General features: G+C 31.9%; 27 protein-coding genes, 1 long non-coding RNA gene and 2 other non-coding genes across 38 annotated transcripts; 16 read left to right on the top strand and 14 right to left on the bottom strand.

Moving 5' to 3' along the window:
* The first annotated feature begins 11,438 nt into the window (after nt 1-11,438).
* LOC126666207 (jasmonate-induced oxygenase 2-like) lies at nt 11,439-15,087 on the top strand. The gene is made up of 3 exons (XM_050359243.2): nt 11,439-12,055; nt 13,541-13,877; nt 14,201-15,087. The coding sequence occupies exons 1-3, from the start codon at nt 11,556-11,558 to the stop codon at nt 14,450-14,452; spliced, it is 1,089 nt and encodes a 362-aa protein (XP_050215200.1). The 5' UTR covers nt 11,439-11,555; the 3' UTR covers nt 14,453-15,087.
* Nucleotides 15,088-33,978: 18,891 nt separating this feature from the next.
* LOC126661016 (calcium-dependent protein kinase 13) lies at nt 33,979-39,926 on the bottom strand. The gene is made up of 7 exons (XM_050354770.2): nt 39,073-39,926; nt 38,347-38,490; nt 38,051-38,203; nt 36,015-36,130; nt 35,549-35,716; nt 34,503-34,733; nt 33,979-34,423 (listed from the first exon to the last, which is right to left on the bottom strand). Exons 1-7 carry the CDS (start codon nt 39,692-39,694, stop codon nt 34,280-34,282), a joined length of 1,578 nt encoding a protein of 525 aa, XP_050210727.1. The 5' UTR covers nt 39,695-39,926; the 3' UTR covers nt 33,979-34,279.
* Nucleotides 39,927-61,593: 21,667 nt separating this feature from the next.
* Nucleotides 61,594-67,652, top strand: LOC126682072 (uncharacterized). Its single transcript, XR_007641404.2, has 3 exons — nt 61,594-61,866; nt 66,607-66,681; nt 67,417-67,652. It is a non-coding gene; the product is annotated as an uncharacterized LOC126682072 (long non-coding RNA).
* Nucleotides 67,653-85,231: 17,579 nt separating this feature from the next.
* Nucleotides 85,232-86,575, top strand: LOC126664718 (trihelix transcription factor GT-3b). Its single transcript, XM_050357236.2, has 2 exons — nt 85,232-85,659; nt 85,882-86,575. The coding sequence occupies exons 1-2, from the start codon at nt 85,366-85,368 to the stop codon at nt 86,419-86,421; spliced, it is 834 nt and encodes a 277-aa protein (XP_050213193.1). The 5' UTR covers nt 85,232-85,365; the 3' UTR covers nt 86,422-86,575.
* Nucleotides 86,576-111,021: 24,446 nt separating this feature from the next.
* LOC126669834 (uncharacterized) lies at nt 111,022-113,194 on the top strand. The gene is made up of 6 exons (XM_050363404.1): nt 111,022-111,197; nt 111,422-111,647; nt 111,723-111,855; nt 111,940-112,239; nt 112,326-112,430; nt 112,707-113,194. Exons 1-6 carry the CDS (start codon nt 111,110-111,112, stop codon nt 113,118-113,120), a joined length of 1,266 nt encoding a protein of 421 aa, XP_050219361.1. The 5' UTR covers nt 111,022-111,109; the 3' UTR covers nt 113,121-113,194.
* Nucleotides 113,195-115,642: 2,448 nt separating this feature from the next.
* On the top strand, nt 115,643-119,084 carry LOC126665751 (uncharacterized). The gene is made up of 10 exons (XM_050358643.2): nt 115,643-116,162; nt 116,235-116,312; nt 116,385-116,426; nt 116,502-116,604; nt 116,972-117,036; nt 117,123-117,167; nt 117,251-117,358; nt 117,465-117,552; nt 118,412-118,458; nt 118,708-119,084. The coding sequence occupies exons 1-10, from the start codon at nt 115,689-115,691 to the stop codon at nt 118,792-118,794; spliced, it is 1,137 nt and encodes a 378-aa protein (XP_050214600.1). The 5' UTR covers nt 115,643-115,688; the 3' UTR covers nt 118,795-119,084.
* A 32,858-nt stretch (nt 119,085-151,942) lies between these two features.
* Nucleotides 151,943-152,365, bottom strand: LOC126654638 (S-protein homolog 74-like). Its single transcript, XM_050348602.1, has one exon. It carries the CDS (start codon nt 152,363-152,365, stop codon nt 151,943-151,945), a length of 423 nt encoding a protein of 140 aa, XP_050204559.1.
* Nucleotides 152,366-157,531: 5,166 nt separating this feature from the next.
* LOC126678928 (uncharacterized) lies at nt 157,532-159,605 on the bottom strand. Its single transcript, XM_050373846.2, has 2 exons — nt 158,506-159,605; nt 157,532-157,921 (listed from the first exon to the last, which is right to left on the bottom strand). Exons 1-2 carry the CDS (start codon nt 159,482-159,484, stop codon nt 157,608-157,610), a joined length of 1,293 nt encoding a protein of 430 aa, XP_050229803.1. The 5' UTR covers nt 159,485-159,605; the 3' UTR covers nt 157,532-157,607.
* Nucleotides 159,606-164,796: 5,191 nt separating this feature from the next.
* Nucleotides 164,797-167,543, bottom strand: LOC126664767 (omega-3 fatty acid desaturase, chloroplastic-like). Its single transcript, XM_050357311.2, has 8 exons — nt 166,951-167,543; nt 166,777-166,866; nt 166,610-166,676; nt 166,228-166,320; nt 165,954-166,139; nt 165,755-165,835; nt 165,449-165,586; nt 164,797-165,329 (listed from the first exon to the last, which is right to left on the bottom strand). The coding sequence occupies exons 1-8, from the start codon at nt 167,409-167,411 to the stop codon at nt 165,147-165,149; spliced, it is 1,299 nt and encodes a 432-aa protein (XP_050213268.1). The 5' UTR covers nt 167,412-167,543; the 3' UTR covers nt 164,797-165,146.
* Nucleotides 167,544-172,146: 4,603 nt separating this feature from the next.
* LOC126678865 (selT-like protein) lies at nt 172,147-174,133 on the top strand. The gene is made up of 4 exons (XM_050374117.1): nt 172,147-172,430; nt 172,523-172,608; nt 173,313-173,631; nt 173,796-174,133. Exons 1-4 carry the CDS (start codon nt 172,221-172,223, stop codon nt 173,907-173,909), a joined length of 729 nt encoding a protein of 242 aa, XP_050230074.1. The 5' UTR covers nt 172,147-172,220; the 3' UTR covers nt 173,910-174,133.
* Nucleotides 174,134-174,928: 795 nt separating this feature from the next.
* On the bottom strand, nt 174,929-185,684 carry LOC126656614 (uncharacterized). Its single transcript, XM_050351221.2, has 24 exons — nt 185,520-185,684; nt 185,257-185,387; nt 185,089-185,173; nt 184,955-185,008; nt 184,390-184,481; nt 184,158-184,261; nt 181,992-182,067; nt 180,517-180,979; nt 178,759-179,100; nt 178,458-178,664; nt 178,292-178,390; nt 178,118-178,190; nt 177,736-177,863; nt 177,312-177,606; nt 176,980-177,218; nt 176,778-176,902; nt 176,549-176,663; nt 176,402-176,457; nt 176,223-176,316; nt 175,955-176,138; nt 175,802-175,873; nt 175,614-175,714; nt 175,462-175,524; nt 174,929-175,340 (listed from the first exon to the last, which is right to left on the bottom strand). Exons 1-24 carry the CDS (start codon nt 185,577-185,579, stop codon nt 175,233-175,235), a joined length of 3,366 nt encoding a protein of 1,121 aa, XP_050207178.1. The 5' UTR covers nt 185,580-185,684; the 3' UTR covers nt 174,929-175,232.
* A 102-nt stretch (nt 185,685-185,786) lies between these two features.
* Nucleotides 185,787-185,859, top strand: TRNAA-AGC (transfer RNA alanine (anticodon AGC)). The gene has a single exon. It is a non-coding gene; the product is annotated as a tRNA-Ala (tRNA).
* A 1,020-nt stretch (nt 185,860-186,879) lies between these two features.
* On the top strand, nt 186,880-192,247 carry LOC126664582 (acyl-coenzyme A oxidase 4, peroxisomal). The gene is made up of 13 exons (XM_050357044.2): nt 186,880-187,089; nt 187,233-187,340; nt 187,438-187,544; nt 187,873-187,950; nt 188,032-188,155; nt 188,297-188,370; nt 188,463-188,522; nt 188,649-188,758; nt 189,696-189,855; nt 190,202-190,278; nt 190,364-190,535; nt 190,631-190,723; nt 191,841-192,247. Exons 1-13 carry the CDS (start codon nt 187,059-187,061, stop codon nt 191,970-191,972), a joined length of 1,326 nt encoding a protein of 441 aa, XP_050213001.1. The 5' UTR covers nt 186,880-187,058; the 3' UTR covers nt 191,973-192,247.
* A 168-nt stretch (nt 192,248-192,415) lies between these two features.
* Nucleotides 192,416-193,840, bottom strand: LOC126665274 (protein ZW2-like). Its single transcript, XM_056105868.1, has one exon. The coding sequence runs from the start codon at nt 193,388-193,390 to the stop codon at nt 192,650-192,652; it is 741 nt and encodes a 246-aa protein (XP_055961843.1). The 5' UTR covers nt 193,391-193,840; the 3' UTR covers nt 192,416-192,649.
* Nucleotides 193,841-205,761: 11,921 nt separating this feature from the next.
* On the bottom strand, nt 205,762-208,263 carry LOC126668309 (PHD finger-like domain-containing protein 5A). Of its 2 annotated transcripts, none has more exons than XM_050361522.2 (3): nt 208,153-208,263; nt 207,154-207,546; nt 205,762-206,715 (listed from the first exon to the last, which is right to left on the bottom strand). In XM_050361522.2, the coding sequence occupies exon 2, from the start codon at nt 207,512-207,514 to the stop codon at nt 207,182-207,184; it is 333 nt and encodes a 110-aa protein (XP_050217479.1). In that variant the 5' UTR covers nt 207,515-207,546; nt 208,153-208,263; the 3' UTR covers nt 205,762-206,715; nt 207,154-207,181. The 2 variants fall into 2 exon arrangements, with proteins under 2 accessions (XP_050217479.1, XP_050217473.1); XM_050361516.2 differs by having other exon boundaries at nt 206,014-206,971.
* A 441-nt stretch (nt 208,264-208,704) lies between these two features.
* LOC126664559 (uncharacterized) lies at nt 208,705-219,047 on the top strand. The gene is made up of 13 exons (XM_050357005.2): nt 208,705-209,069; nt 209,211-209,327; nt 209,777-209,841; nt 209,929-210,034; nt 211,637-211,708; nt 212,844-212,903; nt 213,022-213,151; nt 213,235-213,419; nt 213,562-213,746; nt 215,005-215,132; nt 215,933-216,204; nt 216,524-216,767; nt 218,238-219,047. The coding sequence occupies exons 1-13, from the start codon at nt 208,803-208,805 to the stop codon at nt 218,933-218,935; spliced, it is 2,529 nt and encodes an 842-aa protein (XP_050212962.1). The 5' UTR covers nt 208,705-208,802; the 3' UTR covers nt 218,936-219,047.
* A 1,652-nt stretch (nt 219,048-220,699) lies between these two features.
* Nucleotides 220,700-228,008, bottom strand: LOC126664564 (phosphoinositide phosphatase SAC8). Of its 4 annotated transcripts, none has more exons than XM_050357010.2 (20): nt 227,668-228,008; nt 227,379-227,453; nt 226,899-227,038; nt 226,718-226,809; nt 226,550-226,607; nt 225,918-225,974; nt 225,320-225,353; nt 225,104-225,184; nt 224,911-225,017; nt 224,376-224,462; nt 224,209-224,286; nt 223,899-223,963; nt 222,752-222,850; nt 222,540-222,639; nt 222,283-222,391; nt 222,120-222,192; nt 221,727-221,820; nt 221,528-221,614; nt 221,341-221,422; nt 220,700-220,957 (listed from the first exon to the last, which is right to left on the bottom strand). In XM_050357010.2, the coding sequence occupies exons 1-20, from the start codon at nt 227,855-227,857 to the stop codon at nt 220,830-220,832; spliced, it is 1,836 nt and encodes a 611-aa protein (XP_050212967.1). In that variant the 5' UTR covers nt 227,858-228,008; the 3' UTR covers nt 220,700-220,829. The 4 variants fall into 4 exon arrangements, with proteins under 4 accessions (XP_050212967.1, XP_050212969.1, XP_050212970.1 ...); XM_050357012.2 differs by having other exon boundaries at nt 226,911-227,038; XM_050357013.2 differs by having other exon boundaries at nt 221,341-221,407; nt 227,668-228,007.
* Nucleotides 228,009-228,029: 21 nt separating this feature from the next.
* On the top strand, nt 228,030-229,125 carry LOC126680234 (uncharacterized). Its single transcript, XM_050375318.2, has 2 exons — nt 228,030-228,703; nt 228,781-229,125. The coding sequence occupies exons 1-2, from the start codon at nt 228,590-228,592 to the stop codon at nt 228,976-228,978; spliced, it is 312 nt and encodes a 103-aa protein (XP_050231275.1). The 5' UTR covers nt 228,030-228,589; the 3' UTR covers nt 228,979-229,125.
* A 437-nt stretch (nt 229,126-229,562) lies between these two features.
* LOC126653702 (uncharacterized) lies at nt 229,563-231,475 on the bottom strand. Its single transcript, XM_050347664.2, has 3 exons — nt 230,516-231,475; nt 230,246-230,440; nt 229,563-230,129 (listed from the first exon to the last, which is right to left on the bottom strand). Exons 1-3 carry the CDS (start codon nt 231,302-231,304, stop codon nt 229,563-229,565), a joined length of 1,551 nt encoding a protein of 516 aa, XP_050203621.2. The 5' UTR covers nt 231,305-231,475.
* A 3,428-nt stretch (nt 231,476-234,903) lies between these two features.
* Nucleotides 234,904-236,595, bottom strand: LOC126666177 (bifunctional monothiol glutaredoxin-S16, chloroplastic). The gene is made up of 2 exons (XM_050359173.2): nt 236,168-236,595; nt 234,904-235,509 (listed from the first exon to the last, which is right to left on the bottom strand). Exons 1-2 carry the CDS (start codon nt 236,558-236,560, stop codon nt 235,006-235,008), a joined length of 897 nt encoding a protein of 298 aa, XP_050215130.1. The 5' UTR covers nt 236,561-236,595; the 3' UTR covers nt 234,904-235,005.
* Nucleotides 236,596-241,046: 4,451 nt separating this feature from the next.
* LOC126688318 (mitotic-spindle organizing protein 1A-like) lies at nt 241,047-243,928 on the bottom strand. The gene is made up of 2 exons (XM_050382974.2): nt 243,625-243,928; nt 241,047-241,440 (listed from the first exon to the last, which is right to left on the bottom strand). Exon 1 carries the CDS (start codon nt 243,865-243,867, stop codon nt 243,631-243,633), a length of 237 nt encoding a protein of 78 aa, XP_050238931.1. The 5' UTR covers nt 243,868-243,928; the 3' UTR covers nt 241,047-241,440; nt 243,625-243,630.
* Nucleotides 241,278-243,280, top strand: LOC126688293 (protein trichome birefringence-like 3). 2 transcript variants are annotated; one of them, XM_050382951.2, is made up of 6 exons: nt 241,278-241,455; nt 241,552-241,774; nt 241,915-242,086; nt 242,260-242,459; nt 242,598-242,756; nt 242,853-243,280. In XM_050382951.2, the coding sequence occupies exons 1-6, from the start codon at nt 241,278-241,280 to the stop codon at nt 243,184-243,186; spliced, it is 1,266 nt and encodes a 421-aa protein (XP_050238908.1). In that variant the 3' UTR covers nt 243,187-243,280. The 2 variants fall into 2 exon arrangements, with proteins under 2 accessions (XP_050238908.1, XP_050238900.1); XM_050382943.2 differs by having other exon boundaries at nt 241,537-241,774.
* Nucleotides 243,929-243,982: 54 nt separating the features above from the next.
* Nucleotides 243,983-246,095, top strand: LOC126688323 (uncharacterized). The gene is made up of 5 exons (XM_050382984.1): nt 243,983-244,089; nt 244,330-244,418; nt 245,305-245,366; nt 245,470-245,528; nt 245,617-246,095. Exons 2-5 carry the CDS (start codon nt 244,342-244,344, stop codon nt 245,632-245,634), a joined length of 216 nt encoding a protein of 71 aa, XP_050238941.1. The 5' UTR covers nt 243,983-244,089; nt 244,330-244,341; the 3' UTR covers nt 245,635-246,095.
* Nucleotides 246,096-246,401: 306 nt separating this feature from the next.
* On the top strand, nt 246,402-249,791 carry LOC126688308 (protein SCO1 homolog 1, mitochondrial). The gene is made up of 7 exons (XM_050382963.2): nt 246,402-246,674; nt 246,773-246,955; nt 247,158-247,248; nt 247,919-248,131; nt 248,722-248,811; nt 248,908-249,040; nt 249,477-249,791. The coding sequence occupies exons 1-7, from the start codon at nt 246,525-246,527 to the stop codon at nt 249,589-249,591; spliced, it is 975 nt and encodes a 324-aa protein (XP_050238920.1). The 5' UTR covers nt 246,402-246,524; the 3' UTR covers nt 249,592-249,791.
* A 1,558-nt stretch (nt 249,792-251,349) lies between these two features.
* LOC126685749 (AMP deaminase) lies at nt 251,350-260,246 on the bottom strand. Its single transcript, XM_050379700.2, has 20 exons — nt 259,649-260,246; nt 258,666-258,832; nt 258,265-258,448; nt 257,943-258,121; nt 257,801-257,852; nt 257,577-257,704; nt 257,300-257,479; nt 257,068-257,135; nt 256,829-256,971; nt 256,592-256,653; nt 255,683-255,796; nt 255,078-255,218; nt 253,770-253,922; nt 253,440-253,493; nt 253,259-253,369; nt 252,974-253,147; nt 252,816-252,896; nt 252,100-252,198; nt 251,894-252,013; nt 251,350-251,821 (listed from the first exon to the last, which is right to left on the bottom strand). Exons 1-19 carry the CDS (start codon nt 260,049-260,051, stop codon nt 251,945-251,947), a joined length of 2,562 nt encoding a protein of 853 aa, XP_050235657.1. The 5' UTR covers nt 260,052-260,246; the 3' UTR covers nt 251,350-251,821; nt 251,894-251,944.
* A 6,339-nt stretch (nt 260,247-266,585) lies between these two features.
* Nucleotides 266,586-268,553, top strand: LOC126688157 (uncharacterized). The gene is made up of 7 exons (XM_050382801.2): nt 266,586-266,775; nt 266,901-267,145; nt 267,234-267,443; nt 267,527-267,619; nt 267,705-267,845; nt 267,925-268,261; nt 268,372-268,553. Exons 1-6 carry the CDS (start codon nt 266,586-266,588, stop codon nt 268,255-268,257), a joined length of 1,212 nt encoding a protein of 403 aa, XP_050238758.1. The 3' UTR covers nt 268,258-268,261; nt 268,372-268,553.
* Nucleotides 268,554-272,120: 3,567 nt separating this feature from the next.
* Nucleotides 272,121-276,218, top strand: LOC126665947 (pentatricopeptide repeat-containing protein At2g03880, mitochondrial). 4 transcript variants are annotated; one of them, XM_050358888.1, is made up of 5 exons: nt 272,121-274,350; nt 274,467-274,641; nt 274,725-274,776; nt 274,873-274,924; nt 275,827-276,218. In XM_050358888.1, the coding sequence occupies exon 1, from the start codon at nt 272,201-272,203 to the stop codon at nt 274,112-274,114; it is 1,914 nt and encodes a 637-aa protein (XP_050214845.1). In that variant the 5' UTR covers nt 272,121-272,200; the 3' UTR covers nt 274,115-274,350; nt 274,467-274,641; nt 274,725-274,776; nt 274,873-274,924; nt 275,827-276,218. The 4 variants fall into 4 exon arrangements, with proteins under 4 accessions (XP_050214845.1, XP_050214849.1, XP_050214846.1 ...); XM_050358892.1 differs by lacking the exon at nt 274,873-274,924; XM_050358889.1 differs by having other exon boundaries at nt 274,873-276,218.
* A 1,727-nt stretch (nt 276,219-277,945) lies between these two features.
* Nucleotides 277,946-278,017, top strand: TRNAM-CAU (transfer RNA methionine (anticodon CAU)). Its single transcript has one exon. It is a non-coding gene; the product is annotated as a tRNA-Met (tRNA).
* A 2,254-nt stretch (nt 278,018-280,271) lies between these two features.
* LOC126677122 (vacuolar iron transporter homolog 1-like) lies at nt 280,272-281,273 on the bottom strand. Its single transcript, XM_050371597.2, has one exon. The coding sequence runs from the start codon at nt 281,179-281,181 to the stop codon at nt 280,501-280,503; it is 681 nt and encodes a 226-aa protein (XP_050227554.1). The 5' UTR covers nt 281,182-281,273; the 3' UTR covers nt 280,272-280,500.
* A 5,877-nt stretch (nt 281,274-287,150) lies between these two features.
* LOC126677132 (vacuolar iron transporter homolog 1-like) lies at nt 287,151-288,047 on the bottom strand. Its single transcript, XM_050371606.2, has one exon. It carries the CDS (start codon nt 287,983-287,985, stop codon nt 287,308-287,310), a length of 678 nt encoding a protein of 225 aa, XP_050227563.1. The 5' UTR covers nt 287,986-288,047; the 3' UTR covers nt 287,151-287,307.
* Between the last annotated feature and the right edge of the window lie 311 nt (nt 288,048-288,358).

Below are 288,358 nucleotides of genomic sequence, written 5' to 3'. Positions count from 1 at the left end.
CAGACTCAAACTACACCATATGTTGGTGTTCATTGATGTCCCTATACAATGGTATTTAAATCGACTCTGGTAAATTATCTATATCTATAGTATAAAAGTGAACCCAAGGGTCCATTTGACTTAAAAACCTTATAGTTATAACACTATTTCATGTTTGCCGTCCTAGAATAGTTGTCCCAAATGTCTATATTTGTAAACTACTCTCCCATCCATTACTAATGCCATTAGTTTTTGATTTAATTTCGAAAAAACCAACTCAATTGAGGTGTGTGCTTACGCTAAAAATACTACTATCACAAAAAGGACTCTTTTTCCTATATATTTTCAAGCAAAACCTTCATAAATACTCATTACGTTAAGGCTATTCAAGTAATACATCTTTTGTGTCTTACAAGCATTCAAATTTATAATAAAAATTAGATAAAAAGCTCACTTTGACCCTTGAAATCAGATCAAAAGAATAAATAAGACTTTACGGTTGAAGTTGGCTCAATTATCATCCTGAAGTTGTCCAAAATGATTCACATCGCACCAAATACTGCCCCCGTTAGTTTTTTTCCGTCTAATGATGATGTGGCACATAGGAAAAAAATTTTAAAAACATCCTTAATGTTTAAAATACTTATCAATTCTATATTATGAATTTCTTTGACCATTTGACCATCTTCTTTATTTAAATATAAATAATTAAATAATATTTAAAATTAAAATATTTATTAAACAATGAAAACTCAATTAAACACTTCGAAATTCGATTAAATAAATCAAAATTTAATATAAATCTAATTAAATCAGCTAAAATAATTAAAATATTCTCCCCCCGCCAAATCTATTCAGAAACGACTCGATATTTTTCTAGCACAACCTCCTAAAAATTCCGACAGTCTTTTGGTCTGTTTTTGGTATTTTTTTATTATTAAAATTATATATTTATTCAAAGTATTTTAAATTAAAATTTAGTCAATTCTGAAGCGAAGCGAGAGTTTTTTACTAGTAACATATATAACTGTCTGAATTTAATTAGTAAATCACTTTAATAATTATATCATAATTAAATATGTTAAAGCACTCAAATAGTCCTCAATTGTATTTTAAAATGTTATGATGTCAGATATATATGTTGATAAGAAATATGTGTTCAAAAAAATATTGAACTTTTCTAGCTTAGTCCACCCAATTATCTATATTGATTAATTGTTAATATATAGGGATATGAATTGAGTAATCAGTTCAAACGGTTATTTAACGAGATAAATTAAAATGATATTTTAACAGTGTGAGTATATTTAATTATTTTCAGATTATAAATAATCGTTTAACAATTATAAAAAAAATTATTTTATTACTTTAATATTATATATTTAAAATTTATATATTTTAATAATTTACTGTTCGGTCCAATTCTAATATAAAATTTATTTTATTTCTAAATGAATTCTACTTGAAATTTTAAAAATAAAATTTTGAATTTCGTATTACGAATTTTAAATATGGAATTATTTCAAATGAAACAAAATGAATTTTATATTTGTGTATATTCATATTTAAATTCAGAAATTTTATTTTATCAAAAATATTATTTGAAAATTAAAAAAACAATCGGCCGGTTCGATTAATTTTGGTGTTTAAAATTGAAAAATCAAACTTAACAGAAATTGAAACAATCATAAAAGATAAAAATAGAATCAAAATCAAACCCATCGTTAAAAATTCAAAATCTAACCAATCCAAAGAATTTTTTTTTTGAAGTTGTGGTCGATTCGGTTAAAAACGATAAAAAAAAACAAAATCAGCCAGTTTAGTTTATTTTGTTTTTCAAAATTTAAAACCGGAAATACAAAAAAAATTGAAAGCCAAAATCGAATGAATAATGATCATAAAAAAGTTCAAAACCAAACTGAAAATTGACTTTTTTGAAATTCCGGCCGATTCGGTAAAAAAGGAAAAAAAAGAAAAAAAAAAGTTGGTTCGGTTTATTTTGGTTTTCAAAAACTGAAAAAAAAAAGGTCGAAAACCAAAACCAAACCTTCAATAAAAAACCGAACCGGAAACTATTTTTTGAATTTTCAGTCGGTTCAATTAAAAAAACAAGTAAAATCATGTATTCAGTTATTTAGGTGGTTCAAGTTATTTCGGTTTTTAAAATTCAAAATAAAAAATGAATCAAAAAAGTAAAAAAAAAACTGATCACTATTTTAACTGGATTGGCCGAAAGTTATCAATTTAGTCAGTTATGTCAATCGGCTCTAAATTTTGATTAGCCCTCATTTAGATAATTCAAATTTGAAATAAAACTAATAACCAGAAGCCAAATTTTTAATTTTTCAAAATCGGCCTGATCGAATTCAAATTGAGCACCTAATCAACTGAAAGTCATCGGTTTAGTTGGTCTAATATTTTTCTCACAGTTAATTTTATGTTTGAATCTTGCTTTTTAAAATTTATATATTTACTTTAAAATTTTATAATTTTTTCTCTCTAAATTTTGTAATTTTCTTTAAATAAATTTTCTTTTTTAAAATTATAAATTTATGATATGAGGCGAATTTATATAACATATCTTTAAAATTAAAAGAAAAAAATTAAATTAAAAATATTTCATTTTCCGAAAACATTTGCAGAATCTATGATTCTTTTATATAAAACCTGCCATACATATTTTTTTTAATCTATTATTGTTGAAGTGGGTGCTAACATAGGTGAAATTTTTGAACATATGGCCATGGCGTGATCATTAACTATAATAAAAAAATAAAAAAAATATTTGAAAATAATTTCAGAACATATTATAAATAAGGATATTATTTCTACTTTTTAGAGAAATATGGGTATTATTTACTTATCTATATAATTGGCGGTTCAACTATTTTGATCCGCATTTATAAAACATGTTCAATATTTGTGATGATATAAGAAATTAATTAATTGGTGAGATCTGACATGTTGAAATCATATTCCCACTGGACTTTCAATCAGATACAGATTTTAATAAACTGAACTTGACATGAGAAGAAAAATGTACAACTTTTTACATATATTTTTGAAAATTAGGTTTAGTGACTCAGTAAAAATTACTCCAAGTTAGAGTTAAATAAGGTTAATCACTTTGAAAACGACACAGGATAATTTTAAACTGAACTTGACCTTCAATCAGATACAGTAAATTTTTTGAAAACGACAAAGCAAGAAAACAGAAAAGGTTAATTACTTATTGACATTTTTCTTGTCGTTCTCATCTGTTGATCAGCAATAAACCATTTTGTTTCATTAGTCTAGTATTTAGCTTTCTTTTTCGATAAACACATATTTCAAATCTGTTTTGTTTTCCCTTTTGGAATTTGTTTTACATAAATGTTTTTTATTTCTTAATAGATATCATTGTCTTTTTCATGAATATGGTAGAGCTAGAATTTGAATCGTTTTTGCTGAAAATTGTGTTTTAGATGTTTTCTTCAATTGAAATCGTTCCAAGATTCAATATTTAACAGAGTATGTGAATCACTACTGCATCATGCCTATGCCTTGCTCCAACTCTGCTTCTCCGCTCCAAGTTAGCCAATTACAGCTCATCAATCCTCCAGCTCATTTACAGCTGTACAGAAACGGTTATTTACTTGTTATAAATAAATAGAGGTTAGGTTTAGTTTCAATGCTTTAATTTTGTAATCTTCAAGATTCATTCAATATAGTTTCGGTTCTTCTATTTATTTTTTGATAATATTTGATTTGCGAATTAAAATAACCATTGAATGCAGCTGACAAATAGCCAAGTTAAATAATTAAAAAGTTATGTAAATGCGAACAAAAGATATAAATACATATTTTTAATATTTGATTGATATTTTTATTTTATATTTTTTTTGATAATTGGGGAGGGGAGAGCTCTTGTGGGAGGGTTACGACCTAGCAGTTTGCTGCCAAACGCATATACCATTTGAGCTATAGCTCATTGGTTATTTTGTATTTTTTTTTATCGTCAAAGAGAAAATATATTGAAATCTCAAGAATCGAAGCAAAATCTTCGATAATACATTGTCTGACAGAATTAGGAACATCCTCCATAATCACTGTATCCTCAGCAATAAAGCCCATTTAGCTAAAAAATGAGCCGCTTTGTTATTCTCACGAGGAGTATAAACAAAAATAATACTGATAAATCTCGGAATAAAGCTAAGAATATCTTCAATAACTAACCCTTGGTGGGTCGGATCAGCTCTGCCCTTCTGAATCATCTGTATCACAGCCAAAGAATCACTTTCAACCACCACACTTGTCACGACCCAATTTCCATCCTCGAAACTCGAGCCGCGACCGGCGCTAGGGAATGGGAGTGGTAGCTCCGAAACCCGTAGCAAGCCTAAAACCACTACAAACTTTTTGCGATATAAACAAGCAAGCGTTTTCAGAAAAGCTTTTTAACGATAAGATATTAAACATCTATGTACATTTTCTGAAAACCATCAATAGAAACTAGGGTCTTACAATGCGATGCCACATCAAGCATTGCCCTGTTTCGCACATCAAAAACAAACGGTTTAAAGCGCAGTAAAACCATTCAAGTTTACAAACATCAGAGTATAAAGATACATTAGACTGTTTGGCAAAACTATATGCATATCTAGGACTGGTCTACTGCAGCACTACTGATACATAATTCTAAGCAGACTTCTGAAGCAAGAATAGAAGCCTGTCACGTCAAAAGACTATTTACCTGAAAAATGGTTATAACAACGGGGTCAGTCGAAACTGAGTGAGTTCATAAGTTTACAATCGAGTATTCTATAAAACAAAACAATGCAATAAATCATTCATTCATATGCATCCAAATATAACTTCCGATTGAAACCCTAATCCTTGATTCATCGAATTATCAAAACCGAATTCTTTCTTTCGAACAAAACGATATATCTTAATCTTGCTGGTAGGTTGCGGGATAGTTCAACCAGATCAACCAATACCATTTGGTACAGTCCCGGGATAGTTCAACCAAGGTGACTGTCCATCTTAAAGTCCAACGATCGATCGATATGAATTTCGTATTCAAACAAACAAAACATTTTCAAATACAACCGAAGGAGTATACAACTTGAACTTAACTAGTGATCACGTAGTTCCTATTGCCGCCCAATAGGAAAGCATGTTTCATCGGATCTATACTGGTTTCAAGATAATGATGCATGTATTTCATACAAAGCATTTTCGATAACAATTCATGTTATGCAATTCATATAAATCATTTTACGTTTAAAAGCAATGCATTTTCAATACATCAAAAGTAAACACATATAAACTCACTGCTCGTCTTTTTTCCCAAAAACTTTATTACACGACCTCCGTCAAGCTCCTTGTCCGGTAGCCGGTTGCCTTGTCGGACCTAAGAAACAGACAATCATGACTCGAGTGAGACTCTAACCCGATAGACATTCTAGACTCGAGATATAAACACACACGTAACTCGTTTACTAATCGATAGTTAACCGATAAACTAATCAATTCCGGTAATTCTACGCGTAGGCGAGCAAATACCCAAAATATATCGATCGGCCAAACACTGTGCGAGCGCACGTCTTACTGTGCGTTCGCACAGTGGACTGTGCGTTCGCACACATGACTGTGCGTTCGCACAGTCCTTCAAGACTGTGCGTTCGCACAGCACTGTGCGATCGCACAGTATGCTGTGCGTTCGCACAGTTGGACTGTGCGGCGCACAGTTGCGGGTTTTCACCCCGGCTCAACCTTTCGACGAGCTTTCCGATATCCGACGTGCTTTCTATATAAAAACGATCCTAACTCATCCAAAACGCTTAATCTAACATCGATCTATCCAAAAAAACAATCCTATAATCGATAAAACAATAAAATCGTTTCGTGGCCTAAAACTTTGAATCGATATAACTCAAAATATATCCGTCCAAGCGATAAAACGTCAAGCTTACCGTGATACGCCACTGGAATACGATCAATTCGAGTTAAGAAACGTCAGAAACGGACGAGAAACGGCGATCGGACGACGGAACGTAATTGAAACGGCGAGCGAGAGAAAGAAATGAAATGATAATGGTGATCTGATACCTTCATAGAGAAGGAGTTGGAAGATATATATAATCCGGCTAAAGTACACTTTGATCCTTGAAACTTTTTAAATGTTTCAATTTAATCCAAAACTTATTCAATTAATCTTTCTATTAAATCATATACGTATTATTCATATCCAATAAATAATACTATCTCAAAATATAATATTTCCGTTAAAATCCTCAAATTCCTATTTTCGAGGCTTAATCGGCTAATTTGCACTTTAGCCCCTAAACTTTTCAAAATTTACGATTTAGCCCCAAAATGCCTCCACGTCCAAATTTTCAATATTAAATTCCTTAAATCCCACTAATCCGCTTTATAAACATTATTCTAAATTCCCGATAAAATTAAATTAAATTCTTCTTAACTTAACTTATCGGAAATTACGACACGTGGCACGATTTATTTATCTTAAAATAATTGGGGTATTACAACACTAGAGAAGCAACACTTAACAGCTACACATAGGCCATTACAAATAGCTAGACTTTCTCCCATGTCCACAGATTGAACCATTAACATTCGTCTTCCCGCAGAGGCCAACACTTCACCGTTACTATCTCTGAAAATAATTCCCATCCCTGCTAAACCATCATCCGACGACGTTGCGAGGTCAGTATTCATTTTCACCACTCCTTCAGGTGGAGCTTTCCACCCATTACGATCAGGGGGCGATTCCCGAAGGACCACCGGAGTTAAATCTGGCTGCACAACACTGATCTGGCATCTATTCAGCAGCATATCCACTGAATCCATCTTCCTTTCGTAGACCAGCATATTCCGAGAAAACCAGCGCTGCCACATTACGTTGACAGAAAAAGAAAAATTATCTTTACTCAGGATTCTCATCAGATTCTCAACCCAAACTAAAAAGTTCGACGCTGGGAAACTTTCAACTGGCAACCCCAGATGAGAAGACAACCATACTCCTATAGCCCAGTTACACTCCTTTAAGACATGCAGTATTGACTCAGAAGACATTCCACATCGAGGGCAGACCATATCCATAATAATACCTCTCTTATCCAGCACCTCTAAACAAGGTAGAACACCTTTAAAAACGCGCCAAAGGAAATGTTTCACCTTAGGCATAAGCTGTAACTTCCACACCTTTTTCCATATTTCAGAATCTGAATTTGTTGAAACTCCACTCTCCCTTTCATTAAACTTCAGACGTTGATGAGCATGGTATCCGGATCTCACAGAATAGAGGCCATTCTTGGTGTACAACCAAATCACTTTATCAACCGGCATTCTATAGCTGAGGACCATCTTGAGAATATTTTCAGATTCAAAAGATAGAAAAGAGGCTTCAATTACATCCCGTTTCCATTTCTGCGAAGCTTGGTCAATGAGGCAATCGACTGCCGCATCAATGGGCAGGTTCTTAACTACCAGCGGTTTAGTCATAGGATCCCCACATATCCATCTATTCGTCCATATCTTCACTGATTCCCCATTCCCAACTCTCCAACCCCTACCAGCGTCGATCAATTCAAAAGAAGCACGCAAGCTGCGCCAGAAATAACTCGGCGAAAAACCATCTCCTGCATACAAGATGTCACTCCGAGCATGATACTTAGCTTTAATGATTCTAGCACACAGCGAATCCGGGGAAGTAAACAACCTCCAAGTTTGCTTTGCAAGCAAAGCGACATTGAAAGAGTGGAAATTACGAAAACCCAAACTACCTTCAGCCTTCGGCACACAAAGTCTATCCCAGCTGAGCCAATGCATCTTATTTCTATCTTCATTATTGCCCCACCAAAACCGGCTAACTAAGCTTTGAATTTCTTCGCAAAAAGTCTTCAGGAGGAGGAAACAACTCATAATGTAATTGGGAATTGCCTGGGCTACCGATTTGATCAACACTTCTTTGCCGGCACGGGATAAAATCTTTTCCTTCCAACCCTTGAGCTTCTTCCATATCCTTTCTTTGAGAGATCCGAAGATAAGCTTTTTAGATTTACCAATAACCGTAGGTAAACCTAAATATTTTGGGAGGTGCCCTACTTCTTTAATCTGCAGCAGATTTTTAATCCTAATCCTTCTCTCCTTTGGGACCTTCGAACTAAAGGAAATTTCTGATTTAGATAAGTTAACCTGCTGTCCCGATTCCTCCTCAAAAGCTCACAGAATATCACGAATAACTTGGCACTTTTCTATTGTCGCTCTTGAGAAAAGAATACAGTCGTCGGCAAAAAGCAAATGGGAAACACTAGGGCTGCCGCGACACACTTTTGCTCCATGAATGGCGTTTTGCTGAACCGCTTGCCTAATCATTGCCGACAGTCTTTCTACGCACAAAATGAACAAATAAGGCAATATAGGGTCGCCTTGTCTGATCCCTCTAGATGGTTGAATAAAACCCTTCACCTGACCATTGATGAGGAAGGAAAAGGACACAGACAAGACACAACTCATCACTAACTTTGTAAAATGCTCTGGGAACCCCATCTTATTCATAACCTGTTGAATATATGACCATTCAACCCTATCGTACGCTTTACTCATATCTAACTTCAGCGCCGTGACTCCTTTTTTGCTTTTGATTCTATGCTTCATAGAGTGAAAAACCTCAAAGGCAATGATAGCGTTATCCGTAATCAACCTCCCCGGGACAAACGCACTCTGAGATTCATGTATAAGATCAGGGAAAACCTTTTTCATTCGATTCGCAAGCACCTTTGAAATCAGCTTATACACCACATTGCACAGGCTAATAGGGCGGAGATCTTTTATAGTTTCAGGAACTTTAATTTTCGGAATCAATGTAATAAAAGTATGATTGAGATTCGACGGCATAATCCCATATTCCAAAAACTTAAGCAAAAGATCAGTTACATCTCTTCCAACAACATGGCAGAATTTGTATTTATTGAACATGCTTTTTTATATAGTTGTTGATCAAATTGTACACTTATTATTTATGGATGAAATATTCATCATTATCAAAATAAAATAAAATTAATTGACTCAATAAAAAAATCTGATTTTACTTAATAAATTTTGGACTTAACTCGGTTTGAGCAAAGTTTTAATTCTTTAATTTTTGTACTATACATGCCTTTAAATTAAGCTGAATTTAATTACAGTTAAAATTGAGAGATTTTATATAATTAAAGTTCATCAATTGTCTGACATGACAAAAGATTACAAGACTTTAAAAAACTAAAATTTATTATCCTTTAATTTTATTTTTTTCAAAATCTCATTTCCTTGATAAAAAAATTAAATACTTATTTTCTATAAATATTAAAATTATAGAATTCATTAATTACATATATAATATAAATAATTAATTACTCAAATCCACAAAAGTTTTCATTTTTTAATTGAAAATTCATAAAACTTATTAAGCTCATAAATTTAGAAACTGTTCGTTCAAATGTTGCTAATTTTATTTTTGAAACACCATATAATCTTTATGAGCATGTTTTGATTTTTTTAAAAGCTAAAAATGAAACTTAAATTCTAGTTTAGTTTATAATTTTGTTTGGATCACTAAAAAGGAGAGATTCTTTTAATACTTATTAAACAATTGATCTCATGATTTTAATTGAATGTTGCCCGGCAAAAATTTATCGGTAATTAATCATAAATTTAATATATGGTCAAAAATGAAAATTAGATACAATTTCCATGAAACTTAAATAATAATTTATCCGCACAACTTATAAACAATATATAATTGGTATATAAATTAATTTTATGGGCAATCAATCTTAAATTTAGTAGTTATGTTCAATTAGTTTTAATTTTGCTAATTAGCTTAAAAGTTGAGGTGGAAAATTGCTATTAAAGGACAATTAGCTCTTTATAGGTTGAAAGGATAAAATATAAAAATGAGGTTAATTAATCATAATTATTAATTTTAAGAATAGTATATTTGTAAAATTAATTTATGTATTAATAGTCTGTAAAGAGATAAATTGCTGATTAAGTCGTTTTTATGAGAAATAAAATCTAAATAAAATAGAAATAATCTAAAAGTAGTAAAGTGTTTAACTCAATCCACAAGATACAAAACTCAAAATGACTAATGATTCCAACCTAAAAGTAAAACAATTAGTAGGATATAATGCATCCGACGTGTCACTTTAGATGACTACTGAACTGACACAATACTGGAGTGGGAACGGTACTACACCACTAGTGAGTCGGGTTAAAATTTCTGCACCATTAAATAAGTGACACGTAAGCATAGGATATTTCAGTTGCCACTGATCAGACTAATAAATAAAATCCCTCAAAATACACGTGGATAATACCCACATTTGAACTGTCAGTCAAAGACAAATCCTTTTCAGTCCCGACAGAAAAAATACCACTACATCTGTGCTTTTATCGACTTGTTTAGCTAAACTTTATTAATGATTGTTAAAAAAACAAAAAAAAAAACTATGCAATACAACCTTTTTTTTTCTCAATGATAATAATTTTTTGCTAATTCCGTTGATAACTAACATAAAATATATCTATTTCTGATAAAAAAAATCTAAATATCACACTATTTTAACGTGTACTTTATTTTATTTTTATTTTTATTTTTATTATAAGTTTCAAAATTAAGCATTTGCTAACTTTTGTATTAATATAGTGCAAATTATTATATTTCAATTTATTTAAAATTGTAATTGGCTATTCTAATTTTGATATGCAATTTTATGCTTTAAATTTTTTTAAAATATTTATTAATTTATTTTTTAATTTAGAAAACATATAAACATAATTATATTATTTATTATTAAAATTAATTATTTAATTATAAATAAATATATGATTATATCTTGTAAATATTGAATGAATTGTAGGTGCAATGTGTAAAGTGCTTTAAAAATTTATTGGAAAGAAATATACGACTAAAGCTTTTTTGTGTTAAAAGTTATAAACCGTCGTAAAAGAAATATATGTTTATATCTACGTGTACGATCATTATCCTATTTGTTGGCATATAAAATCGCAACGTCAGTTACAAACTAAGTATAAACATATATAATGATACTTAAAAAAGTAATAAACCAAATTGACATATTTTAGAATTATATATAGTTAATAAACGAGCTATAATCAATTATTAATACACTTATTGTCAAGATTTTAACATATATATACACCACATGGCACATTATAAAACAAAAAATATATTATTTTTTATGATAAAGTCTATACACATGCATTTTTCTTTTTCATATCATACACATTGATAAATATGAGAACTTTCTATGCTATTATTATTTAATGTTCAAGTAAGAACAAAAGAATAATTTAGTGTAGATACAATGAGAAATTCAAGTTCCTTACGGAGCCGAAATTTGCTTTACTTTATTTCCTATATAAACCCTACCTCTCAACTCACCATAACATAACAACCATATATACTATTTTTCTCTCCTTTCATTTTCACATAATTTACACGTTCTTTACACTGCTACACTAAAATTCAACTCTCTACACTGCCCACCACCGCCATTATTATGAACTGCTTACAAAGCTGGCCTGAGCCTATAGTTCGCGTCCAATCTTTGTCCGACAGTGGAATCACCCGAATCCCGGAACGTTACGTCAAGCAACCGTCACTCCGACCGTTGATCAGCAACAGTGCTGAGACTGATCAGATTAACATTCCTGTCATTGATTTCCAGAATGTTTTCTCCGACGACGAAGCTCTTCGTCGAGAGACTTTGCGGAGCATCTCGTGTGCGTGCCGTGACTGGGGATTCTTTCAGATTGTTAACCACGGAGTGAGCTCTGAGCTTTTGGAGGGTGTTCGGGAGATATGGCGGGAGTTCTTTAATTTGCCGTTGGAAATGAAGCAGAAGTATGCGAACTCGCCGGCGACTTATGAAGGCTATGGCAGCCGGTTGGGAGTGGAGAAGGGCGCCAGTCTTGATTGGAGTGACTACTTTTTTCTTCATTTTATGCCATTTTCGCTCAGGGATCATAACAAATGGCCTGCTATCCCAACTTCTTGCAGGTATAATTATATTCATTCTCTTATTCAAGGTTTTAAAATTTTCATAAAATAAATATATTAATTAGATCATTCAGTATTTGGTCTATATTTTTGTTTCAGAAAATGTAATTTTCTAGCAAGTACAATAAATTATTTTATAATTTAGTAATTCTTAATAAATTATGATATAATATAAATATTTTTAAAAAATAAAGTCGATTTTTTTGGAATTTTATTTTAAAAGTAAATTGTGTATTAGTTTTTTTTTATAAAAAATAAAGGGTTATTTTTTATTTTATGTTTACCAATTAAATTATTGACTAAATAAGGGATCAACCTGGTAAAATAATTGATAAAAAAAGTATATGTCAGTGTCCGGCTCTTGTTAGAAAAACATAATAAAACTAATATCTATTTTCAATTTTCAATTTTGACAACGATATGTGTCAAGTGGAACAGTATAGTTATATAAATATCAAATTACTTTATTTTATTATCAACAAAGATACGTTTTGCCCCTTCAACTTGGAATAAAAGACCAAATAAGGCTAATTTTGTGACTTTGAATAAAAACATTTTTAAATTAGGCGTTGTAAACAAAAACACTCTCAAAATAGATTTTGACTCATTTAATCTTTTTTCTCCAAATGAACTAATTGTTTGTTGCCACCTCAATTCCAATTTCTTCAATCATTTTTTTCATTTCAGTAAACAGGATAATATGGGTGAAATTAACTAACTAACTAACTAACGGGTATTTTTGCCCAAAGCTATGAATTTATTAATTCTTAATTAATATTTTGTGTCAAATTGAAGGGGCAAAATGACCTTTATTGATTTCGTTATACTAAAGTTTGATGGGATTATGCATGGTTGTTTGTGATCTATTCCCCTGAAATTAATACATATTTTCCTTAAAATGGTAATTTGGCATCTTTACAAATAATATGATTCAACTGATATAGCAAATAAAATTTGAACTATATATATTAGTTTGAATATTCTGAAATTCCAAAATTATCTAAAAGTCCATCCATATCTTTGGCTGACAGGCCAAAAACGATTACATATGATTTTGAATCTCTACAAGAATTTATGAGTAAACTATATCTACACGTACATGTTGCACGGCTAGTGGAAAAGATGATTGGCAATATTAAATTGACTTTTTTTTTATAAGTTGAACTCTAAATTAATTGATAGATGTGGCCCGTGTTAAAGTTTCAAATTGGAGACTTTTCTAAGTTTTTTTAAAATAAAAATATTAATTAGGTCATTTTTTTATTGGGAAATTTTCTTTTGAAATCTTTTTATACTCATTAATTTATAAGTTGAGCTTATGTATTTAGGAGTATATAAAACCGAAACAAACTAAATAACCGAACTAAACCATCAAATTAATCACTTATATTATATTATATTATATTTTTCTTTATTATATCATCATTTTTATGAATTGATGATGGGATTCAAAATCTCACAAGTTTAGTGAAATTGAATTTGTAGGGAATTGGTAGCTGAATATGGAAGTGAAGTGGTGAAACTTGGTGGAAAATTGATGAGGGTATTTTCGACAAATCTAGGCCTAGAAGAGGACCATTTACAAAATGCTTTTGGTGGTGATGAAAATGTTGGTACATGCTTGAGGGTTAACTTTTACCCTAAATGCCCTCAACCTGATCTTACTCTTGGCCTCTCTCCCCATTCTGACCCTGGTGGTATGACCATTCTCCTCCCCGATGAAAATGTCGCCGGATTACAAGTCCGTCGAGCCGGCGACAATTGGGTTACCGTTAAACCTGTCCCTAATGCCTTCATAGTCAACATTGGAGATCAAATTCAGGTAATTAATCAACTGTACTTCAACTACATTTCCCCTTATAAAATAAAATTAAAAATTCATAACTATGATACATACATACATATACGTGTATATATATTGTAAATAAAAATTATAACAGTTTGAAACATAAACTGTCTCAAGTAAGTCTCTAATCTCTAGATTAAATTTAAGAAAACGGCTTTGATACGTTTTGGTAATAATTTTTCTATTAGGTTCTAACTCAAATTCTTACGATATTATGCTGACGATTTCATTACGCTATAATAATATATATTTTTCTATTTTTTATTAGGCTCTAACTCGATTTCTCATCGTGCCTACAGGTTCTAAGCAACGCAATTTACAAAAGTGTAGAGCACAGAGTAATTGTGAATTCAAATAAAGATAGAGTATCACTTGCATTTTTCTACAACCCTAAAAGTGATCTGCTGATTCAGCCATGTAATCAACTTGTGACTAAAGAAAGGCCAGCTCTCTATGCACCAAATACTTATGATCAGTATAGACTTTATATTAGGACTAAGGGTCCTTGTGGAAAGCAACAAGTTGATTCTCTAAAATGTCTTAACCAATGATCTTATATAAGTAATTAAAATTAGAGTAAATTATTATAAGGTCCTCTATATTTATTATAATTCACATTATAAAATCCCTCTACTGTGAAAATCAAACGATATGGTCTCTTATTTTTGTCTCCATCAACAGTTTAGCCCCTCCCTCCATATTTGGTGTTAGTCAACCGAGGTAAAAGACTTTGGGAAAATTAATTTTCAAACATGAGGGACGAAATTGTTGGCAGAAATAAAAGTAAAAAAAAATCATTGAGAAAAACGAAAGTAGAGAATCATATAGTTTCGTTGACTCGGTTGGCTAACACCAAAATAGACGGAAGGACTAAATTGTAGAAACAAAAATAAAAGATCATATCGTTTGATTTTCAATTAGGAGGAATTAAAGTGTGAATTATGACAAATATGGAGATTTTATAGTAATTTGTTTTTAAAGTTAGTATTTTTAGTTAAATAAGGAAGCTAATTAAGTCTTACATTGGGAAGAATTGTGTATATATCATTAATATGCATAATTTAGTAGAAAGATTTTCTTTCCTAATCGTATTTAGAGTAGGAACGTTGTCATTCGACCTGACAGTATTCTGTAATTTTCTTCTTAAGCAATGTGTGATCTATTTAATGAAAGTCTTACTTTTTAATTTCTATATATGTAGCATTATTAGTTTTATCTTATGTATTTATATAATGCTTTTTAATTCTTATTTTTAAAAAATTAGATGTAAATTAAATTATAAATTTTAGCGTGATATACAAATAAAAAAATGAAATTTAAAATTTGGAATTATTAATTTTTTAAATTTGAATAAATCAGAATTTAGACTATTTTCTTATTGAAAAACATTGATGTGGACACCAGATTATGCAATATTATCATTTTTTTTTAACAAAAAACACATTGATGTTCTGATTTGTACAAAAATAAAATTGGTGTCTATAATTATAGAACACATAAAAATTTATGATCTTTTTTACAATTAACCCTTTTTAAATTATAGATTTAGAATACTATATTTCTATACACGAGAATAAATGTGCTTGAATACCATATTACTTTGTTTAGTTTTTCTCCCTATTTAGTGTGTTTAAACGACGATTGTGATATTAAAGAGAAAAATGTGGTCCAATCTAAAAGGTTAAAAATTTAAGGTCACTTTCCAAATAGTTTAAATGCAAGAAACACACCAACTTAGAAGAATTCTACTATCGAGCCCCATTAAGGCCTTTAGCTTCACACCAAGTATACAGTAAATGCCATTCTTCATTGATGAGAAACCTGTCAAATTTATCCTCATTTACCCCACCAAGTGAACTCATTCTCCAAACCCCCAACTTCATATAGCTCATGCTCTTCCACAACTTCTCTAAAGTTCTTCATTAAGTAGGCACCTTTTACTCCACCACCCATCTTCTCCTCTTCTTGAATGATTTCGTTAAAATCACCCCCATACAACCAAGGGCCATTCCACGTTCTACTAAGGGGCCGTTTGGTTCGCCAAAAAAAAGGAGGGAATGAGAATAATTCCTATTATTTATGTTTGTTTTGTCAAAGAGTAGCAGGGAATGAGAATATGATTACCCCTTCAATGGAAATCACCCATTCTCCCCCTACCCCATGGAAATGGACTTTTGAAAATGAGAATCAAAATTTAACAAATATTTTAATAATAAATAGTAAATATATGATTATTAAAAAATTCTTTTTAAAGATTTATTTTAAAAAATATACTTGAAATAATAAAAAAATTAATTTTTTCTATTTTTTTAAATAATTTTTTAATTTCTTAAAAAAATTAAAAAAAATTAAAAAAAAATTACAATTTTTTTTATATAAAAAAATATTTAAAAAAACAAAAAAAAAATTTAAATAAATAATAAATAATTTTTTATTAAATTTTACCCATTCGCATTCCCACACTAATTTTGAACCAAACAAAAAATGAAAACAATCATTTCTATTGTCATTCCTTCTCATTCCCATTCCGATTCCGATTCCGATTCCCAACCTTGAACCAAATGGCCATAAGCCTCTTAAGGAGAGTCCAAGAGTTAACCCTTTGTTGCGCTTGATATGATCTTGTCACGACCCAATTTCATGGATCGCGACCGGCGCTAGAATATAGGTATGGTCGTACCAAAACCCGTAACAAATCTCGCGGATAACCTTATATCAATATAAATCTGCAAGAAAATAAATGTTCGAGGGCAAACGAGATTTCAGCCTAAGTCTAACAACTTATATAACAGTTCTAATATAATTACTTGATAGTAATTCGAAATTACGAAACATGCCTCATATATAAATAATCTAATATAGCATGCCAAGGTACAATGATATAAAAGTCGTACCACTACGACAAACCAAAGTATAATGATATAAAGACAACTAGTTCTACTGCGGTCTAAGAGTTTAAACAACAGAGTAGTTTTATTAACATAAGAACCTCCGAGGAAATCAAAGAATCGGAGTCGATCATCTTTCAAATCATAAACCTGGAAAATTGGGAAAAACAACGGGGTCAGATATACTGAAATGAGTTCATAATGCTATTTACATTTATTAAGTTTAAAACCTTTAAAACGAATCCTTTTATACTAATATATTTTTGATTATGGAAAACAGTATTAAAATGAAATTTCAAAGTATATAACCCAAAGTATTATCCAAAGTAGATGGGAACAAATCTTCATCGATTCCCAAAATAGGCCAGACATTGGTCAGCCAATCCCAAATTACTTACCGGTGCATACAATCTCGATACAAGCCTATCGAGTATCTCGTTCAAATCCAGATCCATAATCCTTAAAACAGTTCATAAACATTTGATATACTAAAATAACTTGCGGTACTTAATAAAGTGGTAAATAACACTATAAACTCACTGCTTGCTTATCCACGTGAATTTTGGCAAACAGCTAACCCTGCGTAAACTCTGAAGCACGAGCAGTCGACGGGTCTAAAATATTATATAAGTTAAAATCTGAACAACCCCTAAATCTAAGAATACTAGACTCCACATAGAACTAGCATTTCAAAACACAATCAAAGATTCAATCAAGGTAACTCAAGTATTCCATCCAAATCAAATAATAAAGTTAGGCAAATTAAGTTTAGCTGAGTTCTTTTCTTTGAAAATGAAACCAAAGTCTTAAATACTTAAATAGTCCTTTCAAAATAATTACAGTTCCCAAAATAGTGTGTGAGCCTGACTGCAGTATAGCTCAACACAACATGTCGGGAGACCACGTCTAACCCGACCCATCCATAAACCGAAGTTAAAAACCAAAATCTTAAATCAAACCTTAAATGAAACCAAAGTTATTTTAAATAAGAACTCATACCCTAACTTAATAATGCCACGAAACAATATAGAAAACTACAATCCAATTAAGCTTTCCAACACTTGACAAGTAACCCCCAAAGTACACTTAATATTTCACCTTAAATAGAATCAATAAAATTCAAACATCTTTCAAGTATCAACTCAGAACTAAAATAGCTCAACCAAAACCTTACCTAACATATAACACCTTATATGCCTTATGCTGTTTAATTCAAGTTAAATCACAGTCTAAATAAAACTAATATCCTTTCAACAAGTTTTAAACCATTTAATAAACAATTTCCAGCCCTTATTAACATGATCACAACCACCCTAGATAGGTACTTACAAAGACAAGACATTGATCAAATACATTAATCAATAAACACCAAAGTAACCTTTTAAAATATTTTAAACCACACTTAGTAATTAATTTCCAGCAAAGTTAACTTTTTAAAACAGCGAATTAGTCCAACAAAACCATATTTAACATACGTTTAATCCTTAGATAATTACCTCGATTTATCCAATGTACCAATTGTTAACAAACACCCTTTTAATTCTTAAAAGAGGATTTCTAGATTTTTAGTTTGAAATCAAAACAAAATTTTAAATCAAAAACATTAGCCAAACGATACCTTAATCCATTTACAAGATTCCTCCAATACACCCAAAGTACATTTGATATATGAACAACCTAAGGTCAACTTTTATAAAATTTCCAGATTTTAGAGAATGTTCAAAACATCGTTTTTATTCCAAAGTTATTAATAAATTGATAAACCTTTCAATTGTAGCATCCATTCTTACCCAAGGTGCAAGTGATAAGAACTACCAAATAACAACGCCAAACAACATTTACAGAATTAACAAGAAGTAAAAACAAAAAATATAAACCAATCACTGAAAGTATATATATACATACAAAAATCTATCAATCAAATCGAGGAATTAGAGCCACTAACCTCTTTGAATAGATCAAGGACAAAAATCAAGAGAAAACCCAGAAAACATAGATCCAAAATCAGCCTATAATCAATCCATACAATAACTAATGAATTTACAATTGATAGGAATGATAAACAACGGATTAAACCATAAGGAGAGGATTAGAAATACTTACAATTGATTAAAATAGGCTTAGGAATGATAGAGAATGACTAAGAGAAGTGCTACTGTCGTTTTAGGGTTTTAAAATAAGTGTAAAATCAGTTTAGGTCGAATTAGGTGAGTTTAAATAAAAATCAGCGAAATGAACATTGCACGCGTCGCGACCGCTACACCTCCATTGCGCCCGTGATACATGAATCGCGCCCGCGATTCAGGCATGTCGCGCCCGCGAAATGCTACTGCCTCCGATGAAAAAATTGAGATTTTGAAATTGTAATAGAAATCGTTCCAAACTCCGAAACTACTCCTAATACATCTTAAAACACTTATTAAAAGGTTTAGAACCTTCGAATCACGATTCCAAGTGGTCGAACCACTCAAACGAACCCAAGGTACCGTTTAGGCTTAACGGAACAAGTCAGAAAAATACGGGGTGTTACAGATCTCCACAAAAGCATGTTAACCGCCATCTCTTTTGCTGATCATCAACCGCGAAGCAATCAATATGGTAGCGAGACGAGCTCATGACCTCCATTGTACCTGTGTCATCACACAACAAGGCTAACCCTCCACTTTTACCCTTACAATTCACACAAAATATCCATCCTAGCTTCAACATCCTTCTAACACTTTCAATTTTAATGTTTGTCATCCTCGCTTAGAAAAACTATTTAGGGCTTCCATCTTGTTACATGCTCACTCAAACTCTTGAACATCCGGGTTGAGCCTAACCCTTGGACGTTCCAGCTCAGACAACTCATTGGTGATTCTTTTACTTCAGGGATTTTTACTCCTAATTGTCTCTCTTCTTGTATAACCATTAAGAATACTTTATTAATCTCAGGTAGAGTAGGAAACATCATAATTTGTTATCTCACTGTGTTGTAACTCTCATTCCGCCCTCTAGTGAATATGAGTACATCATGCTGTTGAAAATCTCTTGCAAGTTTGATTGCATCACAGTTACAAGCTGTTTCACAAATGCAATTAGGAATAGTTCTTAAATTGGATAATTCATCCCATAGTACCTTAAGGTTTGTGAAGTAGTCAGTGACAGTTAAGTCCCCCTGTTTGAAAGAAAAAAATTCTTCTTATAGTTCTGCAATTCTACAAGCATCACTCTGAGAAAACCTTTCTCTTAAATTTTTCCATACATTTATGGCTCCATCGATCCACATTACACTTTTCCTTATGTTAGGTGACAAAGTCTGCAAAATACAAGACTGCACCATCACATTACATATGTCCCAAGCTGGATAAATCTCCTCATGCTTCACAGAAATCTTCATTGATCCATCAATAAATTTTTCTTTATTCTTTGACCTCAGTGTCATATTCAATGATCTAGCTCAAGAATGATAGTTTGAACCGATTAATGGAGTTGTAACAAGAATTAAAGAGGGGTTTTCATTAGGATGAAGATAGAATGGACTTGAAACCATTTCTTCTGGTCTTAAAGAAGAATCAGTACTCATGTTTAAAGTTGTTTGGTAAGCAAGAAAATGAGAAAGAAAGTTACAATTTCTGAATCAAAAGAAAATGATCAGAAATTTAAACAAATAACAGATTTTGAATCGCAAAATCAAAATGAACAAGATGCTAATTTGTTTAATAAAACCATGAAAGAAGAGAGAGATATAGACTGTTGGAAGTTGAGAAAATGAAAAAAAAAAGAACAGTTGCTGTTGAGAAAAAATATTAGAGATATGCTTTGATACCATGTTAAAATCATGAGTTTTGGGAGATAAATCTCTTCTGTTATTTATTAACTTGTAGAAATGAGTTTATATACAAGAGAGCTGGTATGTCATCAATCCACAACAACATTGCTGATATGGCAATAACAGTTACAAAAGAGTGTGAAAATAAGACTAAGAGTTATACTAATTTATATATAAGACTATGCTAAACTTGATAAATAAGGCCTAATCACTCAAAAGCCCTCCATCTTTAAACTTTTTTCAATTGCACCCTGACGATGGAAAACTCTCTTAAAACCCTCCCACCTTTAAATTTCATTCCAATTGCACCCTGACGTAGGAAAATCCTCTCAAAATCTCCCCTTTTTAGATTTTTTTTCAATTGTATCCTAAATTGAAATTTTTTATAGTTTTGATTTTAAAAAGTTATTGGATATAATTTTAGGAAGAATGATTTTTTACATTATTAATAATATTAGTATTTAATTAGAATATAGATTAAAATGAAAAATTATTTTAAATTTTTTTCATGTGAGAAGAGGTTAATTTAATATTTTGAGGTACAATTAAAAAAGAATCTAATGATGGAGGGGTTCTGAGAGAAATTTTCTGCGTCATGGTGCAACTAAAAAAGGTTTAAATATGGAGGCTTTTAAGTGATTAAGCCGATAAATAAATATAACTCTAATAGGCTGTGCAAACTGCAAAGAGCCGAGATAGATTAGATAATCTGAGGTAAAATAAGCTTAACATAAAATAAAATTTTAATTTCACCACTGTACTCAAGTCGGCAATGATATTTTGGGCATTAATTTAAGAGATTATGTTGACTTGATTAATTTATTTTTTAGTAATTAAAAAGGATGGGATTTAAGGAGATTTTGGTAAGTAGTTAAATGAATAGATTAGGCAGATGTTGAAAAGACATTTACAACTCCCAGTAGTACGAATTAATTAATGGAGTACACCAAAGAAGATAACATACCACGCACGTTTATTATTTGTTTTCTTAGCATCTACAACCCTTTACTATTTGCAATTTCTACTATTCATTGTTCAATTTATTTTAACAATTTTATTTTTAATTTCGTATGCCTATTTAATAGGTTGAGCAACTCATTTATAACATGAAAAAACAATGGATTAAACATACTGAAGCAGTCTAATCCGTGAAGAATATATATTCATATAACATATCTTGTAAATATTCATAAAACAAACATATAATGTAAGAAATATTGTAATTTTTAACCACAACACCTAATTGTTAAATCTCACAACCATTCACTAAGAGATTTATGGTTGTTAGGAGTTCTGTTATATAATATTAAGAAGCTTATAATGTTATTTATCTGGTAGCATATTATTAAAATTTTATTTTATATGTTTAATAATAAATGAGTTAACCAATGAGTTATAGTTCAAACGTATAAGCGCTGGAAAGCAATCTGCTAGGTCGTGGGATTGATTCCTTCCACAAGCGCTCCCCCACTCTCTAATTATCAACAAAAAAAATTGAAGAATGTTTTTTGTGTATATACAATATATTATATTATATTTTTTGTGGACGGATTGTACTACTCAATATGTGTTAATTCATTAAATAAATGTATCGTATTCGGTTTTAAATTTTTGACACGATTAGTTACACGTGTCAAAATTGGATTGACTAATTATATCTCAATTTATATAGATAACAACACATTTATGATAGAAAGATACTAATGGTTGGCCTATCATTTATAAATGAGTTACTTACATATAAAAATATGATTTTTACACGAAATCTCAAAAATGACATGATTTTTAAAAAGTGTTAATTTTAGGCACCACCTTCCAATTTTTTTTCAAATTCAATATTGGCACATTTTTTTGCTGACGTGGCATGATACGTGGTACACTCATCGTGTGTCCAAATCAGCGAATTTTTCACTGAATCATTTGCCAATGTGAAATATGAAAAAAATGAAAGGTGCAGCCTAGAATTAACACTTTTTAAAGAACATGTTATTTTTAAAATTTCGTATAAAAATTGTGATTTTATATATAATTAATTTTATACTGTTATAAAATTAAAAATAAATTTATACCAATATTATCGATAGCATTTTCTTAATTTGTGTAAACAGATTTTTATTTTTTATTAATTACGAGAAGGGATCTTGCAGGTGAAAAAAATAAGCGTTAATTACTTAAAAAAAACCCCACCTTGAACTTTTTTTTCGTTTATACCCTAACCTTGTGAAAAAGTCATTTGTACCCAATTTTGGGTTTTTAGGTTTTATCTCTACCTAAAAATACTAAAATTGCCTCTTTTACTTGAAAAAAAGTTTAAGATAATCCTTCAATTTATATTTATATACTAATTAGACGTATGATATAACCTTATATTTAATTGTTTTTGATTTTTCATCATTTAATTCATTAAATTGTCAATTATATTTTTATATTGGGTATAGATGAAATCTAAAAATTCAAAATTGAGTACAAATAATTTTTTTACAAGTTCAGGATATAAACGAAAAAAAAGTTTGAAATTGGATTTTTTTTAAATAATTAGGCCAAAAAATAAACCCACAATTTAAAGCAGAATGTTGTCGGCCGCTAATGCTATTAAGTTGTAATTCACCTAAATTGTGTGGAAGTTGAAAAAACAAACTCTCTTAAAAGCGAGAGTAATGGCATTTTTAGTGGTATTTTTGCTGACGTGGCGGGACACATGGCACTCTCATCGGGTGTCCAAGTCAGCAAAATTTTATCAAAAAACGTGTCCATGTTGTTTTTGAAAAGAAATGAAAGGTGATGCCTTGAATTGACACGTTTTAAAGGTCGTGTTATTTTTGAAAATTCGTGTAAAGGTGGTGATTTTATATGTAATTAACCCTAATTAATTTACTTTTTAAACTAATGATAGGCCAATATAAAAAAATTAACATTTTATATTGTGATTTATAAAAAATATGAACTATTGAAAAAAAGAAGAAGAGAGTGGACTATTGTTTTTAAACGGATCAAATAATAGTTTATACCAATGTTCCATAGAAGAGATTTGAAGTCAATTTCAAATCTTAAATTACTATTAAGTTCAAATTTTAAATCTTAAATCATTACAATTCTCAAAAAAAACACAAACCAAACAACTCTATATTTACTTTATTTTTCTATTTTTGGTAGGCTAGCCTACTTACTAAATTAATAGAAATGTTAATTAAACGTGCTAAACTATTCTGGATGGATCATTATAAATAAATGTTTTTTTTCATTAATTATAAACGAATGTTTTTTTTTTTGATGATTTGGGAAGGGAGAGCGCTTGTGGGAGGAATCGAACCCACGACCTAGCAGTTTGCTGCTTAGCACTTATACCATTTGAGTTATAGCTCATTGGTAATTATAAACGAATGTTAGTTAACTTTGGCATGGTCAATTCTATGTAATTTCAGGGCCAAACCCATTCTTAAATCTTTGTATTATTATTTTTTATTTTAGTTAGTGCCTGCCAAATTTTTTACATTTAAATAATTTTTGTACTATTAATTTTATATTTGCATGGTATTTCTGTTAGAGCGTGTGCCCAAATGCATTTAACGACATTAATTTTACGTACAAAATTCATTCTTAAGTCCTCATACTATTATTTTTATTTTAATTAGAGTCTGTCAAATTTTTAACATTTAAGTAATTCTTGTACTATTAATTTAATTGAGAATAATTTTACAAAATAAGTTTAAATAATTTTATTAACTTTTATATAATTTTACAAACTCCTACTTTAAATTAAAATTCACATTGGGAATCACAAATCCTAACTTCAATTGAAAACTCAGACAATAATTTTAGAAACTCGTACTTCACTTTACAAATCCCTACTTCGATTAAAAATTCCTACTTCAATTTACAAACCTGTACTTCGATTATAAAACCTAGCTGCAATAATATAATTGCACAAATGTATTATAAAAATTAAATAAATGTGTCAAAAATATTTAAATTGTTTAGTTTAGTAGGTCAATTATGGGTGATACACATTTAAATTATTTGATCCATATTTAACTTAATTACTTTAAATAAGACAAATATTATTCATACAATTTTATTTAAAAAAAAATAATTTTGAATTATATAAACATGTATATTTAGATATGGTTAATTCGAAGTAGGGATTTATAAACTTATTTGAACTTATTTTGTAAAATTATTCGCAATTAAATTAATAGTACAAGACATACTTAAATACAAAATATGTAATAGGGACTAACTAAAATAAAAAAAAATAGTACGAAGATTTGAGAAAGAGTTTTGTACGTAAAATTAACATCATTAAATGTGTTTGTGCACATGCTCTAACAGAAAGACCATTAAAATATATATAAAGATTGATAGAGGCTAATTAAAATAAAAAAATAATATAGAAAGACTTAAAAATGGGTTTGGCCTAGCTTCAGAGCCAAACAAGACCATAGGGTACCATTACTAGGCTTATTTTCATACAGAAACAAACAAGACAGATTTCACTTCTCTTCCCCAATTTTTGTTTTTCTGTATCTTGTGTCCAAAAGTTATAAGGGAAGTACATCTAACATTAATATTATTATATATAAATACTTTTAATTAGGTTTTCTTTTTCTTATCATTTGGAGAGGAGGATTTTGTTGTGGAAGAATTTGATCTCACGACCTTCATAAAATATTGCTTGTTGTCGCGCCGCGATCAGCGGTAGAGAATAGAAGCAGCAGCTCTAAAATTCATAGCAAGTTTTAACAAATACTAAATTTTATTTTCATTCACGTCGTTTCTCAGTATTTTTGGAAATTATCATTATCATTTCGTAACATCCCATAGTTTCTATATCATGTCTCATATTACATAGATTTTCAATCAAACATGCGTTTCATTTCAGACATAAATATCAAAGTTAACAAAACGCAACATTCACACATGTACTTATTTACATGATATTACACTAGTTTACTGTATCATTGTTTAGATTATAAAACTTTCTTTACATACTTTTAACAAAAGAAAACTTTCAAAAAAAAAGAACAAAGAAAGTCCACTACATGCATCACTTCAATATCTTGAAAAATATTAGGAAACAACAAATTAGTGTAAAAATGAGTAAGTTCGTAACATTTACTGAAGATTAATTATAATCGAAAGTGTAGGATATAAACATCGTATGCATATGCAATCAAATACGGAATCGAATGAAACCCTGATCCTCATATCACATGTTGGGTTTTATATCACATTTCGGACTTCAAATACCATTCTTTTTTCTTCCAATAGGTGCGGTCCTAATATGATATTGTTCACTGAGATATCGTTGTCCAATTCTTAATCCACAAATTGTGAGTCTCGAGAGATCATAAGTCTATCGATTTTAAATCACCATGAGTCCCGAGAAATCGTCTCTCTATTAAGTTTAACTCATAAGATACATGTCTTAAAAAAAATCTTAATTGAGTTTAACTTACTGAAAGTCCTGGAGAATACTCTACCAAGTTAATCATGTATCTAGTATTTTTCATTCATGTTTTTCAGTGTCATTCTCAGTCATAGACCTCATACTTAGGTTTGATAATGATCGGTGCGCACGATGTCCTATCATCGCCCAATAGGTAGTTCCATCGGGTCCATTGGAAGCGCGTAGCGGGGGCGAGGGCCCAAATCATATGTTTCAATTTAAAATCAAAATACATAATGTATCATATAGTTTTAATAGCAAGCGTCTAGGAATCAAGAAAAATACCTATGTCAATTCTCCAACAATTCTAGTAGTCCCAAAATTACAGCGACCTCAAACTTGTCCACATAAGTATGCTCCCGATTGAATCCCTGCCATGAAGTGATATGTTCAAGTTCCTCTTGTCAAAAAACCCAAGACTTAGCTCTCACTACAATCACCTCCTTGCTCGAATGCTTGAAAATTTCTCCAAGTTTTTAGTGACTGATGAACTTGTTGTTGAACGCATTCAAGCAACCTTAAGCTTTCTCAAAACTCCCACTTGAACTCCTTCAAGTAAATACTCTCAATAATTAATAACTTCTTTTAACAATTCTTGCTTATAACTCTAGTTAAAATACTTAGCTTCTTTCAAGCATAAACTTATGTTGAGAGAATTTGTGTATGAATTGTACTAATGAAAGCAAATTCAACTTCTTTATATAAGCAAAAGCTCTTGCTCCCCTTAAGGCATGTGTTAGGTTAAGTGTCACATACTTAGCTAAATTATTCCACCATAAGACACATATCTTATATATGTATAGCCATATAAAGGTCATGTGTACTTAGACTAACATATGGTCGAAGTTCATTTTCATCGTGCATTTTGTGTTAATCCTACATGAATTATTCCACTAACTTTTAATTAGTGATAAGTGTGATCAATTCTACGAATTAATCACTCTTAAGCCACTAACCACTAGACTAAAATACAATTAGATACCTACTAATTTAAAACTCTTACAAATTAGTCCCAAATTGAACTCTATTTTTAGCTTAGATCAAATTTCAAGATATGCTAGTATCTATAATCGGTTGCAGACCCTATTGTGTGTGACTAACAAGATTCACATATAGATGGAAACGAGAGACATAAGAAATGCTTTTCTTATCCTTAATAATTAAAATCTCATTTACTTATTAACCCTCGTAAATTGTGAGTGACGTCTAGCAACATATCGCGACTTTCAAATAAAAATAATTATTTTGATGAATTCTAATGAACCTATGTTCATGATTAGAGAACACTCAAATTCCCTTCATTACAAGATTTTGATCTTCACGTTAGTCAAACACTAAATGTCTAGATCATATGACCTCGTCTCTCAATTACAGTTCTTGATAAATATGACTTATAATAGAAACGGCTTTCTAGTATCAGAACTCCTTCTAAACAAGCCATATTCTTCTGGCTAGGAATTCATCCATCAAGAATAATTCGAGATAATATAGAATCTTATCCCCAATCATCCGGAGTAATGAATTCTCTCCATATATAACTAACTAGAGCTAACACATCTCTCGACCATATCTCATAAAAGATCTAGGGATAAGGAGTAGGGGTGTGCAGAAAGCGAACCGAACTTAAAAACCAAACCGAACAGAAAATGATCGGTTCGGTTTTAATATTATAAATTTTTTATACATTTCAGTTTGGTTCGGTTTTGGTTTCAAAAATCCAAGAAACCGAAAAATCTATATTTATAAGTTTATTAGTTCTTTTTATTAAATTACTATTTTTTTTTAAATAATATTATTTTCTTTCATATTTAAATGTTGTCGTGTATAAGACATCACAATTTGACTTAAATTTGATTTTTAAATTTAATACCTTTAATTTTTATATTTTATTTTGATTTTTTATGAGTAAAACTTTAAAAAAGAAGTATTATTTTTCTATTTCGGTAAAATAAAAAAATGAAATGTAAAACAAAAAAAGAACTAAATCGGACCAAATTTTTTGTCAAAGTTTGGTGCGGTTTAAAATTCTTAAAAAATCGATCGGTTTTAATATTCACTTTCAAACTGAACCGACAAACTGAATGCACACCCCTAATAAAGAGCATCAAACGCTAATAACCTATATACCATATATTGTCACCGTAAGTTTAAGGACATGTACAATCATGAACTAAATGAGATTATATTGACTTATATGAAATTACCACGTATAAGTCATTTAGCGTCACTTGTTCGACCTACTCAACCTTTGAGTACTATCCACATGTTTATTTCAATCTTTCATCGAGTATTATGAGACTCACTACCTCCGGTCATTAGTAATTCTTACTAATCGGAAGAATAAACAGAGATGACGATATGCGATAATACGATGCCCGTATTTGTAGGACCCAATATAATTGCGAATAGTTATCGAGATCATTTTTATAATAGAATATGTCTATCATATGTCTTACACTTAAGAATATATTATATCATAATGTGATTAACAATTACTTCATAGCAGGAAGATCAAATTCTCTAACCTTTGTCTTTTTCGAAAGGGTTAATGTCAAAAAAAATCACGAACTTTACACGTTTTCTCATTTTAATCACGTAGTTTAAATTTTCTCATTCTTATACACAAACTACCACTTTTTCTCAAATTCATACACGGTGCTGAGGTGGCACTCATTTATTGGTGTAAAGTGACATCCACCTCAGCAAATTACACCAATGGAACCGTGACACCTCAACACCGTGTATGAATTTGAGAAAAAGTGGTAGTTCATGAGTGAAAATGAGAAAATTGAAACTGCGTGATTAAAATGAGAAAAAGTGTAAAGTTTGTGAATTTTTATGGGCTTAATTACTTAAAAAATCCTCACCTTTAGTTTTGTTTTCGTTTATACCCTGACCTAGGAAAATTGTCACAAATACTCACGACCTTGTCTTTATGTTTCACCTCTACCCCAATTTTAAAAAAAAGATGATTTATTAAAAACAATTAAATATAAGGGTTATTTTATACCTTTTATAATAATAAAAAATTACAAACAAATACTTTATCTTTAAAAACGTTCAAATAAGTCCTAAAATTAATTAATTTTTTTAATTTAAATAAAATAAAATATTTTTTTTAATTACAACCTACAATTATACTCCAATTTAAAAAAACCGCTAATATTATTCCCTATTATTTATTAATAAAAAATTTGATTTTTGAAACGGACGCCGAGAAAGGAGGAACGGCTGCTCCTCCATGGAAGGAGGACGACTGGTTCCTCCTTCCACGGAAGGAGGACGGTGGTGGTGTGTGGAATTTTTTTTTTATTAAAAATGAAGGACTATTTTAAATTTTTTTTCAAATGAAAAGAGGTAAATTTAATACCTCGAGGGTAGAGGTGAAACATAAAGACAAGGTCATGAGTATATGTGACAATTTTCCTAGATCAGGGTATAAACGAAAAAGAAATTAAAGGTGAGGGTTTTTTTAAGTAATTAAGCCATTTTTATGACATTAACCCTTTTCGAAAATAGTCGTGGCATTAATATGTCTAGATGAACAATTAGCTACATTTATATAGACACCTCTTTTTGGACATGTAGAAAAGTGATAAGGGACTGAAGCGTCTGATGATGATTACAATGCCTTAAAATTGTATGGGCCAATTTGTAGGTTCGAGTTGGTTGGTTCGAAAAGTCATGATAGGAGAGGCAGGCTAAGTTAGATAGAATAATATACTGGTGCTAGTTTTGAGACTAAATTGACCAAAACCAAACCTTAGTGGCCCTGAAAGCCCGTTTTGATACTTTCAGGGACCAAAACAGCTTGTTTCCCGCCTTTTTCAGGGCATATACTGATTAATGCGAATTTAGTTGATAAATAACTTCAGATAGAGTTTCAACTTAATCCTCATACCTAACCCTAACACCTAATCCTAACCCTAATTCAAATGCTATAAATAGTACTGCTATAAACCCTAATGGGGGTGGCAATGAAATTAAACACAAAAGAACACACAAACCCTAATTTGGCATAATATAACTTAACCACCCAGCCCCCGCACACTCAAAATCTAGCCATTTAGACAGACCAAATCGACCTTTTATGCTTCAATCGATCAAAAACATGTTGTTGCACTTTGATATAGAGCTGGATTCTACGTTTGGATCCCCAAAATTGACCCCAGGACTCGGACCGGTAGTTCTGAGGACCCAATTTCAGTTCCATCATATATATACTATCGTTTATAAGCATATTGTTAAATTTATCAATAGGATGCATGATTCGTGATTTCCCATGTTTTTTTTTCATAAACTGATAAAATTACTGATTGCCATGATTTGCCATGATTCTTGCTATAGATTTATGTTTAGGGTGTTTTTAATGGCTTTACACCGCTATTTTGATTTCCAGCAAGTTAATTACGTGTTTTTATTGTTTTGGCATGTTTTTCAAATAAAATCCAAAACCCGGTTTGGTCCTGAGTTTGGTGGCGCCGGGTTCTTTGTCCTTACCTCCACCCAGATCTTGTAACCCGCTTTCAGAATATGTTTTCATGTTTACGGGCTCATTCGGGCTCATAATCACCCTCTGTTCGGACCCACGGGCTTGTATTTAGTTGTAGTTTATATTTTTGTAATTACCCAGACCAGACTCAGTTAGTACCTTTCGGCCACATCAGCAACAATGGCGCTTGCCATGTCATCATAGGCTTCGAAGCCTATCAGACGTCCTAACAACTTTGAGAGCAGTTTGCTGCTTCATTCGAACCCGGAATCTATTCCAGTTTGGACCAGTGAACTCAAATTAACCAGAGGAGCGACTTATGTGTTTTGACCAGATCCTGAATCTAGCTGTATTGACAGACAAACGACATACAATCGCCAAACACTCTAAAAAGAGGTTTAAATATTGGGCATATAAATATTGTTTACTGCTTATTGAGCATATAAATATTGTTTACTGTTTTGAATGTATGTCCAAATTCATCATTAACATGTTTCATTAGATAATCATGTTAACTTAGTTCAAAACTAATCAAATCAAATCACATAGAACTCTTAAGGCCAGTGGCGGAACCAGGACTCCAACTTAGGAGGGTCGAAATTTTTACGTTCGGCTATTTAAAAAATCAAACGGCTGTAAATATGGTGTAAATCTGTTAATTTGTTGTTCTAGGGGCGGTTTTAACCGCCCCTAACACATGTAGGGGCGGTTTCTAGGGGCGGTTATAACCGCCCCTACTGAAAAAAACCTAAAAATTCTAATTTTTTTTTAATTTTTGTTCGGCGAGGAGGGTCGGCCGGCCCTCTTCGACCCTCCCTAGTTCCGCCCCTGCTTAAGGCTGCCATGAAACTATAATTAATGGTTGTATAGGTATTTAAGATGGTATATCCGGTTAGGTTTTATGCATGCAACTGGAATAAAATTCACATTTATTTGTTATGTGCTAGACATTCCAGGATTGGACGCTTCCTTATGAGTACTTGCTACTCGTTCACCATGCCAATCCAGATCGAGTAATATGCGAGTCTTAAATGTAATGCATGTTTTTCGCACTTACTTTCCAGTCTTTTATTTTTCCGTTATTTACTTTCCAACCATTTACCTTCCAATATGTTATATTTTGAACTTCCTGCTTTGATAAGATACTTTTATATTGGAATATGTCTTTTAAATCGATAAAATTAATAAGTCAAATTAAGAATTAGGTTGTGTTCACGAACTCGATCTTTTGGACCAATGCATGATAATCTCATCCATAGGCATGTGAGATTATCTAGTCGGTAGAAAAGATATTTCTTAGCTAAGTTAGGTGGCGACTCTATTTTTCAAAATTAAGTCAGAACAAGGTCAGCCATAAGCATGGGCGAGTTCGGCCTCCGCACCACTCACAAATTAGTTCAAATGGACATATATATCTTCACCATTATGATTAGTTCTACAAATATATATGATGAAATGGCCTTAAGGCACATACTACTAATATTCGTATCAATGTTTCCAAGCTGTTCGTGTGCAACGCGATTGCATAATACATTTGATAATATAAAACAATATACTTTTTTATATTCAAAAGTAAATAAACTCTTAATTATTTCGCTATGCCAAAAATCCTCATCATTGATGTCCCACTCTCTAAACTCTTGAACTTGTCAAATCCAGTCATTAAATATATATTAATATTTTGAAATAACGGCCTAACTCTAAAACTGATTTTAGACTCAAACCACATCATCACATGTCATATACCACGCAATCAATATTTATACTCTTTTTATGTATACTCGTTTCATTGATTGATTATTGATTCTATTTTTATTTTTAAAAACTCTTTATCTCAAAAGCATTTTATAAATCATTATATATATTATTTTTAAAACTCTTTTCACCTCGTCGGCCGAATTTTCTAATTTAAGGCCCTACATTTAAAATTTACTCTTTTTCTTTATATATAGAACTTCAATGAAAGTATTAGAAGAAAATATCGAAAGGATTGATGGAAACCATTATTCCTTCATTAAAATCAATCATATACAGTTCATCGTCTAATAATAATACTCCTTCAGAATTAACCACTTTCTCATTATTACACACTATACATTTCAAAAGTAAAAACAATTAATATGATAATTTCTACACTTCTTATTTTAGTTGTCCTACTATACACTTATTTACTATAGTCATTAATTCTTATTTGAACAAAGGATCATTTCACCTTCTAAACTTGGCACGGAATATCAAAAAAAATCCAAGTTCGCAAAAATAGATCAAACAAGCCCACAATTTGACAAATTATATTGAAAACATACCCAAGAGAATAGGGATATCACCCCCCCCCCCCAAACTAGCAAAACCGGATCAATTAACCTCTCCATTTTCATCAAAAACCGCCGCTGACTCCAACACCATCGCCAGAAATTTTTTTCCTATCGAAAACCGCCGCAAACGCCAAAAAATTATGCCGCCTTCATACCCGCCGACATCCAAAACGACTCCTCTTTGCTCCTTCTCTCTCTGAGAAAGAGCATATTTGCTCTACTCCTCTTTGAGAAGGAGCGACTGCCCTCTCCTGCGACTGCTCCTTCTCGGATGTCGACGGAGGTGGAAAAACTTTTCCGATGGTGTGCGAGGGCAATTACCGGTGGATTTGAGATGGAGGGAAAAATAATAAAGTCCCTATATTTTCTAAAAAAATATTGTTTAATATATAAATTTTTAAAATTGTAGAATTTTTTTTATTTTTTTTTAAATATTCAAATATTAATTTAAAGACTATTTTGAACCTTTTACCATTATATTTATATAGAGTGTTTCAAACGTTGTATGTGAGTGGACGAGGATGGAGGAAAGGTGAAACTGATTCGATTTTGCCAAGTTATGGGTTTGTTTGATCCAGTTTCACGAACTTTGACCTTTTTTAATACTTCGTACCAAGTTCAGGAGGTGAAATGATCCTTTGTTCATTCTTATTTCCGGACATAATTCAATAGATAGCAATAAAAATCAGTTTTTAGTGGATTTTAAATAAGGATATTATAATAAAATTAATTTTAAAAATTGTTATTTACTAAAAATGAGTAAGAGTTTTTTAAACAGAACAGAAAAAGATAACTTTATCGGGACGTTGAAGTATATTTTTTAATGATACTTGATAATTAAGTTTATGATGCTTAATTTGAAATCGAACAAGATATTTAAAGTATAATTAATGTTGCTGAACTACTCTGAAGATACAACGTAATTAAGTTATGAACTATAACGTAATTAAGTTATGAACTATACATAGCAAGAGAAAGGGAGAGACTAAAACGGAAAATGAAAAAACATATTTTTAATGATTTCAGACATGAAAATGAAACACCAAAATGTAGAACTCGAGAAGTATTTATGCACATGTTACGGAAACAGAAGCGTGCGTGTCTAAATTTGTAGCACAAAAAACAGATAGAATCGCAATACCTTTTGTTGACGTAGAATATGCTACAGCCCTAAGAGTTCAAAACTCACATTGTCAACTGTAAACAATTAGCAAAGGTTGAAGTGATAATGGATCGAAGCATACATTACATAATCAATATTTGCAGAGACAGACAAGACGCAATCAATCTCCGTTAGCTCCCAAGCAAATTTAAAAAAAAAAAACGAGCAAATAATCACAGAAGAAAGCAAGTCTAAGATGGAGAGTGATGACCTAATACTTTGCTTTTCATGGACGAATAAAACAAACCTTCGTATCTGTCGCTCTCACCCCAAGTTGAGAGAACCGTCCTTCATTAGTTTCATGCTTAGACTGTTAAATCTGCCTCTCGAGTAATGACGAGAAGCCTTCCGCCAATCTGTTCCGGTTTTCATCATAGCAACAAATTCTTCGTAGCTGATTTTCCCATCCTGCATTCGTAGAATGATGATGTCAGATTTTAAGCCACGGAATCAAAAATATAATGGTAAACAAACATTGGCTCTTCACCTTGTCAGTATCGACTTCTTGGAAGATGTCATTGGCTACATCTGTACAATCATCTGCTCCATCTTCCATCAAAGCATTCCGAAGTTCATCTGGTTCGATATAACCATTGCTGTCCTTGTCAAAGTAGGAAAATGCCTTGTGGAGATGCTCATCGTTGGCCATCCTTTGTAGATGCAAGGAAACAGCAAGAAATTCCTCATAGTCTAGTGTACCTTTCCCATTTGTATCTACCTGTAGGAACACAATTTGACCAATTAAAACAGTAATAAACTAATACATTAATCTTTTCCCTTAATGCCTTTCAAGAATTGCCCACATTTTACACATCACTTGTCATCGGATACGGTTTAAGCAGGAATGTGCAGACTTTTTTCAGTGCATTTTTTAACTTAATTATGCAAATAACCTGCAATCCCCAATAATATTTTTGGCAAACAAAAGCTCATGTAACAGCATTACTGTATTTTTCTTCCCAATTTTTTTATTTTCTCCCAAAAACAAACCAACTTTGATTTCCCTCCCCTAGAAAACAATAAAGAAGAGGGTTACTCCCCCCCCTCAAATAAATTCTGAGCTAGAATTTTATACTGTATATTTAAGTTAAGACCATTTAAAATATTAAAAGCAAAGTTTCTCAAAAAAAAAAAAAATATTAAAAGCAAAGAGTACAAAGCACATAAATCTTTGCACTACGTTCACTCACTTTACCTCTCCCTTCTTACTAGATATGAGCCCAATATCTACAAATCCAAACCATTTGGTTTTGCACAACAGACCCAAAAAATTAAACACGGCCATGACATAAGAAAACAATAAATCATGTCATGGACATATCGCCATGTCATCTCAAAGGAATTTTTGAGATGCGCAGCCTAAAGGAAGACTGATAGATCAATTAACCAGTAAAAGACTTAACAGGCTTAACTCATATGCACTAGCCAACATCCAAGCTAATCAAGTTACTATTTACTGTAGACAAACATAACAAACGGGAAAAAGAATTAGAATTTATTTAATGTTGATGACAGTGAAAGCAGTACACTCACAGCTTCAATAAGCCTTTGAAATTCAGAGTCTGCAAGCTGGGAGTTAAGATTTTGGAGTCCAGATTTCAATTCTTCAATTGAAACAACTCCATCATTATCAGTGTCCATCTTCTTGAAAGTCTCTTTGATGTCTCCAACTTCTTCAATTGATAAGAATTCAGCAATAACCTGCATGAAAATGAACTTAATTGGTTTAGACTGTAAAAGACATCAGAGCTTAAAAAGGGCTCATTGAATCGCAAAAAATGTTTCCCAGCTATTTCTGGGTGGGGGTAGGGGTGGTGCGGTGGGTGGGTGTGGGACAAACCCTAAGGTCCCTAACCCTTGCATTATTTTGCAAAGGGGCTGTGTCCATGCATCAAACCTATGACCTATGGGTAGCCAAAGGAACACTTCAGAAGTTTCACTATGGCCTACGGTTAGCCAAAGGAAAACTAATAGTAATATAAATATTTTAGTCACTGACCCGAAGTGCTTTTCTTTTGAATCTGTTCATCATTGAAAACTGCTTTAGCCTTGACTTAACAACATCACCAAGAGGAACATTTGGAGCCTTTTTAGCATTTTGGAGCCATGGGTGCTCTGTACAGGAAGACACATGCAACAGATGAATTGAAATCAGAATTGTTTGAAAAGTTGTAATGCAATGATTACCGAAATTAAGATACATTAACAACTTAAAGAAGCTTAGGTATACTAGCAAACTGGATATTGCTGTATTTGACATTCACGTAATTAAAAGTTAATAGCCCGTAGGAATTCAGGAATATATCATTGAGAATTCCAATCAACACTGAAACAGCAGCATAATTCACCATCTCTCAAACATCCAGGATCCTCATTAAACTAGCAACACAGTGCTCTGAAATAGTAAGCTAAACAAACTCTTGCATTTGTCACTCTATGTTATAAATCACGCTCAATTACGAGAGATTAAAATGTTAATATATCTGTAAGGAAACCCATATTGTTTCATATCCATCATTTTTTTTCTACATGTTCTAAAATATCTCAAAAATATTATTTTTTAGATTGGATTCAGGTATGTATACAAACACACAGGGTACACCACTTAGCATACATATATGTGGAGAGGCAGCTTAGTGATATGCTAAAGTCTTAAACTTAGACAGGCTAGTCTTACTTTACAAGTAGCAATTTTCTTGTATTTAGTCACTTGAATTTGCATAATCAAGCTTAAGTATGAGACTTTTGTAGTATTTGCTAATCCCATACTCCAAATAATAGTAAGGTTCTAAAAGTAAGATGCATTATTAGTTCATATCTAAACAACTCTTTTCAAACAAATCATTCTGTAGATTGTTATGGTCTAAACTCAACTACTCACCTGGAGTGTTGTAAATTACAAGTGGTCATATATGCACAAGGCAAGCCACTCAGCCTAGCATGTCATTCTGATAACCAGCTTTTCTGTTAGGCACGACGCCAATTTGGTTCTATAAATGTACTACATTTATTAAGGTTGGTTTATTTTTCCATGTAGTGATCTCGTCTTATTTTTCCCACTTCTAAAGTTGGTTCATAACTCTAAGAGACCTGGGAAAATTTATAGAAGTACTCCTAGGGTTTGATAATGCAAACTATAATAATTCACTATTAAAATCAAACATTACATTCCATGATTTTTCATAAATTTGACACATTAAGAAAAAGTAATGCATTTATTTTATTAAAATTTCGTCATTTATTGAGTTGTATTTTGCCTATTAAAAGACTGAATGTTTCATTTCGACAAAAGAGACATGCATATTAGACCACATGTCATTGTCTACATATATTTTCCTTTTCATATTCAGTAGGGTGGGTGAAATTCTCTATTTGGATTGTATGACTGAGTTGCAATTTGTGCAAATGAGATAAAGAATTTGTTTCAAAAGCCACTGAGGAATGGAAACGTTGGCACAAAGCTTGCTAATTAATTAAAATGGGAGAGATAAAGACAAGAACACACCCTCTATATTCTTTGACTCCTTTAATCTCAAGCTCGCCATGTAACACATTAATAGAACCAAATATTTTCATCGCGTCTATTGTGGCCATGTAATATTTATATTTTCTTAAGTTTTTCATGATTATCCCTTTTAATGCATTTGTTTACGACTTCTTCTCTATGCTCCTCAGCTTACCACTCTATCCTTTTTCCTATTTCTTCAAGTAACTAGCACAATATTTCACCAATTTAACAAGAATTTGGCATGTGCCAAGCTTGGAGACTTGGCAAACTTGAAGTATAAAAGCAGGTACCACAAATAAGAGAGCAAGCACGCATTGTTCTACTCCAAGCTGACCGGTACAAGATTAATTTTCTTCGAGTAATAATTTGATTTTTTCTAAAAGATGTATTTCATTTTCCCCCAAAAAAAACACCTTCCGGGCAGATAATTTCCTTGAAAGAAAATGAAGCAGCACAAGAAGAGAAGGCGTGCTAAACATCTAACATAAGGAAGGTACTATAAAGAAACATCAGAGAGATGTAAATACCTATTACTTGCTTTGCTGTTAGTCGAAGTTTTGGGTCAGGCTCCAACATTTGCTTGACAAGACTCTTAGCACCCTCGGAAATATTCGGCCAAGGATCCCTTTTAAAATCTATAATACCACGAAGAATGGCCTGAGCAACCCCTTGCTCGGATTCTGTATAAGAAGTAGAGTTAGCTAGAGTAGAAACAACCTTAACTTTCATAAGAAAACAATTTGTCTATCCAAGGAACTTCTGTCCTCCTTCAGCCATAGATACACACATGCATGGAGAGAGAATAAAAAGAATACATCATTACCAGCCCAAAATGGAGGAACTCCACATAATAAAATATAGAGAATGACTCCTGCACTCCATATGTCAATTTCTGGCCCATAATTCCGCTTGAGCACCTCTGGGGCCATGTAGTATGGACTTCCAACAATTTCAGAGAACCTCTCGCCTGGAAGATTAAAAAGTTTCAGCAATAAAATTTGGCAACCAAACATAGCAATGACTACGATCAACTGAAAATAATCTATAATTATTGACCTTTTACATATAAATAAACTGAAAATAATCTATAATCATTTACCTTTTACAATCAACTGAAAATAATCTACAATCAACAGAAACCAATGTATCATTGACCTTTTACATATAAATTCTCAATAATTCATTTCACCGAATCGCTATAGCATCAAAAATCAGTAAAATTTAACATTCAGGCTTTGCATGGGCAACAATTTAGCACCATCAATTAGACATTTACTATTCCCATTCAGATATAGGAGCTTTCTGAGTTTGCATACAAGATTCCAACTTTTCACATCCACCAGAACTCGAAATTTTCTCGGCATTCTAACTTCAATAATTTCAAATTCAACAACTTCAGATTCCATTGGGCAAAACTAAACAATCAGTCACAGCACAACCATTAATTACCCTGAAACTTTTTTCTACAATCTCAATCACAGCACAACATCACACTTAACAATTGAAATCAGTTAATCTACAAGAGTAAAAACCTAGAGTTGTTCCTCACCTGGCTTGAAAAAAATAGACAATCCAAAATCAATAGCTTTCAAAGGCGAATTCTCCTTCTTATTAGCAAACAAAAAATTCTCCGGCTTCAAATCGCGATGAATCACGCCATGCTTATGACAAAGCTGCACAACTTCCACAATAGTTCTTGTCACCGCCGCAGCCGCCCGTTCCGTATAATGACCTCGCGCCACAATCCGATCAAACAGCTCGCCGCCTTCACACAACTCCATCACCAAATGAACCGCATTATCATCCTCACACGCCTCCTTCAAGCTCACAATACTCGAATTTTTAGGCAAATGTTTCATAATAGCAACTTCCCGTCGCACATCGTCGATATCAACGGCGGTTCTAAGTTTTCTCTTGGAAATACTTTTACAAGCTAGTAATTCTCTGTTATCACGGTCTATACATAAATAAGTTACTCCAAACTCGCCGCGACCTAGCTCGCGATCGACTAGGTATTTCTCTTCTATATTCTCCTTTGCAACGTCGTTTAAGACTGTGATCGGTAGTTTTTTTGTTACTGTGTTGTCTTTTTTGCTGTGGTCGTGGCTTGAGTAGTTTGATTTCACGTCTTCTCTTGCTACGGCGGCCGGAGATCTGCAACAGTTTCCCATATTTTTCTAGCTGAGGTGTTGATTTGGCGACGGATCTTGAAGTTAGGGTTTCACATTCTACTCCTACTAATAGAGTAGGAAGGAGAGAGAAGTGGCGGAGTTGGTGGTGGTTGTGGTGGTGGTGTGGTGTGGTGTGAGTACTGAGTACGGTGGCTTTTTGTGAGGAATTTTTTTTCTTTTTTAGTCTTTTGAGATATTTTTTACTGTTTTAAATTTTTTATAAGTGAACTGAAAATGAGTTTACTATTTTTTTAATTTAAAGAATCGTCGTCTTTGGTAGTGTGACTTTTGTCGGCTAATATGCAGGTCGGAACGGGGTGGTGGGTGGGAAAACAGAGAGACGTTGGGTTGGGTTGGGTTGGGTTCGATTGGGTTCGATTCGATTCGATTCGGTTATTGGTCTGTTGTGTTGGCCATTGGGAGCAAACGAGACAGAATGATGGGTTATCATTTTTTGTGTACAAAAAGAATTGAATTTGGCTTTACGATAAAGGACCCTTCAATTTTCAGTTAATTTGTACTCTCTTTCAGTTTCACAATGGAGGTATTGTTTTTATTAATTTATTTTTTACGTCTATAATATTTTTTGTTTTAAAATATTTTATATAGATTAAAGAATTAAAATATATTTTATTTAATATTTTTTTTATTAAATTGTTCATGTTAAATACAATTATTTCTATATTATTGATTAGTCTTTTTAGTTTCGACTAATTATTTATTATTTTTTAAAAAAAATATCAATAAATATTTTTTTAATATTTTATAGTGTTAAATATTATGGACCAACAATTTTTCTGAAGAGACAAATATTTTAAATCAAAAGTATAAATATTTTTTGTTCTTTCTCTTTTTAAAACTAATGAGTTACAATTTCAAATACAATTTACGAGATCACCGTTAGTAAAAGTAAAAGTCACAAATAGTTTATTCTTAATCAAATAAAAGATCAATTACCCTCTGTACTTGGTACGAAATATCAAAAAAGTCGTTTTCGAGCAAACCGGATCAGTTCAACCCACAATTTAGCAAAACTGGACCAATTCAACCCGCACAAAAACGAGATCAATTTCACTCTTTTGACCCAAAAAAGAGAGTAGGATTGCCTAATTAAAAATATTAATCCTAATTAACTCTAAATAATCTTAATTAACACTAATTAAAATCTTAAATTAAACACTAATTAACACTAGTTTTAATTATTTTTGAACAGAAATTAGGGATTCTTTTTCTTCCCTCTCACCGCCGCCGCCACCACCGTCTGCTGCCACCCACCACCCGAAAATCAAAATCGACAACCACTACCACCACCAACCACTCCACCACAGCCACCGTGAACTACCATTAGGGAAAAATCTGCTCCGAGGAGCATATCTACTCCTCCAAAATGAGAAACAGGAGCTCCTTCAGCTCCTCGTTGGAGGAGCTGCAGATCTGCTCATGGGGAGTTGTAGATATGCTCCTCGTTTTGAAGGATCGTCTGCGGGTAATCAGAGCGGAGGGAGCTAACCTGAGAAAAGGAAAAAAAAATCTCTTAATTTTTATTTTAAAAAAATAATCTATTTTTAAAGTTTTAAAATATAAGGTGAAAATTAAAATATAAAAATCATTAAGCATTAATTCAATGAATGAGAAAAATATTAAGCACAATTTTTAAACTTTTTACTTTTAAAACCGGATTGTGTGTTTCACTCTTTAGAGAAAGTGCGGTTTGATACGAAAACGAGAAGTTGGAAGATTCATATAACTTCATAGTCTCAAAAATGATTTTTTTTTTTTTATATTTCATACCAAGTACAACAGTTGAATTGATCTTTATTTATTCTTAATTCATATACAAATGAAATATATTTTTTTAAATGGATGGAGAAAATATATCTGTTAGAAATTGCGTTTCATTTCCAATTTTTTTATTTTTATGTTTTAATAAAGTTGTTAATTTTTTCGTTATTATATAATTTAAAAACATAATTGATATTTTTTTTTGAAAATAAAAAATTATATTAATTAAAAGATGATTATCAGCCAGTATATAGAATATGATAATCGGAGGAATATACCCCAACCAATTAAATAAATTAAAATAGTCATATGCTATTACATGAGATGTTTTATGATAATTAAAACAACATTTATGCATCTCAATTAAGTTAAAGTAGTAATGTGCTATCAAATTGATAATATTATAAAGTAAAAAGTTGTTATTGAAGACATCCATTACAACCTTTAAAATAAAGAAAATTAGATTAGTTTCGCTTTCCATGATAATACTAACTTTAATCGCGCAACTGCTACAGTTAGCAGCTATAACTTCATCGTTAAAGTCCTGAATCACATCTTATGTGATATATCTCCTCTTGAAAATTAAAGACATCATCGATATTGACGTAAAACATACGTATATTTGGTAAAATCCGTCGTAAGATGGTGCCTCTAATTGTTTCAGAAATTCAAGTCGTTTGCACCGCAAAAAACAATTTCATCTCCAAAGATGAAAAAGTACTCTTAATTTCTACTAGATCGGATCCAATCTCAATTAAAATATTAGGGTAGAAAATAATTTTTAAATCTAGACCAACACTGTTCAAGAAAGAAATTTTATCTAAAAATAAAGATAAAACCTATGAAAAAACTGGAAAAAAAACCTGAATTTGAGAGATTGGGGATGTAATTTTTGCCAAAAACCACCTCACATGAACAAGAAAGAAAAAAATTTACTATTTGAGAGGTTTCTCAAATAGTTAATATTTAAAAAGCCTTTACCAATGGGAGTTGGTCCAAGTGGTAAGCGGCTTGTTATCGCTTAAGCAAGGTCTCGGGTTCGAGTCCTTGTGAATGCAGAAAATTCCCACTGGAAGACTCACCCACCATGCCAGGTGCGCGACACGGGTCGGATCCGGATTAGTCAAGGCGAAGCCTTGGAAACCGGATGGGCTTAAAAAAAAAAAGCCTTTAACTATATGTCACTTATTTAACTTTTTTTAACTTTTTCTTTCTAGAGTCAAGTCGTATCACTCTCTCAAACTTTTCATGAAAAGTCATCTTATTTCTTGTTGAACCATGCCATGCATTACTACAAGCCTACATTTTTTCACTCAAAATGAGAGAATTCAATGGTGAAACTAGAAAGGTAACCTCAATTATAAATTTTGAAATTATGTTCAATTCAAAATTTTAAAACATTACATCGATGCGTTCTTTTCTCTATAATTTCCTCATATACTTTTTTTTAACATAAGTTTTTATAACTTAATATTTTATAAATATGGATTATTAAAGATTCTTTTAATATGTTAATCCTTTGAATTCAAATGTTAAAACAAGATCTATCTTCTTTATAAAAGGCTTAATTATTGAATAATACCTCATCTTTACAACATTTTTATTTACTGCCCAAAATATTAAAATCGTAAATTTTAGTTCATTTCTCAATTTTTAATTTTCGTTGTTGCTATTTTTTTAAGTTGAAGTAGAAAAAGATTTAAATATGTCATTCATATTTGGAATTTTTAAAAATGTCAAACTAGAATAATTTAAAGCAATATGAAGGGCATGGATTTTTTTTTTCACTCTAATTGAACAAATGGTTACAATTAAAGTGAAATTTTAAAAATCGTTTAAAATTGACAGTTTTAAAAGTTTGAGCTACAAATAGAAAGACTTAAAAATGAGTGTACTAAGCCATTATAGAATTACAAACACATGAATATGCTATCAAGCATGTGAAGGCTTGGCCTAATAGCCAAGTCCTTCGTTGCATGAGGTCGGGGTTTAAACCCCGATTCTCCGTAGACCGTAATTTGTCTGGTTTAAATTTAAAAATATATACTATTTTCCGTTAATTCCCGCTAACTCCTAATTTATATAAGAATATGTTATAAAGTGAGTGAAATGGTGTGGAAATTCAATGTTTAGGTAAGGAGAGTAATGTTTAGAGAAAATCTTAGAATGGAAGGAAATGGTAGGTGCAAACTTAAAAGAAAAGAAAAAAGAATAGAATGAAAAGCAAGAATTAAGAAGAGAATATGCCATTTGTTGTCTCTTTAATTTGCAAACATTTGAAATTTAAGCAGAATTTGGGTCCTTTTGTCTGTTTTCTTTATGCTTGTTAGTTCAATTCAGAGGCTCAGTGGGTCTCTTTCTGTCTTTTTCATTTTCTGTTATGTTATTTTCTTTCATTAATATATAGATAATTTGATTCGTTAGAAATGTAAAATTGATAAATTTAAATTGATCTTTTGCAGATCTGTATTTAAAACTTGTTAATCTGTTTATAACACGAAATTAATGGACGCTGTCATAAATTACCTCTGAAACCTATCTATTCCATTTCTAAATTATAGTACTTGTAATAATAAGAGCATCTCCATTCCATGTTGTATTTTTTATGCTATTTTTAGCACAAAATAAGATAAAATGCTACATATAGCACATATTATTGAAATTTGCTCCATTGCAAAATGCTAAACTAAATACTAAATTTATAGTTTTATAAGTGATTATCATTATTGATGGCATATCTGTAAATAATTTAGATATAATAAAATTTAGCATATGCTAAACTTTCTAACAAATTTGGCACAAAGTTTAGCATATGTTAAATTTAGCACATGAAATAGAAGTGCAATGGAGATGTGTTTTTTATACTAAATGCTAAATTATAGCATTGTGAGGTATTTTAGCACTAGAGTGGAGATGCTCTAATAAGGAAATAAAAACTTAATCTCATAAAATACAAAAACAATTATTAAACAAATTAAATATATATGTATAATATATAAATAAAATTAATAACATGTGTGTTGATTGCTGGTTTTTAGGTTACAAAATTGTTCTTTTAATGATAGTGTTTGTTAGGGTAATTTGTAGGACCAAATTCCATGAATTAATGAACAGAAAAAAAAAAAAGTATAATAGTTACTTATTTTTTTTTTTTTTAATTCATTGGATCTCATTAAATTAATAGTTACCCGAGTTTCTTATAAATAGTTACTTAGTTAGGTAGGTGCTAAGATAATAACCATACAAAGGAAATGTTTTAGGCAAAATATATATTTAGGTTATTATACTATCATATCTTCTTCTTTTTTGAATAGATCCCTGTATTTATTCATTTTTTACTACATGCGCCGTTAATATATTTGAAATAAAAAAATTATTTATTTTTTATATTATTATTTTTTAAATTGAGTCCCTGTATTTTATTATTATTGAAAATAAGTACATCAATTGAATTTTTTTGGTTTGATTTGATACCGTGAATTATCTTTTTTTCTTTTTTTTGACAAAGTGATCTAAAGATTATAAAATGAAAAATATAAAATTTCAGTATATATAAATTATAATGGAAGGGTCTCCTTTATAAAAATATGATAATGTAGAAACTTAAATATATGTTTTGCTAATGTTTTACTTTTAGCTTTAATGATGAGTGACTGGTTTAGGACAATAACTATTGAAAAGTCCAAAGAGAAGAATCTATGGCATGTCTTCATATATCTGTATATTGTTGCGAGAAAGAATCTCTGACCATGATCTTTGTCCTAATAAGTAATAACATCAAGTAATCCGACACTAATAATTGAATTTGTTAGTTTTTTTTTTTGATAAATAATTGAATTTGTTAATTAATGATAGAGTCTGTTTTCTAATTCGGTGTGTGATCTGTAAAACAGGGTAAAAACTAACTGGAAGGTAGTTGTCCGATTAACTCTCCGATGTTAAAGTCAGTTTAGATTTTGAGTAGCGTTTTTAGTATATGAATGCAATTGTGTTCTTAGGCATAGCTCGAACTCTTTATATAGTAGTTGAGAGAATACCTAATAGACTTTCAAATAGGAAAGTGACTCCTATTTGGTAGATGTTGAACTTGAATAGGAAAAGAATTCCTTATTCAAAAAGAAGTCTTATTCAGGAATCACTTGCTGAAGAAGCTAATCTTCCTAATTTGAAATCTGTGTCCAAATAGGAAAGATATTCCGTATATTCGGTCTTTAGGCGATTCCCTTAGGCAATGCGCTTTCTCTGAGTCCTCGGGGATACCAGATTATTTGAGGATTCGGCTGATTCTTCTTTTGATCTTCAAGCTCGGTGAATTTTATGGATTCGGACACTGATATTGGCGGGTTCTTATACTTTAGCCGAGAACTGATGTTCTCTCGGAAAAAACATCTTATGCGACTCGATTCCACTGTAGTTATGATAGAATTCGATTTCCATCATTAGCCTCCCCGCAAGTGAGTTAAAATCTTGGTATTTATGCTTTAGTAAATTTTAATTTTATTTGGGGCGAGTCGATTCATTTTTTAGCGAGTCATTTCGCTTGCTTGTTAGGGTTTCCATATGCTTTTTTTTACATGTGTCAGTCATCCGTTATTTAGTATTTTCAATTTTAAAACAAGTGTCTTGTTTTGTATAACTTATTCATATTTACCAGTTATTTTTTTTCCAAAGATAGATAGAGATAGAAAGAACAAAGGGAAACTACAAGGACTATTGATTTAGAGCTGATATAAAATTCGCCTTTGCTTGTTGTGCGAGTTGATGCACTTCTTTGTTATTTTCTCGCTTGATGTATTTGAAACCTGTGTTTCGAAGGAGAGATTTTAGCCACCAAATATCTTAACATATACCCCAGCATAATGACAGCTGGCAACTGCCACTGTTTATTGACTGGGATACTTGGATGGCGTCTCCTTCAAACGAAACATCAAACCAACCCATACGGATACTCCACTTTAAAACTTCACGCAAAGCGAGGAACTCTAGAATTTCCGGATCCCAAATAAATCTAAAAATTGCTGAGAAATTCCCTAATCTGAACCCGTCCTTTGAGAAAGCGATACCCGCTACTGCCCCAAATTTTTTGTCCTTATTAGTTCCTGCATCATATTGAATTGTGATTGAGCAATTATTCCCGGAAGAGTTGACGGTAGAGCTGGATGTGGATCTTGAAGGAGAATTAATATTTGATCGACCAAGATTGAATTTGGCTGTTTGGGCTTGTTGATATTCTGTTTCATAAGCAATAGCCATTTCGATAGCCATCGATTCAGTCCACGCCTTTTCTTTAAAGATTGCTGAATTCCGGGCTTTTCAGATTGACCACAAGATATAGCATAATGATTTAATACTGCTATCTGACCTATCATATGCCTTGCTGACATCAAGTTTCAACGCCATATAATTGTTTAGGCCTGATTTGTAACCTTTGAGAAAATGGAGCAGTTCATGCGCTATTAAAATGTTGTCTGCGATTGATTGTCCTTTAACAAATGCATTTTGAGACTGGCTTAAGATGGTGGGTAAAATTTTTTGGAGGCATGATGTTATGATTTTTGAAATGATTTTATAGTAAACAGAGCACAAACTAATCGGCCTAAAATCAGAGACTAGAAGAGGATGTTGAACTTTCGGAATTAGGGAGATAATTGTGTGATTCATGCTTTTGAGCATTTTACCTCCGCTAAAAAATTCCTTAATTGAGGTAGTAATATTTGCGCCTATAATGCTCCAGTAGTTTTGGAAAAAGAACCCAGTGAACACATCCCCTCCGGGAGCTTTGATTGGGTTTATTGAAAACACTGCTGATTTTATTTCTGAGTTTGAGATAGGGGAAACTAAAGCATCGTTCATAGCTGTCGTGACACGAGGTGGAAAATTCCTAAACAATTCTGGTTGATCCAGATTATTTTGTGCTGTGAAAATGGTTCGGAAGTACTTACTAAATTATGTTTTAACCATCTCCGGTTCTTCGATCCATTACTGATTTGGAGACATTATTCCATGAATTATATTCCTACGATATCTTTCTTTTTTCGCTCCGTGAAAAAATTTAGTATTTTTGTCACCCTCTTGTAGCCAAAGTTGCCGAGATTTTTGAGCCCAATAACATTCTTCCTCTAAAGTCACCTTCGCCAAATCAGTCTCTAAACTACGAATGGTGTCCAAATCCAAGTTGTCTGCATTTTGATTTTTTATATCATTTATTTTTTGGAGAATTGCATCCATTTTTGTCTTTGAATTTTTATTGTTTTTAGATCACCATTCAAAAAGTTTGTGTCTGATAGTTTTGAGTTTTGTGTGAATTTGAAACATCGTACTTCCTTCAATTTGAAATTCCCAAATGGTACCGATTAAATGTGTTACATCCGGCTCTACTGTCAAAATAAAATTTTCTCGATGAAGTACCTCGAATTCTGTTTGTATCTATCAGAATGGGGCAATGATCAGATCCTATATCTGAATGATGGGAAACTTGGTAATTCGGAAATAATTCTATCCACGTTGCAGATGCGAAACTCCAGTCTATTCTTTCCCGGATCATGTATGGCGGATTTCTGCGATTACACCAAGTAAACTCCGGCCACGAGAAGCCCATATCCGTTAAATTCATATCTGAGACAAAATTAACAAAGTTTTCATGGTGCTCATAAAATAATGGATTTCCTCCTTCTTTTTCCGTATAATGTAAAATGTCATTAAAGTCTCCAATACATAGGAATGGATCTTGTAGATTATTTTTAAGTTGGATGATTTCTTAAAACTGAGTATTTCTAATTAATTTCTGGGAATGTAAATGGCAAAAAATTATATCAAAGTTGGTCTTTTTTTGGTCTATGATACTGCAAATAATGAGGTATTGGCTTGTGCCTTGAATTTGAACAGTAATGTGATTTTTCCATGCTAAACAAATACCACCAGAAATACCAAAAGGATCAACAAAACAGAAATACTGAAAACCACATTTTTCTATTAATTTCTTTAATTTTTTTTGCTCTTATTTTTAGTTTCCATTAGGAACATAATATCAGGAGCTAAAGCTCTACAAAAAGTTTTAAGATGGGAAATTGTCAAGTTGTTCCCTAGTCCTTGACAATTCCAGCTGAAGATTCTCATTTGGGCTCCGGAGGCCCTTCTATTGGAGCATATTGATCAACAAAATCAGTGTTGTACAACTTTCGCTTCCCCCTTTTAGTTTTCTTCTGATCTGTTGGGATTTCTCTGGCTCCTTCGAATTTCTTCTTTGCAGGTCTCCCCCTTTTTTTCTTTGGCTTGGTAACAGTTGCCTGGACTTCTGAATTTGGAACCATTGGAGCAGTAAATTGTTCAGCCAACTTTGGTGGTGAGAGAATGGGGATGGGACCACCTCTATAAATGTCATTCAACAACTCTATGATTTCAGCAAGATCAGCACTCGAAATACCTCCTGCAGTACTGCCCCTATATCCATTGGCGTAGAGATAATCCACCAAAATATCTGATTGCAAATCCTGTCCCAAAGACGCCGTTGGAGGTAGTTGTCTATATTCAGTTTGAACTCTAGGACTAAGGGTAGTAACCATATTCTGGGGAAGTCTCCACTCCCTCACTGGGCTCAACTCAGTCAATGCTGGAAGAGAGAATGGAGATATAGTTTCAAAAGAATCTTGTAACCCAGTTTGAGTCAGAGTAGAAAAAATAGGCTCAGCAGTATCATACATTGCAGAAATATTAGATTGCACAATATCAGACACCCCCCATTGTTCTAAACTAGTCAGCACAGCAACATTCGCTTCAGTACTACTAACTATTCTAGACAAATAATTAGTACCAACTGAAACAACCAAAGGGACCTCCTCAGCAGGCATGGAGGCAACAAAAGTTTGAGAAGAATTACCCATAGGAGGAACTGGAATAGGACTTGATGAATGCATTTCAGGACCTTGTGATTGCCCTCTTTGCTGAGTTGCTTGATAATATCTGGTTCTGGCTCTGACAAGGGCTAAGTTGCTAGAATGCATCATAGCTGCAGTTCTCAGTTGAGGTCCGTACATCAAGCTGCCCATAAAAACTTTGCCCTCCGTCTCCTCATCAATTCGTTTGAGACAGAATTTGACTGTATGTCCCATGCACCCATAGAAATAGCAGATATCCGGAAGTTTTTCATATGTAAAATAAATCCATTCTGTGCCTCCATCTTCAGTAACGTTGTGGAATCCAGTCTTGAAAGGCTCAGTGTTGTTAACCCGAACCCGGATGCGTAGGAAATGTTGTCTCCATAAGGGTGCAAATTCGTTCAGATCCACTTCAACAAAGCCGCTGAATAAGCCGCCAATCATCTTGCCATTTTCCGTTGTAATGAGATTTGGAGGAAGCCCATTGACATGCACCCAGAAAAGAGACTCATCAAAATTAATTTTTGATAACGGAATATCATTTGGCCATTCTTGAATGTTGAGATGATTATTCTGAATATTCCAAGGACGCTCTTCTAACACCCGTTCATAATCAAGTTGGTTGTCAAACCTGATTGTAAAAACATTATCCGGAAATCTTGCAATAGCAAAATCCCCTCTCAGCCTCCATGTTTGCTCAATGGTGTTCCTGATTACCAGAATGTTGAACCTCCTTTGGGATATGATTTTTGCTGCTACTGTCCATTGTTGAATGTAAGTTTCTACATTCTTCTTCTTTAGGGACAAAATGGGTTCAGTAATTTTCATGTGCCTTGCTTGTCTAGTAAGAGCAGCGACAGAGCTTTCTGCTTGGTTACGTGGGTCTCCATTGATTGTTGTAGTATCCTGTGAGGAGAGTGAATGACTTGGACCTCCAATATGTATACCGCTTGCCCATGCTTTCTCCTTCCGTGGCTTCAAGTGATTGGTGGTGGGTATCCTCATTTTCTGGGTGTAGTTTTTTTTTCCTTTATCCGTTGGATTGTGAGGAGCTGGCCTAGTTTGCTCCGAGGAGGGCTCTCTAATGGTTAGAGGTCGTTGTTGGATGGCTGGAGGTTGATTAGCATATTGATAAGGGACTAGCTCCTATGGGTGAAGATCCTCCAAAATTGCATATATGTTTCTGGTTGTGGACTGAATAGCTTTCCCTTTGGCATCATAGTTGTATTTTGGGTCAGCCATTAGGAGCAAGAGGATGGGAAGGTGAAGTAGCAGTAGTGTAAAATAAGAATAATTTGAGAGGAGGTGAATGGAAGGATGTTGTATTGGTGTCCATTTTATATACCATGCTGAATAGAAGTCAAAATACATGACAATTAATTTTGCAAATCAAAAGTAGAAGACAAGGAGTCTGTTCAGAGAAGAAATGATGACTGAAGATTTAAATCTCTTATAAAATCCGGCGAGACTATTAATCTAAAATTGGAAAAAGATAAATTTGTATTCAGGCTTATTGGTGTATCTCTGCCCACCAAAGGATTTAGATTATTACTTGAAGATAAATTAGGATTTCACAATTATTGAAGCAATGGAAAAAGGTTGCTTGGATTTGAGATTTCGAGATAAAATTGGGGAAAATCAAGAACCCTAGAGTAGAAAACGAAACGATTTCAGATGAATAAACTCACCCGTAGAGACAATTAAATTAAACTCGATCCTCCGATTGTAATTATTTCAAATCGATGATGGATTGTATGATCGGGTGACAATTAATATCGATCAGATCAACTCAAAAAAAATTGAGATACATGCAGAGAGCTTCTCTCTCTAGAACTTTCTCTCTCTTAATGCACTAAAAAAAGAAGAAGGTTCATTGTTGTGTATTGTTTTATCAGTTATCTATAAATAAACTTTTTTTCTTTTCTTTTTCTTTTCATGTTTATGAGCATTTTTTTCAATCTTTAGCTTTCATCTTAGTCTTTCTTTTATTCATGCTTGATTTTCAGGTAACCTTGCTTGAGTTTCTTTGTTACATTTTACTTTCATGTATTTCTTTTGCTATGCTTTACTTTCCTTTGGTTTCCTGGTGTTGTTTTTCTTTTTCTGGATAATGTTCTTCGTTTTTCTTCTTTGTTTACTTCGTTTTGATCTTCTTTGCCTCTTTAAATTCCTTTGATATTTATTTGTATTTTCCTCCTTAAGATGGCAGTTAGGAGGACGAAAACTGAATTTGCTTATATGGCCCTTAGTGAGTCGTGTCTCGATTAGGAAGAGATTTTAGATATCTCTTCTAGATATGGTTTTCCTTCCGAGTATAAAGTTAGGTTGTCCGATTACCGAATGCGGGCTTTCGGATATCCCGGTTTGTCTTGGAAGGCAGTTACATTCGAAGAACAACTTGCTGCTGGTCTTTGATTTTTTTTAGATTCTTTTTTAGTTGAGTTTTGTAGGATAGATATTACTATAGAGGAGCTTTATCTAGGGACTATACAGAATATTGTTGCCTTCGTGGAGGCGTGCAGACTTCGGGATCAATCTCCTTCTATGAATGTTTTTCATCATTTTGTTTCACTGAAAAAGTATGATGGTTGTTTTATTTTTACTCTTGGTAGGAAAAGTTGTTCTACCATTTATTTTCCTTGCCTAGATAATGGCTGGAGGAAACAATTCTTTGTGGTTATCCACGATTTTGCTTTTTCCCAATTCCCGAAAGGTTTTTCGGTTCATTTGATTAGTAATTATCCGTCGTCTTTAAGCTTGTCCGAGTCCATTTTTTTAGTATGTTGATTTATATAATTTTTGATAAAATTAAATTTTATATTTTTTCATTAATACAATATTTATTTTTAGGATTAATGTCATAAAAATTCACCAACTTTATATGTTTTTTCATTTTAATCACGCAGTTTAAATTTTTCTCATTTTCATATACGAATTACTATTTTTTTCTCAAATTCATGCACAGTGCTGAGGTGTCACAGCTCCATTGGTGTAATTCGTTGAGGTGGAGGTCCTTTTACTCCAAATGAATGAGTGCCACCTCAGCACCGTGCACGAATTTGGAAAAAAGTGGTACTTCGTGCATGAAAATGAGAAAATTTAAACTGCGTGATTACAATGAGAAAACGTGTAAAATTCATGATTTTTTTTTATATTAATCCTTATTATTATAAAACAAAAAACAAAAATACACTTATGTTTGTTAAGTATTATTTACCAATTTACATATGTTTTTCTTTCTGCTTAAACTAGTTTTATGTTTTAGAATTTATATTTGTATAAACATACAACCTTCTATATACGTCTCATAAACAATTGAGAAAATAACAAAAACGCCATAATAATGACTCACTATTTCACATAATACAATATTAATTGACTTATTTATTTTAGTACAATTTTCTTTTCATAAAATACCATCTCTCATTATTACTCTTCAATAGTACCACTTTTCTCTCAAACCAACACATGTACACTGCATGTGTTCCTACAATAAAAAAAATTATAACAAAAGACCAAAAAGGTCCCCACTATGTCAGATGCACCTGCTGTTCTTAGTAAAAGTGCACTTGCTCTAATAAATGACCCGCGCATCACGCGCGGGTCATTATAAACAAATTTCAGGTGCACCTGTGACTCTTTCATTTTTTAATATAAGTTATACACTTATATATTTATATATTTATTTAAATTGTATCGAAAATTTATCTATTATATTTAGATTTTAAAAATATTAATTTTAATTTTAATTTTAAAAATACAAATATATTACTCTCTTTTTTATATTTCCGATATATATTTGATTCTTCTCTCTGAACTTATTTTCTTATTATTTTATACATTTATTACATATATATTTTTATACTTATTTGATACATTTTTGAGATGTGTCGAAATATTTTTATATATATATTACATATATTTTATACATATTTGATACATCTCCGATACATGATAGGTATATTTTTTAAATTTATTTAATAGATACATCTCTGAATCATTCAATTTTAATTCGAATATATTTTTAATATATCTCTGTTACACAATTTATACATGATAGATACATATTTGATACATTAATTGAATTAACTGACTAATTCGATTGGTTCGTTTTTATATTTAGAAAAGCTTATATGTAATAATACTAATTAAAATGCACTAATTAGTTCATTTTAATTAGTATTATTATATTTATTGTTTTCTATATATTTGATCGGTTCGTTTTCATGATTTGACCAGAAGCCCAAGGTGGAAGAAAGGAAAAAAACGAGTAAAAGTGCAAAATATTCGATAAAATTTGATACATCTCGGATACATGTGTGATACATCTTCGATACATAATTTATACGTGACATTTATCAAAAGAACAAAATTAAACATGATAGATACATTTTCTAAATGTACTTAATAGATACATCGCTGATACATAATTTATATACGATAAATATATTTTTAAATATATTTAAATAGATACATGATAGATACACTTTATTAAATTCATACATTGTATATTTTCTTGAAAATATACTTAATAGATACATTGTTGATACATATTTTATACCTAATAGATATATTTTTAAAATATATGAATAGATGCATTGTCAATATAAATTTTTAATTATTTTATTTTGTATTTTTATATTTTTAAAATTTAATTATTATTTTTTAAATATATTTATATTTTTAAAATTTTATTATTATTATTTTCAATATATTTAAATTTTTAATTTTAAAATTAATATTATATTTATATTTAATAAATAAATGTTAAATATAATTTAATATATATTTTTAATATTCAAATAAATATTTGTTAAAATAAGAAAAGAATTTGTTTAAGAAGTGACTCATGCATCAGTTACAGGGCTGACCCATGTGTCAGCGCTGTATGACGCACGTCAGGTCAGACCTGACGCGCGTCAGTTTTTTCACTATATTTTTTTTAATAAAAATTTACATGTGGCAATAGTGGATAGGTGCTATTTATTATTGTAGAGAAAGAAGAGAGTATCTCTGTTGATACACGTGTCCTAATGGAATGGTACTAATGAAAACTTTTAGTGTTTTATGGTAAAGATGATAAATAAGTGATATAGGTGGTAATGTGTGTAAATGCATGTCAATTTTGTGGTATTTTTGTAATTTACTCTAAACAATTTAGTAATTTACTTCAAAACCATTTACTACCTAATTTATTTAATACAAAATAATAAAAGATAATAAAATAAATTTTGATTTTGATTAATTTTTAATTTTCACTAGTATTATTTATGTTTCATTGTAACACATTCTTGACTTATTTGGTGTAGTATAAGACACGATAAACTCATATATGGTATTAAACATGACAATAAATCATATATTTCTAGAAGTTAACATGTAGTATAACGTAATTAGTTAATTTTATTTCAATGAAAAATTTCGTTTTTTAAGAGAAATAGTTAAATAAAGCATTCGTATTTCCAGATGATGATGTTTTTTTGTTTTGAGGAATTCAGATGATGATGTTAAGTGCTAATTTTGTTTAGTTGAGCCAATTATTCAAAGATGTTTTAATTAGAAAATTTCAAACGTGAAACATCAAACAACCACTTCTTTTTTAATAGGAGAACTAACTGGACCAAGAATTTTCATGACTAGTATATTATAGTTCCTAGTTTTTAGCCATATGCAGGGACGGACCTAGAAAGAGGTTAGTAGTATAGTTTTTCGGCTTTAAAATTTATAGCACTGACCATTTTAAATTTTTAAATTTTTCATTCTTATAAATATTTAGTACAATCTTGCCACCTTATAATAAATTTTTGGGTCCGTCACTGGCCATATGCATATACATTAGATTAGAATTATTTATTGTTTTTTGACATGGACATTCTGAAGTAAATTTCTTCAGCTAAAATGAGTTAAAGGGTGGTCTTTTCCGGCTGATCTAGTTAGCTTTTACCACCAATGGCTAGATTTGGCAAAACCAATTACAAGAAATCTCTGGAAACCATATGATATTTTTCAAGCATGAGATATATTTGCACTATTTAAAAATATTGAGGACTTAAATAAAAAAAATACTTATGTGCTCTTTTTAAATAGGCTAATAGGCTGAAACTATCCATCTTTATTTTTTTTCAATAGCATCCCAATTTTATAAAATAGTCAATTTTACACTATTTTATATTTTTGACTTTTAATAGCACCCTAAATTAAAAATATTAGATAATTTTATAACTATAAGGATACAAATATTCAAAACAATTAAATGTAAATGTCATATCATATTTTTTTCTACTTGAATAAATTCAAACAAGTCATTTAACTTAAAAAAATTCAAATAAGTCTAAATAAAAGAGTTCAATTTGATGATTTAGGGCACTATTGAAAGTTAAAAAAATACAAAATACGGTAAAATTGACCGTTTTATAAAGTCAAGGTGCTATTGAAAATCAAAAATACGAATTAGAGTAAAATTGACCGTTTTACAAAATCAGAGTGCTATTGAAAAAAAATAAGAGTCGATACTTTTTCAGCTTATTTGCCTTGAATAATTTGAAGATTTTTGTTGTACTTTTTGTCTTTTTTTTAATATTGTGTTTTTATTATTTGTCTTAAAAAAATTGTCATTTCTTTATAAAATGTTTGTTTGTCTCTTTTTATAAAAAATTTGTCATACGTGGTGGTTGCATCAAAATGACTCTTTCGTACCAAGTTTTATTAAATTGAATATCTTTTTTTTTTCATTAAATTAAATATAACACAGTTTTATTGGTAAAAAAAATTAAAAATTTAAATTCGATAACTTGGCATGAAAAAGTCATTTTGATCTAACATGTGTGTTGCTTAATTCACAGATTTACTTATAAAAATAAAAATAAATTATAAAAAACGGATTTCGATATTAGAACTGCATTCCTGGCATCTGATTCAACCACTATGTGACAAACTCTTTATAAAAAAGGACAAACAAACATTTCATAAAGATATGACAAATTTTTTTAAGATACATAATAAATCACAATATTCAGCAAAAAAGCAAAAGGTACAAAAAAAAACTCTTCAAATTATTCAAAAAAAGCATATAAGTTTTTTTTTGCAATTTAAGCCCTCTATATTTTTAAATAGTGCAAATAAACCTCATGCATGGACAAAATTTCACATAAATAACTAAAAATGTTATGAGCTAAATGTTAAAAAAAACATAAACAAAAAGAACTCAAAATATCTATACAAAAATATTAAAAGACTTTTTTTTGCACCATTTAAAAATATTAAAAGCTTAAGTGGCAAAAAAAATTAAAAAAACTTATATTTTTTGTTGAATAATTTGAAAGTTTTTTGTACCTTTAAAAACTACTATATCCCCTCAACAATTCTATCTTTTATCTTTGAAAGGTCTTAAATTTATATTAGATTCTTGACTTGGGATAAATTATATTTAATATGTAATTTGTAAAAAAATATTTTACTAATCAAAATGAAAACTGTTGAATGTTTATTAAATTTAATAAAATTTAAACAATTTAAACAAATGGATAAAGCTATCATCGATGAAAAAAATATATTATTGGCGGCAGCTGAAGAAATGAGGACGTTAAATATTTTTTATCCAAGAGAAAAAATGGAAAACAAGAGAGCTAGGTTTTGATGTTGTTAATAATATAAAATATAGATAATAATTTTATGACTATTTGAAGTATAAATTGATACTTAACTTTTCTATAAGAATCCTATTAGTTTTTTTGTAAAAAGAAAGAATCCTATTAGTTAGAATATTAATATAAATAATATGTCAATTTTATTAATAAATAATAATAAAAATTATTATATTTTAGTTGTGTTATATTATAGTTCTTCTTTTCCTTAAAAATAGAAAACATTACTATTTTTAATGTCTTATAAAGATGGAATTAATTGCTATTTTAATGTTAATTTAAAGACATATAGTTTAAATAATATAAGCGTTATCAATCCTGTTAGGTCGTGTATTCTGTTCTTTCCATGAGCGCTCTCCCTACCCCAATTATTTAAAAAAAAAAATTAATTTAAGACAAAACTATCAAAAATATTTAGGCCAATTGTAAAAAAAAAACCTTTAACTTATTCAAAAAGCACATAAGCCTTGTACGCCACTTGAGCCTTAATATTTTTAAATAGTATAACAAAATCCTTTTAAGTTTTTTGAAAAGAGCATTTAAGCCTTTTAATTCATTTTTGGACATTTATCCCGAGTTCTTAATTTTTTTTTGTGATTTTATTAAGTGTGGGAGTTTATATACAATTTAAAATATTGAAGGCTTAAAAGGCCAAGAAAAAAATTAAAAAATCTTATTTGTTCCTTTTAAATAACTTGAAGGATGCTTTTGCACCTTCTGCCAAATATCTATAGATTTAACGTGAGCATTAAAAATAATAATTTTTAATTTATTTACATTTTTTGTTCATAATAAAAATTAGATATATTACTAATTTCTTAACTCTTGTGATGTTGAAACTTTTTCTATCTTTAAGGGCTAAAGGTAACAAAAAATAACCATTATAAGTAAATTTTAGGCAATATATATTTAGATCCCTGTATGTTTTTGACATTATATCCTTACACTTTTATTTATGAAAATAGAGTCCATAACGGTTACTTTTTGTTGACGTTGAGTCCTTCTGTCATAAAAATTAGAGAAAATTACAAAAATATTAGCTTTATGCTGGGTTTTTTCTCAATTAGCCATTTCTGTTTTTTATTACATTTCCTAACCACTGCCTATTTATTCTTGGTGACTCAACATTTGAAATTATTACTTTTCCTAGCCAACCTTAATCACTGTACACGTGTACAACTTGTTTAATTCAAGCATATAAAAGATTGCATGTTCTAAACCCCTGCTACTTCTCTTCTCCGATTTTGATGCCTTATTCTTCCATTTAATTATGAAATTTCTTCGTCGTTACTCTCGTCTTCTTCTCAAATCAATCGCACGACCGAATAATTACTCCTATTTTCTTCTCAAATCTAACTTTGTTCTCTGAAAACTGTTCTTTTAACCTACCATTTATTCTATAAATAGCTCGCAATGCTAGATTTCGCAAAATTAATGAAATTAATTAGCAGCGATTGAGACCCATTTGATATAATCAATCAAAATTGATAATTTTGCTATGGTTTTTTGGTTTTCCCTTGTTTCAGATGTGTCACTTGCATCATTGGCTTCAGTTCAGATGATGATGCCCCTCTGTTTGCTATCTTTGTTGTAGCCATAACCGGTATAGAGATGGTTGTGGTCGGAATTGCTGCAATTTCTTGTAGAGAATTGGGTAAAGACGGAATTTGACATGGATCTGTTTCTTGTCAACTGGCTATAAAGATTAGGAACTCTATGAACTTTTCCAAAAGAAAATGTTTCACGAGCAATGGACCAATTTATTCATTCTTGGTATTGTAACTTTGAATGTACCATTCATTGAGTTTTCGTCTATTGTTTGTTGTTGTTTGATGTATGAATATATGCCACTTCAGGCAATTCATCATTAGTATAGATTTAAATCTCTCTTATTATATCTTCTCTACTTGTAAATGCTTTTCCTTTTTTTATTTTTCTTCTTTGGTTGTGGTGTATCTCAAAATTTGTGATTCAGTTTCATTTTTGTTACATTAATAATACATCATATATACACCACTGAAACATTGTAGATAAATCGATACAAATCGCTGATACACAACTGATACATTATAGATACATATTTTTATCTTTTTTGATTATTTTAAAGAAATACATATTTTCAATACATCATAAATTATAAATTTAAAATCATTTTCTCTTATTAACAACATATTGCTTGATATGTCTTAAACTTTTAGTTATCTCTAACTACAATTTAACTTGATTCAATTTTTATGTATATGTTATTATGTATGCATATTAGATACATTAACGATATATCTAAAATGTTTTTTTTAGATATGTGTAAGATTAACTTCAACTAATGACAAATTTAATGAAGACATTATATAGTTATTTGTTCAGTTTATTATGTATATACATATTGGATACATCATATATACACCACTGATACATTTTAGATAAACCGCCGATGCATCATATGTTATTATGTTAAATACTAAAAACACGCGAAAGTTGGTGATTTTTTGTGCATTTAAGCCTTTTTACAATCATATGCTCTTATTAACAACATATTATTTGATTTGTCTCTAACTAAAACTTAAGTTGGTTCAGTTTTTATGTACATGTTATTATGTATACATATTAGATACAGAAACGATACATTATACATACAACATTCGTACATCGTGGATACATCATATATACAAAATTTATTATATCTTCTAAAATCAGTCTCCAATTCATAATAATTATTTTCAACGAATAAATTTTGGAGAAAATGATACATTGTAGATACATCGCCGATGCATTATTTTCTACAAACAAAAGTAATTCAAATATCCCTATTTAAAGAACCCATTATGACAAAACCACATCCTTAACTAATTCAAGTTTTTGGGTTCTTAGAGACCTGAAACAAATTCATCCAATAATAAATAATTTAGTAAAATTGCTTAATTAGTGAAATTGGTTGATCATTAACCAAATAAAACTATAAGAACTGAAATTGAGTTACATATATGTTTTGATACATTAAAGATACATAAAGGATACATTGTAGATAAATTTCCGATACATTATAGATACACAACTGATACATCGTAGATCCATATTTTTATTTTTTTGCATTATTTTAACGAAATAAATTTTATAGATACACCATAGATTATAAAATTTAAAATCATATGCTCTTATTAATAACATATTGCTTGATCTGCCATAAATTTTTAGCTATCTCTAACAAAAATTTAAGTAGGTTCAGTTTTTAAGTATATGTTATTATGTATATATATTAGATACATCAACGATACATTATATATACAACATTGATATATCAATACTTTATAGATATATCATTTATTATAACTTCTAGACAGTCTACAACTCGTTATAATTAATTTCAACGAATAAATTTTGAAGAGACTGATACATTGTAGATACGTCGTCGATACATTATTTTCAATGAACAAAATTAATTCGAATATCCATATTTAAAGAACTCATTATGACAAAATTACATCCTTAACTAATCCAAGTTTCTGGGTTCTTGAAGACTTGAAACAAATTCATCCAATAATAAAAATTTAGTACAATTGCCTAATTAGTGAAATTGATTGATTAATTAACCAAATAAAATCATAAAAACTGAAATTGAGTTGCAAATATATTTTGATACATTAATAATACATAAAAGATACATAAATGATACATGTTTAAATAATTCTAACATGCTGACACGCGTTGATGCGTGACTGACACGCTTTTCTGACACGCGTGTCAGACGCGTTACTGTCATGTTGTCACGCGTTTTTACAGCTGTTAACACGTTGTTTTTTACTTTTTTTTTGACTTTAAGTGTGACATGTGTTTATTATTTAGTGGTTGGCTAGTAAATGTAAACTTTTAGCTTATTTGGTTATGAATGTAAAGATTTTGGATTTGGGCTATTTGAGTAATATTTGGTCTATTTTGGAATATTTTTGTTTTTTTCTCTAAAAATTAACTTCACTATTAGCACGACTATAATAATTTTTTTAGAAAAAGTTATTTTTTACATCAACAGTTTTGTCCATTTTATTAAATATATTCCTAGAAAATAATTTACACATTCCGGCCTGTTAATTTCGTGAATTGGAACAAATATATTTAATTCCCAATATATACCTGTTTTCGGACATATATTCCTCATTTTAAACCAAATTCCCATTCGTAAAATGATATAATGTAGCAATTTTGTAAAATAATTATTAATGAAATTAAAAATTTATAAAAATAAATTTAGAAAATAGGTTTAAAATGAGGATTTAATATATTTGTGTAATAACCCGAATTTTTTTTAAGGATTAGCTCGTGCTGCAAATCCTAAATTAAGAAATTTATGACAAGTGAGTCGGAAATGAGATTCAAGTCAAGAAGTATGGTGAAAATAAATGAATGGAATTGGTCGAGAAATAATAATTTAATTGGAAAATTATTATTTCGCTAGAAGCGGTTATTAGCGGGACTAATTAATAATTAAGGATAATTTAAAATAAAAAAATAATAATAAGAATTTAGTCCCAAGCTAATAATTTATATGATATCGTCCATAAAATATTATTCGGAAGTGAGTGTGAAAATTTTATTGAATTTCGAAGTCGTATTAAAGTTTGATGCGACGTAAGTTACGGAATTGGATTAAATCATAAAGAAATTTAGAGGAACTAAATTGGATCTTTTGCCATTTGAAGTCCAATAGATAAGGCCATATGATATCATCCTCTTCACTTTCTTAAGACTTCAAGAAGCTACCAAATTCTCACCAAAAAGCTTCTCTTTGCCGAACCCATAACCCCACCACCATCTCCATCAAATTCTCACCAAAGCTTGGAGTTTTTGGAAGCAAAAGACTCTAAAATCAAAGGAGATCAAGGTATGATAGTTTAATTGAGAAATTAATGGTTATATATTATGATTTAAGTTTAGTAAATTTTAAGGTTTTTGGTTAAGATTATGATTTTGATGTGGTGTGTTGTGGGTGAGATTGAGGGTTGTTTTAGTTGTGATTTTTGGCAAGTAAATGGATGACTTATTGGTTAACCTTTGGAGCATGTCGGAATAGGTTTCCGGTGGCCAGAGTTTTCTCCGGTGAGCAGCAATTGCTGCTCATCAATAGCAGCGAATTCTGCTCTCAAGAGCAGAATTCTGCCTTCGGCAGAATTCTGCCGAGAGAGCAGAGCTCGGCTCTGCTCTTATGAGCAGAGCTGAGCTGCTCTTTTGAGGGCTGCAAACGCAGCCCTCGGCCGTTGTAAGGAGCGTATTATTGATGCTAAGTCAGCCCCTATTCGCGTGGTAATTGGTTCGTGTTAATAAGCGTTGTTTAATAGTTTTATAACGATTGTTTATAACAGTGTTACCATAATTCGTTTTTAGCTTGGAGTACCACGAATTGGAACGTGCGTTCCAATTCGCGGTACTTTGGAGTTCCATAAACGCTTTGGTACGCGTACTGGAACTCCATGTGAAGAGTTCCATGATTGTTTAAAAAGTTGCAGAAGTAAGGTGAAGAAGAAGGTGTTAAAGCGGCTGTGTTGCTGAATTCAAGTATTAATCTCTAGGGTTTTCTTATCTTGGGCTTATGGGCTTATTAATAATCAGTTTTTACAGCCACCCACCTTATAACAAATATAAAAACACTAACGTTAATAATAGGGCTTTTTACACAAACAACCTATATTGGCTAATTGTTTACTTTTATACATGTCATATTTTTCACTTACTAAACTACCATACACGAAGCTGATTATAACTTTTATACGGATCTTATATATTCAACCCTAATAGCACAATCATCATAATTTCATTTATTTTCTCTCTCCTCATCATTCAATTCTCTCTTCCTCTCAACTCATATTTCTCTCTCTTCCTCTCAGCTCATCTTCTTCTCTCTTCCTCTCCGTCGTCTTCCGCTTAGCCGTCCTCTATTTCTCCGCTCCTCCGTCATCGTTCTCATCATCGTCTCCGTTGTCATCTTCGCCAACGCCATCATCTTCTCTGCTCGTCGTATCATCTATTTGATTTCAGATCTACAATTTATTCATTCTTCTTCTTTTTTATTTTCAGATCTACAATTGTTTTACTGTTTTTTCACCATTAAACATGTATATAGATTATATTTCAAGAATATAATGTTAATTTCATGTTATGTAATATAAAATTATGGTTATATGGAATAATTTTTTGTTATTTATGCATTTTATTTTTGTGTTTGGTTGTATTTTTGTGTTTATTTATTCTGCAGCTCGATTTTTTGATGATGGTTGATTGTTGAATTATTATAATGTTACAGTGTTGTTGATTTGTTGTTGATTTTGTGTTGATAATCAGTTGGTATTTTCTTGATTTTAACATTGGAAAAATTTGTTTTTTTAAAAAAATTGGCAAATTAGATAACTTTGTCAGCGAAATAAACTAAATAAAATAAAATTTAACCGAGACTAGATAATTATATGTTTGCATTATTATGTTGACATATTGTTGATTTCTTGTTGATATTTTATCGTTTGTCACAATTTTTCAAAAAATTATGTTCTATTTTATTCCTTATGTTGATTCGTTATTGATTTATTGTTGACATTATGTTGATATGTATTTCAACTTTTTTTGATTTTCAATTTTATGTTGACATGTTGTTGATATACTGTTGATAACATGTTGATTTTTCAACCATAGAAAGAAAAATAAAGTTAGTCTTAAATTGATGTATTAATGAACTATTGATATGTTTTTGATAATATGTTGATTGTTTCTGACTTAAATCAATCAATGTTCTCATTTTACAAACATCTTGACTAAATTAGCATTAATTGTTGATTCGTTGTTGATTTATTGTTGACATTATGTTGATAAGTATTTTAACTTTTTTTTATTTTCAATTTTATGTTGACATGTTGTTGATATACTGTTGATAACATGTTGATTTTTCAATCATTAAAAGAAAAGTAAAGTTAGGCTTAAATTGCTGTATTGATGAGCTGTTGACATGTTTTTGATAATATGTTGATTGTTTTTGACTTAAATTAATCGATGTTCTCATTTTACAAACATCTTGACTAAATTAGCATTAATTGTTGATATCATGTTGACATTATGTTGATAACAATGACAATAATTCAAATGAAAAAATAAAATTATTTTTACATATAAAAATAAAAATATATTAAATATACACCAACACAACAGTTCACAAATTAAAGAAATCTATTTCAAAATATTTTTTTTCTCAATTCTCTTTGCAGCTGCACAGTTTCTTCAAAATCACTTGTATAATTGTTTTTCGTTCCACCTCTCATACCTAACTAAATTTCGACAAAGACGGTTATGATACAGTTTCATTTCATCCAACGAAAATTTATTTCACAGACAATATTATCTTATTTGTCAATGTTAAAATAAAAAGAATCAGTAGATATCAACATAATATCAACATAAAGTCAACATAAAATCAACAACACTGTAACATTACAATAATTCAGCAATCAATCATCATCAACAAATCGTTCTGCAGAATAAAAAAAAACGCAGAAATACAACAAAACACTAAAAAATGCAGAAATAACAGAATTTTATTATATAAAATCACAAAATTATTCTATATAACATGAAATAAGTATTAGATTCTTTAAAAATACTCTTTATACATGTTTAATGGTGAATCAACAGTAAAAGATAAACAAATTACAGATCTGAAAATAAAAAAAAGAACAAAAACTTTCAGATCTAAAATTAAAAAGATAAAAGAAAGATGGCGCGGCGAGATAAAGGCGGAACGATGAAGGCGAAACGGCGGAGGCGCAACAGCGGAGGCGGAACGGCGGAAGCGAAGGAGTAGAAATCGTGAATTTTTTTTTCACAACTCAAAAGAATTTACAATTATATAAATAAGAACGGTTGAGATAATGATGAAGTAGAGATGAAAGCAAGAGGAGTCGTGCAGTAATGGAGATAACGTACAGCAAAATCGTGGAGAAGAGAAGCGATAATGGCGGAGAAGAATGAAGAAACCGCCAATTGAGAAGGAAAATAAGAAAACGGTAAAAAAGAAAGAAATCCAAAAAAAAAGGTTAGGTTTCATAAAATTGATATAGATTGGGCCGTATAAAAGTAAAGTCTAGCCCAAATTCTGTATTTTATATAAAAAGCCCTTAATAATAGATAGCTGTCAACTTGAATTCAATTTTCAGAATTCAAAGAGTTTCTCTACAACCAAAACACATCTAATTAATGCTAAAAAAATTGAAAGACACTTATCAATAACTTAAATTACTATATAAAACATAGCATGAATAACACGATAATAACTTACCTTCTCTGCTTCCTAAAATTTATTTAACTAGTATCAAAATCTATGTACATTCTTTGAATTTTACGTAAATATATGTGAAGCGTTCCGAACAAGAGTGGTTCAACGTACCGCACAAAAAAAAAAGCGTACCAGCTAATCCTACCCCCAACGTACCATAAAAAAATAAACTAACGTATTTCGTTCCCGTTCCCGTTCCACGACCCGAAGCGCACCGCGTTCCGGGTAACACTGGTTTATAACGAGATAAGTTAACGTGAAAGTGTTTTAAGGGAGTAGTTTAAGGTATGAAAATATATAGATGATACATTTTTAAGGTTAATATGAAGTGATTGATTGGTAATAGAGTTGATGCATAAGTCTAATGTTAAGTATGAAAATAAATTGTAAGTTAACGGAAGGATTTAAACATAGCGAGGAGCAAACTTTGAGAGCAAATTGCGGGCTAACGAAATGTCGGAATGAGTCGATTTTTGTGTCGTTTTGTTCGTCACGGAACAAAGAACGAAAACATGAGAGAGCTTCTGCCATAACAGTGGCCAGACAGCTGCAAATTTGGTTGTAAACAGCAGCCCATAGGGCTGTTCTGCTGTCAATAAAACAGCCCGAGGTAGCAACTTCAAGGCTAGTTTCCGACAGCTTCGGGTTTGATTTTGAGTCCGAGGTCTAAATAAAAATTGTAGAGGACGTTATGAACTATAGGAATGTAAAATTTGTTTTGGAATATGACCAGTTTACGTGCTCTGTTTTTAAGCCCGAAACAGCAGCTGTAGTAAACTGTTTTCAGGACAAAACTGTCAAATTTAAGGAACCAACTTCAGGACCCATTTCCGACACCTTAGGACGATAATTTCAGTTTAAAATCTAAACGAAAGTTGTAGATGGGGTTAGGTACTATAAGGATGTCAAATTTGTTTGGAAGTCGGGCCATTTTAAATAAACGTTTTAATAGTCCAAAGTCGGCTAATTAGCTAGTTTTGGGAAAACTAGTTTTAATTAACGAAATGTAAAGTCGTTAATTAATTGAGTTTTAAATTGACGTTTTGAGCTAATATCAATTATAAATTAAGGAAAAGTGACTTGTTAAATTAATTATCGATTTAGCTCGATAATTAATTTAATTTAGCTAAATTGGACAGCTAATAAATAACATTTGGACTAATGTTATTTATTAAATGGAATTATAATTTTAAAACTTAATCAATTTATTCTGAGGCAAAATAAATTGATTTAGTCACAAAGTATTCTATAGTTAGAACACCTTTGGATTAGGAACCATTTTAACTACGATTCATTATCGTATTTTCGTAGACTCGGCGAGGCGACTACCAACGGAACACGGTACTTAAAGAACGCGATATGACCGTAGCTTTTGGATAGAAAACTGTGAGTTTTGCAATTTACTTTCGTATATTATTACTATAGGTTGTTAATTGTGTGGTAATCCATTAATTGCATTGCATATACATTATTACTTCATACTTGGGCAATTCATGTGAATGCTTTGTTCATAATATCGCTTGGATGCATTATTTGACATATTGTTGTTATTTGTAAGTTGTGATGTTTGCTTTAATGATCCGAGGAAACGAGCTACCTATTGGGCGTCAATAGGCTGTGTGATCACCAGTGTCCGGGTCAGTCATAGAATTAGTATAGATAGATGCTTGTATTTAAAAATGTTTGATATGATCTCGTTAAATGATGATTATGTATGGGAGTAAGGAGGATTATGTTTTTGGTAGATACGTGAGTAACTCGGTTGAACTATCTCGGGACCCGTATCTAGTGAGTAACTCGGTTGAATTATCTCAGGACTCACACTTTGGGATTAAGCAGTGACATGATGTAACTCGGTTGAACTATCTCGGGACTATGTCACGTGGTAACGAGTAACTCGGTTGAACTATCTCGGGACCGTACCACTTGGATTAAAATGATTTGATATAATATTAATGGATACAATATGAGTAGGATACGAATAGGAAATAGTATTAATTTAAGATTAGGGTTTCATCGGATCAAATATTGTTGTTTGTTTTAATATATGTTTATGCAATTTATATTTATAATATCTTAAGTAAATGCGAACTCACTCAGCGTTGTCTGACCCCCCGATAGTGTTATGTTTCAGGTGTATAGTATCGGATGTAACGGACTTCTATCCTTGTTCCAGAAGTCCGCGAGTACAGAAAGAAGGAATAAATCAATAGTGCTGCAGTAGTCGAGTCCTAGAGTGTAATTATGTTTTATCAAACAGTTTTAAATATCTTGTTTATACTCTGATATGTATAAAGGTTTTAGACTGCGCTTTTAACCGTTTATATATATATATATACATATATATATATATATATATATATATATATATATATATATATATATATATATATATATATATGTGAGAAACAGGGCATTGCTTGATATGGGATATCGCTTTGTAAGACCCTGATTTCTAAAGATCGTATTGTATCGTTTAAAGAAGTTTTATAAAAACATTTTGTGAATGTTTCGCGAAAAAAATTTATAGTGATTTTTTTTAGGCTTGCTAAGGGTTTCGGAGCTACCACTCCCATTCCCTAGCGCCGGTCGCGGCCCTCAATTTTGGGTCGTGACAATTTGTAAATTCGCAAAATTACAGACCAGAATGTTCAAATTATATTTTAGAAATATATTTAACAAAGTGGACAAAATTGTGGATAAAAAATCTTTTTGCCTAATTCTATTCATTTTTACACTTTAAATTTGTTAAAATTTACTTCTTATACTTTTTTTTTTGATATTAAGCTTTATAAATAATTTTAAAATTTTCATTAGTTTGTTAATCTTTTAAAAAATATATGTTATTTTATTATAATGTGCTTTCTACAACTACTTTATTTTTTAGAAAGTAAATTTAAATTTGTCTATCTACTATTCGATGAATTATTATTAGTTTTTTTAATTCTTAATCACCAAAAAAGCCCCCCACCTTTTAAATCTTTTTCAATTGCACCCTGACGTTGCAATTTTGTCAGTTGCACCATAATTCACACCTTTGGGTTTCAATTCCACCCTCAAAATCAAATTGGAATTTTTTTCACTCGGAAAAAATTCATACAAACCCTTATAAAGTATTCGTTTGAACTCTTTTCCACACAAAAAGTTAAAATGGATGACTTATTTTAACTTTTTCCAAATGGAGAAGAGATCAATTTAATATTTGAGGGTAGAATTGAAAATCAAAGGTGCGAATTAGAGTGCAGCTGACAAAATTGCAACGTCAGGGTGCATTTAAAAAGGGGCTAAAAGGTGGGTTTTTTTGTGATTAAACTTTTTTTAATGGTGAACAAACTATACAAAAGATAAAGTAATTGTAAAAAAAGTAGAAAAAATGATTGATAATATATGATGGTTTGATAAAATGAATTATAATTTAAAATTAAATTAGCAATGAATTATGATAAATTTGAACATATATTAACTAAATTATATTCTAAAATAATATTTAAACATATATCCGATTCAATTATTTAAAAATTAAAAAAAATTATTTAGTTTTAAAATTATAGTTAAAAATTTTACGCTCACCAACCAATTTATAATTTTTTTAAATATAAATGAGATAACAAAAATGACATATATCTCAAATAACAAGAAAATACATAGGTTTAATGCCAAAAACAGTAGAGTAGAAGGTTATATATTATGCTTCTAGCGTTAGGCCAAAGTTATATCCTCATGATTTTGAAAGATGCAAATATATCATTAACGTTTTCAAATGGACTGTTTTTAGGCCATCAACGTTTTCTGTTTATATTTTTTCTAAGACTTATCCCCTTAAAAACCCCTCATCTTTTACCCCCAATTCGTTTGCACCTTCACGTTGCAAAACCACCAAATATATCCAAATTACGACCTTTCACTTTTAATTGCACCCTCAAGCATTAAATTGATCTCTTTTTACTTGAAAAAATAGGTTTATTTTTGTTTTAAATAAAATATAAGTCCTATTTTAAAATATATGTTAAAATTTAAAGTATTGATTTAAATATTTTTCAAATGAAAAGAGGTCAATTTAATGCTTAAGGGTGCAATTAAAAGTGAAAGGTCATAATTTGGGTATATTTGGTGGTTTTACAACGTGAGGGTGCAAACGAATTGGGGGTAAAAGGTGTGAGGATTTTAAAGGGATAAGCCTTTTCCTAATTATAAGGTCATAGGTGATTTTTAGTCCAAATTTTAAGGACAATATATAACTCCTTTTCCGCAATAATATAAATGCAGAGTTCAAAATATTTCTTAATTATTTTAGTTGAAATTAATATTCTAATTTTCTTCACTTATTTTGAACATTCATATATGCTACAAATTATTCATTCACTCTCTCTTCACATTAGAGCTTTTTTTTCAATCCCCAAATGAGTAATCAAATTGCAATAATAGAAAAGAATACAAATCAACAAAACAGAGAAATAACAATAACTAACTAACTAATTATTTATAATTAAATGATGGATTGAAATTTCCTCAAATTCATTTTAAATTTGAAAGGGTCATATTCACGATCTATGTAAACGATTACCCCATTAATTTTATTCATACATGATTTTATCAAAAACAGCTAATAAGAGATATTTTTTTGATTGTAAATCTTTTCATTTCTATTTTACCACACCAAATGTGATAGATAGCTGCCCGAAACATCAGCTTCCTGAACCTAACTCTGCAGGATTTACCCTTTGTCCTACCGGTAAAATAGCTCACTTTCCTTCTTCATCTGAAGCTAAAGCTAGTTCTACTGAAGACAAGAGCAACCAGAACTTTGTTTTAGATTTTCCAAGAAAAAGAGCAGTCAAACTATCAAAGAATAAATTACTAACATTTTCAGGAGCAGCGGCGGAACCACCCTTTGGCTAGGGTGGGCTCCATCCCTGGCCGAAACCGACTTTTTTAAAAAAATCAAGTAAATTTTTTTAAAATATAGAGAAATATATATAAAATTTAAGGTTAGATAAAGGTTAAGTCCGGACTGTCGAAAAATTAAAGGTGAATTATAAACTAAGCCTGGGCTGAGAGCATTATTACGTAGACTACACAAGCTGGATGAAATCACTTTCCAATTAAAGAGCTTTTCTCTATTTTGAAGTTTGTTGAACACAGGACTTGACCATCAACCCAAAAGGAGAACATGTCCCCATCTTCTAATTTGTATTCAACCAAAGGAGCAGGCAAAGCAACTGCCTCAAACTCCAAAAACTGTCATAGGGTTTAGTCATACGCAAGCTTAATCTCTTAAGCTTATTAATAGAAATCTAACAAGCTCAAATGGAGGGTTTAAGAGAGACTAAACACCATACATGCTTATAATAAAGAAATTAAAGGCAGACTAAAATATTTAATTGGGAGAGCTCCTTCTTGAAAACCGCTAATCTCAATGATTACCTTTCTAATCTTACAATTAGTACCATTAAAGAAAATGACACTCTTCTGCTAATTAGAGGTAAGATCAGTACAGATTAAAAAAGAAGATTCGGCATTTTTGATAATGCTAATACACTTAATATCATTATTATTAAATTTTAAAAGATCATCTGTAAAGAAGAGATGAGCGACTTCAGATCCTTGTGTTCCCCGAAGTCGATATTTTTAACGTATTTGTATAGTCATTTTTCTTATTTTAGAGGTCTGCATTAGGCCCTTTATATTTCCGTTCATTTTTGATACTCTGATGATGGTCCGTATTTAATCTTGTATAGTTTTGATAAACTCCTTGTAAATATATATTTTCTATAATTGTGTGTGAATATGTTGTTTGAGGGCCCTAATTTAATGGTAGCGTTATGTATATGTTAACAAGAAAAAAAAGCTAATGCGGAAAATGTTGGTGATAGAAAAGAGAATGATTATGCTAGTATAAAAGTAAACGAGATCGACAAAGCATATTTTTTAAAAGAATTACATAAGAATTTATATAAAAATGAAAGTAACTATTTATACTTGCTACGAGTTTGGGAGTTATCATTCTCACTTCCTATTGATAAAGCATAATTATAGGAGCTGACTATTACCTTACAATTCTAGAAAGATTATGTTACCGTTGTATGATAAACTTCCTATTCTGTTTAGGAAACAAATCATTGTATTTTAAGTAGTTTACTTCTTTATAATTTGTATATATATTAGCTTGTTTTATATGAATAAAATACACAGTGAGTTTTACACAATATCAAATTCTTCATGGTATCAGAGCTTTACTATCTCTGAATAGCCGATCCTCTATTGCTTCCTCTTCTACTTCTTCTTTTCTCTATTCTATTTCCTTTTCTCCCTCTTTTTTTTCTCTATTCTGTTTCAATTTTCAGCAATGACTGATTCATCATCTTCTGATAAATTAATGTCAGCTCAGAATACAGGAACTGGTGGAAGTCCTGTTGTTTTAACACCAACCTCTAATTTCGGAAACAACATAAACTCTCTTGGTGGAAACCTAATATCTTTGAATGCTTCTTCTCAAATACCATTCAAGCTAGCAAAAGGTGGAGTGAATTACTCCTCTTGGAAATCCCAGATGACCAACTTACTCTTTGGGTATGGTCTCCTAGGTTATGTGGATGACTCGCACGTCTGTCCTCCAAATACGGAACCTGATCATCAGTTATGGCTTCGCCAAGATAGATTAGTTCTCTTGGGAATACAAGCCACTGTTCACAGTACTATTTCCCCCACCATCAATAATTGCTCATCATCAACTGAGGCATGGAGAAAATTAGAGTCCAGCTTTGCCAACAAATCCAACACACGTATGCTCTCCCTTCTCACTACTTTGATGAACACAAAAAAAGAAGGTACATCAGTTGCTGATTACATGACAAAAATCAAAGGCATAGTGGATGATCTAGCATTGATTAGTCATCCATTAAGTGACGCTGAAATCATAGCTCATGCCTTGAACGGACTTGGCAATGAATTCAAAGAATTAAAGGCTGCTATACGAGTTCGAGACACTCCCATAACTTTTGATGATCTTTATGATAAACTACTAGATGAAGAACTGACTCAAAACCCAGCAAATCCAAATTCCGCTGAAAGTGAAATCACTGCTCAAGTTGCTCACAAAGGTTCAAATTACTATGGAAAGGGAAAAAGGTACAACAAAGGGAGCTACCACAACACAAATAATAGATTTGAAAATCCTGCATTCACTACCTACTCTGGACACCAACAGCAGCCTCGTCCTACTTACAATCAAGGACAAAACTCGAGATTCTCAGGTACAACTTCTCATACCGGTTATAATTCTTACTCTAATTGGAGGCCAAACTCTTTTTTAGGATCATCAAGCATTGTTTGTCAATTGTGTGATAAACATGGGCATGGAGCAAAAACATGTCGCACAAGAGGCAAACCTTCATGGCCACAAGCTCATTTTGCTGGTACTGATAATAAAACATCCAACAACAATTGGGTACTCGACTCTAGAGCTACGCATCACATCACATCTGATCTACAAAATCTGTCCATGCACTCTGACTATACCGGCAGTGAGGATGTAATTGTCGGCAATGGTAATGGAATTTCGATCTCTCATACAGGTTCTTCTAATGTTAATTCACCATCTACTTCATTTACACTAGATAATGTTTTATGTGCACCTTCAATTAAAAAGAACCTTATTTCTGTTTCACAATTTTGCAAACAAAATAATACTTCTATAGAATTCTTTCCTAATGATTTTCTTGTGAAGGATTTGAGCACGGGGGCATACTTGGCCCGCGGCCGGAATAGGAACAATTTGTATGTCTGGCCATCTCACCCTCAACATGATGTCAACAATTCTCAACCTCATGCTTCTCTTGCTCTTTCTTCTCAACTATGGCACAAGCGTCTTGGACACCCTTCACAGCTGATTCAACAAAAGCTACTCGCTAGTCGTAATATTTCAGTTATAAGTAATAATGAACACTGTGATTCTTGTTTATGTGCTAAGAGTCATAAACTCTCATTTAATTCTTCATCAATCATTTGTGATAAACCATTTCAGGTTCTTTATTCAGATGTTTGGGGCCCGGCTCCGGTTAAATCTTTTGATGGTTTTCGCTATTATATTATTTTTGTTGATTATTTTACTAAATATACATGGTTTTATCCTTTAAAATTGAAGTCAGATGTCCCAACGATATTTGAACAATTCAAAAATTTAATCGAAAATTTTTTTGATACTAAAATTAAAACTGTGTATAGTGATGGCGGTGGTGAGTACCAGTCTCTTTCTCACTCTCTCTCTCGATTTGGTATCGAACATCTCACTTCTCCACCATATACACCCGAGCATGTTGGCTCTGCCGAACGCAAGCATCGACATATTGTTGAAACTAGTCTCGCCTTACTGCATACTGCTTCTATTCCTATTAAATTCTGGTCCTACGCATTTCAAACAGCCACATACTTGATCAATCGCCTACCCACACCCACTCTCAATCACGATACACCTTATCACAAACTCTTTAACCACCATCCGAACTATACATCTCTCCGTGTGTTTGGAAGTTTGTGCTACCCATGGCTACGACCATATACTGCTCACAAGTTAGAACCTCGCTCTAGACCATGTGCTTTTATGGGGTATTCAATTAAACATCATGCTTTTCAATGTTATGATTTTCAATCTCAAAAAAATTTCATCTCGCGTCATGTAGTTTTTTTTGAAAATTTCTTCCCTTTTAAAAAACTTTCATCTGATGAATTACGAGTTACTGGTCACATATATAACAACTTGCTTTCTATGTTCACTAATGAAAATCTTACAGGGTCTTACAAGGTTAATACTCATATACCTTCTCGCCCCACTCCATCTGATGAAGATGTTCCATTACAACAAGTCGCCACAATGCCATCTTATATTCCAATGAAGGTCAGCCACAATCAACACCACCCACCCGCCACTATCACATCATCTAATCAAGTCTCTAGAGCTGCTCCTATTTCGTCTCCCTCTCAAGATGTTGCTCTGCCTTCTAACTCGCAAGTAAATCCCCTCTCTTCTCCATCCTCCTCATCCTCTATCTCTCAACCATCTCCTCCCTCTCGTATGGTAACAAGAGCACAAAATCAGATTTTTAAACCAAAAAAGCTTTTCACTCTTCACACCACTACCTCTTCAATATCTCTCCCTGAACCCACCTCTTTTACTCAAGCTAACAAAAATCCAAAATGGCGAACAGCTATGGCCGAAGAATTCCACGCTCTATGTAACAACAACACTTGGTCCCTTGTTCCCTATGATACCACACAAAATATTGTCGGATGTAAATGGGTTTATAAAATTAAGAAGAATACTGATGGTTCTATTGCTCGTTACAAAGCTCGCCTTGTCGCGAAAGGATTCCATCAACGGCCCGGCATTGATTTCCATGAAACTTTCAGCCCTGTAGTGAAACCTGCTACTATTCGACTGATCCTAAGTATAGCAGTGTCGCATGGCTGGATTTTGAAACAATTGGATGTTAATAATGCGTTTTTGCAGGGTACCCTTACTGACACTGTTTTTATGCAGCAACCTCAAGGTTTCGTTCACCCACAACTCCCTACTCATGTCTGTAAATTGCAGAAAGCTATTTATGGTCTCCGTCAAGCTCCACGAGCATGGTACAATGAGCTACGCTCTTTTCTGTTAACTCAAGGTTTTGTCAACTCTAAATGTGATGCCTCTCTCTTCATTTCTTGTCATGATGGTCATATTATTTACCTACTTGTATACGTTGACGATATTGTTGTAACTGGTAGTCATGCCACATCCATTGATAATTTTATTCAGTCTCTTGCTCAAAAGTTTTCCTTGAAGGTTCTTGGTGATCTTGGATACTTTTTAGGCGTGGAAGCCACTCGCACCAGCTCTGGTTTATTTCTTTCTCAAAAGAAATATGTACAAGATCTCTTAGTCAAGACTAATATGCACGAGGCCCGTATTGTTCATACTCCCATGTCATCTAGTGAAATATTAAGTCTTGATGATGGTTCTCCTTCTCATGATGCAACAGAGTACCGTCAAGTTCTTGGGTCACTGCAGTATTTGTCCCTCACACGCCCAGATATCTCCTTCGTGGTTAATAAATTATCCCAATATATGCATCGACCATCAACATATCATTGGAATGCTGTAAAACGAGTGTTGCGGTATCTTCGAGGCACCTCTGATCATGGACTATTTTTGCGTCGTCAATCCTCTTTCTCTCTAGTTGCTTTTGCAGATGCTGATTGGGCAGGTGATATTGATAACAGGACATCTACTTCAGCTTATGTGGTGTTTTTCGGTGCCCATCCTATTAGTTGGAGTTCAAAAAAACAATCTACAGTGGCTCGTTCCTCTACCGAAGCTGAATATAGGGCCATTGCTTCTGCCACAGCTGAAGTTAATTGGTTAACTCACCTTCTTGTTGAACTTGGTCTTTCTTTACCAAGCTGTCCAACTGTGTACTGTGACAATTTGGGTGCAACATACTTATGCTCTAATCCTGTCTTTCACTCTCGCATGAAGCATGTTGCCATCGACTTCCATTTTGTGCGTGATCAAGTTGCTAAGAAATTGCTCCGTGTTTCTCATGTTCATACATCTGACCAACTTGCTGATTCGCTTACAAAACCACTTGGTCGAAAGCTATTTGAATCTCACAGGTCCAAGCTTGGTATCCTCTCCGGATCCTTGCGCTTGCGGGGGCATGATAAAGCATAATTATAGGAGCTGACTATTACCTTACAATTCTAGAAAGATTATGTTACCGTTGTATGATAAACTTCCTATTCTGTTTAGGAAACAAATCATTGTATTTTAAGTAGTTTACTTCTTTATAATTTGTATATATATTAGCTTGTTTTATATGAATAAAATACACAGTGAGTTTTACACAATATCAAATTCTTCACCTATCGCCAGTTTCGGTTTGAGAAATCGGATCATGACATCACAGTCCTTCCTCAAAGTGGAACGACAATGATGAGAGCCATCGCAACCATTGAATCTATTAGTTGAAAGCAAAAAACTATAATATGATAAATGGATATTGGTTAATAAAAATAAATTGTAAAAAAATAAAAAAAATTGAAAAGAAGATCATAATTAAAAAAGTGAAAAATTACAATAATGGAGAAAATGGAGGAAAGATCATAATAACAAAAAATATGAAGGAATAAGAAAATTACAAACTACCGTAAATATGAAAAAATAATTTCATAAAAAAAACTAGATCAACACTGTTCAATCCTTATCGTACTTTTGGAACGATCGGAGCCGCGTCGTAAAACTGAATTTTTTTTTACTATTTTACGGTGCCTAGCATAATTTCTTCAAGAGTGTTTATCTCACGCAGTGTTTTAAAAACCGAACCGGTGAGGCCACCGGTTTCCGGTTTAACCGGTTCAATGATCGGTTCAACCGGTTTAATAAATTTAAAAAAATTGAAAAAAATTCTGTTTGGCCGGTTTTTTACCGGTCCAATCCGGTTCAACATACGGTTTTTTACCGGTCCAATCCGGTTCAACATACGGTTTTTTACCGGTTCATACCGGTACAATCCGGTCCAACCAAAAGATCCGTTTTTTTGCCATTTCCGACCGGAACACTGGCCGGTTCGCGGTTCAACCGGTCCGACCGGCCGGTCCGGTTTTTAAAACACTGATCTCACGCATTGATTATGCCATGTTATATTTACAATAAGTTAATGAGCAGAGACAAAGCCATGATAGGGCCAGGATGTGTCTAGGCCCTACCCCAACTTTGATTTAAAAAGAACTACTTTTAAAATAGGTAAATAAACAAGAACCTTGGCCATCTGATATGTTATGACTAATCAGGTAGGTTATAATATCCATAGAAAAAAAAAGATAATTAAGTGTCTCAATTAAGCAACTCAAAGAAAATGAAACGCCTCAACTTACCAAAGGGCTTTCAGTAAAAACTCGGATTTTAAGAACTAAAATTTGTGCCCTATCTCAAATTACGGTCTAGATTCGTCACTGTTAATAAGCATTTGTGATAAATTTTTTTAAAAATTTCCTATAATTAACTTGTCCACATGACTAACATATTATTGATTTATTGTACGGATAACATGACAGGACAGATGCATGCAATAATTTTTCTTTCCTTGGAGATTAATCGTTTTCGAAATTTTCATATTATTTTTGACTTATTTAGACAATAAACGGGATTTGCCCATCTTATTCCCAATAATACAGCCGTACTTTTCAAACTTGAATATTACGGATTTGTTTTTTTTGTTTTTGAATTTTAACTTTTTTCTTATTAAAAATATACTTTTCAAAGCTTCCTTTTTTTATTACCATTTATTCCTAACCTAATTTCCTTTTTTGTTTCAAACCTCTTCTCTATATCTATTTCTGTATGTATTTCTATGTAGGTTAAATCACAATTTTGAATCGCTGAAAAAAGAGTAGGCGGCGGCAGGGTTCTACTTTTCTAATTGAGACGGCGGCGTTAATCTTCAATGGAGGCGGATGATCGCTGAAATTGATGGAGGAGGATGACGATGGAAGAAGAGGATTAATGGAGGCGGCTTCTGTTTTTCCAATTAAAGCGGCAATGCATATCCACCACCACCGCCACATCCGATGGTGCTTTAATTTCATTTTCTTCGCTCTTGAAAAAAATGGCAGCAACATCATTGTCGGCAGAAGAAGCAAAAGATCGAAGGATCAATCTCAATCCGCAATTATTAATGGTTTTCCTTTTATTTGACTAGTGGCTAAGGTAGGGTTTTGAGCCGAAGAAAATTCTACAATTTGTAGTTATTAATGGGTTGCAGGAGGTTTCTATAGAAGAAGAAGCATGCTTCTAAACTAGTAGATGAATTTGACAAAGAATGCAAGCTGGATTTGAATTCAAAGTTTGATTCCATTTCTGGTGACTCTACAACTGATTTTACTGTTGTTTTTGCTCATCTTGTTGTTGTCTCGAGGTCATCCCGCTGCTGTAATATTTTGAAGAAATGCTTATGAGCTGTATTGTTTTGGGTGTTGGATAACCAATGGTTAATATTAGGTAAACATTAGGTAACTTGCAATAAAATTTATTTTGAATATATCATTAATAAAATCGTTAGTAAACAGTTGCTGAATTTATTTTTGTTGCTAGTTAACCAATGGTGTACTAATGGTACACCAATGACCTTGTTTTTAGTACATTGTTGGTTAACAAATGGTTAATCATTAGTACATTGTTGGTTAACAAATGGTTAATCAATAATTCTAGATTTAAAAAAAGATGATTTAGGTTTTATTTTACAGTTTCTCTTGCTGTGATGAAGGCGGAGGGGTTTGTAATAAAATTTTCAACTAGTTTAATGGAAATGGAAATTTAAATTTATAATAGTTTTGTTTGTTGGTTACTAACGGTGTTAGTATACTATTGGGTAACTAAAATTATATTTCTGAAAATAAAAAAAATACTTTTAAAAATATTAAAAGTCATTTTTATAAAAAAAATACAAATTGTATTTTTCCAAAATAAATTTTGAAATAATATTTTTAAAAATATTTTTTTTTGATATTTATTTAAAAAGCCCATTATTTTTCTCTTAACAAAAACACAGCGGGGGGTCAATTTATTTGGGCCAGAAGCAGAGTGGGTCATAGAAAGTGTGAACAAAACAAAAAAAAAGGGCCCTTCCGTTGTTAAAATCATCTAATCTTAACCATGCATGATGGACACGTGTACAAAGATGGATGGCGCCTCACGTGGGACATGGCAGAACAACGCGTACTACAATATGAAAAACAGCCACATAATAGGGTGTACAGTTTAGATTATTTGCATTATAAATTTTATTGAACTTATTTTTTAGGCCTAATTACTTAAAAAATCTCCATTTTATAATATTTTTTCGTTTATACCCTGATATAGGAAAAAGTTCATTTGTACCCTTTTTTTGATTTTTTATTTTTATTTTTACCCTAAAAAGCTAATTTGACCTCTTTTCATTTGGAAAATATTCAAAATTATCCTTTATATTTAGCTTATATTCTAATTAAACATTAATATTATTAATCATTTATAATATTTTTATCCTTTAATTAATTTAATTATCAAAAAAATTAAATTTTAGGGTAGAGATGAAAACGAAAAATAAAAAAAAGGGTACAAATGAACTTTTTCCTACGTGAGGGTATAAACGAAAAAATGTTATAAGATGAATTTTTTTTAAGTAATTAGGCCTATTTTTTATAACAAATCAAAATTTAAAAATATTTCGAATGATCAATGTTACTAAAAATGCTATTCTATTCAAAATCTATAATTTATACAAAATGTAAGTAGTAATTTACCCCTCAACATATAAGTAATGGACAATTAATATATAAATTAACTTTATAAATAAACTAGTCACGAATTTGCCAATTATGAACAATTAATCTATTTGGACAAATTAATTTACAAGTTGAAATAAATTGCCAATTTAAAAAACAATTAGCTTATATATTGAGGAGACAAATTGTTAAAATGAGATTAATTTCCTATAATCAATAAATTCGTGACTAATTTATTCTGTAAAATTAATTTATATGTTAATTGATCATTGCTTACAAATTGAAGGAGCAGATTGCCACTTAAGTCATTTATATAATCCATAAATTAACACCCCTTTAGCATGGAGCTTGTTTAAATTAAAAATCCTTTTCAAAAAGGGATTTTCTTAAGCTTTGTTTTGGCAAACACATTACATGGTCCCTGAATTTTTATATTTTATTATTATCCTAAAAGAAAATATAAAGTCCCATAAACATCCAAAGCTCATTACTTATGCTTTAGAATTGGTTTTCTCAACTTTATTTGTTTTAATTAAATTTCTGAATTATCATTTTTATTATATTTAACTGAAGAAAAGTAAAACAAAATACATTAAATTAAGAGTTATTGTTATAATATGTCTCCATTTTTTACATTTTTCTTATTCAAACACAATTTAGAAAACATAGTACTGTATATTCCGACCATTCATTTTATGGTATATATACAGCGTAGTGTGTTATACGATATTGTTTTGGTCATTCACACGGCTAAAAACGACAATATTTTTATGGAAATTAAAGCATAAAACGCAAACTGATTTGTAAGGTGAGACGTTTTTTAGATTTTGCTTAAATCGAAAACAAAACGTAAAAAATGGTGATAAATAGTAAGGATAACCCTTAAACTAATCGTATCATATAACACTCCTTTTCTAACTATATATTTTATATTTTTTGAAAATAAAAAAAATAAAATTCAGTTATCTCTTTAAATATAGTTTTTATTGTTAGATGTCTTATATTTCATACAATTTTTAAAAAATTAACAAATTAAAATATGATAAAATTGCAATAAATAAATAAATTGATTCAAAATTTTTTAATATAAAAAATTACAAATCAGTAAAAGAAGACCACAATTTTTTAGCCTATTATGAAACACTATCTTCTTTTTCTTATTTTATAGTTTTAGAGTAGATAAATGCACGAAATTTATATTGTTTTAGTTCAAATTCTATAGTTAGATTTTTTAGTTAATCGATTAATTAAATAATTATTTTGAGGAAATTTATTAAATAATTAAGTTTAATATTTTAGTATATAAAATAATTAAAAAATTCAAAATTTGATATTTAAGTTGGTGGTGTTATTTTTTTATCAATGAGTTAAAAAATATAAAAACAATAACTAAGAGAGTCATTTGAATAAATAATTATTTAGAATTATTTGTATTTATTAAATTATGAAAAATGAAATAATATATTAATATATTTTCATATTTTTATTTTTGTACTTTAGGCTATTTTAAAATGAAAACAAATTGAGTAATTAAATTGCACCTTATTTATATTAGTTAAGCCATTCAACTAATTTTACTAATGAAATTTGATATATTTTGCTAGAAATCTATACCACATATGACCCTTTCTGATGTAAAAAATTTCATAGGACTTTCTATGTCAAAAGTTGAAACCACATGATAGTTAAATTGATATTTCAATGTCATACTCTAACAGAATTATATGTTTATAGTGCATGAGATAAATTTTCATCTTCAAAAAACTCATGAATTATAAAATTAAATGTTTAAGGATATAACTGAAAAAATGAAGGATCCAATTATAAAAAGTATATAAAAGTTCAGGTACCATGTTTATGAGATCTTATCCTTCCTTTTATTTGGTAATTCACATTGCAATCAAATGATTAATTATATAGTTTGCTATTTGATTCATGGTTGATTGATTTACTTTAGTTAATGCACATATTTGGTATTTTTCATCTTTGATTTTGGATTCATCTTCAAGAATTTTGATAGTCCGCCCTTTTATTCTGGGAGCGACGGAGGGATAATACCATTCGAATCTTTTTTTTGGTTTAATTTCTTAAAAAACCCCCACCTTGCATTTTTTTTCGTTTATACCCTGACCTTGTAAAAACACCATTTGTACCCAATTTTTAGTTTTTATATTTCATCTCTACCCAAAAGTATTAAATTGTACTCTTTTCATTTGAAAATGAGTTTAAAACAATCCTTCATTTTTAACTTATATACTAATTAGATATTAATATTATTAATAGTACAAAAATACCATCTTCTTCAAAAAAATAATAATTTTTTTTTAATTTTTTTAAAAAATATTTCCTATTTTTTTTAATTTTTTTAAATTTTTTAAAAAATATTTCCGACAAAAAAATTTAAAATAATAATAATTTTTTTAATTTTATAATTTTTTTATTATTTTACAAAATTAAAAAAATTAATTAATTATTTGGATGTATTTGATTATTTTTTAAGTTTAAGGATTTATTTGTATTTTTAAAAATAGAAAAAAGTATATTTTAAACTCTTTTTCAAATGAAAAGAGTACATTTTAATGCTTTTGGGTAGGGATGAAACATAAAAACCCAAAATTGGGTAAAAATGGTGTTTTTACAAGGTCAGGGTATAAACGAAAAAAAAGTGCAAGGTGGGATTTTTTTAAGGAATTAAGCCTTTTTTTTCATGCTTTTCCCGAAGGTTGATTTCCTTTCTTAAATTATTTTTTTCTCTTTTCTATAACAACAAAACAAATCTTTTCAATGTCTAAAAAAAAAAATTCAAACGGCTTTTACTACTATGACCTTCCCAACCACGATTTTTTATTTTTTTCGAAAAATTTCTCCTTAAAATAAGAAACTGTATTGATATTAGGTATCAAACAATAATATACTAAAAAAATATTCAATAAAAATATAAATATAGAAAGATAAATAAATAGCAGATTCCATCATTTCTATGGTTACTTCCTAAACGGTGAGTTTTTCTCTATATTCCAGAGCCCCTTTTTATATATATATATGTATCCAACAAACAAGAGCTAGGGTTACCTTCAAATGGAGATCATGAATGATCAATTTTAACACACATAAATGTTTAATGTTTTATACTTATATAATATAATTATGGAATTATAAGCTAATCTAATTAACCCAAGCTTCAAATGTCAGCTTTATAAAAAAAATAGAATAGTTCAATTTATTAAAAACAAATCCACAATAGATTTTGAAAATCCATGCAACAAATAAAGTATAGAATAATTCTTTAATAGTTAAAGGTCTTTTTTGAGAACTATTGATAGGATTCAAATTAAATTAAATTTAGTTACTAAATTACTGATATTACTCAACTATTCATTATATTTTATTTATTTTATTTTAATTACAGATGTTATAATAAAATTGATGGTTTTATATTTAAATCGTCTCATGAGATAATTAGGTTTATCATCAACTTTTTTAATCATATACTATCATTTAGTTCAACAACATTAGCTTAATCCATCACATTTTCACACCCACTAAAAAAGTATTATAATCTATCTGTTTATTTTTATAATTTATTTTATCAATTTCATCACCTAACTAAAATGTTAATAGTTCATCTAACAATAAATAAAAATATTTTTATTTTATAAACATTAAAATAAGTATACAAAAATCATAATTTACCCCACATAAAATCTTGAAGCTGTTCCATTGTCCAAGTTTTGAAATTTGTCCCCTTTACACGGTTCAAAGCCACAAAGACCATAAAGTTGACAAAAGTTTCATTAGATTAAGATCAAAGATTACATTATAAAAAGTTGAGAGTGACAACATAAAAAAATATTTGATTAAGAAAAGAAAACCGACTATATAAATAGTTTGGGATAAGGTACACAAATAATCCTAATATTTATTCAAAATCTCACTTGACTACTCTATCTTTTTTTAGATCTCAATTGCCACCGAAGTTGAAACATGACTGTAGTGTCTTAAAAGTTAAAATTTAAATCTCTCTGTTAGACGGGGTTAAATTTTTACCGTTAAATTGAGAGTCATTTTTACACCTCAGTGGCCACACTAGAATAATTTATATATGTGACTTTCAGTTGATTTATAAAAAAATAATATTTTAAACATCTATTATAAATTTCATGTAAATATTTTACCAATTTTTTTTTTTAAATTTTCAATCTTTATTGTTTTTATTCCATTTATTATCTACAGAATTAGAGGTGAGCAAATACTAAACAAAACCTAACCAAAATTGAAAATGAATTGGTTAATAGTTGATATAGTTTGATTGAATTTAAAATTTATAAAAATTTCAATTTTTGAATTTAATTGAATCTAATCCAAAAACGAACTTCCATACACACGCCGTTATATATATATATATGACGTGTGGAAGTTCGTTTTTTTTGGATTAGGTTCAGTGAAATCAAATCAAAATCAAAATCCTAAACACAATTAAACCATATTAGTCACTAACCAATCCACTTTCAATTTCGGTATATGTTTTGGTTAGGTATTTTCTCCCCCCTTAATATTGTGGATACTAAATGAAGTAAAAACAATAAAGGTCGAGAATTTAAAAAAAAAATTATTTGATTGATAGAATATTTAAATGAAAAATTTACAATAAAAATTTAAAAAATTAATTTTTAGATATATGTCAGCAAAAACATATATAAATGACCCTAATATTGTTACAAAAGTGCAAAAGGTGCAAAAATGACCTTATTTTAATGGTGAAATTAACTCCAGGGTCTAAATTTTAATTTTCAAAATATAAGGATCATTTTTATACTTCGTTGCCAATATGAGGATTGAGATCCAAAAAATCTAAAGGAATGAAATGAGATGTTGGATAAACATTAGGGTTACTTTTGCACCTTATCCCTAAATAGTTAGCTTGTTGTACAAGTTTTACTAAAACTGATTGCAGCGAATAAAGCCCCCACCTCATCAGGTATATATGTCCCGTATACCTGACGACACGTGAACGTAATGTGAACAACTAAAATTATTACAAAAAAGAATGATCAATCAAAAGAAAGATAAATTAGTTTCCGCGTAGACAGATAATTCAACAAAACAAAACGGTATAGATTTTTTTAAAACTTATTAATTTAATTATTTTAAAACTATAACTCATTTAATATGTTACTTCTTTTTAAATAAAGATCATCCAATTAATAGAATTTATATAGTTCAAATTTCATCTATTTTACAACTTTTCAAAGAGATCAAGTTATGTTTATTTTTACATACAAACATGTACATATTAACTCATGTTTAATATTTTAATTATTTACATGAAGAATTAAATATTATTATTTACTATTTTAATTCTATTATTTAAAGTGTCAAAACAATTAAAAAAATCAAATAAATAATTTTTTAGATCTTGCATAAATAAATTAAAAGAAAAAGCAATTAAATAATCTCTACATCTGAACGAATATTATAAAAAAATCCACCATTTTGACAACTAAAACAAGCTATATTATTAAATTATTAAAATGAAGAATCGTTATATTTATTAAAAAAATAAACAATTAAAATATTATAAAATGTGGCTTTACCATTTCTTAAATTCTTTTCTTTCTTCTTGACGATTCACACTTTCCTTTTCTGTTCACACCACCTTACTATAAATCTTTTTCTTCCCATCTTTTTTTTTCTTTTTCCATTTCTCGATCTTTAATCATCTTTTCACTTCAATCCATCTTAATCTTTAATAAAATCTGCGTTCTTTTAATGGAAGGAGGCCACCACCACCACCACCATCATCATCAGCAGCATCAGCAGCAGCATCAACAGCATCAAATCAGTACTACTGTTAGTGTTGATTCTGATAGATTTCCGCAATGGAGTATTCAAGAAACCAAAGAGTTTTTAATGATCCGAGCAGAGTTAGATCGCACGTTCATGGAGACTAAGAGAAATAAGCTTCTTTGGGAGGTTATTTCTAATAAAATGAAGGAAAAAGGGTTTCATCGGAGCTCTGAACAGTGCAAGTGCAAATGGAAAAACCTAGTTACTCGCTACAAGGTATTATTTTCTGTTATTAATATTAACTTTAAACTATGGATTAAGACGAAATCCGGATTGTATTTTGTTTTCTTGATTGGTTTCGTGTTTGTATTATGAAGAAATCGTAGCCTTGAGTGTGCGTAAACTGTTTAAGTAGTAGAGTTATAAATATATCGTCATTCATACAAAAAAATACGAAGAAGAATGAAACCCTAAATTAGATTTGATATTTTATTTCAGGGATGCGAAACAATGGAGCCTGAATCGTTACGCCAGCAGTTTCCATTTTACAACGAGTTACAAGCGATTTTCGCAGCGAGGATGCAGAGAATGCTGTGGGCGGAGGCGGAAGGAGCAGCAGGGGGAGGTTCGAAGACGAAAGCTGGGGTGCAGCTTTCGTCGGAGGAGGAGGACGAGAACGAGGAGAGCGAAGGGGAAAAGAGCAGCGTTAGAAAGCGGAAAAAGGGTAAGATGAATGCGAATAGTAGCGGAAATAGTAATAGTAATAACTTGAAGGAGATATTGGAGGAGTTTATGAAGCAGCAGATACAGATGGAAATGCAATGGAGAGAGGCGTTCGAGATGAGGGAAAACGAGAGGAAGATGAGGGAAATGGAGTGGAGACAGAAAATGGAAGCTTTAGAGAATGAGAGGATAATGATGGATAGAAGATGGAGAGAACGCGAAGAACAAAGAAGAATTAGAGAAGAAGCTAGGGCTGAGAAACGAGATTTACTTATTACAGCTCTTCTTAATAAGCTCACTAGACAAGACATGTAATCAAGGTTTGTCCTAAAACTCTCATTTTGGAGATGTTAATGATGTTCTTTAATTAAATTTATAGTTAGGAAAGCTTCAAATAGTCTACTAATTAGAATCTTTAGTTTGTATCATCTTAATCATGAAGTTAATTAATTAATTCATAAGCACTTAATCATGAACAAAGATTGTTTGTGGAGAGTTAAAGAACATAGTATATATACATCGGATAATGCTTGTGAGAAGCATATGATGTAAATCCTATGCAACGCAATAAGCTCATCGTGGTGCATATATATATGGTTAGGTTGTTAATGGTCCATATTTATATATAGTTGTGTTAATGGGTTTCAACTTCATCAAGTGTGTATGCAACTTTCGTTCTAGGTGAGCACAAGTGTGCATTATTCTTGGTGGTGCAAATTTTCTTTATGAAAATGGATTGTAACTTCTCTTCATTTCCCTTTTAATTAGTCTTTTGAATGTGATTATATTTTGGGTATTAAACTTGTGAGGGTACTGAACTATATGAAAGTTTCAAAATGGATACTGAACTTTCTTTTGTTACAAAATGGGCACCGAACTATGAGAAAAGTTACAAAATGGGTACTCTTCGCCACATGTTCTCCACTGATTGGATGAAGGAAAAAACCACGTCAGCAAAAGGTGGCCGATAGTACCCATTCTAATGTTATATAACAATTCACTTCAAAGTTTAAAGGTAAAAAGTTATACAGCGTAGAAGTAAGTCGATAAGGCGCTCTTAATTTAAGTGAGGTTGCATATTCAAACCGTATTCATTTGTGTAACTGTTTAAAATCTGAAATCATGAGGCCTACACAGTTCGAGCTGAGATTAATTTAATGAAAAAGTTTAAAAATGATGTCTCATAGTTGGGATTTATTTAGAAAATCCCATAGATTCTGCTCAAGAAATTTCTTTAAGGTAAAATAAATTTGCCGACCCACAATTTCAATTAATTTATCTAATATAATACTATGGTCTTTATTTTGATCTTTATCAAATATACACATGATTTGTTAAGTTGATGTGATGCGATATTGTATATGTCAAGTAGGTTATATATTAATTATAAACGCTGTCGTATAATACTGCTTCACATCAGCTCTAAATAAGCGATACAGACTAAAAAGACATTGAATCAAACAGATAAAATTTTAAAATTAATATATATTTAACAAATAAACTAAAGTTTTTTTTTAATAATTTGGGAAAGAGAGTTCTTGTGGAAGGAATCGCACGCATGACCTATCAGTTTGCTGCTTAGCGCTTGAGCAGATAAATTCATTTTACCAATTTAAATGATGGAAACCAATGAGTTTTAGCTCAAATAGTATAAGCGCTAAGCAGAAAAACTGCTAGGTCGTGAGTTCAATTCCTCCCACAAGCGCTCTCCCCTCCCCAAATTATCAAAAAAACAATTTAAATGATGAAACATGAAGATCCAATCAACGTATTATCTTTATCATATTTTCTTATGCGGATGGGAGTTGAGTTTAATTTATAAAGTATAAACTCAATGAGGATTATCAGGGATCGACCTCTGTATACTGAAACTCAAATACTATCTCAATTATTCAATTAAATAATTAATCCATCTAAAAGTTTAAGTTTTTAGATAAATCTCCAATAATAGTATTGCTTTTAGCACTTAATAACATATCCTTATTATTTACACTTAAGACTAAATAAGTATCTGTGTGGGTTGGTGTATTAATACTGAATAATTTGTTTGATGGTTTACACTGCTGCATATAATATGGTATAAATTAGGCAGAGGATATATATACATATGAGAATGGAGAGGGATGGCAGAGATATATAGACAAATGTTTCTTGGGGTGTAAGTTTCAATTTTGAAAATTTGACTGTGAAAGTCAAAAAAGTATGCAAACGACTTGTTTTTGGTTTCTAGAATAGAGTAACGTCAGAGAAATATTTAATCAGAATTGTAAAGGAAATGTATGCTATAAGTGTTCACTTTTCTCATGTGCATGCCCAAAAATTATTATGGAATTAGGTTGTGGATAATTTCAGTTTTATCAATTATTTTCTTCTTTCATCATTCGAATTGAGGAATGGTTGTTGGAGAAGCTTAACCACAAATTTTAATGGCTTAATGGCGTAAAAATCATAAATTTTAGCGTGTTTTGTAAATTTAACATAAACTTTCAATTTTGGCAAATTAATATACAAATTTTTGATTTTTTACAATTTTAGCACCGATCAATTTTCCTTCAAAAAAATAGAGAAAAATGCTGATGTGGACGCCGGAATAGTGGTTATTCCGGTGTACGCATCATCATTTTTTTTACGAAAAATTGATCGGTGTTAAAATTGCCAAAAATCAAAAGTTTGTGTATTAATTTGCCAAAATTGAAAGTTTATGTTAAATTTGCAAAACACGCTAAAGTTTGTAATTTTTTACGCAATTAAGTCAATTTTAATTGATAATTGTTTAACGCTTATATTTTAATTTTATTAATTTTAAACTTTAAATATATATACATATATATTTTAGGCTAAATGACTAAAAAGACTTAAAGAAAATTTCATAAAATTCCAAATTTTTTAATTTTCTTTATAATGAAACGCAGATTCCGATTCAATAATATCCAATTATGCAATCTTACTGATGTGCCGCCTACGTGGCACTGATGTGTCATTATTCACACATCAGCACCACATAAGTAATAAGAGGAAAGGTGGTGTGTGTGATGTGAGAAATATAAGTTAATTATTAGCCTTTTGAGTTATTTCTTGTAGAGAGAGAAACATTTTGTGGGTTTTTTTTAAGGGCATATTTACTATAGATGTTCTCTCTTTCGTGATTTTTCACCAATTTTGTACTCCTTTTGATGATTAGTGGATGGCTTGATTCTTTTGTACGCTTCAATGCAGAACCACGTAAATCTCTTGTGTTATTTATTTATTTTGCTATATTATTGTTTGTTGATCAAATCCATTGTTAAATACCTACAGAATGATTTCGATTCCGCTGCGCATACCAATCCGGAGTCATGAACTGGTCACGACAATTGATACCAAAAATTCAATAATCGGTATCAATGTTACAACAGTTCCATTTATCTATTATATGGAGTATAAATATGAAATAAATAATATAAATAAATGATTGATATTAAGCTGTAGTGCTGCAGGATAACCATCCATGCATCCACATTTATGTTGAAGGATCCAATAAGGTTTTGCTATATTATGATTAACGTTAACTTTAGTTCTGAGTTCGAAATATTCCAGTAATATTAATGTTTGAATAATTATACAACGCAACGATTTCAGCACGTCATTCGTGCAATAAAGCAATGAGGCGTTAGTCATGTGCAAATGTTTAATAATAAAAAAATAAATAATAAATAAAAATTACCTAACGTAAATGATTATTGATTTGTTGTAAAAATAACGTGGCATATCCGTTGTGTGGGATAAACACTCTGTTTGTTTATATGTGTAAACCAGCTCATCGTCATAATACATTACCGCGTAAGCCAACTTATTTGAACACTCACATTTCCCCAGTTCACAACTCTACTCAAACAGACAGCTATATATCAATATATGTATATGAGAATTTGTTTTTGCATTCATAAATTAATTGTACTATGGTGTCTATCTATAAAAGACATTCATATATAATTTAGTTTATGTAAATTAAATTTCAGGAGAGTTTATATAAATTTAAAACTTATACTAATGCTTCATTAATAATTATATTTACATTCATAAAAAAAATTACAATAAAAATATAAAATAAATAAATCGTAATTTATACTTTTTTTTTCCGAAATGTTTGCCAGTCTTTTTAATTACATGGACAGAAAAATTAAATTTTATTATTTTTAGGCCAAACGCATATTTGGATCCTTGCACTTGTCGTCTTTTTTAAATTGGGTCCCTGCACTCAAAAACATCCATAGTAAATCCTTGCACTATCCAAAATATCTAATTCAAGTCCCTATCGGTAAGCGAGTAAACGGAACGTAGATGACGTTAAAAACTAACAGATGCAAAATGTGTAATTGAGTCCCTGCACTGTCATTATTTTTTAAATTGAGTCCCTACACTAAAAAAAATATCCAAATTGCGTCCCCGCACTATAATTGTTTTGGAAATTGAGCCCCTACACTAAAAAATATTTAAATTGAGTCCTTCTGTCATCAAATAATATTAATAATTTCTTATTTAATTTTATTTGTAATATTTAGCATTTTTAATATTAAAATTGTCTCCGACTATTAACAATTTTTTTAAAATATAATTTAAAATCTTAATTATTTTAAATTTTTTAATTAATTAAATTAAATTAAATATTTTCAAATATATAATTAATTTTTAATTTTATAAAAAATATTAAATATATTTAAAAACATTCCTCAAAACCTAATTTTTATTAGTTTCGAGAAGACAACCCTATTTTTATTAGATATAAAAAAAAGAACTCAAATCTATTATTTACATATAAAATACTTTTATGGCTAAAAAAAAACAATAATCCTAACTTTCCTAAAATTAACCCATCCCTACACTCTGCCCCCGTTGCCCCCGTTGTGCGGCCACTGTTATTCATCGGAGCCGTCACCTTTTTGCGACATAATATGGTAAAGGAGGAAAGCGACGCTAACGATGATGTTGGAGCCGGTAAACAACGCTGGAGATGATGGTAGAGCCGACAGACAAAGCTGGGGGCGATGGATTTGCTCGTGACGGTGGGTTTGCTTGAGACGGCAATGAAAGTGTAGGGTTTTTTAATGAGAGTAAAATGAAAGTGTTTTTTTATATGTTTTTATTTATTTAATGTGTATATTAAAAATTATATTATATTTTAATTTAATTTAATTAATAAGATTCTTATTTGATAAATTTTGAATAATAAAATTTTTAATTAAAATTTATAGTGTAAGAACCCAATTAGCAAATAATTATATTGTAAGGATCCAATTGGCAAAATTGTATAGCATAAATATCACCAGTCTCAAAGAAAAGCGTTTGTGACTCACTCTCTAACAGAATAAGACGGAGGGACTTATTATGGTCATTTTTGATAGTGCAGAAATTTATTATGGATGTTTTTGAGTGCAGGGACCCAAATTAAAAAAGACGACAAATGCAGAGACCCAAATATGCGTTTGGCCTTATTTTTATGTGTTCATGGCCGCATGAATTGTTGCTTCTCACGTACCATTTAGTAGGGGTGTAAACGAACCGAGCCGTTCGCGAGCAGCTCGGTGTTCGGCTCGATAAGAGCTCGGTTCATGTTCGTTCGTATTTTAAATGAACCGAGCTCGAGCTTGATTTTATGTTCGTTAATATAAACGAGCCGAACATGAACATAGTGGTGTTCGGCTCGTTTGCGTTCACGAACAGCTCGAATAAGAGTTCGTGAACAAGCTCGTGAACGAGCTCGATTAAGAGTTCGTGAACAAGTTCATGAACGAGCTCGTATATAGTTCACGAACAAGCTCGTTTAGAATCTCGATTAGGTGTTCGCGAACTAATTCATATTTATATTAATTTATATAATTATGTTTCTAATTTAGTTATCTCATATTCGTGAACGAGCTCGATTATATTGTTTTTAATTTATTCAGCTCATATTCGTGTTTGTTCGTTTAACAGCTCGTGTTCGTTTGTTTATCCGCTAAACGAGTGGGCTCGCGAACGAGCTCGTTTAGTACTTATCGAGCTCGCTCGCGAGCTCGTTCGTGAACGAGCTCGTTTAGTACTTATCGAACTTGTTCGTGAGCTCGTTCGCGAACTTGTTCGTTTAGCGGCTAAACGAACGAACACGAGCTGAACATGAACCGAACATGAACACTATAAAATCTAAATGAACCGAACATGAACACTCCGTTCAAAGCTCGACTGAACATGAACCGAACATGAACACCTTGTTTGTTAAACGAGCCGAACATGAACACTGCAAATCTCGGCTCGGCTCGGTTCATTTACACCCCTACCACTTAGTGATTATCAGGTGGTCTGTCTCATTTGTGACATATTTATTTTGTGAAATATTTTCTCAAAAATTAATCACTAAATTTGTGGTGGGTTTTGACTAAAAAAATCGGTTGAATTTTTTTTGTAAATATTAGGTAACTTTAACATTTTGAAGAGAGTATCATTTCTATATCTATATTTTAACCAAAATAATGAATATATTTTTAAGCATAATTCATAATAATCAGATTTGTCAATTATTTTTTAATTTATACTAACAAATATATCCAATCACCAATTTCAATTTATTTTCGGGCATATATAAATAACTCTTTCTAAACTTAAATAAAAAGTTAATCGATATAATACTCATTCATTAAATCATCAATATAAAAATAAATTTTAATGATAATTTAATTAAGGATTGAATGTAATTATTATAAATTATAAAATTGGCGGATCAAAATATTATAAAATATATTTATTACATCAGTCAAAAATATTAATATATAAAATAATTTTTTCTGTTTATAACTTTTTCATGTGCCTTTATTATTCTAGCAATAACATGTTTAACCCTTAAATTTTCCATACTTTTAACAATTTATGCTAGAATCAATTTACGATATATATAATATTATTTACATGGGTGAAAAGATGTTTCAAATGGGCTAATTTAAAGTTTAGGATCCAAGAGTTTTTATAATTTTTTTATTTATTTAACTCATATATGTTTTAAATATTTATCTAAATAAGAGGTTGAGCTTTATTAAATTAATTTTTATTCGAGTTTGTTCTCTATAAACAGTTAAATTTTCTATTATATTTAATCCTTATATATGAGTGGTAAATTTAGAAATAATTATTTTATTATTTGTATTTAAATATCTTAATCTTCATAATAATTTAAATTAATTTAATTGAAAATAGATTATAATGACTGTCTTCTGGTGCTCTTTTGATCAAAATTCGGTTCAAATTACTAAATTCAACATAAATATATTTCTGTGACTACTAGAAACGGATTATTTTATAACATGACTATACTAAATTAATTTCTTGCGTAACATGACTATCAAAAATAATAATTATTATTCTGTCCCTTTCTATATAATAAAATGAGACAAAGGTTTTGTTGTTATTTGTAAGAACAAAGCATACGATATTAGTTTTGTTCCTTTCAATTCTTGAACATGACCTGTTCAATTATATCATTCAAATTTGTTCACACCAATATTGTCAATGGGTTGGGGTCGATTTATATACAAAAGTCAAGAATTTGTTTGTCTACATCAAATTTGCTTTTATAGAATCTATAATACTGTGTCAGGTAAGCGACTAGATTTTGCTTATATACACAATATTAAAATAAGTGTAACTGTACGGAAATTAGGTGTTGTCAAATGAATATCTCATCAAATATATTATATACGAACCGGTTAAAGCAAATGGTACCATAATTTTAACAATTGATATTAATATTACAACAATTATATATATATATATATAATTTATTCATAAAAAAATATATATATATATATAATTTTTTAAGTAAAATAAAATATTTAATAAAATAAAAGATAAACTTATCAAGGATAAATATAATATCTAATTAGTGTGTTATAAATTGTAATTATTAGTATAGATCTTGTAATTATTAGTGTAGATATTTACTTTGCCACTACTCCAAGTCTTATACTTGGCCACTACTCCAAGTCTTATACTTGGCCTCTACTCCAAGTCTTATACTTGGTCATTACTCCAATACTTGTATATAAATAGCTCTACACTTGATGAAATGGACAATTCATTCAATTCAATCACACAAACTTTGTTATGGTATCAGAGCCTACTTCTTAAAATTAGTAGCTTTGATTTTAGTTTTTCGTTATAGATTTTTGGGTTGATTATTTTTAATCAACATCTTTGTTTTGAGATTTTCGGTTTCTCCTGAATTTGTTTCTTTTAGGTTGATTAATCTTTGAATCAACATTTTTGATTTAAGTTTCTCATTTTTTTTGAGAATGTCTACCGAAAATAATTTTGGAAGAACATCTGGTGAGCATTTGGCTATCAGATTTACAGGAAAGAACTATGCCGCATGGGAATTTCAATTCAGAATGTTTGTAAAAGGAAAAGAACTTTGGAGTCATATTGATGGGTCGTCTTTTGCTCCTAAAGATTCGAATGAACTGAATCAATGGGAGGCAAAAGATGCTCGGATCATCTCTTGGATTTTAGCATCGGTTGAAAGTCATATGGTGAACAATTTACGCTCCTATGAAACAGCTCAAGATATGTGGAATTATCTGAAGCGCGTATATCATCAAGATAATACGGCACGCCGCTTTCAACTTGAATTTGAGATTAGTAACTACAATCAAGGCAATCTATCTATCGAGCAATATTATTCTGGATTTCTTAATTTGTGGAGCGAATATTCTGGTATTATCTATTCTAAAGCACCAAAGGAGGCATTAATCGGTCTTCAAGAAGTTCATGAAGATAGTAGGAGAGATCAATTTTTGATGAAATTACGACCAGAATTTGAGGTTGCCCGGGCTAGCTTATTGAATAGGAATCCAGTTCCTTCATTGGATGCATGCTTTGGTGAGTTATTGCGAGAAGAGCAAAGAATGGCTACGCAAGCTATTATAGGTGGTTCCAAAGAAACATATGATGTTGTGAATGTTGCTTATGCTGCTCAAGGAAGGAACCGAGGAAAAACGCCAACGCAATGTTACAATTGCAAGGAGTTTGGGCATATTGCCCGCAATTGTACTAAGAAGTTTTGCAATTATTGTAAGCAGAATGGACATATCATCAAGGAATGCCCTACACGCCCACAAAATCGGCAAGCTCAAGCCTTTCACGCAACCACTTCAGATCCTTCACCTACTACCACTAGCAATAATCACTCAACACTTACTCCAGAAATGGTACAACAAATGATTATCACTGCTTTTTCTGCTCTTGGGCTCAAAAGTGAAGGTAAGCCTGTTCCTTCTTCTTGGTTTGTCGATTCTGGAGCCTCTAATCATATGACTGGTTCAGCTGATTTTTTGTACAATCTACGAAAATATACTGGCTCTCAAAATATTCAGATTGCTAATGGAAGTAATCTTCCGATTACATCCGTTGGTGATATTGGACCTTCTTTTCGTCATGTATTTGTTTCTCCTGGATTGTCTACTAATCTCATCTCGGTTGGCCAAATTGTGGATAATAACTGTGACGTACACTTCTCTCGTAATGGTTGTCTTGTGCATGATCAGATATCGGGGAAGGTGATCGCGAGGGGGCCTAAAGTTGGCAGATTGTTTCCGCTACAATTTACTGTTCCTAAAGAGTTCTCTTTAGCTTCTTTCGTTGTTGAAAATAAGGCTGAAAGTTGGCATAAACGGCTGGGCCATCCAAACAATGCAATTTTGTCAAACTTAATGAAGCGTGGTTTTCTTGGTAAAGATAAGTGTGCTCACCAAGTGCCTTTTGATTGTTCTACTTGCAAATTGGGTAAAAGTAAGATTTTACCATTTCCTACCCATGGAAGTCGTGCAAATAAATGTTTTGAGATAATACATTCTGATGTTTGGGGCATTACTCCTGTTATTTCACATGCGCAGTACAAATATTTTGTGACGTTTATCGATGATTATAGCCGTTTCACATGGATTTATTTTCTACATACCAAAGATGAGGTGTTCGCTATTTTTCAAACATTTTTGGCTTATGTTGAGACTCAATTTTCCGCTAGTATTAAGGTTCTGCGGTCTGATAATGGAGGTGAATACATGTCACGAGATTTTCAAGCCTTTTTACAGCAAAAAGGTATCATCTCTCAACGATCATGTCCTTATACTCCTCAGCAGAACGGGATGGCTGAACGCAAGAATCGTCATTTGTTGGATACAGTTCGAACTTTACTTTTGGAGTCTTCAGTTCCGCCTAAATTTTGGGTGGAAGCTTTATCCGTTGCAGTATATTTGATTAATCGACTACCTTCTCAACAACTGGAACTTGATTCTCCTTACTATCGCCTGTTTGGTGTACATCCCGATTATCACAGACTGCACACATTTGGATGTGTTTGTTTTGTTCACTTGCCGTCACACGAACGCCACAAACTTAATGCTCAATCAGTAAAGTGTGTCTTTATGGGTTATAGTCTTACCCAAAAAGGATATCTATGTTTTGACGTTGATGCTAATCGTATGCGTACTTCCAGAAATGTGATTTTCTTTGAGCACCAGTACTATTATCAGCAACATGTACCTTTTTCTGATGATGTTCACCTTCCAAGCTTTGATGACACTCCTTCAGTAATTGAGTGTTTTAAGCCAGGTCTTGTCTACCATCAACGACAGCCCCCCTCATCACAAATCCTTCCTGATCCTGTTCCAGTGTCTACTCCAACGGCAACTCGAAGATCTTTACGTACCATTCGTCCTCCTGATAGGTATGGTTACTCAGCTGTTTTAGCAGATACTATAGTTCCTACTTGTTATTCTCAAGCAACAAAACAAGCATGTTGGATAAAGGCCATGCAAGAAGAACTTCAAGCTCTTCAAGAAAATCATACTTGGGATATTGTTTCTTGTCCTATTGATGTTAAGCCCATCGGTTGTAAATGGGTATATTCTATTAAGCTAAGATCTGATGGCTCACTTGACCGATACAAAGCGAGATTGGTGGCACTCGGTAATCGACAAGAGTATGGGGTGGATTATGATGAAACATTTGCTCCTGTAGCAAAAATGACAACGGTACGACTTGTTCTAGCTATTGCTGCCTCTAAGGGTTGGTCCTTAAAACAAATGGATGTTAAAAATGCTTTTCTGCATGGTGATCTTAAAGAAGAGATTTATATGACTCCTCCGCAAGGGTTATTTTCTACACCATCTTCTGATGTTTGTAAGCTCAAACGCTCATTGTATGGTTTGAAACAAGCACCTCGTGCTTGGTTTGAAAAATTTCGCAACACACTTCTGAAGTTCTCCTTTGCTCAGAGCCAGTATGATTCCTCATTGTTTCTTTGCAACACGGCCAAAGGAATCGTTTTACTTTTGGTATACGTCGATGATATTGTTATTACAGGGGACGATCTTGACTTGATTTTCAAACTGCAAGAGCATCTTCAAAAATCTTTTCATATGAAGGATTTAGGTCGTCTACAGTATTTTTTGGGTCTACAAGTGCATTCTACATCAACTGGTACTTTCTTACATCAACATAAATACACTCAAGAATTAATTTCTTTGGCCGGTCTTCAAGATGGTCGTTCTGTTGATACTCCTATGGAAGTAAACGTTAAATACTGTCGTCAGGAAGGTGATTTTATTTCCGATCCTTCTATGTATAGACAACTGGTGGGGAGCCTGAATTATCTGACTATCACTCGGCCTGATATTTCATATGCTGTACAGCAAGTAAGTCAGTTTATGCAAGCACCAACGCATCTACACTTATCTGCTGTACGTCGTATTATTCGATATTTGCAAGGTACTATTGGCCGAGGTCTTTTCTTCCCTGTGAATTCTCCCATTCGTTTATGTGCATATAGTGATGCTGATTGGGCTGGCTGTTCTGACACTCGACGTTCAATTACTGGTTGGTGCATGTTTCTTGGTAACTCTCTTATTTCTTGGAAAAGTAAGAAACAAGATCGTGTGTCTAAGTCATCCACTGAGTCTGAATATCGGGCTATGTCCTCTGCCTGTTCTGAAATAGTTTGGATTCGAGGACTGTTGGGTGAACTTGGATTTCCGCAAATTGATCATACTCCTCTACATGCCGATAACACTAGTGCAATACAAATTGCTGCTAATCCAGTATTTCATGAGCGTACCAAGCATATTGAAGTGGATTGTCACTCTATTCGAGACGCTTATGATAATCATGTTATTTCTCTACCACATATTACCACTGATCTTCAAACTGCAGACATTTTTACTAAGGCTCTCTCACGTCATCGACATCAGTTTCTTGTTGGCAAATTGATGCTTTCTGACCATCCACCATCAATTTGAGGGGGGATATCAAGGATAAATATAATATCTAATTAGTGTGTTATAAATTGTAATTATTAGTATAGATCTTGTAATTATTAGTGTAGATATTTACTTTGCCACTACTCCAAGTCTTATACTTGGCCACTACTCCAAGTCTTATACTTGGCCACTACTCCAAGTCTTATACTTGACCTCTACTCCAAGTCTTATACTTGGTCATTACTCCAATACTTGTATATAAATAGCTCTACACTTGATGAAATGGACAATTCATTCAATTCAATCACACAAACTTTGTTAAAACTAAAAATAATAAATTATAATCAAATAATAAAATATGGTTAATAATAGTTTGATGACTTAATAAAAAATTATCTAATTTGATGAGAGAAGGTGTAAAATAAAGATAAAAAGTCATCAAATTAACATGGGTCAATTATATATAAAATCAGCACCTTTACACGAAATCTCAAAAATAATACGACTTTTAAAATGTGTAAATTCAGGGCATCATTTTTCATTTCTTTTCAAAAACAATATGGGTATATTTTTAGATAAAATTTTGCTGACTTGAACATCCGATTGTAGTGCCACGTGTCATACCACATCAACAAAAACGCCACTAAAAATGTGTTCATGTTATTTTTGAAAAAAATAAAAAGTGGTGTTCTGAATTGGCACATTTTAAAAGTCGTGTTATTTTTTACAACTTCGTATAAAAATAGTGATTACATATATAATTAACCCTATTAATATTAATGCATTTCCTCAGAAATAAAAAATGCGGTCATAAGCATTTGTTCAGCTGAAATTGAGCAACCGTATGCAAGACTCCTTTTGATTGAGAAATTTTTAGGTAAACCTAGTTCACCACGTAAGATTATGAACCATCCATTTATCGTGTGACACGTGGCCACAATAAATGTACTAACCAATAAATAAATATCATATTAATTCACATTAAAATACAAACAATTAATGTGATATTTATTGATTGGTTAGTACATTTATTGTTGTCACGTGTCACACGATAAATGGATGGTTCATAATCCTACATGGCGAATTAGGTTCATGCAATGAAGGTGACTAAAAAAGAGAAAAAATTATTGCACGCAACCGTTGCGCCTTGTTATTTGTACAACAAACCAATGACACGTTAGCTATGTAGAAAAAGTAATAATAAAAAAATTAATTGAAAATTAAAAGATTTCCTATCATAAATGCTCATTGGCTTGTTGTAAATATGACATGACACAATCAATATATGAGATAAACACTCAAAAAAGAGACCTTTTCTCCCTTAAAATCTCATGATATATAAAGCCCATATCAGTGTTATATACAATAAACCCGTATCAACAGAAAACTAAACTATAGTATTTTTAAAAAAAAAGGCTTAAATGCATTAAATATTAATTTACGCGTGTCTTCAGCTTAATTTTGGCGAAAAAGTATATAAATTTTCAAAATATAGCAATTACAGACAACCTCATCGTTTTGGATGTAAAACGGCAACATTTTGGATGTAAAATGACACTATTTTTTAAAGAAAACACACACGTGATCTGAATTGCAAAAAAATTGGAAAGTTCATATTCCGCAGTCTAATATTGTTTCTCTGGATCTTTGTATGAAGCGTTTTCTGTGGTGTGGTAATCCGGAGGGTAAGGGTATTTGTAAGCTTTCTTTTGATAAAATTTGTCTTCCTTATGATAAAGGAGGTTTTAATTTAATTTCTTTTTGAATTAAAATTCAAAGCCTTCTTTGCATATGGTTTTGGAAATAAATCTTTTTGGTACTTGGTGGTGATCAATAGTTGTGATATCCGCTCTTGGCATGATTTTGAGAATTATAATATTAATTCTCTTTCTCGCATATGGAAAGGATTTTAGAAGATTTGTGTTTCTAATTATGCAACTTGGTCGATTTTTAATGCGGGAGTTTCAATTAAAATTGGTGATGGTTCGGTTACTGCATTTTGGCGGGATTCTTGGTCGGGCTCTTCTTCTTTTGCTGAAAGATTTCCGGCCTTATTTTCCCTGTCGAGAACGAAGTCTATTTCAGCTAAGGAGCAGCTCGGCAACACTATTCAGCCGCTGTCTTCAGCCAGCTTTTGCTGGAATCGCCGCCTGCAGGTTGGAGAGCTGCAACAGCTGGATTGCTTGCTTCTAGAGGCTTTGGCTTCTCCTTTGTGTGACAACAGCTCGGATAGCTTCAGCTGGAGAGGGAAGTTTATTTTCAGAACCAGAGATATCTCTATTTCCATGCAACAGCCAATTAATTTTAATGTGAGCAGCATCTTCTTCCCTTTAATTTGAAAGATAAAGGTACCCCCTCGTATTCAATTCTTTTCGTGGCTTTTTGTTCATGATAATTTTTTTCAAATGTGGTAGCAAGAGGCACTTTGAACCCGGATTTTATTGGTTGCTTAGTGTGTCAAATGGAGGAATCTAGCATGCATATTATTTGCCATCGTAGTTTTGCTTGAAAATTTTGGTGCTATATTTTAGCAAAATGTGATATTATTTGGGTCTCGCCTTCGTCGGTAGATATTTTTTTATCGTTTGGACATCTTTCTCTCGTTCGTCATTCAAGGATATTTGGCGGCTTATTTGGTTTTTCGGTGTTTGGGAATTATGGAAAGTTCGAAATAATAAGGAGTTTGCATGAGTCTTTAGCTTACTTGTGTATTACCAAGGCGGTTTTTTTTTAACTTCTTTTCACTCTCAATTTTCATATAACAGAAACGATGTGTTTAGATACTTGGATTCGTTTGTTGTTTCTTTTTGATTGATTCTTTTTGGAATCTTTTGTCTTCCGCTGCTTGTGATTGAGCTTAATAAACCATCGATTATCCAAAAAAAATATATTTCAAAATTATATATAATACCGAAAACATGCAAAAGTTGGTAATTCTTTATGCATTTAAGTCTTAAAGAAAACAAGTAATTGTATCTTTAATTTTCTGAACTAATTGATGTGTTGCTTTATTAAATTGTCTAGGAACACGTTGAAGTTGATTTTTTAAAGTTTGAATTAAAAAAAATGCCTGATATTCTGACAGATATCCCAAGTCGAACTTATTAAAATAGTAGTAGAATTTATCGACTGAATTACCTGGAAAACATTATCTCCAAAAATTAATCTTTTTCAACCTTTAAAAATAGTCCAATTTAAAACTTCTCTTAAAGTTAGAAATTCTAAAATTTCTTGATCCCGGCGATGAAAAGCATCAAATCGGTCAATGACTTAGACTTGCACTATTTGTAGCCACCACAACAATTACACCAAAAGAGAATGGGCTTAATTCATGTAGAGGTCTCTGTACTTTACACTTTTTTCCGTACGTCCTTATACTTCATTTTTGTATTATCTTGTCCTTCTACTTACATATTTTCGATTTTCAGGTTTTTTTTAGTTTTTTCCAGTCTCTGTACTTACAATTTTTTTTCTCCAGTCCTTGTACTTACAATCTTTTTCCTCCAGTCACACAAAAGGACTGGAAAAAACTCAAAAAGAATCTGAAAATAAAAAATAGGTAAGTAGAGGGAACAGATAATACAAAAATGAAGTATAAGGACCTACGGAAAAAAAGTGTAAAATACAGGAGCCTCTACATGAGTTTGGCCAAGAATGTTTTTGCTAAAATAACTTATGTCAAAATTTATTTGAAGGTACAAAATTAACATGCGAAGAGACTGATGATGAACTACAGTTCGTAAATATTTCACGAACGCTAAAACACAAAGCATGCTTGAATTTTTCAGTGAGAATGCACCTTCTTCTCTCCCATGAAGTTAGAAAACTAAAGTCCGATTGACTATGCCTTCGTGGGGTCGTTTGTCCTACTTGATTATTATATTTTGCTAAAGTTAAGAACCTAATGATATTTTGATTTTATAGATTATATAAATTTTATTTGCTTTTTTGTATATATTTTATCAATCAATCTTTATCAGTAATATGTAGCAAAAATAATTAATATTTATTTATCATATGAAAATATATATTTATGTCTAATATAATATTTTTTTAAATATAATATAATATTCAGCTTTTAATTTTTAAAAATCAATAAATAATAAAATTTATTAATTCTGTGCAATTACTATTAATATGTGATTAGTAATAAAAAGACGCGATAGGCGTAGATATTTTTTTAGGACAAATACTTTACAGGTAATTAAATTTTCTCAATTTAAAAAAAAACATTGAACTTCAAATAGTTTCTTTAAAGTAACCAAACTTTAATTTTTATTTTATAAAGAATTTTTGATGTTCTTTGCTTATGTGGCCATATTAAGTTAAAAATATATGTCACTTTGCCAAACACTAATGAATTGTATTTTTTATTTAATTGACGTGATATATATTTTCTAAATAATCTAATCCGGGTGGCCACAGTAGCAAAATAAAATCAGAAATACACTTTTGAAATAAAAAATTAAAATATGTTGATTTTAAGAAAATAAATTAAAATTCTGTATCTTTTTGAAATAATTTAAAGGTTCAATGACCCAAATATATTTGACCCGATATGTTTTTTTTAAGCAAATCTGACTCTAATAATGGAAGTGTATCCATTAGAATCTTAAATATCTTTTAACTTAAACACTTGTAAGTAATTTCTTAAGGTAATAAATACAAAAGTGCAAAATATTAAATATATAACACATAATATAAATGTTTTAACTCATCATATAAATTATGCATTAGCCAGTGAGATTAAAACAATGAACTTCAACATCAAAATCAACTTGTTTTTTTGGGCATCAATAATAATATTGATCTTCTTCATTACACCAACCAATTGCTCATCGTCAGATCCAAACCGATATCGTGTTCATGTCATAAATAAATTTTTTCGATCCGACAAGGTATTATTATTGCATTGCAAATCTAAAAACGACGATTTAGGGGTTCATAATCTCATAAAAGGTCAAGAATTTTCTTGGAGTTTTAGGATGAATTTCTTTAGCACCACTCTTTTTTGGTGCTATATGGCCCCAGACAGCAATTCTCATGCTTCTCTAGATGTGTTCTGGAATAGTCAATTTCTATTTGATAGATGTGATAATGAGCAAAATTGCATTTGGATTGCTAAAGATGATGGAGTTTATTTGAGAAACGTTGCGAGGAATATCGACGAGTATATGCATAATTGGCAACGAGGAAGATGATTTTATATGATCAATTAGAATTATACACCATGTGTAGACCTAATTTTGTTTGTTACAAATAAATAATGGCCATGAATTTACTAATTCTTTTGTTTTTCATAGCGTATCATAATGCTTGAAAGCAAAATTAACTTGTTTTTATATGTATAACTTTGACATAAATTTCAGGCAAAAAGTATGAAAAAATCTTCGACTTTTTCTCAAAAGTACATATCAACTTCTATACTTTTTTGGGCACAATTAAGCTCTCGTGCTTTTAAAATTAAATAAATAAATCCTCTTTACTTTAAAATTGAACAAATATAGCATTTTAACTTAGTTTTTGGACATTTAACCCTTTAAATTTTCAATAAATATTTTAACCATTAAAATTATTTGTGAATTTTTCTTCTATATGATTATGAGGGAAATGTCAGTCATTAACGAGTGTTCTTAATTGTGTTGGACGAAAGGGATTATTTGTTCTATTTAAAAATAAAGATAGTTTAATTGTACTCAATAAGATTAAAAGGACTGATATATATTTTTACAAAAACTACGATGGTTTTTTGTACTTTTTGCTTAAAATTTAATATAATAATCTTACCATTATAATTGTCAAATAACTAACTCAGTTGATGAACATATTATTATGTGAGTTGCATTATTTGTAAAATTGAGAAATGATATAAACGTTTAAAGAGTATCATTTAATTTCTTTAATCATTAATATTTATAAATGCTAAAGAAGTGTGTTAAATTTAACAACGAGTCAGATTGGGACAAACTATTGTTAATTGGGTTAATTCCTAAAAAAATCACGAACTTTACACGAAATTTCATTTTAATCATGACCTTTAAAAGTTGTCATTTAAAGGCACGAACTTTCATATTGTTTCAAATTCATTATTTCAGTGTATTTTTATTGACTAAATTCTTCACTAAATCATTAATGAAAGACCCAAGTTATTAATTAACATCAAATCTTATTATCTTTCGGTTAGAGTATCTAGTATTAGGAATTTTTAGTCAGATAAAATACACCGAATTTTACTTTGTTGATAGATTTGAAATAAAATGAAAGTTTGTGCCTTTAAATGACAACTTTTAAAGGTCATGATTAAAATGAAACTTCGTGTAAAATTCGTGATTTTTTTAAGAATTAACCCTTGTTAATCGGGAATCTAATTTCCTAGACTTGGCCCGTATTTTTTTTATGAAAGGAAGTTTTTATAAAAAGTCACAAGAAATAGCAAAAAATACTTAACTACACCGTGACAAATAAGTTACACGCTAAAGGCTACGCCAAAGCGAGAGAAGCACACAATCATCCGAATAAAATACAGTTAAGAATTCTAAAAAAAGTTCAAATCTGAATACGGAAAAGAACTATTACAATAATTAAAGTAAAAAACTGCCTTGAGGAAGCCACTACAAATAATTTCTTCCACCGACATAATCTTATTTTAGAAAACCCTTATGTTTTTACAATTTCAAATCTCCCAAATCAGAATAATTCACAATAATTCCCAAAGTTTCGCATAATACCCTCTTGAAATTAGATGTAACCAAAGACGATAAAAATGCTCCACAGAGTTTGACATTACCCAAGCGCGAAAGTACAATGCATGAAAAGATGCCCATGTGTCTCAATGCAATCAGAAAACAACAACACGCATTCTCAACTCTTAAAATTTCACGAACAACTAAAAATTCTTCCATGAAAAGCAGTCCACATAAACAATTCAATTTTTGGAGGCGCTAACGATTTTCAAAGCTTATGAAACTTACCTATAGGAACCTCCAGACCAGCTCGGACCTGTCCATAATTAATTGGACCAACTGCCGAACCCAGAAACTATTGCTGTCGTCCATTGGAAATAGCTTCCAAATTTGCTACCAAACACTACTAGAAAACATCAGTTTCGCGACGGAAATTTGCGACGGACATAGTTTCCGTCGCAAATATCATGTGTTAGCGACGGATGTAGCGACGGATGCTACATCCGTTGCTAAGAACGGGGAAAAATCTGGCGGGAGTGAGCCCGCCAATTTAGCGACGGATGTTCCGTCGCTAATCCGTCTCTAAATTGGCGGGCTTTTGGAGGGAAAGCCAGGCGCCATTTAGTTTTCCCAAATTTAGCGACGGAAATTTAATTCCGTCGCTAAATTGTATTGAAACCAAAACGCTGCGTTTAAGCAACGTAATTAGCGACGGATAATTAAAGTTTGTCGCTAATTACGTTGCCTAAACGCATCGTTTCATTTATCTTGACAGTTAGCGACGGACATATTAATCCGTCGCTAAATGTCGAGATAAATTGATCTGCCCTATTTCATCAGTTATTTTTTTTCCTCCTTTAAACACTGCCGCCGTTCCCCTCCCAGTTGCCGCCTCCCTCTTCCTGTTACCGACGCCGTTTGCCGCCGTTCCTTTACCGACGACCGCCGCCTCCCTCTTCCCCTCGAACTTGCCACCTCCGTCTTCCCCTTGCCGCTGTCTCTTCTTCTTCCTTGCTCGCCGGTGACTGCTCCTCCCTTTCTCCGCCGGCCGCTGCTCCTCCCTGGCAACCACCGACTGCTGCCGCCGCTTCTTCTTCACCTTCACCTTTGATTTCCGGTAAGCATTAGTTTCATTAGTTTAAATTAAATTAGGTTAATTAGATTATTAGTTTAAATTGATTTAGGTTATTTAGATTATTAGTTTAATTGATTTGTTAATTGTTAGGTTAATTAGATTATTAGTTTAAATTAAATTAGGTTATTTAAATTAAAATCAGTTTAATTGATTTGTTAATTGTTAGGTTAATTAGATTATTAGTTTAAATTAAATTAGTTTATTTTTTATGTTAACTTGATTAAAATTTGTTTAAATTAGATTAGATTAGATTCAATTTTAGGTTAATTATATTAAAATTAGTTTAATTAAAGTAGTTTAATTATTGGTTTTTATTATATAGGTTTGTTTAAATGTTTGTTTAATAGTAAGGTTACATTAGATTAATTTTTTATGGGTACTTAATTTATTTTTGGGTTAATTAATTAGGTAATTATAAGTAGGTTAATTAATAACTTAATTTAGGTTAAATGTTAGTAATTAATTGTTAAAACGATATATGAATGATTAATATAATTTTTAGGTTTTTTTAGTTTGTTTTCATAATTAGATTACTTTAAAGTTGATTATTTGTTTAAATTGTTATATTGATAATGGGGTTATTAGTTTAACTTAATTATATAAATAAATTGAATTTTAGTAGAATATTGGTTTAGTATGGTGGTTTGTGAATTGTAATTTGCTTGCAGGACTCCCTGAAAAATGGGTGATGCTCATTTTTAGGGGAAGTGCTGCCCAATTTTTCGGAAAATTTAAGCAACTTATTAATTATATATCTGTTAGTTTCTTGCAGCGGAGATATCCGTCAGTAGATTGCATCGATCCGACATTTCACATCGATTTTTATTATCTGTTGCAGTTCTACTCTTCAACAAGTAAGTACCGATATTATTTTTAAATTTTATTTTCATTTATAATTACTTAATTTAATTATAAGTTGTTTTAACCTAAATTGACCGCGATTTTATTCCCACCGAATAAAATCGCAAACCTAGCCTTAGAGTTCCCGTCCCGTGTGTTCAAGAGATTGAACGTCACGGGATTGTACAGTTTGTACAGTTTGCAAAACTGGTCCTCCCGTAACTCGGTCACGAAAACCATATATGTCTAGTAGCGGTAGAAAAATATTTGGTTGTTTTCCAGCGTTTGTTCTCCGGGTGGATGTATAGTATATGTTTTGTAACGCTTATTCCTCGCGGAATATATAATTAGCGTTACAGCGCATATACTAAATATCGCACTGAAGGAGAACGACGCCGGAAGGCTGCCGAATATTTTTCTCCGTTGCTAGGCATATATCGTGGCCGAGTTAAGGGGAGCCAGTTTTGCGAATGGGATAGGTCCACACCTTTAAAGCAGTCAATTACATTGACTTTGCTATTCTCGAGCGAAAACCCTCCTAATTATCCGTGCTACAGAAATGGATACAGACCGAAGTTGGATGTATAGGCGGCTCCAGGGCGGGTTGCTGTACCCTGGTTTTGAGGAGCGCGTCCAAGAGTTTGTAAATTTCGCTTTACGCCATCCAGCGTGTATGAGCGGGCCCGATATTAAATGCCCTTGCCCTAGGGTGGGATGTAAAAATACGAGTTACCGAGATGTCGAAACAGTGAAGCTCCACATTTTGCAGAAAGGGTTTGTTAAAGATTATCAAGTTTGGGTTTTTCATGGGGAGGGAAATGTTTTAAATCCCCGTCCTGTTACACAACTGCCGGAGTGTGACGTTGACATGGAATATGAGGGGGGTGACGAGTTCAGCTCAGTTCAGAGAATGGTTATTGATGCTGCGGGTCCAGAAGTAGTGTTCACGGAGGAGGAGCCGAATAATGAAGCTAAACATTTTTATGATATGATGCGTGCGGCCGAAGAACCTGTATGCCCCGGTAATAGCAAACATTCTCCCTTGTCTGCAGCTGCTAAAATGTTGGACATCAAATGTCGACATAGTGGGTCAGTAGCTTTAGTAGATGATGTGACCGAATTTATACAAGAGCTGCTCCCAGAGGACAACAAGATGCCAAAGAACTTTGCTGAAATAAAGAAGATAGTCAGAGGTCTTGGGTTGCCGGTTGAAGTTATCGATTGCTATTTCCGCAATTGCATGATTTATTGGGGGTCAGACGCGGAGTTAACGCGATGCAAAATTTGCGATCACGAACGGTGGAAACCGCCCCCTAAAGGAAATTCTGTGAAAAGACGAGTTAACGTCCCTTATAGGAAAATGTTTTATTTTCCTATAACTCCGAGACTGCAGAGGTTGTACGCTTCTAAAGCCACCGCCAAGCATATGACGTGGCACGCAGAACACGAAATGGTTGATGGAAAGATGTGTCACCCGTCAGACTCCCCGGCGTGGAAACATTTCAGTGAATTGCATACAGAGTTTGCGGCAGAAGTTCGAAATATCAGACTGGGCCTGTGTACTGATGGGTTTCAGCCATTTGGGGCCTTCGGGCAGAATTATTCATCATGGCCTGTAATTTTGACACCATACAATCTCCCCCCAGGGATGTGTATGAAAGATGAGTTCATGTTTTTAACTGTTATTGTCCCTGGGCCTCGAAATCCTAAACACCAAATGGATATTTTCCTACAACCGTTGATAGCTGAGCTGAACCAACTGTGGGAATTCGGAGTGCAGACATTCGACGTTCAAAGGCGACAGAATTTCCAAATGAAAGCGGCACTTATGTGGACAATTAATGATTTTCCTGCTTATTCGATGTTGTCTGGCTGGAGCACATCTGGGAGGCTGGCTTGCCCACACTGCATGGAAAATACGGAAGCTTTTACGCTTAAAGGGAGTAGAAAACAGTCGTGGTTTGACTGTCACAGAAAGTTCTTACCTCGTGGTCACCCGTACCGTCGTAATACAACTCATTTCCGAAAAGGAAAAACCGTAACCAATAGTTTCGGACAGCCGAAAACCGGAGAAGAATTGTTGGCAGAGGTGGACAGTCTGGGATTTATGAAGGCATATGAAATTGGGGCTGAGAAAAATAATGCTGCGAAGTCGGAAAATTATGGTTGGAATAAAAAAAGTATATTCTGGGATTTGCCGTATTGGAAAACGAATCTAATTCGTCACAATCTCGATGTCATGCATATTGAGAAAAACGTATTCGACAACATTTTCAATACTGTACTAAATATTCCCGGGAAAACAAAAGACCATGCAAAATCGAGAGAAGAGTTGAATGACATATGTGCTCGGCCTGAGTTAGCAAAAGATCCGGTTACTGGGAGATTTCCTAAGGCAATGTATGCTTTGGACAGGGACGGAAAAAAGGCTTTGCTCGAGTGGATAAAGTTAATAAAATTTCCAGATGGCTATGCGTCCAACTTGTCCAGATGTGTCGATACAATCGGTATGAAAATGCATGGAATGAAAAGTCACGACTGCCACATTTTTATGCAAAGACTTATGCCAATCGCTCTCCGTGAGCTATTACCGAAGGAAGTGTGGGAGCCTATAACAGAGTTGAGTATCTTCTTTCGTGAGTTAACCTCCACGTCTCTAACAGAGAAAGATCTAGATCGTATGAGGCTGGAAATCCCAAAGATATTGTGTAAGCTGGAACGTATTTTTCCTCCCAGCTTTTTTGACTCCATGGAACATCTACCCGTACATCTACCGTACGAAGCTATGATGGCAGGGCCGGTTCAGTATCGCTGGATGTACCCATTTGAAAGGTAATATTTCAACATGTTTTTCAATTCTGTGTATCAGTATATTAACATGTAATGTTTACTTACTGTGGCGTATGTGGAATCAGATATTTGAGAAAACTGAAAAAAAAAGTGAGCAATAAAGGGAGGGTGGAAGGAAGCATTAGTAGCGGATACTTAAATGAAGAAACCGCAAAGTTTGCAGCTTATTATTTTTCAGAAGGTGACCCAATGATACCTGAGCGGCTGCAAAGAAATGAAGTTTGTGACATTGAAGTCGACGATGATGTTGAGAGACTATCGATTTTCAAGCCTCAAGGGCAATCAGTGGGTGCTTGCCGCAAGAGATATCTTGAAGATGCTGAGATTGTTGCTGCCCGGACATATGTTCTGTTGAATTGTTCAGAAATTGAAAATTACAGAGAGTAAGCTTTAATACAGCTGTCAATGTAATTAACAATGATTATTTAGCTTCTAATTATTGTTTTCTTCGTAACTAAAGGGTTTTCGAAGGCGAGTTGCGTAGAGGAAACCCTGAAATCAGCACCTCGCAAATTGAAGCAAAGTTCGAGAGTGACTTTGCCTGCTGGTTTCAACAATATGTAAGTATTTAACAGAATATATTTCGAATCTTTTAGTTAAAAGTTCCGATTTATAATACACTTTTACGCTTCAGGTGCAAGATCCAACTGTCTGTACCAATCCCTTCATTCTTAGTCTCGCTAAAGGACCTCTTAGATCAGTCAGAACATTTAAGGGGTACCGTGTAAACGGGTTCAAGTTTCAGACTCAAGCTTATGGGGAGGAACAACTTACAATGAATAGTGGAGTCTGCGTAAGGGGAACTCAATATGTCGATAGCGAAAATGACTTTTATGGATTTCTGACAGACATAATTGAGTTAGAGTATCCAGCGCTTCCAATGAAAACGACTGTCTTATTTAAATGCGAATGGTTCGACCCAGCGCAAAATTCAGGCACAATTAGTAACAAAAAATACAACATGGTGGATATTAATAACAGAAGGAGATACAACAAGTATGAACCGTTCATCTTAGCTGAACAGGCCGACCAAGTTCATTACCTGCCATATCCGAGTAAAAGAAGGGATAAAATAAATTGGTGGGCAGTTTGCAGGATAAAGGCGCGATCAGAGCTTGACATGCCCGAGGGGATTATCCCGGCCTTTCAAGATGACATAGAAGAAAATCCTCTCATTGTTGCAACAGAAGACAATCCGACATATTTGGCTGATCAAACTGGAGAAGCTGAGGAAGATGCGTTGTTCATGCCTCCTGAACAAGAAACAGAAGATGAGTTCATCGCATCCTCATCAGACGAAGATGAAAGCGAAGAACTTTAGTAGTTTAGTATATTTTATGCACTAGATTTTTGAAACCTTAATTAATTGTTAAAGATGATGTATTAACGCTTCTCGAATTTATGTTTTTTTTACTTATATTATTCATGTGTACACTTGTTGAATTTGAATTAATATTTCATAGTTTTATGTTTCACGAAGGAATGTATAATTTTATTAATAAATGTGTTGGTTGTTTGTCGAACATTTAAAATTGATGTATGTGCAGGTATGAGGGGTCGCGGTCGAGGATCAGGCACAGGCCGAGGATCAGCCTCAGGCCGAGGACGCGGACGGGGATCAGACCTTGTTCCTGGCGATGACAACGTTGCTGAGGAGCAGCAGCAGTTAGAGGCTGGAGCACCTGTTCAGCCTCGGCAGCAGCGTGAGCCTGGCGAGCCCCCGGCTGTTCTGGACGACCGGGGTAGGGCGAGGGTTCACCCGGACCCTAGCAGGTATGTTTACAATTTAGTTTTCCACGTTTAAATTGTAATATGTATATATACTAAACTATGCCTAAAAAATCACAGGACGATGTTGATCGACTCTGGGCCTGTTTCACGGGCTATGCGGGAGATTTTTAGGAAGTGCTGGTTCGATAATGGAACAGCATGGCGCTTTCTAACAGCCGAGCAGAGGGAGTTCTACTTCCAGGAGTTTCAGGTAATTTAATTTAAAGCTTCGTAACGTTTAAATTATGTTTTTTTTTAAAAACTAACTAATGCAACATGTTTGTACTGTTTGCAGAAAGAGTTCTGGTGGGATAGTGCGGCGTACAGCGAGGAGGTCATTAGACAGGTCTTCATGGTCCATGCAGCCAACCGCTACAAAGACAACATCCACAGAATGAGGAGGACGCAACAGAAGCATATTTCTGTGACCCAGGACATCTGGGATGCTTGGAACGCGTTCTGGAACTCAGAGAAAGAGAAAAAAAGGTCAGAAACCGCCCGAGCAAATCGGATGAGCGAGCCAGCGGGCGCCGGTTCTGGACCTGTCCGCCATACTGGTGGATCTCGCTCTGCTCTGAAGCATATGGATGTCATGGTTTGTTTTAAAATTCAGTAATTAAAATACTTAAATAACGTATTTATTTTATTTTGATACTAATTGAATTGTATTTTTTATTTTAGGAAAGGGAGCTTGGCCGGAAACCGAGTGCGACGGAGTTGTACACTCGCCTTCACTCCACGAAGGCTGACAAGAAGCCGGTCGACAAACGGGCTCAGGATATGACTGTAAGTTTTTATTAAACTTGTAATTCTCTAAGTTGAATTTAATAATTCGGAAATGATCTATTAGATTGAAAATGCTTGTTGGTTAGCTGTTAAACATGTTTATTATTGGATTATATACTGGAATTTGCTTGCAGGACTTCCCTGAAAAATGGGTGATGCTCATATTACAGAGGAAATGCTGTCGAAATTTCGTTAGAAATTAGGTTTACTTTGTAATATGTTATGCATTTTTGGTTGCTTGAAAACTAAACTGATATCTTTTTTATTGTTTTGTAGGACGCCATCACTGAGAGGCTTGCTGCTGCGACACAGCCTCAGACCGGAGAGGGTAGCTCCTCGACCCCAGCTGCAGTGGACGAGACCCAGGTGTTTCTAGACATCGAGGGCGTCAACAAGAAGAAACGCGTGTACGGGTTGGGTTCTGCGAGCAGCAGGTACGCCGGGCCAAGCAGCAGCAGGGTGCAGCGAGGCAGCTCTTCTAGGACGTCGCAGCAGGCAGACGAGGAGGTCGAGCGCCGTGTGCAGGCCGGCATTCAGGAGGGTCTGCGACTGGCTCGGGAACAGCAGGCTGCGAACATGGCCCAGATGATACGCGAGGAGATTGCCAGGATGATTCCTAACCTTCCGGCAGAGTATCGGCCACAGCGCCCACCTACCCCACCAGACGATGACGACACTCCAGCTTTGTAGTGTCGTGTTAGCTTATTTTATTACACACATATATACGGTTTTTATTTTTATTTTTTGACCTTTACATTTATACTCTGATATTTATATATATATATATATATTTATTTATTTATCAGTTTCAATTGATTGTAATTTATAAATGAATTGTTATTACTGTATTTAAAACGACAGGGAAAAACGGCAAAAAATAGCGTAAAACGGCAAAAAAATGCCAAAAAAAAATAAAATTTGCGACGGATTGTGGCATTTGCGACGGACTTGTCCGTCGCCAATTCATCAGCTTTTGGAGACAAAAGCTGATGAATTGGCGACGGATTTTGTCCGTCGCTGATTTGCGACGGATATATCCGTCGCAGACCCTCAGCCTTCGTCTCCAAGGCTGAGGCATTTGCGACGGACTTTTCCGTCGCAAATGCACAAGTTCCGTCGCCAATTTGTCTCCAAACGAAATGAATTGGAGACACAATTGCGACGGACGTTGTGGCTTTTGCGACGGACGTTTCCGTCGCAAAATTAGCCACGGACACGTTTTTGGTCGCAAATTTTGTTTGCGACCAAAAATGTTGCGATGGATACAATCCGTCGCAACAACTGTTTTGCGACGGAAATGAGGGCTTTAGCGACGGAATTTTCCGTCGCTAAAGCCCTGTTTTCTTGTAGTGAAAGCCTATTAGAACCCGAGCTGATTAAACTGTTGTAAAACAGATAAGGACCGCCGAACATCTCCTCATGGCAGCTGAAATAAAACGATTGAACAAGGCCAAAGAAAAAATCTTAGAAGCAAATTCCACAACAAAGAATAATTTTGCCTTCCACAAAAATCAACTCATAAAATTTTACAAAAAAAAAATGTTAAACACTTCCCTTTCACCGCCCCTCAACATACGCCTCCACCTACACCTATCATTAACAATACACTTAAGAGTGGTAATTTTTTGATCCGAAAGATTATATTATTTGTATAGAATCTAAAATTAATGGATTTATAGGGATAAATTTGGAATAATAAAATATTCTAACAATCCATTATGTATAAAAAATGATGGATTTCAATTTTCCCACCTCCTAGGTGGGAAATCAAATGAAGGTTTTTGGAAGGTGGTGAATTGTGACAATCCATGGATTCTATCACTTTTTATTTTACCAAACATCGGATTTTTTTATCATCCGAATACCCTCAGTTAAATGATGCTTGAGTATATTTGTAATGGATAGCGTAAGAATCCAATTTATATATATATATATATATATATATATATATATATATATATATATATATATATATATATATATATATATATATATATATATATATATATATATTGAATTCTATCATTAGAAATGTAATAGCACATAAATCTAAATATGTGTTATATGCCGATTTTATTTATATTCAAATATTTAGTCCAAGTGACTAAGACGCTTTAGCACATTTCTGAGGTCTCGGCTTAAAGTCTCAGTAGAGCCGGTGGTTTATTGCCAATTTAAAAAAGAATAATGTTATTTAATGCAATAATTTTAATCCATCTTAATATACCAACTGACGTGTCAACGAGTGAATTAAAAGGAAAATTGAAGCATACATCTTTGAATAGAAATTGAACAAAAAAAACACGCCATGTAAGACGATACAACAAAGTGGATCAAAATAGGTTGGTTAAATAGCACCTTAAAAAAATGAAAGTTTAACTAGAGGAAAAAAAAGTTTTACTATTTGCCTCCCTTAATTACTTGACACCGCCCCCCAAAAATACCTTTTTGCCCTTCTTTTAAAAAAAAAAACTCATAATCACATTGGAATACGTCGATTAAAATGACAGATAACGATTACAATTCGTCGGATAACGAGTATCGATATTTCGCAACATTTTTTTCCGGATTTTCCAACGCAAAATCTGTTTTTCAATTTTTTTTATTAACTAACATCTGGGCCGACGTCCCTAGTTGGCGTCGGCCCAAATGACACCAAAACGAGTATCGATATTTTGCAACATTTTTTTCCGGATTTTCCAACGTAAAATCTGTTTTTCAATTTTTTTTATTAACTAACATCTGGGCCGACGCCCACTGGGGACGTCGGCCCAGATGGAAGGACGTCTCTCTGGGACGTCTCCCCAGAGGAGAGACGCCCCATTAGGACGTCTCTCTTATGGATTTTCCTATCCCATTTTCGGGGTGACGTCCCCGGTTCGCATCAGTCCGGAAGACGGATGACGATTAGGGACGTCCATCCTCCGGGATGACGTCAACCGGAGACGTCCTCCTAAAAAAAGTTTTGAAAAAATTTAAAAACATTAATACGACAAAAAAATTTAAAATCGAATGTTTACCGGCAATTTTCGACCTCTATTTCTCCCAAAATTTAATATTTACACCGTAAAATACGGTTTTCATTTGATAGGTTTGAATGAATTGAGAAGATTTTTTTTATAAAGAAAATATGTATGGGGGCGGTGAGTAGTAAAAAGGTGTGGGGTTTAGTAATTCAGAAAAAAGAGTAATAATAAACCGAGTGACTCATTTCCGGTAAAACCCCAAATTTGATGAGTAAACAAGCAACCAAAAACAATGAAGAAGCTTCTTCTCTCCCAAATTAGCCGCTACTCTCCACACTCCCTGAACCCTAAACCCCTGTCTTCACTATTCCACAGGCATTCCTTCTCTTCAAATGTCCCAATCGAGCCCGTTGCTTACCCACTAAAACCCAAGGACGATCAAAATCTCCAAGAATCAGTACCAAATCCCAAAGAAGACGAACCAAATCAAAACCCACAACAATGGAGTCGCGAGGATATCAGATATGTGAAAGACGCGGCTGCAACAATTTCGCTGCAATCCTACCCGACCCGAGTTGCGCCACTGCCCGAGGACAAGAAAGAAGAAGAAATTCAACGAGTTGAACCTGAAAATGGTAGAATGGTATTCAGGAAAGTTGTGGAAGAAGAGGAGAAGGTAAAAGTTGGGTTCCCGCGATTGATAAAGGCGGTTAAGAATGAAAAGAGGGCGGTTTTTGATTTGATGGATGCTATTCGGGAAGTGAAGGTGAGTGAGTGTTTTGTATTTTGGATTTGTTTTAGTAATAATAATAATTAACATTTGAGTTGCGGTTTGCAGGCGAATGCGAGAAACACGTTTGATGAGACTGTTGAAGCTCATGTGCGACTGGGTGTTGATAAGAGTCGTTCAGACCTTGTATGTGGCTCTGGTTCGTTTTTATTTTATATGTTTGCTTTATAGTTACTCATGAATTGTTGTTGTGTGCAGATTGTTCGTGGTACCATGACTCTGCCTCATGGTGATAAAAAGGTACTTGATAGTTCATGATGATTAAAATTGGTGGGCTTGATTGATTTGATTCGCATAGTCTTTGCCGTATTTCAGGTTCTCAGAATTGCTGTCTTTGCTGAAGGAGCTGATGCGGATGACGCGAGAGCTGCTGGTGCTGATGTTGTTGGGGGTGCTGATCTTATTGATCAAATTGCAAGTATGACTCTTGTTACTTAATTTAAAACTACAACTACTAAATGTGTATGTAATTTTGGAACCTTTATGTGTGCCTACCGTAAATTTAAATAACCTTTATGGAATCTTTGTCGGGTTAATTTGATTTTAGAAAGCCTGGACTTTGGACTGATGATTTTGTTGCGTGTATCAAAATGACTGGCCTTAAATGTTTGTTTTGCTTTAGTAACTGACACCATCTTCCTGTATTAGCAAAATTTATTAGTCGACCAAACTAGGTAAGAAAGGATTTTTAGTCGATCATCTTCTTTTTAGTAATAGCGTGAAGATTTTAGTTACTCAGCTTGAGAGGTAAAATTGACACAATGCAATGCAATTTATCCGTGCAGGTGATGGCAAGATTGACTTTGACAAGTGTTTCACAACTACTAAAATGTTTCCCCGTGTAGTCAAGGTCTCTGAATTTAGATAGGGCACTTAGTGTTTTAAATTTTTGTTTGAAAATGATATTTTCTCTGAAATGATTTTTCTACTGTTCAGTTAGCAAGGATTCTTAATCGTCATGGACTGATGCCAGATGCCAAAGTAAGTATATTGTGTTTTAGGCTATTATTTTTTAATCATTTAGAATATTTGTGCTTGTATTCACATGTACATATCTTCCATAGCAAGGAACTGTTGTCAAGGATATTTCTAGGGCTGTAAAAGAAGCAAAGATGAATCAAATTAAGTTTAAGATGGACAAAGCATCAATTGTGCATGTGGGAGTTGGGAAGGTAATGGTATCTTAGTCCCAATGTAATCCGTTTCAACAAGGTTTCTGCTGAAGCTTTATTTTGTCTGCTTTCAATTATTTTAATGTGGTTGAAATACAATGCACAGGTGAGTTTCACGGAGGAATATTTGCGCGAGAATCTTGGTGCATTTATGAATGCAATTTTACAATCAAAGCCTGCTGGCCTAAAGAAGAGTGAGTATCATTTATCATGACTTTCTTGCCATGCTGTTGTTTTTTGGAAAGTTAAACCTAGATCAGCTCCATGCCTTTGTACATTGCTATACCCTAGTCATCAATATTTGGTGATCTGTGAAATGAACTAGAAATTTCTCCCTCACAGTGATCTCTCTGTGCCTAAGTGACTTTTTACAGAGTGCTATAACGGACAAATCTAACTACGGTCTCATCCATTGCTTGGCATCCTCCAAATCACATGAGAAAATGGTTTTACTTCGACGATTTCAGTCTATAGGTGCATATTCACATAATTTTGAAAGAAGGGGGTATATAAATTTACAGTAGGCACACTCAAATCAGATCAACCCAACCTGTATTGCCTGGGAATGCAGTTTGCGATTAACTGCTTGGTTCTACAATGGCTTTGGAATAGGACTAAATTCCAACTTAGCGAGAAAGAGAAGTACTACAAATAATGCAGTAATATACATGTTCGGAGTGTATAGAAAATCATTTCAAGCGCTTCATTTGACTTGTGCCATGCCTTACGATAAGCCGAAAGTAGGATCCTAAAATATAATTATATGAGACGTATAAAATGAAATCTTTGCAAACTGAGTTTAGCATCTATTTCACAATAAAGGATGTTCACCTCCACAGGCATCAGCTTGCGAGACCAGATAATCTCTCTGCATGGAAAGTGATGTATATATTGATCAGTTTGAATTAAGCACATCTAATGATATTAGATAATATTGGTGCTCTTCAGCGTTGAGATTCCTGTTTGAGACCACTTCTGCAAATTAAAAATGCTTACTGCCTGCTTATGATCAAAACATTACAAGGTTTTGACATTTTGATTCTCTTCTTGCAGCTTCCAAGTATGCTGGGTATGTGAACAGCGTCCATATATGTAGCACGGTATGCTCTTAAAATTTATGTTAAAACTATCACACGGCATAGATAATTTGTTTACGTTTCAGGTTTGCCTGCTAGATGGTTTTTTGGATCATCAAGTTTAGTATCATTTCCTATGTCCTTGCCTCCTTTAATAGTCATGTTATCCGTTTGATAATTGTAATGACGGGGACCTTTTAAACAATGCCAGCGAAACGTGCAGTGTAATTGTATGAATTCTTTATCTAAAAGTAAACTTTTGTTATCATGCAGATGGGACCCGGATTCCCCGTTTCAATACAGTCATTATCCAAAGCAGTAGATCACTACAACAAAGTTCACCTAAAATCGCCAGCGTAATTTTGAATTGAATCAGTTGCGCTAGTTGCCCTGGTTAGTATAGGAGTATTATTTCAGTATTGAAATTGATTGATTTTGTCTCGATAATGCTCTAGTAGTTGAAACATTGTTGTTGACAGTCGCTCTGAACTCGAGAATATTTATTGAATCAATTTGGTGAGTTGGCTCCTTAGTTATGGGAGTCACCGATGTTAGCACATAGGATGTAACTTGCGAGTGCTTCATGGTTTTGTTTTTGCCAAAGCTCTACAAAAGAAGCAGCCATTTGAGTTGCTGTGGCTTCCTAGTTATTCTGGTTGAGTAAATTAACATAATAATTTTGTTCCATTGCCTTGCATGTATTTTGCAATTCTATCATATTGAATAAAATTCTCCAATGTTATACGTAAATTATTTATTCTTTTGCAATATACTTCTGTGATGAACATAAATTTTCTCATTTTATTCCATATCGATATGTGTTGTTCAATGTTTTTTACAATTTAACTAACAACTTCAAATTTTTCATTTGTTCATATTTGAATTATGAAAATTTGTTATTAGATGAAATCAGCTGATATATATTTATTATTTAGTTTTTAATTGTTCTATTTATTTCTATATAATTTATGATTTTTCAAACACGTAATTTTTTGTGACCGAACTTTTCGGGCGGCATTCATCACATTTAGAGCATTAATATTCTGGGTTATTTCCTAAATATGCATGATTTTCATCACCAACGATATTAATATTCCAATCTTTGTGAACGAGAGGCAAACTAGGATCAAAATTACTTAAAGACAGCCAAGAGTTAGAGAAGAAATTATCAAAATCATCACTGTTCCATCAAGCATCAATAAACCTGAACAGCTTAGGAAATTTTAAAAGTCCGACATGTTTTTTTTTTCTTGAAATAACAAAAATAATACTACCAACTAAAGGAGGAGATGCAATGAAATGGTCAAGGACAAGAATTCAAGCAGAGTCTGAAACAGCCTATTTCGACCTTGAAATTAAAGCAGCAATATTAATGAGATACTATATAATAGGGATAAAGCAGTTTGATAGCGTACCTCGTGGTTACCTGACATAATTTGACAAAAATGGAACTATATATTTGTTCAATGTCACGACCCAAATTCATGGATCGCGGCCGGCGCTAGGGTATGGGTATGGTTGTACCAAAACCCGTAGCAAGCCTTGCGGATAAAAATCAAACATACAAAGTAATATAACAACTGAAATATAATTACTTACATTAAATAATAAATAACCAGAGTTAAACAAATAAGTATGCAAAAGCATAAAATAAAGCCAATTAGACCAATCTGACAAACATCTAATATAATATGGACTTCTAGTTTACTACTGCGGTCTAAGAATAAAAATCAGTTTGACAATTTATTTAAAATAAAATAAACCTCCGAAGAATAAAAGGATCGGAGTGGACCAGCTTTCAAATCATAAACCTGGAAAATTTGGGAAAACAACGGGGTCAGATATACTGAGATGAGTTCGCAATACTATTTACATTTATTAAGTTTAAAACCCTTAAATCAAAACATTTTTATACTAATATAATATGATTATGGAATAACAGTATTGAAATGATCCCAGTGTAAGTATGACATAGCATACTGATAAACCCAGAGTGGACGGGAACAAATCCTCGTCATATATTTATACCAGCGTAAGCAAGACTTTAGTCTGCCGTTTCCCAGAGTACTTACCGGTGCACACAGTCTCGATACAAGCCTATCGAGTAGCTCGTTTTAATCCAGATCCATAATCCGTAAAAACAGTTCACAAACATTTATAATATTAAAATACGATGCAGTACTTAATAAAGCGGTAAATAGCACTACAAACTCACTGCTTGCTTATCCACGTGATCTTGGCAAGCAGCTAACCCTGGTTCGACTCCGGAACGCGAGTAGTCGAAGAGTCTAAAAATAAATCATACGTTAACATTGCTCCAAACCCTAACTCTAAGAATACTAGACACCACGTAGGACTAGCACAAATAATAATCCAGATAGAATCACAGAGAAACACAATCTCACTTAAATTATAATGCCGTAAATAAATCAAGCCTATTGAGTTCATATTTAAAATTCATCCAAAAATATTAATTAAATAATATTTAATTAATAAATAAAAGCCTTTCCTCAAATAGTGGGGTAGCCGAATTTCTTTAAACTACCAAGCTAATTCCACATGTCGGGCGATCCAAGTCTAACCCGACCCAACCGTAAAACCAGAGTTATAAACCACAGTTTATAAATTAATATTAATCAATATCAAAATAGAACTCAATAGCTTGAAACCCAAGTAATTAAATATTACCGGCAATATCTCAAATAATTAAATAACAAAATAAAGCAAGAATATAAATTTAATTCCAAAGGCATTCTAAGCCAAACTATCAATATAACAATTAAATAATAATTAACAATAATTATTAATTTAATTTTTTAAATAATACGAATATTATTTTTAGGTCTTAAATTAATATAACAAATTTTGACAAACTTTCAAATTAAATGAAATCCCCAATTCTCATTTAATATAGTCAATTTATAAAATCACATATAAACTATAATAAATTAATATTAATTCTATATTTAAAATAATGATGCCCAAAGTAATTTAAAATCATAAATAATAATATTATTAAATTGCCAAATTATAAGTCGAAACTAAATCCGTAGATTAAAATCTAAATTAATTAATGTTAGATAAAATGTGAATAGTTAGAAAATAAACTTAAGGAATCACTTGTTTTAAACCAAATCAATTAAGTGACCACAATGGCCAATAGAATTTAAATAAAACACTCCCACCATGCAAACCCATAAACACATTAAGCCCAATGAGAAAGCCAAACAATTTTAGTGCCTTAAGTACACAATTAACCATCACTACAATACCATAACCAATCCAATCTCTTTAATCAATTTTGAGAAATCCATAAACAGAGACATATGAATACGGTGCATTAACAAGAATAATTCCAACTTTGATAACTCACTGAACATAGCAACGAATTTAAAATCAACCAAAAACCTTTTCAATTCTCAACGCAACATGAATAATTAAATCAAGTACAAAATTATGAAATTCGTACAGTTAAGAACAATTTCAAAAAATAAATTTCAAGCTCCATTCTCAGCTATATAAGCAACGAAACAGAAATCATTCAATGTAACAGAATCGAACAATGACATCTGAAGCAACTAAACAATTGAACAAGGAATGAACAACTGACAAAGAGAACAACAATAAAAGAGTTCATGAACACGGCAAAACCAAAACGGCGACGAACGGAAGAATCTATACATACCTTAATTGATTTCGAAGCGTAGAGATTAAGGAGGATATAGCCTACTGATGTAATGTAGCAACAATCTCAGAAATTAGCTACAACATGGGGGATATTAACTTAGAACGTATTTGACGATAATAGATATAATAAACGAATGAAACGAACGTGATTTACTTACCGAATGCGAAAGCTAATAATAAGGGATGATGGTAGAATATTTCAGAGTGTTTGAAGGTGAGGGAGTCGGCTAGGGTTGATAGAAAACAATAGACTATAAAAAATAGGGTTTTAAAAACGTAAGAGGCTATTTAAATACCTAAAATTCCGTAACATCATAGTGCACGTTCGTGCACTTGAGCGCACGATTGCGCACTCCATCGCTCCTTCAAATCGCATCAAATTTTGATCCAACGGTCAACTTTTTGTCGTGCACAGCATATCCAAAAATGAGTCCGATCCAACGGTTCAATTAGGAGATATGAATGTTTTATCAAAACATGTCAGATTTAGAAAGCACACGAACACAACATCGTTTATAATTCGAATACCAATCAAATCGCCATCGAAAACTCACACTACACATGCGACATATATAATATACAACTCCAACCCCAATTAAAATTTCACACTTGCTAAGTCCCCCATTAATAATCCAAAACTAAGTCGGAAACACAACGAAACTATGAAGGAAAAATACGGGATATTACATTCTCCCTAACTTATTAAAAATTCGTCCTCGAATTTACCACAAAGCCAAGTAATAAAAACTCAATTACAATACGTAAAACTCACACATCACTCAAAATACGAAGTAACACATTCTCGACGGAACGAAAGAAAACATACGCATCACAATTTATGATTTCCAAGATTACTCATGACCGAGGGACAAATCAACGGATAACAAAATAAAAAAAACCGCTTAATTCCGCCTAACCAAAAACATCACTGCAATCTCAAAAGTTTAAACAAAACTTCTACCCAAGGGTAATCTTATCATAAATAAGACTGAGAAGAGTTAAAGCGAAGCAAACCATAATAACTGAAAACACACTGAAAATTTTACGGACATTCTCCCCAACTTATTAAAATACGACCTCGAAGATAAAATTGGATCGAAAATTCGAATGATCACTACACGCATACGCGAAAAATTCTTAGTTCAACAATTTGCTACTTCAACCGACTTCTCAAACACCACGTGTGAACGGATTAGAAATTTATTTACAACCGGTAAATAACCAACATACTACACGAGGAAAAGTTTCAAAATAACTATATCAAGTCTCTAAGACTACCAAACAACATCATAAGTGTAGGAACAATCCCAAAAATAAATCGAAATCTTAATAAGCCAAACTCCAACGCCACAACTAAAACATACTGACACTCTCACTGGAATTAATCTTACGTCACTCAACGCCTACGCACTACAAAACTTATAGTGGTCAAAATACCAATTATCTCAAATGAGAAAGCTTATCAGCAATTCAAAATGTCGTCCTGCTTATAATTTCTCTTACAAATGACGGCTTAAAACTAAATACCACTAGAATCGTCCTGGTTCAACTAATTAATATTAGTTCAACAATTTCATCAACCTTTTAAACCCAGACGTAAGAAAACACACCAATTCTAAGGAATACATATCTTAAACTTCAGATAACTATATTTTTCATTCTCGACATTTGTTTTGAAACACTAAGACCCCGAATTCTATCGAAGATCATTAAGATCAAATCGCAATCAATCAGACTATTGGTTATGCTCAAAACAAAAAAATTCTAGAACAACGCTTTCCGTAAACACAAATATATAATAATGCAATCCACCTTCAAATTGAAATTACTGGCACCTCAAATTTAATTTTCACTTTCAACCGAAATTAATTAACTCGTTAAAACAAAAATCCTTTTTTTTTTGTAAACGTATCAACATAATAAGACATCTCAATTTGAAATCACCACCAAACTTTACTTTCAAAATAAATTCACGATTTTTATAAAATCGTTTCTTTTGAAAAAAAAATCTTAAATCCACTTCCACAAAAGATAAATATTTTTGCAAATAAGAATCCCTTCGTTTACGAAATAATTTTCATATCGGTACAAAAAAAAAATTTAAAAAAAAAAAAAAAATCGAAACTGTAAAAACTAAATTTCTTTTAAATCTTGCAGTGTAAATGAACACGCAGAGCATAACCAATTTCCTTAAAACTAAAATCCTCAAATATATATACTATAAGCTGACACAATTCTTGAATCCTAACTCAATATTTTTCCGCATTCACCACAACTAAACCTCGAGTATAACCTTATAACCATAGTTCTTTTTTATCAAGTACGAATACTCCAACAATATGAACAATTCCCTAAAATGCAATTTTTCTTAAAACACCACCGTCATTATAGAGTATTTGTCTAGATACCAACCATATAAAAATTTCAAAATCGTTTGAAATTTAAAAACTTTTTTTTTATATACTATTTTCACAATATAACTCGCGAGTTTATAAGAAAATATTTTTCTTAAAAAGTCTCACTGATAAAATTTATTTTACATAATTGTGCGCCAGGGTGATGACATCTCTCATCCCCAAAGAGTTGCATTCAACCCTAATTATTTAATGTCGTGATGAATGTACTAAATGCATGTATCAATTATTTGTTTCTCTTTTGATTAATGATCATACTCAATGCTCAATGCAGTTTCCTATTCGTGGCATTTCAAATGTATGTTCATGACATGTCTGGGCACAATTACGTGATAAAAAAAAATTTCAATTACTTTAACAAGTTAACATTTGAAATCAATTTTCCTTTGAAACATTCTCTAGACATTACACTCTGTGAGACGTGCACTCGTCCATCTTGACATATTTGCCCGTCTCTATTTACCTAGTGCACCAATTTGCATTGTTAAAAACGAAATGACCCAAAATCAACAATGAAACTAAAATTTTACCTAACAACAAGTTCCCCCTCAAATTTTCCAAAGGCATCAAACAACACGAACGCCTGCACAGCCTCACTATCACTTTTGGTATATCACCGATCTACCTAATGAAAGATGCCAGTGTATTACTACACTGATCAACCTCGAACACAGTTTCCACATTCTTTTCCAGAATGCCAAAAGACGAAAGATTTAGATACACCAATTTATCACAAAAGAGTCCGACGTAAAAACGCATAACGCTTGAAATTTCCACGCACGAGGCAAACACTCACGAGTAGAATTATTCCACCGGTGCTGAGTAATATAACTCAAATTGCTTTCCTTTCACCAGGACAGATTCAGAATTCGAATCTGCAAACAACTCATGAGAATCGCTCCCCAAATCTGCTGATAAGAAAATTAATCACTTCGATATCCACGGTCAAATGTTTGATCCGGCCAAACCAATTATAACATCTAAATTAATCGCAGGGTCAAAACAAAGGTTCGAATCGCTCATCGACATCAACGCCAAAGCTTAACCAAAGAAAAACTAGCGAGAAATGTCCTCACGTGATACTTCACACAATGAGGCGAACGAGCACAAAACTACCATGTCATAACTTAATGAGAGACAAAAATAATGACATAGTAATATAGGTCAAGAATTGTTCACACATCCGAAAAGCACTTAAGCATCTTGCAGTAAAACAATAACTCATTAAGATAAATAACCAATATAAAATTCAAAAGATTGAGCATAGAACATCTTATGTTATCAACGAATTCCTACTGACATGCCAGTAACTTAAATAGCCCAACAATGATTAAATCATGTAATAACATTTTCGAAACGTCAATTCAGAATAAAACGAAATGTGATATTGATCAAAAATATTTATCAAAACCCATTTCAAAAGATAAAAATTTTACAAATTAGACTTCAAATAAATGTCGAGCCCCTCAGTTTAAAAATTCATTTTCTAGAAAAACCTCTTTACAAAACACGGTTAAAATAAACGCCTCAAATTAAAATCACCGATTTAGCCAAGTGATCACAACTTCCAAGAACTCCAAATTTGGGTGAGCCAAGTCGAACCCGCAATTACTATTTGTAAAACGTATACAAAATATTTTAAAATCCGGAAAAAACGTATTTTAAACAAATTTCAGTCCTTTTCAAAAATAGGAAGCTCGACGTCTCTCAAATGACAATATTAACACATTACCCAAGTAAGAAAAATAATATTCTTTAACAACCTTTTCATAAACACAAGTTTCAGTCAAAAACTAGTAATTTTGAGCGTAATACCAACAACACCGAAGTGTTGACAATCAAAATATGGTAAAATTTATAGAAGTAATATTAATCATCAATACGGTATCGCATAAAAATAGTTTTATTACAAAACAATTATCTTGAGAACACTAAGCTAGACGTAAAAAAAATTTCCTTTTTTTTTTGAATTCGAGAAATTCATTTTATTTCAAAGAACAAACTCTTTTCCAATCCTTAGTCAAATATAATTTTTTGAAATATATGAGTTTCATTTTTATTGGCAAGATACTGAAAATAATATTTTAGGGTGTCGTGTCCAGACTCTCCATTGACTTTTTGCGTCAAAACACCGGTTAGGCCAAAATAATTTTCTTACGGTAATTTAAAACCAATACGTGGCCAACAACGTGTTTCATAAAACGTGAAAAAGATTTTTCGGTCAAAAATCATTTAAACCCAAAACAATGTCAAAGACTGACAAAATATTAATTTTTAGAAATCAAAGCTCACGGACAAAGCCAGAAATACTCACAAATAATTTAACGTCAACAACATCATTAAAGGCATAACAACCAAAATATATCACCCAAGTGAAAAGCAACATCATCAAGATAAGACAATTAACATCATACCCAAGTATGACATAAAGAAAATTACCAACAAAAGATTTCTCGATAAATCAAAATCAATTAAATCACCCTAGTGAAATAACATCAATATAATAAAATAAAAGCATCAAATCAAAGCATAAATAATGACTGACTCGACGCAATCCTATCGGTATAGGCAGAAAATTTTAAAATCAAAAGATAACATTTCAAAGACAAGACATGAACCTAATTCCGCAGTAGATCCTACGACACAACAACAATTAACCTGCCTTAAAGCGATAAACACATAACATGCAAAAATTTGGCCTTAGTTCGAAACTAAAGCTCTGATACCAACTTTGTCACGACCCAAATTCATGGATCGCGGCCGGCGCTAGGGTATGGGTATGGTTGTACCAAAACCCGTAGCAAGCCTTGCGGATAAAAATCAAACATACAAAGTAATATAACAACTGAAATATAATTACTTACATTAAATAATAAATAACCAGAGTTAAACAAATAAGTATGCAAAAGCATAAAATAAAGCCAATTAGACCAATCTGACAAACATCTAATATAATATGGACTTCTAGTTTACTACTGCGGTCTAAGAATAAAAATCAGTTTGACAATTTATTTAAAATAAAATAAACCTCCGAAGAATAAAAGGATCGGAGTGGACCAGCTTTCAAATCATAAACCTGGAAAATTTGGGAAAACAACGGGGTCAGATATACTGAGATGAGTTCGCAATACTATTTACATTTATTAAGTTTAAAACCCTTAAATCAAAACATTTTTATACTAATATAATATGATTATGGAATAACAGTATTGAAATGATCCCAGTGTAAGTATGACATAGCATACTGATAAACCCAGAGTGGACGGGAACAAATCCTCGTCATATATTTATACCAGCGTAAGCAAGACTTTAGTCTGCCGTTTCCCAGAGTACTTACCGGTGCACACAGTCTCGATACAAGCCTATCGAGTAGCTCGTTTTAATCCAGATCCATAATCCGTAAAAACAGTTCACAAACATTTATAATATTAAAATACGATGCAGTACTTAATAAAGCGGTAAATAGCACTACAAACTCACTGCTTGCTTATCCACGTGATCTTGGCAAGCAGCTAACCCTGGTTCGACTCCGGAACGCGAGTAGTCGAAGAGTCTAAAAATAAATCATACGTTAACATTGCTCCAAACCCTAACTCTAAGAATACTAGACACCACGTAGGACTAGCACAAATAATAATCCAGATAGAATCACAGAGAAACACAATCTCACTTAAATTATAATGCCGTAAATAAATCAAGCCTATTGAGTTCATATTTAAAATTCATCCAAAAATATTAATTAAATAATATTTAATTAATAAATAAAAGCCTTTCCTCAAATAGTGGGGTAGCCGAATTTCTTTAAACTACCAAGCTAATTCCACATGTCGGGCGATCCAAGTCTAACCCGACCCAACCGTAAAACCAGAGTTATAAACCACAGTTTATAAATTAATATTTACTAAAAATATTAATCAATATCAAAATAGAACTCAATAGCTTGAAACCCAAGTAATTAAATATTACCGGCAATATCTCAAATAATTAAATAACAAAATAAAGCAAGAATATAAATTTAATTCCAAAGGCATTCTAAGCCAAACTATCAATATAACAATTAAATAATAATTAACAATAATTATTAATTTAATTTTTTAAATAATACGAATATTATTTTTAGGTCTTAAATTAATATAACAAATTTTGACAAACTTTCAAATTAAATGAAATCCCCAATTCTCATTTAATATAGTCAATTTATAAAATCACATATAAACTATAATAAATTAATATTAATTCTATATTTAAAATAATGATGCCCAAAGTAATTTAAAATCATAAATAATAATATTATTAAATTGCCAAATTATAAGTCGAAACTAAATCCGTAGATTAAAATCTAAATTAATTAATGTTAGATAAAATGTGAATAGTTAGAAAATAAACTTAAGGAATCACTTGTTTTAAACCAAATCAATTAAGTGACCACAATGGCCAATAGAATTTAAATAAAACACTCCCACCATGCAAACCCATAAACACATTAAGCCCAATGAGAAAGCCAAACAATTTTAGTGCCTTAAGTACACAATTAACCATCACTACAATACCATAACCAATCCAATCTCTTTAATCAATTTTGAGAAATCCATAAACAGAGACATATGAATACGGTGCATTAACAAGAATAATTCCAACTTTGATAACTCACTGAACATAGCAACGAATTTAAAATCAACCAAAAACCTTTTCAATTCTCAACGCAACATGAATAATTAAATCAAGTACAAAATTATGAAATTCGTACAGTTAAGAACAATTTCAAAAAATAAATTTCAAGCTCCATTCTCAGCTATATAAGCAACGAAACAGAAATCATTCAATGTAACAGAATCGAACAATGACATCTGAAGCAACTAAACAATTGAACAAGGAATGAACAACTGACAAAGAGAACAACAATAAAAGAGTTCATGAACACGGCAAAACCAAAACGGCGACGAACGGAAGAATCTATACATACCTTAATTGATTTCGAAGCGTAGAGATTAAGGAGGATATAGCCTACTGATGTAATGTAGCAACAATCTCAGAAATTAGCTACAACATGGGGGATATTAACTTAGAACGTATTTGACGATAATAGATATAATAAACGAATGAAACGAACGTGATTTACTTACCGAATGCGAAAGCTAATAATAAGGGATGATGGTAGAATATTTCAGAGTGTTTGAAGGTGAGGGAGTCGGCTAGGGTTGATAGAAAACAATAGACTATAAAAAATAGGGTTTTAAAAACGTAAGAGGCTATTTAAATACCTAAAATTCCGTAACATCATAGTGCACGTTCGTGCACTTGAGCGCACGATTGCGCACTCCATCGCTCCTTCAAATCGCATCAAATTTTGATCCAACGGTCAACTTTTTGTCGTGCACAGCATATCCAAAAATGAGTCCGATCCAACGGTTCAATTAGGAGATATGAATGTTTTATCAAAACATGTCAGATTTAGAAAGCACACGAACACAACATCGTTTATAATTCGAATACCAATCAAATCGCCATCGAAAACTCACACTACACATGCGACATATATAATATACAACTCCAACCCCAATTAAAATTTCACACTTGCTAAGTCCCCCATTAATAATCCAAAACTAAGTCGGAAACACAACGAAACTATGAAGGAAAAATACGGGATATTACATTCTCCCTAACTTATTAAAAATTCGTCCTCGAATTTACCACAAAGCCAAGTAATAAAAACTCAATTACAATACGTAAAACTCACACATCACTCAAAATACGAAGTAACACATTCTCGACGGAACGAAAGAAAACATACGCATCACAATTTATGATTTCCAAGATTACTCATGACCGAGGGACAAATCAACGGATAACAAAATAAAAAAAACCGCTTAATTCCGCCTAACCAAAAACATCACTGCAATCTCAAAAGTTTAAACAAAACTTCTACCCAAGGGTAATCTTATCATAAATAAGACTGAGAAGAGTTAAAGCGAAGCAAACCATAATAACTGAAAACACACTGAAAATTTTACGGACATTCTCCCCAACTTATTAAAATACGACCTCGAAGATAAAATTGGATCGAAAATTCGAATGATCACTACACGCATACGCGAAAAATTCTTAGTTCAACAATTTGCTACTTCAACCGACTTCTCAAACACCACGTGTGAACGGATTAGAAATTTATTTACAACCGGTAAATAACCAACATACTACACGAGGAAAAGTTTCAAAATAACTATATCAAGTCTCTAAGACTACCAAACAACATCATAAGTGTAGGAACAATCCCAAAAATAAATCGAAATCTTAATAAGCCAAACTCCAACGCCACAACTAAAACATACTGACACTCTCACTGGAATTAATCTTACGTCACTCAACGCCTACGCACTACAAAACTTATAGTGGTCAAAATACCAATTATCTCAAATGAGAAAGCTTATCAGCAATTCAAAATGTCGTCCTGCTTATAATTTCTCTTACAAATGACGGCTTAAAACTAAATACCACTAGAATCGTCCTGGTTCAACTAATTAATATTAGTTCAACAATTTCATCAACCTTTTAAACCCAGACGTAAGAAAACACACCAATTCTAAGGAATACATATCTTAAACTTCAGATAACTATATTTTTCATTCTCGACATTTGTTTTGAAACACTAAGACCCCGAATTCTATCGAAGATCATTAAGATCAAATCGCAATCAATCAGACTATTGGTTATGCTCAAAACAAAAAAATTCTAGAACAACGCTTTCCGTAAACACAAATATATAATAATGCAATCCACCTTCAAATTGAAATTACTGGCACCTCAAATTTAATTTTCACTTTCAACCGAAATTAATTAACTCGTTAAAACAAAAATCCTTTTTTTTTTGTAAACGTATCAACATAATAAGACATCTCAATTTGAAATCACCACCAAACTTTACTTTCAAAATAAATTCACGATTTTTATAAAATCGTTTCTTTTGAAAAAAAAATCTTAAATCCACTTCCACAAAAGATAAATATTTTTGCAAATAAGAATCCCTTCGTTTACGAAATAATTTTCATATCGGTACAAAAAAAAAATTTAAACAAAAAAAAAAAATCGAAACTGTAAAAACTAAATTTCTTTTAAATCTTGCAGTGTAAATGAACACGCAGAGCATAACCAATTTCCTTAAAACTAAAATCCTCAAATATATATACTATAAGCTGACACAATTCTTGAATCCTAACTCAATATTTTTCCGCATTCACCACAACTAAACCTCGAGTATAACCTTATAACCATAGTTCTTTTTTATCAAGTACGAATACTCCAACAATATGAACAATTCCCTAAAATGCAATTTTTCTTAAAACACCACCGTCATTATAGAGTATTTGTCTAGATACCAACCATATAAAAATTTCAAAATCGTTTGAAATTTAAAAACTTTTTTTTTATATACTATTTTCACAATATAACTCGCGAGTTTATAAGAAAATATTTTTCTTAAAAAGTCTCACTGATAAAATTTATTTTACATAATTGTGCGCCAGGGTGATGACATCTCTCATCCCCAAAGAGTTGCATTCAACCCTAATTATTTAATGTCGTGATGAATGTACTAAATGCATGTATCAATTATTTGTTTCTCTTTTGATTAATGATCATACTCAATGCTCAATGCAGTTTCCTATTCGTGGCATTTCAAATGTATGTTCATGACATGTCTGGGCACAATTACGTGATAAAAAAAAATTTCAATTACTTTAACAAGTTAACATTTGAAATCAATTTTCCTTTGAAACATTCTCTAGACATTACACTCTGTGAGACGTGCACTCGTCCATCTTGACATATTTGCCCGTCTCTATTTACCTAGTGCACCAATTTGCATTGTTAAAAACGAAATGACCCAAAATCAACAATGAAACTAAAATTTTACCTAACAACAAGTTCCCCCTCAAATTTTCCAAAGGCATCAAACAACACGAACGCCTGCACAGCCTCACTATCACTTTTGGTATATCACCGATCTACCTAATGAAAGATGCCAGTGTATTACTACACTGATCAACCTCGAACACAGTTTCCACATTCTTTTCCAGAATGCCAAAAGACGAAAGATTTAGATACACCAATTTATCACAAAAGAGTCCGACGTAAAAACGCATAACGCTTGAAATTTCCACGCACGAGGCAAACACTCACGAGTAGAATTATTCCACCGGTGCTGAGTAATATAACTCAAATTGCTTTCCTTTCACCAGGACAGATTCAGAATTCGAATCTGCAAACAACTCATGAGAATCGCTCCCCAAATCTGCTGATAAGAAAATTAATCACTTCGATATCCACGGTCAAATGTTTGATCCGGCCAAACCAATTATAACATCTAAATTAATCGCAGGGTCAAAACAAAGGTTCGAATCGCTCATCGACATCAACGCCAAAGCTTAACCAAAGAAAAACTAGCGAGAAATGTCCTCACGTGATACTTCACACAATGAGGCGAACGAGCACAAAACTACCATGTCATAACTTAATGAGAGACAAAAATAATGACATAGTAATATAGGTCAAGAATTGTTCACACATCCGAAAAGCACTTAAGCATCTTGCAGTAAAACAATAACTCATTAAGATAAATAACCAATATAAAATTCAAAAGATTGAGCATAGAACATCTTATGTTATCAACGAATTCCTACTGACATGCCAGTAACTTAAATAGCCCAACAATGATTAAATCATGTAATAACATTTTCGAAACGTCAATTCAGAATAAAACGAAATGTGATATTGATCAAAAATATTTATCAAAACCCATTTCAAAAGATAAAAATTTTACAAATTAGACTTCAAATAAATGTCGAGCCCCTCAGTTTAAAAATTCATTTTCTAGAAAAACCTCTTTACAAAACACGGTTAAAATAAACGCCTCAAATTAAAATCACCGATTTAGCCAAGTGATCACAACTTCCAAGAACTCCAAATTTGGGTGAGCCAAGTCGAACCCGCAATTACTATTTGTAAAACGTATACAAAATATTTTAAAATCCGGAAAAAACGTATTTTAAACAAATTTCAGTCCTTTTCAAAAATAGGAAGCTCGACGTCTCTCAAATGACAATATTAACACATTACCCAAGTAAGAAAAATAATATTCTTTAACAACCTTTTCATAAACACAAGTTTCAGTCAAAAACTAGTAATTTTGAGCGTAATACCAACAACACCGAAGTGTTGACAATCAAAATATGGTAAAATTTATAGAAGTAATATTAATCATCAATACGGTATCGCATAAAAATAGTTTTATTACAAAACAATTATCTTGAGAACACTAAGCTAGACGTAAAAAAAATTTCCTTTTTTTTTTGAATTCGAGAAATTCATTTTATTTCAAAGAACAAACTCTTTTCCAATCCTTAGTCAAATATAATTTTTTGAAATATATGAGTTTCATTTTTATTGGCAAGATACTGAAAATAATATTTTAGGGTGTCGTGTCCAGACTCTCCATTGACTTTTTGCGTCAAAACACCGGTTAGGCCAAAATAATTTTCTTACGGTAATTTAAAACCAATACGTGGCCAACAACGTGTTTCATAAAACGTGAAAAAGATTTTTCGGTCAAAAATCATTTAAACCCAAAACAATGTCAAAGACTGACAAAATATTAATTTTTAGAAATCAAAGCTCACGGACAAAGCCAGAAATACTCACAAATAATTTAACGTCAACAACATCATTAAAGGCATAACAACCAAAATATATCACCCAAGTGAAAAGCAACATCATCAAGATAAGACAATTAACATCATACCCAAGTATGACATAAAGAAAATTACCAACAAAAGATTTCTCGATAAATCAAAATCAATTAAATCACCCTAGTGAAATAACATCAATATAATAAAATAAAAGCATCAAATCAAAGCATAAATAATGACTGACTCGACGCAATCCTATCGGTATAGGCAGAAAATTTTAAAATCAAAAGATAACATTTCAAAGACAAGACATGAACCTAATTCCGCAGTAGATCCTACGACACAACAACAATTAACCTGCCTTAAAGCGATAAACACATAACATGCAAAAATTTGGCCTTAGTTCGAAACTAAAGCTCTGATACCAACTTTGTCACGACCCAAATTCATGGATCGCGGCCGGCGCTAGGGTATGGGTATGGTTGTACCAAAACCCGTAGCAAGCCTTGCGGATAAAAATCAAACATACAAAGTAATATAACAACTGAAATATAATTACTTACATTAAATAATAAATAACCAGAGTTAAACAAATAAGTATGCAAAAGCATAAAATAAAGCCAATTAGACCAATCTGACAAACATCTAATATAATATGGACTTCTAGTTTACTACTGCGGTCTAAGAATAAAAATCAGTTTGACAATTTATTTAAAATAAAATAAACCTCCGAAGAATAAAAGGATCGGAGTGGACCAGCTTTCAAATCATAAACCTGGAAAATTTGGGAAAACAACGGGGTCAGATATACTGAGATGAGTTCGCAATACTATTTACATTTATTAAGTTTAAAACCCTTAAATCAAAACATTTTTATACTAATATAATATGATTATGGAATAACAGTATTGAAATGATCCCAGTGTAAGTATGACATAGCATACTGATAAACCCAGAGTGGACGGGAACAAATCCTCGTCATATATTTATACCAGCGTAAGCAAGACTTTAGTCTGCCGTTTCCCAGAGTACTTACCGGTGCACACAGTCTCGATACAAGCCTATCGAGTAGCTCGTTTTAATCCAGATCCATAATCCGTAAAAACAGTTCACAAACATTTATAATATTAAAATACGATGCAGTACTTAATAAAGCGGTAAATAGCACTACAAACTCACTGCTTGCTTATCCACGTGATCTTGGCAAGCAGCTAACCCTGGTTCGACTCCGGAACGCGAGTAGTCGAAGAGTCTAAAAATAAATCATACGTTAACATTGCTCCAAACCCTAACTCTAAGAATACTAGACACCACGTAGGACTAGCACAAATAATAATCCAGATAGAATCACAGAGAAACACAATCTCACTTAAATTATAATGCCGTAAATAAATCAAGCCTATTGAGTTCATATTTAAAATTCATCCAAAAATATTAATTAAATAATATTTAATTAATAAATAAAAGCCTTTCCTCAAATAGTGGGGTAGCCGAATTTCTTTAAACTACCAAGCTAATTCCACATGTCGGGCGATCCAAGTCTAACCCGACCCAACCGTAAAACCAGAGTTATAAACCACAGTTTATAAATTAATATTTACTAAAAATATTAATCAATATCAAAATAGAACTCAATAGCTTGAAACCCAAGTAATTAAATATTACCGGCAATATCTCAAATAATTAAATAACAAAATAAAGCAAGAATATAAATTTAATTCCAAAGGCATTCTAAGCCAAACTATCAATATAACAATTAAATAATAATTAACAATAATTATTAATTTAATTTTTTAAATAATACGAATATTATTTTTAGGTCTTAAATTAATATAACAAATTTTGACAAACTTTCAAATTAAATGAAATCCCCAATTCTCATTTAATATAGTCAATTTATAAAATCACATATAAACTATAATAAATTAATATTAATTCTATATTTAAAATAATGATGCCCAAAGTAATTTAAAATCATAAATAATAATATTATTAAATTGCCAAATTATAAGTCGAAACTAAATCCGTAGATTAAAATCTAAATTAATTAATGTTAGATAAAATGTGAATAGTTAGAAAATAAACTTAAGGAATCACTTGTTTTAAACCAAATCAATTAAGTGACCACAATGGCCAATAGAATTTAAATAAAACACTCCCACCATGCAAACCCATAAACACATTAAGCCCAATGAGAAAGCCAAACAATTTTAGTGCCTTAAGTACACAATTAACCATCACTACAATACCATAACCAATCCAATCTCTTTAATCAATTTTGAGAAATCCATAAACAGAGACATATGAATACGGTGCATTAACAAGAATAATTCCAACTTTGATAACTCACTGAACATAGCAACGAATTTAAAATCAACCAAAAACCTTTTCAATTCTCAACGCAACATGAATAATTAAATCAAGTACAAAATTATGAAATTCGTACAGTTAAGAACAATTTCAAAAAATAAATTTCAAGCTCCATTCTCAGCTATATAAGCAACGAAACAGAAATCATTCAATGTAACAGAATCGAACAATGACATCTGAAGCAACTAAACAATTGAACAAGGAATGAACAACTGACAAAGAGAACAACAATAAAAGAGTTCATGAACACGGCAAAACCAAAACGGCGACGAACGGAAGAATCTATACATACCTTAATTGATTTCGAAGCGTAGAGATTAAGGAGGATATAGCCTACTGATGTAATGTAGCAACAATCTCAGAAATTAGCTACAACATGGGGGATATTAACTTAGAACGTATTTGACGATAATAGATATAATAAACGAATGAAACGAACGTGATTTACTTACCGAATGCGAAAGCTAATAATAAGGGATGATGGTAGAATATTTCAGAGTGTTTGAAGGTGAGGGAGTCGGCTAGGGTTGATAGAAAACAATAGACTATAAAAAATAGGGTTTTAAAAACGTAAGAGGCTATTTAAATACCTAAAATTCCGTAACATCATAGTGCACGTTCGTGCACTTGAGCGCACGATTGCGCACTCCATCGCTCCTTCAAATCGCACCAAATTTTGATCCAACGGTCAACTTTTTGTCGTGCACAGCATATCCAAAAATGAGTCCGATCCAACGGTTCAATTAGGAGATATGAATGTTTTATCAAAACATGTCAGATTTAGAAAGCACACGAACACAACATCGTTTATAATTCGAATACCAATCAAATCGCCATCGAAAACTCACACTACACATGCGACATATATAATATACAACTCCAACCCCAATTAAAATTTCACACTTGCTAAGTCCCCCATTAATAATCCAAAACTAAGTCGGAAACACAACGAAACTATGAAGGAAAAATACGGGATATTACATTCAAAAATAATGTTGTTTTATATTTGTGGGATGAAAGGAATAATATTAATATTTATTTTTTTATTTTTAATACAGTTCATATTATATTTGAATAATTGTTTTATAAATTTTTTTATAATATAATTATTTTAATAATAGAATAAAATTTATATGAAAATAAATAGGCAATTTTTTAAAATTTGTGATTTTATTAATTATGGATTAATTTATCATAAAAAAGCTAAGAGACTAACATATATTTTATTTTTATCAATTAGATCCTCCATTTAATTTTCCCAATTTGTATTGACTGAACAATTGTAAAAAATATTTCTATCAATAGCACTTGGTGAGAATTCATCAAGGGTTATGATATTCCCATAAAATTAAAACTAAAATGGTGTTCATAAAAAATAGTTTATCTAATTATTTTTCCAATGAATTGTATTCTTGTATTAAATATTGATCCTAAAATTATTACAAGCATATGCATAAATAATACAAATTAGAGCGTAAAATCCATAGTTATGTGTTTTGTTTTTTTACGTACATAGTCTACGATCCAAACTCGAATTAGTTTGGTTGAAATCCGTGCTGAAAGTCAATAATACCTATAGGAGTATTTTTGATATAAGCGCCTTCATCTCGAATAATCCAAATGCATTCACTATTACTACACTTTTGAAGAAAACGATAATTGATGTAAAAAACATTGAAATCGGCATGACGATGATTGTCGGGAGCCATGTAGCACCAAAAAAGGGTAGTTTTAAAGATATTTATCTTAAAATGCCATGAAAAAGTTTGGTTGAAATTTAGATATTGAGCTTGAAGATCATTGTCTTTAGATTTGCAATGCACAAGCAAAGTTTTTCCATGGCTCAATCGATTTGTAATACGAACATAATAAGGATTAGATGACCAACAATTGTTTGGTGTAATAAAAAAACTCAATCCTAAGGCTGTAACAAAAAAGAATTTAATTATGTTCATATTCATCACGAAAATAATTATAATTATTGTCTTTTACTACCTTATGAAATAACCTATTTATAACTTGTGTTGTGTGTTAAGCCATAGAACAAATTAGAGAAAATATAGTTATTTATTTTGAACAAAAAATTAAGACCTATTCTCTCTTAATTGTTATAAATTTTTTAAAAGAGTCAATGGTAAATTAATGTTGATTATGAAATTATTTTTCCTTTCAGGTACTTAATCTCAGATTTTTTTGGTTTATCTCTAATCATAAAAGAAAATTAATGAAGTTATGTAAATTATTGGATATGAGACCCTGCAAGTTACCAAACTTGTTTCTTGTTTGAAAATGGTAACTATGTCTAATTTTGGTTTTTTGTTTGTGACCAAATTATTTTTCACCAAGGGGTTGCTTGTTGAAAATAATATCAAATACTGTGATGTAAAAATTGATTATCAAAACCAAAATGCAAGTGAGTTGGTAATGCGTTCTCCTGATTTAACTGAAATTGCGAGTTCAAAATATACTTATATATGCAACCGTTTAAAATTGGACCCAAAGCTTTTCCTCCCGCAAGGAATCTATCCGATTCGAGTGGAGATTAGTCTAAATGTAAAAGGTTTAAATGTGTCGTTTCTTTAGAACCCATTTAGAACACCTCATAAAATTACCAAAAAAAAAAAATTAATTATCCAATTAAAGAGAAATCGGTTAAAATGTAATTTACAAAAGAGTAGGGATTTTATACTCCGATTATTTAAAACTGAACTCCATTTTTAGTCGTAAGACATCCTTTGTTTTCTACTATTATTCCACGATTACCCTCTTTTAATACTATCTGTTATTTATTGACTCCTTTACTTTTTTGGCTCTTATTTAACTTATTTACATCTTTTTAATCTTATTCACTCAATTATTCTTAAATATCATCTTTTGAGTTATTAAAATTGATAATTCAATAGTGATATTTATATGATGTTATTTTTTAGACTATATAAAATCTTATGGTATTATTATTTTTCTGTAAAATTATTTAATTGTTTTTAAGAGTTGTTTTATTCATATATGTATAAATAACTATAGATACATCATTCATAAAATAAAAGTACAGATACATTACAAATTTGAGAAACAACTCCAAAGATATACTATTATATATAAATCACAAATAATTAGTATAAAATAGTAAATGCTAATTAATATTTTTGGATTAAGGTAATATTTACGAGGCTTAAACCATTGAAGATAATATAGACCCAAAACATTCATCATAGTAGCTAGATTTTTTTTTCTCCAAAAATATAACAAATTCTTCCATCTCTAAGGAGTCACTGCTATGGTATACTAAAAAAATATTCAAATAAATCCACTAAAGTGGGAGGTGACACTGTAGAAAAAGAAAAAAATCAGAATGGATCGTTATATTTCTCGAAACAAAGAAAAAGGTTGTTTATCCTAAAAGACTTAGAGATGATTATAACTTTGCTTAATTCGTATTATTTATTGTTTTGAGCTAGTTTCTAGTCGTTAAATAATCAGCAATTCTGGACATTAATGTAGATATTCATTCAGTTTATAAGGCCGCCAAAATTATGAAGGCCTATGCCTTAAAAATGGAAGAATTACAAGATTGGGCTATAAACGGGTCTTTATTACAAATATGCTAAGTTTCTAATTTTCTTTCATCAATACTAATTTTTGGTTTGCATTTATTATCTAATAATGAAAAATGTTTACATGTCATACGTGATGTATCTTTATGCTACACCTGTCAGTTTGATTTAATTTTTTGAAAGATCAACACATGTAACTTACACTTTCTTCTTCCCCTTAACTCTTACCATTTTCTAGGGTTCTTACTGATTAGGTTTTAAAAAAAATAAAATAAAAAAATGCAATTTTTCCGACGAGACAGACTTCCTCCGACTCTTGCTCCCTCGATTACCTTCACATCCCCGTCCTTCTTCTTCCTTACTCTTCTCTTAGGTTTTTAAATACTTTTTATACCATCTTTGCTTGTTTTTATATCTAATTTCTTTAAAAAAAAATAAAACCTTATGGTGGGTATTTTTTTTATTAACAATAATAAACAACCAAGATGTTCTTGTTTTTTATTTCATTATTTTTTGGACAAGTGGGTTTCATTTTAATTTCAAGTTTTGTTGGATATTTTAAATAAATTGTTAATTTTGTGTATTTTTTGTTCATTCTGATGATCCAATTTTAAAATTTGCCTTATTTTTTTATATTATTTTTCTTTTATGGCTTTGTTTTTCTTTTTACAGAGAAATAAAACATAAAATTGAAGTCCAAGCTCATCAACAACCTTGCCATTTCTTTCATGCAATTTTAATATTTGCCTTATTTTGGGTTATTGATTCTGAGAGTCATTATACTTTCCTAAAGTTGCAAAATGGTCACCGAACAATTTTTTGTTCCAGAATAGTCACTGTACTTTGTGATTAGTAACTTCTGGCGATCACTAAATAAAATCCGGTGACTTTTGTCATATGTGGCTTGCCGGAAGCTGACTCGCACCTTTCTTTTTGTCGGAAAATGTTTAAAAAATTAGGGAAGAAGATGATAATGTAGAAAAATAAGAGTGATATCGACAATGGCATGACAAAAAAGAAGGTGTGAGTAAGCTTCCGGCAAGCCACGTAGGACAAATGTCACCGGATTTCATTTCGTGATCGCCGAAGTTACTAATCACAAAGTACAATGACCATTTTGGAATAGAAAATTGTTCGGTGACCATTTTGCAACTTTGGAAAAGTACAATGACTCCCAGAATCAATAACCCGCCTTATTTTTTTATATTATTATTCTTTCATGGCTTTGTTTTTCTTTTTACAGAGAAATAAAAAATAAAACTGAAGTCTAAGCTTATCAACAACCTTGCCATTCACAGAATTAAGGACATAATTAATGTTGAATAGAATACGAGCTCTACGGATGCCAAAAATCCTAGAAGAAATCCAAGAATCAAGTCTCGACTTGGTCAACTTAGCATCAACCGTCTTCTAGTCTCATGCCCCCATAATTACCACTATTTTTTTGTTTTGGGTTTTGGGAAGAATGGATGGCGAAGAGTTTTGAAGTGATTTAGTAGAGGGAAATAGTTTAAGAGCTGTCAGATTTGTAGAGAAAATGGCGATTGAAAACAAGAATATGGTAGAGAGCATAACGCAAACATATCGATTCAATAAGTTGTCTTGATCAAGTTTTAAAACCCTCCTATTATCATATCGATTCAATAGCAATTTTTCTTAATTGATAATATTGTTTTTTTTTTCACAACTTGTATGGTACATCTGTAGAGCTCATATATTATTTTGATTATTGGAATAGCAGCAACCACTAAATTCTTAATTTCAACTGGTGGTACTTGAAACCCGGTTTGAGATGAAACTATGTATTCAACCATAAATTTTATGACGACATTATATTGTTATTGGTTCATCTTTCTTATTTATAGATCATGTATATACATATTAGATACATCAATGATACATTATAGATACATCACCTGATACGTCATAAATATACCACCAGTACATTATAAATACATTACTGATACATCGTAAATACATCAATAATACATTAATTATACATTGTTGATACATCGATTGATTTTTATACTAGTGAACTAGCCCATACAAGTATTAAAATTATATTTAATATGTATTATGTAAAATGTTTACATTTTTTTATATAAACTCAAAGATTAACTTCAGTGTTTGATAAATTTTATGACGACATTATATTGTTATTAGTTCATTTTTTTTTATTATATATCATGTATATACATATTGGATACATCAATGATACATTATAGATACATCACCTGATACGCCATATGTACCACCGGTATATTGTAGATACATTATTATTGCAATGAACTAGTCAAGTCCTAGTTCGCGATTATATTGTTATTAGTTCATCTTTTTTTTATGACGACATTATATTGTTATTAGTTCATCTTTTTTTTTTGATACATCAATGATACATTATAGATACATCACCTAATACGTCATAGATGTACCACCGGTACATTTTAGATACATACATCATAAATACATCAATATTACATTACCGATACATCTTTAATACATCGTAGATACATCAATCGATTTTTAAACTAGTGAAGTAGCTCATACAAGTGATAATTATATGCTAACGCTAGTTCATCTTTGATCACAAGTCAATTTAATTATTACGCTCGAGAGCGTGTTAGAAAATGAAACCATGAGTAAAGCATTCCCTTTTATGATACATTGCAGACTAAAAAATTTTAAAATTGTAATTTTTTTATAACATAAGCGTTAACTTATGATACATTATAGATACATGTTTGATGTAAAATTTATATATTGTAATTTTTATATTAAAATAGATGGACTATTAAAATTAAATTTAATATGTATTATTTGTGTATTTTGATATGCATTATGTCTAAATAGTGTATCAAAAACGTATTGTTTGTATATTTTGTACACATTACATGATATCTATTCAAATATTTTCTGATTTTTGCTCTATTTTTTATATAATTAATCGCACAATAGTGTATTTAATATTCTAGATTACAGTAGCAGAGAGAGATATTAATTGTGTATTTAATATATATTTTTGGTGTATTTTAAGATGTACCATTAAAGTTATATTTAATATGTATTATTTGTATTTAAGATGTACTATTAAAGTTGTATTTAGTATGAAAAGATTCTGAAGTAAATTGTGTCCGTTTGAATAGTTTTTGAGACGCATAAATAATACTCCATATTAAAAATATAATTTTAAGACACATCAATAATACATAAAAATAATATAATTTTGAAACACATAAATAATATATATATTTATTATTTTTATCAATGGTGAAGATTTGATGAAGGGGATACATATTGTTATTAGTTCTTTTTTTATATATCACATGTATATAAGATGTTATATTGCTATTATTTGATGCGTGAATTAATTAAAGCATGTGATACATATATCTTTTAATTTAATATATATTATACATACTGTTTAAAGACACATAAATAATACATATTGTTAATTTATTAATTTATTTTTGTTTTAGAAATATGAAAAAATAATAATCAAATATGTCCTCGATACATATCTGATACATAACAGATACATATCTGATACATGTTTGAATTGTTTTGAAAAACTGACGCGTGACTGACGCACGTGTATGACGCGCGTCAGACGCGCTTCTGACGCTTTTTAACAGCTGTTTGACGCGTTTTGACAGCTATTTGGTACGTTTTTTTTTGCTTTTTTGCTATTTGAGTAAGACATGTGTCTCTTATTTAGTGGTTAGGTATAAAGTGTAAACTTTTTAAATTTTTAGGTGCTAGTGTAATAAATGAGTTTAGCTAGCATTTTTGTAAACTTTATTAATTTTTTGTATAGTTTTGTAATCTTCTCCTTAAAAATCATGACCTTATAGTCCATTTTCAATCCTACCTTAACGTTGAAAAGTTGTCAATTTTATCCTATTTTGTATTTTTCGTTTCAATTGTACCCCAACTTTTTAATTTTACTTAAATGATGAAATTATTCAATTAACCATGTTTAAAGATAAAATTAAATTCATTTCCATTTAAAATATCACAAATAAATCCTTTATTTTTAAAATCTGACTAAAAATCATAATCAAATTAAACCTAATTTAAATTCTTAATTAATTTAACTAAATCTAAATTAATTAATTTTAAACATGTACAATTAATATATGTTATTTATGGAGAACGTTTTTGAATTTTTTTCCAAATGAAAAAGACGTGAATTTAAAATTTTAGGGTTCAATTGAAACTATAAAATGTCAAATAGGGTACAATTGAAAAATTTTCAGCATCAAGGTAGGATCGAAAAGGGGTTATAAAGTCGATTTTTTTAAGGTATTAGACCAATTTTGAATTGTAAAATTGGCATAAGGTACAAAAAAAACACTGAGATTTTCCCAAAAGTACAAGACAACCTTTTTTATTTTTTGGGGTACAATTAGACCTGTTCATGGGCCGGGCTTGGGCGGGCTCGGGCCGGGCTTAGACGGGCTTGGATTTTTTAAAGGTAAGCCCAAGCCCGCCCAAGCCCGGTTCGGGATTTAAATATACAACCCAAGCCCGACCCTAATGCACTATTTTTACGGGTTCGGGCCGGGCTCGGGCGGGCTTACCTTGTTTTTTAACAATATTCAAAGCCTGAGCCCGGCCATAAAAAACCAGGCTTTTTTCGGGCTTGGGACTAAAAATTGGTGTCCAAGCCCGGCCCTACGAGGACGGGCCTGGGCGGGCGGGCCGGGTAGGGGTGAGCAAAGTTTTGAAAAAACCGACCAAACCGACCGAACCAGTGAATTTTAGTCGGTTTGGTTTGGTGATAAATTTTCATTCGGTCGGTTTGGTCAAACAAATATAAATTTTCGGTTATCGGTTAACGGTTCGGTTAAAAATTTAAAATTTACACTTTAACCGAACCGACCAAATACTTAAAATTTTGAATGCTTATTATGAAAAGTAGGTTGATAATCTGTTTGTAGAACGGAAGTTCAAACAGATGATAAGAACAACAGCGAGGAAGAGGGATATGATTGAAAATGCCAGACAAGATGATACTATGCTCTCTAAAGAATAAATTGAGATTAAGTATAAGTGAAATTTGGATTATAAGTGAAAAGTAAGTATATGTAAATTCGAGGACGAATTTATATAAGGGGGAGAGAATGTAATAACCTGGAAATTTAAGAGTTAAAATATAGCCACGTGTCTAATATTTTATTAGACGGGAGTAGGTAAATTAAATTTAAAGATAAATTTAATTTACAAGTGTCCCTAAATTTTTAATATGGCTATAGGATTGCAAATTTAAATTTCTAGAATTTAAATTTGATTAGTTATATAGTTAACAGAGAGAATATGGATTTATGAATTGGGTGCAGAATAATTCATAAGTCCCTAGCGAATCTTTTTAGTGCCAATATTCGCAAAATATTTTAAAAAGGTTATCGTGAAAATTTGATAAAATTTGGAAGCAGAAATTTTATCAAGGGCAGTTAATGCGGGCTTAATAAATCGAAAATGATTTATTAAGAATAAAATATAAGTCGGATGGGAATAAAAATTATATTTTTATTCTCGTTATATTTTATTTGATTTTTAGTAAAATTTTCACGAAATTTGAAAGTCGTTTCCGTTTAGGCTACGAACGACTAGTTTAGAAGTTGGTTTAAAGTGCATGATTGAGCTAGTACTAAACTGCACTTTAGCCATTACTATATATATAAACCTAACTTAACAAATTGAAGGCAGAGCCTTCATTCTTTCATTCTGAAAGAATATATTGAGCTGCTTAAGCTCTGAAGCACGGTGACGATTAGGGTTTCGTCCATTCGATCCGTTTCTCGATTCTAACTCCATTTCTTCAACGATTACTCAAGTAATCGAGGTAGTATAACCGTATTAAATGTTTATTTTGATATATATCGATATATTTCGAATATATATTCGTTTATAAACGGTTATCGTATCGAATCGAACGTAAACATATTAGTTTTACGTTTCGAACGTGAATATGGATAGATTGGAATGTGTATACGTGTTAGGGGCGGAAAAATGGAGTTAAAGCCCGTCGGAAAGCCCGAGAAATCAACTTTCCCGGGGCTGTGCACTCGGGTGCACGAACGTGCACCATTTGGTGCACGAACGTGCACCATGAGAGGGTGCACGAACGTGCACCCAAGGTGCACGAACGTGCACCATCTGGGGTGCACGAACGTGCACCAATTGTGCACGATCGTGCACTGCCCTGGGGTGCACGATCATGCACCCAAGGTGCACGATCGTGCACCGTGCCGAGACGCTGACGGATAGGGATTTGTTTTTGGGCTTTTTGCCCTAAGAACTTGACGTAGTTTCGTTGATTCGAAAACGTTTTAAAACGATAACTTGTGTTAGAAGAAATTGAAAAGGTTTTATATACTAAACCTAAAGACTTTTAAAAGGTGATTTTAAAAGTAAAGTTAAACGTTTATAATGGACTTTAAAAGAGTTAAAGTCAACGTTTAAACGGTTTTAAAGATTTAGCAATCGGTTTTGCTAAATACTTAGTATATGACCGATAATTGTTTTGACAATTAGGTCTATACTATAAATGGTTTTCTTTAGGTATTGCAATACCTAAAATAACTTCTAGAGTGAAGTTAGAACGTTTTCTCAAAACGAGAATTTATAATATGGTTTTAAAAACAGACCATAAGTGTTACGTGTTTGAATGATTATATGTTTGACCTAGATCTGGGTTTAAGGACCTAGAAATTTTATAGGAAACATATATTGATGTGTTTTATCCTGTTTGCTTTGTGTGTTTAGTCCGACCAGCTAGCCAGCAGTCTGACCACAACCACAGGATTAAGTTCCAGACCTAGCGGTGTTTGTGAGTTCATTTGTTTACTTTTGAATATTAGTATTCAATTGTTTTAACTCCATAAATCGCACTAAGTATGAAACTTAGCCAAGGAAGATCCACTGAAACGAGCTATCTATTGGGCAACAATAGGACTGTGTGATCACCGGTGTTAATGAACTAGATGAGAGGTAAATATTATAAGCATACATGTTGAGATTAGGTTTTAAGCCAGATGCTTGTAAAGCGGCTTAAACCTATCGGGTAGTCCTGAGGTGGCAGTGATTTAGTTCCGGCCCAGCAACCCTATACAGAGTTAAGAGAGCTGTGATACATATGTATACAGCTCATCCTGTATTAAACAAGAGTTGTGCATATGCATTATATATGTGATAGCACTATAACGTAATCAGGACTAGGGTTTCATTTGGATCGAGGACTGGTAATATTTTTATATACCGATATTTTGTATATACGCGATTTTGGTATTTAACTGTAAACCTATCTACTCACTCAGAAATATTTATATTTCTGACCCCGTTGTTGTTTATTATTTTCAGGTACCTAGCTACCGGGTCTGGTCGAGCTTCCATCCTTTTCCATCAGGGAAGCTTATCTTGTTGTTATGTAAATAACACTTTAAACTCTTAGCTTCTGCAATAGTGTATATAGGTTTGATATGCCTGTAGCCACGTCATGGTTCCTCTGTCTATATACTCTGATAGGAACCTGACTTTGTCTAGCTCTAATAAGTGGCTACTTAATAGGCATATGGTGTTTTATGGTGTCCCCTACGGGTGGGCCAAGCTTCGTGTCTTTGGTCTGCAAAGACACTGTGTGTAGTTTTAGCTGGCCTTACGTTTGTGTGCCTGCTGTGCATGTTTTTAAATATGTTTGATATAACGCTTTGAAAAGGAAAATGTTCGATATATTTTATTAAACATATTGTTCGGGTGCGCGGTTTGAAACAGTGCTGCCTGCGAGGCAAGGCACGTGAGCTATGTCCCTGTACCACCGCACCGGTTTTCAGAAATGCGCGTGGGTCAGAATAACTAGGGTTATTCAACCAGCATTTCTGAAAGCGCGATATCGCCTATATGAATATTTTCAGAATGTGTTTTCCACGTTAAACGGAAAAATGTTTTAACGGTGTTTTCTGAAAACGGGTCGTACGCGAGATACGATCTATATTTATATTTAGGAGGCGAAAAATTTATAGAGGTTTTAGGCTTGCTACGGGTTTCGGAACAACCATTCCCATTCCCTAGCGCCGGTCTCGGCTCGAGTTTCGAGGCGGAAATCGGGTCGTGACACCTATAAAAACCCATAAATACCCAATTTAACCGAACCGACCGAACCGACCAAAAAAAATTCGGTCGAAACAGATTCGGTTAATGTTCTTTGTTCGGTCGGTTCGGTCAAAAATATTACAACGTTCGGTTTAATCGGTTTGGCCATTTTCGGATCGGTTTTGACCGAACCGACCGAATGCTCACCCCTAGGGCCGGGTACCCAAGCCCATGAACAGGTCTAGGTACAATTCAGCCCCTTAGTTTTTTTATTGAACAAAAACACCTTTCCGTCCATAATCACTGTTAACTGGTGACGCGACAAACATGGAAAAATTTCAAAAACAACCTTAATGTTTAAATTGTTTACTAATTTTATATTTAATATTTTTTTAGCACATTTCACCCTCTTCTCCATTTAAATATTAATAATTAATAATTAAACTACTTATTAAAACCAATCGGAATTCAATTAAAACATAACTAAATCTATTTTGAAAAACATCGACCTTTTCTCCCGAACCTATTTCGAAAACGATATCGTCAAACCTGATTACAGTCAGAGAACAGATCTGGTAGAACATATCTACCAGATCTGTTTTTAACAGACCATCATCGATGGTCTGTTCTTGAGAAAAGACCGGCGATGGTTTGTTCTTCAAGAACAGACCATCACCGATGGTCTGTTCTTAAGAGCAGACTATCGATGGTCTGTTCTTGAACAGAACCGATGGTCTGTTCTTGAGAATAGACCATCGCTGGTCTGTTATTGAACAAACCATCAATGGTATGTTCTTCACAAGAACAGACCCGACGGGTCTGTTCTCTGGCCGGCGTTGAGTTTCGGGCAAGGTATGGTGGTGATTTTTAGGAAAGGCCGACAGTTTTCGAAATAAATTTCAATTAGATTAAAATTGATTTTAGTTGATTTAATTAGGTTTTAATTGGATTTTGATTGATTTTAATAAATAATTTAATTATGAACATACACCGATAATTAGGTGAAGTGGCACAAAATAAATTCCGCTTGCCGAAAGTCGATTTTTAAATATTTTAATTTTAAATTTTATTTATGGTTAAATGAAGAAAAGGGTGAAATGTGCTAAAAATTATAAATATAAAATCTGTAACAATTTAAATATTAAGCATGTTTTTGAAATTTTTCACTGTGTACCACGTCACTGGTTAATGGTGATTATGGACAGAAGGGTGTTTTTGTTCAATAAAAAAACTAGAGGACTGAATTGTACCCCAAAAATCAAAAAGGACTGTCTTGTACTTTTGGAAAAACCTCAGGGTTTTTTTTATAACTTTTGTCTATAAAATTGATTACTTGCTGATTATTTATTTGGAAGTATTGATAAAAAAAAAAAATTGGAAGCAAAGAATTAATTCACCCCCTCAGTTTAGCATGAAATATCAAATAAGTCATTTTCGAGTAAAAAAGATCAAATAGATCCACAACTTGTCACTTTTGTATTAAAATGGTCCTTCCCACTCTTACCTTCTTTTGTGAAACTCTCTCTAATATGAAATAGAAAAAAGTCTAAAATAATCCCTAATTTCTATTTCATTTTAAATTAGTACTTAATAAATTTTAAATTTTAATTATTACCTTTATATTTTAAAATTTCAAAATTAAAATAATTTTTAAATCAAAATTGAGGAACCTTTTTAATTACATCTTTTTTATTTATCATCTTTTAATTAATGTTTTGTTTAACAAAGACATATATTCATTAATAGAATAATTAAATGTACAAGAATAAGTGAGTTTTCAAGTGAGTCAGTCTAAAAGTAAATAATAGCACAAAAAGCAGTTATCCATAAGGGCTTATTCGAACACCAATGGACCACCCAAATATGTTAACAATGTAAATAAAATAATTGTTACAAACAATTTCACATCATTAAAAGTATAATTTTTTTTAGGCTTAATCATCAAAAAATACCAAACCTATACGTTTTGTGTCAATTATAGCCAAACCTTTAAAAATCACCAGATTTAGCCAAACCTTATATGTTCTGTTTTTTTTAGCCATTTTTGAATCGAACCGGTTTTTTCTGACACCGTGTCGTCCACGTCACCGCCAACTAAGCAATTGGCTGGCATGACAGCTGAAATATTTAAATAAGGTTTGGCTATAACTGAAAAAAAAATAGGTTTGGTATTTTTTGGGTGAATAAACCTAATTTTAAATTCAAGCCAAATTTTAAATTTAATAATTAGTAAATTAATTATATTATTTATGAAATTTATATATATTTAAAAATAATTAATATTTCCTATTTAATACTAATTAAAATTAATTTTAATTTTTTATTAAACTTATTTAAATCTAATAAATTTATATTATAATATATTTTAATGAATATGTAATTAAAAAAATGAATTAATGTATTACTTAGGAATTAATGTTGAATTAAATTTGGTGACAGGGTTTAGTGTTCATGATGATTTTGAACTTGATTTATTATTTTTAATGTTTTTGATATCTTGTTATGACTGGGTTTAGGTAATAAATAAAATAGTTATGTGTAAATTAAGGTAAGTTTTTTGCTATGCCGAGTAAAATGACATATGTGTTTATGTTTATAAACATCATGATATATATTGATTACACCACAATGAGCTTCACTTTTAAAAAAAATGAAAAAATAATTACACTCGTCCTTTAAATAAGCAGTTTATTCAGTGATTATTTTTATGTTCATATGTGTGTATAGTTAAATTATGAACACTGTTATGTTTGTTGTGTATATTACTCTCAGATTGTTCGTCGAAAGACGAACAATTGGGTCTCAAATGGCGGCGGTGTCAAAGAATCGATGACTGGAATTTAAAAAAAATAAAAAATTAAGATGAATATAACATTTTTTATTTTAATAGAATTTAAATTAATAATATATCCATCAAATATGTAAAAAAAATTTATTAAAATTATTTAAATTTAGTAAAAAAATAAATTAATTTTAATTAGCGTTAAATAAAAATATTATTTTTTAAATATATAAATTTTTTATTATAATATAATTAATCATTTAATTATTTAATTTTAAAAATAGTTTATTCACCAAAAAATACCAAACATATGCATTTTGTGTCAGTTATAGCCAAACCTTATTTAAATATTTCAGCTGCCATGTTAGCCAATTGCTTAGTTGGCGGTGACATGTACGACACGGTGTCAGAAAAACCGGTTCGATTCAAAAATGGCTAAAAAAGAAACAGAACATATAAGGTTTGGCTAAATTTGGTGATTTTTAAAGGTTTGGCTATAATTGACACAAAACGTATAGGTTTGACATTTTTTGGTGATTAAGCCTTTTTTTATTGTGAAATGATGATATTTTTATGAGTAACAACTCTTCCGCCAGCGTCCAACGTCATAGTACAACAATCATATTTAAAAGAAATGCCAAAATTTAGTCAAAATAAATTTTTTTATAGTTATTTTATTAATTTTAACAAATTAGATTTTTTTTATCAAGGGTTATGCTATTCCAATAAATTTAAAATTAGAATTGTTGTTCATTAAAAGATTAAGTTATCTTCCTATGAAATGTACTATTGCATTGATTGTTGCTCGGAAAATTACTATAACCAATAAAATATGTATAAATAATTCAAAATAGAACAGGAAATTCATAGTTATATTTTTTTCAATTTCTACATACTAGTGATGACAACATATAATAGTTCAAACTCGAATTAATTTGATTCCCATTCATGCTGAAAGTCATCAATACCTTTAGGAATATTTTTGACATAAGCTCCTTCATCTTTAATAATCCAAAAGAATTCGTTATTACTGTTACATTTTTGAAGAAAACGTGAATTGACGTAAAAAACTTTAAAATCGGCATGATGATGATCGTCGGGAGCCATGTAGCACCAAAAGAGCGTAGATTCGAAAACATTTAACTTAAAGTGCCACGAAAATGTTGCGTTGGGTTTTAGATACTGAACATGAAGATCGTTGTCTTTAGATTGACAATGCAAAAGCAAAGTTTTTCCGTGGCTCAATTGACTGGTGATATGAACATAATAAGGATCGAACGACAAGCAATTGTTTGGTGTAATAAAAAAACTCAACACCAAGGTTGAAATAAAAAGGCATTCAATGGTATTCATGTTCGTATTGAATTTAATTCTAAGTATTGCCTATAGCTACCTTATAAAACAAGCTATTTATAACTTGTGTGTTAAGCCATTAAACAAATGAGGAAAAATATAGTTATTTTATTTTTTTAGTTGTTTTGATTGATTTTGAACTGTAAAAATATGAACTATTCTCTATTAGTCATTTGTTATAAATATTTTGATAGAGTCAATGGTAAATTAATGTTGATTATGAAATTACTTTTCAATTCAGGTAGTTAATCTCAGATTTTTTTGGTTTACCTCCAATCACATAAGAAAAGCAACGAAGTTATGTAAATTATTGGATATTATACACTGCAAACCTTTGTATCTTGTTTTAAAATAGTAACCATGTTTAATTTTGTTTTTCGTTTGTTACCAAATTTAGCATTACATTTTACCGAGAGGTTATTTGTTGAAAATTAATATCAAATAGTGTGATGTACAATTGATATCCAATTAAAGAGAAATTAGGCTAAAGATGTAATTTACAAAAATCTCTCTTTATTGAAAAATTAAGAATTTCTCTTACGAGTTTTGAAGTTTATAAAATAAACAAAGAATCACTTTCACCCCCGAACTTGCGTCAAAGTATCAAAAAAGTTCAAAGCTGGAAACCGGATCACTTATACCCTGAACTTGTGTAAACCGGGTCAAAAAGACCCTTTTGCTGACGTGGCGCCTTAATTGGAGAGTGAGGTTTATAAAAATCACAATTAACTCTAATTATTCACTTAATTACTAATTGACCATAATTAAATACTAATTAATCATAATTTAACTCTAACTAAAATTAATTAAATTAAACTAAAAAAGTTACTTCGTTAAAGAAGAACAGACCCAGCTGGGCCTGTTCTTCGTTAATGGAAGAAGAGACCCATTCTTAAAGGAAGAAAAAATTCTTCCTTTAAGGTAGAAGAGACCCAGCAAACGACACGTGGAGAAAAAAAAAATTAGAAATCTTGCTGGAGAAGTAAAACGACTCTTCCAAATATAAGACGACTCAGCTCCAAAAGAGCTAAAATTTACTAAGGCATAAATACCAAGACTTCAACTCACTTGCGGGGGGCTAATGATGGATACCGAATCCTATCTTAACTACAATGGAGTCGAGTCGTAGGAGATCCACTCCTAGACGATACCGGACCCCCACTTAAAAGGCCAAACACGAAAAGATGGTCGAATCCATAGGATCCGCCACGATCTATCTGACAGGAATAACGCCGAATCCCCGAGGATCCGGACAAAGCGCGTCGACCCTGGGATTCGGATGGATTACCAGATCTACTGAATATTCTCAAGTATCTTACCTATTTGGATACAAACTCCAACTTAGGAAGATAAACTCTAACTTAGAAAGACGAGACTATTTAGGAAGACGTTCCTAAATAGGACTCATGTCTGAATAAGAAAGATTATTTCTAATTAGGGTCAAACCGTACAAAGTAGGATTCACTTTCGTACTACAACTCTACTGAGTATGCAATCATCTACTATAAAAAGAGCATGAAGTATGCCTAAACATACAATTACATTCATATACTCAAAACGTTGCTCAAAACTCTAAATTGACTTTAGAATCGGAGAATTAATCGGACAACCACCATCCGGTTAGCTCCTACCCTATTTTGCAGGTGTAATTCACCGAATCAAAAGGCAGACGTCATCAATAACCAATCAATAAATATTATATCAATTATAAGTAATTGGTGTGATATTTATTGATTGATTATAACATTTATTATTGCCATATATTATATGATAAGTTGATGATTTACAATTCTAAATGGCGCGTTTGATTCTCGCAAAACTTTCTTCTTGCAGACAACCCTAAAAGAAAATATAAGGCAAGAGAAGAAAAAAAGCAATGAAAATTGTGCAGTCACACTTTCCCATATTTTGAACATTTTTGGCATCTAAGTAACAATTGCCACATTCTTACATCTATAAGACTATTGCCAATTTTCTTCTGAAGAGCCCTTAAAATTGACAATAATGTTGTTGCAGTAACCAATGAACATATATATGTGCAATTTTACTTTTTTCGGCGTCAAAAATTAAGGCGCTCTTTTAGTTTAACCGAGATTATGAATTCAAATCATATTTACGTATACGGCCGTTTAAAATTTAATGTTCGAATTTTACCTCCCGCAAATAACCTACTCATAATTTGAACTGATCTAGGGCCCCTTACATACTATGTAACAAGAAAAACAATTTTTTTTTATAATTTAAGGAAAACAAATATACAGCAGCTTACTATAGGAATCTATTGCTTTTTAAAGAGTTTGTCCTATAGCATACAATAGCTAAAGAATGAACCTAATCATTGAGCGGATCTGGATGAGTTTAGACTGGATTTGAATCCGATTCAAGTCTGATTTTTATCATTGAAATTTTCTAATGAACTTTTTAAACATATGGGATAATAGTTCCCAATTATGCTTTGCACATGGAGAGAAACATGTATCCCATGTGCACCCAGAATGGAACTGCATTGCATATAAGGGAGGCTAACTCTTTCCACATCACTTTAACAAACTCAAACTAGGGTGTTTATGAGCCGAGCCGAGTCCAATTTAAATCAAGTTCGAACTTGTATTCGACTGTATAATACATGCTCGGGCTTAAACTCAAACTCGACTGGACTTAAATTTTTAAGTTCAAGCTCGAGTTCGAACATTCGAACTGCTCGAGCTCAAACACGATTTAAATTTAATAAAAATAAAAATAGTTATTAAAAAATAAACATATTTGATATATGTTAATTTTTTCACTATGAAATATATAATTTAATTAATTTATATGATACACACTTAAACTTAAAGGTATAAAAAGCCAATATAATATAATAATATTAATATTTTTTATTTATAAGAAGCCTGATTAGTTTTGTATGGCATAATGGATACTTTAGGTCGGCTCGAGATGAAACTTGAGTTTGAGCTTGGCTCGAGATGAAATTTGAGTAGCTCGCGCTCGAGATCGGCTCGAACTTTTCGAGCCAATTTCAAGTTTTTTTAGTCGGTTTAAAATAACTCACGAGTAGTCCATCTCATTTATACCCCTACTCACAACAACAATATATGCACATTAATTTGTTGCAATTAGTTTATTTTTAGGCTGCTTTATCAATTTCACCATTGAATTAAAGTGGTTGTAATCCATTTACCGGTGATATATCTAAAATACTACTCCCTCTGATCCATAATATTTGTCGCATTTGAGAAATATTTTTGGTTCATAATATTTGTCATGTTAGAATATCAAGAGAGCATTAATTGCTAGTATTTTTTTATGTTTGTCCCCTATTATTTTTTTGAAAAAATACAATAAACAAATGAAAATGGTAATCATAAATGTAAATAAGTTTCAATGTAGGGTTAACTTAGTAAAAGTGTCTACAAATTAAGACATATTAATTTTTTTTTAGTTCTTGTGTCAAAACTAAATGCGACAAATATTATGCACCGGAGGGAGTATATTTTAGAAAAACTAAAGTAACAGTAAAAAGCACTCATTTACAATAGGATTATTTATCTAAAAGTTAATCATTGTTGTAACTTTTTCTGTTTCTATCACAAACTTTAAAGTTGTCAATTCGACCATTTTTCGAATTGAATTTTTTTCACACTAAAAACATATATTATTTATATTTGGTACATAATAAGTCTTTAAAATTTTAGAAAGTATTAAAATTTAAAACTATAAGTCAAATATGAAGGAGATATTTGAACCTTTTTCAAGTGAAAAAAAACTCCAATTTAGAATACTCTCAGGTTCCCCACATACACCATAATTCATTTTTTTATTTGTTGATCTTGAAAATAAAATGATATGATCCTCCACCTTTACTTCTATTAACATTTTAGTCCTTGTATTTATTGTTGTCGATAATAATAAAGTTAACGGACTTAACAAAAAAATGAAATTGATATTTCATCCTTCAACTTATTTATGACACAAATATAAATAAAAATTATATTTTTAAAAGATCCGATGACTTAATAAATATTTTTTTACTTTTCTTATTTTATTTATTTTTTAAAACTAAAAAAATGAAAAACTTAAAATGCTAAAAAATTTAATTAAAATTAAAATGCTAAAAAATTTAAAATGCTAAAAAATTTAAATTAAAAATTTAAATTGAAGTTATTAAGTCATTAAACCGCATAAAATATAGTAATTTTTATTTATACACATTAATAATATAAGTTTACGGAAAAAATTAAAATTCAATTTGTTTAATTATTTCTTTTGACTTAATTGACTAATACCAAAAATGAACCAAAGCACTAAAACATTGACGGAAAAAAAATGGAGAACCATATTATTTAATTTTTAAAAACAATGGGCGCAACTGTGAATTATAGAATATATTGTGAACTTGAGAGTAATTTGATCTTTAAAAATAGGTACAATGAAAACTGAAAATTAAAAATTAAAATAAAATTTACGATTTTAAAAATTTTCAGTATCAACGAAAAATCAAAATAGTCGAGTATTTTTGGATGATTAAGCCTCCGCAATATTGCCGTTTTAAAAATACAAATAATTATATTTTTTATAATTTACATATCAAGTAAGTTATCAATAAAAAAATTACTAAACATTATATATAAGGCTTAATGTCTTAAAAAAAACCTGATCTTTCATCTCCTTTTCAATCCTACCTTAACGTTGCAAAACTGTCAATTTTACCCTATTTTATATTTTTTTCATTTCAATTGTACCCTAAAGCATAAAATTGACCTTTTTTTATTTGGCATAAATTCTCTAAATTGACCCTTTTTATATTAGATTAACTTTTTATATTAAATTGACCATTTTTAAAAAAAATTATTGAACTTTTATCAAATAAATAAAGGTTAATTTTATGCTTCAGGGTACAATTGAAATGAAAAAAAATACAAATTGCGGTAAAATTGACAATTTCTTAACGTCAGGGTAGGATTGAAAAGAGGATGAAAGGTCGGAGTTTTTAAGGCATTAAGCCTATATATAATCATGTCATTCTTTTGTCATTATCATCAACATCTTTTTAATAATAAAATTAATCGTTCTTCTTTAAAAAATATTATTTTAAATTGCCAAAGATAATTTTTTTAAAATTGTAAAATATGTTAAAATCTATATTTTATTTTACAATTACTCTACTGTTCTTAAACTTTGTGAATCTATAATTACTGCAAAAAAAAAAAGACATACAACTTATAAGTATACATTTACATATTCAAAAAACTTTGCCATCAATAAAAGATTTCAAGTGAAATCCTACAAGTTCTTCAACTACTTGCTTCACTAATGTGTCCAATATTTCCTGCCCAAATTCTGAGCAAATTTCTTCAACGCTCTCGAATTCAGACACTTCCTTTGCCACCCATTTTGTCTCTTTAATGTCTTCTTCTATCAATTTGCATAGCTTTTTTACTATTTCTGTGTAGTATTTTGAGTCTTTTTTACTCTGTTTCTTGTACTCATTTTTTGTTATTTCCTTTGGCTCAAGATCGATGGATAACCGAGTTGAACGTGCAATTGATGAGTAGTCTGCGTAACAAAATCAAGAAATTAATTAAAAACAAGTCGAGTAATTTATAATTTATATTTATAAAAAAAAATAGCATAATGATCTTACAATTCTAGTTAAATTCTTAATTTCAATAATTAGAATCAAATTTAAAAAAATTAATGTTTTATTAGTATTTTTAATGATAAATTAGGAAAACTATGATCCATAAGCTTTTCTTTTCGTTCACCAAACGGTGTGGTATTGACAATTTTATAATTAACGAAAAGAAATATGGTGATGTGCCATAAATTGCAAGAAAAATGAAATGATAAATTTTATCAACTTTTAAATGCAGTGCTCAAAGCGTCAAAACAGTAAAAGTAAAAGGTTTGGGTTTTTTCTGGCAACTATAATTTTTTTAATTTTATTGTTATAATTTTACACACAGAATCTCTAAATATTAAGTTTTTTAATGTATAATGTCAAATATCAATGTAATGAAAATTATCCGAAACTACTAATGATTGTGAAATTTGAAAAAAAAAGTTAAATTTTTTGTATCCGTTAGTAAAAGAAAAAGTAGGTAACAGTAGTTCCATTTTCAAGAAAGTTTGAAACTGACCTGGGCAAGGCAATTCATCATCAAAATAATCATCAAGATCAAGAACAGAAACCGGGCTCGATTCTTCCGAACTACACTCAGATTGCACATCTTTACTCGCAAGCTGATTCTTGAATTTCTTCATGAACTTCGATTCCGCCATTGCTTCCTTCTGATTCATAGGTTTCTCCGGGCTCTTCACATTCGATTTACTAAATCTTCCCTTCTTCTTGTTACGGGGCATAACGAATCTTGAAAATTGTTTCATTGCAGACAGTTTTCTCGACTCATCAGATTCGTATAAATCTTGATCATCTTCGTCCTTATTCTTTAACAGCACTACTTCTTCTTCAGTATTGTCGTTCTTGTTTTTTTCATCTTCATTTTGCTTAATCTCTTCATGATCAAGACTCGAATCGGGTTTACGCAACTTGAATTCCGCTTTTCGACTAGTAAATTTTCCAGAATTATTGTTCTCTTCCAAGTAAAGAACCAGCACATCATGATTATTATTGTTCTTTTCCTTTTCTTGATTTGAAAACGTCGGCACTTCGCGGAACGACACTGATGTTCTCACTCGTCGCTGCTGAGTGTCGTCGTCAGCTTGAGCTAGATCAAACTCGACTACATAGTCCATAAAATTTGCTGACCGGCTTCTAGTGGCTAAATCCTGCTGTAGTAATCGCTCTCCTTTGAAAACCCAGTTGGTTTTCGGCAACGAATTTAAGCCCATTAATCTCGCAACCACTCCTGGCGGAGCAGTATCAGTGCATACTGCTCCGCCGGTGGTAGCAGTAGGAAGATCAGAAGGTGGAGAGTCTTCGACTTGGACATTGACGACGACTTCGATGTTGATTAAGTCTTTGTTTAGACGATCGCATTGGAATGGAGTGGTGTTGGGCTCTGTGTTTTGATCGGTTGGGTGTGTTTGGAGACTGCGTTTGCATAGAAGTAGACGTGCAATGCTTGAGAAACAGCCTTTGTTTTGTGGTTTAGTCATGGTTTTTGGAGTAATTGGTGGGTGATGAGATGGGGGAGATGAAATGGGGTTGTAATATGGAGTGCAGTTTTTTTGAATTAAAGGTTAAATTTGTTAGATAACTATTTAAACTGTGATCCAACGGAAGAGAGAAGGTTCTTTAGGAGAAATACTTGCATGAACTTAATTCTCCACGTAGAATTATGAACCATCCATTTATCGTGTGACACGTGGCAACAATAAATATACTAACCAATTAATAAATATTATATTAATTGTTTGTATTTTAATGTAATTAATGTGATATTTATTGATTGGTTAGTACATTTATTGTGGCCACGTGTCACATGATAAATGGATGGTTCATAATCCTACGTGATGAACTAGGTTCACCTAAAAATTTCTCGTTCTTTAGGGACAGGAAACAGAAATTTCTTTCTTTTCCAAAATCGAATCGAACGAAATGCGGAGAAAGTATAATTTTCAAACTAAACCAAACCGATCATTTCGTTTGGTTGTTTTTGGTTCGGTTATGTTAAAACCTAACTGAACTTTTTAAGGTTAATTACAAATCGAATTAAACATCTGAATTTGTGTATATATCATATCAAACCAAGCTCAACAAAATTTGTAGGTTTGGTTTCGTTTTCTAATTTTGGTTTGCACACTTCTACTTTGGGGTAATATGTGTCGAATATTTTCATATCAATTTGTACTACCATTTTATAAATGAGTTGCATCTCTATTTAAGAATAATAGTACATATTTAACCATTTAAGTACGATCTGTTTAAATAGTCGTGTCGTTTAAACTGGTCGTACTAGAAATTATCAGCCTCGTACGGTGTTTATATGACATTTAATATTACCGAGTTAAATATTTGATCAATTATTTAAACTGACTTATATTGAATTTTATTGAATATTTAATCAAACTATACAAAATGATATAAATATATCAAAATATTTATAATTTTATGTAACGAAACGAGTTCATAAAAAAATTAAAAAATTGATGTTTTTTGTGATGAGTGACACAAGTTATAGATGTAACATCTCTCTTTTTTTTAAATCAAATATGCCAATCCAAATGCAAAAATTTAACTTGATTCAAATACATAAAGCTAAATATTTTGATCTTTCTCTAAAGAAAAAGAAAAGAAAAAAATGTGATTTAAAATAAAGAAAAGGAAGAATGAAAAAGAGGCGGGGTTTGGATTTGAATAGAAATAAATATTGGTTGGTCGTGAATTCACATTGAAAAGAAAAAGGAAAGGGCTAATTGTCCTTAGATTGTAGGGTAGTGTCCCATAAAGTGAATTGTTTGGTGCCATTATTACCTGAAATAATAAAAGATCTTATTTCTGACGTTACCGTCTGCTCTTCCTGCCAGTATGCTTATTCCGTCTACGAATTCTGTTAACTCTTACACATATCAATGCTCTAGGTTTTGTTCAGCCATAATCATTACAAAAAGAAAATTAATGAGTGATACAATCATACAATAGATGACTAATTAATATTTAAATTTATCATTTAATCAAACCTTAATTACTTAAAAAATCTCATCTTGAATTTTTTTTCTCGTTTATACACCAACCTTATAAAAAAATCATTTGTACCCAATTTTGGATTTTTAGGTTTCATCTCTATCTAAAAATACTAAAATTGCCTCTTTTTACTTGAAAAAAAGTTTAAAATAATCCTTGAATTTATATTTATCTACCAATTAGACGTATGATATAACCTTTTATTTAATTATTTTTAATTTTTTCATTCTTTAATTCATTAAATTGTCAATTATATTTTTGTCTTGGGTAGAGATGAAACTTAAAAACCCAAAATTGGATACAAATGACTTTTTTACAAGGTCGGGGTATAAACGAAAAAAAAAAATCAAGATGAGATTTTTTAAGTAATTATACCTTTAATCAAATACAAAATGACTAATTTTTTACATTTTGATAAGAAAAATTATTGAACGCAACCGTTGCGTTATATCATTCATGTAACAAATTAATGGTGCGTTAGCCATGTAAAAATATTAAATAATAATTAAAAAAATTATAGCAAATGCTCATTGACTTCATATAGATATGACATAACTCAACCAATGTATGAGATAAATACTCTTTTAATTATCATCAAAATTAGATACATTTGCATGATGAGAGTTCAAATTCAAAATTTAAGAATGAATTTAAATTATATACCTCAGCATTGGAGGTTTTTGCAGTTGGGGATTTTAGCTTTTATCTATGAGTTTACTTTGTTGGGGTAAATAAACTAATAGGGCATTTTGATAACATTAGTTTAATATTTATATGTAAATATTAAATAAGCCGGCTCATGCTTTCACTCTACGGGCGTTGAGTTTAGTTGATGCAAAAACAATTATTGAGGATGTGCTAAATTATATTTGAGAATATATTTCTGACGATTATCCATTTGTGAGCAATAGAAAATTGCATTTCGTTTATAAAAGATTGTTTTTTTTCACTTTTAGTTGTTTTTTTAATTTATTTAATTGAAAATAAAATCAGATATTTTTTTGAATAGAAATGTGACGTTCTAAGTACAAATTAGAAAAATGGTACTTCTCTAATTATAAGAGCATTTAGAGAGAATAATTACTTTTGTCTCACGTAATAATCTCTTGATTATACTCTATGAAAATCATACTTTCTTAAAAACCAAGTGACCCCTAAGCTAAATTATAAGTTAAACTATCTTGATACTCTCCATAAATAATTACTATCACTAGTCATCCTCTCTTCCTTGAGTATCTATCTTATACAACCGTTGCATCACGTCATTTTTACAATAAATTAATGAGTATTTGCGATAGAAATTTTTTTAATTATTACTTATTTTTTATCATTTAATTTTCCACATAGTTAACGCATTATTGGTTTATTGCACAAATGACATGGCGCAACGGTCGTGTTATATAATTTTCCCTCTTTTTTGTAGTATAAATAAAAACACAATCGTCTAGCTATTTAAAAGCAAATGTAGTATTTAACAATAAATAATTCCAGAATAAATAATTTTCTAACTATAATTATGAGAATAACAAGTATCTTAATTTAGGTATGGAAATGTACAATTTGGACCCTCATATTTAGCTTGATTTTTAACTTAGATCTTAATGATTTTTTTTAATTTTAAAATGGTATCTTCTGTTATAAAAAAAATAACAAATAAACTCTTATTTAACATATTTTTATTTTAGGCTAATCCCCTGAAAAACCCCTCACCTTTCAATTTCCTTTCATTTGCACCCTCACCTTTCAAAATCCTCAATTTTACCCTAATTTTCACCTTTGACTTTCAATTACACCCTTAAATATTAAATTGACCTATTTTTACTACAAAAAATTCAAATTAATACTTTATATTTCAACAAATATTATAAATAGTATCTAATTTAATTAATTTCAAGGAATTAAAACGGTAAAATTAAATAAAAGTGAATGTGAAATTTAGTAATTTTTGAAATATTTTTGAGAGAAGATGTTTTTATTTTTGAAATTTTAACAATTAGTACTATTTAGAAAATGAGTAAAAATAAAAAATATTGATTTGAAATTTTTTGAATGAAAAAAGGTCAATTTAATATTTCGAGTGTGCAATTGAAAGTGAAAGGTGCTAATTAGGGTAAAATTGGGGATTTTGAAAGGTGAGGGTGCAAACGAAAGGGGGTTGAAAGGTGAGGGGATTTTTAGAGAATTAGCCTTTATTTTATCGTTGTTCATGTTGATGTATACAATATATGACATACATGTGGCATTGAAAGAGGATTTAATTTATATTTTTTTATAATGTTAAATTTTAAATTAAAATAAAATATTTATGTTCAAATTGAATAAAATGCCACGTATATGGCATATGTCGTACACATCAGTGAAGATAATAACAAAAAACTTCCATGGAAAGAGGGTCCATTTTAGTGTTTTCTAATAACATTAGGTTTACGTTCAAAAAAAATAACATTAGGTTTAATTTTTTTACTAAAAATTTAAGTTAAAACCAAATTTAATACGAGGATCAAATTGTACATTTGGAATTTAAGTATTAATACTGAATGTCATTAGATGTAATACTATTAAATTATATAGATTCCAAAATATAGAGTTGATCTATTAAATTGAAGAGTTTATTTAAAAGTGGAAGAAGATTATGAAGTTTAAGATCATTATTGAGCAGTTTCTTAGATATTGAAGCTTCGATCGCGATGTGACACATCTGAGTGTTGGTATTACCAAAAAAACAAATAGAAACGAATTTGAAGTAAAGCCGTGTTTGTAAACTAGTTTGAAATTATAAAAAAATAACAGATTTCTGAAAATAATTAAATGATAATTTATGAATGGAATTCATCAAATGGAATAACTGTTACGGTAGTTTTAAAAAATTAATCATTTAATACCGGAGAACGTGTTTCACTTTCGGAGATGACATGAGAGGAGAGCAGATTTGATACGATTTGGCCAAATTTAGAGTAAAAGTGATTCGCTTTCGCGAACTTGAGCTTATTTGATATTTCATACCGAGTTGAGGGGTGAAATGATCCTTTGTCCCACTACTGCTTGTAAGTGTTCATGGTGACCACAAGAAGAAACCAAACATACAAACAATTAACATTTTGTTAATGGCTCAAAAATCTCCACCAATATCCATCATTTCCCAATATCCTAGTAGTCTAATACTGTTCCCTGTTCAGAGTTGGACCACACCCTCTGCTTGCATCCATCACCTACCTCATATTTTCATCCCTCCTTATCTCAACTGCACACAATTGAGTCTATAATAATTGTGATGGACTTTCATCCCAAGTACAAAGAAAATCAAAGCATATTTTTTTAACCGATCACGAGCGAAAATGTGTAGAAGTTAAAGATTTTAGACGTAAATCTGTGCACGAGCCTATTCCAACTAGGTTAAAAACGATAGATAGCTTATAAATTGTGATGGACTTTCATCCTAAGTACAAAGAAAATCAAAGCATTTTCTTTTACCTGATCACGAGTGAAGACGTGTCGATGTTAAAGATTTTAGACGTAAATTTGTGCACGAGCCTTCAAACAGGGTTAAAAACGGTAGATAGCTTGGTTCATATATATCATTATAAGTTGGAAATTTAATAAACTGTAAACGACATAATAGAGAGCAACTCATTCTTTCAATTTCACTACAAAAATAATAAACTCACACCTAAATGTATGTATATAATTTCCTCAAAAACAAATGTATGTATCTAAGATCAGTTGATGTTGAATTATCATTAATCAGCAACTACATAGAAAATAAAATCTGAAAAGAGAGGATAAATTTTCAGTATGAATCATTATTTTTCCTTCAGTTTTAAATCAATTAGTCAATAAAAAATGTAATTTGCTGAAGAGGTTATTTCCTCTTCAAGAATTACAGCATTACTATGCAAAACTATTCTACATATATATAAATCCCCTGCGCCTTGACAAAAAAATGATGGCCTACTCGTATGCAGCGATTTTTCAACAGACATGAACTCTATAGCAAAACAATTTTCTAGGATTTGAATGCTCTGGAAAACAATTGATGCCAATACTATCCAAAAACAGCTCAATCAACTTGTCTAAGCTACGCAAAGGGACCCGAGTGCCATAAAGCAACTCAATTTGGAAAGGGTAATCGGAGTTTTACTCTGATGGTGTGCCGCTCAGTTGAGCCTCAGTCTGGTAGTACACAATATCACCAGTGTCGCTAACATAGTGGTCGGTCCTCAAGCTTCTTATCAGATCTCCAATTAGATGCAAAGGTAAAGGCTCGGATTTTTCTGGCTCCCGGTAGTACTTTCCCAGCACAGGCTTAGCTGCTTCAGTCTAGATACAAGGTTAAACAACAAAATAATTAGGAAAAGAAAAACAATAGAGCTCTCTCTTAATGCTTTTCATAATTGCATATGAACGTTTATTCCGTAGGGAAACAAGAAAATACTCACCGCTTCTATTAAGTGATAATGCGGGATTTGAGGAAAGAGGTGGTGGATAACGTGCGTGCCAATGTCATGATGGATGTTATTAATCCAGCCATAGTCACGATCAAGTGTCGTCAACCCTCCTCGCAAATAACTCCACTCCTGTCAAGTTAAAGAGAAAAATACTAAGTTGAGAGCACAATCGCATTCATCGATAGCTTTTTCTTATGGTGTTAGAAAACATTCAACACCGATCATCGACTCGACATATAACTATACATATCATTAATACGATGAATTTTTTAAGTCTTTAAACTTAGAAATGCTTACTTTTCCACGATACCAAGGAAGTTTATCCTCATGACCATGGTGATGCAAGTAAGTCACGAAGTCCAGCCACATGACAAACCCCTAGTATTAAAGGAAAGCCAAGTTAGAAACATTCTCCGGTTGTTGAATAAAACATGTGCAATTCAATTTTACTTGCGTGATAAAGAAACAAGCTTCCAAAGGGAAACACGAAATATACCCAGTATGGGACCCCATAGAGCTTAAGCACTTGAACTGGACCCATTACAAAAGATAATCCAACAAGCAAAGCCAGCATGGTTGTCCAGCAGACGGTAGACGTGATCACATCCTTCCTCTCATTTGGTGTGAACAAATCACTCTCCGGGTGGAAGTGAGAACCCGTTTTTCCGGGACTTCTGCTCCACTAAACAACATTAAAGTAACTTGTCAATCACCAAACTTTATCAGCAACACTGAACAAAATTAGCTTAAGCAAGATACTATAGACTTACAAGATAGAAAGGGTATGCAAGCATTGGGAAAGGTAATGCGAAACGCAATTTCTTCGTCATTCCATCCAAATTTCTAAATAATTTCTCAGACAACTGCGAGACAAATAAAATACAGGAATTATTTAAGCATCAACTAAGTAGCACATACAATTCATTCATTCAACGTTTCCCCATTCCGGAAACATGTTGGACACTTGGCGTTTCCAACATGAAACTTCATTTTTTTTAAAAGACCCTTAAATAACACTTTTTCGTCAGTGTTCAAGTATCCCGTTTTTCCGTACCCGTTCCACGCTACACAGAGCATCAAAGCTTCTAAAACAATGCAAAAACACAATAGAAATAAACATAGTTTCTATAAATATGATATACTATCACTTACTGGGTGCCATGATTCATCATTCTCAACATGTCCATGATTTTGATGATGAGTCCTATGACTAATTCTCCTGTAAATCAACAACCATAATAAATTAATACTTCCAATACATACATAAACAAAAGAATCACATTAAAACAAGAAATGTAACACATAATAGCATATTATACCATCCATGATAAGGAACAAGAATTGAAGAATGAAGAAGATGACCAACAACACTATTCAACTTATGATTATTTGAAAAGCTTCCATGTCCACTGCACAACCAAAACAAATTATCACTCCAAATTCAAAAACTAAACAACACAAATTACCAAAAAACATTGAAAAATTAACCATACCAATCGTGACCAAGAACAAAAAGAGCCCAAAACATGGTTCCTTGAGCAGCCCAATACAAAGGCCAAACAATCCAGTTATTAAGATAAGCAGCAGCAGCAGCCAAACCAAAAACGACAGCAACATCTCTAACGACATAACTCATCGACCTCCATGGATTCTTAACCCAGCAATGCTTGGGAATAGCATCTCTAATATCAGATAATTTGAATGGAGGTGGTGAACCAGGGTCAAATTCACCATTTTTTTCTTCCTCGTCTTCAATTGAAGCAGCTTTATATGGAGCACTCACTTTAATTTCCCAACATGGTCTCTCTCTGCTGATAAAAATTGCTTTTTTGAGATCTGTAGGGGTCTTGCTTGTGTGTAAAAATCTTGGCCCTGAGAAACTGGTGCCATTAGAGATGGAACCGGGTCTGGGTCTTGAGAATTTAGGAGGTTGAGTGAGTGCCCAACTCGCCATTAGAGACCCAGATGATGATTTTTACACAGAAAGCAATACCCTTTGGTTCTGTGACTCTTTTTGGCTCTTAAAGTCTCGACCTTTGATTAAATGAACGAAAGAAAAAAAATCTGAAATTGTGAGTTGCTGTTGTTTTTTGTTGAAGAAGTGGTCTTTAAAACAGCAAGTACAGGTAGGAGTGTGCACAAACCGAACCGCACCGAAAACCGAACCGAAAATGCCGGTTTGGTTTTAAAATTCAGATTTTTTATATATTTTGGTTCGGTTCGGTTTTAAGTTTTAAAAAACCGAAAAACCGAAAAAACCGAAATATATAAATTTATTATTTTTTTAAAAAAATACTATTATTTTTAAAAAAAATAATACTACTTTACTTTATATTTAATTATTAAAATGTATGAAACATTACAACATGACTTTAATTTGATTTTTAAAAATAGTTTATTTAATTTTTTTATTTAATTTTAATTTTTTATAAGTAAATGTTTTTTAAAAAAATATTAATTTTTTATTTTGGCAAAACCGAAAAACCGAACCGTATTAAACCGAAGTTTTCCTCAAATTTCGGTTCGGTTTTTGATTTCTTAAAAAACCGAACGGTTTTGGTAATTTCACTTCCGAACCGCACCGTAATACCGAATGCACACCCCTAAGTACAGGTACTTTAGGTAGAGGACTTGGATAATTTTGGTTGACAGTCTCTAGTTTTTGTCTCTCTCTCATTTAAACCCCTAAAGTTTAGTTTATAACTATATTATATTTTAACTTTTATTATGTATGTGTAAGATTATTGACGTTATTCCAGCTCCGTTTCCGTTAAATTTTAAAGAGAAAATTACTATTACACCCTTCACATTTGATATAATTTACAAGTCCTTCTTGTTTAAAAATTAAACTATATAGCCCCTCACTTTTAATTTTGTCAACGATTTAGTTCTTTCATCCATTTTGGATGTTAGTCAACTAACTCACGTTCACGTTTGATAATTAATTTACCCATAAGTCCATTAACTTCGTTGACTAACACTAAAAATGGATGGAGGGACTAAAATGTTGACGGAAAAAAAAGTGAAAGACCACATAGTTTAGTTTTCAAACAAAAAGGATTAAAGTATGAATTATGCCAAATGTGAGGGACTTCATAGTAATTTGCTCAAATTTAAATGATATGATAATAGGACAGAGTCATATTTAGACCTTATAAAAAATGTTGATTTGTTTGTCACTTTCTAATAGTGGCGTAACTATAAAATTTAATCAAGGGAAAACATTTTGGCTCAACCAAATGAATAAAAAATCAGTCATTTTTTTGTTAAAAAAATCTAATAAAAATATGGAAATTTAATACTAAATTCAAATATAAAAATCTGTAATCAAATTTTTTTCATACCAAATCTAATGGAGTTTATAATTGGAATTTCTTTCCTAAAAAAATTGACACCTCCGATTAACTCCTTCTGATCTAAGCTCTGTCACTAATATACGATCTGTTACCCATTACAGTCAGACTTGACTAAAAAGAGGGTATCTAAGCATGAATCCCTGCTTAGTTTGTGAAATTTTAGCGGAGATGGAATTGGAATAGTGTCATAAATGTTTCAAATATAGAAAACAAATTGAGAAAGAATGTAGCTATAAATTAAAGTTTATGAATTGTAATAGAAGAGAGATAAAAGTTAAGGGAGGATTATTGAACATTACTCCAATAACTCAATTTAAGTGGATGTTTGGTTCGTGTAAAACGATTTCACTTTACAGGTTAGCGGTGTGATGGACGGCATATAATTCTGATTGGCGGTGGCCGGTGAGATGCGTGGAGCAGTGAATTATATAATGAAATATTAATGAATGGTCAATTTTGACTCTATTTTACTTTAATAGCATTGGAATTCACACGTATGCATCTTTTTAGCCATATGTTCCACAAGTTGCAATTTCCTTTATAAAATCTAATTAATTTTCAAATACTATAATTCTTTTAAATAGTGTGGACATAAATAAAGCGGGTATCTCATAATATCAAATGAGAATTAAAAATAAAATATGGTAATTATTTTTTCACTTGACTCGTGTTAAGACAACTATAATATTTGATATTATTGAATTTGAATGCCCAATAAAATTATCATTTTTGGACGAAATTTGACCAATAATGTTCGGTTCAAATGGTAAGGAGTGAGATTCAAGACCTTACAAGTGTTGGGTTGAAGTCCATTATAGCCAAAGACGAATGAAATTTATAAAAAAATTAAAGATGGAGATTATACATTATAAGAATGAGTACATAAGACTGCAGAAAGAAGACGGGAAACTACACATGTCGAAAGCAGCATAGTCCATCCATAAGCGACATGGTGATTAAACGATATATGCACGCCTACGACGAGATAATGGTTATTTGTAATATTAATTGTAAATAATTAGTGACAAATTTATGTAATTCCTAGCTGAGACAAAACAAATCTATATTGTATTCAATGATTATTAGTTATCAAGGGAATTGTCGATAATTAAAGTTGGTAAATATAATTTTTTTATTAATGGATATGGCCATCGGTACTTTGTTGATAAAATTGAAAATAAATAACATAGAGTGTGATTGTAATCTTTTATTTAAGTTTGATACAGGCTGTAAGATTTATGTAGTGTTTTCAGTTGACCAAGATCATATCGAGTAAAGAATCCTCTTCCTACATAGGAACATGTTGCGGAATTCAATTAATTATGCTAGCGAATCACATATAGTGTTAAATAATTATATCGAAAAAATTTACAGGACAGATTGGAGGGTTACAAGCGGACCACTGAATTATCAACCTCCTATACATAATTCAACTTGATATAACGAATTCCGTAATAGATAACTCTAGCTAGCCTGAGCATTAGCTAATAAATAAACAATAAAGAGAAACACTAGAACTTTAACAAGGTTCAGCTAAAACAGGTTTACAACCTTGGGCATTACTAAAATACTTCACTAATGTTAATAAAATACAAATGAGAGAGAGAGAGAGAGAGAGAAAGCTGAAACGTTAAAAATAGTAGGCTAGTATGCTTTTAAAATGGAATGCTTAGAAAGAGGAGAGTGGGCTTCATTTTATAGGATGAAGGAAGACTCGACCTCCAACTCTTAAAAAATCTGGGATAAACCCACAATAAAAAAATGAGCCTATTTCAATAAATCTCTACCTAGGTAAATTTTCTCTTGCTACAAACTCATACCATCTTCAGTTGTGCTTTCCACTACGTTTTAAATTGCAGACTCTCAAGTTTTGAGGATACTAATCAAATCCAAACAATATTTGAACTTAACTGTTGTCACCACTTTTGTCATCATATCTACAGAATTTTCCATGGTTAAAATATTCAAAATTAGGACTCCACCTTCTTCGGTAAACTTTTGGATAAAATGATACCGGACATCGATGTGTTTTGTCCTTACATGGTAAACTTGGTTTTTTTCTAAGTGAATAGCACTCTAACTATCACAATGTATTTCTACATGCTTCTCTCCAACTCTCAATTCACCAAGCAACCTTTGAAGGCAAATTGCTTTTTTAACAGCCTCTACAATTGCCATGTACTCTGTCTCTATGGTAGACAAAGCAACTGTTGACTGCAAAGTAGATTTCCAACTAATCGGTTCCTTTGCTAGTGTAAATAAATAGCCTGTAGTTGATTGCCACTTATCTAAATCACCCGCATAATCCGAATCACAATTTCCAACAACACGTTGAACATCTTTCTTGTCCTATTTAAATATTAGACCAACATTGAATTCCATCTTAAAACCAATTGGTGTTAAATAAAGATGCCCAGCTAATATTTAAACATGTGTCCATACACAACTAATGTGAGATACTCCCGCTCCAATAAGACAAAACAATTCATAATTCTCAATCTTTTCATTATCCAAAGCACTAACAAGGCAATATTAAAAAAATCACTTTGAAATCCACAACTCAATCCGTCCCTACGACTATGACCGATCTGAAATCAAACACAAATGTTAGCACTCCCTCAACCAAACAACTCGAGTGCTCGACAACACAAGAATTACCCGGTGTAACACAACTCACATCTGATTTGGTAACCAAACTAATTATATTGCTAATCCTTTCATGAAATTACTTTGTAAATTCAATCCAACAATATTTAGTTGAATCTATTGTACCAAAATCTTCAGCCCCGTCGATATCTCTGATGACTTAATGTCAACATTATTACTCTCAAATGTATTGTATGGATTTTATAGTTGTATGACATATACAAGATAGTCATACAATATTCCTCTCATAATATTCTAGCCAGAAACGAAAACTCACTCCAACCCAACTTCAATTGATTCTTTAATATCACTTTAGGGTAAAATATTAATAATTTTTTTGACAATGACAGTTGAGATAGGGTTTTTGTCGAGAATGAGTGAGAGAGAAGAAAATTGATATTAAGAATGATCAAAAAGTTGTGCCTTGTCTCTATTATCTAACGGTAATGTTTTTCTCGAATCTTTCAAAATGTTAACATTAGATGAAAGAGGGATGCATTTAACAGACATGTTAATGAAAGTTCATGAACATAAGGGCTTTGTTGTTCAAATTTATAAGAAAAAGGGCTTAATTGTATCCAAAACGAGTTTAAGGATTTATGTGTACTTTTGGAAAAACTATGATGCTTTTTTTATGCGTTTTGCCATAAATAAAAATAGAAGAAAACAATAATTGTAATTTATCTGAGTCTTTGATCGACTTCTTCGCTTCTTCCCCTTTGAGAGAGTACGTCAGGTTCCGATTTCTTCAGAGATTGTCAATGGATAAATCCCAAATACTGCTATTAGGGTTACCCATCTTCCTATTCGTCTCAGACATTTTAAATCTCTTCACAGTTCCACCACCACCTCCCTCAAAACCCCATCATCACCATGTTCCTAGCCCCCCCACCAACAAAATCATCAATCAATTCCAACCCAATCCCACTCATCTTCCCCAACAACACCAACCCCTTCAATTCCCATCTCAGGTTTTATTCGTACCCATTTAATTTTTGATATATTCTTATTGAAAAGTATGTATTTTTAATGCTAATTGTTTTGACTGATCATAAAATTGCAGAAATCATCGAATGTGTTAGGAGATGGTATCAGTATCGGCCTTGGGAGCACTGTTAGCATCGACTTCTGTGCTTCTTGTTCTTACAAGTAATTTTTGGTTCTTAATTTTTTTTTTTTTGATATTCTATTGAATTTTAATGAATTTGATTCATTGGGTTTTTTTAGAATTTAGTTGAGCTGTGAAACTCTGAATTTGTGCTCTCCAAATTGTAAGTTATAATTACACATGTAACAGAAGTAGAATAACTAGACCATCATTTAATTGCATATATTTTTCTTTTTGTTGAAGACAATTGCATAGGATTTAATTGAATAGTTTTCTTTTATAATCATTCTTACTTAGTTATACCGTACAACAAAACTATACTCGTTTATTCAGTATCACATCATCTCGGTTACTCTATTCAATAAATCCTTTTGGAATCACCTTGTTCTAACTCAAAGATATCATTTTTAACATTTAAAATATTGGCTCACGTTACTCGTGTAGTCACTATAACATGATGCACCAATAGCTGCAATTTATCACATTACTTATGTTAAAAATGAAGTTTCGAGTCCGAAACTCCAAGTTTACGACATGTTTCCGAAATGGGAAACTTTGGTTGAGTGAAGTGTCTATGCTACTTAGTCTTAAGCTGCAATTTATCTTATTTCTTTACCTGCTCATTTTGTGTTTCTCAAAATAAAGTAATAGAAGCATTTTTGTGTGATTTTTGTTTACACGATTTAAAATCCGCATTAAAATTGGGGCTTCGTTCCTTTATTTATTTATTTATTTATTTTTGCAGAGGAATGGCTGTGACAATGAAAAACATGCTAGAAACACAATTTCCTGGGATTAATATCGTTTTGGCAAACTATCCTCCTCCCCTTCCGAAGCGTGTACTGAGCAAAATTGTTCCCGTTGTTCAATTCGGAGTCATAGGAATTATAACTGCAGGTGAACATATTTTTCCACGGCTAGGATTTGCAGTTCCACCTCCTTGGTACTACTCTTTACGCGCAAACAGATTTGGAAGTATAGCAAGCACTTGGCTCTTTGGGAACTTCATCCAATCCTTCCTCCAGAGTTCTGGCGCTTTTGAAGTATATTGCAATGGTGTATTGGTAAGAGATCCTGTCTACTTTTAGTGCAGAATGCTAGATTTTTGCTTGGCAAATGAGCTTGGGTCATGATCCTTCGAATGACATTAATTGTTTATTTGTTTGCATATATGAAGATCTAATTTTTGTATGTTCTTCTCATTGTTTCTTATCCTTGGACGTCTTAGGTTTTCTCCAAGCTGGCAGAAAATAGGTTCCCGGGTGAAATTGAGTTGAAGGATCTCGTTGGGCAAAAACTTGCTAGTGCAAGGATGGTTCATGGCGATGCAGGTGGCTGGTGATAGAATTCTGACTAATATGGCAATTTTTCCTGTTTGTAACATCTGCTTCCGTACATTTTCATGCCCGACATTAATTTTGGAAAGAACATTCACATCTTCTCAAAGATTAGTTGTATTTTTCTCGTAACTCCCTCTCATGTGCTAGGTCCAGTGATGCTCTTAACATACATACAACACAAAAGTGTTGCAGATAATAGAATATGTTTATTGGACTTTTTTTTCTAGCTGCTTTATGTATAGCCTTTGTTCCTCTTTTTAAAATTTTACTAGTAATATTAGTAAGATTTGTTTGGCACATCTTTTATTTTAGTTCACTGTAAGGCAGTACACGAAGAGAAGTCTGACGAATTACAAGTCCGAGCTCTGTTTAACAATTTCTTACAGGAATGTCTACACCTTTAGATGTAGATATGCTCTTTTAATTTTGTGACAGAACTAAACCCCGTGAGTCCTTAACTTTCTGGACGAAGTTCGTGATTTGCTACGTCAAGAACTGTCTAAAACGGGGATGAATACAACATAGCTCTCTTATATAATGTTTTTGGGTGCTAGAAGTTCAAGGTTTAAGCCTTGAGCCTTGTGAAAATTCATTAAAGATCATTACCGCACCATCAATATATACTTGATGACAATATTATCTTTTGTTTTAGTATAAAATATCAATAAATTTAAAATTCAATAATTTTTTATTATATAGAGTTAAATAATATAAAATTAATTTAACTCTATACATATAAACACTCAATTTCATTTTTAAGATAATCTGGTGAATGAAATTTAAACTTTCAAAAGAAATTAGTTCCACAAATTCTCAACCCCTTATATCAAAATCAATTTTACAATAATGCCAGGCATGACAACTAGGCAGCCTGTGAGAGTGAAGTTTCGGTAACAGCCGTCTGATTAAGCCGTCTGATTAAATTTCTCTGCATTTTACCCCGGTTGTTAGTACAGGAAATGAAATATGTCATGTACAGATGAAATGATGCAAGAAGCCGAACTATACAAATTTGGACAAGTGAACTAAATATAATAATTTCATAAAATTAATTAATATTTTTTATATAAAAATTCTCTCAGAAAAGCAAAAATAACTATTTTGTTCCGTTTTATGTATATTATTCTATTCCACTTCCACGAATCAAAGTACACTTTACATCAAAGACGAGGAAGATTCCTTGCGACTGCTTTAAGCTTCAATTGCAAGCTATCATGCCAACCGTTGATATATGGCTAGAGTGTAAGAAATTTCAACTAGTTGTAACAGCAATCCAACAAGGATGTAAGCAATCAAATTATCAAAATCGCCCAAAAGCACTCCCTTCATATTTGCCACCATTTTCGATTCTCCATAACTTTCACAAGCTCATTTGCCATTGATGCAAAGTCTTCAGCTCCATTTTGCAGCTCTTCAGTGCGCCTGCTAATTCTCTGGTAAGGAACAAAGGTATTTTTAGAGGTCACTCAGGATAGTTTTTGTATTATAGTTTAAACTGAAATGAGCGCATAAAGCTGATTTGCTAACTTGACCAGAAATACGCCAACGTCATACCTCCAGTTTTTCCTGCCTTTCCACAAGCTTATTTCTAGCATGTGCAGCAATTGCTGAAGCATCCTGAAAACAATTACCACGTCAACTAATGCAACCCGGAGAATTAAGTGCTATAATGGAGAATGGATTTCTGAAACTATCCATAACATTACCCCAGCTAATCTATAATGAGCATAAATTTCTTCAGGTGTCCTATGTCGGGGTTGCATGTCGTCAGCCTTTCCCAATAACTGTTCCCTTTCTGTACTCTTATCTGCAGCAATGTTTTATTTAAAATATCATATTGTCAAAATTAGCAAGCCAGGCTTGATAGGCAGAAATATGGAAAAGTCAAATTTACCTTTCACTTTTTTCACTTCATGTGATAAAGAAGTAGTTGTGTCTATAGGGAATTCATCTATCTCGATATCATCTGCAATCCACAAATAAATTTTAGAAGCAACGGATTGTTGGCAGCAAGGGATATGGTGAAAATAACAGATTCAGGCAAAACCTATGTTAAGGACTTCCTGGCCATCTGTGAGTGTTGGTGGTAAATCTGGGAACAGAGACTTTGAGAAAATGGCCTCTAGGTGACTAAAATTAAACTGAGCTGTTGGTGTGAAATCCACATCCTGCTCTGTTTTTCCAGACTTAAAGCCTTTGACAAAACCACCTAAAATCCCAGGTTTAATACCCTGTAAACAAATATCAGCCACCCTATTGAAGAACTATACTGAATAAATTTCTCAAAAAAAAAACCTTATTTCATTAATTTGAACCTGTTTTTTCTTCTGACTTGATGAAAAACTAATGGCGGCATCTGCAGCAGCAGCAAGGACCTTATCATGAAGACATGGAAAAGACTCTTGAATCCTAAAGCAGCATTTCGCTCTGTTAAGATTTTGATTTTATGCAAGTAATTTTTGTCATAGAATAGGCTAAACATAAACAAAATTACCTCAAACCACTTTCGCCAGATAGTAGAGAGATAAAAGCCAACTCACACCCATTTGCCTAATGATTACACAATCCTCAGCGTTAGAAACAAATCATCTAAAATGAATCATCATGAACACAAAACATTTTCAAAATTCGGAAAGCATACCAATACCATCTGCTCATTGTCAGAACTCATCATCTTCTCCATGTTTGATTTGAAGTTCCACCTAAGAATAGACTTTAAGGAGCTATCTTTCATCAGTTCAAAATCTGGAAAGGATCTGCCATATACAAGAATAACCAACATCATTGCAAAACCGTTTTCTAGACAAAGCCTGAACGTGCTTTAAAAGACATTAGGGTTGGGCATGCTAACGTTATAGTAAGCACGTCACCTGATTTCAATTACTCCAGTCTGAAACAGAAAGATCAGTCCACAAACTCTGTCATTTTTCTTAATTATGGATGTCCAACAGCAAGGGCTTGCATGTTTCACTTTAGAAATGTATTTTTTGTTTCCCTAAAAATAATCTATTATTCAGTTAGCTTGCAAATAAATGACTCCAAAGAAATCACAAGCAAGGGAAATACACCTACCTGAATCACATTCTTAGCAGAGTGCAAGCGCACTGAATCCTCAAAACAAACTAAAAGAAGTGAATCCATTAATCTTCCTGATGCAAGTGAGACACCTGAAGAGGAATGATGTTCGCTACTTTTTGAGTTAATGCCTGTTGAAACAGCTGTATCCATGGGCTCACCACTACTTGTAGTTGCATCCTGTTTAGTCTCCATATGCTTGCCACTACTTGAGCTAGAGTCTAGAGTATGGTCGTCTGAATTACGAGAAATGTTGACAATTTTAAGTGCAAGAAAATAATAGGAAAATGAAATGATGTATTGCTTTCCAAATTAAATAGTATACTTGCCTATAACATACATGGAAATAGCAATTGATTTCTTTTTCAGGTTCCAGGGACGAGAGCTAATCATGCCACCAGTACTACCATCAACAATGTTAAGAACCCCATCCTTGGTTAAGAAATAAATAACTTCATTTGCAGGGTTCTTCAAAATATTAGTTTCTGAATGCTTTGGGCTTTTTACAAGGCTAGCAATGTTTTCATATTTTGCCCATGTCACCGAAATGACTGAAGAACTAGGGCTACAAACACTGTCTGTAAGGAACAGAATTGATAACGAGCTCATGTCAAGAACTGCCACCTGAAACATAAACATTATTCTTTTGTAACATCCATCTGAACAAGGAATGCTGAAAGAAGGCGAGATCTGTCAAACTTAACATGAATAAATTATTAGATGACAGCACAATAAAAGAATGATGATACTCACCCGGCCACATTCAAAACCTACAGCAAGTTTGGCTCCAGTCTTTGTGAAATGTAGCACATGAATTGGGGATGCAAGAAATGAAAAAATGGCACTACACTGAGGTCCTTTCCCTTCAGGCAGATTGTGAACTACGAGGCCGTTAAATATGTTAGTTTGAGAAAGAAAATGTTTTAAAGGAAGCAAATCAAGCCCAGTGTAATGTTCGGATAAATGGGGAAAGCCATGACATCTTTTTCCAGAGAATTTATCATATCAATTAACATACAATACAACCACTTAGCACAAATATCGCTTGGATTTTCCTACTCTCCAATTTGCTTACTGTCTGTAGAGGTGCGAGTAAAATGGAGCAAAAGAGAAGTATTGTTAACTAAATGCTTACTTTTGTTTTTATCCTCCGTCACAAAGTGCAAACACTTCTCAATTGAGCTACCACTGAGGTTATAAACACGAACCTACATGATAAAAATACAATGCAGGACCATAAATAAAAATTTGACAGAAAATAGATCGGCAAAAGAGGAAAAAGAAAGATCTCTAAACAAACAATTCAAACCAGCCCATGTTCATTGCCAACTGCCAAATGTAAGGTGAGAGAGCAGAAGTCCAGATTTGATACTGGAGCACAAAAGCCAGCAGCATCGACACCTTCCACCTGCCAATGATATAAGATTACTAGCATAATTACATAGTTTCAATAACTTATGCAAAGAAGCTCTAACCTTGCCTTCTATGATGCAAATAGGAGATAGGACAGGATATGAGGCATTCCACAACCGAACAGATCCATCTTGATAACCTGCTATGTACATCCTTCCAATACTAAGTGTTTTTGCTGAAGACAAATGAGTAGGTACACCCCCAGTCAAGGGCCACTTTCTACCACCAGCTGGGCCAAGCAAGGTGTCTTGTTCATTGGCTAGGGCAATCTGAACCACAAATTTATCAAAATAGGAAAATATGAAGTCATAAGAGATCGAAATGGTTTCACAGAAAATAGAGCTCTTTAAGAGTTAGATATACCACAGATAGATCGTTTAATGAGTTTTCAGCCACAGGCAACTCAGTGAATTTTGCAAAAGTCATGGGTGGATCAGCCATAGGCACCACTGCAGGACACTCCAAAGCAGAGACAGATTTCTCCCCCTCTTGCTGAGATAATAAAACAGATAAGCTAGCTTCATCATAAAGACGCAGTTGTCCAGGATTTGTCAATACAAAAAGAGCAGCTCTGTGATGACTACCCCCTGTCGACCAAGCACTTGGTATCAAAATCATGTCAGCAAAAGAGCCAGGGAGTGCGATATCAGCACGACCGGTACATCTTAATGTCTCCGTCCTAGATGACCATTCTAGCGTCAAAACCTGTGCCACATCTCACTAGTTAGAGAAACTCCCCGCATAGAAAAATTTTGAATGCCTATTCGAGATTACAAAAGCTACTGTAATTGGATGGGAATTGCAAGAACAACAAAGCTACCATGACTTGGACATTGCTAACTAATACATGCCATTTTTACTAAGTAAACCATTCAATGATCCAAACTCCTATTACAGGAAGACGAGACTTCTTGTGGAAGTAGCACCTTCATATTATGTGAAGTCCATAGTGTATTTGTATGTTTTCCTATTTTATTTCTTCACAAAAAATGGTTTTCTCTCTACTCAAAAACATTTATCTACTACTCTGACACACATTGTTATTTAATAGTAAGTCTCTAATGAAGGAGTGGCCAAAAGGTACTTGACAAATTCTTATGGGTAGCCAAAGTATATTGTCAGGAGCCTTATGGTGAATTTGATAAGCAAGTCAAGAGCTATTACATTTTTAAAACAAAAATAGATTCCCTTAAGAATGGCTCACTTATTATCTATGTTGATGTAGGGCAGCATGACAATCGAAATTAAAAACTATCGGGTACAAACCTTATATGGTGAGCACTGTGCATGAAAACTTGATGTTTACAGATATTATGAGGTTATATCTTAGGATAGGATCTGCCTCAGGCTTCTCAGGAATCTCTCCAAGAAGAGAAACTTTAGATATAAACTCAATGTAGAGCAACTAAATTCCAGTCCAACAAGAAGATTGAAATTTAAACTACGGGGTGTAAACCTTATACAGTGAGCTAGTGCATGAAAACTAGATGTTTACAGAAATTATAGAGGTTATATCTTAGGATAGGATCTGCCTCAGGCTGCTCAGGAATCTCTCCAAGAAAAGAAACTTTAGATATGAACTTAATGTAGTATTACAACTAAATTCCAGTCCAACAAGAAGAGTGCAAAACAATGTTCACTGGTAATATAGAAGAACTTCATACTTCCTTAACATACCCTACATAAAACCAATTATCCATAGACCTTGCACTTGTAACCACTCAGCAACTAAATAAATCCAGAGTTGAAAGTACAGAGATACCTATGTGAATTACCATTAGTCATAATGCTAAAACTAATTAATTAAACCAAACTTCATAAGATAAAAGTTTAAATTTTAAAAACCTCCTTCAAATCCTCAGATAATGATAAACTAAAACTGATTGAGTAAAGAAAACAAAAACCCACTGTAGTATATATAGAATAGGATATCCTAGAACAGGTTGCCTTTTTCCACTGCCTCGAAATTCATTTTTAACCAACAGATTTTGCGTAATGCCAAATTCTTATTTTAGAATTGTTGTGTTGAGTAGGGGGAAAGGGGGAAGGGAAGGAGGAGGCAGCTTTGTGGCAAGAGAAACAATGAAACATGATAATTATCTCTGGAGCACATAAACTCACCGTTAGGACTTCTTCAGATCCTATTTCATCACCACCATAGATAAATAGTTGACCGTCACAACTACTACTACTGGATTTATTGCTGGCAGACCAGTGTAAGACAATAACAGGTAGTCTCCTCTTACCAGATGATAATTGCAACTTAACAACATTGCTGCTAGCAGATTCATTTTGGTGACTACTAATTGAGGAAGCAGTTGATGTTTTCCAAAACAAGATGTCACCATCTACATATCCAACAGCAAGAATGGACCCATTGGAAGATGCCCAGCATAAAGCACTTATCTCTTTGTCTTCCAGTTGATTGTAAGAGGTGCTGTCTTGAATATTAGCATGTGGTTCACTCTGAGAGTCAACATTTCCATCCTTCAACTGGAGATCCTTGCCACCTCCAACAAAAAGTACCCGAGCTTCAGAAACATCCCAAAGAATTATAATTCCATTTTCATATGCAATCAGCACTCTGCAAAAATTATTTCAATTTCAAGTAGAATACAGGAAAATTACTTAGAACAATATTGCAATGACATAATCTGATGAAATTTGATCTGTGATTATTATCAACAAACTGAGAATGTTGCATTAGAACATGTTGAACATATTTAAGAGAGGTTTAAACTATAACGAAAGACTATGGACATCTAGTAATTCCATGCACAAGGCAAAACCACACTGTTGTCATACAGGTCTTCTGTAGTCTTTGGTCTTAGAAATAACCTTATTACAAGCTTGATTATGTTCCTGCTGGTAGTTAATTCTTCAAGATGCCAAATCACTTTGGGTACCTTAAAATGCCAGCAAATATCACAATGGCCTTTAATGGGGAAGTTGAAATCAACTGTTGAACTCTTAGTATTAATGACAAAAAAAAAATTAACTTTTACCACTTAAATAACTGCAAAAAATGACATGCACATATATACTCGCAGACGATAGCAAAAGTATAAATACATAACAATAAGCACATAACACAGGCGGTAACTATGCAAGCAAGACTAAAGTCCAAGTAACACTTGATAGAAACCTATATTCATAGTATGACTTATTTGCATAGCCCTTAATAGTTTGAATCAATATGTCGTGTTTACCCTAATACTCAATAGATATCTATATTCACAGGATTTGGATAATATTAGCAATTTGAATCATGTTTAAATAGACCAGAATTACAATAAGAAATATGGCTTTGTCCAAATGATGAAGATGCACAAAAACTAACACCGAATGCATTATTTGAATCAATAAAGAATCCCTTGCTAATTAAAACAATCTAAATTATTGTTCAGAACTTATGCACCAAAGACGAAGAAAATTCATCAACAATGATTGCCAATGATCCAGGTTGATAAGTCAGAAATCAGAACTAATGCACCAAAGACAGAAAATTCCTCAACTGATGATCAAGTCTTATGATAATGCATAAAATTTGAATCAAATTTTACTAACATATCTATTAATTGAGTAATAGTCTCTACCTATTTCCAGAGGAAGAGGGTTGAGGAAGAACACCCACAATAGGTTGGTGCTCAGTTGTTGGAAATCCAGCCGCTTCTGCAAAATATCACAACACAGCAGCATCAAACATGAGTTTTTAGTAAATCAGTGTTTTGCAATCTCAAGATTAGATCAGAGTAATTTGTCATCTCATCGCTAGATCAAAACTAAGAAGTCATTGCTTCTTGATTAGGATCAAGAAATTTAGATCAAATGCATTAGCCAGATTTTCAAGTTCTTCTAAGTTCTATAATGCTGTATATGCAATACAAGCAATGTAATAAAAGCCTCTAGGCCTAATTAAAGTTATATAATTTTCTATTATGATATGACTAGTGACATCAATTTTAAGAGTAGAAACAATTTTCAAACTTGTAGATCACATCACAGCACTGGCGGATCTTCTTGAAGGCATGGAGGGGTAATGACCCCCCCAAATTTTTAAAAAGTTACTAAAGACTACTTTGTCTTTTTAATTTTTAAAAGTAACCAACTCTTTAACCCTTAATAGTTAATAAAATACCTAATCAATCTAAATCTTCCATCCTCACTAAGCCTAATTCATCCAAAACCTTTCATTTACACTGAATCTAATTAACATTCAGACCCAATACCAACGAGCAAGTTCGTATTTTTATTTGTCTTTCTTAAAAGAAAAAAGTTAAAGGTTAAAATTTATGTCTAAATCCATTTAATTTTTATATTTATAATTTTATTTATTTGTGTTTCAATTATATTATTGAACATTTAATTTGTATACATTTAATTTGCCCCCCCTAAAAATTATAGTCAAGCTCCGCCACTGCATCACAGTATTTAAAGTTTTGTACCAAATGAAATCTACTTCGCTGTCAATGATCAATTAAGTCAGGAGCAAAATGATTGAAGTACCATGCACCAAATAAAACAGCAGAAAGGGAGACATCCAGAGAAAATAAGAAACATGATTTATGCACACCCTCTAATAATTTAGTAGTAAATTAAAAAGTATTTTGATTTAAATTATTATTGTTAAAGTGGGAAATCCCACATTGGTTGTGTGTGTGAGTGGACATGTGTTTATATATTGATTGGGCACCTTCACTTAATACCAATTGGTTTTAAGATGGAATCTAACATGGTATCGGAGCCTTGTCCATTCACACAATTTGAGTATGGCCCGGCCCACGTGAGATTTACGTGAGGGGGGACTTTGTTGCTTGGCCCGTACACGCTACGCGTGAGGGGGAGTGTTAAAGTGGGAAATCCCACATTGGTTGTGTGTGTGAGTGAACATGTGTTTATATATTGGTTGGGCACCTCCACTTAACACCAATTGGTTTTAAGATGGAATCTAACATGGTATCAGAGTCTTGTCCATTCACACAATTTGAGTTTGACCCGGCCCACGTGAGATTTACGTGAGGGGGGACTTTGTTGTTCGGCCCGTACACGCTACGCGTGAGGGGGAGTGTTAAAGTGGGAAATCCCACATTAGTTGTGTGTGTGTGTGAGTGGACATGTGTTTATATATTAGTTGGGCACCTCCACTTAATACCAATTGGTTTTAAGATGGAATCTAACATGGTATCAGAGCCTTGTCCATTCACACAATTTGAGTTTGGCCCGGCCCACGTGAGATTTACGTGAGGGGGGACTTTGTTGCTCGGCCCGTACACGCTACGCGTGAGGGGGAGTGTTAAAGTGGGAAATCCCACATTGGTTGTGTGTGTGAGTGGACATGTGTTTATATATTGATTGGGCACCTCCACTTAATACCAATTGGTTTTAAGATGGAATCTAACATGGTATCGGAGCCTTGTCCATTCACACAATTTGAGTTTGGCCCGGCCCACGTGAGATTTACGTGATGGGGGACTTTGTTGCTCGGCCCGTACACGCTACGCGTGAGGGGGAGTGTTAAAGTGGGAAATCCCACATTAGTTGTGTGTGTGTGTGAGTGGACATGTGTTTATATATTAGTTGGGCACCTCCACTTAATACCAATTGGTTTTAAGATGGAATCTAACAATTATCTTATTGGACAAGACATAAATGACAAATGTGAGAAAACTATAGTTCAATTTGGAACATAACCAACCTAGTCGCACAGCGTAAAGAAGTGTGTTAAAAGTAATGGAAAATCTGCAAGTAAAAGAAGAAATTACCATTTAAATGGTTTGACGGTATGTTATATGGCAGCTGTAAAAGCTTGGTATCATCAGCATCATACTTCAGAGTAGACGTCAAACCAAATTCATCTCCAATATACCTGCATGAAACAAACAGAAATGCAATATGGAATAAGTCATGCAATTATTTCCACTTTCAGAACATTAGAAAAAAATATAAAGCACATTTGACAATTGATATTATATTCCGTCAATGCTAATGCTGTACATGAGGTAGGAGCCACTGATTACAGAGAATGCAGTTATATTTGATTCCCATTGTAAGCAATGTGCTAGGCATCTAGTCTCCAGATTCCATACCTGCCAAAATAATTGCATTTAGTGTTAATCATATATATAATATATTCATTTTACGCGACTAATTTAACACCTTAACACCCATTTATTCCATCATCAAGTTAATAAACAATGAATAAACAATTATTAATACATCAAGTAAAAGCATGAGCGTGTTTACACATTCTCGAAATGTGCTAAATTTCACTTCAACTACATCTTGCTTAATTAATCAACTCGTGTTTGGAAGCCACCAGTTCTGGAAATCAATTCTTTCAGCTATAAAAGTAATAATAAAAAAAAACAGGGCCATTTTACAAGAAATAAAAGCCTGCCAAAAATAGCGTAATTTTTTAAACAATGCAGTGCAATAAACGTTCGCAGATGATATATTAGTAAGTGACAAAAAAAACATAACAAGAAGCTAAAATATAGTAAAGCATGTCCTTCTACAATAAAACAAAGCAGAAACTGCAGCTATAGTAAAGCAAGAATACCTCTATATCGTTCTCATTTGAAATACTGATTAAGTAACCCCGGTTTTGTATAAACTGCCGAAAAGATACTGAACATTAGTCCAAAATTTCTAGTGTGCAAAAACAAAAACATTTTGATCACTAAAGAAATTTACCTCAATGTTTTTATAAGGCAATTGCTTTTTGGATATAAAAATTGCTTCAATTCTATCACCACCAATAATTTTAATTCTTCCATCACTGTAATTTATTCAACATTAACTAAATTAAAAAAAAGACATAGACTCTATAAATGTTGATAAAAAAAATAAAAAAAAACTTACAGTGTAGCAATGGCTAACAAGCGTTGAATAGAGTCAAAAGCAAGAAGCGACGCCGTAGAAGGAATTCCATAATGAACAGAGATATGTAAATCCAAGTCTGTCGATTTCAAGCTGCCACGTTGCACCTCCACCTGAATAAACAAGCAAGAACGTTATAAAAACAAATTTTATACTTGCAACTGTAATGAAACCCTAAACGATTAATTTTGATAGCGTTGGAAATGAAATTGAAGAAATGGATGACGTGTGTGCGTGAGTTATACCTTGAGGTGGTGATTGTGGCTGTTTACGGCTTTCTGTATGAGTCGTTTAGCGGCGATCATTGTCGGCGGTGACGGTGATGATTAAGCGCAACGAGAAGCTTCAAATTTGTTGTTTTTCGGTTTGAATTTATAACAAGTGTATACTGGTTTTTGTTTCTCTTTAGTTGCAGTCTGTGATGGTAATATCGATGCTGACTCACTCTGGTTTAACCAGTTCACCGGGATGTAGTTAAATGTTATTAATAAAATATTAATAATAGTCAACATGGGGATGTAGCTCAGATGGTAGAGCGCTCGCTTAGCATGCGAGAGGTACGGGGATCGATACCCCGCATCTCCATTATTTCGTCTTTTTCAAGATGATTTTTTTTTTTTAAAACTCTGTTTTTCAAAATGTAAGAACAAATTAATTGTGCCCTTATAAATAATTTTTTTAAATATAAAAACAGTTCTTACAAAATTTACCATATTAGATTAAACTCAGTAACTACTAACAAATTAACAATTAACCAAATTTAATAATAATTTTCTCAATCGTTTTATTCTATTAGTTTCTTGTTTTAATAAATTATTATTATCATAATTGAAATTGATTTATATTAAAAATCACATTATTATAAAAAATAATTTTAGGATTTATTAGCATTAAATTTTACAGATTTCATGTTTATAGCAGCTTTTAAGTACAATATTTAAGCCTCTAAAAAAAGTACAATATTTAAGCCTCTAAAAAAAGTACAATATTTAAGTATATCATATACTTGTTAAATTTAATTATGTATAATCTAATGTTGTTTTTCTTCATTAAAAAAACACCTTAATGTTGTTTTTCTTCATTAAAAAAACACCTTAATGATGTTTAATGATTTAAGCGACACTGTGCAATGCTTTTGAGCCAAAAATGCTAGTAATAAATAAAAAATTAAAAGAAAAATTGTGCAACACTAGAAAAGAACAAAATAATGTTTAAATCGCACAATAAAATAAATTGGCTTTTTTTACAAATAATTAATTCAACCAAAATGACATTAAAGCTAACATAAACACAGAAAACGTGCTGAATTTTAAAATTTTATAACGTCTATTAATGTTATAATTAGCGTTTAATTTAGTATATGTATTTTATATCAAATTTAACATAAAACATAATGTCAAATTTGTTGCAGACCATAATAATATCAAATGTTTATGTTTAATACCTACTCTTTAATACTAATTTATCACTGTCACTTACTCATAATTAGTAATTAAAAAATACAATTCCTTTAAAAATTAATTTAAAATTTTATATAAAAAATAAAATAGAATTATATGTTAAATATAGTTCTGGTATTTTGTTATTTTTATATGCTAAACTTAGCATAAGATAGATCTGCCAGGTATGCTATTAAATTGCGTGCCATTTTATCTGATCAGAATTTCTGACTCGCCTATCATCGTCTTCAATCAGCCAGACACCTTTTTTTTTTTTAATCCGTGTCTAAATCCTAAAGTTCCAATCAAATTTCACACTGTTTTTTTCTTCTTCTAATATCAATCATGACAGTTTACACTTCTTCGAAAAATCAAGGTTCGCTTCTCTTCTTTTTTTTTTTCAATTTTTGATTAGTATTTGATTCAAATATTGTATTTCTTGAAAAATTCTATCAAGAAAACATGTTTTAGTGGATTATATTGTGTTCGTTAGCTAGTTTGATTTAATTATTTATGCAGATGATGCTGATCGTCAAACTGAGCCGAGTTCCTACTTTAATTTACCGCCGCTGGATGTTTCCGTTGCATTCCCTCAGGCAACTCCGGCATCTGTATTTCCTCCTTCCGGTAAGATTATATATATATAATTTATGTAGCTTCTACGAGCAATTCATTTAATTTATGCTATATTGATTGTTCGCTTATGATTATTTTGAAATTTCAGCTTCCGATTATTATCAATTCAATGACCTATTGACTACCGGAGAGCAGGCTCTTCGGATGAAAGTCAGACAATGTATGGAAAATGAAGTAGCGCCTATAATGACTGAGGTGGTTTTTCTTTTACAAAATTGCATCACGTGATGGTTGTGCTATCATGTTATTCGTGCAACAAATCAATGAGGCGTTCGCCGTGTTTGAATATTTAATGATAAAAGAATAAACAATAATTAAAGATTCTCTGGCGCAAATGTTCATTGGCTTGTTGTAAAAATGGCATGGCACAACCGTTGCGTGAGATAAACATTTTGAGTTGCTTTGTTTGTGACAGCTAGATGCTGTGTTGTTATTTAAGTTCTGATAAATTGCTATGTGATCGTTACTTGAAGATAAGTTGACAGTTAAGCTGATTGTTCTTCGTTTATATTGTTTTTTTAAGTACTGGGAGAAGGCGAAGTTTCCTTTTCATATTATTCCTAAACTCGGTAGTCTTGGCATTGTTGGCGGCACTATTAAGGTAACTTGTGATTTCTTTAGTCTTTTGGTCTCCCGAGGCTGAAACTTCAAGGTGTTGGATCTGATTAGCTCTAAATCTCAGGGTTATGGGTGTCCTGGTCTCTCCATTACTGGGAGTGCTATTGCTACTGCAGAAGTTGCAAGAGTTGATGCAAGTTGTTCTACTTTCATTTTGGTGCATTCATCTCTGGCAATGCTTACCATCGGTGAACTCTTGATCGAATTATTATTACTCAATAATCAATATTTTTCCGTTCTTGTTTGTAGATTTTGTTTGATATCGTCCGTCTGTTCTCATAAATCAAAATGCATGTAATAAGAGTCTAAGTTTTGATTGCCAAAAACAGCACTTTGTGGTTCGGAGGCACAAAAGCAAAAATATCTACCTTCTTTGGCTCAGTTTCGCACTGTAGCTTGTTGGGTGAGTTGCTTCTATTCCCTGGGTTTATGTATTCGTTGGATCGTGTTTCTGCTACATTTGAATTACATCGGTATGCTTTCTTACTGCTTCAGGCTCTGACAGAACCTGAGTATGGAAGTGATGCTAGCTCTTTGAAAACTACAGCGAGAAAGGTTTGATATATTTTCTTCATATGATCGTATCTGTTCTTTTACTTTTAAGTTTCTTGTTCTGTATCCTATCGTTATATTGAATCTCATGGTTTGTGTTGTTCTTCCTCTATTTCTTGAATAAATTAGGTAGAGGGAGGTTGGGTACTTGAGGGCCAGAAACGCTGGATAGGTAACAGTACCTTTGCAGATATTTTGGTTATATTTGCTCGGAATACTTCCACAAATCAAATAAATGGGTATGTTGGATGCCATTTTCATTGTAGGAGACTTTCATTATGACAAGAACGCTGAGCATTTTTAGTGTTATCAATTATGCATGGTGTCTGAGCTTTGTTTGGACGTGAAATTTAACAAAAATAGCATAATATATTTAGGAAATTAAGTCCTAAGTTAACATGCAAACATAAGCTTATATTCACATGGTCTGAAGCTTGTTAAATTGACATTGAAAGATGCTCAAGTCTCATGTTTACATTTCCAAAATGTGCTTATTATATAGTAAATATTCATACTAGTATAAAACTAGCCTCCTTGTCTCAATGGATATGGGTGCATGATAACATTATTATAAGTATATGACGTGTATTTACTTGAATCAGTTATACCATCAATGAAAATGATATACTAGTTAAAACTTATCAGGTGCCCATGTATATTAGCCGAGGCCAACAGGCCATTTACATTGTTGGAGGGTTACTATGCTGCTGCAGGATAGGCATAATACTGAGTTAAAAATAGATGAAATCTAGATCCTAGTGGATGACACATCTGTGTACAGCACAGCCTGTAGGTGACGCAGGTTAGCTGGACAATCTAGTTTGAACAGATTTACAGGCTTCAAAATCTATTCAAAATAATGCACCGACATCTCATAAAAATTGATAGCTTGATGCTTAAAGATAGAAGTTTGGCGGCTTTTCATAACAATATTCGATACTATTATTACATTTAGATTTGATCGATATCTGTATCCTCTGTTGCTTATTACATTCTTTAAGAAATTCTAGCTTAGTACATTCTCTAAGCAATTCTAGCTTAGTACATTCTTTAAGAAATTTTATACTTGGCAATCATAATTCCAGATTTTATTCATCCTTGTTCTTGTCAAACAATCTTGTCCTGATTTACAATATTCTTTTACATTTATAAATTATTTGGCCTTTTTCCTTCTAGATACATAGTAAAGAAGGATGCCCCGGGCTTAACAGCTACAAAAATAGAAAATAAAATTGGCTTGCGGATTGTACAGAATGGAGATATAGTGATGAAGCAGGTTTTTGTCCCTGATGAGGACAGGCTTCCTGGTGTCAATTCCTTTCAAGATACAAATAAGGTGCTTCTTTATATCATTCTCATGTAGAATGATTGTCAGTTACTTGTTTGTGTGCTTGCTTGCACTTTTTGTTCTATTATCAGTTGCCAAGTGGGCAGATGTCATGTTTGGTTTAGACTATCAGAACTCCCATATTCATTGAAAAAATAAAAAGCACTCCATGTGATTATTGTATGGAGGAAACTGCTCTTAGGGCTGCTTCAGCTTTCACTTGAAGTAAGCAGTGTAAAATTGGCATCAATTTTTATAACTTGACGCTGACTTTTTAACTTATTCTCAAAATATCCATATCCTGTATTCATATTGTTATCATGCCTTTTATATGATTGATGCTTTCTAATATTAGGTCCTTGCTGTTTCGCGGGTGATGGTTGCATGGCAACCTATTGGCATATCAATGGGGATATATGACATGTGCCACAGGTAGTTCAGGATGTATATGTTGCTGTAGAGTGTATCATATAACTTAATTCCCGAGTAACATTTTATTATTTAATTGATTCAAAAGGTATCTAAAAGAAAGGAAACAGTTCGGAGCACCATTAGCTGCGTTTCAAATCAACCAACAGAAGCTTGTTCAAATACTTGGCAATGTTCAAGCAATGACTCTTGTTGGTTGGCGTCTCTGCAAATTATACGAGAAGGGTACGATGACTCCAGGTCAAGCCAGCATGGCAAAGGTGTGATTGAATGTATAAAATCTCGCATTTAAATCTGCAAATTGATTACCATCTCTTCAATCATGACATTATTATTTGAATTTTAAATTTTGTAGGCATGGATAACTTCAAAAGCAAGGGAAACAGCTTCTATTGGACGAGAGTTGCTTGGTGGCAATGGAATTTTATCTGATTTTCTGGTTGCGAAGGTTTTCTTCTATACTCTTTCCTGAAATATTTACTGATTGCATAAGACTTATAGAATATTGGCGATTTGAGAATGAGTCCCATCTTAACTTAAAAAATGTGTGCCATTAAGTAAATAATACCAGTCATGGATGCTATTAGAAAAATAAATGAGGGATTTATATTCAAGTATGGTGCTCTTTCTTTCTCCTAGAATAAATTCACCTCATTTAAGCCTTAGTTGAGGTCTCCCTCTCCTCTGCTTGATTAATGGATATAAAAAATCACATGCTTAACTAGGGGTGTGCATTAGCTTTGAACCGAATTTAACCGATTTTTTTTCTTTTGAAACCCAAACCAATTTTATATGAATTTTAAATATTTCAAACTAAGTCGAGCCGAATTAGTCGGTTTGGTTTGTATCAAAAGTGAGCTGAAGTATAATTTTTTTTAAAAAAATCAAAGTGAACTGAAAACTGAATTTTTTGTTATAATTTTAATCAAACCAAACGGAACTGAATTGTCGATTTAGTTCAGTCATTAGATTTGATTGATATCCTTTTACCCAGAAATTTAAAATCTTTATTAGTGGAGTGATGGTACTAAGTCTGATACGTTGAATTCTTTGTCTATTGATTGCATGAATGGGTGTGTAAAAACCAAACCTAACTGAATAACTGAACCAACAAATTCTGTTTGATTTTAGGTATAAATTTCTTTTAGCTGAGTTTTGGTACAAACAAAACAGAAATATTTGAACTGAATCGAAAAAAATAAAAAAGAAAACAATGGAAGTGATAGCTTTGGTTTGAAAATTTTAATTCCTTAAAAAATATCAGTTCAGTTCAATTTAAAAAGAGTAAAATTTTGGTTTGGTTCAATTTAAAAAGAGTAAAATTTTGGTTTGTTTCAATTTGAACCGGATACACACCCCTAATTTCATTCCTGAAGGAAGACCCAATGGTTAAAGCTAGCATGCTAATCAGGATTTGCGTTGTCCTTAACCTTTATCATGAACTAGTGATATGTTTCCTTTAATACTGCCTTGATGGTCAACTCGAGCCTACTTTCTATTATGCAGCTGTTGTATTCTTTCCATGTTCGCTAATTTAGCCTTCCATATGCTCCGTAATTTTGCAGGCATTCTGTGATTTGGAGCCAATTTACACATACGAAGGCACCTACGACATCAACACCTTGGTGACGGGTAGGGAAGTCACAGGTTTGGCCAGTTTTAAACCAGCTGCATCGAGCAGACAAAGCCGCCTATAAATTCACATATGCCAGCTTGCTTCATAGGTCCGATGCTTTCGAGCCAATGCAACTTAATGATCTCCAGAATGGAAGTTATACGATAACACATATAGATATAATGATATGTTTGGTGTCTTTTCAGAAGTGAATAAAAACTTATTTAAGAGAGGCAAATGCAAGGAGCTAGTCTAGAAACAGAAACCATATATACAACAGAGGCTAATGCATTTTGTTGAACTTATCACATGTCCAGTAACCTGTATTTCTTTGAATAAAGTCAACTCGTTTGCTGATTTTGCAGCTCAAGTCATATAATTTGATCAATTGAAAATTATATTTTGAATCAATCAAATATAAAACTGATTTCTGATTTCTGATCTCTGAATTTATCCATACATTTTTATCTTCAATTAATCCAAAAACAGAGAATATTATCCGTAATTGGACGAAACGGCCATAATCGAGTTATTTTGCCCCTAAATTTGATCCTTTGCTCGTATGTCTTTTAAAAAAGCTGTTGCTGCTATATAAATAATTCAAACTCCTTTTTTCAAACTACATATTCTGCAAACATTAAAAAACAAGCAAAATATAAGTGTGATTTTCCTCTAGAAAAAGAAAAATCTACTAATCAACTTTACCTAAATAAACTGAAAAAACTACCAACAATTAACCACAAACAAAAAGAAATTAGCTTAACCATTTTTAATTTTCCCCGCATCAGCAAATTGCGAACCCATTTTTCTAGTCTTTAACTGAAGCTGAGCAACAGCTAACAAAAACTTCACATTCTGAACCGGCGTCAGTATCTCCACTACTTTCATCACCGTATTAGTCCTCAACAAGTCACCTCTCGCCACCACCGCCTCCATCTCCGCTCCCAGCCTATCCACCGCCGATTTATCACTCCCCGTCGCTCTTTCCTCCCCCAAAACCACCCTCCCCCGCCGTCTCACTGCATCAACCAGCGGCGGAGACGCCACGCTTTCTTGAAGTTTCGCCAGCTCATCGTTCAACACTCTCTCACTCACCTTAGTTTCTTGCTTCAACATGTTAATTCTCGAAACCTGCTCTTCGGACAAATCATGAACTGAGCCGTTGAGTACGCGAAACGCAAGGCCCGGTTTGAACCCGGCTGCCCAGAGAAAAGTATGTTCGAACGAAGAGAAGCAAGGTGGCGAAAAAACAAGAAAAATATTATGCTGAGCGATTCTTGATTTTTCTTTGTAATATTCTTCGTAATGAGCAAGGATTCTCGAAATCAGCTCTTTTAAATCATCTTCTTTAGACTCATGGCAGTGTTTTTCAACGGAAATAAGTTCGTCGAGATAGTGTTCTTGACGTACAAGCCAAGTTTCAAAGAAGGAAATAAAAGCTTCAGCATTATTGTCAATTCTTTTCTTGGATGACGACGATGATCCTGATGAAATTGGCATAAAATTGTTTGAAAGAAACAAACGAGAGAATTGGAGAAATTGAAGGACTAACTTAGGTTCATGAATGTTATAAAGCTAGACCGTTAACTCAGTGTAATGAAAAAAAAAACGGAAAAACAGAGGTATTTATAGTGTTGGCTTTGGTGCCTTAGCGTGAAAGTCTTGTCAAGAAAATACGAGGTCGGCGAGGAGTGAAAAATGTGGTGAAAAAATGGAAAAAGTGGGAAGAAAACAAAAAAGAATCTGAAGGAGAGATTCTGGGTATTTTTATAATTTGAAGCGGTGGAGTTTGTCTTGGAGTGGAGATTAAGAATGGTAAAACGGAAATTTGGCATTTGGGTTGTATGGAGATAGAATTTGTATAGTTTGATATGACGACAAATCTTGAAACTTAAAGTGAGTGGATGAGACGTCGAGGGAGATCGGAAGAGAAGTGATCCAACTTCCGTTATTGGGTGGATCGTCGGTGAATATAAGGATGTCATATTCCACCACAATTAAGTTTTGATTTGGTTTTATTTCAAGATGCAAGTGAATTGATAAGAAGCGTTTTAGTTCAAGTGAGTTTACGGATTTAAATTGTACTTATATATACAGCTGGTTAAAATTTAGAGATAGAATTTATCTCTCGCACGGACCTATACTATTTGAGGGATAGCTGAACTCTGAAGATAAAATGTCGTGATCCAAAATTGTAGATAGTGACGCGCTAAAAAATGGAAATGAAAACTCTGAAATCTATGGTAAATCTAAGTGGATACCCAACATCAAATAAAAACCATAGACATGTACATAGAGATAGTCTGAACTCTAAAGATAAAATGTCGTGATCTAAAATTGTAGACTGTGACTGCGCTAGAAAATAAAAATGAAAACTCTGAAATTCACAGTAAATCTAAGCGGATAACCAATATCAAATATAAACTATAGACATGCACATAGGAACAGTCTGAACTCTGAAGATAAAATGTCGTGATCTAAAATTGTAAACTATGACTGCGCTAGAAAATGAAAATAAAAACTTTTAAAATTCATAGTAAATTTAAGCGGATAACCAACATCAGATATAAACCATAGACATGCACATATAAATCAATGTTTGGGCAACCGAGACTCAAACAATATGTAAATCCAAAATAATAATAATAATAATAATAATAATAATAATAATAATAATAATAATGCTCGGTACAATTTTGAAACTCCAAACATCCATGGCATACAAATATCATAGTATCTAGCCATACTAGGACAATCATACCAATATATCACCGTCAACAATATTACGATAAAATTCGAGAAATAATCATCCTAATTCTAAAATAACAACTACTACTATTACTACTGTGGTACATAATATAAATATTTAAAGAGTAAATTACGCTAAGGTCTCTGAGGTATACGACAATTAACAGTTTGATACCCCTTATTTCAAAAGTTTACTTAATAGTCCCTCAAATTCCGTTAACTATTAGGTCCCTCCGTTAATTTCGACATTTACTTTCAAACAATTTGATACCCCCACCTTTAATTTTGTGAACGATTTGGTCTTTCACTTTTAATTTTATCAAATGATTTGATCCCTCGTTTTGGAACGATTTAGTACCCTAATTTTAATCCGTTAAATGATTTGGTCCCTCAAATTACGGAAGGATCTCTCAGTTAACAGAATTAAAAATGAGGGACCATTAAGTAGACTTTTGAAACAAGGGACATCAAACTGTTAATTATGGTATACTTCAGGGGCCTTTAAGTAATTTTCTCATATTTGAACATACAATCAATGAAATACTTCCGAGGATTAGGAATCGGAAGAAAGTTAAACCTGAAAATAGGGACAACAACGGACGTCAGATAATATTAAATGAGTTCATAATATTGCAATTAATCATAAGTGAAAAAAAATCGTTCAAATCATTTAAAAACAATATGTTAAACCATTCATGAAATATATGGAACTCTAAAACACAATATTTATAAAGGTCGATAATCATATGTCCAAAACGCTTTGTTCCCGACAGCGGAGCTCCAGCGAATTACCACCGACCGCACTTAACCACAAATAGGAGTTTCGAGAACTAGACTCCATCGAGTTATTTAATCAATACATGTCCCGAGAGTTGAGCTCCACCGAATTAGGATAACCGCAATGGATCCAAAATCAATCATATTCCTTACCAAATTTTTAAGATTTTTAAGGGTATTTTGGATATTCTGAATTTTAGGGGTTTTTTTGGTGATATGGAGGTGTGTATAATTTTTTCTAGGTCACAGCTTAGCACTTTTTGACGATGTTTTTTGGATGGAAGGGGTTTTATAACCTATCAAAAATAGCTTAAGAAATTTTGTGACCATTTTTAAAATTTAAGAGTTATTTTTATAAGGGAGCCTTAAAGTTAGGGTCTTGAGTGATTACAAGCCTTCTTTTTAAAATGAAACAAATTTCAAACTAATTTTTTTTAAAAATAAAACATGAATAAATTTAAAAAAATAAATAAATTGTATTCATTAATTTACTGAATCTCTTGAAAATATTTTATTTATATTTATAATACAAATAAATTCAATGATTAAATCAAAATTTAATTTTATAAATAAATTTTATTCATTTAGTTGACTAACTTAAAAAAAGAAATTAAAAATATTAATAAAAATAAATATAAAATATTGTATCATTTAATTTTCAAAGAAAATAGACCGAACTATAAACTATTAAATATTAGGATTAATTACAACTATCGTCGTGATTTTAGATTTGATTTTTCTTTTAAAATGTTATTATTTTCTTTTCACATTATATTTTTTTTTATTTAACTAAAACTTCCCATTACAAGAGAGGTTTAAAATATTAAAATCAAGAGGGTAATTAGAAAATTTCAAATTGAAAGAAAAAAACAATAATTCGGACTTAAAGTTTTTAAAGTTAATAATAAATAATTTTAAAGTCCCTCACATATGTCAAAATTAACACTTTGGTTCTTCTTATAGGAAAATTAAATGATTTGGTCCCTTATTTTTGATCATGTCAACAATCTAGTCCCTCCGTCCATTTTTTTATGTTAATCTACCCCTGAAATGAGAGTGAATCTTGGAAATAAAAAGAAAGCTTTTTTTTTTCCTTCTGCTAAGTCAAACATCATTTCCCTTCGAGGATTGTTATCTTAATAAAGAAAAGGCTTTCCCTCGAGGGCCAGAAGGGAGGAAAAAAAATAGACGAGTCATCATTATCTGAGTCGAGCGAGAGCGCAAGACTTTTTTTCTTCTCAACTTGCCCTATTGGCATGCATATGACGGAGCAACCAGCCCCCTTCAACATCTAACTAAACTAAAGGATATAGGAGTAGATTAATTTCAAACTTAATGAACGAAATCGTAGATAAAAATAAAACTGGGAGATAAATCGTGTTTTTACAATTAATTTTTTTTTGATATGGTGTTTTGATATGGTTGGCTAACACCAAAAATGAATAGAATGATTAAATCGTTGACGGAAATAAAATAGAAAATTAAATTATTTAATTTTTAAAGGTCTAATGTCTTAAAAAAAAAAACCCCGATCTTTCACCCCCTTTTCAATCCTATCCTGACGTTGCAAATCAATCAATTTTACCCTATTTTGTATTTTTTTCCATTTCAATTATACCCCCGAAATATAAAATTGAACTCTTTTTATTTGACAAAAGTTCAAAAAAATTCTCTAAATTGGCCTTTTTTTCATTAGATTAACTTATTATATTAAATTGATCATTTTTAAAGAATTTTTTTGAACTTTTGTTAAATAAAGAAAAAGCAATTTTATACTTTAGGATACAATTGAAATGAAAAAAATACAAATTAGAGTAAAATTGACAAATTTTCAACTTCAGGGTAGAATTGAAAATGGGACGAAAGGTTGGGATTTTTTTTAAAATATTAAGCCATTTTTAAATAAAAAAATAAATTATGTATTATGACATATGTGAGGTGTTTTAGAGTCATTTGTTTTAATAATAAATAGCCCTAAATATTAAAAATGTGATTTGCTCAATCTTTCTTTATCTTATTTGAAGTATATCCACTATTTAGATGGATGATGATTGAACATAAATATTTTTTGTTGTATTTATGATCCATCGAAGAGCCAACTTATAGAAAAACCAACATATTAAGAACCAAAATATTTAGATAAAAAACAAAAAATTAACATCAGTAGAAGTTCAATGAAGAAGTGTTTTTGAGAAGCCGCATGAAGGCACTGAACTAGACTTTTAGTTTTTCCTATTCAAAGAGACAAAAAGGCCCTGTTTCCTATATTCACCAAAATCATATATAATTTCAACTTGGTATCTTATAAATAAAAGAAATAATACATTGTAACAATTTTAACTTTTATTGTATTCAAATTAAATTTAAAGTTCCGTCGAGTCATTGGTTATGGAAGTCGTTGTACTTTTTAAAAGTTGCAAAATAGAATCCATACTTAAAAATGTCAGAGAATGGTACTCTACTCGATAAAAACTTACACCAAAAAGTTAATGAGGAGTCAGATTTTATTTTCGCCCTACTATGACATCACGTGATCACTCCTCAACTTTGCACATAATTTTTAAAATAAAAACTACTTTTCTTTTTATATTTTTTCACAATCTCCTACCACCTCAACCACCAGCCGCCACCGTCTCTACCCCGCGACCACCACCTGCCGCTCCTTTTCACCTGGTTCAAACTTAGACAAAGAGTCGATTGGTTAATCTTTTATGATGAGAAGGGCTATCTTTTATTTTTTTGATTTGTTAAATTATTTTCACTCCTCAACTTTGCACATAATTTGAATAATTTGTAAAAAAAAAGGACTATCTTTTATTTTTATAGCGATTTAAACGTATTGTTAAAAATGTGGTAACGGGAGGCCTTTATCTTTTTAGCATATATGGTTCAGAAGTACTCTTCAGTGTTATTTTTATCATTTAAAACTATGAAAGACGATTCATATAGTGAAAAAATTTGATATGGGATTGTACAGTGCTAAACTTAACAAACATACGATAAAAAAGTTTATGTTTTAAGTATTATGTTTAAATTGCTATAATATTAAAAGGTGAAAATTTTGAATAAAAATAGCTTCTACTAAAATATTTTTAAAAAAAATTAATAATAGCAATTGTTTCAAATTCTAATGATATGAGATATCGTTATTCATTTAACCTACACCGTTCATGAAAAGAATGTTATCAAATATTATTGTCGTATATCCACTATTTAGATGGATAATTATTAGAAGTAGAAATATAAATAACTTTTTATTGTATAACATTTGATGAATCGAATGGTCAACTTGACAAAAATTCAATGGAAATATTTTTGGAAGCAGCATGAAGGCACTCAAATTTTTACTGAAAGAACCAAAAAAGGTCATATCATAAGAAGTTTGAGAAGCAGCATGAAGGCTCTATTGGATTTTCATTTATTTTTCCCTATTGAAACAGCCAAAAACGGCCCTGTTTCCTATATTCACCAAAAACACATATAATTTCAGTATGATATATCCACGAAAATAAGATAGTAATTTTATTTTTGCGTTTTAAATTATGAATTTATTTTTATTTATAAAAAAACTAATTAACCATTTAAGTATTTAAAATATTTTTAATTAAATTAATTTTTATCAGTTAAATTAAATTGATTGTCAGTTTGATAGCAACAATAATTAATTAATTTTTTATAATCTTCATATTAAAAAAGTTTCTAAAATATTTCAAATACTTATTGTAACAATTAAATTCTAATTGACTAGAATTAAGATATCCATTGAAATTATTAGTAACTCTATAATGGTAAACATTAAATAAAATTTATAAAAGTATTTTCCCAAGAACTTAAATAAAAGCATTTAAAATATAATTAAAAATTGTAAAAAAACGGGAATTCAAAATAAAACATTTCCTATAATTATAAAAGGGAGGTGGTATCTATTTTTTTAAATAATTGTTTAATAAAGATGCATTCGAAAGACGACCGAATTAATTAAAAAAATATTTTAGATAGTTAATATAATTTTAACTGAATAAATAACATTTTTTAATATGTTTATGCGGTAAATAAGCGTATTTTTTATGGACGAAGAGGAAAAATAAAAATATTATGAAATTTTCATTTTTATTTGACTTTATTCAAATTAAATTTAAAGTCAAATATGAGATAAAAAAAACAGTTCCAACCGTAAAGAAATTTTTCAGTAGACTCAGTATACCACGTCATTTATAGATTAAACCAATCATATTATAACACGTCATTAAAATGATGACAATATTATAATAAATGTATCCATATTTTAATATATTTTTTTTGAAATCATATTTTTTTAATATCAATATTACAATATTTTAAGTTTTTAAAATATTTCTAAATAAATTAATTCTTATCACTTAAACCTACACTCCAGAACCTAAACCTAAACCATTAACCATAAAAATTAAAAATTAAGACCTAAACCTAAACTTTTTAGCTGGTTTTTACATTTTTGGTTCAATTTTGCGGTTTTGGTTCGGATAATTGGGTTGACCGGTTTTTTTGTCTATTCCTATCGGAAATAGCCATCGTATTAATGAGAATAACCTCTCATTTTATTGTACATTATGTAATTTAGTCAATAAATTACCATTATGTTGAATTTTTTAAGAACAAAGAGTCAACGCACCTCTTGAACTTGTGATGCGGGGTCGTCTAACTCAATTTATACTTTTTTGAGCAACTAATCCCAAAACTCTTCATTTTTGGATTGAATTACCCCACAATTTATAATTTTTATTTCAAAAAATAGATTTAGGATAATTATATCGCAACAATTAGAAAAATATATAATTACTTTTTTACATCTCTCACCTCCGATTTGTATATTACGCGTTTTAAAAATACAATTATGGATTTATCTGATTTAAAAATAAAAAATTTTGGAGTTAATTGTTTTAAAAAATATATAAATTAAATTAGATAATCCCGTGTCATAAGTTTAGGAGACGCGTTCACTTTTATTCAATTTTTTTTTCATCTGCTTCAACAAGAGATGCCTTTCAAACAATCCTTTTATCTCATATCTTTCTTCAGACAATTTAGAGATTTTTTCACAAATACCGAAAAAAATAAAAATATTTATAAAGATACTACTTGCATTTTTCTTTAACAGAAATATAAAAAATAATTACAAAAGTACAAATTTTCAAAAAATAATTATAAAAATACAGTTTTTATATAAAAATTCGTATATAAAAATGCAGTTTTGAATATAATCCGTATATAATTTGTATATAATACGTTATATATATTTTTTTTAAATCAGATCTGAGAATATTCTATAAAAAATGGAGAAGATGAAGATGAAGCCAAATTTTATATATAATTTGTATATAATATATATTGTATACAATTTAAAAAAAATTCAAGATCTGAAAATATCATATCTGATATTTTCAGATCCGATTTCATATTTAATCGTCAAAGTAGGAGTAGAGAAGGATGGAGCGGCGGCGGGCGGAGCGGTTGCGGAGCGGAGAGTGCGACGGCGGCGTGAAGAGGAGAAAGCGGCGGCTGCGGTAGAATGATGGTGGATGTGTGTTAATGGAAGAAAATAAAAAAATAAATTAGAGTTTTGAAAAATGTAGAAGATGGAGAAGATGAAGTGTAAAGAAAGAAAATAATTTTTGTTAATAAAAAAAAGGTGTTATATTTAGGCTTAATTCCTTAAAAAAACCCCACCTTGTACTTTTTTTCGTTTATACCCTGACCTTGTAAAAACACCATTTGTACCCAGTTTTTGGTTTTTATGTTTCATCCCTACCCAAAAGCATTAAATTGTACTCTTTTCATTTGGAAAAGAGTTTAAAACATACTTTTTTCTATTTTAAAAAATACAAATAAATCCTTAAATTTAAAATATAATCAAATACATCCAAATAATTAATTAATTTTTTTAATTTTATAAAATAAAAAAAATAAAAAAAAATTTATTATTATTTTTAATTTTTTGTCGGAAATATTTTCAAATATAATTAAAAAAAATTAAAAAAAAGTCGAAAATATTTTTTAAAAAAATTATTATTATTTTTTTTTTTTTGAAGATGGTATTTTTGTATTATTAATAACATTAATATCTAATTAGTATATAAGTTAAAAATGAAGGATTGTTTTAAACTCTTTTTCAAATGAAAAGAGTACAATTTAATGCTTTTGGGTAGAGATGAAACATAAAAACTCAAAATTGGGTACAAATGGTGTTTTTACAAGGTCAAGGTATAAACGAAAAAAAAATACAAGGTGAGGTGTTTTTAAGGAATTAAGCCTTATATTTAAAAATATGAAAAACATTCTTATAAAGATAAAGTATAAGGTAGAATGTTTGTAAATATTTTATCTTATTATGATATAGAGTGTAAATATTTCGACAATTTAATTGGATTCTTCCACCGCTAGATTAATGCAAATTAAATTTGGATGCTGCTTAATCCTTTTTGTTTTCAATGAAAAAACGACTTATATACACTATGTATAAATATAATCAAGATATAAATCATAAATCATAGATAAATTCCGATAAGACAAATATAATTATCACAAATTGTAAAATTAACAAATTAAATTATTATATAAAAGTATTGTAAAATTATTTTGCCGAAAAGAAACACATTTTTGGTCCTTTCTTTCCCATACAACTTAAAAGAAGGCTCCCCAAACTTCGAATTTCCCACACAACTTAAAAGAAGGTTCCCCAAACTTCGAATTTTCCTGAAAATGGCACAAAACGACAATTTACTGCTCGGAAAAAACGACATGGAAGTCTAGAGTGCAGCTGATGTAAATACATGCCAACTTTTGACCACTGCAATAAGCAACCAACATACCATAATTAACAGGTCCCAAAAGCTAATAGGTTTCTTTTCAAAAAAGTTTTACATTAATACCTTTTCATAATTTCCTAAAAAAAACAATTTTTGTTTATAAAAGATTCAATCATCTAAATATACCTTTTTTCCATTTTTTTGGTTTATATCTCCCTTTCAAAAAAATTAGTTAACTTATTTTTAATTTTTATTATAGCTTTTTAAATAAAATTAGAATGATTAAAAAATTCAAATACCATATTGTTTTATATTTAAAATTATTTATAATAACAATGCAAATTGAACAATATTGTATTAACAATATAAAAAGCATATTTGAATTTTTTTATGCTAATTTGAACAAATGGTTACTATTGATACTAATTTTTTTTTAATTTAACTAAAATTGAAAATCAAAATCAAAAAACAAAAAACAAAAAATAAAATATTTTAAAAGAATACAATGTTTGTCTTTAATAGTTTTTTTTTTTTATGAATTGTCTTTAATAGTTCTCAAATGTTTTATTTTATTATAAGAAATATTATTATAGTTTAACAATTCAAATTTTTTAATTGTAATTTTATAAATTTCAAAGTTTATATTTGTATGATTTTGTATCGTTATTACGTCTATTACTTTTGGAGATAACTTATTTTTATTTATAATCTTCTTAATTTAGAATAAAAAATTATCTTATTCTCTAAACATTTAATTTTTTATTATTTTCTATAATTATCACGTTATATAATAACATCAATTTGATTGACACAAATACAATATAAATTAATTTTAAACTAATTCATTAATCTTTCTTCATCAACTCTAACAACCGTATCAATAAATTCTTAACTCAATTAGGTAGGAGGAAGGTCCAGAATTCAAACCCCACGGGAGACAATTTGTTAAAGAATTATGAAGAACGACCTGAAAAGTTATGGAGAAGACTGGAGTTTATAAATAGAAGGCTACGAACATCGAAGAGTCGACAACAGTATTGTACCGTTATGATAACAAAATTGTTTGCAATGTATCTAACGTAAACATCATGAAAGATTTAAATGGTATATAAAATTTATAAATAATCATAAATAGTTGTATACTTAAATATGCGTCATATATTAAAAATATAATAGTTTTGTCTTGTATATATCAGAAGAAAAAAAAACCGTAACAACCATCACCGTACAATACAGTCCTACACCAAACACCAAAATAGACAATCACAACCGCCACTTACCCACCGCCTCCACCGATATATCATATATCATATTCCAATTACTTCTGCCTGTACCTTGTCATTTTTAATTTCCACACATAATATGTTTTTTTTATTAAAGATTGAACTTCATTACATGAAGAAAGATATATACAAATAGAAAATAACTCCTAAACACTAATAAGTAAGTTATTCCGAGATAAAATAATGAAAACTACAAAGTAGTCATCTATAAAGAATTTTTAGCCACCGAATAGGCCACCCAATTAAAATCTAAATTTTGAAAATCAAAAAAATAGATCAAAGATATCAACTAAAACTACTCAGCATTCTTGACGACGATGTCTGAAATCAACAACTCCTCCATTGCTGTTGTAGTCCTAGTGCATCCACCGCCAAGGAACCATCGTGCCTATGCCACAATTGAAAAAGCCAAGTCGAAGCAAAAAATAATAAAACAAATAATTTGCCATTAAAATAGGTCTATAATTACTTTTTTTTAATAAATATTATTTTATCCACTTATCACAATTAAATGAATAGTAATGACATTTATCCAATAGTGAAGCAGATAAAATAAATAAACACAAAGTAACTATAGAAACGGCATAAAAATTATATTTTGTATATTACCGCCATATTAGATAAATTGAATATGGAAAAATTACTAAACGATCAAATATCTCAATATTTATTTAAAATATATATCAAAAGTTGATGAAAATATTAATTAGTTTTAGATAAAAGACTAATAAAAAATTGAAATAATGTACTCGAATAATATAGTTGATGAAAAGCACACTATGGCAAATTTATTTTTTAAAAAAGAAGAGATAAATATATGTTTTAATTAAGTTTATTTGTATTAAATGAAATTGCCGATTGAAAATTTCAAATTTGATTTTAAGTGCAAATTGAAAATGGCTCTACAATAAGAACCACATCTAACCCAAAAGTTTTAACCTTAGAAATAGATATGTTATTAAACTTATTTTGTTTAATGTTTGCTATCTAGCAAATTCAAAAGGACAAAGTTAATCAATATATAATATGCACAAAAGTTTTTTTAAAAAAGAAATTCAATAATCATAAAACCAATACTATACAAATATTAATTATCAACTTATAATTGAAATTGAATAGAAAAAGAATAGAAAAGTACTTATCTGTGTAAATGAGAGAGATAACCGTTTTGATGTCCCACGGTGTTGAATGACTTCATATTCCATCCAAATTTAAAATATTGCCAAATATATAAACTGCACTCTTTAAAAGCATCTATTGTGGACTCTTTATTAAAAAAATATAAATTAAAATTTCAATGAATTTTTTATTTTGAAAAAAATAAAAAATAATTTAATTCTCCAAGTTTAAACGGTTAAAATAAATTTCTATTTCTTTTTAAAAAAATTACAAAATATTATTTTTATCATTTCTTTTTTAATTATTTATTTTAAATTATAAAAACTACAATCATTTAAATTTAAGAAGTATTAAACATTTTTTACTTTTAAATTATTTTAAAATACTCCTTAAAATAAAGGAGACCATTTAAGAGAGAAAGTGCCAAGAAATGATATATAATCACGCCAAATTTATCTTTATGCAAAATTTATCACAATCACACCAAATTTATCTTTATATAAAATTTGATAATCTAAGTTAAAACAACTGAAGTTTAATTATTGTTTTAAAAATAACGGAAAAATAATTTTAGGATTGAAAAGAAATAGTGATAATAGTGATAATAGCATGCATGATAATAGTAATAATTTCAATTTTTTCACAAAATAGTGATAATAGCAAGCATGATAACCACATAATTGTTTCAAGAAAAAGCAAAAATAATCATTCTTCACTAGCATAATGTTATAGATTATTAAAGGAAATTTATACTAAAAAGATTAGATTTAGAAGAATTCATATTTAGAAATTTAAAGATCAAAGAAAAAGAAACGGTCTTGTAATCAAAATAAGACCCACTTATAGAATTAATCCAAAAAAAGCAAATAATCAGGAGATTAAAAATTAAATGCAAGTTTAATTATAAGAATTAAAAAAAATTACTATAAGAATAATCATTTAATTTGGTTAGCCAAATTTTTCAAAATCTTAACCGTTACCGATGTAAAAAAGATACGGAGTATATATTAACTGAATGGCATAACTCTCTGAAAACCTTTAACTGAATTTTTGCTCAGTCATACATAGAATAGAATGATAGGGGATCAAGTAAAACCAAGAAACTGTATTTTCAAAAGAAAAACATTCAGCACATAAATTTTTTAATAGCAATAGTAAAGACAGCTTAAAAGGTTTGAATTCATGTACAGAAAATAGACAGCAAGATTTGGAAGTTCCAATTTGACAAAATTTAACTGTTACAAATTTGACAAGCCCCACAAAAAGGCAAAGTTAAAGAAAACAAAACTCAAATGACACAGAACGGATTTTAGGGTTGTAGAGTTGACAATATCGCGTTTGTAGGTGAACAAAAGCCGTCATCATCAACAATTGGCAGTGCCAATACAAAAAAGTTGTTGTAGAATCAACATGCCAAAATACACCTCCATAAATTGTCACTTCCAAATTCAATAAATTCGGAGTACAATTTTCTTCCTAATGCTCCAAGAGCTTACAAGCTCCAATTAGTGGCTAGAAATTTCATTTTTGAAAGTTTGACCGATGAATGTTTCGAAAACCAACAAGCCTTGTTTGTTTCAAAAGTCGCAACCGAAATGGCCTGACATAATGCAACAGTAATAGTACAGCTGCTATATGCTATTATACAAACCACAGTGACAAAAAGTTGAAATTGATACTTGAGACATTTGTGTGAAGCATTTCCAAGAAAACAGGAAAGACGCATACGTAGACTAAGCTTGTTTTTATCTAATTCATTTATCACTACAGCTGCAGATACTTTGTACTGGTACTTCACCTAAAATTCACCATTATTAAGAGGCATGTATGCAATAAATGAGTTTTCATACCCTTACGTGTACCTTAACATGAAGGTAGCAAAACTAGTCTGCCGACTATATAATCACGAACGTCATATAAGTTGCATCTGCATACGATTCCTCAATGATGTTTAGGCATTTTGCAGATATCCGCCGCAATCCCAAAGATAGCTTCGGTAAGCATAAAAGTAAAGCAAGTCAAGGTTAATTCAAACATATTAAAATTGCATCACCCTATAGATTTTGCATTTGTGAACTTCCGATAGAAGAAATGCAAGGTAATCATCTGAATACTGCACAAATAAAGAGCTCACAGTTAGTAATTTTTAAGCCTCCCAAAATAGGAGGAAAAAGCAGAGTGGATCTTTCACTATATAGAATTGTTAAATCCTAATTGCAGATACAAAGATTATGGATGCAACATACAGATGCTAAGCCTATCACAGAAAAGTACAAAAGAAATTGAGTGCCTGGATGATGACATTTGAATTGCGGGTGACCTTGCTAACGTAATGCAACAACCAAATCGTCAAAAACAAGATAAACTCCCTGCAATAAAATTTTAAGTATCAGTTCACTGCATTGTAAAACCAGAACACTGAATGCAAACTAACAACAATATATCATAAACATTGCAAACTGTGATAACTGATAAACGTATTAATGAGTTAAGTTCCAAGTCCCATCAAAATCCTGAAAATTACAGATAGCAACACTTTCAGACAACTTACTGCAAGAGAGTTGTTACTATGTAGTCATCTATATCTTCTTAAAACCATATTTCTTCCTTTCATAAAATAAATCTGTTTTAGCACTTCCCAAATTGACAATTTTAGGACACCCATCTCGGTCTTTCTCCTGCTGAGTACACTCCTTGCAGTAAAAAGCATCAGAAATTCCGACTCCTCCACAGATAACACACCGACTCTGGAAGGATCCAAAGTTGCATTCATCACAGATCCGCACAAGTGTGCAGGGACGCACATAAGAGTCACAAATCACACATTTACCATCGCACTTCTCACATAGCCTCCCTATAGCTATCCCTGGTTGCTTCCGGCACATGATCAAATCAGGATGATGCTTTGCCATTCTATATTGTTAGCTTCCAAACTATGAGTTCTCTTCATATAGCAAGAAAAATAACTCAATCAGTAACCATATCATAAATGATCTAACAAAGAAAAAAAATAAAAAAAATTAGCAATTCCAACAATCCAAACATTTTAGTATTGACATTGTCGGATGAAAATTCTAGTATTAAATAATTAGCTGTTTGTTCTTTTGGTACTGTCAAACCCTGAAATGTGGACCGCCCGCAAGCCCACATACTTGGTAAATTCGGGATATAATATAGCTAGCCACTCTATTTATTGGAAAGGACCTAGCCGGGGTTGAACCGGCGATCATGGCGCCCAGAAGATGGTCGGGGCTTAGACCACGGGATCAAACCGGTGCGGGCAGCTGATTGTTACTTTAAATTAATGCGTGAATTTCATTACAAGAATCCCGTGCATTACTTAAGTTGATTTTAAAACTGAAGTCCAAATTTCCGCGAAATCAAACGCGATAAACAAATTAACAAATAACAGTAAACTTATTCATAAAAAAAAACAGTAAACTTTAAACCATGATCATACTAAAAAATGCAGGATTAACATATGCTAGCAGTTAATGAACTAAAATCCAACAAAAGATAAAACAAGATAAACTAAAATTGGGAAACTTACTAGGGTTTAGAAAGATGTGACTGACTCTTCTTGTTGGTTCTCTTGATTCTTCTTTTTTCTTCTGAATCTGTTTTTGAGTCTTTATAAGCAGAGAAGGGGTTTATAAAGTTTTTTCTTTAAATTTGACATTATTACACTTTAATCCCCATATTTTTAAAAATCACTTTAATCCCCAATATTCCTTATGTTAATCAAAATACATTTAAGCCTAAAATGTAATTCTTGTTAATGAGTATATAGTTTTATAAACAAACATTTGACACCAAACTGTTTTTTAATAAAAAGCTAGAAAGAAAAAAATACTATAATATTTTATGTCCTTTCTTTTAATGTTATTTTTATATTTAACTTAATTGATGCAATTATTTTTTGATAACATCATTTTAATTGATTTTATAGGCTAATAAATACTATATATAATAGAATAATTATAAAAAGAATTTGTAACTATTTTAGGTATTTGTAGTATAAAAATGATATCCAGCCCACAATCTAGTGCGGATGCAAAACTTGTCGGCCCAAAGCATTTGTAGAAAATTAAAATTAGATTAAAAAAGAAAAAAGAAGAACCCAAAAGTAACGTCTTCAAGCTTAAAACCCTAAACTCTTAACCCTTAAACCCCTAACCAGCTTGCTGCATCTCTGCTTCAATGGCATCAGCTGACATGTATGACGTCGCATTGAAACCTCGAATGCTCCATACACTGCTGAAAGAGGACGTACCAGACGACACAAGTAAAAAACCACTGGGCAACGCATCAAAGCTATCAAGAATCGTCTCCACAGTCCAAACTTTCAGTCTCTTATCCGAATCATTCAGCACTACAGCTGACCCTAAGTTAATTCAGCATTGGAAATCTGCCGTTGATGATTGGGTTAATCGCGTCCTCGCACTCGTCGCCAATGCCTCTGCTATGGTGTGTACACTTCATTTGAATTCGATTTTATGTTAATAATTCTGCAATAATATAATTCACCTGAAAATTCAATTAGTTTGGATTTGTATTCAGTTCTCCTATTAAATATCCAGACTAAGATTATGATTCTGCTATTTGCAGCCAGATAAATGTTGGGCAGGAATCTGTTTGCTCGGGATTACTTGTCAGGAATGTAGCGTTGATCGCTTCTCGGCATCATATTCGGCTTGGTTTGATAAGCTTTTATTGCATATTCAGGTATCGGAGAAACTGAACTTTGATTTTGCATTAGACATTTTGCTGTTGAGTCTTGGAGTGGCTATCACTTGTTCTTAAGATTGCCCATTTCCGATAAATAGTTTGTTCTGATTTATTTGATTGAGAATTAATTAACTATTTTGTAGCATGTTACAAAACTAACCCTCCCTATCATTTTTACTTATCTTTTTTAATTGGTGTTTCAATCTTTATTTTATGATTTTTATAGAAATTACTCTTGAGAATGGTTTTTCAAGCAAATTTCATTGCTGAATTTATGGTGGGGATGTCTAACTAATTTCATGTTTAGTATTGTTCTCTAGTTTGTTTTTACACTCTTCCTAAGTTTGTATGTTTTTCGAAGAATTTATTTAATGGCAGGGCTTGTTTTTATATACTTGTCTTCTTCCAAAATTTTGACATTGAATGTGGGCCTTGTGTTTGCGCAGTCACCTACAGATTCTCAATATATCAAGGTGGCTTCTTGTACCTCTTTATCGGATCTTATAACTAGGTGAGATTGCTGAGGAGCCTGAACTTGAGCTGCAATTCCCATGTTGTTATTTAGTAGTACGTGAAACGATTCTCTATTTTGCAATAGGTTAGCTGGATTTTCTAATGCAAAAAAAGATGGAACTGCTTGTTGTGGAAAACTCATCCAACCGATCCTAAAATTGTTACAAGATGATAGTTCAGAATCTGTGTGGGTAAGTGGACTTTTTTTTAGTTAAACATTTTTCATTTATGGTAATTCAATAAATATACCTGGGATTGTTTGTTGTGACACTATATGTATTCCCTTGCTTTGCATACACTTTTAAAAAAATATTATGTGCAAATCTTATTCAACAAATGTTTAAATTAAATAAACTTTTAATTCTACTAATAAAAACTAGTTAATTTAACTAGACATTTTAATAAAAAAAATAATAGCAGATCAATACAAATATGATATAGAAATGTAAAAAAAAAAAATGCTTTCTCTTCAAAATAATTGACATTATATAATTTATTTTTAATGTTTATTTTAACTTGAGTTGTGAAAAGAATAGAAAATCAATTTATTTATGATAATAATTTATAGATAAAATTTACGAGATTCTGCAGTTTTTTCTTTTTGCAGTATTTCAACGTTACATGAGCTTGCAATAAGGATCAGTTTCCATATGGATTGTTTTGTATCTCAATATAGAGTTGACAGGGATTTTCAACAATTTTTTTATTTTTTTAAAAGTCTAGTCCTTTATGTAACTTGATATATATTTCAGAATGAAGCAATGTAATTGTTTTAACATAAAATAAAAGTTTAGCTATTTTCAAAATCCAATTATTCTGTAAGGTATATTTTTCTTGGAAAGAATAATGGTAAAGAATGCAGTAGGAAGGGACTTGAAAACTTGAAAAATAAGGGCAAAAAAATCTATTCTATACTTAAGCTATTAACCTTTTTGGGAAAATAAAATAAAATCATAAAGTGAACCAAGTCTAAGACTGTTGTCAGTCCTATCTGATCCCCTCCTTTTAAATATGTATAAAGTTAGCTCTCACTTTCAAGTTATGATTCAAAAATATTGGATTCTCGTCCCATCTATATTTCATTCTAAATTTTATTTAGTTTTCTAAATTTTTTTAGCAAAAGTTTTCCGATTCCAAGGAATTTCATGGTTAATGTTGTTGATGGCCACCTTCTCAGTTGCAATTCCTTAAGAGTTAAGACCTTAATAAGCTTGCAGTGTAAAGTGAAATACAAACATGCATTGTGTAACACTAGATTAGCACATGCATTTAATGTTCGAGTCTGATTATTTTTACTTCAAGTTTGATGTATAAACTTTCATGAAAACCTAATTAGCTGTTGCCAACACTTAAGCATTAAAGTTTTTGCTTTCATGTACTCATAAAATAATACGAACAATTGATGTGCTTCAATTTATATCATAGTACCAAACATGTGATAATGTTGCAAATTTGATTAATCATGTGCTCTTCATCTCAATCTGCCTCACAAACACATGGCCTTGCAGGCTTGTACACATGCACATGCACACATACTCACTTACACGTGGAAGAACATAGATACTTGTAGTCACTGATGCAGGCTTGATAAAATTTCTCTTTGTATGATCTTGATATGACTTTGCTGTCTAGTATCTGTTTTGCATCCAGAATAAATTTTCTATTATGAGGCTATTTTTCTCTACATTATAGTGTAGATATGATCTACCTTGGTTATTTGATGCTCTCTATTCTTTATGATGTGTCTGCGTTTGTCCTGAAATTTTGTAATTGGACTTTTCTGAGGTTTGCAGGAAGGAGCGCTTCACCTGTTATACATTGTTATAACTTGCTTTCCAGCTTCTCTTCATCGCCATTATGACAATGTATGTTTTCATATCTATTTGTACTTTAAATTTTTTTAATTCAGCATTATATTTTTGGTCATGCATTCATATATAATGATTTCTGACTCTGTCTGTGCGTTATAATATTTGCATGAATTTAAAGTTTAAATCATCCTGAAAATCTTTAAATACAAAAATTAATTAATTCATTCTGTTGTCAAGAATGCAAAAGAATATTTTGAGCATGTGTTTTGCTGCATGCATTTACCGATGTACGCTTCTGTCAGTATTCTGTAAAGACATAAAAAGGTACGACAATTAAATAATGGGTCCCTCCTTATACCTCGGCCATTTCAAAATTGGTTTCCACTTCTTTTGCTGTTGTTGCTCTTGTTGTTTTTGGTGGATGTCTTAAGTTTCCCTAATTACCTTTGTCTTGAGGTGGAAAATATGAATAAGATGCACCTGGTGGGAAAATGGTGGTAACTAAAGATACTTGTATATTAGTATGTTTAATTCTCTCCAATACTTGGAATTTGCATAGTTTATCTTAAAGACCAAATCGTTAGCACTTCAATGATTGTATTCATCTTTGTTTACCCAATGGATGAGAAAATTGTGATGTCACAGATTATACTGATGCTTAATATATGATAGTATATATTCATATCATTGGCTATTCAATCTAAAATAATTGAAATCTTAAATCAAAAGACTTTGTGTGGAATGTTGATTCTGCAAACCTATTATACTAATAGGATGATGACTAGAAATAGTATTTTACCTCTGTTTTGTGTTGACCATTATTTAACTCATCTTGTCCCACTATAATTTGCAAAATTTTCTTTTTTGGATGACCCATTTTAATTGACAATTTCCATTTATATTATATTTTAACTAGATTCTTCCATTTTTACCCTCTACCTTTTTGAGTAGACTTTTTTAGTAAAATATAAAAGTAAATTATACAATAATTAATGCATTATCTTAAACAATGTGCATAAAGATTCTTGATAATTAGAATTGGCTAGACGGATTATTTTGCAGTCAATATAGGTCTCGAGCATGTACTTTCAAGGAAGCCTACTATCACTGTGTTGCAGTAATGCTAACTTATATTTTACATTCTTTTTTGGTTACACATGTCATAAAACAATTTTATCACTTTGCGCAGGCCGAAGCTGTTATTGCCTCAAAAATTTTGTCAGGCAAATGCAGTGTTAATGTGCTTAAGGTAACACGTCTTTTTCTGCTGATTTTGACAATCATTCAACTATGACTAGAAGAAATGTACACTAATGACCGGAACTTGGTCTGAAAGTTTTATGTAATGTTTCATTTTCAACATTCAGAAACTTGCTTATTGTCTAGCATTACTTCCTAAATCAAGAGGAGATGAAGATAGCTGGCTTTCAATGATGAGGAAAATTCTATTGTTGACAAATGGTTACCTGACTGAAATCTTCCATGGTCTAGAAGAAGGTAAATTCCTTTTTTTTTTTGAGTTGAGGTGATTTATCTCAAGGATGGGAGCTAAGTAACAAGTCTTTCCATGTGTGTTTCAGAAACTAAATGGGATGAAGCTATTAGATTATTGATTCCAGCAGGAGAGGTTGCTCCGAGTTCCATATGGGGTCAGAATTTGTTAGAAGAGACATCAGATAAGTCAAGAAAGAGATCAAAAATATCGAATGTCTCCGCCTTGATGCTTAGCTGCCGTACAATGCTTATTACTTCATACCCTGCTCAGGTAGTGCTTTATGATTGGTGGCACTTATGAGATATATTAAATGAAAGAGGTGGCAATATTTACTATGATTCTTTTAGACGTGACACAAATTGTAGATCAAAATGATTGTGGTATTCAAGATTTTCTTATGGTTGATTAACAGGTGACGGTACCTGTTCGCTCATTATTGGCCCTTATTAAGAGAGTGCTGATGGTTGATGGCTCAATTCCACGTGCCTCATCACCCTTTACAATTGCAACAGAACAAGAATTTATTTGTTCTGAACTTCCAGTTATGCATTCATATAGTTTGGAACTTCTTACTTCAGTCATAAAGGGTATGCGCAGGTAAAGTGTTACAAAACCTGCATCATTTTGTGAAGGAAGTATTAGTTCTATTTTTCACATTTCAATTGTTATTATGAAGTTTGGTGAATGGAAATTTTGGAAAACCTGCCTACTATAGCTTGCACGAGGGAATTTTAGGAATTAGTTTTGGATGGTTAAAGAAAATGATTGATGTCAACTTCTCGACTAATAGCTCCATTAGTCTATACCTTTTTGGGGTTGGATGGAAGAATGATGAAATAAACTTTATAGTGATTAAAAGGGCTATTAGTTTCATTGATTTTAACTTTAGCTTTGACATAAATTTTGATTGATACTTTTTACAGAATTGATGATTGATAGTGTTGAATGGGTTTGAATTGCAATAGTCAACATAGTGTGTCATAAGAATGAGCTAGGTCTAATTCCCACCATTCAGACAAGAGTCCAGTTCTGATACCATGTTTAATGAGTTTGGAAAGAACTCATTCCCAAAAGCTAGCTCAAGAGAAGATAGTGCTCAATCCACTTGTATACACAACAAAAAGCCGATAACTTTAGCAATGTGGTACAAACACAACTTTAACAGATAGCAATTTGTCCACATGATAATACTATCATGAAATGAACCACTACCACAAATTTGTAGAAGCATGGAAATATTTCTTGGACCTATTACCACAAGACATGCACAAACATGTGTTAGGCTGTAGATAAGTATCTTTTCCTTTCTTTAGTTAGAAATTTAGTGATCCATGCATGCCTTGTCATCTTCTGATTTGAAAATGTAATCGTGGGAAACATACCTCCATGGAAACTTAATTGTCATTTACATTCATGACCTTTGAAAAATTGCAGGACATTTGTGGACTAGGATTACACATTAATGTTGACAGGCCAACTTAGAACTAGTAGACCTTTGAAGACGATACTTGCTTAAACTGGTTAAATAATTAGCATTATGAGCTTCTTTTCCTTCTAAATTTCAAGAATATACTTGCTGTACCTCTTTGGCCTGTTATTCTGGACTGATGTTTTGCATGTCTCACATTTTATTCATCTTTCTTTCTCCAAAATATATTATTTAAGAGATATCTAGGTAATACAAATATCCAACATTTGGCCATGAGCATTTATCAGGGTCCAATTATTTTCTTAGCCAATCTCTTGTTTTAATTGTTTTCAGTTTCATAATTGAGTTTGTGTGCTGAGAGATTTTAGCTGTTTTTAGTTTTCTTCTAGTTCACTATGTCCTCAGTTATGCTGTTTCCCTTTGCAGTCAATTGCTGCCACATGCTGCATATATTGTGCGGCTTATTAAAGATTATTTTGGGAGATGCCAATTATCAGAGTTAAGGATAAAAACCTACTCAATCACAAAGATGTTGCTGATATCCATGGGTGTTGGTACGTAGGAAACTTAAAAGTACGTTTCTCTATTAGGTGTGAAATGATTTTTCTTATTTTGCTTCCCTTCTATTTTTTATTTACATGTAACATATATTTGTTTTTAATTTAGTGCCTAGATATTGTTTTATATCATAATAACTGAAAAAAGAGCTCTGTTGAGTTTGCAATCTGATAATCCTAAAATTTATTGCTATGGATGCGTTGACTATTGCTTGGTCACCCGGTGAAGATCTGACCCTGGCTGAATAGCAATAAACAACTGCCACCGACTGGTGACAAAAAATTAGGTCTTTTGAAGACGTGGGAGCATTGATTATCGGTTATTGCAAGCTCTTGTTCTTCTTTACTTTCGGGATAAATCTGAGAATATCATACAATATGTCAGAAATAGCATCATTTTGATGTGCTTTGACATTAGAAATTATTGAACCTATTCTATCATTATCATTTCCTTGTAAGTGCGAAAAGTAAAGCCCCTGGCCCCATGAAGTTAAAAGAAGTTGGATATCAGGTATAGATAATTGGGGCTAATTGCGCATGCAGAATAAACATACTGCTGTTGGTTGTTCTGCTAACAACCTTATTTTCATAAACCAACCTGAAGTTTTTTGTCCATGTTTAATGAGTAGTAAGTACTATCTTTTATCATGCTATTTTTGGAGTAGGTTGAAAAATAAACGGGTATTTTAATGCCTTCTACATCAAACCAGCTTCAATATTCTATGTCTTCTGTTGTTTTATTCTCACGAACATCTCTGTTGTGCTGTTTTTAATCCTATCAATTGTACTCTGATCAGGGATAGCAATCTACCTTGCACAAGACGTTGTCAACAATTCACTTCTTGACTTAAATCCCAGCGTGGACCATACAGTCTCTATTGCAACCTTGAAGCCTTCTTCTGATTCAATGTCGCAGCCTTCTCACAGAAAAAGGAAGCATGGGGCCCCTGGATTTCATGAGCAAAATAATGGCCAAATTTCAGAAGTGGAAGCACCCAAAAGTCTACCTACAAATTCAATTTCTGTGAAGATAGCAGCTCTTGGGACTTTGGAAGCTCTTTTAACAGTGGTATGTTTCCTGCATGGATGTTCATGGATATTTGTTCTTTTGTTCTTTCATTCAATTTTAGAATTCTGCGAGTGTAGTTGCCTATTTTGTTCTGCCCTTGACTTGAGGTTTTAGAAGCTCTGTGGTACTTTACCACTAAAAAGGGCGAGTGGCTTGCTCTTACGGTCTCCCAAGGTTGTTTTTGGTGCCTTCTTTACTGGAACATATTACTTCCTTGAAGGGGATACTGCTACATATGAAAAAAGAGAGGCTATTGTTTTTGATTTACTTCGATTGTTGATATTGTAAGAACATCGACGCATAATACAATTTTTGACAGGGTGGTGCTTTGAGATCTGAATCCTGGCGGTCAAAAGTGGAAAACCTTTTAATAAGTATGGCATCAGATTATTGTAAAGATGGATGGGCTAGTGATGAAATCAACATTTTCTTGTCGGATGGACTTGCATCAACGTATGCAGATTTGCAGCTTGCAGTTCTACGCGCCCTTTTGGCATCTATCCTTTCACCATCTCATGTGCGTCCTCCACATTTAGCCCGAAGTCTTGAGCTTTTCTCCAGAGGTAAAAAAATTTCTGCAATGTTTGTGAAGTTCCTTGTTTAATCTTATTTCTTTTGACCACGGGATGATATTTGACCTCAGCATGTATAAGAAGAGAAATACTTTTGACCGCATAATGTAATATCTGGTATATGAAGAATTCTAAATACGAGGGAAGAAAGTAAATGCCTCCTATTCAGTAGGCTGTACATCATTGGTGTTTATTTCCAATTAGAACTATGTCCGTGTTTGGTTCGTGGAATGGAATAGTATGAAATGGAATAATTATATAAAGAATGGAATAGCTATTCTTTACTTTTTGGGAGGATTGTTTATTCCACAAAATCATGAAATAGCGATTCCATGGAATAACTATTCCATGAACCAAAGTAAAGAATATTCATTCTAGATGGAATAGCTATTCCATTCCGCACCTATTTCATGAACCAAACATGACCTATAAGAACTCCCTTAGGTAGGAGTATTTTCTTCAGGTCTTTTTGTAAACTTGTCACTGCATGTATCACGGCAGGGAATACCCAATGATTCAATAGCATTCCCTATCAAATATCCAAAAACGACCCATTTTAATAGACAAACCCAAATTCTCATCTTCTGTGAAAGATGGGTGTGCATAGAATATACCCTCAATTTCAACCTAGGCTAGTGTATCTGTGCATGCACATGAAGAGCGAAGGACAAATTTTAGAGAGAATACTAATTATTTTTCACTCCCATGAGATTAGGTCAAACTTACCGTTTTCTCTCTAAAGTTTAAAATTCATTGTTTTTCCCATGCTAATTTTACTTTCATTTAATTAAACCTCCTTATAATATATATATTTTTTGTAAAATCTGTAAGGGGATTTCAGTTTTCTAATACCTAAAAGTCATGAGAAACAGTTAATTTCTAAAATTCAGGGGAAGAATTTTAATTGTGACCTAACATGAGGGAGGTGATAGTAATTATGCCTCAATTGTAATACTATCTAACTAGAAGAGTGGAAACTGCCATACTCTTAGGCTTTGTTTGGGAGAGAAGGCATTAAAGTAAAGTACGGATTTTTAAAGTAAAGTAAAGTAAAGTACCGTAAGGGACGGTAAAGGAAGGTAAGGGTTGTGCATAACCCTTCCATATTTGGGAAAATAATAAAGTAAATGAAGGGTTTATAAAAAAAAATCAGTTAAAAATAATCCAACACCCGAATATGGGGGGTTGGCATATGAGGGTTGAGGGGGGTTGGAAAATATTTTTCAACCCCTCAAAACCTTTAAAGCACAGCACCATGTGTTATCTAACATCATGCAACTACTACATGTCGTCATCCTTTCTGTCTACTTGAATGCCCGAGACATGTAAAAAAAATAATGAGAATGGATAGTCTACAAAATGGAAGTATCTAAAATGTTAATTGGCGAATATGTATAGTGTTGTCTTTTGGCTTACATATACTGTCATGCTTTAAAGTTTACATGGAAATGTGTTCAACAGGAAGGCAAGAAACTGGATCTGAACTTTCAGAGTTCTGCTCCCATGCTCTCTTGGCCTTGGAGGTGCTTATACACCCTCGGACGCTTCCATTGGCAGACATGACCCTCTCAAATTCTTCTCATGAAGTTGACCGTAGATTCCCAGAGACTCTGTACTCCGGTGGTCAGAATCACAACTTTCCAAATTCAAATGTAATGCAAGATATAGGACATGAATCTCTTGATTCAGATGATGATCTCTATGAAAATTGGATTGGTGATAGCAAGGAAACTGATACTACAGATAAAATTACAAGCAGTGAAAAGCCTTTTGAAAACTTAAATGTTCATCCGGCAGAAACGATCTTTGGAGCGGGTTCATCAGGTACCGAAGAGCCCCGGGAAAGGGAGCTGGAGTCTACAGTAGTAACTGTAGGAACCTTTAGTGAAGATATGATAGTCGAATCAGGACGAGTTAAAGAGTCCGTTCGTGCAGTGAATAACGGAAGTGGCGTATTAGTTTCTACAGGTAATGAAATGGGAGCAGTTGAGGTTGCCATGGCAAATAAAAGTGGTGAAGCTGCATCAACTGCTGCAGGTGGAAGTGCGTACACATCATCCAGTGCTCTAAAAGGAAAGGAACCTGATTCTGATTCGGATGATGACTCGTCAGCTGGTTCCTTGCCTGATATTGTAGAAGCCGATCCAGATTCTGATTAGAAGCTAGGCAAATTATTTTGTTGCATCTTGAAGTCGCAGGGAGGTTGGTGAAAATGCCTCTGTTTTGCAAAACACCAAAGAAGATATCTAATGCAAATTCTTTATTTTCTCATTCGCATTCCTTTTATTGTCCCATATTTATGCTTGGTATTGATATTAGCCTCAGTTTATGATCCAGTGTTGCAGGACAAAATGATTAAGATTAAACTTTATCTCTAGAAACATGCATTGTAGGTTGTTATCGAGTCCACACAAAAAGCAACAAATATACCAATTCGCTTTTAACAAACTATAGAAATTTATGAAAGACTTCTAATTTTAACTTATTTGCAAAATATACTTCACTGAAAAATAGTTAAAAGGAAATACTCATTTTTTAATATTTTTATGCATTTATTCTTTGAAGCGGCTTATTAAAAAAATTATCCTAAATTGTTTATCTTCCTACTCTTTTGTTTCAAACCTTTATATTTTTATCACTCAATGTTTAGTATACTCTACCAATTTGTTAACTTCTCTCATTCTCTAACTTTTTCTCTAAAAAAATAACGTCATTTTATTAACCGTGCAATATTTTCTCTATTTTCCATTATTATTTTGTTTCCGGCAATATTATCTTGGTCTCTCGTGCAGAAGTAATTAATTTTGCTTTTGTAATCGGCAATTGTCTCTTTTCTCCAGTAAAACTTCCCTTTTTACAGTTTTTAGGTTATTTTAATTTTGATATATTTGATTATTTTTCATATTTGAGCTGTAAAAATTTAAGGGGGCGATGACAAAAGTACCTAAAATTTTAAAAATATTTACAAAAGTACCAGTAAACTTTTTTTATTTACAAAAATACGACTGATTTAAAATTAATTACAAAAGTACCAAAAAATAAAAATTAATTACAAAAGTACGATTTGTATAATGTCGGTATAATTATGGTATAATTTTGGAATACTAAAACTATAAATCAGATAATTTAAAAATAATGTTTGGTTTATTATTGGTATAATTTCAGTATATTTTTGGTATATCGATTATAAATTTTTATATATTTTTTCTAGTTGCTAACATGTATATTTTTTTTTATATGTACTTTTCACTATAGTTGGTAATAAACTAGAGAATTTGTATATTGTTGGTATAATTTTAGTATACTGTTAGGGTAATATTTAGTATGCGATGTGGTGTAATGTTGATGTAATAATAAAATTTCAGTATATTTTGATGTGTACACTTTTGGTATACTGTTGGTATAATTTTGGTATATTATTAATTTAATTTTTAGTATACGATTTGATGTAATTTTGGTAAATTTCCATTTAATATTAATAAAATCTCAGTATGTATAATGTCGGTATAATTTTGTTATAATGTTGATATAATGTTAGTTTATTAGTATACTGACATTATACCCACAGTATACACCGTATGTTTGATATTATTTTTTATTTTTTTGTACTTTTGTAAATATTATTAATATTTTTGTAAATGAAAAAAGTCAACATGTAGTTTTGTAATTATTTTCATTTTTTTTGGTAAATGGTGTAATTTCCTCAAAATTTAATAGCCTCAGGTCACCCATTTGCCACCTCTAGTTCTATTAATTACCCAAAACGACTCAAATCTGAAATAACCGACTCAAACTCGCCCAATCCAACCCAATTGGCAAGACCTCTTCTAATTGAAATTGATACTCTAAATTTTGTATGTTTCTCTGGAGTCGGATGTAATGTACAATGACAAGATTGTGACTACAATAAAAATCATGTAAAATTTAGTAACATTAGAGTAATCTTATTGAAGAATACTGAGCATTATTTATTCTTTATAAATCACAAGATGATACATTTTGTACAAGTTTCTCAAATGGAAGAAAAAAAGAATAGAAGTGTTATACAATAACTTATAGAAGGCCACACAAGCGAGGCCTAGAACAGAACTGCCTTCCATTAGCTTTAACAACCGCCATTACTCCTGCCGTTACTCCAGCCCACAGCACGGTTGATAAATATTGCTGTGCATTTCGCCCAGCTATTCAACATACGGGATCAGAATGTTACTTCTTACAAAAAATTGAACAGATAATATAACGGTTTAATACAAACAAAATCATGAACTATAATGTATTTTATACTTTCAATATAAACTTTTAAATCTCTACAATTTGAAATATGAATTTGATCAATCGATGTTGATGTGGAACGCTGGAACCCAAAAACAAAAGACATGGCAAGATGGCTTCCGACATCACATCAGCACCGATTGCTCGAGTGCTTAATTGGTGATTCGAATTAGCAAAGAATGGAAGTTCGTATTTTGCATTGCAAAAATTAATAGTTATTATTAGAACTGCAAAACAGGCTATAGTTTATGATTTATTTGCAAGGAAGAAGAATTAGAAAAGAATATTGCACCTTGTTGAACGGTGAAGGTAGTCAATGTCAAGCCTCCAACTAGCAAAGCCGACGCCATGGGAAGATACTGCGGTGTTTTATTCTTGTCAATTAAATCCATTATTAGCAAGAATGCCAAAACTAAGAGTTCATAGTTCTGATGAGTGATTACGTATCATACTTCAATACCAACAAATTTATGACTTACAGAGAATGATTCAAATCCGTTAAGCTGAAATGGTGAAGGACCATTTCTGTTGATCATGTAGTGCCCACTTATGAGATCCAATGCATCCTGAAAACATGTGAAGAACACTTAAGCAAGTTTTAAGAATTTCATCAGAGCCTTGACTCTCTTTGAGCAAGTAACATAAATTAAACTGTAAACAGAATAAGAGGTAGCTTGCCTGTCGAACTCCATCCTGAAAATTATTCAAATAGTATCTCGAAATGGCACTCATGCCATCTTTCAATGCTCCGCCTAAAGTCTGTCTTCCATATCTGCAGTATTGCTTAGTGTATCACAATGCGTAACGAAAAGTATATGCATTCCCAAAAAATACTAGCACAGACATAGATTCAAGGGAGTTGGGTCAAAATTACTGTTTTCCCTTTTATTTTAAAAAATTACTATTTTATCTGATATTTGAGTATTAGATAATTGACACCCCACCCCCTTACAAGAAGAATTTAAGTTAAATGGAATTAAAATGTTTGGATGAAATAATGGCTTTTTAAAATGTATGGAAAATAATAATTTTGACCAATAGTTATAATCCCTAGATTCAATTTCAGCTTACCTAACTAGGTCCCCTTTCAGTGCATAAGTTCCAGCATATTCAAGGCTTATCTCATCTCCTTGCTCCGCCCACACTAGATGATTCCGAGGAAGGACAACAAAACTATTACACGGGAATATCAATTTATCATGGGATATTGTAGCAATATACAAAAATTACATACATGTTCTGAACTTTTCGTACTCTTCACGAAACATAGAAATGCACTCGTCAGATTCAAGTAATCCTATCCTTTGCAATTGTAAATTTAGCGACTTCTGAGCCAGAAAACTCTGTTGAAAGCACAAGATGGAAGTAGATTAGGTAAATAAATAATAAGCACATCTCACCTATGAACACTAAATATAAGTGAACAAACGTACCAACTGTATATATATACATTTAAAAATAAACAACAACGTTAAAAACTTGTCCACTGACCTGGGTAACATTTGTTCGATCAAGGCAGTCAATGCAGTTTGATCTAATGATGCCTTTCTGCTCCCCTAGTATGTTTCCTTCCGGGTCTATAATGAAGTATCTGCTCAGCTGGAAAAGAAATTATTAAAAGCAGTATTATGGCTAGCAAATATGAAAATCATGGCAAACTTGTTCATAGCAATACATGCACAATACTCGTGTGTTTTTACTACCCTTGGTTTCTGAATTCCTCTTCGATCTGATCATATAGAATGCGTAGGTTGTCAAAGTTTGAACTGCCACAAACACGATGAAAATCAAAGGACACGAATCTGCAATTAACACAAGAAAATTATTGATACAAACTAAATTTTTAATACAACCTGAGCTCTGCAGAAAAGACATGCTAGTAGCTACACTAACACAAAGTATAACTGAAGCCACAAAATGATGCAGCATTTAAGAAAAGATCAACTGGTAGTGATGAATGGAATAGACCAATATATTAAACAAAGCAGTCAAAATTCACAAGTATTCCCATCAACTTGCCCTTCACATTTAAAAAAGTGAAAGTAGAAGTCTGGAACCAATAACCTTTCGGGAGCCTAAGCTCAAAGTCCTCTATTCTCTTCTAATTCCATTAATAAAGGAGGAAAGCGGAGAGATTCATTAAACCAAAAGCCAACCAAAGAGCCGGAACCGAGACAGTTAGAATCTATTCTCTCTTTTCTATACACTTCAAGATAGAATTGGAACTTTTCGTCCCAATTTACAGCAATACAACTTAAAGGTGCTATATAGATAGCATATAAGGTTACTTAATATTGTGGGATCAACTAGTTAATGAGATATTTAAATTTTAGAGTGAGGGCTGAGCCATGGAGCGAAGAAGTAGAACAAGGTCGGTGCTCATATCAATTATACTCCCTAAGAAGCCTTTTTACCGTTTGCAACTTCCACAAAGTATCAACTATTGGAGACAACTTTATGCATAACAGATATATACTTTTGTCCAATGGAAAAACTTAGTAATTCAGCAATTCCAATATTAAGTTTCTCCATAATCAAGACCCATGTTGACAATAAGTGAATATTTGGAAAAAAAAAAAAAAGAAAAAAAAAATTAGAAGATGGCTTCAGAAAAACAGACAAAACCATTATAGACAAAAAAATTGAAATAAAATCAATCTATATAGTTCCAACATTGAGTTAAATGGAAAGAAACAATCTTTGTAGCCAGCTGTAAACATCTCAAGACTTGATACATTGATGAAAACCATTACAGTGCAAGGATGATGACAGATTTCTCTTGGTGAGGAAAATTATTTAAAATCAACTGCTGATAATGATATTTACATACATAAAAATGCAAAATGTCACCTCACATTTGGAAGCTTTAGCACTTCTGCAGCATATGCTGAGCTTATTTTTCCTTCATCACCATGCTGTAAAAATGAAACAAAGTGATGACTGAGAATTTGAAGTACAAACACATTATATCTGATAAATAATGTAGCCTCGCATGTTTTTCAGAATTTGAGACAGCAACTTCTATTTATTCCAATCAAGTTTTCAATGACAGCAATTTATGCTTCTATCCAGCTGGCAATATGCCTCCTACAGCTTCATCATTTTAAGTCTGCCAATTTTTTTAAATTGCAATGAAAGAGATCAAGGAAAAATACTTTACTTTATCAGTTAAGTCGAGAGCTGTAGTGTCCCCGTATCGTTGGAGAAGATCATGGAAATGACGCTCCACAACTTTTGACTGGAGGAGAAAGGCCAATAAGTAAGCATTAATAGGCAAACCTCTTAAAAAGGCCAAAGAGAAGGACAAAAATTAGCATGGAAATATACTGTTTGCTCATGATTGATAATGTTAAGGCGTGGTTTATAGCTCAAATCAACAATCTGTTCCCAAAGAAGAGGAATTGAACCTCGAATCTGAAAAAAATAACAAAATATCATACATTAAACATTGTCCTTATAATTAATATAGGATAAAAATTGACTTGGAAAAATAAGTGATTACGTGATAAACATAGTACTATAATCAAACTTTTAACAGATAATTGAGACGTAGTGGTGCATGACTATATGTTAATGGCAGTTCAGGTTCTTTCGTAAGAAACATATATTATTTTTAAAATGGTGTCATCGGTTTGATGAGAAACAAAGAAAGTGAACTATCAAAATAAATATTTTTATACTTCTCCATCCTTTGAATCTAAGTATCTTCAATTAATGCAAATCAGGTTAATAGTACTCTCAACACCGAGAAATGAGCAAGCATGTATTTGTCATGTTTTTACTACTTTGAGCATAGAAATCAATGTAATAAATCAATTCTGCTATCATACAAATTTTCAACTATGGGATACAGCGTACATACTTGCAATAATGAAGACCTGAAACCTTCGAGCTCTAGCAACTGCTCCGTTTCAATAAAATTAGCAGTATCTCCTTCAAGATTAGCCCCTCTTCTCCACATTCTAGTTCCTAAACCACCAACTTGCCATGTCATACAAATACAATATAGAAATAATTCCTTACGCTCAGTGTGAGTAAACCCAATAAAGTTGTACCTAGACGCCGAGTACACCTTCTTGAAACTAACGTGATAGTTGCATCTTTGTCTTTCAGTTTTAGATGTGCAACTCCAAAGCGTAGTTCTTGGTTAAATGAAAACAGATGAAAGAGGATTTTTGAATTGAATATATGTCAGATAGCACAGAGATAGAGAGTAGAAGGCAAGGTTATGGTATTATATAATTACATAAGATGATAGCACAATAGGATATTTCCTTGGATAAGGGGAATGATGAACTCATCAAGCTGCCAACAGAAGAAAATGAACAACTATTAGACAAGGAAAACAGTTTTAAAAATGCTTAATCACCAAAAAACCCTCCACCTTTCATCCCCTTTTCAATTGCACCCCAACGTTGTAATTTTGTCCAATTCACCCAAATTCGCACCTTTGGTTTCCAATTCCACCCTCAAAATCAAATTGGACTCTTTTTCACACGGAAAAAATTCATAAAAACCCTTATAAAGTACTAATTTGAACTCATTTCCACACAAAAAGTTAAAAATGAATGAATTATTTGAACTTTTTCCAAATGGAGAAGAGATCAATTTAGTACTTGAGGGTGGAATTGAAATCCAAAGGTGCGAATTTGGGTGAATTGGACAAAACTGCAACGTCGGGATGAGACTGAAAAAGGGCTAAAAGGTGGATTTTTTTTATGATTAAGCCTTTTAAAAACCTATACATGGATTGTACGATAGATTTGCTTAAATTGGTAAGCACTGTCCGTTATTTTCATCTGTACAAACAAGAGTAAAATTTCAAAACTTTTAAAATTATCTCTTTGCACTAACAAATAGAATCCTGACCTTGCATTCAATAAGTTCCTCCAAAAGATTTTTGTTCCAAACAAATCGAGGGTCGGCCTGAAATGCATAGAAGTGCAAATTCAATATTCACAAGAAGCACAAGTAATAACGGATGATCCCTATATGGAATTAGAGAAAAAAAATGAAACGATCAAGAGCACTTTTCTTTTTCAAACACATTGGAACAGAGCCCCAGTGGTGTGAAGTGAACAAGAACATATTAAGTTTAAGTGGAATAGTTTAACTCAAGAATATATAGATGTATGAAACTGATTGATTGTAGATTTCCCAAGGATATGCTTTATTCTCCATATAAGAAAACAATGTCTTCCATGAATATGCACTTCAAAATCAAAATTTCACAACATACCATTATTTTGAAAATAATTGCTAAAAAAAAAAACAAAAGATGGAACCTTCCAATTTGGAATTAGCACAAGCTACCATGAAACAACCTTATAAACTCTGTAGCAAAACAACACCAATTACTAAAGCAGAAATTTTTTTCACCCTATTAGTCAAACATGCAATTGAACGATGATTAAAAAAATCACATTTGTAAATTGTCCAGTACAGTAGACATATCCCGTGTTAAGTAATAAATTATCTAATAGGTTTAAGTGGAAGCTAACCTGCTTCCATATTGGTTTAACTTGCCACCCGTCAGCTAGTTTACATCTTCTCTGTAGACTGGAAGCAACAATGAAACACATTTCGATAAGCAAAACAGAATCAACAAATAATCACGCAGACCAATATAAAGACAGGAGCAAAATATTAACAAGGAGAAGAAAGATTACTTCAATGTTATATCTGTATCATATGAATAGTACAAGCCAGGAGTTGATTCAACAGTTTTCAACAGATTCATAAAGTAAGCTTCATCTCTTTTCTGCACTTATTATTATTAAACAAAAATCAAATATTTGAATGTATGAACCTTGGCAACTGCATTAACAAAAAGTAAGTTAAAAAGATTACTAAAAAACTTGCTTCTTGAGGAGTTGAAAATTTCAATGACTCGTTGCAAGACAAGAACTTCATAGACAGTATTCTAAAAACTGGAAAACCAAGAAAATTTCCAACTTCCTTCCGCGAAGTTATTACAAATATATAAGTGCCTGCATCGATAACATAAGTGAAAAGCGCTTAATTATTTACAAGAAATTTAGAAATTTATTTAGGTATACTCAGTCCGCCATGTCATTCATAGACTGGGCTAATCACATCATAACATGTCATTAAAATGATTGCCATATTATAATAAATGTGTAACAAATATGTACAGGTCTTAATGGTGATATTACATTACATTATTTTAATGTTGTGTTATATTATAATTGGCTCAGTGTATAGATGACGCGGTGGACTGAATCTACTTAAAAAAAATCAGAAATTTAATAGAACAGTGTGCTGAATAAATATATGATAGTTACATTACATGAGTAATAAAAAAATTACCTGCTACGAGTCTAATTGTACCAGCAACTCCATAAATTATTGAAGTTTTGGATGGACTTGCAGAACTTGTCTCATCTAAGTACAAAGATTAACAAAAACAAACACAATTATTTAAATTGGCAGAAAATTACCAAACTAATAACAGACAAATACTAGCTCTGTTTTGTAGTAGTTAGCTACTGTTTTCTCACAATCAGTTAAACGGTGTCGTATATGAGCAATTGATGACAGTTAAAAATGAATAAAACAAGAAAACAAAAACTGAAAATGAATTAGAGAAATCTGTCACCGTTGTCAAGTGGCTGGATGTCGCCGTCGCTACGGCCAATTGAGAAGCCTTTAATCGGAGACTCAACGGATTTGATGACGTACTTGTCGTGGAATTCGAGCAATTCTAATCTGTCGTAAAGCTTGAATCTACGACCGCCGGAAGAAGCTGGTGATGACGGTGGTGACGGAGACGGAGAGCTGGTTTCCATAAGTAGAGAAGGTAGTGAATGAATCAAGAATATGATGAATTTGGGATTTTTGATTCGATTGAATTGAAGCTATTGGAAAATAATAAGAATGAAAAACGTCAACAACAGACCCATAACTAATTTTTAAGTTATGATCTTGACAGCTATCCAACAAGGCTGTGACTAGTCGGATATTAAACTCCCTGGATCACTCAAGTTCCATGGGATTTCAAAAAGGTCACTAATGTCGATTTTTTTACAAAAGTGTCATCAACGTAGCCTATTTGTTACACAGGGATGTCACTCTCCCGGTTTTTACACTTCTTACATCAAAACGCAGTGTTTTGTGGTGACATGGCATGTCAGAATAGCCTGATGAATCTCTCTCATCCATGTCAGCAACATAAGATGACTGAATATCCACGTAATCAATGCAACGGTAAAAAATGTGCAACGGTACTTTTGTTTTAACCTAAAAACATAAATCCATTTACCCTATCTTCTAATTTCCCTCAATTTCAAAAGTCATGAACCCTAATTTCTTCAGATTTGAATGTCTCCTCTAATTTCTTCTTCAATTTCTCAATTCTCTTAGTCATTGAAATCGTTCCAACCTTCGATCTCTGGTTATATCGCATAATCTTTACTCTCCCCCAATTTCGTTGAAGCCAAGAACAGTAATTGGTTTGCTTCGTAGTTTCTTCAACTATAGTAAATCGCTGCTTCAACTTTGCTTATCAACGAAGAGCCCAGATGGAGCAGGAGAGATTCATTCCCAATTGCTACTGCAATCAACCGGCGGTTCTGAAAACAGCTTGGACAACGAAAAACCCAGGAAGACGGTTTTTTGGATGCCATGGTTACCAGGTAATTAGTATTAGTAGTGATATGTGTTTTGACCTAAATTTGATGGTAATTAAAATTTGTTTTTTTTTCTTAAACAGTCTGGAGACGGATGTGATTATTTTGACTGGTTGGATCAACCTCTGCCTCATAGGACCAAATCTTTGCTTTTTGGCTTGCTGGAGAAGGTGGACAAACAGGAGATAGAAAATAAGAACAAAGCATGGAAATGGAATTCTCTGAAGTTTTTTCTTGTTTTAGTGATAGGTTTTTATCTTGGAAGAATGAGTTGCAATTAGTGTAACTCTCTGTCTGTAATGGTTGCTTTAACTCTTATTATTGTGATTTATGCACTTAGAACTCTGTGTCTGTAATGGTTTATGCAATTAGACAAGCTTGGTTAGTCTGAAAATGCATTGTAATTTTCTGTCTTTTAACAATTTGAAGTGGATGTTATCTGAAATCTGTGTAATATTTTTTATTTTAACAATGTTTAGCAGTGTTATGAGCAATTGATATCTGATGCAATGTACAAAACAACAATTACACCATAAATGAAAACAGAAGCTTACAAATAACAAAAATTACAATATATTAACCTGCAGAATACAGGACAACAAACAACAAGAGTTTTAATATTCAGACTATTCAAAATGTGCAACCCTATCAATTCAAACTATTAAAAAAGAAGTGGTGGGGTAGATGCAGTGCAATAATGCACCACCAACTTAACAAGGCTAGAGTTATAAATTCTCTCTACAAAAACAATGGTCCCCCACTGTTACAGAATAGACAAAATAGCATTGATGCACACAAAATAGACAAAAAAAGTCATTGGAATGCTGCCCCACACACTTGCACAAAAAAGACCCCATAGATTCTTTCAAAGCTCTTGCCTTGGAGTCTGACCACCAGGAGGAACCCATATCTTCCTTCTCTTTATAGCAGCAGTAACCTTTGTAGCAGCTGGACCCTTGGAGGCAGCATGAGCCTTTGAAGCAGTAGAAGCACTTGGACCAGCAGGAGCCTTTGAAGCAGTAGAAGCACTTGGAGCAGCAGGAGCCTTTGGAGCACTTGGAGTCTTTGCTTGTCTTGGAGCTTTAAAAGAACTGTTATGGCTGGACAGATCTGGTGCAGGCAGTTTGCTCAGATCTGGTTTTTCAGGGATATTGCTAGTTGATGCAGCTGAACTTGAAAATGTTGAATTCAAGTTTCTTTTCACATGAAGCTTTTGAGTAGTTGGCTTTTGTGCTTTGGCCACCTCTTTCACAGATGGTATCTCCCCTTGTTTTGTAGGTTTGATATTCCTCTTATGCCCTTTGCCCTTCTGATGCCTCTTACCTGCAGATCTTTGGATTTCACTAAGAGTTGGATTTGGAGCTGCTGTTGAAGTTATGTCCACCAGCCTTTTGGTCTTTCTGACAACAACTTCATCAAGTGGTGAGGCAGCCTGTTGCATAACCATTGTATTAACAACTTACATCTAACACAGTTTTCACAAACATCTAACACAGTTTTCACAAACTTACAGCTAACACAGTTTTCACAATCATATATAAAGGTTACCTTTCTTGCAGTATCATTAGGAACATCTGGTTCTTGAGTAGGAGCAGGGGGACTCTCTTGAGTAGCTGCAGGTGGAGGACTCTCTTGTGTAGCAGGCTCATCTGGCAAATCTTGAGTAGTTGCAGGAGCCCTTGAAGACATGTCTTCTGTGGGAGCATCAGACTGTATGTGTCCAAGTGGTATTCTACTTGTGCCCTGCAACAATGTAAGTGTAGATAATGTTAGCATCTGTTTGTGAAAATGTAAGATTAAATACACAAGGAAACTTACTGGAGCATCTGAACCATTCTTTTCATGCCATTTCTTGTTGTGCCCTCTTTTACCACAGTGTGAGCACTTTGAAATGTTTCCCTTTTTTGAAACTTTTCCATTTACTATGCCAGTGTTTGAAGGCCTTTGCAGCTCATCATCTTCCTTCCTTCTCAGTACTTGTTTTCTTCCTCTCCTATAATTAACAGCTTGAGGAGGTATGATAGGGGGATGATCACTTCTAGGCCACAGATCCTTCCCATTGATTGGAGCCAAAAGATGGCTGTAAATCCTAAGGTATGTGGACACCCTGTAGCAGTCATCTACATAGCTTTGAGGGTTTTCATTATTCTCATTGAAAGCAGCAATTGCATGGTGACAGGGTATCCCTGACAATTGCCACCTCCTGCATGTACATGTCATGTCCCCTTTCTCAACCACAAATTGACCATCAAATCCAATAACTTGATACCTATGCCCTCCATCCCATATTGCCTTATAGAACCAGCTCATCTGTCTACCTCTCTCTAATTTTTTCAATGGTTTAGGACAAAATGTGCTGTCCAACCTAAGCATGGTATCTCTCTTTTGTTGAATTCTAACCATCAGTTTAGTCCTTATCATCTCATTCATAGTGATTATACCTTTTGTTCTAGCATCAAGAATCACATGATTGAAACTCTCACACAGATTGTTCAATAACATATCACACTTGTACCTCTCATCAAATTGAGACCTAGACCACTTGCCACGTGTTATGCTAGCTAGATACCCACGTGCCCCCATAGAAATATTAGCTACATCTAACATGCACTTGTCATAACCCTGAATATATGGAGCCCTAGCACATGCCCACAGTAGGTCCTTAAGAGCCTTGCCCTTGTATCTTTTCCTAAAGTTAGTGAGAATGTGTCTCACACAGAACCTATGCTCAGCATGAGGGAATAATGTCTCAATAGCAGGTATCAGTCCCTAATAATAAAATTTAACAAATAATGCATCAATAATAATCCCAACATCATTAATAAATACATAAACCAACTTTCCTGCAATTACATCTAGCATGTAAGTTTAACTAACACATGCAGCACCTAATAGCAAAAAACTAGCAATTAACTAACACACCAAGTACATTTAACAAAAACTAGATATAACATGTAAGTTTTACTAACACAGAAAGCCTTTTTATAACAAAAAATTAGCAATTAAGTAACAAAAAACAAATAACATGTAGGTTTCATAAATACCTTTTGTCTGTCGCTCATGAAGCACCATCCATGGCTATTGTTGATGGGTAAGTCATCTGCTAAGAGCCCTAAGAACCACATCCAATTCTCTTTTGTCTCCTTATCAACAGTGCACCAAGCTAAAGGGTATGTGCAGTCATTAGCATCTATCCCAACTGCTGCAAGCAATTGGCCACCATACAACCCTTTTAGCCAGCAGCCATCCACAGATATCACCCTTCTACAACCATCCATAAACCCATCCTTAAGAGGCCCCAGACACACGTACATTCCCTCAAAAACACCCTCAGACCTTTTGAACATGACTGTTGAATTAGGATGTGTCCTAATTAACTCAAGTCTGTACTCATTTAGACTTCTCATCTGTTCACTCTCATCACCATTGAGTAATTGAAGAGCTAAATGTTTAGCCCTCAAGGCAGCAACCCTTCCTATGCTTGCCTTCTGATTAGACTTCACAGCCTGCATTATTCCACTGAGGGACCAATTGGGATCAGCTCTGAACTGCTCTAAGTACTTGTGTGCAATCCACTTTGGATTCACATGCCTAATGTTATGGTCCCTGGTACATTCATGCTTCAAATGTCCTGTTTTGATTTGAACAGTAAGCTTATCCTTGTTCATTAAAGAAGCCCATAGCTTGAAAGGACATCCCTTCTGACAATATGCTTTGCATCTGGTTTTGTCATTGGGCCTAAACTTCATCACAAATCGATTCTTGATCCCATAATTCCTCACTGCCTCTTTAAATTGTGCAAAGCTTCTGAATTGCATGCCTATTTCAAATTCAGGATCTTCCATATTCTCTTCCTTGAACTCAGAAAACCTAGGTTTCTGTGACTCAATATCAGAGTCACTGTCATCAGCTGAATATAACTCTTCAGACTCTGCATGATAGGAATCATCTCTACCTTCATCTACACCCACAGTTGCATTATTCACTGCTTCACTTGCACTTGCATCATTTGCATTGTCTTCTCTGTCAATGGCTGCAATATCCTCTCGCTGCACATCCCCATCTCTTTCCATACTAGAATCTTTGCTGTAGTCAGAATCCACCAATTCAGAACCATCAGAATGGTTCTCCACATCATCATCGGCATCTCCTTCCTCATCCCCACCAACATCATCACCATTTGCACCTTGATTCTGACTACCATGAGCAGGTTCCTGACCCTGATTCAAACTAAGCTCTGTGTCATCTACTACATTTTCACCCACAGCACTGGCCAAAGCAAAATTAGCACTACCTAGTTCCCAACATGCATGAATATCAATCAATTTATCAGCATCTACACTGAGTGCCATCCTCAGAACGTCTCTTTCAGTCCGGATAGGGGTTATCCTAACCTGTAAATCCTCATGACATTGGTAGAACTTATACAAATCAGCATCTTCACCCAGGCCTAGACTAACACCCATGCATATCAACTCTGACATTATCAAATTTGAGGTACTACAGTAATCAATGTAACCCAACACCCTATGATCATACCCAATTCCAGCACCCACTACTATTTTATGAATTCGTATACTAAAATACGGCGAGTCAGGTTCTGTGACAAAAAAAATTCCAAAACAAAAATGAAAAAATGCTCATATATAACCCTAGGTAAAGTACATACATTACATTAATGAGAGGAACTAACCATAAATTGGAGCTGGAGATCCTTCCCAGCGTGGTCTCCAGTCGCGGTCCATCCTTTTGTTCAATTTGGGGCTTCAGTCGTCGCAGCAAGAGAGGGAAAACAAATTTTAGGGTTTTGTCAGATACGCGGAACTGAAATCATTCAACAAATCAATTTTAGGGTTTCTCTAACAGAACGCAGCAAAAGAGGGAAATCAAATTTAGGGTTCATGTAAGAAACCAAGGGGAAATAAGATGAATCGTTTAGGGTTCGTAGAAAAATAACATAAATGACCAAATTGGAACTATGTTTGTTGATCTGATAGAGGAGGGAATCGAAACGAATCGTTTTGATTATCATAAGTGAAACGATTCGTTTTGATTACGTGGATATTCAGTCATCTTATGTTGCTGACATGGATGAGAGAGATTCATCAGGCTATTCTGACATGCCATGTCACCACAAAACACTGCGTTTTGATGTAAGAAGTGTAAAAACCGGGAGAGTGACATCCCTGTGTAACAAATAGGCTACGTTGATGACACTTTTGTAAAAAAATCGACATTAGTGACCTTTTTGAAATCCCATGGAACTTGAGTGATCCAGGGAGTTTAATATCCGTGACTAGTCAGTTGCTTTTTTTTTTTAACTATTTTTTCCTAAGACTTTAAGTATGGTTAGGGGGATAATTTTTTTTATAACTACCAATTAATACAAACTACATCATTTCTTTATAAATTATTAATTAATCATTAATTAATATAGTTCTTATTAATCGATAGTTGTATATATTTTACTTTAAATGGATGGATGGTTTATAATCCAGTTCATCTAATTCTTTTTCAATTAGGAGATCAGCATAGGACATTTCATTAATAGTCATATAATAAATTTTATTTGTTATAATTATCATTATTTATTTTTGTGGTTTTACAGCTTTTTATGAAAGAAAATTATCAGATATTTTTTCATAGACGACCTATAACAATAAAAATAAAATTTATATTTTTCTTTATCATCAAGAGTGTAATGCAATCTATTCATTGTTGAAGCCGGTGAGCTCTAGCCTAGACGGCTAAACTCTATTGTGCATTGCTCAGAGGTAGTGGGTTCGAGCTACGCCTCTACTAACCAGTGGGCTGATTTAAAATGAGATTTTGAGGGATGCAATTTTATAATCCGTGACGTATCATCATGACAGGTTCTCGTACAAAACAGTGATTTTTTTAAAATTTAAAAACTGTGCAAAATTGATGAATTTGATTCATATCCAAAGGGTGTGTAAATTAGTTGTTGCTGGAATTGAAATTTCTATTATTTTATGCAAGAATTATTTTGTTAGACTTGCACGCAAATACTCGCATTTTTTCACAATATTAAAAATCCCGTCTAACAAAAAATTTCTTACAAGTCTAAATCATCTATATTATCTCAAAAATCATTTGTGTGCAAGTCTAAATTATCTACTTATCTCACGTTTATGACTTGGATTAAGGAAAGCTTTGAAGTTACTAATAACATTAAGAATTTAAGATAAACAACACAAAGTATAAACATTTGATGAACTCTCGTAGTGTCATTTTGTTCAATTACATCTCCACAATCCAGAAATGGTGCAAGCTAATAAATAAGGAGCCTACTTTTTTAACAAACCAGCAAGCTCACCTTTTTCATGCATGGAACTCAAGATATCGCATCCTCCGATCAACTCACCATTGACAAAAATTTGCGGAAACGTAGGCCAACTGCTATACTTCTTTAGAGTTTCCCTCAATCCATAATTGTATTCTTCATCAAGAACATCAACGCTCTCGTAATCTACGCTTTGACTTTCGAGAATGCCAACTACCCTTTGAGAGAATCCACACAACGGGGCACTTCGTGATCCCTTAATAAAAGCCACCACCGTATTCTCCTTCACTAACCGGTCGATAAGGTCCTCTAGCGGAACTGTAAGCTGCATGTGGCGGCCAGGCGTAAGGCGGAGATCAGCCTTCTTTTTTGGTGGCTGTTTGACCCATGTGGCGTTCCCTGATTCATTTCCGGGCGGAACCTTTCCAGTAGTTTTTATGTGTTCTTCCATCCACGATTTCCATGCTTCAGTTAAGGTCGTTCTATCAGGTTCATCGACTACTCCAACCTGCAATATCATTCATCATTAACTCATTTTCTTCCCAGTTTGAACAATTAAATTCTACTAACAACTTTAGTACCAAGCTTTATATACAAGTTCCCTCCAGCAAACCATTTAAAAATAGACTCTATCCAAGGGTGTAATCGAATTGAATCAAGTAGAAACACTGTCAAACTCGACTCAGCTCAACTCTGAAATTCAAAACCCGAACTCAATCAAGTTGTATTATAGGAGATCAAATTCGAATTCAAAAGAATAATTTAAATCCGTGATCTAGCCGAGCCAAGTAACATCAACTGGACTCCGCACTTGACTCAAGTAATTTGAACCTGATCTCGACTCAATTAACGTCAAGTGAAAAATTGAATTCAATAGGAGATTTCCAAACACATGATGATGATAATTTAATGAAATTCAATTGAATTCAATTCTAAGCAGCAATCTACTAGGTCGTCGTGGGTTCAACTCCGCTCACAATCGCTCTCCTCCCCAATTATCAGAAAAACCTAAGGGTTTTAAATAAATTACGGCCAAAGAAAAATCATAATCCTTTAATTCTACGTGAAGCATAATTTATCAATTAAATTTAGCAGAAAATCATCAACAATCCCCTAATTTTCCATTGAAACCAGCCAAACAGATTCAATTAAAACGCCTTTCATACCTTAACGGAGCAGCATAGCTCCGGCACGGACTTAAGGTGAGAGAAGACGCTAGCGCCAATATTCCGTGAAATACCAATGAATTGAACGTCATTATTCTTATCATAAACGGCGTATACGCCAGATTCAGGCCCTAACTTGGGGGAAAACTTGTCGGCCGTCAAAGGGACGGTAACTAACTCCGTTTCCGAGAGGCTCTTAACGGCGGCAGAAATAATTAGAGCACGGTGTTTAATTACTGAATTGGAGGGTTTTTGTAAGGAGATGGAAGGGAAAGGGAGGGAGGGTTTGGCATGAGAATAAAATGAAAGTGTAGGGGTATTTTGGGAACGATTAGATAGTAAGTGAAGTGATGAAGAAATGGTTCGGACCGGAGAGAGGTTGATTGTGGCCATTGATGATGGGAAGTGGAAGGATGGTTGAGAAACAGAGACTGAATTTGGATCAAGTGAAATATGGTATAAATGGGCTTTGTTTGGATTTGAAAGCTGGGCTATTGGGCTGCAATTGCATGTGGACGAAGGATCAATTCACCCCTCAACTTAGTATGAAAGATTAAAAAAGGGGAAGTTTAGCAAAATACCTAAAAAAACTAAAAGTATTTGCAAAATTTAACTCATAAACCGAAAAGTTTATAAACGTACCTAAAAAATTTAAATATTTATTTTTTTACTCCGCAGTTGCAAACAGTTTCAAAAAACACAATTTGAAACCGTTTTACAAAACATTTCGCATACAGTTTCAAATAGAGTTTCAAACGGTTTCAAAAAAATACAATTTGAAACTATTTTATAAATCTTTTCAAAAACAGTTTATAATAGGGTTTCAAACGGTTTATTAAAAAATAATTTGAAACCGTTTTCAAAAACAGTTTCTAATAGAATTTCTAACGGTTTCTAAAAAACAGTTTCAAATACAGTTTCAAACAGTTTACATCGTATTTTTATAAATTTTCAGAGTAAAAAGGTAAATTTTCGGAAAAAAAGGTAAAAAAATAAATTTTCAATGTTGAGTATTTTTATAAATATTTTTAAAAAACTGAATATTTTCTGCAATTTCCCTTAAAATTTGAACATTAAAATTAGCTACTTTTTCAAAGTGGAAAAGAGTTTTGAGACAAAAAAATTTCTCAAAATGGAAAACTATATTGAGACAGAGGGAGTAATATAAGATCTACCTAGATTTATTTAATATTCCCGTCAGATCTACTGAAATTTTAAATTTTTAACCTAACACGAGTACAACCATATAAGATATGTTTAAGTTCACCTAAGATCCACGTCAGATTTGCCTAAAATTTTAATTATTTAATTAACATGAATATAATAATATAAGATTTATTTAGGTCTATTTGAAATGCACGTCATATTCATCTAAATTTTAAAGTTGATTTGACATGAATAAAATAATAAAATATGTGGATAAATCCATGTCATGTCCACCACTGTAATTCAGGGATTGTTAGTTTCATCTAAATTTTAGATTGTTGATTTGAGAATGAATAAAACAGAACGAAATCCACGTCAGATCCACCATCAGACTCTGTGACCAATCGTTAGAATCTAGTGATCAGTTAAAATTCAGAGAATGATAATGGTCCCCATCGGCGGTCGGCGGTTGTTTAACAGTGGTTAATGGGGACAATCTAATAGTGATCAATAGTGGCAGTTTTAGGAGCTAACAATCACCCATGGCCCCTGATCTTTAGAGCTACGGGCGCTAAACCCTCTGATGTTTTAAAACGGGCGCTAAACCCCTTAAGATTTGTGTCGGCGCGCACCATGGCCCTTATGGACGAAGATACCCCTGACGCCGTCTTTTCTGGTCAACTTACATTTTTTATTAAAAAAAAATTGACGGCGCCACGTCAGCAAAATACCTTAAAACTTTAAAACACCCAAAATACCCCTAATTTAATTTAGAAAATAAAAAAAAACAAATCCAACCTAAACCACTACCCTAACCCAACAGCCGACCGAACCACTACCCCATCAACTACCCAATCACCGCCGGAAAATTTTCCGGTCATCTTCTCCGATTTGAAGATGACTGGAAAATTTCCGGTCATCAACAAAATCTGTTCGCGCAAATCTGTTCCTCTGAGGAACAGATCTGCATTTTCGATGACCGAAAAGTTTTCTGGTCATCTTCGAATCGAAGAAGATGACCGGAAAATTTTCCGGCGGTGGTCGGGTAGGGGTAATGGTCGGGTTAGTTGTTGGTTTAATTCATTGGATTAGATTAGATTGAGTTGATTTATTTTTTTTGTCTTTTTCTAAATTAAATTAGGGGTATTTTGGGTGTTTGAAATTGTTAAGGTATTTTGTTGACGTGGCAGATGATGTGATAGTGTCAGATTTTTTTTAAGAATGTCAGTTGACCAGAAAAGACGGCGTCAGGGGTATTTTGATCATATTTAGGCTTAGAGGGTCTAGTGAGCACCGACACAAAGTGTTGGGGGTTTAGCGCCCGTTTTTAAACATCAGGGGAGTTTAGCGCCCGTAGCCCTAAATATCAAGGGTCATGGGTAATTATTAGCCCAGATTTAGGTAAAAGGTCACTAATTTTGAGATGACCAAACTATTTTTAAAATTTAAAACATTGCATTTTATTATCAATTGCGACTAAACTTTACAAATTTTACAATTATGTTTAATTTGAAATTTTTTTATTTTTGTAATTATGTCCAAAACTCAAAAAAAAAATTAAAATAGAAATATTTACGTTTTTTTATCAATTGCGACCGAACTAAATTAAGTTCATATTTTAATATACATGGAAGGAAAATTTAATTTCAACATAAACATTAGTAGAACATGATTGAATATTTTTTTTGTACTATAATGAAGGGAAAATAACCGAATCAGAAATTTTCATATCTAAATAACACATTTCTACACCATGATTGTAAATTAAACTCTTCCATTTCCTTTGGAAAGGAACTTTATACTTTGAGGTCACTATATGCATACCTTATTTTATAGAGCTAAATCTATTTTAGAAGCGACAACATGCTCTCCCCATTACTCAATCTTGAACAGATTTAGATATTAAATTTAATTAACCTTAACCTAGCTACTTTTTTTAGCAATATACTATAGTTAATCACTTAATCCCAATCCTTTTTCATTATTATCCTTGATTTCCTACATAAATCATCAATGATTCTTCAGTTTATCAGCTGATTTCACATTCTTAGTGATAGTAATGGCCCTTAACCAATTAACCATAATCGTTTTTTGAAGATAAAACATCTCTGTAATGTAGATTCAGTTCAGATTCAATTGACTTCGTTCCTGTGTGTAGTAGACATTGCAGCTACTTTTATGTACTAGGGTGGCGTGTCTAAATCAATCAAAATGATTTTTAGCTACTATTATGCACTGAATATAATACTATTATTATTATAATAATAAATAAATTTTAATAGAGATAGTTATTATTAGGCCAAAGGGTCATTTATGCTCATAAAGTTTGTCTTCAGAATCAAACAAACCTTCAACATTCTGAAAGATTTAAATAATGCCCCTCATGTCTACAAAAAACAGCCAAACCAAATGGAGCCATTGTTATCGAATATAACTTTTTTATTGCTGATAAAGGGCGAATTATCTTTTAGATCAGTAAACATATTCACACCTCAAACTATTTTGTTCACAATATGCATAAAAATCCGTTGTCTTAAAATGGTTAACATAAATTAATTTAACAGTTGAATTTTAAACATTGTAAACTTTCCAACCGATAAGCTATAGATCAAACTGTATGAACGCTAGACAGCAATCTGTAAGGTCGTGAATTTGATTCCTCCCACAAGCGCACTTCCTCTCCCAATTATCAAAAAAAAAATCAAAAAACAGTATTGATTTCAAAGAGTAGGGTATTTCCAATTGTAAACCTTTATGTTTCTCCTTTAAAAGCAAATGGAGAAGCTACAATGCATGGTTTGGGTTACGAAAAGGTATAGTATTCACTATTCAGTATCAATCACCCAAAGTAAAGTCTGATAATATGTCAATTTTGAACACATTACAAATACTAGCATAAAAATATGTACTCAGTATTTTTGTCTATCTAGAGATCATACTTAAAAGGATGTCAGGCTCTCGCTCCATGAGTATTGAAGAAGGTATCTATACGGTACAAACCAAAAAACCAAATCTGATTCAATTTTGATATTATAAAAAAATTGATTTTCAATTCCATTCGGTTTTGGCCATAAATAGAACTTTTAGATAAGTTTCATTTCAAATCGAACCGAATCGGCTAATTCTGTTAAATTTCGACAATATTCATTCCCAAAAGATTTCGTTGGGTGCAATTTTGAAATAACAAAGTAACAATTCACTTTGAACCAAATGCACACCCTAAGGGATCTAACATGCTTCATATGATTATACGGAATAGATAACTAAACCATTCTTTTCAAAACTGAATAGGTGAGGCCACCGACTTCCAATCAACCATCAGTTCCATTATTGGTTCAACCATTGGTTCCATTGTCGGTTCAATCCAGTCGGACCAAATTTTGGTTTTCAAGATTAGTTGGACCGAACAGCTGGCCAATTCTCGATTCAACCAATCGATGTGGTTTTTAAATCACTGATTCACACAACTTCACAGAACATATCAGTCGAGTAATGCTAGTATGAGGCAAGAAAAATGTGCTCCAAAACATACGTATATAGAAGTCAAAATAGAAAAGAAGACAAATGAACGGAGTTTAAAACTTATGCAGCAAGAAACCTTTCCTTACCTAAAGAACTTAATTTATGGGCAGTACTTACATGAAAGCAACAGTAAGCAGCAAATTAGTAGTTAGGGAGCTAGAGATATAGCTTATACTAATAGAGAAAGAAAGAACACAAGGAGCCCAAGATGTATGCTTTCCAACTTATTTCCTAACCTCCATTAAACATACTTTAAAAAGATGTTTAAACTTTTAAAAACTAAACAAACCCATTAATGGCTTTACCTTTACTCTTACTCAAGCTTCCATAAAATCAACTTCCATAGAAACAAACCAATGATCAAGTCTTCATCATTCTGTTGCTTCCAGTACAGCTCCTTAACCCGCTACTTCATTATATTTCCGCTCCTCTTTCTTCGAAAATGAGCTTAGCTCCTTCTCCATCTGCTACAATGAAACCTCCAAGAGGAAAGCTACCGCTTTCCGTCGTTGCCATAGTGCTATGCAGTTTCGCGTTCATTGCTCTCTTGTATACAGACACTTCCCTTTCGTTTTTCAAGCTAAAATCATGCCCTAGGCGAAATGCTGCTAAAAAGTCAAGTAAGTGAAACACATAGCTTTAGTATCTAGATGTATAAAATAAAGTCTCATGTCGTCAAATGTGTGTTCATTATCTAACAGAAGACGGAATTGCAGAGGATAATCTTAAAAGCTTTGAAATGGATGATAGATTCGAGTTCGACCCGGAAGAGTGCACTGTCAATACTGGAAAGTGGGTGTATAACAAGACGCTCAAGCCTTTGTATACTGACAGAAGCTGTCCATATTTAGATAGGCAAGTTTCTTGTGTCAAAAATGGACGACGAGACTCCGATTATCGTCGTTGGGAATGGCAGCCAGATGACTGTACCATGCCAAGGTGGAGAAGCATCTATTATAAGAATGTTTTTTTTTTGCCGGAAATTATAAGAATGTTTGCATGCAAGAACAGAGCATAAATTCAATTAATTTTTTTGATTTGATCTAACAGTTACATGCAATTATTATTTTCGTGCGCAGATTTAATCCAGAGCTTGCGCTAAAGAAACTTCGAGGGAAGAGGCTGTTGTTCGTAGGGGATTCATTACAAAGGGGGCAGTGGCAATCATTTGTATGTCTGGTGGAATGGATTATACCAGAAGACAAAAAGAGCATGAAAAGGGGTCGCTCTCATTCAGTCTTCAGAGCCAAGGTATGAACTAGACTCAACTATCTTGATGTCTTTCAAAGCAAATTGCATAGGAGAAATAATTTCAAAGCAAACTTTATGTTTATTAAAATTTCTGATCATCATGTTGCTAAAAGGTGCTTCAATTTCACACTAAAGCAGAAACATTAAGCTAACGTTTATGGTCAATGCTTCAGGAATATGATGCTACCATTGAGTTCTACTGGGCTCCTTTCCTTATCGAATCCAATACTGATCTCAACATCATAGCAGATCCAAAGAAGAGAATAATGAAAGTAGATTCCATTGAAAAGCATGCCAAAAACTGGGGAGGAGTGGATTTTCTCGTATTCAACACCTATGTTTGGTGGATGAGTGGTCTTAGGCTCAAGACATTGTAAGTTTCTTAATTTAACATAATTAAAAGCTATGTTTGGTAAACCTTCACAATCACAAAAGGCAAGAAAAACATTTACCAAACTAAGCATAAATTAAGCAATGCCTAGGCTAAAAGATTACGTGTTGTTGAGTGCAGATGGGGTTCATTTGCAAATGGGCAAGAAGGGTTTCTAGAACTGGATACTCCAGTTGCTTATAAAGTAGGCTTGAAAACCTGGGCAAACTGGGTAGACTCAAATGTTAATCCCAACAAAACTCGTGTCTTTTTTACAACTATGTCTCCGACTCACACAAGGTTTATTCTCTACAGTCAGCAATCAACTTCTATTTTGCTTAGCCTATAGATAAGTGCATAAATGGTAACATGCTGTCGCGTTTCCTCTATGTGCAGAAGCGAAGATTGGAATAACACAAATGGGATAAAATGCTTTAACGAAACTAAGCCAGTAATGAAGAAGAGACATTGGGGAAGCGGCTCAGATAAAAACATGATGAGCGCAGTAGCTAGCATAGTGAAGAACATGAAAGTTCCTGTAACAGTCCTCAACGTTACACAACTATCCGAGTATCGGATCGATGCACACACATCAGTATACACAGAGACCGGAGGGAAAGTGTTAACAGATGAACAAAAGGCTGACCCACTGCACCATGCAGATTGCATACATTGGTGCTTGCCAGGAGTTCCAGATACTTGGAATCAAATATTTCTTGCATATTTGTAGCCTTAATTAAAATAAAATGAAAGAAAACAAATTCATGTTTTTCATCAATTAACTGTAAAAATAGCACGAATTTTAAAAAAGTTCGCATTATAGAGATTCTTTCCGCATTATAGAAATTTCGCATTATGCATACAACGGCACTAAAAAACGACATTTAGCCTGCATTAGCTTGTCAGATTCAAGCAGTCATGCTAAACTGATTATAAACTCAAATAATTTACAAATGGATAAAATTTAATAAGCTTTCTAATCTAATCTAATCCACAAAGTTAGGTCTATCACATTGATTAATCAGAAAGATAAAAAAAAAAACAATATCAAATTCCAATCATTCCATACGATAAACCAAAATTACTGCTCAATTTCCAATTACATTTTCCACAGGCAGCATCAAACAAATAACTAAAAATAAAAACAGCGAAATTAGACTGCGAGAACCTGCGATTATTGAAGAGATGAAGGATTATGAGACGACGGAGAGGAAGCGGAGGAGGAGGAGGCTGCCGCTTCTTGTCGGAGTTCCTTAACAACGGTAGCTAAAGCTTCCGGGTTTAAACCCAAATCACATAACCCGATCAGCACTGAGAGAGTGTGTCTGTCGAGGCCTGTGTCGAGTATGTTTGACATCTGATACGCTAAATCTAGCGATTCTCTTGCACTTCTTGCAGCTTCTGGATCCATCTCCTTCGATTTTTAAAATTCTGCAATCACAAAATTTCTACTCTCAGTTCAATTTCAATTAAAAAGCTTCTCGCAGAACCTTTTTATCAAAAGCCCATGGGCCCGAAGAGCCCTAATAAACGCTCTACTATATAAACAGCCGAGGCGGCTTTTTCGCCACGCTTAAATTTTGGTTTTCCGGTAGCTTCCGGAAGAATTTGACGTGCCAATTCTTTTTCGCAGGTAAAATTTAAATTTTTTTTCTTTGTAATTGAAGATGATTCAAGAATTTCGCATATTCACCTAATTTCATTTGTTAATTTCTGATAATTTTATGTTCAGATTGACGCTAGGGTTAGTCGATTTTGTAGGTTTTGTTTGGTTAATTTAGAAATGGTTGGTTAACTGATTGGAAAAGCCTATTGGTTTTGTTAGATTGATCATTGATTTTTTGAATATGTTTGATATTTGCTTGGTTGCTAGAATACGAGAGACATGGCTGGCGGGAATTTCATGCATAGAGTGATTTCTTACTTTGTCAATGAGGTTGTCGTCAATGGTCTTGCTAACAGGTATATTATTTAATTCCGTATCGTGTTTTGGATTGAGATATGCTTCTTTCTCTGACCGATGAGGATCATAACAATAAATTCCTTATGGGTTCGTTCCATTGAAGCTAAATTGTCTCGTGTCTTTTACTGCTAGTTTTATCTGCGGTGCAAATTGTTGAAATGCACTGTAGCTTTTAAAGCGCGAGAAGATTTTGTAATTCGATACCTTTTTCAGTTTGTGAATTATTGCTGATAGCTGATGAATTACTATGAGTGAGATGATGATGATATGCTTTGAAGCTTCTGTAATAGGCTGTTGGGAGTAGCCCATTCCTGAACAGTTTGCTTCGTGAAGCCAAAAGTCTAGAATGTAGATCCTTCCGAGTTTTATTACCTGTAATGAAGCAATAGAAATTTGCTGCAAATGTTGTATTGAGTTCTTTTCCCTCAAAATCACTAGGAGTGGATTTTTAAAATGTAATGGTATTTTTTCATCAAGATTGTAACTTATGCACCTATCAACCTGTACCATTGCTAGGGTTCAGTTGAATACCTCTGTTATGGATATGCTTTTGCTATTTCTTTATAGTATTGCCTATTTTAACTGTATAGGGTTATAAAATTAGCTGAGACAATGCCATCAATTAACAGCTGATGCTTTTTGTTGTCTTGGTCTCCCAGTGGATATTTTTGATATTACAAGTCTCTTTTCCAAATTTAAGTTTTCTTTTCTTCTTTTCCTTGAAAATCTGCAAATGCAGTTGAGTTCATTGCTCTTGCCGCTGAGTTTCTCAGCCATTGTTTCTAGTTGGTGGGCTTGTTTTTAGTTTAAACGTTTGACAACTGAGGCTTTGGATGAAAAATGCTTCTGATTTCTAACAATTTTATATCTCCTTTGTGGTTGAAGTCCTGCATTCCAGAGATTTGCAGTGAGGACTTCTAGGAAGATGGAGGATATCTCAAGCATTGGTATGCCTGCGCTTACATAAGTGTAAATATTCGTCTGCTTACATTATTGTAAATTTGAGTTGCTCTTGAACTTAATTTTGCTGGCTCTGCCTTGTTAATTCAGCTGAGAAGAAGAGGCGAGAAATTGCAGAACAATTGAAAGACATGTCGAAGAATATGGATGTGAGACAGTGTCATATATATAATGTTTTCAATCTGTTCTACTGTTAAATTGATTGCTGCTAATTTTTTGTCTGATAATTTTCTGCAGTCCTTTAAGAACCAATGATGCAAGTGTGGTAGCCACCGTCTTGTGTTCCATGTGTAGACGCTAAGATGCCAATTGGAAGCTAGAGATTTGTAAATTAAGGGATGCCACTACTATGCTGGCTATTAACTTGATAAATTTATGTGGTGTTGAAAGTTATCACTTGTAGCTTGTGTTTTGGGGATTGGGTTATTATGGTTCAGTATACTATAGGGCTTTTGATGTTTTTCCGGCTAGATATTCTTCCCGATTGACCGTTGGTAGCTTGTCTAACGCCCATTAGAAGCAGAGTGTGCTAAATACAGATTGTATCTATTTGTATCTTCTGTCCAATTATGTGATTCTAGAGTCCTGGAGAGCACATGAAACAAGTGTTCAGTCATAATCTAGTGCAATGCCAACAAACAATCCATTTATGAAATTATGATGGAAGAGAAATGTTCTTGTTAGTTGATTATTTAAATAAACAATTTTTGAGCGCACTGTTTTTTTTTCATTCACTTCTAAATACAAATTTGAGAAGAAGTTCTGTATATATAGTTTGGTGTTACCAGTTGGGTTGCATACTTGGCATTACTTCTCCTCTGCTTTAATAAAACCGGGACAAAGGGTTGCGATTATGGATATATCATGGCGAATTCTTAAAAAATAGTGTAGGTTTTGAAAAATTTGATTGAATTAATTTTTCATGAAATCAGATTTATTCTTCAAACTATTTGAACTCGAGTTCTATAGAGTTAAAATTAATTGTTTTGTAAAGGAGTAAAAAGAATGTTTGAGCCCCAAGCCACACAACACGATCTACAGTTATTTAAACAAAAAAAAAGACGTGCAATTAAAAGCAGAAAAACAAGGAAAAGCCCTGCCCATAGGGTTTTAGAAACAACAGTGCAGGCGTAGTAGCTTCATCAATGGCGACGACTGCTTTATCAAGAAACGCAAATTATTTACGCAACGCCCGTCGTTTATTCCATTCTCGCATTCTCGGCCGTCCATTGCCGCCACCGTCCCCAGTATCACCGCCGCTGCTCGAGAATCGAAACCTCTCGCTGCTTCGCTCGGTTCGTTTTGCAGTATCTTTTTTTCTCTCTAGAAAATGAAGTTGTAAATATGATTATTTGATTAATAACTTTGTTTCTGTTAAATTCATTTTAATTAGGTTATACCTATAAGTGTAGGAGTCGGCCACTCTCAGAGGTTTTTATCCACTATAAGCGACTCCACCGTCACCTCTAAGACTTCATCATCACAATCTGAAGATACTAAATCCTCGTCGGATGCCGGTGGAGGTGAAAATTCCAGCAATTCACAGCAAGATGCTGGGAAATCTGTGCGCGGCGGGGTAAAAATTCATCATCTTCCATTTTTTTGTTTTGTTTTGTTTTGATTTGATAATTATATTTATTTAATGCATTTAATTAAAATTCAATTTTTTCAAGTTGAAATGAAATTCAATTTTTTTGGAGTTGATTTGAAATGAAATTCAATTTTTTGAGTTGAAATGAAATTTGATGTGTTGGTTACATGACACTGTTTGTTTGCAGCCGGTTTCGTGGTTAAGTTTTCTGTTGCTGGTGGCTACTGGAGCTGGAATTATATTTTACTATGATAAAGAGAAGAAGCAGCATATTGAAGGTACAATTCTAATGGTGAGTTGGGATTTTTTTTTTCTTTGTTTTTATCTGTCCGATACCTTTAGAAACTAGCTAGACAGTAATATAATAATTTATGAAATGTTCTTAGGTTAGTGTTACCCTTGAACTTAAGTTTCGCCTCAAAATGACCTAGACGTTTGAGTTTGCGACATCTTTAATTTATCACTCGTCTGTCTCAGTTCTGGAAGAGGTTCGCTCAGCTCATTTGTAAAGTTCGAAACAAGTTAATTTTCTACTCTAGTTGAGGAAAACCCTTGGACGCAGCAGCAAAAGCTGCTCCTGTGGTGATCTGCTGGTCACAAGTTGAAGTCGTAGGTAATGGTTTTGAGGTGTGGAAACAGCCGCTTAACAAAATTCAATTGGAAGGTTGCACCTGCTCACCCTCTGGTGATCTGCTATGTTGAAATGTTTGGCTATTCTTTGATCTATCACATAAAAACTTTGTGGTTTACTTTTTAGTTTTGTACCTAGCATTATCTGCAATTTTTTTATTACATGTTAAAGCTGCTAGTAGCCAAATGCTTATTAAGATTTATTTAAATGCATTTCCCCCTTATGAGAATGAATGTTAGATTGAAATTGGGTTTTCCCCTTTTGAAGTATTATGCTGCATTTCACTTTCATGATTTGAGGAGTTCTTTTCTTTCCAGAAATAAACAAAGCTTCCGAGGCTGTGAAAGAAGGACCATCTGCTGGAAAAGCGGCCATTGGAGGTCCATTTAATCTCATCAACCATGATGGAAAGGCTGTAACGGAGAAAGATTTTTTGGGGAAATGGACGATACTATATTTTGGTTTCACTCACTGCCCAGATATTTGCCCGGATGAGCTGCAAAAGCTAGCAGCTGCAATTGATAAAATAAGTAAGCTGCTCGTGTTTCAGTTGATGAAATTTGATTTTCTGCACATAGCTACATAATATTTACGAGTTTAAGTAGTTTTTCTTTTCTCTTTAGGACCCATTAGGCAATGATATGTGCTGTTTATTACCTTCTGATTTTGGGAGAGTCTAGAGGCTGTATTTATGCTTGGAGAAAGATATAAATATAGGGCTGATGTCATTTCAGTCTAGAGGTCATAGTTCTGTGAATAGGTCTCCCAATAATAAAATAGGCCTCCTACGTCATAGCAAAATGTAAAATATACTTTCTTCGCCATGCATGTTGTAATTGTCAAATTATCGTTACAATTTAAATGGCCATTGAGTAGTTAGTTGAAAATAATTAATTACGTCGAGCACACTATTGGTGGTAGTTTCCCATGAAGGAGTTCTTTTAACCTTTTGCTTCCTAGTTTCATATGTGAAAATTTAAGTTTGCAATCCTGTTATTTGCCTCGATGTTTAGCTCCACATTTCCATCTTATATATGTGCATTTGGCGTGAATGTCTCACAACCGCCACAATTGCTTTGTTCCAGATTTTGACTTTCTTTTCTTGTTTCCATGCTTATAGAGGAAAAGGCAGGGTTTGAAATTGTGCCTGTTTTCATCTCGGTCGACCCTGAGAGGGACACTGTTGAGCAAGTGCATGAATATGTCAAAGGTGCTTTTAACATATTCCATGAAGACACTGTTGATATCCTCATATTTTATGTAATCTGATTGTTGAGTTCACATATAATTCTTCTCTCTGTTCCAGAGTTTCATCCTAAGTTGATTGGGTTAACTGGAAACCCAGAAGAGATAAAGAAAACTGCTCGTGCATATCGTGTCTATTATATGAAGACAGCAGAAGAAGATTCAGATTATCTGGTTGATCACTCCATTGTCATGTATGTACTTTCTATTTTATTCCCATTGGGAGTTTATTTACCCTTTTTGCATTAATTCTGAAGAAGCCATAGGAATCTTATTAAAACAATGTGCACAATAATAGTCTGGGTTTGGAATGTATAAAAGAGGGTGTGATCATTTGCAGGAAGGTTTTGCTGCTGCTTTTTCAGTCATAGTTCCATAGAAATTGAAATGGATTACTGGATTTGATTGTTGTTCACTAATAAATTTTCCAGTTCTCGAGAAAAAAAGTGTGTTGTCTTGTAACTGTATTAATACTTGAAAAGGATTTGGAAAACAATTAAGAGTCTTTTTTCTGTTGTTTCTCTTAAAATATGTTTCAGTTGGTTATTGCATTTTGTTGGGTCGTCGCCTGCATTTCAAAAGAATCGCTGCAGCTCTTGTTTTTGAACTTATGGTTTTGAACTTGTGCAGGTATTTGATGAGTCCTGAGATGGGTTTTGTGAAGTTCTTTGGGAAGAATAATGATGTGGATTCACTCACTGATGGCGTTATTAAAGAGATAAAGCAGTACAAATCCAAAAAGTAGAAGGAATTTATGGAGGGAGCACTTATAATTCTCTCCACCATTTTTCTTATTGGATAGTTTTCTTGAGATTGAGAATTATATTTATTGTTGCTTATGATCGCTTCCTATAATATAGAAGAATCTTTGGCGGATTTATTGTATTTTCCCTCGAATATTTGTGAAATAATATGCTGCTAGTGCTACACATGTGGCTTCCCCAAGCGCAGTGGAGAATTTCCTGGATTTCTATATGATCTTGGAGGCCCTACTACAAACTTTTTGCCCCATTTTTTTGCGAAGATCTAAATATTAATGCCTCTTTTTCTAAAAAAATTGCCAAAAATACAGGGTGATTGTTTGTATTTATTTGCAAAATTAAGTAAGGAATGGGAATATAATTATCCCTTCAATAAGAATCATGTATTCTCTCCTTAACTATGAGAATGAAGAGTAATTCTTTTGAAAATCAAATAAATATAATTATTAAATAAAGAAAAAAATATTTTTTAGAAAAAGAAAATAAAAGGTAAAAGAAATAACTTTATAAAAGTAAAATAAAAATTATGTCTTTTTTTGAATAATTTTTTTCAAAATAAACAATAAATATATTTTTAAGTAAAAATGCAAATAATTCATTTCTATAATTTATTCAAATTCATACACTAATTTATTGAACTAAAAAAATATATGAAAACCATCATTTTCATTTATCTTTAATTTCGATTTCCATTTCTAACTTTAAACTAAAGGGACCATTGTGTTAGTTGTTGATAGTAGCATCAATATTTGTTCAACCAAAGAAAAGCCAAAATCTCCTGGATGTGAGGTTTAAATACAAGATCTCGTGGGAGATAATCCCCACCAACTAGTACATCACACCCCCTAGTTAATATTAATATGTTTCTAATGGAAGAAGTGAATGGAGAAAACAAATTAAAGTTTCAAAAAAAATTGATATGTATTTTAAGCTTGCACAACATTGGTCAATTACAACATAAATCAAGTTTATTATAAAAATTACTTTGATCAATTAGCACCTGAGAAGCACGGAAACCGAAAACTCTCAAAAACTCTCGAAAATTCATAAAAAAATGTTTCGAGATGTTTTCATAAATAAAAAAATTAAATAGTTGTAAAAAACCTAAAATATTCTCAACAAATAATTTTTTTTAAATCAATTACTCATAATTTTTATTATTCATGTTATCTACAATAAAATGTCTTATTATGTTTGTTGGGTTGAATTATATTTGATTGATTTTGTTAATAAGCATAAATGTATATATAAATTTAATAAATAGAAAAATACTCTAAGACCCCTCATATTTATCATAATTCACAGTTTGATATCTTTTATTTAAAAAAACAAACAATTTGGTATCTCAATTTTAATTTTGTAAATTATAATGCCCTTTGGTTAGTTTCATCAATAATTTAATATTTACTTTCATTCGATTTGGTACCTTAATTTCAATTATATAAACAATTTGGTTTAATACTTACTTTCATTCGATTTGGTACCTTAATTTCAATTATATAAACAATTTGGTACCTCACAACGATTTGATACGGCAGTTTCATTTTCCCTTTACGTCATTCAGCAACCATGTTGCAAAATCTATTAAACTTGCAGCATTTGCCAACTTCACACCACAAGCAACATAACCCCGGTACAGGATATTCTGGGTACGACAAACTACACACAACACCGGCAATGCCCATAACATGTTTTTGGATAACATTGTTTTGTTATAAAAATAAATAGCATATTCTACAATATAAAAAAGGCACTCCGTATAATTTTATTTTTTTCTACCATAAATAACAAATGCTTAATTATTAGGAAAATACAACAAGAGAGTTTCAATTGCTAAACTGCGCCCAGCACAACAAAATTCAGTTGATGAGGAAAAACATGAATCCCATCAAAATTCGACAAACAGATGAGCCTTCTCTTCTTCGTCATGGATATTACTTATTACAGACTCTACTATATTCTAAATTCATCCTATGATTATATGGCATCATTTCCGCATTAAACTATCGAACTCACAGTTATTTCAGCCAGCATAAGGTCAGCATCTTGTCGCTGTCATAGAGATTCCGCTCTCAAAGTCAACAATGTTAGTTCTCCAACCTTGTTCAACTTTCCCCGAGATGTTCATCGATTATTGTTACATCTCGCTGAGTATAACCAGGGCAATACTTCCCTTGTCAAAAATTTACCGCGTCTTCAGAAATCTTCCATTTTCTGCATCTGACAACTCCGTTTATCAGAGAAGGAAAATGAATTGAGCGAAACAATAGGGAAACTCTAGAATACCTATATAATGGTGTATGATCACATCGAGGGACCAGGGAAAGTCCTCTATGTTTATTTGTCCACATCTTCAGGGATGATGGGATTGCCAAGATAAACTTGCCGCATCTCCTCCCTCCATATCTGCAAGAGACGTTCACCACATTTGGTTAATTCTAGTAAGGTTCACTGTTTTACGATGATTTTAATTTAAAAAAGAGGGTCATTACTGTATCACGGAATTCCAAACGGATATGAGGCACATTTGTCCTGTGTATGTCATTTCCATCTGGTCCCCTCTTGTAGTATGATTTACCAATCCAGTGGGACTGAAAGACAATTAAATAGAGACCATATTATAGAGGATTCATTATTCAAATCACCTCAACAAAATACAGAATAAACTGATCTCAGTGAATTTAAATTGCTAGTTTGAGCGGTAAATAAATAAAAAGATTACAGAAGATTATAAGATAAAATGTCTACTTAACTTTTACGATCTTAATAGTGCAATTTATAAAATTTATATTACAAGAAATGATAAAAAAAATCAGCAAAAAAGCTAATTTTGAAATGAAGAAAATAATAATAAATTAATTGGTTAAACTGCAACCAGATTTGTGATTCATTAATTTGGCTAAACCTTTAAACCGGTCAGTTAGATTAAGATTACCATTGCAAGTCGCAGTCCACACTTATAATTTCAGTAAAAAAAAAATATTCAGATGCATTCCCTTCAATTCCATTGATTAAATTTTGTGATGATAACATAATTTCAATAGATGATTCAATGTTTTGCAGAGACCATCGTACGCACTGAATATTCCCACTTCAGAAATTAATCGGTTTTTCTCTTGAGAAGCATAAAATTTAATAACAAAAAGTTTCTTTATATATAGGGATGGGCACCATACATCTTCTATCAATCTTAAGAAAAACCACATACCTTCAAAGCATGTGAGAAACCTGATTGGTAAACTGAATTTCGGGCAATCTCACATAAATCGCACGAACTTAACTTCCAAACCTGTCATGGAAAATTTTAAATCATCTTTTGACCTTTTAAAAAAACAGCTCAACTTAGACAGGAAAGAGAGAGCTCACAGAAGCAGCAATGCTATATTCTTCCACCAACGGTTCTTTTGTTAGGTGGATTTGGAGCGGATCATCTGTTGAAAGAGAAACATTGAGGCCACGTAGGAAAAACGTAGGGAAAGGGTTCCGATGATAGTCCAAAAATAATGAATTGTTGCTCAGAGGAGACATTGCTAGACCAATCTAATAAAGACATACCAGGATCGTCAAATTAAAATCATGAGAACTGAAGCCAGAAACCTCAGTTTTCATCCCAGAAAGAGAACAAATATAATACTAATAATAATAAATTACCTGTGCTAGGTAGTACAAATACTGAAGAACGGGAGATTTTCTCAGATTGATACCATGGGCTATGTTATGAGAAGTAAGAAATGTTGCAGCAAGGTGGTCAATGTCACCAGCCTGACAATAACAGCTATATGAGACCTACAAAATCTAGCAGCTAAACTTCGATTTACGCTTAAATTTATACCTCTCCAGAATGCGGGCGTAATTTGATAGTGGTCATGCCCTTCGATTCACGAAGCTGTAAAAGTAAAATGGCATCAATATAAATCAATATGTACAGGTATTTGCACCAAAACAAATAAAATAAAATATGCTGTTTCAGAGACTCTGCACTTAACACGGAAAAAGTTGCTCATTCAGATGAAATTTCAGAATAATGATCTCATAAGGAAAAAGAATAAAAATGGCAACAATGAAAAAACAGATTAAAAAGAGAGCGGTATACAAACTTTGACAAAGCATCCGCAAATAAGACCTTACAAGTATGAAATTTTCTCGAGGTACACTTACACACCTTGTTCAATGTGTATAGGTTTGCATAACAATAATACACATAGTATGAAAATGCAGGATTAAACGCATTGGTCCATTGAGCTGGTGTGGGCATATGCTTTGTGGGGCGTCTTTCAGGTTTGCTTTCATCGTCAACCAAATCCAATCCAACCACCTGATGATGTAATGAAAAAGACAAGTCATACTTTGTCCAATCAGGCAAAATTAATGTTAATATCTTGAAGTCTAATTCGACTTCCTCTCTCTAGAAGAATAAGCAAAGAGGGTGAAGTTACAGAGTTGAGGGGAAAAATGTTAATGGAAAATACAAAAATATAAAGGACCCAAGTTATTTTAGGCCTCACTTTATGCACATGATCCGCAGGCAAATTATTCTTTTCCTTTCAAATAGGGGTGAGCAAACCGAGTCAAACCATTAATCCGATCCGAAACAATCCGAGATTTATTTCGGTATGGTTAAAATGGATTGATTTGGTTTTGAATTTTAAAAAAATATGTTTTTTGGTTTTGGTTTTTACTATTGCTTAACCGAACCGACCAAAAAACGAACTTTAAAATAATATCATTAGTATTAATATATATATTATTTACTTATTTATATATTTATATATAAATATAATAAGTGTGTATATATACATATATGAAAATAATATATAAAGACTAAAATACATATATAAATATAAATTAATATATATTAATTTTATTATTATGTATAGTTTTTATCTTAATTTATATTAACCAAACCGAACGGAAGAAATTCTGTATAAATACTCGGTGTAGTTTGGTTTTTATTTTTTTTCCTTAAAATATGGTTTGGTTTTAAATTTTACTAAACCAAACCAAACCAAGCCATGCTCACCCCTACTTTCCAATATTTGGTACAGCCAGCGGTGAACTAGTTAACTAAGTTGTAGTTAATTTCTTTTCAATATTAGGTATGCCCAATAATGAACTTGTTAACTAATATTGTATAACATTATTCACATTGATTTTCCAACCTTCATCAACAATGCTTATACAGTGAAATTACTTTTAATGCATATGTAATTGGCTTGTTACAACACAGCCAATTGAGCACATAATATGTGCTTAGATAAAAATGAAAACCAGCACCAATAAAAGGCACCAAAAAAAGAACCTAGACACAAGAAGCAAAATAACAAGCTTAAAGGCACATGTAATTAAATGCCAGGTTGTAGTAATCTAGATAGATAACTTTATACGAAAATATAAATTGATAATCATATCTTAGAGCATTTGGCATATAAATTTACTAAATAGCAGATCCTACCAACAGAAAATGTCAAACCTGTTTTAAAAAAACATGCAACTGAGGATGTGAATCTGGATCCACAGTAACCTCAAAGAGCGGAATAAAGATATTGTCAAGAATATTCTGAAACGATGTCACAATTCCCATGTCCTTGTAGATATTGTACAGTCTTGGAAGCTGAAAAAAAGTTGAGAATGTTGAGCAATAAATAGTCAAAATAGATTCTGAGTTTTCTATGTAAGAATTGTGAATATGATAATATTAAAAGACCACAAATTCTGGGAAACAACGTTCGATATCCAGCATATCGTAGAAAATAGTAAGTTCCTTCGTGGTCAGAACTCATCATTAAGAAAACAAAATGAAATCCACAAAATCCCTTATCCAGAAACTTATTATTTCTTAAGCTTAACATTGATAAGGATAGCAAAAATTTATTTTAGTGCAACTTTCTTAAGCTTAACTTTGATAAGGATAGGTTCTGACCACAATTTATAGTCCTACCAAGTAGGAACAAGAACTAGATAATAGCTTCACATGCACAGATAACTTCCTAAAATTAAACATTGCTGACTTTCGATAAATATATGTTTCCACATTAAACTTCCCTATAGAAGTTTAGATGGAATGTTGGCCAGTACCTGAATTAACCAGACAACATTCTCACTGTACAATTCATTATTTACTATCCAGCTTGCCATTTGATCCCATTCGCTTTGCTTTCGACCATATATTGATATTCGATATTCAGCCATCTGTGCCAGCAAAATAATGAATCAGGCAAAAATAACCTATGCAGCACAGCCTATAGACATTTGCACAAAATTTGAAATGGAACTCCTGGGGAACATTTAGGGCCATGTTCAAAAATGAAGTCTCTTTGACAAATCAAGATCACAAATAATAGAGAAATATTCATATGTGCACGCATAACTATAATAAGATGGAGAAAATTCATCAATTAACACAAAGAAATTAAATAAAGACCTCACTCCCATTTGCCAAGAAAAAATTCGATTTCTTTACAACGCCAGAAAAGCTTATAAAGTCACACTTACGCAATGCAGTTACGATACAATCACAGACGATGTTCATACACATGCATGCCGTTATAAGCAAATATGATATGCCAACAAGTTAGAAACAACATATCATTGAGGTGTATTTTATCTGTCCAGTGAAGATAAATAAACTAATTAAGAACTTACACCATAAGCAAAAAATTAAAAAATCTTACATACAAATATTTTAGAGTTTCATACCACTAAAGACATACCATTCGCCTGTCACTTGGTCACCAGAATAGGTTAGATTGTGGGACATGAACTAACAAAGGTAAACTCCAGATTACATCTAATACAAACCACTCTTTGACATTTAAACAGGCAGAATATAAAAATCAAACAAAAGATGTGTTCCCTTCCACTCATGGTCATGGAAAAACCCCATATCTCAACATTCTATTATAAATTCTTCTGATCATTGGCTAGTAAATCCACGATAAAAAAGAAATTCATAAGAATTTATCAATGCATTGGACAAGAATGAACCTGATATTTACTTGCACCAAGATCAGAAAACACTTGTTTAGTCACCTCAGCAAGGAAACGTCCTGGCCATGAACATACAAGATAAGATAATGCTAATGAAAGCAGAATTGTAAATCAAAGAAGAAAAGAACCCGATTGTGCCAAAAGAAGAGGATGACAATTGAACAAGAATGGTTTAAAGAATCTACTACTGAAAACCCCACCCCAGGGACATGACCTGATTAAAAGATGACATACCTTGGATAAGATTATCCTGCTTAAGAAAGATCTCCCTGAGCCTACTCTGACCACATGGATTATACTTAAGGTTGAATTTGTCAAAACGATGAAATGTGCTCTTGTCAGCATGAACATCCAAAAGATCAACATTAAGATCATACCTAATTAGAGAAAAAAAAAATGTTTAGTTTCCTGGTTTTGACCATAGTATTTGCATAAATTACATATATATTTTAAATGAAATACAAGACACTTGCCCAGTCAAATCCAAGCTCTCAAAAACTTCTTTCAAAGTCAAGTATGTCCCATCACGAAATATTACAACCTGAAGAATGACATAAATTTCAAGACATCAAAAATGTTATGGAAGTCACAATTAGTTATTTTCTGTTTGCATGCTGTATAAACCTACGGTTAGTCACATCAGAAGATTATATATGGCTATGTTTCACACATCCAAACACATTAGCAGAGTATACAAGGTCTCACCTCATCAGGCTCTTTCCTCAATTTTGACTTTATGAATCTTAAAAGATGCTTCTGGTTCATGCATGCTGAATGGTGAACATGTGTATCAACCTTCCTGACATTATAAAAGTCCCGATGAGGGGCACTTTTTTGAGCAAGAAATTCCCTGTCCGCATTAAGCATCAGATGCAGATTGAATTTCTGACAGAAACGGGTAAAATGAAACATTAGTTATTTTTCCACATAGCACCATATTCTCATTTCTGTGAGTTTTACCAATCAAAAGAAGTTTACATACTTGTTCCAAAAGGTTCAACCGATGATGGCATAACGTTCTGATATTCCCAGCTGCAATAACTCTAAGTATATGATGCAAATCAGTGAAGAAGGTGGTTGCATCAGCCACAGGAAAGAGTTCTTCCTCAGCTACAAAAAATGTTTTGCTTAACACCCTGATGATAGAACAATTTCCTAAACTATACTAAACAAGAATGACGAAAGAAACTAAGATTCTTAGCTTACAATCTTTATTTGGATAAACGTGAACGACGCCATCTTGCATCTCAAAAAAATGCTGTGAAGAACGTTGATGATACGTATAAATAAAAATGAAAAAGAAAAAAATATGGGTTATTGTTCCGAAAATATATATGTATAGACTCACATCAGACTTCCCCTCTGAAGCGTAGAAGAAGGGCTCAAGATTAGGCTTTGGTGTCCCAGGGTCAGAAATGACTTCTTTCTCCCATGGAGCAGCTGCTTCTTGGAATACATACCTCTTTCGCAATTCAAGGCATTCTTGAAGAACTATATATGCCTCCACTTCATCAGGTGATGGCACCTCTGTTTAAAATTATAGATCCCAAAGCATGGATAAGAACAAGAAGAAAAAAATCAAAACATCCATGTTAAATAACACAAGAAGCATCCCCAAACAAAATAGAAACTACCCAAAATCTATCTGAAATTGAAGAAGCAGTGATTACCTGTGGGGCTGACTTTTAACCGTGCAAAAGTTTCATGTTCTGGTTCTTTCCTTAGAATATCAGCTGCAATTGGATCGGGCTGAACACCATGCAGGTCACCAGATACACTATGGGATCGAATCATGCTCGAAGCAGGTATAACAATCTGCTCCCCATTGGCATTAACATGTTCGACTACAGGACCCTGAAAATGGTAGGTAAACAAAAAAAAAACAGAGATCTTTAAAAATGTGCAGGGCATTATCAAAAAATCTCCAATTCCTGCCAAAATGGGCAATACTTTGTTCAAATATCCATCTGCAGACATTAGAGACAAAAAGATAAATTGCTCATGAAGATAAAAATAGGTAGAACTTCCTCATAGCACTAAGTAAGAAATAAGCACATAGTATTAGACTCACAGCATTCCCATTAGCGTGCAAATACGTAGTATCTAGCTTAGAATTGTCAGTCAGATTATCTTCTTCATCTGATCCTTCCATACTCTCAAATGCACTTGCACTAGCAACAGGAGATTTTGGAGATGTTGGTCTAATAAGACTTCTCTTCGGATGGCTAGCAGCTTTTCCTGAAACACAACAAGAGTACTTTTAATAAACAAAAAAAGGATACCAATCTCCCATTTTGCAATAAGAAAATTAACCTAAAAAATGACTATACTTTCAAGTCATTTAGCTCAAAATTATTAAACTTAATTGTATTAGACAGGTGTATATAAAAAAATTGAATACCGAGAGGTTCTGCAAAAACCAAGTGTAGTTGAAGAATGAATAAAGAAGGGTGAAGTGGACCAAGAAGCATACTTAATTTATCAAGTGGGATAAATCTTGTTATCTTATCAATAAACTCTGAGTCCTTTTCATGACAAATTAACCAAAGACTTTCATATTAGAAGATTTTCCATACTCATACAGTCCCTTTCGTCTTAGATTTGGACGTCCCCTGTTTTCACTTGGCTCAATACTGTTGATTCACCAAGTAAACAATTTTGTCTACCTTAAAATATCTCTATCTTATTGTTCACAATATAACAAAAAAGGAAAAATGATAGCAGCTTCGGCGATGCTGATTTATGAACAACTGTCAATGATTTTGACCTCAACAAATTGACTTCTCAGTTGAGGCAGTCCGGACATATTATCATGACAGACTTGAAAATAAGTATCATAACACCAGAAACCAGAATTAAAAATTTCCAAATACTTTGATACACACAATCACATTCATAATAAACTAATTAACAGTTTAATTAAGCATATATAGTGTCATTTTCTATAGAGAAGAATTTCTGATTAAATTATTAAGATTAAAAAATTCTGAATATCATCAAATAAAAAATTCAAGCCGAAGTTATACCACTCCGGCGAGAAATCAGACACCATACCTTCAGGCAACGTATGAAGCCGAGGTAATCCAACCGGAATACCATCAACATGAGCCGGACCAATCCATTTCTCATCTCCATCACCACCGCCGCCACCGGAAATGACAGTTACATCAGGCAAAGAAGCAGAGCTACGCCGGTAATAGTACCCGTTCCCCTTCCTCCTCCCGCCAGTACCACCACCACCGTCGTGCCGATTACGCCGTTTCTGCTTCAAATGGTGAGGCGAGACATCTCCTCCATCATCAGAGTTATAATCTCGCTCTCTGTCTCGCTCAACAGTTTTAGCAAACTCCAGTAACTGAGTTAGGGTTTTACGATGCATATAGTAAGCGGAAACCGCCACTAACGACGCTCCGACTAGCGCCGCCATCGCTAGATGCACTGTGTAATTAGAGTCCATAACACTCTGTAATTATTATTTATCAAAATGAAAATCAAAAATCGAATCGCTCTGGTTTTGGTTCAGTGTTGAGGAAGTTTGTGAACTCCTGAATAATAGTGGAGAGAAGATAGAGGGAGCAGTGTGGTTTGTGTTTTCGATCAAGACAAGTGCGGCTTCTGAAGATATTTATAGGCCAAGGGAACTGAGGTGGGAGATTTTTTTCTTTTTAGACAGTGCCTTGCCTACTTTTTAATGGTGGATAGATAAAAAATGTGCACTCAAACTGGCGGTCATTGCCGCTTTTACTTGAATCACGTTTTATATCCTTCTGTTTTTATTTACTCTTATTATAAACTTTTTTTTTAATTATAAATCAGTCTTTAAACTTCTTTTAAATATAAACAAAATCTTATTGTTTTTCAAATTAAATAAAAAACATTTCGTCTATGACTCTGGCTAAATGTCGTTAACTTGCAGACGTGGCAATTAAAAAAAAGTTTAAAAATATCTTTAATATTTAAAATAGTTACTAATTTTATATTTGTAAAATTAGCATTATTTTACCCTCTTCTTCCTCAATAACTCTAACTTTTATAAAAAAAAATTATTAACGATATCAAAATACAATTGTATCCATTAAAAATCAATTAAACCTGATTAAATAAATTAAAAATCAATAAATATAATTAAACATGTTAAATCTAATTAATATTTAATTAAACAAATTAAATCTTATGAAAATCTAATTATATTTTAATTTACTAATTGAACCACCGACACTCGACTCTCCTGAAATAAACAACCGTCTGCGCGCCGTGTTGATTCTCTCTTCCTTTTTAAACCTAAAAAATTTCAAAAAAATAAAAACAAACGACCTCTGCTGAGAATAGGCGAAGGTCTATTGAGAACAAACCTGTTTGTTCTCAACAGATCTTCATTCAACAGACCTTGTGAAGGTTTGTTATCAAAGAGACCTTAGATGGTCTGATGAGAACAGACCGCGACCTCCAGCCAGCGGAGATCATTTAATTTAAATTTTTTAGTTGATTTTAATAAAAAAAATTAATTAGAGTTAATTAGGAAGAAGATGGTGAAATTATATAGTTTTTTTTATAAATGTAAAATTGATAAGTATTTTAAAAATTAAGGGTATTTTTAAACATTTTTTCTAGTGTCACACCAATTTCTTAACGACAGTCATGGATGAAAGGGGTTTTTGTTCAATTTAAAAACTACGAGAATCTTTTGTACCCCAAAATGTTTGAGGGTTGATTTATATTTTTAAAAAAAATCAAAAAATTATTTGTACCTTATGCCAAAAACTTATACTGAATTTTTGATTATATTACAAATATAATGGTATGTATGTCATATAGAACAGTTTTAAAATTTATGAAATCAATTCCTTCTAAAAGCACTACAAATCTCCTTTTAAATGATGAAAACAAAAAAACCTTTCATCATTGATATTTTGAAATACCTCTTATGAGAAATTTAGAAATTTAGATGGAGTTTCACTACAAATTAGCTAGAGAGTATAAAACTGGCATACCAAAATTATTGAAAAAAATATTGAAAAGTCTTTGCAAGCGGTCTATAGAAAATTCATCATTAGGGGTATGATATACTGATTGGAAGTCCAATGTCGTACTTATCAAGAAATCAAGTGAAAAGTATAAATTATATATAGATTTTAGTGATTTGAACATGGCATTTCATAATGACAGTTGTTAAATCGCTTTTTTATTGAATTTTATGGAATTTACTTTTTAGACTGTTATTATTTTCTAAAACCATGTTCCATTAGCATAGCATTTTGAATTTTTAATGACTAAACCTTTTGTTTGATGATATTAGCAAACAAAATCTACTATCAATCAAGTTAGAAGCAAATTATAATTAGCATAAAAATATAGGTTGATTACATATAAAATTATGATTTTTACACCGAATTTTAAAAATAATATAATCTTTTTTAAAAAGTGTAAATCACAGACATTGCTTTTTATTATTTTTTTTTCAATTTCATCATTGGGCACAATTTTCGGTGAAATTTTGCTAACTTGAACATCCAATGAGTTTGACATGTGTCCCACTAAAAATCACCGACATTATTTTTAAAACATATAAAAAGTGGAGTATTTGTGATTGACACGGTTTAAAGATAATATTATTTTTAAAATTTATTATAAAAGTTATCATTTTATATGTAATTATTTTTTAAAATATTGATTTAGATGAGTTAATTAAAGGAGAGAGTGAGAAGGATGAAGCGGGGGCATAGGGAAATTCGTGTAAAGAGGGGAGTGGGTGATGCGTCTCTTTCGTTATCTGCAGCTTTGTGATGTGAAGATGCAATACACATGTTAAAGGAGTCCCATTTCCAACATTATTCTACCATTTCTACAATTATTCTACTTTATTTAAATTATTAATATTTTTTAACGTGTTTATTACGTGAATCATAATATGATTCGTTAATAATAATATAATTTTCATATTTTAGATAATATTAAATAATCATTATTTGTTAAATTATTTTTATGTTTATAAAATATTATATTAAGATATTAATAATAATTTATTTTATTAAGTAGTTAAAATTAAGAGACTATGAAATTTAATATATAACTAAATACTTCGCAATCCACTGAATTTATACATATCAAATATATTTTGAGCTTATGTTTTATCTTAAACTGCCTCAATGCAAGATTACCATTAAGATTATAGATTTTTTTAGATAGAATTATAACACGTTATTAAAAATATTGATAATATTAAAATATTATTATTCAAATGTGTAAAAAGATAATGAACAAAATTATAATATTGTCATCATTTTAATAATGTGTTATAATGTGATGTGTTCATCATCTAAAAAAAATTATGGTAGGAGAAAATGAAAACTGAGAAGAAAATATGTAAATTTGGATTGTGATATTTATTCCAACAAAAGTAAATATTTGCTCCCTACTACAGCATCATGTGCCTTTGGGTCTCCATAAGTTTGTATGCCAAAAAGTTAGATAACTTAAATGAGACGATGACCCATAAAATTAAAAGTTTTATTTTTTTCGTTTTAGTTAATCTAGTAGCAATTTTTTCATTTTAGTTAGTTTTCATTTAATTAAGTTTAATAATTCCTTATTTAAAATATAATTTTTTTTAAAGATCAAATAATTTTTTATTTTAAATAATTAAATAAATATTTAAATTAAATTTACAATTTTCTTATTCCAATGAAATTATATTATTGTAATAATAAAAAATAATACTTCCTTATATCAATATAATTATATCTTTAATAATTAAATAAATATTTTAAATTTCTTGATTTTTTTTATGAACATTTTCTTGAATTTTAAGTGGTTATATATCTTTTATGGCAGTTAAATTGTCATTTGACTTTTTATTTTCCATCAAATTTCAGTTGTTATCTAACTATTTGAATCATCCTCATATTTGTGGCGGAAAACGTTTTATTCTTTCCTTAAATTTACGATGTCCTTGTTGTTTCTATGTCTAAATTCAAATTCAGATTACATTTTCAATATATTGTAGTTTAACGTCGTTTTTTTATTAATTCAAATAACATGAGCGCTGGTCGTAAGTTCAATTCTCCCATAACGCTTTCTCTCTTCGATGATAACAAAAATTAAATTTAATTATTTAAAATAAAATAAAATAAAAGATGGAGCCCTACTTCATAAGAGATGGAATATTAGTGAGAATTGCGTTAAATTCCCGCAAACAAATTGCACCTCAACATTCTATCTTTTACATGATTCTCTTACAAAGATTTACAAACTTTTTTCTGATGTAAATTAATAGTTAATGTTTTCTAGCCGAAGATTAATGATGTTGGCCTATATGCTCCTTTTTGGCATTTGGTCACAACCACGAAGAATAATTCCCTAAAACGGAAAAGATGCTAATTCCAAGAATTTATTTATTCTTTGAATTTTATTATTTAATTCGTATTTACCAATTTATTGTATCATATGGAGTAATATGGTAAAAAATAATGGACTTATTTTTTTTAATAATTATAAAAAAATAAAAGTAAATAAATTGTATACTAAAATTATGTAAAGTTAATTTTTATCTCTTTTAACATGATATAAATATAAGATTTAAATTAATTCTTTTACTTCAAATATCACCTTTAATCTCATCTCCCAACCCGAGCAATAAAGCAGCAATTTTAGCTAAAATCATTTCCCCGTTCTTGGATTTTTTTTCATCCCATATTAAAGGCAAAAGTATACAGAAAATTTGTAGTTTTTTAAAAACCTTTAACTATTTTTTGGATAAAATTAAGCCACTTATATTTGTCATATGGTGCAAATTAACTCCTTACATTAATCAACATTAAAAAACTTGTTAATTACTGACATGTTTTTCATAACCTAATGTGTGACTCGAGGATCAAGTAAGCTCTCAACATTCAAAAAGGTTTAAATATATCCCTGACATCTTAAAAATTGAACAATTAGGCCCCCCGATTTTGACAATCATACCCCCAACGTCTCACTTATAAGTTAAAATCAGGGCCTGGATGTTCATTTTATAAGACATTAGGGGTATATTTGAATTTTTTCAGACGTTAGGGGCTCACTTGATCCTGTAGACAAACCTTAGGGGCATCAATGACCCTTTTTCCAATTCAATTTAAAAAAAGGAAAATAACAATAATAATTATAGTACTAATACTAATAATAGTAAAAAAGACAAAAAAAAAACATCTGGCAAATGGTTATAATATATGGTTAATTCTTTAAAAAATCATGATCTTTACACAAACTTTCATTTTAATAACGACTTTTAAAAGTTGTCATATAAATCTATGAACTTTCATTTTTTTCCAAATCTATCACCAAATTAATTTTCAATATATTTTTGCTAACGTGACGACCGAAATCCGGCTGATTTGAAAAAAAAATGAAAGGTTATGGTTTTATGTGACAACTATTAAAAATTATGATTAAAATAAAATTTCGTAAAGTCACTACAAGAATTATGCTATATTGTGACAAATTAAATTTTGACAAACTTAAATTTGTCACAAAATATACACTTTTTTTGACAAAATAATAATTAGTCATTAAAGTTTATATATTTGTGACAAAAAATAAATTGTCAGCTAATTTTGTCACAGGAAATGAGAAAAATTATAAATTGTGACAAAAATTATTTTGTTATAATTATTTATCACTAAATGTGTTGGCGCCAATAAATAGAACATATTTTGACAAAAAATAATTGTCAGCTTAAAGAATTTGATACAGTGTAACAAATAATTTTTGACATAATTTGTTTTGTCCCAAAATAATATATTTGTTTTGACAAAATAATAAACTGTCACAATATAAATTTCAAAAATAGTGAAAAAAACATGTTATATTAATTTGTGATCAAATGTTATTTTCAATAAATAAGATAAATTTAAACAAAAACATTTTCCTCACTGTAAAAATTATTTGACAAATTATTTTTTAAAAAAGCTAATTTTATCATATATAATATTTTTATTGTGACAAAAAAATAACTTATCATCAAATAAAATAATTATTTGGTAGATACAAATTTCAAAGTAAATTGTGACAACAAATAAAAAAATAAAACATTTTAATAAAATATTTATTATAATGTTTTATTTCCAAAGTATGTAATGGGTTTTTTTTATAATCTAAATATGTAGCATTACTAATGCCTAATGTTAATGGAACGTACATAAAGGATTTTTAATTTTATTTATTATTTAAAATCAAAATACTCCATTTCATCATCGCCAACTCTTTTGAACTCAATAATAATGTTTTAATTTTTATATAGTCACATTTTCAAATATATTTTTCTGAATCATCTTTTTTCCAATTTTTAGAGAGCTGAAATGATGAATGCATGTATTCTAGATCTTATATTGATTCATGCTCTTCTTGAGATAAATTTCAGTTCTTTCAATCTCAGACAACGATGGTGGTGTACATTTGGTTCTCTTATGCAATGGAGATGTATGTCATTTCTTTTACCTGTTAAATTTATGTTGATTTGTTGCTATTTAAGTTATGCATATAAGTGTTTGATAAAATGCCTCAGAGGGTTTGGTTTTGCCTTTTAAAAAATTCAAGTACAAATTGAAAGTTCAGTCATATAGGAATTTTAAAGTTTTTATCTTAGAGATTAAATGAACAAATGTTAGAATTTAATTATACTTTTTGAAGGTTTCCAGCTTATTTAGAGTTTGAAGCTGCCTTATTTTAATGGTTCATAATTTGGCTTTTGCACTTTGGAACTAGTGGTTGAGCTTTTGAAGTTATAATTTTTTGCTTCTAAATCTTATGTTTTATATTAAACTGTTATTTTAAAATCTAAATATAGTCTTTCAATATCTTTTTGAGTTATGTGCTAATTGAGTTATAGGAATTTGACTTCATGGTAGGTGGAAAAAATATAATTGTTTATGTATTTTACTTGGCAGGGTATCAAGCTGACTAAACAAAGTATATGTTAATGGGTTTTTACTCACAATTTGTTCACATTCACACAATGCCAGTTTTAAGTAGAGTTTCTTCACCGTCGCAAATAACAACAAATAATGTTGCTGTACTCTCTCAAAAATCACATGCTTCAATTGAGACCAGTAATTTAACTGAAACAACTCTCAGTTTAGATCAAGATCAAAATTTATCAGCTGTACCGAATGATTCCACTACAAGTAGATCAACAACTCATGATGGTTGGTAACATATGCAAATTTAAATATTTTTTTTTAATGTTCGTTATCTAACAATTTATGTTTCATTTGTTATTGAGTGAACCCCTTTAGAATATGTTTTTGTTCCATAATTTATTTAATTGCAGCTTCTCCAATAAAAAAGAGAGGTCGTGGTGTAACTACTGGATTTGAAGTTAAAAAGAGAGCAAAAGAAGGTACTAAAATAGGTGGAATTATTATAAAAAAAGGAGTGCATCTGCCAGTTGGTCCAGCGGAAAAAATCTTTAAGATGGAGATTGGTGTTCTTACTCGCAAATATGCACCAAAAGGAGTTTTTTATTGGACTGATGTGACTGATGCGGATAAGCAGCCTATATTAGTAAAACTTGCAGTAAGATTTTACTTGAATTTTACTATAGATGTTGCAATGTTTATTCTCGTGTTTTATATTCATAAAACCTTTTATTTGAAACTTTCAGGGTGAGTTTGATATAGACATTGAAGATCCTCATACAAAAAAGGTTATTGACAAAATCATGTCAAGACGCTTTACTAGTTTCAAACATCGATGTCATATGCATTATAAGAAATTTAAGACTTTTGATGAAGCAAGTAAACACCCTCTTGACAATATCAAATCTGAAAATTGGATCACGTTTTGTAAGCATTTCGAAGATGAAAAGTTCAAGGTAATATCTATTCAATCATTATTAATTGACCATATTTTAGTTATTTTCTAAATCTAGTGCTAATGTTTATTACATATGTCTAGGCTCAAAGTGTCGCAAACCGAGGCAACAGAGGCATGATGCAGGTTCCACATACTTCAGCTTCAAAGTCGTATTGCCAACGCTTGTATGAAATGGTATATGTGTTTGGTTTTTTTGTTGCATAAATTTTGTAATCATTTCATACTAATAAAAGAGACAATTGATGTATGTATTAACTAGGAAATGATGGAACAAGATCTGGAAGAAAGTATGGAACAAAATCAAGATGATATAAATCGTGAGCCAATTGAAATGAAATTGTATTTTGATACACATCATAAAAATGGTATTTGGATTCACTTACAAGTTCAAGAAAACTATGTGAGTTTTTTCATTTTATAAAGTGAGTGGCTTACTACATATGTTTTTTCATATTTCAACTATTTCTATTTAATTTTAGGAGCAAATGAAAGCTATGTGGGAGAAGGCAATATTTGATGGTGATGGAATAACTGGACGCGAGATCCTTGAAAACGTGCTGAAGCCAAAATCAGGTTATATTCGCGGGCTTGGATACGGTGTGAAGCCGAAAAAATTAAGAGAAGTCGAACTTGAAGCTCTTTTACAAGCTGAAAAGACTGAATCTCAAGCAAGAAACAATGAGCTAACAAAGCAAATAGAAAGCCAACAAACGGTAATTAATCGTTTACAAGAGTCTTTTGATGAATTAATGTTTAGAATGGACGAGTTAAAACATCAACAAGAAGGGGGCAACAATTCATCACCTGAATAGAAAGGTATTATTACAAATTTGTTTATCTTACAATATAAATTCTATCCTTTTGAATAATATTATATACTAGCTATTTGATTATCTCCAACTGATTTATTTTTTTATTTTTTTTAGATTGGAATTGAAAAGCAAGCTTTGGATGGATATTGGTGGTTTGCATCTCAACAAAATTTTATTATCTTTTATATTATGCTTATAAAACTAGATTTATATATTTTTAGGAATGATCCTTCGTGTTTTTTATCGAAGCATTGGACGAATATTGTTGTTTTATTAAGTATTTTATGGTTTTTTGTTGCATGGATTCTATATATTTAATAATAGCATTGAATTAATGAACAGTTGTGTTATATGCTTTCAATTGAGTCAAATTGTTCATTATTATACTTTCATCGAGTTGTGTATATATATTCGAGTTTGTAATGGGATTTCGTTGGAAAATTTTAGCATTTATGCTGTTCTTTTGATATATATATATATATATATATATATATATATATATATATATATATATATATATATATAATTGTGCCTATTATGTTAATGACAAAATTGTTTATCACTAAAATGTATTACTCACAAAACAAATCTCGTTATTTGTATATTGTGAGAAAAAAATTATCATTTCATTTGTCAAAGTTAATTTTTCCACAATTTATATTGATTGACAAAAAAATTATCATGTAAGAGAAAATACGGCAAAATTTAAGTTGTCAATATAGACAAAAACTGTCAACATTTTCTCATCACCTATAAAATTGTGACAAATTAAGTTACTCACTTTCTCAAAGTACAACAAACAATTTTCTTGACAATATAAAATTTTAGCAGTAACAAACAGCCGTTTAGTCACAATATTTTGAGTTTTTGTGTCAAAATATTTATTGTTGTAATAAATTAAATTCTTATTGTAATAAAGTATTTTGTCACAACAAACACTTTGACTTTACAAAATATCATTTGTCACAAGACTTATTGATATTGTGAAGAAATCATTTTTTGTCGCGAAAAACTTATTAGGAGATGTTGCAACAAATTCAGTAACAAATTTTTTTCTCACACCATCGTTGTCGTGACAAAATTCGTATTTATTGTTACAAATTATTTTGTGACAATATACTGATTTTCTTGTAGTGAGTTCATAATTGTTTTATGCAATTAACCCTATATATGTAACTATTATAATGTAAAGTTTTACCCACTAGCCCTTAATTATTATTTTTAATTGATCATATAATTTAAATATTATAGTCATTAATTAATTAAATATAAAATTAAGCTGTTTATTTGACCATGTAAAGATAAAATTCTATTGAATTAAAGATTTTTTTTTTATAAAATTTAACATAGAATTCTTTTGGAGTACAGAAATTAATAATTTAATTTAAATGCTAAATCAGTTATAAAATTAAACTAATATTCAGTTAATTAGCTTTCCAAACATATATATAATTTTTTAGTAACCGAAAACCAACAAAAACAAATACAAAAATTATTTTTATACCAAATAAAATATTGCCAAATTAAATTATGAGTCACGTGTAAAATATGTAAAGCAAAACTAATTTATTAAAAAATATTCATTTATTTGCACTATGTTCAGCCAACTTGAATTAAATATGGACTATATTTTAGTTATGGTCCAAATAAATCATTAATGAATAATAAATTAACTAATTTAATATTTACACTCAATATATTTTAATCTTTTTAATTATTATAATATAATTATTATTATCCTCCATGAAACGAAATTAGTTTTTAAAATTTGGTGTAATTATTAAAATCATTAGTTTATTAAGTATTAAAAATAAGAGATTCAACTATGTATCATTGATAAAAGAAAAAATTTCACCAATGGTGTCCAATTATTTTAAAATCTTCTATTTGGGTATTTATATTTTTATTGTGTTCATTTAAGTATTTAAACTTGTTTGTTTTGTATCAAACTAGTGTTTATAATTTGTTATATCGGGTTTTGCAAGTTAAATGGAGACATATTTATGAATTAATTTTCAATTTTTCATAAAATTTTTTTAAAGTTAATTAAATTATGTTTTTTTTTTAAAAATAAATAAATTCTTAATATTTTATTCAACTTATTTATTTTTAATAAATACTATATAGTAATTTTATAAACTCAAAAATTAATTGAAAATAAAAAAAAATTATGTAAATTACATACTTATACAATTACCAAATAATCGGTTCGATCGGTCTCTAAAATAAGCATTTTACGGATTTTTTTATTTTTTGAAATTTTATTTAAATAAAATTGGTGAAATATTTACTATTCGTGCATCATACAAAAGATGTAAAAGAAATAAATATAACTAGGTACTTTATGTAATATTTTGGTATCTAATAAATACAATTTAAATGAAAAACACACAACTTTTATGGACAAAACTAAAAAAACAGGTTTAATTAAAATAATTGTTTTAAAAAAAGTTTTATTTTTCAAAGAGCAATATGAATGTTCATGTTCTATCATGTTCCATCAACACGCGAAAAGGAATTTGAAAGGTTAACCTATTCAAAAATCTCCAAACATGCGTTTATCTTTAACTCATTGGAGCATTTCGTCGCTTACTACCCCCTTCCTCGACTCCCGGTATCTATATATTCACAGTTCCCCTTTTCTCGTTTGAACCTCACCCTAAAAGGTTATGCCATCCTAAGGTGATATTAGATGGAAGGATCTTATCAACATCTATGAATAAAAAATTGAAAATCATAAATTGAAATGCCAATTAGAAAAATGGAGTGCTATTATATAGTTTTGTACCGACTAAATTCACGAGTTAGAGATAAGCGGACTTGAACCACTATCATCTTTCATAAGGTGACCACCGTCTCTTAGGCCACCTTACTACTTTTACTATAAAGCAATGATAAACAATAATTCCTTCCCAAATACAGCTTATAACTTTTATCGTATTGTGCTCTCTAAAGAGAAACTCTTCTCAAAATCTCAAAAGCTGCTCAGTCGGAGTCCTATTCTAACTAATGATTCCGTTGGTTTCGGAGGATCCAGCTATCGAAATATTGGAAGAGCCCCCCTTTTTCACCCTCTTTGATCGTAAAGAATGCTAGTTCTAATCTTTGAGAATGACTTTGCCCTTCTTCGACCCTTACTACCCAACCTTAAAGCGGACAACTAATGCGTTTCGCTTATGGAACACGGTTCTTCAATGCTGAAGGCGTCTTTAAGGGTGATCTCGTAATTTCTATAGGATGGAGACAATGAGATCAGTACATGTTTTTTCCCTTTTGCCGTTTTTTGCTAAAAAGTCGAAGGAAGATAGTGCACTGAGCCGTTAACACTTGTCAAAGATGGTAAAATAAATAGATCGCCGATTAGTCTAATCCAATTTTCAAATTTTGACCATGATTAGACCGTATCAGACTGCTGTTTTAGTTTTTGGTTTAACAAATTAGTCTGTCTGTTTTTATATCACTAATTTAATGTATGAATTATTTTTATTTATTAACTATACATTTACAGCAATTTATATTTATTTTAATTTACTATAAATATTTTTTTTAAGTGTCTTGAATTTAATTTTAATTATTAATAATTATAAAAATTAATAGACTAATTAAATAGAAAAAATAAAAAGAGGAATTAATATATATTAGAAACCAAATGTAATTTTTTGAAACAAATTTAAAGAAAGTTTCAACTAGTTTTTTACTTTATTTTTAAAAACCAATATATAAGGTTTTTTTTGTCAAAGATAGTTTACTCTAATTGTTATCAGAGGTTAGCAAAAGTTATTATTATACATTTTTTAAATAGGCACACTACCCGTAAGTGCTGAGGGTCGAATCCTCTACCTCATACAGATAGTTGGCTTCAAGGGTATATAGAAGGTTTCAAAAAGTTCGCGAAAGGCCATCAATCTGTTATTTTGAACATCAAATCTAGTTGATGTAATAAATGTTTCAATGTCTGTGGCAGCTACGAATGCATAAACCAAATGGATTTGCTTTCAAATCCTTACGCCATCATACAACAGCAACCTCCAATTCCCCGTCATTGCTTCGTGAATTCACACAGTTTTGCTCCCAAAGGAACTTACCCAGAGCCCTTAAAACCATGGAAGCTATGCACAGACATAACTTATGGGCTGACTCATTCTCCTACTGCGACCTCATTAAATGCTGCTTGGCTAAAAACGCCATTGAACAAGGCAAACAAGTACACAAACACCTTTTCTCAAATGGGCATCGCCCCAATGTATTCATACTCAACTCTTTACTGAATATGTATGTCAAATTTAACTTGTTGGATGATGCACGGGAGGTGTTCGATAAAATGCCTGAACGAAACGTTGTTTCTTGGACAACTATGGTATCAGCTTATGCTAATGCTAAACTTAATATCCAGGCGTTGGAGTTTCTGATTCTTATGTTTAGGGAAGGTGTGAGGCCGAATATGTATACGTTTTCTTCTGTTTTGAGGGCTTGTGATGGGTTAGTTAATCTCGGGCAGGTTCATGGTGTTATTGTTAAGAGTGGGTTAGACTCTGATGTTTATGTTAGAAGTGCTTTGATTGATAGTTATTCGAAATGGGGTGAGTGTGAAAGTGCATTGCGCGTTTTCGATGAGATGGTGACAGGGGATTTGATTGTTTGGAATTCTATAATTGCGGGTTTTGCTCAGAATAATGACGGTGATGAAGCTTTGTATCTTTTCAAGAGAATGACTAGAGATGGTTTTCGAGCTAATCAGGCAACGCTTACTAGTGTTTTGAGAGCTTGTACTGGATTAGCATTATTGGAGTTAGGGAGACAACTTCATGTTCATGTGTTTAAGCATGATCGGGATCTGATATTGAATAATGCTCTTTTGGATATGTACTGCAAATGTGGCAGTTTGGAAGATGCTAATCATGTTTTCAGTCGAATGATGACGGAGAAGGATGTAATCTCTTGGAGCACCATGATTGCAGGGCTTGCGCAAAATGGTTACAGCAGTGAGGCACTGAAGTTGTTCGAGTCCATGAAACTTTCAGGAACAAAGCCAAACTATATAACTATTGTAGGAGTTCTGTTTGCTTGCAGCCATGCTGGGCTTCTAGAAGCTGGGTGGTACTATTTCCGATCAATGAAGAACCTTTACGGGATAGAGCCAGTTAGGGAACACTATGGTTGTATGATTGACCTTCTTGGAAGGGCAGGGAAACTTGACGATGCGGTTGGGCTGATAAATGAAATGGAATGCGAACCAGATGCCGTGACATGGAGAACTTTGCTCGGTGCTTGCAGGGTGCACAAGGATGTAGATCTGGCTATACATGCAGCTAAGCAAATTCTGCGGCTGGATCCCAAAGATGCAGGAGCATACATACTTATGTCTAATATTTACGCCAATGCTCAAAGATGGGATAATGTGGCCGAAATCAGGAAGACCATGAATGACATGGAAATTAGGAAAGATCCGGGATGTAGTTGGGTTGAAGTAAACAAGAAGATTCATGCTTTTATTTTAGGAGACAATTCGCATCCACAGTTCAGTGAGATCAACAAACAGCTGAATAAGTTGATTCATAAGCTTAGAGGCGTGGGTTATGTTCCAGACACAAATTTTGTTTTGCTGGATCTGGAGGGTGATGAACAAAGAGAAAATTCTCTACAATATCACAGTGAGAAGTTGGCACTGGTATTTGGCTTGATGAGTTTGTCGAGAGAGCAGATAATTAGGATCAGGAAGAACCTTAGGATATGTGGAGACTGTCATCTTTTTGCAAAACTTGTAACGAAGGCAGAAAAAAGGATTATTGTAATCAGAGATCCTGTCAGATACCATCATTTCCGAGATGGAGTTTGTTCGTGCCAAGATTATTGGTAAATTAATGCTTAAGGGTATGAACATGGAAGAAAGAATGGACCCATAGCCAAGTTTAATTTCAACAAAGATCACTTTCATATTAATGATAAAGGAAACAATAATCATAATCGGTGCCTGTATGTGATTCATCTAACTTCTCTTGTGCTGGTTGAGATTCACAGCTTCAGGCGAAATGTAGAGATCTGATGGAAGTTCATTTTTCCAGGCACTAAACACTAATATGAAAGCAGTCAACGGTGTGTAAATAAATATTTAGACTTTAGTAGTATTTCTTTGATTATGAGTAAATCACTAAATAGCAAATGGTCTCTTAGTTTCATGTGCTTATCAATATCTAAATTGTATTTTTCAGATTGCCAGATTGTTCCGTAATGGAAATTATCAAAGTTTATGCAATGGATGCAATTTATGAGAGTCTTGAGGATGTTCCTGACGATGTTTTCCTGCTCCACCGTATTTCCTTCTGAAAGACCTGAGTCGGGTATTAAAAAAGTATCCTACATTGCCTCTGAAAGGATCATTTCAGGGTATGTAACTTCTGCAATTGCTTCTCTTATAATTTTTTTTGTCTAGAAAAGGTATAGTAACTTCACTGATTTTACATGAACAGGTATGGTGGAGGAATGAGCTCAGCAAAGGCTGCATTGGAGAGTGACACACGAGTGAGTTTCTTGTTTGTTTAGCATAACTTTATCTCAGTTGCTGAAATCATTTTTGCATCAACTTCATAGATTCCCCTCTGTTTGTCATTGATTCAGGTGTATCTAAAATCCTGGCTGGTACAAAATCAGAGTCAACAAATATCTGATGGTATGTTACCATATATTGCTGCCTAAGTTCAAAAGACTCCATTAGGCCATTCTAATCCATGCAATTTCGATACTGATATTTCTTGAATTCAAACTTAAATAATTTTTTTCTGCTTCTAATGGATGTGTTACAATTTGCTAGCAATCGTGGCATATTAATTCCAGATTAGGAAATAATTACACCTTCTGGAAAAATTATCATTTGCTAGATAACTAAAACATCATGGTGTTAGTCAAAATGATGGAGCCATAGAGGTAATTCCCTGCAAACTAATCAGGCTGTCAATGTTGGTTCTTGAAGCCTTTAATTGAGGATGAGCTGTGTCCATACGAACCACTTAAGAATCTGTCGGTCAGCTATCTTAGGGTAACCAGATTGTTTGCATTGATGTTGCTGAATCTTCTGAAAGCTTAGACATTCCACAATTCCCTTTGAAGTTCAGAGCCACAAATTACCAAACCTACTGCTACTGAACAAGCTAACTAACTAGTTGTAGTTTTAAGATGTTTTTAATTAACTGTATTTCATATGAATATGTGCTTCAGCAAGTACATGCACATGTGATCTTTTGACATTGCATGCTTTCTAGAACTGCCGGGCCCATTACGAAGTCGCGCTGCAAAAGCAATTGGTTTCATTGATATTATGATTCACTATTCAATAGGCAATGCATCTCTACAGAAGGAACTATCTGCAATTGGTTTCATTGATATTATGATTCACTAGTTTTTATGTCAATTTATGAATAATCAATTCATTTCCAAAATATACAAATTTGATTTTCTCGGGGAGTAATAAGCTTCTCTTTGCATGTCATTTTCTCTCGTCAACCAAATGGCTTGTCGAAAACAACTATGTTTTCTTTTTGAACTTGTTAAGCTAACTGTATGTTTGAAACAAAGGAGGTGGGGAACGCAGCTGCCTTCCTGGCTTCAGCTATCACCTGTGCTGTTATGTATGTGGACAATGGTCACCGGTGCTGTTATGTATGTGGACAATGGTCTAAATGCGATGGGAGTTGGAGTTGACAGTCGACTATTCGAGAACCTCGACATTCCAAAGTCAAAATGATAAGTCAGGTTGAAATAACGACATTCCTTAGTTGATTTCAGATTTTTTTGTTTCAAATTAGATAGATATTTGCAACACCTTATATGTTATTTCTCGGGGAATATGTGATTTAATCCCCTTCGGATGAGAGGATAATCTATATGTCTGTTTTAGTCCGCCCTTCTGCAACCTTGGTGTGCACAGACTAGTTTGAATTACTCATAGGTACAAGGTATTCGAGTTATCTGCATTTTCATGGTTCCTAAACATCCACCATTACGCTAGACTCAATTCACCATGTTCATAAACAAAGTCGATATACACAGCATTTAGTTATGTCAATAATGTGACTAAACTATTTTAATTGCCTAATAATATGTTATCCTTTGTCGATGATAGACAAAGTAATGAAGATTGGCATCGAGGAAATAATCATCACTAAAGAGAAATTTGTAAATTTAGAAGTTCTGCTAATCAAACAGTCTAAAAAGTTTCAAATAAATAAAATTATTGGAAGAATGATTGGATTTTATCTAACAGCAGGCGCACCAAACATATCGGCTCATTATCTATTTTAAAGAAGATAATATGATCATTAAAGTCTAGAAAATCGATACACATTGGAAGCAAAACTAAAAGGCCTAATTTTCTTTTGACTTTTTATAAATCTAATCCATATTTTATTTATTGCAATTTTAATTAAATATTAAATATCTTCAATAATGAGGTCCTACTAAAACACATATCGAAATACAAATGAAATATAATTCAAATAGTCTAAACGATAGACATCAAACTGGAAATAGAAATGAAATATAATTCAAATAGTCTAAACGGCATCAAACTGGTATGCCGTGAGTTTAATTATTTCCACAAAAATTCCCCTCTCCTCAATTATTAAAATAAAAACACATATTCAATTTGACGATTATAGAAATTGAATTAAAAATAAGCTAAATTCGTCTAACTTAAAGTGTTTTATTAAATATGTACGAATGCAAAAATGTGCGGCAATCTTTATTTTAGACAAAATAATTTTTATATTTGTAACTTTAACTATTTCTATCAAATATATTTTTAAAAGAACTTCAGTGTAATCCTTGAATTTTTTAAATAGACAAATATATTCAGAGCGTCTCTGATCCGCATGTATTGCTTACGTGGATCAACTTGATTGGTCCAGGTAACAAAGAGAAACTCTGTAAATTTTGATCGATACTTTTAATATTATTTTAACTATTAAAATAATTAATTAATAAAATTAATAATTCGAATCCAACTCATAAAATATCTCTAATCCAACAGAAACTATAGCTAATCTCTAACTAATTTTATGTTGATTATAAATTAAACATAAAATATAATTGTAATAAATTTATTGAACTCATAAAATATTTTATAATTCAATTAAAAGTCTGTTAAAATTGATTATAAATAAAATACAATGATATAATTATAATAAATTTAATAATATTGTATTACTAACAATTTTTAACTGATTTAGTATTGATTATAAATAAAACATATAGGCATAGTTATAATGAATTTATTTAATTTATAAGTCGATGAGTTACATTGCAAGTCATCACGCAATGCGAAACTGGTTTGATAATGTGGCAAAGTTATGAATATAAAAGTTATTTTGCCTTAAAATTTAATTTAAGAACTTATGGTTATTTATTAAATTATTAATTTTTAAATCAAAAATAATAAAATAATATATTTAACTATTAGTTAAAATATTATAATATTATTACTGTGTGATATTACAAGCTACCTAGTACTAGTAATTTATACAAAACCTTATGTTATTATCACGATAACGATCATTACTTTTTTAATTTTTTTTCTTTCAAAAACTAAAACTCCTTTTCCTATTATTCATCGGGATAAGTACACTAATTGTGCTTTAATCATCCATTCGGTTGGAGATTAAGTTAGATGATTTCCTTGTAAAAAAGCAATCATAAAATCAAAGTGGCGCAGCGGAAGCGTGGTGGGCCCATAACCCACAGGTCCCAGGATCGAAACCTGGCTTTGATATAAACTGTTTTTTTTTTCAAAAGTTTTAGTGCCTTTATTTCATTGGTTTAAACATTTGATTTAAATATTTTTCGTTTTAAACATTTATGATTTTTTCAATATTTAAACAGTGCTTGTTATGGTGATTTTGATTATCTTATTTAATATTACTTTATTTATGATTTAATCAATTTTTAGTTTTTATTTATTTTATTTTATCACCATTGTCCTACAATGCTTTAATGTAACTTAATATTAAATACAAATTATTTTGTATACATAAAATTGCATTGAAATTTTTAGTTAGAATATTACAATACAGATATATAAAATTATTAAAACACTCTTATAATATCAACATTAATTAATTTAAAGTTTCAATATATGCTTTTTATGCATCTAAAATTCTATTGGCTAATATTTATATAGTGGCTTTGTGCCTTGTGAATCACTAATTTATTATGAATTACTTCAAGAAATTAAAAGAACAATTTTAAAAAATTACCACAAATTACCTATAATTAACTACTTTCTTAATTCTTGTGAAATAGCTACTTTTTCTATTCTTACGGGACAGAGGGAGTATATGGTTTTTAATTTAATCATGATCTTTGAAATGTGTCAATAATATATAGAAAGTTGCATTTGTTTTTTAAATTTGATACACGAGATCACAATATGCTGAAATGGCTGTCCAAAATGACTTACACCTAAGTAAAATCACACCAATTAATGAATGTCACGTCATCATATATATCGAATTGAAAAAAAATGCAACTTTCTGCATACAATTGACATGACTCGTAACATCTTATGTTTACATAATTTTTTTATTAGAAACAAAAATGACTTCCACCTCAGAAAAAACACAGCAACGAACATGTCATTATATGTACTGAATTGAGAAAAAAAATGAAATTTCTTATATAAAATTAACTCGATTTGTAACGTCTTACGTTTAGTCCGTTGCTAATTAGCGACAAATTTAATAATTTGTTGCTACATTCAGCTGAAATTTTGACGGGCGGTTTCCCACAAAAATAGCGACGAGTCTGTCGCTAAAATCCGTCGATAGATTTTGGAACCTCGTTTTCCGTCAAAACAGCGACGGATTCGTCAGTAATTTTTTGCGAGAAGTTTCCTGCCAAATTAGTGACGAATTATATTGCTAATCCGTCAGGAAATTACCAATTCAGGGTCTTTCAATCAGTTGGTAATTCACTATTTTCTAGTAGTGTAAAGTTTGTAATGTTTATGCTCAGTTTTTGTTCAATTCGTATTCGTTCATTTATATGCTAAACGACTTGAGGTCGTATTCGTTCATTTAGATTCTAAAGAACCAGATACAAGTAGATATCATTTAGGATTAAAACATAGGATTTTTTTTAATAAAAACATAATAATCAATTTTTTTAAAGACATACTAATTATCAAAAATATTAATAAGAAACAAATGTCAAAGGACAACCATCATAAATCTAAATATGAATTCAACCAACGATAATTCAAAACATCACTAACAAACAAATATCAAATGACAACCATAAATGTCTAGAAATTATATAATTTTATAATTATATTCTAAAATAAATAAATTATAAATTTAATATTTAATTTAAATAGGATTTAGTTCGTGAGCGTATAATCGAGCTTATATACGAGTTAGTTCGCAAACTCTATCGAACTTTTATACAAACCATTCCACGAATTCTCTTAATGAAGCATGCCCATTCACAAATTATTAAAAAAGCTGAAATACGAGGTGTTTATGAACGTGAACGAGTCAAGCACCATATATTTAAACTCGACTCATTTAGATAAATGAACAGAAAATTAAGTTCGAGTTCAATTCATTTATACAATAAATTAATACAAAATGAGCTCTTACCGAGCTGCTCATGGATAGCTTACAGCCCTAACAACAATAAGTTGCATAGTGATTTCATATCAATTGAGTCTATTTAGCAACATAATCTTCCCCCGCTATATTTTCTCTTATTAAATAGTAAATATTAAATTTTTATGATTAATATACTTTCATTTTGGTGCAAGGAAAAATATTGTTCCATGAGTAGCAAGATTTAGTTGCCATATAATTAAAGTTTTCTCACCGAATAAAATAACACAAAAGTATAGTTACCCCGATAATTTAAGACCCGAACAAAATAAGAACAATTATTAAAATATGTAAATATGATTGAATGTTAAATTCAATAATACCAAATCATACATATACTGCAGGATTTATAATATCAAGTAGCTTGGTTCACATAATAGTTCACACAATAATTTTTCATAAAAAAAAGCACACCTATTTATTGGCTATTTCCACAGCAATCTTACACCAAAACAAAGCTTATTTCCATGCATGCATATACAACAATTTGGTTAGACCATACGTTATAAGCCATAGCCAAATTAAATAAAATCTAACCAAATCTTATTTCCATGCATATACAATAATTAAGCATAACTACCAGTTCCAGTCATCCAAATTGATAAAATCAGAGAGCAGTTGATCCAATCAATTTGGTTAGACCAAAGGTTATACCCATAGCCATCAAACCTCCAACTAAAACCCTAACAGAAGACCTTATGACTGGTGCCTTGCCCAACACGGCACCAAACCATCCAAACACCACCAGAGCCAAGCTCACAGCTCCGACCACCGCAGCAAGTCTCACTTTATAATTTGATATGAAAGCAGCAGCCAGCAATGGCACAGTTGCACCCACTGAAAAAGCAAGAGCCGACGCGGCCGCTGCTTGCAATGGGTTCGCTAAATTCTCTTTCTCCCCTTCTTCATTTCCGTTTCCGTTTTCGAGTTGTCTCTTTATTTGAGCCAACTCGATATCCAACTGCGAATACACAGACACGAATTCACCAATTGCCATACTGCAAGCACCGGCAGCTAAACCAGCAAAGCCAGTTAAAATCATGACTTCAATGTCTTGTTTGACGGAACCAACACCCATCATCAGCGACGCAATGGAGATTAATCCGTCGTTGGCCCCGAGAATCGCTGCTCGAAGCCATTGAGCTCTTTTCGAGTAGTCAAACGTGTCGTCCTTGTTGGCTTCAAGCTCTAGTACTGTTGCTAGTTGTTGCTCAACACCATTGTTATTATTAACAGCAATAGGAAACCTGATGGTGTTAAGAGGTACTGATGATTGATTGCTTTCCATTGGAAGTAAAAATTGATAATTATGAGAAAATTAAACAAAGAAATTAATTACTATATATGAGAAAATTAGAATGGATTAGAGAAGTGTGAAGGACACAAGCCCTGAAGAAAAAGTATTTATAGAGGGGAAAAAGAAAGTAGGTCATCTCACTAATGGAGTATAATCATTTTAACTTCTATTTATTTGTCACTAAAGCTATTAGTACATGTTTAAAGTGCTGAGTGCAATTTCCACTCATGTAAGAGACTGATTAATTATTATGTGAAAACTGATTCTGGAATGAAATAAAGATTGCACCAAATTAAGAGGTAAAATACAGTTTGATTGGTTTTATTTTCGATTTTACCCAAGCATAGGAGATTAAAAACAATCAAAACTAAAAAATTAAAAAATATTAAAATTAAAAATCAAATTTAGTATGTATGTATATATTCTAACTTTTTCATAATGTTACTTTCAAAAAATTTATATTATAGGCAAAATATATTTATCTATCTATCTTTTTAGTTTTTATCAAGTATATTCAACGCGTTGGGTAGCAAACTTGCAAAGTCTAGTTTCTCCACAAACGCTCCCCTTCTCTAATTATCAATAAAATAAAATAAAATATTCAAACTTTGTTTTTAACCTGATAGAATGCAATATTAGACGTTTACATGTACAGAACTTACTCTACTTGGCATATATAATATTTTCTCACGTCAGCTAAAAATTCAATATGAATATATTTGTTTACTCGAAAAAATAATGGGTCAACTAATAAATTTTTAAAATTATAGTATATTCGAAAAACTATACATAGTTAATTGTGGATATATGTATACATTAATATATTATAGGCTTAATTGCATAAAACATCGCCAAATTTCGCGTGTTTTTGATATTTAACATAATCTTTTTTTCTTGGCATAAAAAATTATCAACTTTCAAATTTTGACATATTTATCCACGGGATGTGAAACGGCGCCGTTTTGAATGTAAAACGGCACCGTTTTCTACTAAAAAAACGTCCTTTTGTGCTTAATTTTTCAAAAAAAAAAAACGGTTATGTGGACGAATATGCCAAAAAATGAAAGTTGATGATTTTTATGCCAAGAAAAAAAGATTATGTTAAATACCAAAAACACGCGAAAGTTGATGATTTTTGGTGCAATTAAGCCTATATTATACGTATCTCTATTTATTTTTATTTTAAAAAAATAAATGATTGTTAGTTGAAGTTCAACCACAAAGAGTGGAAGAAAAAAAAACCTTAAAAAATCTTAAAATGAGAAACGAACCCAAATAAAAAATTATAAAATTTGTAATAAATAAACCAAATTGATTATTTTTATCTGATTTGGTTTTAATAGCTCAGTCTGTACGAATTCATTTGAAGCCATTGAAAAATCAATTTTAGGGGCCGTTTGGTTCGCCCAAAAAAGGGGGGAATGGGAATGGAAATGATTCCCATTGTTTGTGTTTGTTTTGTCAAAAAAACCGGTCAAACCACAAAACCGAACCAGAACCGTAAAGACGAACCAGAAAATATGGTTAATCGATCCAAGAATTTAGGTTTATGTTTTGATTTTTAATTTTTATGGTTAATGGTTTAGGTTTAGATTTTGGAATTTTAAAAACCGCGGTTAACCGGTTAACTGGTTTATAAATAATATATATATATATATATATATATATATATATATATATATATATATATATATATATATATATTATTTATATATATATTAATTATATATATATTAATTATTCTAAACAAAGAAAATATTATTCAAATAAAATATATTTTATAATCTACACATAAAAATTCTAAACAAAAAACATATTTTATTTATCAATATATTTTTATTTTAGGAGTATATGTATATATATATATTAAAAGAACTTTATTTTTCTTAATAAAATATTTATATACCTAATTGAAATAGAAATAAATAAATTTTATATTTTAATAATTAAATAGAATGAAAATTAAAATTTAATTATTAGACTATATTTAAAAATTTATCTATAAATTTTATCTTTTTTATATCTAATTTTTTTAATGATTATATGGTTAAAAACCGCAAAACCGAAAAACCGAACCGTTTTAAATGGTTAACCGATTTAATGGTTAACCGTTTTAAAATTTTACGTTTAGGTTTTTAATTTTAAAAACCGAACTACTATAGACTGGTTTACATATTACCCTCGTGGACCGGTTAACCGGTCCATGCCCACCCCTACCCCTTACTTCACGGGAATGAACTTTTGGGAATGGGAATCAAAATTTAACAAAAATTTTTAATGATAAATATAAATATATAATTATTAAAAAAATATTTTTTAAATTAAAAAAATATTTAAAATAAAAAAAATATTTTTTAATAATTTTTTAAAAAATATTTTTTATATTTTTTTAAATAATTTTTTTATTTTTTAAAAAAATAATTTTATTTTAAAAAAATAATTTTTTTATATAAAAAATAATAAATATATTTTTAATAAATAATAAATAATTTTTTATTAAAATTTATCCATTCTTATTTTCATTCCTACACTTTGAACCAAACAAAAAATGAAAACAATTATTCTCATTCTCATTCCTTCTTATTCCGATTTCCATTCCCATTCTCATTCCCAACCTTAAACCAAACGACCCCTTAATATACAACCTTACTTGAGAAACATCACAAAAACATCACAAATTTGTGCAGACAAGACCTAGCCTGCATGGTACATATACCTAATTCAGTAAGAATTACTACTAATTTCAGAAGAATTACTACTAATTTGAAAAGGGATACCATATTACAAAAACTGTTTTTACTTTTTATACCTTTAATGAGTCACCATAAGCCTTAAAGAAACATAATAATAATCTCTCAAAATGGATTGCTGAATAGGAGAGCAACATATAATATTAGTAAAATAGAGGGAGTGTGCTCTCCACACGAATACCACAATCTTTTATGCATTTTTATTAACTAAAAAAGCATATAATGGGGGAGATTCCACTTATATAGGCCATTGTTATGCATCATTTCCTCTCTTTAATCTCTCTTATCATTTCTTAATTATATTTCGTTCTTGAGAGCTAAAAGTATTTGGCTCTTATGCACAGAATTTTGGTTGGGGCAAAGATTTCATTCGTGTTTATAGATTGTTTTTTCATAGTTTATAATGGCAGAAAGTTGGTGTTTCTCTATCTTAAGGTTAATCCTAAGTTCAAAACTTAGTATACAGTAAGAGAAAAAAAAATAGTACGGCGGTATAAATTTTGTAACATTTTTCTATATATCAAGATTTATTGTAAGAAAAACATAGAACCTTTTTTTTTTCTTTTTATCATAGGCTTAATTTTATTAAATGAATTGTGCAGTATTTGCAAAGATAAATAACTCTGCATATGAGGGAGCCACTTCAAGAACAAATGATGAAAACTGTAAAACAAACTTCTGAACCACCAAATGAACTAGCTAATTACACTTTGTATAATTGTAGGATATTAAACTCCCTAGGTTATTGAGTTATTTCAAGATTATAGAAATGATATTAAATTTTAAATAGTTAAAAAATGGTCACTATACGTTATCGAATTATTTCTCAGAGAGGTCACCGTCTTAAAATGAGGTCATTAAGTTTATTGCAAATTATAAAACAAACACTGAGTTATACTGTTTTGTTAAAAAATGATACTAAATTATACACCTTTTGTTATTATGACATGTCACGTAGGATAAAACGCAAAAAACTTTAGTGCGTTTTGCATCGAGTGACATCCCGCAAAATAATTTGATAACTTACTGACCATTTTTTAACGATTTGAAACTTAATACTCTTTATGTAATATTGAAATAACTCAGTTATCTAAGGAGTTTTAATATTCTATAATTGTAACTTAATTTTTAAAAGAAAAACTTACACAACTAACCTCCTTTTAATTTATGAAAAAGAAACTAACCTCCTTTTAACTTGTAGTATAAAAACTACTACACTGGTTTTTTGTTTTCTAAAAAACGATGCATATTAGAATTTTTAACATTATAACATAGAAATTAAACTAATAAAAATAACAATATTTTTCTCCCTCAGCTCTGTAATTGATTTTTTCTCTAAAATTTGTAACTCTCTTTTTCCTCAGTTCACATTATTGACGCAAAATCAGAGAAAAAATAATATAATTGATGCTCATAATTGATGGATATGGGTTAACGGTACCAGAGATAACTAAAAAACAAACTAAATCCTATAAAGTTATGGTTGTTCAACCGTATCAGAAGTATCTGAGACCAAACAAAGTACTACTTAAACAAGGGTAGACACCCCGTAACAGATGCATACAAAATGCACAGACGCCCCGTACCAAATGTATCGCATCATGAATGTATGGATGAAGATATGATCGTAATCTTATCTCCACAAGGATATAAAGTTTGAATAAAACATTCACCCCGAGTGATTGAATTCAACTACAACACTAAAATACCTATATAAAGAGGAGACTTGGTCAGGTATAAACTTAATGCATCCTTTTCATACAAAATAACCAGTATTCGTATATTGAAACATAACTTAGGCATCAGAGTGTATTCGGACCAAACATGTCTGAATTATTCTAACCTATTTTATTTTGTAGGTCGAATCAAAAAGGCCAAAGAGATCAGATCCAACATCACCAAAACTATCAAAGAACAATTTCAAAGCAATATGACGAAGGAAAATAAGAAAACACACCCAAGTAAAGAAACAAAAGAGACGACGATTGATTGCAGGGGCAGAGATTTGCAGAGGAAGCTGCATCCAGAAAAAAAATATAAGAGCAAGAATTATAAAAGATATAAACACGACATATATCATTGATGGGACCTGAAGAGGGAGTAGTCGTATTCAATGAGCGCTAGACAACAATCAAATAATGCAACATGGTCTCCACAAAAGAAGAAGAAGAAAGTACAAGATGTAGAAGAAGAGATCAAAAGAGTCATGAAGGCTAATCGAATTCCACCAGCTGAGCGACTGTCCAAATGCTAAACTTGTGATATAAAAGAAAAAAAAATCGCCAAAGACAAAAAAAGCCATTGAGGAAAGCACTAAATCACCTTGAGACGTCATGGAGGCTGATCGGTTGGTCTATTCAATTAGTAGAACATGGGGTCAAGTACGAGTCGTGGATGATGTTGAAGGTACATATACTCGCTTACTTTGCCGCAAAGATGATAAAGAAACTAGAAGAATCAGGAAAATTTGTTATAAAATATGCAGTTCACAGGATAGCAACATAAAATGTAGCAAGAATATGTGTTATTCTTTCAATTAAAAATATAAATTTATATAAAAGAATACTAACAAACATGCAGAATATGAAGCTCTCTTAATAAGATTTACTATAACTAAAAGAAGTAAAAGTAATAAAAGGTACATATACTCGGGGATGGTGAGGCTTATGAGGATGAGGATAAGGATGATGATGATGAGGACGACGACGACGACGACGAATGAGGTTCCGGTGGTGGCGGTGGGAAATGGGTGCGACGTTTTCGCTCGCACTGATAGGAGGCAAAAGCGTCGTGATTGATGTTTGCAGGATAACCTACCAGTGTTATGATATTTGATTTATTGTACGTTTTGTATATAATGTTGTGAATATTGATTTTATTGGAATACATATTTTAATTTTATTTATTTGTGATTCATTTTTTATTTGCTAGATGCATCTATTGTTTAATCAATTAATAAATTTTAATTTAACAAGAAAAATTATTATTTAATAATTAAATTTATAACCATTAAATAAAAAAATTATTCAATTACTTGTGTTTCGAATTTCACTTAAATTTATTAAAAAATAAGGATTGAGGATTTAGGGGTTATGGTTATAAGGGTTAAGTAATTGGAGGCTAGTTATATAGGGGTTAGGAAATTTGGAGATTACAAATTTAATTGGAAAAATGGCATAAAGCTGGAAATTGAAAAAGTAATGGGACAAATAGGAAAGTAAAATTTTATAGAGGCACAAAACAAGGGATTAACCCATCAAATTGGCTTCTTACACGAGAAACCTAGCTTACACAAAAACAAAGCATATTTCCATGGATATACCACAACCCAAACTACCTCCACTTACAATCATCCAAATTGTTAAAATCAGAGTGTTGTTCCAATCATTTTGGTTAGACCAAAGGTTATACCCATAGCCATCAAACCTCCAACTAAAACCCTAGCTGAAGACCTTATGACTGGTGCCTTGCCTAACACGGCACCAAACCATCCGAACACCACTAAAGCCAAGCTCACAGCTCCGACCACCGCAGCAAGTCTCACTTTATAATTTGATATGAAAGCAGCAGCCAGCAATGGCACAGTTGCACCCACTGAAAAAGCAAGAGCCGACGCGGCCGCTGCTTGCAATGGGTTCGCTAAATTCTCTTTCTCCCCTTCTTCATTTCCGTTTCCGTTTTCGAGTTGTCTCTTTATTTGAGCCAACTCGATATCCAACTGCGAATACACAGACACGAATTCACCAATTGCCATACTGCAAGCGCCGGCAGCTAAACCAGCAAAGCCAGTTAAAATCATGGCTTCAATGTCTTGTTTGACGGAACCAACACCCATCATCAGCGATGCGATGGAGATTAATCCGTCGTTGGCCCCGAGAATCGCTGCTCGAAGCCATTGAGCTCTTTTCGAGTAGTCAAATGTGTCGTCCTTGTTGGCTTCAAGCTCTAGTACTGTCGCTAATTGTTGCTCGACATCATTATTATTATTGTTAACAGCAATAGGAAACCTGATGGTGCTAAGAGATGATGATTGATTGCTTGCCATTGGAAAAAAAGGTGATAATTGTATGAGCAAATTAGAGAAGTGTGAAGGACACAAGCTCCGAAGAAAAAGTATTTATAGAGGGGAAAAAAAGTAGGTCAGCTCACTTATGGAATATAATCATATAAACTTTTATTTATTTGTCACTAAGGCTAATTCATAGTACATGTTTTCAAGTACTGAGTGCAATTTCCACTCAAGTAAGAGAGGTTATTAATTATGTGAAAACTGATTTTTGAATGAAATAAAGATTGAACCAAACTAAGAGGTAAAATACGGTTTGATTGGCTTGATTTTCGATTTTACCCAAGTATAAGAGTATTAACAAAAATTGAAATAATATTTGAAATAAAAAAATCAATTTTAGAACAAATAA

The sequence above is a fragment of the Mercurialis annua genome, linkage group LG1-X, assembly GCF_937616625.2.
Source record: "Mercurialis annua linkage group LG1-X, ddMerAnnu1.2, whole genome shotgun sequence".
Lineage (NCBI taxonomy): Eukaryota > Viridiplantae > Streptophyta > Magnoliopsida > Malpighiales > Euphorbiaceae > Mercurialis > Mercurialis annua.
The sequence above is the reverse complement of the archived record's forward strand: the minus strand, read 5'-3'. Positions and strand labels throughout refer to the sequence as shown.

What these genes read in the sequence shown, in the direction of transcription:
- LOC126666207 (XM_050359243.2), top strand. Translation starts at nt 11,556, where the DNA reads ATGAACTGCTTACAAAGCTGGCCTGAGCCTATAGTTCGCGTCCAATCT. An exon ending in GCTATCCCAACTTCTTGCAG is followed by an intron (nt 12,056 to 13,540) that starts GTATAATTATAT and finishes TTGAATTTGTAG; the next exon opens with GGAATTGGTAGCTGAATATG. An exon ending in ACATTGGAGATCAAATTCAG is followed by an intron (nt 13,878 to 14,200) that starts GTAATTAATCAA and finishes TCGTGCCTACAG; the next exon opens with GTTCTAAGCAACGCAATTTA.
- LOC126661016 (XM_050354770.2), bottom strand. Translation starts at nt 39,694, where the DNA reads ATGGGAAACTGTTGCAGATCTCCGGCCGCCGTAGCAAGAGAAGACGTG. An exon ending in GTCTATTTTTTTCAAGCCAG is followed by an intron (nt 38,491 to 39,072) that starts GTGAGGAACAAC and finishes TTAATCTTCCAG; the next exon opens with GCGAGAGGTTCTCTGAAATT. An exon ending in AACAGCAAAGCAAGTAATAG is followed by an intron (nt 36,131 to 38,050) that starts GTATTTACATCT and finishes CTTCCTGTACAG; the next exon opens with AGCACCCATGGCTCCAAAAT.
- LOC126664718 (XM_050357236.2), top strand. Translation starts at nt 85,366, where the DNA reads ATGGAAGGAGGCCACCACCACCACCACCATCATCATCAGCAGCATCAG. An exon ending in ACCTAGTTACTCGCTACAAG is followed by an intron (nt 85,660 to 85,881) that starts GTATTATTTTCT and finishes ATTTTATTTCAG; the next exon opens with GGATGCGAAACAATGGAGCC.
- LOC126669834 (XM_050363404.1), top strand. Translation starts at nt 111,110, where the DNA reads ATGCGTTGTTCATGCCTCCTGAACAAGAAACAGAAGATGAGTTCATCG. An exon ending in TGAAGCATATGGATGTCATG is followed by an intron (nt 112,240 to 112,325) that starts GTTTGTTTTAAA and finishes TTTTTATTTTAG; the next exon opens with GAAAGGGAGCTTGGCCGGAA. An exon ending in AACGGGCTCAGGATATGACT is followed by an intron (nt 112,431 to 112,706) that starts GTAAGTTTTTAT and finishes ATTGTTTTGTAG; the next exon opens with GACGCCATCACTGAGAGGCT.
- LOC126665751 (XM_050358643.2), top strand. Translation starts at nt 115,689, where the DNA reads ATGAAGAAGCTTCTTCTCTCCCAAATTAGCCGCTACTCTCCACACTCC. An exon ending in ATGCTATTCGGGAAGTGAAG is followed by an intron (nt 116,163 to 116,234) that starts GTGAGTGAGTGT and finishes TGCGGTTTGCAG; the next exon opens with GCGAATGCGAGAAACACGTT. An exon ending in TGCCTCATGGTGATAAAAAG is followed by an intron (nt 116,427 to 116,501) that starts GTACTTGATAGT and finishes GCCGTATTTCAG; the next exon opens with GTTCTCAGAATTGCTGTCTT.
- LOC126654638 (XM_050348602.1), bottom strand. Translation starts at nt 152,365, where the DNA reads ATGAATACCATTGAATGCCTTTTTATTTCAACCTTGGTGTTGAGTTTT.
- LOC126678928 (XM_050373846.2), bottom strand. Translation starts at nt 159,484, where the DNA reads ATGACTAAACCACAAAACAAAGGCTGTTTCTCAAGCATTGCACGTCTA. An exon ending in TGATGAATTGCCTTGCCCAG is followed by an intron (nt 157,922 to 158,505) that starts GTCAGTTTCAAA and finishes TTTGTTACGCAG; the next exon opens with ACTACTCATCAATTGCACGT.
- LOC126664767 (XM_050357311.2), bottom strand. Translation starts at nt 167,411, where the DNA reads ATGGCGAGTTGGGCACTCACTCAACCTCCTAAATTCTCAAGACCCAGA. An exon ending in TCTATGGGGTCCCATACTGG is followed by an intron (nt 165,836 to 165,953) that starts GTATATTTCGTG and finishes CTTTAATACTAG; the next exon opens with GGGTTTGTCATGTGGCTGGA. An exon ending in TTCCTTGGTATCGTGGAAAA is followed by an intron (nt 165,587 to 165,754) that starts GTAAGCATTTCT and finishes TTAACTTGACAG; the next exon opens with GAGTGGAGTTATTTGCGAGG.
- LOC126678865 (XM_050374117.1), top strand. Translation starts at nt 172,221, where the DNA reads ATGGATAAATCCCAAATACTGCTATTAGGGTTACCCATCTTCCTATTC. An exon ending in CCCTTCAATTCCCATCTCAG is followed by an intron (nt 172,431 to 172,522) that starts GTTTTATTCGTA and finishes ATAAAATTGCAG; the next exon opens with AAATCATCGAATGTGTTAGG. An exon ending in TATATTGCAATGGTGTATTG is followed by an intron (nt 173,632 to 173,795) that starts GTAAGAGATCCT and finishes TGGACGTCTTAG; the next exon opens with GTTTTCTCCAAGCTGGCAGA.
- LOC126656614 (XM_050351221.2), bottom strand. Translation starts at nt 185,579, where the DNA reads ATGATCGCCGCTAAACGACTCATACAGAAAGCCGTAAACAGCCACAAT. An exon ending in CTGCTAAGAATGTGATTCAG is followed by an intron (nt 176,903 to 176,979) that starts GTAGGTGTATTT and finishes GATTATTTTTAG; the next exon opens with GGAAACAAAAAATACATTTC. An exon ending in ACTGGAGTAATTGAAATCAG is followed by an intron (nt 176,664 to 176,777) that starts GTGACGTGCTTA and finishes TGTATATGGCAG; the next exon opens with ATCCTTTCCAGATTTTGAAC.
- LOC126664582 (XM_050357044.2), top strand. Translation starts at nt 187,059, where the DNA reads ATGACAGTTTACACTTCTTCGAAAAATCAAG. An exon ending in TTCGCACTGTAGCTTGTTGG is followed by an intron (nt 188,371 to 188,462) that starts GTGAGTTGCTTC and finishes TTACTGCTTCAG; the next exon opens with GCTCTGACAGAACCTGAGTA. An exon ending in GTCAAGCCAGCATGGCAAAG is followed by an intron (nt 190,536 to 190,630) that starts GTGTGATTGAAT and finishes TAAATTTTGTAG; the next exon opens with GCATGGATAACTTCAAAAGC.
- LOC126665274 (XM_056105868.1), bottom strand. Translation starts at nt 193,390, where the DNA reads ATGCCAATTTCATCAGGATCATCGTCGTCATCCAAGAAAAGAATTGAC.
- LOC126668309 (XM_050361522.2), bottom strand. Translation starts at nt 207,514, where the DNA reads ATGGCAAAGCATCATCCTGATTTGATCATGTGCCGGAAGCAACCAGGG.
- LOC126664559 (XM_050357005.2), top strand. Translation starts at nt 208,803, where the DNA reads ATGGCATCAGCTGACATGTATGACGTCGCATTGAAACCTCGAATGCTC. An exon ending in AGCTTTTATTGCATATTCAG is followed by an intron (nt 209,328 to 209,776) that starts GTATCGGAGAAA and finishes GTGTTTGCGCAG; the next exon opens with TCACCTACAGATTCTCAATA. An exon ending in TCTTGAGCTTTTCTCCAGAG is followed by an intron (nt 216,768 to 218,237) that starts GTAAAAAAATTT and finishes TGTGTTCAACAG; the next exon opens with GAAGGCAAGAAACTGGATCT.
- LOC126664564 (XM_050357010.2), bottom strand. Translation starts at nt 227,857, where the DNA reads ATGGAAACCAGCTCTCCGTCTCCGTCACCACCGTCATCACCAGCTTCT. An exon ending in TACAATTAGACTCGTAGCAG is followed by an intron (nt 227,039 to 227,378) that starts GTAATTTTTTTA and finishes TTATCGATGCAG; the next exon opens with GCACTTATATATTTGTAATA. An exon ending in GATACAGATATAACATTGAA is followed by an intron (nt 226,608 to 226,717) that starts GTAATCTTTCTT and finishes TGTTGCTTCCAG; the next exon opens with TCTACAGAGAAGATGTAAAC.
- LOC126680234 (XM_050375318.2), top strand. Translation starts at nt 228,590, where the DNA reads ATGGAGCAGGAGAGATTCATTCCCAATTGCTACTGCAATCAACCGGCG. An exon ending in TTGGATGCCATGGTTACCAG is followed by an intron (nt 228,704 to 228,780) that starts GTAATTAGTATT and finishes TTTCTTAAACAG; the next exon opens with TCTGGAGACGGATGTGATTA.
- LOC126653702 (XM_050347664.2), bottom strand. Translation starts at nt 231,304, where the DNA reads ATGTTAGATGTAGCTAATATTTCTATGGGGGCACGTGGGTATCTAGCT. An exon ending in AGAATGGTTCAGATGCTCCA is followed by an intron (nt 230,441 to 230,515) that starts GTAAGTTTCCTT and finishes ACATTGTTGCAG; the next exon opens with GGCACAAGTAGAATACCACT. An exon ending in CTAATGATACTGCAAGAAAG is followed by an intron (nt 230,130 to 230,245) that starts GTAACCTTTATA and finishes GTTATGCAACAG; the next exon opens with GCTGCCTCACCACTTGATGA.
- LOC126666177 (XM_050359173.2), bottom strand. Translation starts at nt 236,560, where the DNA reads ATGGCCACAATCAACCTCTCTCCGGTCCGAACCATTTCTTCATCACTT. An exon ending in AGCTATGCTGCTCCGTTAAG is followed by an intron (nt 235,510 to 236,167) that starts GTATGAAAGGCG and finishes ATGATATTGCAG; the next exon opens with GTTGGAGTAGTCGATGAACC.
- LOC126688293 (XM_050382943.2), top strand. Translation starts at nt 241,278, where the DNA reads ATGAGCTTAGCTCCTTCTCCATCTGCTACAATGAAACCTCCAAGAGGA. An exon ending in GGTCTTAGGCTCAAGACATT is followed by an intron (nt 242,460 to 242,597) that starts GTAAGTTTCTTA and finishes TGTTGAGTGCAG; the next exon opens with ATGGGGTTCATTTGCAAATG. An exon ending in ATGTCTCCGACTCACACAAG is followed by an intron (nt 242,757 to 242,852) that starts GTTTATTCTCTA and finishes CTCTATGTGCAG; the next exon opens with AAGCGAAGATTGGAATAACA.
- LOC126688318 (XM_050382974.2), bottom strand. Translation starts at nt 243,867, where the DNA reads ATGGATCCAGAAGCTGCAAGAAGTGCAAGAGAATCGCTAGATTTAGCG.
- LOC126688323 (XM_050382984.1), top strand. Translation starts at nt 244,342, where the DNA reads ATGGCTGGCGGGAATTTCATGCATAGAGTGATTTCTTACTTTGTCAAT. An exon ending in GTCAATGGTCTTGCTAACAG is followed by an intron (nt 244,419 to 245,304) that starts GTATATTATTTA and finishes TTGTGGTTGAAG; the next exon opens with TCCTGCATTCCAGAGATTTG. An exon ending in GGAGGATATCTCAAGCATTG is followed by an intron (nt 245,367 to 245,469) that starts GTATGCCTGCGC and finishes TTGTTAATTCAG; the next exon opens with CTGAGAAGAAGAGGCGAGAA.
- LOC126688308 (XM_050382963.2), top strand. Translation starts at nt 246,525, where the DNA reads ATGGCGACGACTGCTTTATCAAGAAACGCAAATTATTTACGCAACGCC. An exon ending in GAAGAAGCAGCATATTGAAG is followed by an intron (nt 247,249 to 247,918) that starts GTACAATTCTAA and finishes TTTTCTTTCCAG; the next exon opens with AAATAAACAAAGCTTCCGAG. An exon ending in GTTGATCACTCCATTGTCAT is followed by an intron (nt 249,041 to 249,476) that starts GTATGTACTTTC and finishes GAACTTGTGCAG; the next exon opens with GTATTTGATGAGTCCTGAGA.
- LOC126685749 (XM_050379700.2), bottom strand. Translation starts at nt 260,051, where the DNA reads ATGGACTCTAATTACACAGTGCATCTAGCGATGGCGGCGCTAGTCGGA. An exon ending in CTTCAGAGGGGAAGTCTGAT is followed by an intron (nt 257,853 to 257,942) that starts GTGAGTCTATAC and finishes CGTTCTTCACAG; the next exon opens with CATTTTTTTGAGATGCAAGA. An exon ending in TTGGTGCAAGTAAATATCAG is followed by an intron (nt 255,797 to 256,591) that starts GTTCATTCTTGT and finishes TTGCTGGCACAG; the next exon opens with ATGGCTGAATATCGAATATC.
- LOC126688157 (XM_050382801.2), top strand. Translation starts at nt 266,586, where the DNA reads ATGCCAGTTTTAAGTAGAGTTTCTTCACCGTCGCAAATAACAACAAAT. An exon ending in TCGAAGATGAAAAGTTCAAG is followed by an intron (nt 267,444 to 267,526) that starts GTAATATCTATT and finishes ACATATGTCTAG; the next exon opens with GCTCAAAGTGTCGCAAACCG. An exon ending in GCCAACGCTTGTATGAAATG is followed by an intron (nt 267,620 to 267,704) that starts GTATATGTGTTT and finishes TGTATTAACTAG; the next exon opens with GAAATGATGGAACAAGATCT.
- LOC126665947 (XM_050358892.1), top strand. Translation starts at nt 272,201, where the DNA reads ATGTTTCAATGTCTGTGGCAGCTACGAATGCATAAACCAAATGGATTT.
- LOC126677122 (XM_050371597.2), bottom strand. Translation starts at nt 281,181, where the DNA reads ATGGAAAGCAATCAATCATCAGTACCTCTTAACACCATCAGGTTTCCT.
- LOC126677132 (XM_050371606.2), bottom strand. Translation starts at nt 287,985, where the DNA reads ATGGCAAGCAATCAATCATCATCTCTTAGCACCATCAGGTTTCCTATT.